General features: G+C 41.4%; 1 protein-coding gene, 1 long non-coding RNA gene, 1 other non-coding gene and 3 pseudogenes across 6 annotated transcripts; 5 read left to right on the forward strand and 1 right to left on the reverse strand.

Moving 5' to 3' along the window:
- Nucleotides 1–456: 456 nt before the first annotated feature.
- Nucleotides 457–125634, forward strand: LOC136148340 (histone-arginine methyltransferase CARM1-like; annotated as a pseudogene).
- LOC136148720 (transformer-2 protein homolog beta pseudogene) lies at nt 78795–83088 on the forward strand (annotated as a pseudogene).
- A 5118-nt stretch (nt 125635–130752) lies between the features above and the next one.
- Nucleotides 130753–131584, forward strand: LOC136148584 (voltage-dependent anion-selective channel protein 3-like; annotated as a pseudogene).
- A 43591-nt stretch (nt 131585–175175) lies between these two features.
- LOC136148482 (uncharacterized) lies at nt 175176–179425 on the reverse strand. Of its 2 annotated transcripts, none has more exons than XR_010659506.1 (3): nt 179262–179425; nt 178031–178115; nt 175176–177314 (listed from the first exon to the last, which is right to left on the reverse strand). It is a non-coding gene; the product is annotated as an uncharacterized lncRNA (long non-coding RNA). The 2 variants fall into 2 exon arrangements; XR_010659507.1 differs by having other exon boundaries at nt 179257–179425.
- Nucleotides 179426–179623: 198 nt separating this feature from the next.
- PUM3 (pumilio RNA binding family member 3) lies at nt 179624–221692 on the forward strand. Of its 3 annotated transcripts, none has more exons than XM_065908221.1 (19): nt 179624–179723; nt 180517–180626; nt 184194–184285; nt 185037–185255; nt 189338–189473; nt 190466–190541; nt 194657–194750; nt 195002–195068; nt 196215–196389; nt 197350–197453; nt 198391–198469; nt 200621–200719; nt 201730–201783; nt 205358–205438; nt 213314–213456; nt 214060–214282; nt 216104–216191; nt 218489–218591; nt 221387–221692. In XM_065908221.1, exons 3-19 carry the CDS (start codon nt 184204–184206, stop codon nt 221517–221519), a joined length of 1956 nt encoding a protein of 651 aa, XP_065764293.1. In that variant the 5' UTR covers nt 179624–179723; nt 180517–180626; nt 184194–184203; the 3' UTR covers nt 221520–221692. The 3 variants fall into 3 exon arrangements, with proteins under 3 accessions (XP_065764293.1, XP_065764295.1, XP_065764294.1); XM_065908223.1 differs by having other exon boundaries at nt 218501–218591; XM_065908222.1 differs by having other exon boundaries at nt 180517–180623; nt 184192–184285.
- LOC136148822 (U6 spliceosomal RNA) lies at nt 190039–190145 on the forward strand. The gene has a single exon (XR_010659586.1). It is a non-coding gene; the product is annotated as a U6 spliceosomal RNA (small nuclear RNA).
- Nucleotides 221693–255441: the final 33749 nt, after the last annotated feature.

Genomic DNA, 255441 nt, shown 5'->3' on the forward strand with positions numbered 1-255441 from the left:
CCTGAGATGAGAACACATGTTCTTCTCCCTGGCTGCATATAAAAACTAAGTGGAAGCTATTGAGAAAAATAGAGATGCCTTGTCCCCACACCAGAGCATTGAATTTCCAAGTATAGGATGAGGGTCCAGCATGTATATTAAAAAACAAAAACAAAAACCTTCCTAGGTGATTCTGATCTGTAGCCAAGTGTTGAGGCCCGGTGTGTTTGCAGCAGTTCATTCTGCCTATGGGTGAACACAGCAATGAAGAAATGCTTGTTGAACTGATTCTTGGATGATGAATAGTAGTTTGAGGTCAGAAGGTACTCTAAGCAGAAGAGATGGGGGTTTCAAAATCAAGAAGCCAGGCCAGGCCCAGGTTGACGTGGGAATGTGTAAGTGCTCCAGCATGGCAGTGCTGCCTTGTATGTCTTGTGTGTGTATGTCTTGTATGTGCAGAAAGCGGGTGTGGAGGGCATGTGCATGGGGCGGACAGAGCGTGAGGAGCTCATGGTGAATCCGGACTGGATGAGCATTAGGGATCCGATGTGGGCTGGAAGGAGAGACCTGCTCACAGCCCCAGAAGTGGAGAGGGGCAAGACCACAGGCAGCGAGCCCCGCTGGGCAGGACTTCGAGAGACATTTCTAAGGCAGAAATCACAGAATTCGACAACTGTGCATACTGTGTTGTCTATCACTTCTGGTATTTTTTGAACTTTCACTTCTATTTTTTTTTTCTCAAATAATAAAAGCATTCCCTTATATATTCACATATCCCCAGTTATTTTACCCTTTCCCCGTACGCGTAGAGAATACTAAATGTGGGGGGAGAGGAATGTCACTATGATAATAGAATGAGGTTGAAAGTGAAAGTGTTAGTTGCTAAGTCATGTCTGACTCTTTGCGATCCCCATGGACTATAGCCCACCAGGCTCCTCTGTCCGTGTTATTTCCCAGGCAAGAATACTGGGATGGATGCTCATTCCCTTCTCCAGGGGATCTTCCCGACCCAGGGATTGGACCCAGTATATATTTACTTATATACATCTATAGTTTGTACTCACATATACATTTTTTTCTTACCATCAGCAGTTGCCTTCCCCAGCACTAGTGAGGATAAGCCTGTGAGCCCTGTTAGCATGTACCAGGAGAATTCGGCGAGCCCAAACTCTGCCCGTGTTCCGTTCCACTCTCGTACTCGACATTTCTGAATGCAGATATGTCTGACAAGTGTAAATAAGGGTCTCACAGCTCGGAGTAGTGCCCCTTCCCACCTTGCCATTCCGTATCACACATGTGTTCTGGGGTGATCGTGCTGTTGTAATCTTCTAATATTTTCTCAGTTGGAATTTTTTGAAGGGTAATGCTATGGTTTCCAAGGTATAGAAATATATCTTCTCTCTTCTCCTTGCAGAGTTCCGTGCATTTTCAAATCCCTTGAGAAGATACTAGTGTGAGAAAGAGGAACACTCAGTGTTCAGCCAGCGGACAGAAGAGGTGTCTGTTGCACAGTGCTTCCGGGTCAGGGAGGTGGCCCCTGGCGGAACTGTGTCTTTTCAAAGTGACACACACCTGGGTGGGGTGGTGGGTAGAGAAGAGAGCGAAGTGGTTTTTAACGTATGGTCCTCTGAGAGCAGGAACATTCCCTCATCTGGTGAACATATTTCTGATTGTTGTGGTGATGTACTTTGATTAGAGGATATAAGTGAAGCACTTAGCATGGTACCTGGCACGTGGCATATTCTCCAAAATGGTGACCACTACAGTCATGGTATTTATTACTGACTCAGTTCTCGTGGACTTACATGCACCACACCACCTAGCTGGCTTGCTTCCTCAGATTACTACCATCAGTGCCTTCTGCCGCATCCCCACCTTCTCCTGGGATTTCTATCCAAGACTTTGCTTTTTCTCTAGGCTGATGGGACTCTTCAGGGCCATCCCTTTTGTCCTTTGCCCCTTTCTCTCTCACTTCTCTCTTTAATTCTTTTTTCATTGGATTGGGTCTTAGTTGCAGCATGCAGGATCTTCATTGCTACCTGTAGGAGCCATTATTGCAGCACGTGGACTCTCTAGTTGTGGCATGTGGGCTCAGTAATTGCGGCATGTGGGCTTAGTTGCTCTGTGGCATATGGGATCTGAGTTCTCCTACCAGCGATCAAACCGATGTGCCCTGTGTTGCAGGGCAAATTCTTAACCACTGGACCACCAGGGAAGTCCCCTGTGTTTCTCATGACTAATCTGATCACATGGACCACAGCCTTGTCTAACTCAATGAAACTATGAACCATGCCGTGTAGGGCCACCCAAGATGGACAGGTCATGGTGGAGACTTCTGACAATACATGCTCCACTGGAGAAGGGAATGGTAAACCACTTCAGTATTCTTGCCTTGAGAACCCCATGAACAGTGTAAAAAGGCAAAAAGATAGGACACTGAGACATAAACTCCCCAGGTCAGTAGTTGCCCAATATGCTACTGGAGATCAGTTGAGAAATAACTTCAGAAAGAATGAAGAGACAGAGCCAAGGCAAAAACAACACCCAGTTGTGGATGTGACTGGTGATGGAAGTGAAGTCTGATGCTGTAAAGAGCAATATTGCATAGGAACCTGGAATGTTAAGTCCATGAACAAAGGCAAATTGAAAGTGGTGAAACAGGAGATGGCACGAGTGAACACTGATATTTTAGGAATCAACAAACTAAAATGGACTAGAATGGGTGAATTTAACTCAGATGACCATTATATCTACTACTGTGGGCAAGAATCACTTAGAAGAAATGGAGTAGCCATCATAGTCAACAAAAGAGTCTGAAATGCAGTACTTGGATGCAGTCTCAAAAATGACAGAATGATCTCTGTTCATTTCCAAGGTAAACCATTCAATATCACAGTAATCCAAATCTATGCCCCAACCAGTAATGCTGAAGAGGCTGAAGTAGAATGGTTCTATGAAGACCTATAAGACCTTCTAGAACTAACACTGAAAAAAGATGTCGTTTTCATTTTAGGGGACTGGAATGCAAAAGTAGGAAGTCAAGAAACACCTGGAGTAACAGGCAAATTTGACCTTGGAGTACAGAATGAAGCAGGGCAAAAACTAATAAAGTTTTGCTAAGAGAACGTACTTGTCATAGCAAACACCCTCTTCCAACAACTCAAAAGACTTTACACATGGACATCACCAGATGGTCAATACCGAAATCAGATTGATTATATTCTTTGCAGCCAAAGATGGAGAAGCTCTATACAGTCAGCAAAAACAAGACCAGGAACTGACTGTGTCTCAGATCATGAACTCCTTATTGCCAAATTCAGACTTAAATTGAAGTAAGTAGGGAAAACCACTAGATCATTCAGGTATGACTTAATCAAATCCCTTTCAATTATACAATGAAAGTGAGAAATAGATTCAAGGGATTAGATCTGATAGACAGAGTGCCTGAAGAACCATGGATAAAGGTTCATGACACTGTACAGGAGACAGGGATCACGACCATCCCCAAGAAAAAGAAATGCAAAAAAGCTGAGAAGTGGCAAGAATACACAGAAGAACTGTACAGAAAAGATCTTCACGACCCAGATGATCCCGATGGTGTGATCACTCACCTGGAACCAGACATCCCGAAATGCAAAGTCAAGTGGGCCTTAGGAAGCATCACTACAGACAAAGCCAGTGGAGGTGGTGGAATTCCACTTGAGCTATTTCAAATCCTAATAGCTGATGCTATGAAAGTGCTGCACTCAACATGCCAGCAAATTTGGAAAACTCAGCAGTGGCCACAGGACTGGAAAAGGTCAGTTTTCATTCCAATCCCTAAGAAAGGCAATCCCAAAGAATGCTCAAACTATCACACAATTACACTCATCTCACACGCTAGTAAAGTAATGCTGAAAATTCTCCAAGCCAGGTTTCAACAATATGTGAACCGTGAACTTCCAGGTATTCAAGTTGAATTTAAAACACGGAGAGGAACCAGAAATCAAATTGCCAACATCCGCTGGATCATAGAAAAAGCAAGAGAGTTCCAGAAAAACATCTATTTCTGCTTTATTGACTGTTACAAAGCCTTTGACTGTGTGGATCACAATAAACTGTGGAAAATTCTGAAAGAGATGGGAGTACCAGACCACCTGACCTGCCTCTTGAGAAATCTGTATGCAGGTCAAGAAGCAACAGTTAGAACTGGACATGGAACAACAGACTGGTTCCAAATCAGGAAAGGAGTACATCAAGGCTGTATATTGTCACCCTGTTTTTTTAACTTACATACAGAGTACATCCAGAGAAATGCTGGACTGGATGAAGCATAAGCTGGAATCAAGATTTCCAGGAGAAATATCAACAACCTCAGACATGCAGATGACAGCACTCTTATGGCAGAAAGTGAAGAAGAACTAAAGAGCCTCTTGATGAAAATGAAAGAGGAGAGTGAAAGAGTTGGCTTAAAGCTCAACATTCAGAAAACTAAAACCATGGCATCTGGTCCCATTACTTCATGGCAAATTGATGGGGAAACAGTGGAAACAGTGACAGACTTTATTTTTGGGGGCTTGAAAATGACTGTAGATGGTGACTGCAGCCATGAAATTAAAAGAATTTGCTCCTTGGAAGAAAAGTTATGACCAACCTAGAGAGCATATTAAAAAGTAAAGACATTACTTTGCCAACAAAGGTCTGTCTAGTCAAAGCTATGGTTTTCCCAATTGTCACGTATGGATGTGAGAGTTGGACTATAAAGAAAGCTGAGTGCTGAATAATTGATGCTTTTGAACTGTGGTGTTGGAGAATACTGTTGAGTCTCCCTTGGACAGCTAAGAGATCCAACTAGTCCATCCTAAAGGAAATCAGTCCTGAATATTCATTGGAAGGACTGTTGCTGAAGCTGAAACTGTAGTCCTTTGGCCACCTGATGCAAAGAACTGACTCATTTAAAAAGACCCTGATTTTGGGAAAGACTGAGGGCAGGAGGAGAAGGGGACGACAGAGGATGAGATGGTTGGATGGCATCACCGACTCAATGGGCATGAGTTTGAATAAACTCCGGGAGTTGGTGATGGACAGGGAGGCCTGACGTGCTGCAGCCCATGGGTCGCAAAGCGTCGGGCACAATTGAGTGACTGAACTGCACTGTGCTTTCAGCCTCTGCTTTGGGGAGGACCCTCAACACCAGTTGTTCAAGAACTAGGCCTGAATCTATAGTATGGAGCAACAGTCAAGTCTGGCGTCTCCTTAGAGTTACCAGCCTTATACATAGGGCTGGTGTGGACAGGTCACCACTGTCTCAGAGCCTCTGTTCTCCTGAGAGTTAGAGCCTCAGAGCCTCAGCTCCCCTCAAGCGTGCCTTGACCATGGTGGCTGTATGTGTTTGTGAAGGTCCTGCCTTGTGTGTTTACTCTCCCTCTCCTTCTCTCTCCCTCACAGTTTTACGGCTGCCTTTCCCAGCAGCAGAATGTGATGCGAGATTTTGTGATGACAGCCACTTACCACAGAACCATCCCCCAGAACCACACTCTCTTTAGAAATAAGGTAATGCTGGCAGCAGTTTATTTTCTCAAACCATTTTAAGAAGCCTTATCAAAAACTGGACTCAAAATTCAGCTTTAAGTCTATACCTAATGGAAAGAATTAAAAGCAGGTATTGAAATAACCATCTGTATGTGAATATTCATAACAGCACTGTTCACATTAGCCAAAAAGTGGGAGAATTCCAAATGCCCATCAACTGATGAATAGATGACCAAAACATGGTGTATCCATATAGTGGAATATTGCTTATATTTATATTGTTCATAAAAAGGAGTGTAATGCTGATACACACGGCAATGCAGATGAACCATGGAAACATGCTCAGTGAAAGCAGCCAGTTACAAAGCTCATATGATTCCATTTATAGGAAGTATCCAGAATAGAAGCCCATGGAGAGAAGGCAGCCTGGTGATTCCCAGGGGCCGGGGGAAGGGACTTGGGGAGGGACTGCTAGTGGGTACAGTGCCTTTTGGAAGGAGCTGAAGGTATCTTGCTAGATGTAATGGTTGCATATCATAGTGCATGTACCAAAAGCTACTGAGTTGGACACTTTAAAAGGGTTACTAGCTGATTGTATGTTATGTGAATTTTGCCCCAAAAGGGAGTTAAGCTTTGAGTGCCAGGAACTTGAGAGGCTGAATGCACTGTGTTTCGATGCACAGAACAGGTTAGGAGCTTTATTGCTACATAATGAATAGCTCTTATTGTGTCACTTTACTTCACTTTTTTTTTCATAGACTCCATAAGTGCCTGCATTTATTTCCTTCACAAAATGGATCTGAATGATGAATGATTGCTAACACACAGTACAAGTGTTGTCCATTGTTTTCCGACCTGTTAAACAGCCAAAGTGTTCCAAATACTGTATAGCTCATCTCAGAAAACAAGATCAGGGGTCAGTGAATCAGCAGTCCTGGGATCTAGTTTCATATTTTCCCACTTACTAGCTTTGTGATCTTAGGCAAAGCGTTAGATTTTTCTGAGCCTCAGAATTTCGTCTCCTGCCACAGTCACTATAGATCAGTGGCCTTTGAGATTTTCAGCATTAATTTGACTGGAGGAATGTGGTAGAATCGTCAAATCAGGATCTCATCCCTGTGTTCACACACGTTTGCAAAGTTGTACAGCTGCTCCTTTCATGAAGAGATAGTTTTATTTTTTGTCCTTCATCTCTGCACAATCCTTGAGATGTATTTTGGTCAGTAGAATATGACAAAGATGATGTTGCGTGCCTTTCAGAGTCTCCGTCTTCATGAGACTTCTGGCTTCATTCACCCTCTTGGCACAGAGACCACCATAAATGACAATAAGTCCTGTCTAGCCATTGCAGCCATGAAATTAAAAGACATTTACTCCTTGAAAGGAAAGTTATGACCAACCTAGACAGCATATTAAAAAGCAGAGACATTACTTTGCCAACAAAGTTCTGTCTAGTCAAGGCTGTGGTTTTTCCAGTGGTCATGTATGGATGTGAGAGTTGGATGATAAAGAAAGCTGAGCACCGAAGAATTGATGCTTTTGAACTGTGGTGTTGGAGAATACTCTTGAGAGTCCCTTGAGAGATTGCAAGGAGATCCAGCCAGTGCATCCTAAAGGAGATCAGTCCTGGGTGTTCATTGGAAGGACTGATGTTGAAGCTGCAACTCCAGTACTTTGGCCACCTGATGCAAAGAGCTGACTCATTGGAAAAGACCCTGAAGCTGGCAAAGATTGAGGGCAGGAGGAGAAGGGGACAACAGAGGATGAGATGGTTCAATGGCATCACTGACTCAATGGACATGGTTTTGGGTGACCTCCGGGAGTTGGTGATGGAGAGGGAGGCCTGGTGTGCTGCAGTTCATAGGGTCGCAGGGAGTCGGACATGACTGAGTGACTGAACTGAACTGAGCTCACTGGAGATTGGGAGGTTAGGTGGAGAAGTAAGGCAGTCCAGTCAGTAGCCAGTACCAACTGCCAGACTGGTGAGTGAGGCCAGGCTGGACCTTTCTGTCCAACCACCTCTCCAGCTGAATGTAGGAACAGGAGTGAATCCAGGCAAGATCCATAGAGAAACTGCCCAGCCTTCCCACAGAGCTGGGAGAAATAATATATTGGTTCTAGTTTAAGCTACTAAATCCTGATGTAGTTTATGGTGGTGAAATAGTTAATTAAAGCAGAGAAAAGACACATGAAAAAATAGTGACACATAGGCGCCCAGCTTGAAGTTGATTTCCTCATGGTTTGTTTTCTGCTGTCATGTCCATTCTGCTATTGAACCCATCAGAGAACTTTTAATTTTGGTTATTGTATTTTTCAGCTCTAAAATTTCCATTTGGCTCTTCTTTATGTCATGTATTTCTTGACTAAGACCATTTATTTTTCCCTTGAATCAGTAGTGTTTATGATTGAGGCTTGGAGCCTTTTTTTATAATAGTGACTTGAAAGATTTGCCAGATAATTCTAACATCTGTGTCACTGCTGTGTTCACTACAGTTAATTATCTGTTCCCAGGGAATTGGTACTTCCCTCAGTCTTCCTATGCCAGGGAATTTTGGGTTGTTTTACATTCATCTTGGTTATTATGTTATGAGACCCTGGGTCTTGTTTAAAGCCTATAGAGAGTGTTGATATTTCCAATTGAGGATTCATTCAGCCTGCTTAGGCTCACAGCACTAGTTGATCTGCTGGGGGCTCTGGTTTCCACGCCATTTCACTTTTCAAAGCCTTCACGGTGCCATCTGGCTCTGTCCCATGTGCATGTCACCCAGTGGTCAGTCTGGCACCTCGGTAGAGTTCTCAGAGTTTTGATGTGCTAATTAAGATGGGATCCGTGCATGTACAGTTTGAGGGTGAGTGTTGGGGTTTCTTTGCCCAGGTTCTTCCTCTCCATGTCTGCCTGGTACTTTCTGGTTCCCTGGGACCACTTTTTAGTCCCTGGCCAAAAGGCTGACTCTGCCATGCACACCCATGGCCTTGCCTAGGTATCACCGAGCAGAGAGAGGACAGGAGAGGAGAGGAGGCAATGGGGCTTGGTCCTTGCCTCTGGGATCTGTGGCCCCACTGAAGGCAGAGGAAGTGTCCCTTCTCTTACAGTGTGGGCTGATGTGATGATGTGACTCTGTAAGATTTGTGGGCTGCAGCATAGAAAAAGGGAGGAAAGGGAAGAAGAAAGGGAGGGAGGGGAGAGGAAAAGAAAAAAAAAAAGAGCAAGGGAAAAACTAGGCTTTCCACACTCTCTTTGGGCATTAGCAGTTCCCTTCTCCCAGCTAGAGCTCTCTTGCCTGGACCCTGGCCTCCTCAGCTGGTGTGTTGAGTTCAGGCCCCTGTTGAGGGTAAGGCAATACATGGCTCGGTAGTATTTGGAATTCTGATCATCTTCCCCAGCCTCCCCACTACTGTTGACTTTTCAGAGGCTTCAAGTAGCTGCTCCATGCGTTCTGTCCAGGTTTTAAAGCTGTGTTTAGTGAGACAGTCAGAGTGAGGTGGGCTTTCTCTGACTTATCCAAAACTAGACATTTTTAAAAAGTCAAACATAAGTACTCTGGTGGGCAAGAGAAGAAGGTATGACCAGAAATGGCTTTGTCTGATCCAAGGGTCTCATGTGTTGAGGTTCCGGGACCTTTCCTCTGCCCTGGGCATTCCTGGTTAACAGTGAGGAAGTAAACGTTCCTACTGTGGAGGTCAGGCTATGATAGGTAGGCATGATGAAGACAGAAGGACAGAGCTTGTTTCTTTTGACACCCTACCTGATATTCAAAATTGTGGATAAGCAGTCTAACTGAACTAAGTCTTACTGTTATCTTGACAGTTGATATAATTCAGCTGTCAACTGTTGGTTGCTTCTCGGTGGTTTGAAGAGGTTTCTTGGAAGTAATGCTTTTATTTTTAGAAGTTTCTCTCCTTCTGAAATTGCTTAGTTTTAATCTCTAATCTATTTTTTTAATCTATAGCCTATTTTCTATGTTATCTATAATCTGTTTTTATTTCTTATTGTAACTTTAAAGACCACTCCCCAAACTACTAATAATCTGCACTTGATGAGTTTTTCACAGAATCTCACAGGGATTTTGTCACTTTGCTATTTCATTTGTATTTCTTTTCATCTATGAAAACAAAAGATATTGACCAGGTCATCTCTAAGGTCACTCCCTCCTCTAACCTTATTGGATTCTATGAAATACTTTCTTCTTGCCAGCCTGGAATGGGTTTTTCTGACAGTGAAATAAAATAGGCATCCATCTGTTGGGGTTTATGAAGGTGATAACTAATGACATGTTTCATAATTAATTATACCCTTTCCCCCTCTGAATTCTGAACCAGTTTAGAAATAGACACAGATGTCAGGTAGAAATCACAATATCAGCTTTATTGTTGGCAACGCTATTTGCAGTATGGAGCTTGGACATGTGTCCAAAGTTCCCACCCATTTCCCCCCAAACTAAACTTTTCCACGCACTTGTGTTCTGAACGTCTGGTCTACCCAGACAGGTCCAGTGCCCACCCAGCGAGCTTCCACGTGGGAGGCTCAAGAACACATGCTTGGGCGGAGGGCAGACAGGCTGGCCTCTTCCCAGGACAGTGCTCTGCAGGCTCAGACTGGCTTCCAGCATCACAGTCAGGTAGGTCACTTCTGTTAGGAGGTAGAACGAGGACAGGGAGGTGAGCACTCTTGTTTCCAGTCCTGTCCACTCCTGAAGTATCTCCTCCCCTCTGAAAAGTGAAAGAACCAATTATCCCAGTTTTAATGTCCCAGGAATCCCCTCAGTACCAGACAAACCAGGATGGTTGGTCACCCTAACTCCAGACCTACCAAATCCATGACAAACCCCAGAATGTTTTGAAGTCCTTTTTTGTTTGCTTCATCATGCTGAAGACCACACTAGAATAACCCCCTTGAGTCCATGGAGGATGCTACGTTTTCTCTAAGTTCTTGTTTTCTTGCTCATTGAAACTGATTACCTAAAAGGGCTTGGGTTTAGAATGATCATTTTTTGTTGTTGTTGTTTTCAGTCATTAAGTCGTGTCCGACTCTGCAGCTCCATGGACTGCAGCATACTAGGCTTCCCTATCCTTCACTATCTCCCAGACTTTGCTAAAACTCATGTCCAGCGAGTCACTGATGCCATCCAACCATCTCATCCTCTGTCACCTCCTCCCACCTTCATTCTTTCCCACCATCTGTCTTTTCAGTCCCAGTGTTTATTGTTTATTGAAGAACTTAGTATATGGAGGCACCGCACCAAGAGCTAGCTTTTCATATACTATTTCTGTCTCAGTTCACGATGCTGTAACAAAATACTCTAGACAGCATGTCTTAACACAGCATTGATTTCTTGTAGTCCAAGATCATTGTCCCTGTAGAGCTGGTGACTGGTGAGGGTTCTTTTCCTGGCTTGTGGACGGCAAGCTTCTTGCCATGTCCTCACATAAGAGGGAGAGGAAGCAAGCCATCCTCTGCTTCCTCTTATAAGGACACTAATCCCACCGTGACGACTCTGCCCTTGTGACCTAATTACCACCCAAAGGCCAAGTATTCAAATTCCTTCACCTTGGGGATTGGGGTATCAACCTGTGGATTTTGGAGGGCACAAAAATTCAGTTGCAGCAGTTTTTTTTTTTAATCATTACAGCTTAATTAGAGACTAATATTTTTGCCATTTTAGAGATGAGAGAGCTAAGACTTGGGACTGTTGATAATCTACCTGAATTTATACAGCTAATAAATGAGAAGGCCAGAAGTTGAGCCCAGTTAGTGCGCATAACCTATGGGAAGGAGGTTGCTCATGGGAATGTTGGCTGAAATTGCCAAGAGAGACTTTTGTTTCTCTGGGCTTAAGGATGGAATGATTGTGGTTGTTTAAAACACCCCCATGCATGTATGATGCAGCATTGTACCATGGTTAAATTCGTGAATTTTGGAGCCAGAGAGCTGAGATTAAACTTTAACTTGGCCACTTACTGTGCACCTGCCATAGACCTTTATCCTGTTTGCCTTGAGATCTTGACAGGTTTTCTACCATCTCTGGGCTTCCATTTTCTTGTCTGTGAGAGCAGCAGTCACTTCCTAGAATCCTTGCGAGATCAGGATGATACACTGCATAGGAAATGCTCAGTACATGGTCTCAAATATCAGCTCAGTCCTTAGTAGCAAGTATCATTGTTATTAGCGGTCTCGGGGATGGTGCTGAAGTTTCCACCTCAGCAATCATTTTATATCTTTCAAATCTTGGTTTTTCATCCTGCCTCCTCCATGCAGTTTTAATGAAAATCCTTCCTTGGCAGGAGCACTGCTGGCTGAGGACTCCGTTTGGAATCTGTCCAGGAAACTGACCCTGCTGGCACCCACTCCACTGCCCTCCTCGGAGCTTCTGTTAATTGCCATCTGGCTATTCTTAGTGTCTTTGAGTATGCGCTCGGAACAAGCAGGAAAGTCCACCCTGCTGAAGGTGTGGGGCTATATGAGCTGTAGGGTTTTAATTTGGAAATGTTTTGACACTTCATTTGTCAGGGCACCAGTTGCTGGAAACTTGTGAGAGTAAGCAGGAGCCGGGAACTTATTATTTAAAGAAAAAAAAATCATCATTTTCAGTAAAGGAGAGAATCCCCAGCTGCTTCGTGCATCCACAAGTGAGGTGGACTTAGATGGAAGGGATTCAGGGATTTAAAGGCTTAAAAGAAAACATAAATAACTACAACAAACATGCAAAGCCACCTGTTCGGATTGTCAGATGGTGTGCAGATTCGCAGAGCCTGAGCTTCTGGCTTGTCCAGTGTGAGTTTTCTTTGGTGTGAACTTATCATCAGTCTGGTCAAATATCTGGACCTGATCCTGCCTGCTCTGAAATTCTCTGACTTTAAAGCACTGCTGCTGCTCTATTTGTTCAGCCTGGTGCATGAATGAGGGCCAGCCTTCATCACAGAGGGAGTAAAGGCCTCAGCACATGCCTGCCAGATAGTCATGTTGACACCTGTTAAAACAGGTCTCACTTCCTGAAAAAAAATGTTAAACTGTTTAATGAGGTATGAAGCACAGACAGAAAGCTGTACATATTTAATGTATACGACTTGATGAGTTTGGAGATACGTATACACCCACGAGGGGCTTCCCATGTGGTTCAGTGGTAAAGAATCTGCATGCCAATGCAGGAGATGCAGGAGACCCGGGTTCGATCCATGATTTGGACAGATCCTCTGGAGGAGGGCATGGCAACCCCCTCCACTATTCTTGCCTGGAGAATCCCAGGGACAGAGAAGCCTGATGGGCTACAGTCCAAGGGGTTTCAAAAAGTTGGACACGACTGAGCATGCACACATGCACACATAATACACCCATGAAACTAGCACCGCAATCTTGGCCATAACCATGTCCATCATTTCCAAAAGTTTTCTCCTGGTTTCTTTATTTATGATAGTAACTATTATTATTTTCTGATGAGAACACTTAATATAAGATCCACTCTCTTAGCAACTTTTAAAGTAACAACTGTGGTATTGGTAACTCTAGGCACCAATAGAGGTCTAGAAAGTAAGAATGATTCATCCTCCGTAACCCAAACTTCGTACCTTTTGACTGATACTTTCCTATTTTCATCTCTTTTCCAGCCACTGGCAACAACCACCATTCTACTCTGCTTCTAAGAGCCTGACTCTTTTAACTACTTCATATACGCGAAATCATGCAGTATTCATCCCTCTATGTCTGACTTATTCCACTTAAAGTATTGTCCTCCAGGTTCATCCATGTTGTCGCACATGGTATGCATGCTCAGTCCTGTCCTACTGTCTGCGACCTCATGGACCGTAGTCCCCCAGGCACTTATGTCCATAGGATTTTCCCAGCAAGGATACTGGAGGGGGTTACATTCCCTTCTCCAGGGGTTCTTCCCAGTCCAGGGATCGAACCCATGTCTCCTGCATAGGCAGGCGGATTCTTTACCACCGAGCCACCTGGGAAGCCCCATGCCACACATGGCAAGATCTCCTTTTTTAAGACAGCATAATATTCCATTGTGTGTGTATACCACATTTTCTTTATCCATTCTTCAAATCCTCCACTTCTCAGCCCTGAGTGTTGTTAGCCATTGCCAGCAGAATCCTTGTTTAGAGCTGTGTAGGAAAGTGGGAAGAAGGGAAGTGACTCCTGCTAGGTGCTTCGCATATCTCCTCTCATTATAATCCTTGTCTGTTAGCCAGGGTTCTTAGCTGCCAGCATCAGAAACCAACTCTCCTTACTTAAGAAAATAAAGAACAAAAAAAGAAAGAAGAATTTCCTAAATGTATGCAGGTCATCAGAGAACTAGGCATGGAGGCTACAAGACCAAAAATAATTTCCAAAATCATGCTACGGAATTGATCTCTGGGAGACATCAGGGTAGCCAGACGTAGACACCCCAGCATACATAACCTCACCCGATACTACTCTTGAGTGATGTCCTTAGAAGCTTTCTCTGTTGCGCTGGTGGAACCTGGAGATGGCCTTGACCTCACCAGTGTGGATTCTGTGCTGCCTGAGTCTGTGCACTGTCAGTTTCACGTGCAAAGTGCATCTTATCTATAGCGCCTCAGTCTTGCCTCAGGGATACTGGAAAAGAGCACGAGACCCCTTCCCAGGTTGGAGGTGTGTGCCTCCAACGTGGGACATTCCCCAAGCAAAGGAAGAAGGTTCAGATGAGAGTTCAGAGAGGCACCAAAGAATGGTAAACGCCAGCCACACCACCTGGCAAATTCAAGATCTGTTATTTGCCTCGTGATCTAGATAAAGGGACCAGAGATCCACAGATTTAACTGATTTGCTTTGAGGCGCATTGCTCCTAAGTGGAAGAGCTATGTGCGAGCTCAGGTCTGCTAGGACTGCACAGTGACTTTAGGAGCAATGTAAAGTCATTCTTCGTATGTTCTGGGTTGGTAATCAGACTGATATTTTATTTGTGATTTTTGAAATGTGTATGAGGATAGGATGTGATTGTGAAAAACAGTCTCTGTAATACATGTACACATGTATATGTATCTGTTTTGTATATGTTTTTTGTGTATATCTTGTGTGTCTGTTTTGTGTATGTATTATATTTCCCTCTGACTTGGAGTTTGGAGGCTGTTTTACTTTCCTGGGGCTTTCATAACAAATTACCGCAAACGAGGTAGCTTAAAACAATAGAAATATATTCTCTCCCAGTTCCAGAGGTCAAAAGTCCACAATCAGGGTGTCAGCAAGCCCATGCTCCCCCTGAAGGCTCTGGGGGAAGGCCCTTCCTCGCCTTTCCCTTGCTTCTTGAGGCTGCTGACGGTCCTCAGTGTTCCTTAAAATGCGTCACTGCAGTCTCGTTCCTCTGGGTGGCGCTCCCCCTGTGTGTCTTATGTCTCTGGGTAAGCCCCTTTCTCCTTGTAACGGCACCAGGCATATTGGATTTAGGGCTCTCCCTAGTTCAGTTAATTTGATATATCTGTAAAAACCATCTTCCCAAATACAGTCACATTCAAGGATTCTGGGTAGACATCAATTTTGGAGGCCATTACTTCAGCCTGGTGCAGAGGCCAAGGTTCATGTTAGATCATACACCACAGAAACTCATCCCTGAGGTTAATTCTCTGTAGTTCAGGTGAGGAGGTAGAGGTAGAGAATGGATCTGGGTTTTAACGGATCTCTTTGTCCCCTGAAGTCCTGAGGGGGCCCCCACGGAGATTTCCTGAATGTGGGTGAGTGAAGCAGATGGTGTGTCTGTGCCAGGATTCTCCTGAGCTTGGATAGAATCTGCTCCTGTGAGGGCACTGCAGAAAGATGCCAGAACCAGCACAGGAAAGTGCTTTCATTTGCTATGAAAGCAAAGTGCAGCTTTCAAGGCAAGCCAAGAAGACCGAATAAACAACAATCACAGACTGTTTTTCAGGGCATTTGGAAGAGGAAGCTAGGGGCTTTAATGTACTTGATGGATTTTCTAGTCAAGATAACTGTGCTCCAGGCCAGCCTCTGTACCTTTCAAGATGCTGACATTTGACCTTAATCTTTTGGAAGTCAATTTTAAAATGAGTTAAGAATGCTTAACATGTGATGACTGTAAGAATTTAGTGAACTGTGGCACCAGAGTCACAGCACAGCATCCGAGTTCTGTGAACACACTGGGGAATCTGAGTCAGAAATCATCAGCGCCGCAGGGGTGTGGTTTAGCTGGGCTTGTTGGGGTGAACTAGGTTATGCTGCTCTAACAGTCAGCCCGCAGACCTCCATGGTTTAAATCAGTAGAGCTGTATATATTGCTTGTTTAATCCACTGCAGGCTAGCTGAGGGCTGTATTTTGTCTTATTCTCACCCTGAGACCCAGGCCGAGGAAGCCGCCTCCATGTGTGACATTCCTGTTGTCAAGAGAAGGAGCATGTGGCAAAGCGCGCGCCTCGTTTTTCAGTCTTCCTCCCAGCAGTGACCCATCTTAACCCCTGGCACATTACATGGGCCAAAGCGAGTCATGTGTGTGCTCACTCGTATCCAATTCTTTGCAGCCACAGACTGTAGTCCACCAGGCTCATGGTCATTCCTGATTTCCAAAGGGCAAAGGATGCAACCAGAAATATCTGGTAAGTGCTGCTAATAACTATCATACCAGATGCCACTTTTGCAAAATCATTAAAGAAGGCACAGATTGCCTAAGGTGAAATTCTCAGTGCCTCAGCCATGCATGGGAGGGAGCTAGGGAAAAAAAAGAACTTTGTTTTCACTGATATGGTTTTATTGGTTAGCTTACTATTAACTTTTGCCTGGTGGAGTCCCTTCCCACAAAAGGCAGTGCACTTCCAGAACATCCTAGGGTTGAATTTCTGAACCTTTCACATTCTGTATAAGACAGTAACATGAAAGGCTAATTTGCAGCAACCGCTGACTTTGTTATTTGTTACTGACTTTGTTAAAGGCTCAATACAGCAGGAACTTCTAACATAGATGTCTTTGTGTTAATATCTGCTTTGCACGATGAGAACATAAATAAAGAGAACCAGTCAGTAAAAGCAGTTAGATTTGACAAAGCAAAGTCCTGTACTAGAACCTGGTCTTCTCCAGCCCAGAACTAGGACTTGGGCATCAGTGAACCTAGAGCGTCTGCCTGTATCTTCTTTTTGCTTAATTCCCTAAATCTGAGTTGTTGATACAGTCACTCCACTCCAGAGTAGTAGCTTAGGTTTAGAATATAGAAGTACAAAAACCCAGAAAAGACAGAATTGAAGAAAAATGTCAACAGACGTTGAATTTTGTTTAAGGACCACTGTTTTCTTAGCCTCAGATCCCCAAATCACAGATCATGCAGGAAAGGCTTATGTGCTCGGACTGTCTTAGGGAGGGCCATCTCCCCAGAGCAGGAGCCAGGCAGGAAAGGAGGGAGGGCAGGTGTATTAGGGAGGAGTGTTACTGAGCTGACCAATGCTTGATGAAAAACCACATGCTCGGTGTCATCAGACATCTTCAGAGAGATCATACGAAGCCACTTTGTCTTCAGATAGCTCATGGGTGGGGGAGGAGAATGGTTTCTCCATTGGCTGCCATCTCCCACTGGTGGACCGTGCCCCCACAGGGTTACCTCCCTTATCTCCAGGGTGCATCTGCACGCATACCAGATGGGGGCTATGGTGCCTCAGCAGCGGTAGGAGGCAGGGGAGAAGGCGCATGTGGCCCGAGTGAGGTGGGCATTGTTCAGTTGTACCCATGCACAATGTGAGGGACAGGAGAAGCCTCTGCTGCACGCTCTGTGAGCAGCAGTGGCTGTAGCAGCAGCAGTGAAACAGCTCCACTTTTCAAAGACCAGCACAAGCAATTTCTACAGCCACTGTGGCTGGTCAGCAAGGCAAGCAAGCATTCCATTCTAGCTGCAAAAACTGAAGATGTTATACGTCACCTCAGCCAGGAACCCAGAGTCAGTCATGACCTTTTCTTATACTTTCCAGTTTCCAAATTCTTCAGTGTCTATGAACCCAGCATTTTTGCGGCTCTTCTCTTTCCCTTTGTCCCACAGCTGATTCTTAGCTCTCATTCTTACTGTGTCTTTTCTAGAGTATTGCAAATATTTTCCAATTAGTTTCCCTACTTGTACCAGTTAAGATAACTTTGGCCTCAAATAGGAGGAATTCCTATTCAAATTGGCTGAAATGCTGAAGGTAGTGAGATTCTGAGGTGTTTTAATCCAGTTCCTCTGAGCATCACATTTAAATTTAATCATTTCCAAGAAGGAAGTAACATCTTTCTTGTGTGTCTGTCTTAAAAGGCATAAAATTTTCCAGTAGCTCCCAACAGACTTCCCCTCTGGTCTTATTAGCAATATTGTATTACACACACATGTATAAAAGCCATCACTGGCAAGAGACAAAGAACCACTTATGATTGCCCTGAACCAGTCAGGCTCCTTTGTTTGGGACTTATTGTTGTTGTTCAGTTGCTTAGTTGTGTCCGACTCTTTGTGACCCCTTGGACTGTGGCACACCATTCTTCCCTGTCCTTCACTATCTCCCAGAGCTTGCTCAAACTCATGTCCTTTGAGTCAGTGATACCATCCAACCATCTCATCCTCTGCCACCCTCTTCTCCTTTTGCCTTCAGTCTTGCCCAGCATCAGGGTCTTTTCCAGTGAGTCAGCTCTTTGCATCAGGTGGCCAAAGTATTGGAGCTTCAACTTTAGTATCAGTCCTTCCAATGAATATTCAGGGTTGATTTCCTTTAGGATTGACTGGTGTGGTCTTGCAGTTTAGGGGACTCTCAAGAATCTTCTCTAACACCATGGTTCAAAAGCATCAATTATTTGGTGCTCAGCCTTCTTTATAGTCCAACTCTCACATCTTTACATAACTACTATGAAAACCACAGCTTTGACTAGATGCACCTTTGTTGGCAAAGTATTGTCTCTACTTTTTCATATGCTGTCTAGGTTGGCCATAGCTTTCCTTCCAAGGAGGAAGCGTCTTTTAATTTCATGGCTGCAGTCACCATTTGCAGTTATTTTGGAGCCCAAGAAAATAAAGTCTGTCACTGTTTCCATTGTTTCCCCATCTAAATGCTATGAAGTTATGGGACCAGATGCCATGATCTTAGTTTTTTGATGTTGAGTTTCCCAGGCTGAGCTGGGGATGGCTAATCACACAGAGGGGCGTAAATCACAGAGTGAGTTTCTGATAGGACGGAAGAAGGGACTGATGGTGATTAGTAACTACCCTCTGATATCTTGCCCTCCAATCTATGCCACACTGATGTTGCTGAAATCCAACTATGAAATAATTCTTCCACTGGAAACATTTTTATGGTCCTTCTTTGCTTAAGGATTAAGTCCAGGCTCTTAGTGTCCTGTACAAGACCATTTACAATCAAGCATCACCCTTTGCTCTTGCGCTGTTAATTTCTCAACCATTCGCCCAACTTCTGTCTCTACCACACACATCATGCTCCTGAGAAAATTTGCTGCCTCCCGGACATGACAGGGAAGCCTGGCATGCTGCAGTCCCTGGGGTTGCAAAGAGTTGGACATGACTGAGTGACTGAACAGCAAACATGACTGGCTCTGTCATTCATTGGTGCCTTCATATGCTTTCAGCTTGAAACTCCTGCCACTCCCTCTATTCACATGACACACATCAACTTATCTGTCGATTTTCACTCTTCAGATCAACTCAATGAAGTCTTTCCAGACTCCTTAGTAGAGCAGACCATTCCTCTTTCATGCTTTCATTGTGCCTGTTATAGAATACTATCACTGCTACTAGAACACATTATTGTACTTCTCCCTACTAGACAGGTTATTTTCATCTCTGCATTTCCAGCATCTAGCAGTATTTGGCACAACAGGTAGTAGGAGTCACTTTTGATGTCTGATGAATGATTGCGTACCAAAGGGTTTATTTAGAGCTGAGTGAGCTTGTCTGAGTCTGTTGGCAGCATATGAAGGGGGATAGTCACGGGAAGAGAAGCTGAGAGTGATCAGCATCTCTGTATTTTCCATAATAATAGAGAAAAGTCGTTGGAGAACTGGTAAAAGGGTGGTGAAAAGATTGGTGATGAATTTATCTGTCCTCTGCCAGAAGAAATAAGCTGGGATGAAACAAGGGTGCTCATAAGTATTAAATATTCATTATTTAAATACAGGCAACATTTTTGTGGAAATCCAGTTTAATTGCACAACAGTTGTAGAGTTCTGTCTTATGAGAAGCTGTCATTGAAGAACTCTTCTGGCCATAGTGAAAGTGCAAGTTATCTGAACAGGATTTAAACCTAGCTGTGGAGGCCACAAAGGGATGTCTTCTGTAGCTCTTGAGGTGATTTGGAATTCTTCTTCTCTGATAAAAGTCAGAGTGAGAGATGTAGTGGCCTGCAGAAGGCTGTGTAGTTCATTCTGTTCCTACCTAGAAGCTGTTCAGTCAAGCTATTAGTTAGCAGTTTGGTTGTTGGAAGAGTTGGATGCAGTCTGTGGGGTAGGGAGCCTATAAATATGGGTTGTGAGCCCATCATAACCCAGATAGCTATGATGATAAAGTACATGACATTGCAAAAGCATGGGGTTCTTGTAACTTGGGATTGTTCAGTGGTGGTATCTGTGGATGTAATAAAATAATGCCTGGAAGAAGCAGCAATGGCCGTGAAAGTGCCAAGTGGTGGGGCACAATTTAGGAGTTTGAGGCATACAAAAATGACAGTTAGGATTTGCAGTTCAGGGCAGCCATTGTTACCCTCAAGCAAATAAAGAAACAGTGAATACATAACAACTAGCATGACTTGAAGAATTGATTGTAGGAGAGTCAGGACCTCAATCTTGGAAGATAGTTGTAAAACTGGTGGCGTGAAAAGAAGACTAAATGTGACCAATATTACTGTAGCCTGAACAGCACACAGAAAAAGCTTTGAATCAGAACTGGGGGAAGTGGCTCATAGCATGATGTTTCAGTTAGGTACATTTGTTTTTATCTCATCTCTGCCATTTATTAAGTGTATGACTTCAATTCTGTCTAATTTTCAGTTTCTTTATTTGTACTATGGAGAAAATAAGGTGCCCACATTTGATGGTCATCACCATGAATAAATAAGGTAAAGGTACTAAATAAGCATAGTACAAAGTAAGTATAAAAATAATGGTCTGTGTTTATTTTTGCTTTATTATTCCAGGGTAGTTGTGTTTCATGTTTTCATTAAGACCTGGGTGTTATTTGTTAATTTTAACCTAGTAAATCCTGATAAATATCTCTGAACCCTCTTGGAGTTTTTTTAGCCCTGTCCAAACATTTTGCAAAATTTCTTTGCCCAGGAAACCGTAAGAGCATGTAATTAAAATAATCTGTACATGTGAAATGACCTTATCTTTTTAATTTTTTTAAACTTTATTTACAAATAAATTCACAGAACTTTGGACCATTGTTACATGGACCGATTGTTGACTTTTCCCCATTAGGCCTGGCAAGGATTTCATACCATTTTCTGCTGCTGCCCCACATGAGCCCCAAATTAGCCACTTCTGTAGTTAACTGCCTGTGTATCCAGGGGGAGCTGAGGATGAATTCTGTCTCTAGAGGAACATGGTAAACTGGAGCTAACTAGATTATAATGTGATGATGGTATGGCACCATCAAAGGAAAGTCATCTTTTGAAGGTTGCTTATTAAGATCCCAAGGTTGAAGTGGATATGTTATGCCGGTAGAAGATGCTTTCTCACAGAGGTAACGGATTTGCACTGTGTCTTTTAGATCGTGAATATGTTCCTTCTCTGTGGTAGTGAGACCCATTTCTGTTTGTTCAGTTTGTTAACGAAGATTTAGTGAGTGTCCTGAGAAAACAGAAGTCTCTCCTTTAATGAAGCTTAGGATCCAGGACAGGGAGCAGAAATTAATCAGATAGTTCCTCCTTGAATGAAAAAGTATAACTGTGGTGAATGTTGCAGAGGGAGGGCTTGAGTAGGTGATGATAAAAAAGCATAGAGCTAGGCCCGAGCGCTTGTCTCATGCATCCCGCCTGGTGCACTGGGAAAACCCAGAGGAATCGGGTGGAGAGGGAGGTGGGAGGGGGGATCAGGATGGGGAATACATGTAACTCCATGGCTGATTCATGTCAATGTATGACAAAACCCACTGAAATGTTGTGAAGTAATTAGCCTCCAACTAATAAAAAAAAATTAATTAATTAAAAAAAAAAAGTATAGAGCTGGAGCACTCAACTTAGCCTGGGAGGAGAGCGAAGGTTAAGGAAATATTCCCTGCTGGGGAACAGAAGGAAGAGTTGGTGTAATAGCCAGGGTTCCTGCAGGAGAGACACAGCATACCCGACAAGGTGTTTTAGGAGAGTTAAAGGACAGGACCATTTACAGTGCTGTGGGCAGAATATAGGGAGCCAGCATGAGACGGTTGAAATTCCCTAGCACTAGCTAGAGTGGGGACCTGTTAGCAGCCCTAGGCCTGAAGGAGGAGAGAGGAAGGAGTGGTTGCTGGAAATCTGAGACAGTAGTCAGAGCTGGAAGAAGTGGAAGCCCAGCAGAGCTGTGGCTTTGGTGGAGGAGGCACAACCAATTCCTGGAGACCCAGGAGGGAGGAGGTCAGAATAGGTTCCCTGAGATTGCTGTCCTCACTGCCTCTGACCTCCTGTCATCCTTTCTCTTGGCTGATCCCAACCAGAGTCCAATAGCATGGAGCCATCGGAAATGTTCAGTTGGAGTGCGGTGTGCTCAGACTTGCATGTCTTCATAGTCCACGCTTTCCTCCCATTTGTCCCTGTGCAGAAGGATGGCCATGATGCTGCCGAGCGCTGAGCACTGCATTTTCATCCAGCCCTGCCCCTCACCAGCTGCGTTACCTTGGGCTGAAAACCGTCTCTCCAAGTCTGTTTCCTTCTCAGTACAGTGGGGCCATAACCGCGTACTCTGTATCCCAGGTAGGCATGAGGACCACAGAGAGAGTGCCAAGGAACGTCCTTTGGAAACTACACACTGCTTTACACGTGAAAGGGGATTTTATGACTCTCTTTTGCCTTTGTCTGAGAGGAGAGAGTATTCTCTAGGATCAGGAAGTGTAAGGTCCTCAAGCATACTCAGTTCTGTGATGGCGTCCCAATGGTAGAATAAAAAATGGGCTCAATATAATCTTCTGTGAGGACAAGAAAATGTGATTAGTGGCAGCTCCAAGGCCTCCTGAGTTGCCAGATAAGAAGGTGTAAGAGAATTATCTGCATTAATGCCCTGTCTCCTCCTAGTCTGGGAAACCCCCATTGGAAAGGGCCAAGGGAGTCTGTTTCCATCCGAGGCTGAATATTTGCTTTGACTCTTTCATTTTCCACCAGAGAATGTATTTCAGCCTCCCTCAGCTTTGTTTCCAGCATTTCATGGCTCTATGTAGACAAGGCAGAATGTCCCTCCCTCTCCGCTCCCTCTTCTGCAAGCCCCAGACTGAAAATTCACTTGTTAACTTTTTAAATATACACACAAGCGGGAAACAGATGGCATTATCTGGATAATGCTAGAAAACGATCAGATTCTTTTTCAAGGGCTATGCTCTGTTTTGAAATCACCCAAATGAATAAAGTTGTTTTGACTTGAAATTAGTTATTGAAATAAGGTATTTGGGAATAGTTTTCAGCTTTTCTCTAGATAGGGTCTGGGTCTGTCAAAGCGTCTTCCTACTTAAAGTCCTAATTTGGCAAAAAGTTGAACCACATCAGGCTCCTTCTCACCTTTTTTCTCTCTCTCCTCATTCCCTCTCTTCACTGTCTCTCTTCTAGTGGTTAAACGTCTTTGTTCTTTAGTCTGCAGAATCAAGAGAACTGAAATACACTCCTCTAAGATGTGCCTTGTGAAACCCTAATAAAATGTTCCCTTCACACATTTCTGGGGCACCTGTCACCAGAGCAAACAGGTGCAGTTTCTGTCGTGTCTTAATTTTGTATCCCTGTTTTGGACTGAACATAGAATTGAAGGTGTTCTATTTTTAATTGCAGAAGATTCTGGAAAAGTTCTGGGTGTGGTGCATCTTTTGAGGGGGCCGTGGGTTGCACTATCCAACCTACAGAGCCTCTGTTCTTTAGCCAGCAGTAGTGAGTATTCTTGCAGTAAACCAGGACCATGTGAAGATGATGCTCCTAGGGAGGATGGGGAGAAATAAATAGCGGTATTTCAAAAAGGATAGGCAGCCTGATGGCGAATTCCAGAGACTGGGTGACATTTTAAATTGGTAATGCTCCTAATTACCCAGGCCCTAGGAGACCGTATGGAATATAGCCACAGCTCTAGAATTAATACAAGTGAGCACTGTGAGCCCATTACTAACAGCATGTTCTCTTAGAATAATGGCACCGAATCTGTGTCAGCACAGTATGATATTGCAATTAAAACACACGCACATACACGTGAATGTGCAACCTCCAACATTTCCTACTTTTTGGAAAATTTTTCCTGCTATCAAAGTAAAAGTAAAAACTGTTATAAATTTTCCTGGAAAAAAAATACTTTGTTTCCTTGTCATTCATTGCCTCTTGGTATTGCTGGGTTAAAATGTCAGATTTATAAAAATGAACTTAAGTAATCAGTGTGTGATTTTATGAAACATGAGGTTGGAAGGCAGAAATGCCCAGATTCAACTCCTATTTCCCCTGCTTACTGCTAGGTGAAATTGGGCTCATTCAATGTCTCGGATTTTCAGTTTAGTCCTCTTACAAGTGGGCACGATAATGCTATGTATTCATACATTTATTGTGAGGGTTTGAGCCACGTGAAATGCCTTGCTCAAAGCTAGTCCTGAAAGATGCTAAGACTAAAAGATATGGCAGAAATACAGAATCCTAAGGTTTCAACCATCAGACTGAGCTTTAGGCCTCAGCTTCAACAGTGTGTGGGGTCAGAGATCCAGTCCATACCATCCACCTCTTCCTCTCAGCATGCAGGTCCAAATATTGGCTCATCCTTTTGTGCCAGTGAGTGGTGGTTTTGTTGATTTAAATCTTAGAAGAAAAGTTTCTGTAAATTCTGTTTGTCTACTGTCTTAATACCCTCCTACCCTTCATATAAACCACCACAACTTTTTTGGGGGTTACCTAGAATGAAAGCTTATATCCTAGTTTATGTGGGTGAAAGACTTTATCTTCAGTTTTTTAATGAATATATATGTGTGTGTATATATATATACACATATATATATATATAATATACACACACATATCCCCATGTGCATGTATATATATTTAATTCTAAGAATTATTGGAGACAGTTTTCATTTTGTTCATGTTGATATTTAAGATAAGCAAGTTCAATCATGATGCTTTACTTTTATTGGCCCTAAATATCCTAAAAGCAAACCATATAACAAAGAAACTGTAGTCACGATAGCAATAATTTCAGTAAAACCAGTTATGTGCCAAGTACTTTGTATACACTTCATATTAATCCCTACAGCAAACCTTAAAAGGTGGGAGTTACTAACCGTGTTTAACATATGAGAAAAGGGAGTCTCAGTGAGATTTATAACTTGGCCAAAGTAAGACCACTTGTAAAAATCAAAGCCAGTACTTTAATTGTCTGGTCTCAAAACTCTGGTATGTGTTTTCACCCCTTTTTGTCTTCTCATTTCCTTCCAGGTTGTTTTGGGTGTGAGTTGTGGATCAGGAATACTGTCATTTTTTGCTGAACAGGCTGGAGCTCGTAGAGTCTATGCAGTTGAGGCCAGTTCAGTAGCACAATATGCTGAGGTAAGTGGTTGTATTTTTATAGGGGACTGAGTGATGGACTTTTCTTTTTTTTTTATTGGTTGGAGGCTGATTACTTCACAACATTTCAGTGGGTTTTGTCATACATTGGTATGAATCAGCCATAGAGTTACACGTATTCCCCATCCCGATCCCCCCTTCCACCTCCCTCTCCACCTGATTCCTCTGGGTCCTCCCAGCCCACCAGGCCCGAGCACTTGTCTCATGCTTCCCACCTGGGCTGGTGATCTGTTTCACCATAGATAATATACATGCTGTTCTTTCGAAACATCCCACCCTCACCTTCTCCCACAGAGTTCAAAAGTCTGTTCTGTACTTCTGTGTCTCTTTTTCTGTCTTGCATATAGGGCCATCGTTACCATCTTTCTAAATTCCATATATATGTGTTAGTATGCTGTAATGTTCTTTATCTTTCTGACTTACTTCACTCTGTATAATGGGCTCCAGATTCATCAATCTCATTAGAACTGATTCAAATGAATTCTTTTTAATGGCTGAGTAATATTCCATGGTGTATATGTACCACAGCTTCCTTATCCATTCATCTGCTGATGGGCATCTAGGTTGCTTCCATATCCTGGCTATTATAAACAGTGCTGCGATGAACATTGGGGTGCACGTGTCTCTTTCAGATCTGGTTTCCTCAGTGTGTATGCCCAGAAGTGGTATTGCTGGGTCATATGGCAGTTCTATTTCCAGTTTTTTAAGAAATCTCCACACTGTTTTCCATAGTGGCTGTACTAGTTTGCATTCCCATCAACAGTGTTAAGAGGGTTCCCTTTTCTCCACACCCTCTCCAGCATTTATTGTTTGTAGACTTTTGGATAGCAGCCATTCTGACTGGCGTGTAATGGTACCTCATTGTGGTTTTGTTTTGCATTTCTGTAATAATGAGTGATGTTGAGCATCTTTTCATGTGTTTGTTAGCCATCTGTATGTTTTCTTTGGAGAAATGTCTGTTTAGTTCTTTGGCCCATTTTTTGATTGGGTCATTTATTTTTCTGGAATTGAGCTTCAGGAGTTGCTTGTATATTTTTGAGATTAATCCTTTGTCTGTTTCTTCATTTGCTATTATTTTCTCCCAATCTGATGGCTGTCTTTTCACCTTACTTATAGTTTCCTTTGTAGTGCAAAAGCTTTTAAGTTTCATTAGGTCCCATTTGTTTATTTTTGCTTTTATTTCCAATATTCTGGGAGGTGGGTCATAGAGGATCCTGCTGTGATTTATGTCGGAGAGTGCTTTGCCTATGTTCTCCTCTAGGAGTTTTATAGTTTCTGGTCTTACATTTAGATCTTTAATCCATTTTGAGTTTATTTTTGTGTCTGGTGTTAGAAAGTGTTCTAGTTTCATTCTTTTACAAGTGGTTGACCAGTTTTCCCAGCACCACTTGTTAAAGAGGTTGTCTTTTTTCCATTGTATATTCTTGCCTCCTTTGTCAAAGATAAGGTGTCCATAGGTTCGTGGATTTATCTCTGGGCTTTCTATTCTGTTCCATTGATCTATATTTCTGTCTTTGTGCCAGTACCATACTGTCTTGATGACTGTGGCTTTGTAGTAGAGTCTGAAGTCAGGCAGGTTGATTCCTCCAGTTCTATTCTTCTTTCTCAAGATTACTTTGGCTATTCGAGGTTATTTGTATTTCCATACAAATTGTGAAATTATTTGTTCTAGTTCTGTGAAAAATACCGTTGGTAGCTTGATAGGGATTGCATTGAATCTATAGATTGCTTTGGGTAGAATAGCCATTTTGACAATATTGATTCTTCCAATCCATGAACACGGTATGTTTCTCCATCTATTTGTGTCCTCTTTGATTTCTTTCATCAGTGTTTTATAGTTTTCTATGTATAGGTCTTTTCAAGGTAAGTCATATATAAAAGAATTTTTTTTACCAGTCTGATTTTTTTCTGTTATGATGTTACTGCTGAAGGAGCCCACCTTCATTGTAGTAATTGATAATGAAAACAATTATCTAAAAACATTCACAATACTAAAAATATAGCAAAACTTTCTTCTTCCCTATCCACTGGGTGGCAGATGGGCCTGGGGAAGGTAAATGCTTTCTTATCTTTAATGACCTACTAAGGTGAGGAGTCAGACGTCCCTGGAGCTAGGTTGATTTTTTTCTTCAATGCTGTACTGACAGTAACTGCACCACTCACTTTAAATTTCAGTTTTGGTTTAAGGGATGGTTGCTACATGGTTGTAGTTGGAGCATGGAGAGATATATGTTTCAGGGAGCTTTTTCAGATTGCAGCTTCTGACTGGAGGACAGGGAGCTGCTTTGTTTTAAATGTGGTGCTCCATTATCATTATGAAATGTGTACACATATTGGAGAATAAGTCAAAGTCAAGAGTCACTAATAGTAGCTTTCAGTAATATTTGAATGTAATAGTAACCCAATCAAGCTGCAGAGTTGGAAGTGTGTGTGCACAAACGTGCTCAGGCTGGTGTGCTTGTCATTCACACCTGGAGGAGGCCTATTCTAAAATGAGGGCTAGAATTGCAGATAGAAAGGGAAACTTGCCTGCTGCTTCTGAGGAACATCCTGAAACTTTCCTCGGGCCTGGGACAGTTGGTAGCACTGAGTGATGGCTGAGTTTGGATTGAATGACCCAGGAGGAACTGGAGACCAGTCGACAGCATGCCGTGTTTGGAAGGAAGGAGTGCCAGGGCCTGATGACCAGCATGTTGTTTCACTTCCTTCTTCCAACAAGCCTTGGATAAGATATTTTTGGTCTTTGGCTTACTAACCAATTCTTAAGAGTCATTTTTGTTAAATGTTGAGTACACACAAAAGAATATTTGTTAAATGTATACCTACTATTGGGGGCCTCCTCGATGGCTCATTGGTGAAGAATCTGCCTGCCAATGCAGGAAACACAGACTCAGTCCTTGGGTCGGGGAGACCCCATGGAGTAGGAGATGGCAGCCCACTCCAACATTCTTGCCTGGGAAATCACATGGACAGAGAAGCCTTGTGGTCTACATTCTGTGGGGTCACAAAGAGTCAGACATGCCTGAGTGAGCACTCACTTACCATACATATTAATATTTGTAAAATGTGTACATTTGTAAAATATCAAGAATAACAATACAATGAACATATGTCCACTCCGTCTTTTAAGGAATAGGCCATTAGTATTTCTGGTAAAGGTTCATGTGTCTTGTCCTGTTCACTCTTCTTTTCTGTGCTAAATGGAGATAACTGCTGTGTTGAATTTTTGTTGGTCATTTGCATGCTCTTTATAGTTTTACCACATGTGTTTTTATTCTTAAAACAAATCTAAATGAATTTTCCATAAATGGGATCATAATGTATGTATCCTATAACTTGTTTTTTTAACCCAACATGTTGCTTCTGATGGTCATTTTGTTGATGCATACAGTTCTTATCAATGTTGGATAGCATTCTGTAATATGAAATGCATTAAGTTGCTAGTGCAGTGTGCTGTTGATAAAATTTGGATGACTTCCATTATACAAGTAGTATTATGAGTATTCTTGTACACACTCTCCACCTATCTCAGTATATACCCAAGAGTAGAATTGATGGATAATAGGACATGCATACACCTCTCTTCTGTGATGCCAACTGGTTTTCCAAAGTGGTTGTTCCAGTTTTCACTCCCTTCAGCAGATAATGAGCATGCTGCTATTCTACAACTTTGTCAGCACTTGATATTGTCAGGCTTTGGAATTCTTATCAATCTGGTGTTTATCACATATTTGTGGTTTTTATTTGTATTTTCTAACCACTAATGACTTTGAGCATCTTTGAATGGTGTTTGACCATCTCTTCTCTTCCATGAAATACCTGTTCCAGTTTTTTGGACAGTGTTTTTTTTCAATTGTTTTATTGTCTAATTCATTTGTAAGAATGATATCTATATTCTGGATGTTAATTCTGTTCAGTTTTATATGGGAAAAAGTATCTTCTCCCAGTTAGTACCTCACCTTTTCTCTTCATGGAGTTCTAAATAAGATTTAAATACAGAATTCTAAAAAGAAAAGAGAAGAAGAATATAAACTTACATAGAGAGAACCCGTAGATAACAATGTCCCTGCTTCATCGTTTGATAGATTTCAAAACGCAGTCTTTTTTTTTTTTTTTTTTTTTTTTTATGCAGTCTTAAACCGAAGGAGCTGCATGTAGAACCTTGTCTCGGGGGTTGTGCATTTATTTAATCACATCTTCATTCAGTTGCATCCCACAGTTCTGTTTCTTGGGAGAGTATAGGAGAAACAGAAATAATTAAGGAGTATTCTTGTGTTTAAAGAGCTTCTATTCCAATAGATTTATGTTGTTGTCGTCTCTTGTGTCACATACCAAAAAAAAAAAAAAAAGAAAGAGAGGCATTAGAGATTTCTTCTTTCTCATAGTTTATTTTCTCACATATTTAAGGTGGCTTGAGATACACTCGATAGTTATTTTTTAAAATGTAATGCCTTTGGTTGTAATATTTTAAGGTAAGAGAGGAAGAGCTTGAGATTCTCATGCACTCCCTAGACACAGTCCTATCCCCAGTCCCAGCACACAGCCCCAATCATCACCAGCACACCATCGGAGGAGCTGTTCCAGAACCATCTGTGATTGGTTTCTCCAAGAGAATTCTCAGCCTGATTAAACACGTCAGCGGGACAGTTGCCTTCTTGCAGAGCGGGGCTGCCCGCACGGACACTTTTACCCAGTAGGTCCGCTGGCTAATTATAAAGGTCTCTAGCAAGAAACCAATACAGAGAAGAAAAGAGAAAGAATTTAAAATTGTAAAACTTTGTATTATTTTAAACTTTGAAACTATTTTAAACTATTTAATTTCAAACTTACAAAGAAGTTGTAAAAAAATAGAAAGTAATTCAAAAGCTTGCCAAGTTTTCTTTAGCTTGATTCATCAATTGTTCATATTTTATCCCGTTTGCTTTATCATTTACTCTTGCTCCACTGTTACCATCCCTGAACACACCTGTACATGAATATGTATACACACATATAGGTGTGTGTGTATATATATATTATATATATATATATATGCAGATAGAGACACACACATTTTTTTTCCTATGGGTTAGTTATGTACATAAGAGCCTTTTATCCTTAAACATTTCAGTGTGTGTTTTGCAAGAACAAAGCCATTCTCTTAAATAAACAGAGAAGAATTCAGAGGTGAAAAAGAAGCTGTACAATGACTTGACCATGGAGTCTTCTGATGTTACTGAACAGATTTCAGGGAGGCCCCAGCATGAGCAGAGATACACTGTCATCCTGGGCGTTGAGGCAAGAACAGTCTACACTTCACTGCCTAATTCCTTGCATAGTATTTCCAGGGAGACTTGGTTTTTTTTAAAGCTTTTAAACCAATGTTCTAAAGAATTCTGAAGCATCATCGCTTTATTTTATCTTTGGTTTTAGCATGCAGGGAGGATTTTTGTGTTTCTGTAATCTTCCTGTGTATGGCTAGGGCAGGTGGGGGGCAGGGGTAGTTTTCCAAATGCTGCAGGAACTGTAAAGTATCCTTGAAATCCTTGCTGGCAAGTCTTCCTCTGCCCCTGAGGCCTTCCTGTCGTGTGGTCCTAAGGCCAGGCTAGTTACGAATGCATTCGGGGCCAGGGCTGGTGAGAATCTTCTTGAAGGATGGCCATGTTCCTGGCCGCTACTGTGGGTGTCATGCAATGCCCCCTGTGGGCCAGGCCTGTCACCCTTGCAGAGGAAGATCTACACCAGGGCTCGGTTTCTGCTTCTTCCGCCAACATTGTCTGTACAACTTGTGGATGGCACAGGCGAGTGTGAACAGCACAAAAAGATTTCCACTCTAAGAATAGGCTTTGCTGGCCGCTCGGCACACAGCGCATGGTGCTCCTTTCCACCTTTTCATTATTCAGTAATTGAACCAGCAGACATTTAATTCTTTCCTCTGGAGTCTTCATTAAATTGCTCGGAAAAGATAAAACTGTAACAAGAAAGAAAAATGTACAAATTTAACTACCATTGCCTGCCCCTGGATTCTTCTCACAAAAGGCTTCTGGGCTTTAAGTAAACAGAATATTTTCAGTTTGCATTGAATTCAATTTCAGTCACATTCAGTGGCTAAAGCTGATTTTGTAAGGGCTGACCCTCAGATGATGAGATGATGGAGATGACTCCTTGTCTGGAGGGCATGCACATTTAGTCATTTTTTGCAGGATAGTCGTGAACCTGCTCAGGTGCAGACATGTGCTCTCACCCTGGGCCCCATCTGACATTTCTGGATCAATAATAAGAGACCATCTCTGTCCAAGAAACAGGGCAGAACTAAAGGTCTCCCCTGAGTTCCCAGCCTGTGAGTCGGCCCACCTCAAAAGGGCAGCTATTTCTTGTTCTCTTTTTCTTTTCTGATGAAACATAAAGCTGAAGCCCTCAGCATATAGACCAAATGGGAGTGGGGAGAAGGCATTAATCAAATGTATACATGTACATAGTCAAGGAAGCGGATGTTTCTTAAGTTAAAATTGTACACAGATGCCTCTCCATCCCGATGATAAATTCTTTGAAAGGCTGGAAATTAAAAGACTGTACAGAGTAAGCAGTCATGAATAGATTTATGTATTGTAATCAGCTTAAGCTTACAACAAAGCTCTCTGGCTCTTAGATTTCACAATGTTCATAATCATTATTGGACCACTTAATTAGACTTTACTAGCACATAGTTCCTACCTATGTCTCATTAGGATGATTTTTAAGGAGTCAGACCAAGTATTTCTAGGTCATGAGTGGTGGAATTAAAAGCAGGTAGAATTGGAAATGTTGTGACATTGCATTTCTAAATCTACTGGGTTCATAATCTAGGGCTGCTTTGTCTAATATGGCAGCCTTTATACACATATGGCTCTTTATATGTAAATATAAACTCATTTTTAAAATTAAATTTCTTAGTCTCACTAGCTGCATTTCAAGTGCTTAGTAACCACAAGTAGCTAATGGCTATTGTAGTAGACCGTGAAAGTATGGAATATGTCCCTCATCAAAGAAAGTTTGAGTGGGTAGTACTGATGGAGAGGACACGAGTGGCCATCCGTCACTTCTGTGGCATGGGAGGGCCAGGCTGGTGGCCGTTTTCGCTGGCAGGTGTTGGCAGCCATGGCCGGATCAGACCGGTTTAGTGTGAGTTGAGATAGCCCTCCCCAGCCCCTCTTGCTGTGGGCATTGTTTATCTTTCCCTTATTTTTGTGTAAGATCTGGCTTAGAACAGGTTCCCTAGGAAACAGATGGTGATGCACAGATTTACATGCAGGAAATTTATTGCAGAAGGCTCTCAGGAATCTGACCTGTGAAGGAACTAGGATAAAATTGGGCAGAGGAGGAGTTAAGCTGCAATGTAGTTGGAATAAAGAGCTCAGGCAAACCCACAGGGAATTCTCGAACTGGGGGAATGTTTCAGAGTTGAACCACCTTGAGGCAAGGGCTTTGATGCTTCGCATTTTTTATATACACTTCCTCAGGAAGGAGTGTAACCTTGGGGAAGGTGGCTCTCCTGGACTGAGGGAAGTTTGTAGACCAAAACTCAGCTGGGAGCCATCATCTGCAGCATTCCCAGCCTCTGGGGGATGATGCCTTGGTCCTGAAGGAAGAATCTGCATGGTGTGCCTCAGCAAGTACTACAGGGTCAGGATTCAGGATCCTGACTTTAGTCTTCAGACAGAAAGCTGATGGAGAAGAAACATAATAGTAAATCAAGAAGGAGGGTCAAAGTGATGGAGCAGAGAGGGTGATACTGAAAGCATGGGTGGGACCGGGGTGATTTGTTGTGTGTGCTTTAGGGATGGGCAGAGATTACCTAGAAACCCAGTCCACATCTGAACTGATGCACTTTGTACTTTTCTAAGCTCTGTGCGGACACAGAGTACATATGAGATGTGATTTCTCCCCTGAAGTGATTTGTTTTCCAGTCGGGCTTCACAGAAGTGAAATTCTTGCCATAGGACAGTGAACGCCAGATGCATATGAATGGTAGAGACAAGAAATGTCACTGTAAGGAACAATTCCCATCAGCTTGGCTGTTCAGAGAACCATCAGATAAGCGGTGTGATTTGGCTTGAATCCTTAAAGATGTAGGGAAATGAACTGCCCCTCTTTCCTTTTTCACCTCTTACTGCCAAAAATGAGATTTTAAAAAAAACCCTTGAGTTCTCATGGGGTTCTACCTTAAATATGTTGCTAATCTCTTCACAAATAATTAAAGGCCATTTATTGAAAAGGTCATTCTAATTTTTAATCTTGAATACTAGAAAGAATGTATACTTTGAAGTTTCCTGATACGAGTTCATTCTTTAAGGAGGATTTTTTTTTGTTTTTTTTTTTTAGTGTCTCTTATAGCTAACTTCTCCCTTGTCATCTCCCATAGACACCAAAAGCCTGAGTCACCAAATTCCATCCAGCACATCAACACTTTTTATTTTTGAGCTGATAGGAAAGTTAAAAGGTGGCCATAACAAATCCATTAAAAAATAAGAATACCCATTTTGCATAGTTGACTTTTTAGAATTTAGGTTGCATTTCCATATCTATAAACTCATAGTTCTTCAGGAAGAGTCTTTGAGGTGCTTGGGGCAGATATTATCATATCCACAGGACAGATGAGGAAGAACCTTGGAGAAGTTAGGTCATTAGGATCAGACATGGCTTCTGAGACACAGACCCTCACTGCCCCCTCCTTCTTTAGCATCCAGGTAAGCTGTGACTAGTGGTTCCCTTGGAGGTGAAGAGGTGAATGTGTTTATAAGAGCTAGGAGGAGCTCTTACCCCTGTAAATAGTTCATCCAGGAGCCAGGAGAAAAGCATCTTTTTCTTCTCAAGCTATCTATTGTGAAGTACTTAAACAGGCAGGTAGGTCTGCTATATAAGATGGAAACCTTCCTCTGTGGCAAAATCAAGTAGTAACACCCTTAATAGGGGAGCTGTTTGAGGTCATCCACATGGAATGCCACCCAATTTGCCACAAAACCCTGCCCCCAAAATAATTTTCTTGTAGCTGGATTGGTGATGGGTAAGGTAAGGTGGCCTCTTGGTAGAGAATGTCGATGCCTCTTCATCTCCCTCAATATTCTCTTCCCTGTAGGGTAGGTGCTCAACACCTTTGCCAGTATTAGAAGTGATGATTCAGGTTCTGGAATCACACAGCTTGGGGTTTCATTCTTGATCCATGACCTAATGGATGTGTGACCTTGACAAGTGTATTAGTTTCCTAATTGCTGCTGTAACAAATGAACACAAACTTAGTGGCTTTAAGCAATGTGTATTTATTATCTTATAGTTCTGGAGGTTAGAGATTTGGAGTGGGTTTCATGGGGTAAGATCAGAGTGACACAGAGCTGAGCTCACTCTGGAGACTCTCAGGGAGGATCTGTTCTTTGCCTTTTGCAGCCTTTGGAGGTTGCCGGCCTCACTTAGCCAGTGACTACATCACTCTGCTTCGGAAGCATCACTTTTCCTTTTCTCCTTTTCCTGCTTCTGGCATATAAAAAGCCTTGTGATTATATTGGGCCCACCAAGATAGCCCCGGTAAGCTCTCCATCTCAGAATCCTTAATTTACTCCCATTTACAACATCGCTTTGCCATGTGAAGTAACACATTTGTAAGTTTCCAGAAATAAGATGTAGACACTTGCGGGGACTGGGGGGAGCTGCGATTATTCTGCCAAGCATAACAAGTTACTTGATCTTTCTCTACCTCATTTTCTTCACCTGTGAAATTGTAGATCATGATAATCCCTTATGAAGATATTAAGAGAACTGAATGAGAAAATTGATGTCTGACATTCTGTAGCAATTGTTATTGCCATCATGGTTATTATCAGCATCATTATGGGGTCTCATTTCATCTCTGTACAGATCAACTGAGCAGGGAGGCCAGGCCACACTGGGACGCATGGGACCAGGCAGAGCACATTTTTCAAATGTGTGTATTTAAATTGAATTTTGAAATTTCCTTTCTTACTCCTTTGTATTTTTTTACATTTCAATAAAGCTTTATTTATGAACACTGAAATGGGTTTTTCTTAAATGGAATTTTATTTAATTTTCATATGTCAAGCTGTATCCTTCTTTTTATTTTTTCCCATGCATTTAAAAATACAAAAACCATTCTTAGCTTGCAGGCCATGCAGAGAGAGAGTAATGGACCAGATCTTCCTGTGGGCGGTAATGCTGACTCCTGGCCTAACATAACCCTAATTCATAAAAACTAGTTTTTTTTAGCTAAGTAGCTGATATATGTCAGGTCCCATGCTAGACTTGGGGACTGTAACGTCTGTATTTAGACGTGGTCCTTGTCCTCATGGAGCTCATGATAGAATAACCACACAAATATATAATTAGAAACTCTTAAGTAGTGGTTATGAAAGAAAAGTACAGGGTACTCTAAACTGTAATTTGTATTACTCCTTTTTAAACTTAAAAAAAATTAATTTATGTATTTTTGGCTGCACCGGACCTTTGTTGCGGTGCGTAGCTTTTCTATTGCAGCAAACAGGAGCGGAGGCTCCTCTTGTTGCAGAGCATGGTCTCGGGTGCACAGGCTCAGAAGTTTGGGTACACAGGCGTAGTTGCCCCACATCTTATGGGGTCTTCCCAGACCAGGAATCAAACCCACGCCCCTTGGATTGGCAGGCAGATTCTTAGCCACTGGACCATGAGGGAAGTCCAGTATTATTCCTTTTCAATTATCAAAACATTACAAGATGTACAGGTTCCCAACTCTTCTCAAAGCTTCTGCAGACTGGGCAGGGCAGCCTGATAAGCAGTTCTCTGAAATTCAGTTCTGAGACATTCATAGCTGTTCCAATGTCCTTTTCCTAGTAGGAATTTCCCTTGCTGGTCCAAACCTGTACAGTTATCCTCAGACGGCCTCAGTACTGATGACTGTTTGGAGGAACCCTGCCACTTCAGCATCAGAAAGCAGTGAAGTGGCCCTCAGGCAAGGATGCCTCAGGATCCCCCCAACAGGGCTCCTGCAACACAGGTGCTGAGCCCGAGCCCCAGTTTCTAATCGGTTTATACTGGAATGTAGATTGAGAACTTGCATTTCTAATAAATTCTGATGATGCTGGTGCTTCTGATGAGGGGACCGCACTTTGAGAACCACTGGAATTAAATAACATCAGAGATGAAACAGCCCCTAAAAAGGATTTTCCAAAATGTTTCTGAAAGATACATCAAGAAGACCTTTCAGGGACTGAATTAGGGAGGAAAGGGACCTTGTGGCAGTGAGCTTACCTGCCCCAAGCCCCCTATAGTGAGAGTAAAATGTCAGTTTATAATGATGGATAAATACTGTGCTTAGTCACTCAGTCGTGTCTGACTCTTTGTGACCCCATGAACTATAATCTGCCAGGCTCTTCTGTCTATGCGGATTCTCCAGGCAAGAATGCTGGAGTGGGTTGCCATGCCCTCCTCCAGGAGATCTCCCTAACCCAGGGATCGAATCCAGGTCTCCCACTTTGCAGGTGGATTCTTTACTATCTGAGCCACCAGGGATAAATATTATTGCATCCAATTTAGTAAATAGCCAGAAATGCTAAGAGCTTAACACCAGATGTATTTTGCACATCATTGAGACTTGATTAAAAATAACTTGATTGTCTTTTTTTCTATTTTTTTTCTTTAAAAAGTTTACTTTAATTTTTAACCTCATTTTTGGTTTTTTTTTTCAGCTTTATTGAGAAATAGTTGACGTATATCACTGTGTAAGAATAAGGTATGCAAAATGATGGTTTGATTTAAAGATAACATGAAATGTTTACCACAATAGTTTAGTTAACATTCACTACCTCATATAAATACAATAAAAAGAAAGATTTCTCATTATAGCTCTTACAATTTACTCTTTTAACAACTTTCATAGATAAAATACAGCAGTGTTAATTATACTTATCATGTTATATATTACATCCCTTGTACATATTATTCTTAAAAGCTTTGGACCGCCCCTTCCTCCAGTTCCTTCACCAGTCCTTGACCTCTGACCTCTTCTTCTATGAGTTTGGTGGGTTTTTTCCATTGTTGTTTTGTTTTAATTACGTATGTAAGTGAGATCATAAAGTATTTGTCTTTCTCTGTCTGATTTACTTCACTTACCATAAGGCCTTCAAGGTCTATCCATGTTGTTGTAAATGGTAGAATTTCCTTCTTTTGTGGCTGAATAATATTCCATTATATTTACATATATACCCCAACTTCTTTATCCATTCATCGATTAATGGACATAAGTCTTGTGTCTTGGCTATTGTAGATAATGTTGTAGTGAACTTGTAAGTACAGGTATCTTTTTGAGATAGTGGTTTTGTTTCCTTTAACAACCTCCCTTTTTTGCTTAGTTGAAGCATGATTGATACTGTAAAATTGCACACACTTAGTGTAATATTATCTTAAAGAATATGACATATGCATAATCTGATATTACCACTACAACCAAGTTACTAAACATGTACATCACCTGCAAAGATGTCCTTGTGTTCTGTTTTTGTTTGGTGTTTTGGTAAAAACTTAACATGGGATCTATCTTCAGAACATATCTTAAAGTACAGCATGCTGCATTGCTAAGTATAGGTGCTGCGCTGTACAGCGCATGTCTAAGATCCTACTCATCTTGCATCTGTCAGTTCAGTTCAGTCGCTCAGTCGTGTCCAACTCTTTGCAACCCCATGGAATGCAGCACACGAGGCTTCCCTGTCCATCACCAACTCCCAGAGCTTGCTCAAACTCATGTCCATCGAATCGGTGATGCCATCCAACTGTCTCATCCTCTGTCGTCCCCTTATCCTCCTACCTTAAAATCTTGCCCAGCATCAGGGTCTTTCCTGATGAGTGTTCCAATGAATATTCAGGACTGATTTCCTTTAGGATGGACTGGTTGGATCTCCTTGCAGTCCAAGAGACTCTTAAGAGTCTTCTCCAACACCACAGTTCAAAAATATAAATTCTTCTGCACTCAGCTTTCTTTATAGTCCAACTCTCACATCCATACATGACTACTGGAAAAACCATAGCTTTGACCAGACACACCTTTGTCGGCAAGGTAATGTCTCTACTTTTTAATATGCTCTCTAGTTTTGTCATAGCTTTTCTTACAAGGAGCAAGTGTCTTTTAATTTCGTGGCTACAGTCACCATCTGCTGTGATTTTGGAGCACAAGAAAATAAAGTCTGTCACTGTTTCCATTGTTTCCCCATCTATTTGCCATGAAGTGACGGAACTAGATGCCATGATCTTCGTTTATTGAATGTTGAGTTTTAAGCCAGGGTTTTCACTGTCCTCTTTCACTTTAATCAAGAGGCTCTTTTGTTCTTCTTCACTTTCTGCCATAAGGGTGGTGTCATCTGCGTATCTGAGGTTATTGATTTTCTCCTGGAAATCTGATTTCCAGCTTGTGCTTAATTTAGTCCAGCAATCTTGATTCCAGCTTGTGCTTCATCCAGCTTGGCATTTCACATGATGTACTCTGCGTATAAGTTAAATAAGCAGAGTGACAATATACAGCCTTCACGTACTCCTTTCCTGATTTGGAACCAGTCTGTTGTTCCATGTCCAGTTCTAACTGTTGCTTCTTGACCTGCATACAGATTTCTCAGGAAGCAGGTAAGGTGGTCTGGTATTCCCATCATTTGAAGAATTTTCCACAGTTTGTTGTGATCCACACAGTCAGAGGCTTTGGCACAGTCAATAAAGCAGAAATATATGTTTTCCTGGAACTCTCTTGCTTTCTCAGTGATCCATCAGATGTTGGCAATTTGACGTCTGGTTCCTCTGCCTTTTCTAAATCCAGCTTGAGCATCTGGAAGTTTTTTTTCACGTACTGCTGAAGCCTGGCTTGGAGAATTTTGAGCATTACTTTGCTAGCGTGTGAGGTGACTGCAATGGTGCAGTAGTTTGAACATTTCTTTGGCATTGCCTTTCTTTGGGATTGGAATGAAAACTGACCTTTTCCATTGCTGTGGCCACTGCTGAGTTTTCCAAATTTGCTGACATGTTGAGTGCAGCACTTTCGCAGCATCATCTTTCAGTTCAGTTCAGTCGCTCAGTTGTGTCCAACTCTTTGTGACCCCATGAACTGCAGCACGCCAGGCCTCCCTGTCCATCACCAACTCCACCCAAACCCATGTCTGCCGGAGTCCAGCCCCAGAGGTCCAGGAATGCCCAAGGGATGAGTGGCATCGGTGAGGAAGAAGACAGACACACACAGAAGTGGAAGAAAAAGCTTTTTTATTTTTAGGACAGCTCAGTTTTTATAGAATGAACATTACCTCCCCCTTAAGTCACCACATATTACATCAGATATTGGTTTTGTGCTTCTGTCAATATTTTTCTTCCCCATGTTTTTCCCCTGTGTATTCATCTGGAACATTTCTGATTACAGGGTTTTTTCTTAAATGTCCTGTACATTAGTCTTCTTGCCTCAATGGCCTAACATTTTCACTTTAACAAAAACAATGTTCCACAAATTTCAGATATAGTATGAATTCTTTAGACAATAAAACAATACATGCGAAGGGCTACACAAACTTGTTTGACATTTCTGAGAATAGTACCATATGAAAACCCTGATATTTTTCTTTACCTGAAACTACAAAACCTCGGTCTACAATGATTAACTATGAAGCAGCGAAACACCTCTAAAGCAGCAAAACACCTCTATTAATAGTGAGGTAATGGCTGTGAAGCTGGTTAATATAAATCTTCTATTGAAATCCTATGGACCACACTTCCTAACTCTACAAAAATACCCATAATATTCCATGTTGTTTAAAGGAAGGGCAACAGTGAACAAATAGCAGCAAGGAAATAGCAATAATGAAAACCCTCTCAACCAAGGAGCAAGTAAACTGAAGCAGTATATCTACTTATAAATCTCAATGCCTCTACTCTTTTCTATTCTAGAACATTATCATCTTTTAAGCAAGCAGCCAAACTATGCCTGTGGCCTTTTCCTTTTTGACTTGATGTTTATGGTCGTGTCCTGAGCCAGAGCAATCATGAACATTTCTAAATAGGCTTGGACTTTTCCAGGGAGACCTTATTACTATATATTACATTTCCAAAAATTAATAGAAAGCCCAACAACAGTAAGACAGAAAGAGGAAAGGGACATCCCGGGGCCCTGGGACAACCCCGAGGGGAAGAACTGCCTTGCAGGTTCCTCTCTCATCCCATGACCTTGTCACAGATAGGGCGCATCCCGGCATCTCCCAACACATGTCCATCAAGTCGGTGATGCCATCCAACCATCTCATCCTCTGTCATCCCCTTCTCCTCCTGCCCTCAGTCTTTCCCAGCATCAGGGTCTTTTCCAATGAGTCAGCTCTTCACATCAGGCAGCCAAAGTATTGGAGTTTCAGCTTCAACATCAGTCCTTCCAATGAACACCCAGGACTGATCCCCTTTAGGATGGACTGGTTGGATCACCTTGCAGTGTCTCAAGGGACTCTCAAGAGTCTTCTCCAACACCTCAGTTCAAAAGCATCAATTCTTCGGTGCTCAGCTTTCTTTATAGTCCAACTCTCACATCCATATGTGACCACTGGAAAAACCATAGCCTTGACTGGACGGACCTTTGTTGGCAAAGTAATGTCTCTGCTTTTTAATATGCTGTCTAGGTTGGTCATAACTTTCCTTCCACTGAGGGAGCGTCTTTTAATTTCATGGCTGCAATCACCATCTGCAGTGATTTTGGAGCCCAGAAAAATAAAGTCAGCTACTGTTTCCACATCTATTTGCCATGAGGTGATGGGACTGGATGCCATGATCTTAGTTTTCTGAATGTTGAGCTTTAAGCCAAGTTTTTCACTCTCCTCTTTCACTTTCATCAAGAGGCTCTTTAGTTCTTCACTTTCTGCCTTAAGGGTGGTGTCATCTGCATATCTGAGGTTATTGATATTTTTCCTGGCAATCTTGATTCCAGCTTGTGCTGCATCCAGTCCAGCGTTTCTCATGATGTACTCTGCATATAAGTTAAATGAGCAGGGTGACAATATACAGCCTTGACATACTCCTTTTCCTATTTGGAACCAGTCTGTTGTTCCATGTCCAGTTCTAACTGTTGCTTCCTGACCTGCATACAGGTTTCTCAAGAGGCAGGTCAGGTGGTCTGGTATTCCCATCTCTTGAAGAATTTTCCACAGTTTATTGTTGATCCACACAGTCAAAGACTTTGGCACAGTCGGTAAAGCAGAAATAGATGTTTTTCTGGAACTCTCTTGCTTTTTCCATGACCCAGCGGATGTTGGCAATTTGATCTCTGGTTCCTCTTCCTTTTCTAAAATCAGCTTGAACATCTGGAAGTTCATGGTTCACGTATTGCTGAAACCTGGCTTGGAGAATTTTAAGCATTACTTTACTAGCATGTGAGATGAGTACAACTGAGCAGTAGTTTGAACATTCTTTGGGATTGCCTTTCTTAGGGATTGGAATGAAAACTGACCTTTTCCAGTCCTGTGGCCAGTGCTGAGTTTTCCAAATTTGCTGGCATATTGAGTCCAGCACTTTCACAGCATCATCTTTCAGCGTCATCTTTAGGGTTTGAAATCTTGCATAACAGAAATTAAATACCCATTGAAAAATAATTCTGCATTTCCCCTTCCTATAGTCCCTGGCAATACTATTCTATGTTTCAGTGAGTTGGACTGTTTTACATACCTGACATATGGTGTATGTGCGTGCTAAGTTGCTTCACTCATGTCTGACTCTTTGCAACACCATGGACCGTAGCCTGCCAGGCTCCTCTACCCATGGGATTCTCCAGGCAAGAATACCAGAGTGGATTGCCATTTCCTCCTCCAAGGGATCTTTCGAACCCAGGGATTGAACTGGAGTCTCCTGCATCTCCTGCACTGGCAGGTGGGCTCTTTATGGGGAATCATACAGTATTTGTCCTCTTGTGATTGGCTTATTTCACTTAGCATTATGTCCCCTGCATTTATTCATGTTGCTGCAAATGGCAGGATTTCTTTCTTTGTTTAAGGCTGCATATTACTCCTTTGTTTGTATATATACACATACACACACCACATTTCTGCCGTGAGTAATGCTACAGTGAACATTGGTGCAGATACCTTTTCAGTGTCCTGATTTCACTTCTGTGGATATATACTCACAATTGAGATTCAAAGGTCATACAGTAGTTCTTTTTTTAATTTTTGTGGGAACTGCAGTTTTCTATAGTGGCTGCATCGTTTTATATGCCCACTACCAATGTATAAGGAGGGTTCCAATTTTTCCACATCCTCACCAACTTATTTTTTGGCTATTATTAGGAAACAGCAGTCCTACTTAAGGTGATGTCTTGTGATTTTGATCTATATTTCCCTGATGGTTAGGAGAGCAACACCCCTTTTATGTGTTTTTACTTAGTGGGTTTCTGGATCAACTTTTATTTGAAGAAGGGTATGGAGGGCTTCCCTGGTGGCTCAGATGGAAAAGAACCCACCTGCCAACACAAGGGACCTGCGTTCGATCCCTGGGTCAGGAAGATTCCCCTGGAGAAGAAAATGGCAACTCACTTCAGTATTCTTGCCTGGAGAATCCCATGGACAGAGGAGCCTAGTGGGTTAAAGTCCGTGGAGTCATAAGAGTTGGACACAACTGAGCAACTAATGCTTCCCTTCTGGAGGCTAAAGCAGCCTTTTGAAACGGATGTCCAGTTTCCTCAATTTCCAGAGGGGGAACTTGAGAAATAAGGGCCTTGACTACATGGACAGTTGCTGTTCCTCTGCTGTGGGAAGCTGTCCTCGAGTCCAGCGTTGACATGTCTAAACCATAATTCAAGCAGCTGCTTCCCTCACTGCTTCTGAACTCTGCTCTCCCTAAGCCAGAGTCTCCACTCACAACCAGTCACCTTCTTGCCCCTCTCCTCTTGCCCCACAGCCCCCAGGGCAGAGCTGTTGTCGGCCCCCACTTCAGGGCCCATTCGATTCTGGTTATAAGAGGCAAGAAGCAGCAGAAAGTGCTTGTTGACCTAAAACATTTGTCTGCGATGGCAGCTACACAGTTTAAGGGAACTGTGATTTAGGCTACACATTTTCTTGGCAAGCAGAGCAGGGAGGGTGGGACAGACTGTAATTTAAATTCGTCCAAATGAGAAAGGTGTCATTTGATTTGTGAAATCAACAGGCATTCAGATGGTTGATTACTAATCATTCCTAAAAAATGTCTTGACATCTTACAGCTAAATTCCTTCAGCTCTGGCTGTGAATTTGCATCACACTCCCACACCCCCAAACCCACCTAAACTTTACCTTTCCCATCCAGAAGAGCGTCCCCCTGTAGGAGGTCCTGTAAGAGTGGGGGAAGAAAAAGAAAACCAAGATCAGTGTTTAGCTGTGTGAGACTCTTCAAAGACCAGACCGACATCCGCGAAGGAAAAAATTCAGCCATATCACATCAACAGGTTGGCCTCCACGCTCAGTGCTACATCATCACTTTGACTCCTCATTTTCCGCAGGATTGATGAATCCTCTTGCTCTGGGCTGATGGTTTGGCCGTCCCGTAGCCTCAGACTGGTGTCCATTCTTGCTCTTTTCATCTACTGAAGCTGAGGAAATGATAACTGGTTTTGCCACCTGGGTTACTTTTTAATTATCTGAAAGACCACAAGGAGCCGGCATTTCTTTTGTGCTTCTCCTCATTCAGCAACCTAATAGCCATCTGAAAAGAGCTTTCTTGAAAAGAAAAAAGTCTGCTCCTCTCAGGCAGGAGCAGTAATACTGCACTATTCTCTGATTAAACTATCTCACTGCGCATATTACTGGGCATCTGACCTGCTTGAATCGGACTTACCACTGAGGCTTCTTGGAATTTGCCCTGCTGCTTTTCTGCCAACAAGCCGTGAAATGACAGATGAGTGTCCGTAAACTTGAGTGTGAGCCACAGGTAAAGTGCCCGAGAAACTCCTGGGGCCCAGCCACCTCCTGGGGCAGTGCTGGAAGGGGAAATGTGTTTTTCTTTAGGGTTACCCTCTGTGGACAAGAACTTCAATCAGGGGTGAGACCAGAGCCAGCGCCATGGGGGACCCGGAATGGAGTGAAAACACGCAGCAGAAAACGGGGGCAGTCTCCCTTCTGCCCCCGCGGACAGGCAGCCTCTGCTGACTGCCGTCAGACTGGAACCTGAAGGCAGGAAATTGTTCCCTCTCCTTCTGAGATTCTTTTAAATTTCAAAACCACCATAGTGTAACATTTTAAAAAAGCAGTTTCCTGGGTGTTAGATGACTGGTTCTTAAGGCACGGGCCTGATCATTAACTATGACTTTGTATCTGCAAAGCTCTGCGTGTGTATCATAATTGGTGCACATTTTTAGCTATCCCATCAATATATATTTATAGATAAGTTTATTTTGAAAACTATGTACTACTGTGCTCACATATTATGTGCATTATAAACATTCTCCAGAATTAAAATGATATCCCACTATACACCCACACAGAGCTGAAATGTAAAAGACTGACAATAAAGCCAGTGGGACCCGCATACATTGTTGGTGAGAATGTAAAATGGCATTAAGAACTTTCAAGAATAATTGGGCAGTTTCTCTTAAAGTTAAACATGAACTCTCACTGTGACCCAGCAATTCACTCCTTGGCATTTACTAAAAAGAAATGAGAATATATGTTTCCACAAAGATTTGTACATTGGAAGTAACCCAAACGTCCATCAGCAGATGAAAAGACAAGTCAGTTTTAGTACATCCAAACAATGGATTGCTATTTAGAATACAAATGAGTCAACTACTTTTATACATAACACTATGGATGAATCTCAGAAACATAAGCTGCGTGAAAGAAGCTAGACACAAAGGACATATTGTTTTATTATATTGAAATAAACAGAACTGACCTCAGAGAAACAGCACTGAGCAGTGGCTTGGAATGAGATCTTGACTCCATACCCAGGAATTTTTGATGGCCCTGTGCAGCATGCAGGATCTTAGTTCCCTGACCAGGGATCGAACTCATGCCACCTGCAGGGGAAGCTTGGAGTCTTAACCAGTGAACCATCAAGGAAGTTGCAAGGTGCCTGGCCCATTTTTGAACCTGGGTAGCCTGGATGAAAACCAGGGAATCCTAGCCACTAGACCACCAGGGGCTAGAGGCTAGAAGCAAAATTCCCCTGGCCCTTGCACCCCCCACCCCCCCCACCACATTTCTCAAGGAGGCAAAAACTGCTAAGACAGGTACAAAGTTTATTATTAGAGACACACAGTACAGCAGGTGGGATAGTGCACAGAGAAACAGTTTAGACAAAACAGAAGCAAGGCAGAAATGCACAGCCAGAGAAAAAGGGTATCCTCCCTGGTGAAGAGGAGGAAATAGACAGAGAAGTCATTCACAGAGGGCAGTTCTTCCAGATCTTTCTTTACCTTTGACCAATTATCTGGTTTCTTTTTCCACATCTGACCTGCCCTTAGCACCTTCCCCAACATATGTGCACAACTTTTTTCCAAGATGGATTCCAGCCCAGAGGCCTATGGGGGGCTTTGGCATCACCTATTCTGGGATGGTGCACCCTCCTTTTTGATCCCCATGGAGTCTTTCTGCACATGTGCAGTGTCTCCCTTGACCCCCGGATGGGAAATATATGACCTCTTGATCTTTTTCTCAAACAAGGTTTAGCCCTTCTCTGTTCTGCCATAATTGTTATCTTAAAGTGGCCTCAGGAGACAAAGCCTAGCTATTTTCCCTGTTTCTGTTGCTTTTTTTTTTTTTTTTAATGAAGGAGAAAGAACGAGTGGCTTTATTACCTTGCCAGGCAAAGCAGGAACACAGTAGGCTAGCACCTGAAGAACTGTGCCCCCGTCCCTGGTAAATGATGATGTTGTTCAATGGCTAAGTTGCGTCCGATTCTGTGAGCCCGTGTATTGCAGCACACGAGGCTCCTTTGTCCTCCGCTATCTCCTGGGGTTTGCTCAAACTCAGTCCGTTGAATTGGTGATGCTATCTAGCCATCTCATCCTCTGCCACCCTCTTCTCCTTTTGCTCTCAGTCTTTCCCAGGATCAAGGTTTTTTTCCGGTGAATTAGCTGTTTGCATCAGGTGGCCAAAGTATTGGAACTTCTTCAGCTTCAGCATCAGTCCTTCCAATGAATATCAGGGTTGATTTCCTTTAGGATTGACTGATTTGATCTCCTTGCTGTCCAAGGAAATCTAAAGTCTTCTTCAGCACCACAATTCAAAAGATCAATTCTTCAGTGCTCAACTGGAAAAACCATAGCTCTGAAAATACGGACCTTTGTCGGCAAAGTGATGTCTCTGCTTTTTAATACACTGTCTAGGTTTGCGTAGCTTTCCTTCCAAGGAGCAAGTGTCTTTTAATTTCATGACTGCAGTCACCGTCTGCAGTGATTTTGGAGCCCGAGAAAATAAAATCTGCCAGTGCTTCCACTTTTCCCTCTTCTGTTTACCATGAAGTGATGGGACCAGATGCCATAATCTTAGCTTTTTTAATGTTGAATTTCAAGCCAGTTTTTTCACTCTCCTCTTTCACCTTCATCAAGAGGCTCTTTAGTTCTTCTTCACTTTCTGTCATTAGAGAGGCATCATCTGCATATCTGAGGTTGTTGATATTTCTCCTGGCAATCTTGATTCCAGCTTGTGAGCACATTTCGCGTGACATATTCTGCATTTAAGTTAAATAAGCAGGGTGACAGTATGCAACCTTGATGTACTCCGTTCCCAGTTTTGAACCAGTCATTTGTTCCCTGTCTGGTTCTAACTGTGCCTTCTTGACCCACACACAGGTCTCTCAGGAGACGGGTAAGGTCTGGTACATGTGGCTCAGCCTCTCAGTTGTGTCTGACTCTCTGTGATCCTATGGACTGTAATGTGCCAGGCTCCTCTGTCCATGGGATTTTTCCAAGCAGGAATACTGGAGTGGGTTGACATTTTCTAGTCCAGGGGATCTTCATGACCCCAGGGATCACACTGGCATCTCCTGCACCTCCCGCATTGGCAGGTGGATTCTTTCACTACTGAGCCACTTGGGAAACCTCTGTTACTATTTCTATTTTGAAGTATAAATAGGACACTGATTGTAAATATCTAACCTGGAACCCACCTATCTCCTGTCTCATGAAATGCAAACAAGAGGTTAGTTATAAGTGTCCAGCCTGAAGTCCATCTTTTTTCTCACCCCAAGAAATGTAAACAGGAGGCCAGTTATAAATGTCTACTCTGCAGCCCATCTGTCTCCTGCCTCAGAATTAATCTAATAAGGTCAGAAGGCATATCAATGGTTACCAGGGAGTAGGTTGTTTTGAGTAGGAGTGAAGTAAGGGTCTGGATTGACCAAAAGATGATGTGAAGGAGATTGAAGGTGCTGGTTATTTTGTATATTTTGACTATGGTGATAGTTACCTGGATACACATTTATTAAAACACGTTTGACCATACACTTAAAATGAGTGTTTCATTGTATGTAAATTATTCAGCAGACTTTCGGTAAGCATGCTTTTTAAAAAACAAAAGTAAAATTCTCTTCACTTTTGTACTAGAAGTCAGAGTTCATGGAACAAGAACCAGGAATAAAGTGGATGAAAAGCGAGAAGATAAGACATGGATGAGAATTATTAATATATTAAAATATATGTGTTATACTTAGAGGACCCAGAAACCTAAAGAGTTGTATGATTTTAAATATCGATTTTAATGTTTGGTGATAATGTGACTTAAACGTCTGGTTCTATATTAAATATATTTTACTTAGTTATGAGGTGTGTTGCTGGTGAATGGAAAACATACAAAAATATATAAATACAAATGGAAGGAAAGCAAAATGAGTTGAGCTAAATAAATCACAGTACTCGATTTTTAACTCATTTATTGTTATGCAAAGCATATAAAATTTAGTTAATACATTTCTCTTTTCTCTGATGATGTCAATCAGAAAGTCTTACATTGTTAAAAAAAATAGATTTAAAAATATTAAAATTTTTCTCTTGGAAGATTTTTGAGCAAATTAGAAAATCATCTCTCTAAGTTTTAAAAAAATTTTTCCAATCTGAAACTTTCTATATTATTTTCAGAAATGTAATCATGTAACAATGAAATATATAAAGACAACCATTTTCAAAATATTTTTTCCATAGCATGAGTTTCCCTTGAAAAAATTGTCCCTCCCTTATTCATTACAAAAAGTCATCTTTGAAAGGGCAAATTAAGTTTATTTTTTCTAAAAATGCCTGCTAGTAGAATAATTCTGACAACTACATGTCAGAAAATTTCAGCAAATTATAACTCTTGTCTTTAATAAGAAATTCCATGATTCATCTGTTAGTGGAACAGTTCTTCTAAAAGCTTTGTTATGAAATAACCAGCAAAGATTCATGGCTATCAAGATTTCTCAGGCTATTTTTGTTATTACAAAATAATATAAACCATCTACATCTTATGGCTTTTAACATATATATAAAATTATTCACATTGATGACAGCCCCATAGACCATGTAGATTTCTTAGCTCAACATCTTGTCTCTAATAACTCACTGATGTGTGATACTCTGAAGGAATTTTACCTACAGAGCTATCCATATGTAAACAGTCTCTCTGTGAATTTTTAGAAATTCACACCAAAATAACTGCTCTATGAGTGGTTGTATGTACACAGTTTTCCCAATATTGATATCATTGAAGATCATGAATCTTTTCCAGTATGTGGCTTCTTTAGCGGGCCCTCAGGAAAACAGCTGTGGTAAATGTTTTTGAAACAGAATCTAGACTTTAATGTAACTTAGCATTGTTTAGTCGCTCAGTCATGTCTTGACTATTTGCGACCCCGTGGATTTTAGGCCTCCAGGCTCCTCTGTCCACGGAATTTCCCAGGCAAGAATACTGGAGTGGGTTGCCATTTCCTTCTCCAGGGCATCTTCCCCACCCGGGCATCGAACCCACGTTTCCTGCATGGGCAGGCGGTTTCTCTACCACTGAACCACAGGGGAAGCTATAACTTACATTAGGGCCATCAGTATTTAATACAAATGTATGTGGCAAGCCTTCCACATGTATTTTTTTTCTGAATTGTTTCTTAGATTATCAACAGTATTTTCTCTGCATTGCCAGTATTATTCAGTAACAGGTGAATGCATTTTACTTTTTCTTTATATTGTTGCTATGTATTATTTCAGTCATTTTTACCACAGCGGGAAGAACAAGCATTTTTCATTGATACTTGGCTTCAATGATTTGTTATTATGTAAGGAACCTCAAAAATGGGTTACGAAATTTGGAGAAATTTAATGCAGAACTGGGTTGAGTAATGCATACCTTTAAATGGGTATTTGAAAAAATTGTAAAAGTGTCTTCATAGCTCAGTTGATAAGCTGGTTTAAATGTCTTACAAATCCAGATGCTTTTTACTAGTGCAATATATAACCTTGAGGTGAGCTTTTGTTGTGAATGATATTGAGTGTAAATATATATTTCAAGAAGTTTTCTTGGTAATTTTGAATTTTTTAAGCTGTCTTCTTGTAAGAATTAAATCTCCATTACTTGTGCATGGGCCTAACAAGAGCTAGTAATGAGAAGGCTTGGGTCCGCCGCTGTCTTGGGTGCTTGCTTTTGTATTATGTCTATGTGGGCACATCATCTGGGGTGTCCTGGACCCTGAGACGGGGGGTACAGGGTGCTGTGTCAGAAGAAAATGGGTGGTTGGGGCACCTGTTTTTTCTCCTCCTCTCCATCGCCAGCCCCATGATTGGCATATAAAATAGAGATTAAGGATATAGGCTCTGAGCCCCGTGTCTCTAGGTCGTGGAGCAGCCGCCAGTGATTTCCTAGGTAGATGGACTCCATGGCCCGGTTTCCCGCAATCCCCACTGCGAAGCTTTCTGCCAGCCCACAAACACGAGCAAGGCAACCGTCCTCTTCCTGGGGAAGCCATCCCCCACTACCCCAGGCTCCTCAAAGCCAACCGCAGACACTGGTGGGCTAGCTTCTCTGGAGGGAAGTCCACGCCGCCTTCATGGCCGCAGTGTTGGAGTCCCCGGAGCACTCGGGACCTGCCCAGCCGCCCGCCGGCATGATCAGCTGCGTGTGGCCTGGCTGGGGAAGCTCTGGGGCTGCAGCAGCCTGGCGGCCAGCCTAGCAAAACCAACTGCAGGCCCCTGTCCTGAGGGGCCACCACCAACTGCCAGGCTTCCTTCCGAGGCATCAGGCCCATCAGAGCCCTCCCCACCCTGCCTGCCCCTCCTTGCGACTAAGCAGCCTGCAGCCAGTGGAAGCAGTTGGGTTTTTAGTATCAAAACACCAAGAAGGAAGTTGAGAGAACCCCACTGTTTCCGATCTAAGCCACATGAGAGCCTTCCTGACACCCCACAACCCTGCACCAAGTGGAAAATAAGCTTGAAGCAGCTAGCACAAGGGAGAGAGAGAATGAGCTCTGAGATCAGCGTCTGGGGGAAAGGCGGCTCCAACACCTGCAAGCTGTGGTCATGCCCGGGCTGCCTCAGCTCCCTGCACTTTGGTTTCCTCATCTTCACCATGCGGATATTAACAGAGCATCTGGTTGCCTGTTCCTTTCCTCTCCTCTGTATCCAGCACACCAGATCTAACAAGCTCTTCCTTCAATATATCTCCTGAATCCACCCACCGCCCCCCAATCCCCTCCAGGCAGTGCCTGGATCAGAAGAGCGGATCAGCCTCTTAACTAGTCTTTTTGCTTCTGTCCATGTCCCTTGTGTTGTTTTTCATATTGCAGCCTGCATAATTCTTTAAAATGTAAGTCAGAATCTGGCGTGTCTCTGCTCAGACCTCTCAGGAACTCCGCAGACTGACCTAAGCTGAGTGCGGAGTCCTTCGGCCCGGCCTCCACCGTGACCACATTTCCTCCCGCACCTGCCCTCGCTTGCCAGCCTTTCTGGACTCATGGCTCTTCTTGGAAAGAGCCAGCACATTCCCGCCTCCTGGTCCTTGCTCTCACTCTTCCCTGTCACAGGAAACTTCTCCCCCCAGGTGGCCGCAGAGCTGGCACTCACTCCGTTCAGTTCTCCTCAAGCCTTAATACAGAACCAAGGTCTTCTCTGATCACTCAGTGATGAAGCGCCTCCCTTTGGACCATGCACTATTCTGTTACCCGCTTTATGTTCACTAATGGCACCTTTATACTTTCAGATATTTCAAGTCAATAGCCTGCTTGTCTCCTACCACTAACATAGTGGATCTCAATCTGCGGTGATATTTGCCTCCCTGGAGACACAATCCAGTGCCTGGAGATATTCTGGGTTGTCATGTTGGGAGTAAGAAGCTCAGATGGTTCAGACAGAAGTTGACAACAGAAAATTCTATGGCCCCGAATGTCCCTAATGGTGAGATAGGCAGCCATACTGGAGAGCAGAAGCAGAATAAGAGCAAAGACTTGGTCTGTGGTCTCCATTGTCCTCAGTGGTTACAGTGTGCTTGGCACAAAGGCGGTGCACATCCATTTCTGTTGAGTAAATGAATACAATGAGAGTGGGAAGAGCATGCAGCACGGCACCTGCAAATGGAGCTCTTTAACACTGAGCAGATACTTATTGAGCTTTATAGCATGCCAGGCACTTGCTAACTCCTGAGGATACAGCAATGAGCACGACATCCTAGGTCCCTGCTCTCATTAAGGCTCCCTTTTAGTGGATGTTATCATTAGCTGTTCTTGTTATTAGCATCCTCATTGTTTATGTCAGTTAACCTGGCACTACCCAGCATTGGCCGTGAGACTGAACAACTTTATTTTGTTGTGATACGGTTTTTATTTTTCACAGATGCTTTGGAAAACTTGGAGAGTTTAGGTTTGCCACAGGCAGCCTAGCCTAGTGTAAATAAGAACTGTAGGGTTTGTAATCAAGCAGTCTACATTGATACGTGGACTGTATGATTTCTTGTAAGCATATCTGTCAGGATAGTCAAAGTTTTTCCTCAAGGGTCTGCTATAGAAACAAAAGAGTCCAACTTCTCGAACCTAACAACAACAAAAGGTTTAAATTTTTGCTCACGTGTCCATGTCTGTGGTTTATTTTATTGATAAAGCACCTCACATGACCAAGCCTGATGTGAATGGGTCATAGGAAGGGGAAGTGATATTTATGGACAGTAGGAAGACAATTTGGTTTCTTTAACTTCAAAGATTAGTCTAATTTTGTAAAATCTGTTAGACTTTAGATCGCAAATCACAGAAGTACAACTCACATTAAGCTTAAGAGAAAAGAGAATTTACTGCCTTGCATAACCAGGGAGTTCCTGTGCATCCAAATGAAGTTTGTTCTCTCTTTCTCTTTCCCTCTCCCTCTCTCCTCCCCACCTCACCTCTCCTTCCTTCTCTCTGTTGGTGTTGTTTAGTCTCTAAGTTGTGCCTGACTCCTTGCGACCCCGTGGACTGTAGCCCCCCAGGCTCCTCTGTCCCTGGGATTTCCCAGGCAAGAATACTGGAGTGGGTTGCCATTCCCTTCTCCGGGGAGTCTTCCTAACCTAGAGATCGAACACGTATCTCCTGCTTGGCAGGCGGATTCTTTACCACTGAGCCATTTGGGAAGCACATCCTGCTCTCTGTGTTGGATTTATTCTCCTGCCATACTCTCTCTGTCCACGTGTGGTGGGGAAGACCACCAGCAGCCCCTGGAAACATCCTTTCAGCTGCATGACTCCGAAAACAAGAGCCCTCCTCCTCCTCCATGTCTGCCCTGGAGAGATCTTGGGGAAGCATTTCGATGGAGTACTGGGATGGCCCTCACTGATCCCCGCCCAGCTTCTGTGGCTGAGGTGTGGGAAGCTGGCTGTAATTGGCAGTCGCACTGGGATCACAGGATCAGAATAGGGGAGGAAGAATTTCCCAGAAATTTCCCCTTCTTGGAGAGGAAGAACAGGGCCTACTCTGGTGAAATCAACCCAAAGTCTCAAACACATACCTGCCTAGCTCTCAATAAGATAAAGCATGTGAAAGCCTTTTGCAAATTGCAAAGCATTGTCCAAATGCTAATTGCTGTTCTTATGCAAGTTGAACAAAAAGTCCCATTATTTACGAGGGTACATTAGTGCTGGTGGCAGGCCTGTATTGTTCCACTCTCTTACTTAGGTGAAAGTAAAGTTGCAATAAATAGGAAAGAGGTTAGCAGCAAATTGACTGAGTCAGTGACAAAAACCTTTTAGTATTAAACCTAGGAACAGGGTTGCTTGTTACTTTGGAATGAGGTTCCCCTGCCAGACAACAGATATATAGGGTGATGTGGTGACGTGTTCTACAGCATGTGTTGGCTGGGTGCTTATGTGACCCTGGCTTGGGGTTAGGGGAAGTTCTGGAAGAATAAGATGCAGCCGCTCTCCTGGAGGAATGTTTCACCCCAAGCAGACCCCAATGGCTCCAAATATACAGATTATGTCAGGGAAGAATCAGGACAAATGGACTGAATTCTTCACTCCTCCTGATGCCTTGACAGCTTGTATCTTATACTTAACTGAATGATGTTTAAGTCCTGTGCTTGCGGCAGCACGCTCCACATTGCAGCTGTGCATAGTTTGTTCAAAAGGCCTTTCGTAGCCAGACCAGAGGCAGGAAGCACTGCCTTGGCACCTCAATGTATGGATCCCTTGGGAAGGAGGCACCTTTATAATGAAGTCATGAAAGCAGTCTTCATAAATCCCTGGAAGCCCAGCAGTGAGCACGTGTGAGTGCAACCAAAATACTTGCTCAGCGACTCTGCCGAGGGTAAATAGGGCCAATGCCAGGTTGGACTTTTAAAAAATCTTACTGCTGCATCTCCAGACACCATTTCTAGAGCTGTCTCCCCGACACACACACACACATGCACACAGTACACTTGTGCTGCATTTCTCTCTGTTGTGAACCATCCCCCTGCTTCCAACACCCAGTGCTGCCTCCTTTTTCAATCAAAACAGGGAAGAAGATGTGCCTGTCACTTTCTTGTGTTGATTGATCACCCATGTTACTCGTGTTACTGAATTTTTCACCTTCTCAATCACTTTGCATTTTAGCTTTGAACTGGGGTAATTGACAGCTGAGAAAATGGATTATGTATGTTAAGGGGATGGGCGAAGTGTCTGGAATCACACTTACCCTTATTGTGACCACAGTCCTCAAGGTGAGTCTGATTCGGTCTTCAGGGTAAGAGGAGGAGACAAGGATAAGATCCACCTCTCCGTGAGCCTCCCGCTTCCCAGAGCCCTCATTGACTGGGGCTTTGTCCCACAGCTGGGATCCAGAAAGGCCCAGTCTCTTAATCTTGACTGTATTCCAGGAATCAGAGCTGCCCCGGAGATAGTGGGGATCCACTGACAAGTTCCTCCCTTTGTGTTTCCTGTATCACCTGTGTATTAATCTCCTAGGGCTGTCAGAACAAAGTACCACAGGCTGGGTGGTTTCAATGATAGAAACTTACTTTCTCACAGTTCTCGAGGCCAGAGGTCCAAGATCAAGTTGTCAGCAGGATTGGTTTCTTGGGAAGCCTCTCCCTTGTTTGGAGATGGCTCTCTTCTGCCTGTGTCTTCCCATGGACTTCCCGTGTGTGTGCGTTCCTTAGGACAAGTGTCTATGTTGGTGCATGGATTAGCACCCACCCTCTTGACCTCATTTTAACTTAATTACTTTTTGAAAGCTCCTCTCTTCAAACACAGCACATTCTGAGGTGCTAGGAAGTTAGGACTCTAACATGTGAATTTGTGGGGGTGACACAGTTAGCCCATAACAGCTCACCTGCCTCCCTTTATCCTGGTAGGTGACCTGGCCCTTTCCCCTCCCTTAACCACCTGATCCAGGCAGGCTTGGCTGATCCAGCTCCCCAGTGGCCAGATGTAGGAAGCCTGAGAGAAGAACTAAATGGTTTCCCCCAAAAAATCTGGAGACAAGGCCAAGATGCCCTAGAAGCGGTGGGTGGAGAGGGGGTAGAAAGCCTGGCAGATTGAGATGGTCCTCAGAAGCTGAGGTTTAGCTCCGTGGAGTCAGGCAGCCAGAGTGACATGAATGAGAAGCAGGAAATCCTCATGAATGAGGAAATCAGTGCAGTGACAGGAGGGTGGCCCGGGTCAGCACCCGAGGCAGCAGCAGGCTCCAGTCCGGGGCTGCTTTCTAGATCTTAGTGGCTCTCACCCAGCCTCACACACTTTATTCAGATTCTGAGCTTTCTCTTCCTTGCCTTGCTATCTTCAGTTTGTGATTCTGTGACATTATACATAGTTTTTTGTCTGCTCAAAATCTCCTTCTTCCCCAGCATTAACCTCCTAGCACCTGCATGACATTCTGGATTTTATAAACTTCTGATGTAAAGCCTAATTCAGTACATTGTCATTTAGTTGCTCAGAGTTCCAACTAGAGTATTAAATTCCATGAGAATAGAGACGCATCCTACACTTTGAGTCTTTACAGTTGTTAATTCTCAACAGATGCTTACTGGAGGAATGTTTTGAATGAGACTCATCAAGATCTTTCTTTGCATTCTGGCTTCTGTATGCCTCTGTGGCTCTCGTTCGGCCTCATGGGTAGGAGAGTGCATGGTGTTTGGCTCAATGCTCTAAGTATAAGCACTTCAGTGAAATGCTTATGAATGCCAACTCTGGCACCAGGCTGCCGCGGTTTGTGTTGTTCATGTTTTATCGGCTTGGTGACTGTATTGGTTTGCTAGGGCTGCTGTAATAAGTACCGCAGACTGGATGGCTTAGACAGAATTTGTTGTCTCAGTTCTGGAAGCTTGAAGTCTGAGAGCAAGGTATTGGCTGATTGGCTGCTTACGACAGTTATGACGGTGAATCTGTTCATGCCTCTTTCCGAGCATCTAGAGGTTTGCTGGCGTCTTGGGTGTTCCCTGGCTTCTGCTGCCTTCACCTGGGCTCTGCCTCCATCTTCCTGTGGCACTCTCTCTGTATGCTTGCCCGTATCCAGGGTTCCCCTCTGGGTAAGGAGACCTGTCATATTGGATTAGGGGCCCACCCTGCTCCAGTGACTTCAACCTGAGTTAGTTACATTTGCAACAACTCTATTTACAAATAAAATCACATCCTGAGGTACCCATGATTAAGACTCCAACCATATAAATTAAGGTGGGGGTGTACAGTCAACCCAGAAGAGTGACCCTTGGCAAATTACCTAATTTGTACTTGAGCAAATAGAATAAAATATAGCCTATGTTGTAGAGATCCTGTGTGATTCAACAAGTGAATATGTTGAATACTGAGATAGTGCAAAGCATAAGTAAGCCCTGCATTAGCATTAGCTAATGTTTTTGGCCGCGTGTGCGTCTGTCTCCTTCAGTAACCTGCAGTGGGGCCTCTGCTGGTCCTGTGTATAATGCTCTCACGTCGTGTATGGTACAGCAGAGCAGAGCACTTCATGCCCGATGCCTAATCGTTGAACTGATTGTTTAAAGCAAGTGTAGGGCAAGAACAATTCAGAGTGATACCAGGGCTATAATTGAAAGTCCATCTGGCTTTGTGAGATAGTGTATTTGGTTGATTACACTTTATCATGCCATTCACATAGTTGCATCCCAGAGGCTTGTCCTGGGAGGAATTTGAAACCCCTCATCTTTCTTGATCTCTTCCTGAGGTTTCCAGCTTTCTTAGACATGCTCGGGGAATTTGGTATTACATATACAAATGCTGTGTTTCGTCTCCAGGTAGTGAGGGAGCATCCAGCCTGAGTATCTTGCCTTTAATTATTAGCATAATTGAATGCTGAAGTTCTGTGGTTCTCTACAAGTTTTTGGTATTTTCAGAGCAAGACAGGAATAAGAAGGGAAGACCAATGCAACGTTTCTTCCTCAGGGGCCTGGGTGGACCTTCTGGCAATCTTTAAATCTGGGTGCCAGATTGAATAAGGTGCTTTAGGTGACTTTTTAAATGTGTTATTCAGGGGAGATGTTGTTTTAACCTCTGTGCTTCATACAACTTCCTAGCTGATAGCAATCTTTTTTGATTTTACTTGAAAATTACATGGAACACAGCCCACCAAAGACGAATAAATCAGCAGAATTTCTCAGCTGGTCAGCACAGCACCGCAGCACATGGAGAAGGTAGTTGGATTATTCTGAGTAAAGGAGGGACGAGGAAACAACACGCAAATGTCATTTAGCAGACTTCTGGGGCACAGTGTGGCTTACTGACTGATACGATCTTCCTCTGGTTCCAGCAATAGCAGGCCACCTCCACATGGGACTCCAAGGGCTGGCATAAGAAAATACTTGCATGGGGGACAGCCAGTTCAGCTTCTAGCCTTGGCTGGGGTTGCTCCTTGGTTCCTTGCTGGGTTGCTCCTTGGTTTCTTGAAATTGATAAGTCATGTCACTTATCTGCATCTGTTTCCTCTCTTGTACAGTGAGGTTGTAGATGGTAAAGAATCTGTCCGCAATGTGGGAGAGCTGGGTTCGACCTCTGGGTCAGGAAGATTCTCTGGAGAAGGGCATGGCGCCCCACTCCAATATTCTTGCCTGGAAAATACCATGGACAGAGGATCCTGGAGGGCCACAGTCCATGGGGTTGTAAAGAGTTGGACATGACTGAGCACACACACACAAGTCAGTTAAGTCACTGACTGTCTGGGGATGAAATTTTCTTTGGCAAACTTAACTGAGACAGTGAGTGATTTGGGATCATCGTGGAAGAAAGACGCTGGGTGGATGGATATTTCTCTGAAGCCAGAAGGCTTCTGATGTGGGAGAAATTCTGAACTCTCCAGACTTACTGAATAATCCTTGTAAGAAGGGAAATGGTGTGGGAGAGGAAGGAGGACAACTATCCAGACCCAGATCCCAAGAGTCTGTGATTTCTAAGAGTAGAATAAATGTGTTTTGATTCAGACATAGTCTCTTATTAGAGCTCTGTTGCCTCCAATGTGTTTGTTCTGTAGGCCCCTAATTATATTGACTCCTTAATGGAGTTGTGCATGAACTCTAATACTTCTTTAGATCTGTTTTTTGGTTGTTATAAATATTTCACCTATTTGTAATACTGGTTGAATAACCTTTTGGAAATGTGATTCTTTCATTGGCAGGCAACTTTTTTAGACTAAATATTCTTAAAAGGGACCTGGAGAAAAGAAATTTCAGGATGCCTTGGCTCCATCTGTGCGACATGTGCATTTTATCAGCTCTCACCCTACAGGAACAAATCCATTTACTCATCTGTTGTCTCTTCAGGGCTCTGCAGAGCTGGCTGCAGGTCGGTCCCCTGGATATTCTCAAGTCACTAGTTGCTCTCAAATCAGGGATGAGCTAATTAGCTGCATTTCACATTAGAGGAAAAACCAATGAGAAGATGAAACATTTGAAATTTGGTTAAACCTGGGACAGATTTTATATTCACATATTTGGTGGAAAATAAAATCCAAATAATCCCACTTTCTTCATGTTTAAATTGTTAAAATGTTGTTTTACTTCTTAATCAGCAAAATCAAATATGTAATTTGTTGGTCTCTTTTATATATTGAAAGTTCTAACTTCAAATGTTAGAAATGTTTCTTTGTTTTAAATTTTAAAATGTCTTTTGCTATTAAAAAATGTCAGTTCAATCAAGGGTTTCTTTAGTGATCAGTTGCTACAGACAAGTTGCTACAGAGAAATAGGCATTAGCTGGATCAAATTATTTAATCACTTTGCATTTTAGTTTTTGTATCTGTAAATCGCTAAGTTGCATCTGAACAACAAACTGGAAACATTAATGCTTCATTCACAGTGTTGTGGAACAGATACGAGAAAATAAATGAAACACACTTTGTGAAAGGTAGGGGTCTAATATTTTCACTGATTTTACCAAAAGTACAGCCACAAAGGTATAATTATATAAATATATATTATATAACCTAGGCGCGTATTCATGCTATCGTGATCACTGGAATGTGATCCTGGAATGCGAAGTCAAGTGGGCCTTAGGAAGGATCACTACAAACAAAGCTAGTAGAGGTGATGGGATTCCAGCTGAACTATTTTAAATCCTAAAAGATGATGCTGTGAAAGTGCTGCACTCAATATGCCAGCAAATTTGGATAACTCAGCAGTGACCACAGGACTGGGAAATGTCAGTTTTCATTCCAATCCTAAAGAAAGGGAATGCCAAAGAATGCTCAGACTACTGCACAATTGCACTCATCTCACACACTAGCAAATTAATACTTAAACTTCTCCAAGTCAGGCTTCAGCAGTACATGAACCATGAACTTCCAGATATTCAAGCTGGATTTAGAAAAGGCACAGGAACCAGAGATGAAATTGCCAACATCCATTGGATTATCGTAAAAGCAAGAGAGTTCCAGAAAAACATCTACTTCTGCTTTATTGACTATGCCAAAGCCTTTGACTGTGTGGACCACAACAAATTGTGGAAAATTCTTCAAGAGATGGGAATACCAGACCACCTTACCTGCATCTTGAGAAATCTGTATGCAGGTCAGGAAGCAACAGTTAGAACTGGACTTGGAACAACAGATTGGTTCCAGATAGGGAAAGGAGTATGTCAAGGCTGTATATTGTTCACCCTGCTTATTTAACTTACATGCAGAGCACATCATGAGAAATGCTGGTCTGGATGAAGCACAAGGTGGAATCAAGAGAAATATCAGTAACCTCAGATATGCAGATAACACCACCTTTATGGCAGAAAGTGAAGAAGAACTAAAGAGCCTCTTGATGAAAGTTATCAAGGAGAGTGAAAAAGTTGGCTTAAAACTCAATATTCAGATCAACATTCAAGATCATGGCATCTGGTCCCATCGCTTCATGACAATTACATGGGAAAACAATGGAAATAGTGAGAGACTTTATTTTCTTGGGCTCCAAAATCACTGCAGATGATGACTGCAGCCATGAAATTAAACAATGGTTGCTCCTTGGAAGGAAAGTTATGACCAACCTAGACAGCATATTTAAAAGCAGAGACATTACTTAGCCAACAAAGGTCCATCTAACCAAAACTATGGTTTTTCTAGTAGCCATTATGGATGTGAGAGATGGACTCTAAAGAAGGCTGAGTGCCAAAGAATTGATGATTTTGAACTGTGGTATTGGAGAAGACTCTCTGAGAGTCCCTTTGACTGCCAGGAGATCCAACCAGTCCATGCTAAAAGAAATCAGTCCTGAATATTCACGGGAAGGACTGATGCTGAAGTTGAAACTAATACTTTGGCCACCTGACCCAAAGAGCTGACTCATTAGAAAAGACCCTGATGCTGGAAAAGATTGAAGGTGGGAGGAGAAGGGAATGACAGAGGATGAGATGGTTGGATGGCATGACTGATTTTATGGACATGAGTTTGAGCAGGCTCTGGGAGTTGGTGATGGACAGGGAAGCCTAGCGTGCTTCAGTCCATGGGGTCACAAAGAGTTGGACACGACTGAGCGACTGAACTGAACTGAACTGACTGACATTATATAACCTAACTATAACCATAGTTATATAGTCATATAACTAAATACTGTTTATATCTGCCCAGAGGAAACAAATCAAAATTTAATTTTTTATTCTAGCATAAAATATCCTAGCATATTCTAAATATGCTAACGTTTAGCATTTCATTTAGCATTTTCATTCTATAATTGCACCAGAGACTCATAGTCCTGAAGATTGCTATGGATGGAGAAAAGTCCTCACTGGGGAGATGATTCATTTGTAAACCTGGAGGCATAGACAGAAGGGGAGACCCTTCACCTGTCGACGTGAGTCCCTCACTACTGTGTGCTCCCTCGGATCCAGCAAGTAACCCAGCTGAAAGCAGAGGGTAGAAATTGATCTGAGTTCTCAGACTCCGAGGTTCCATTATGACTCGCATGGTTAAGATGCCCCTTGGTCTGAACAGAAACCGCATTTATCAGTTAGTTCACCTCCATGTAACTGGCACAAAACCCAAATTAGCAGTGACTTAAACACAGAGGGGTATTTTTTTATCTTATGTGAAAGAAGTCTGATTGAGAAGGCACTGTGGCAGCTACACAAAATTTGTTTAACCCCAGGCTGCTTGCATCTTCCTGCTATACTGTCTTAGTACACAGCTTATCTCCTGCAAGTCACCTCAACATCCAAGATGTTTTGGCTGGAGCTTCAGCCAAGAAATCCATGTTCTAGGCCATGAGATGGATAAAGGAAGGGACTCAAAATTATCTTTCCCTAGTTTTTCCTCCCCATTTTAAGGAACCTCCCAGGAAGTCTCTCCCAGCAAGTTTATGTGCTCATCTCAAAGGTCAGAACTTAGTCATTAGCCATACTTTGCTGCAAGAGTGGCTGGGCAGTATAGTATTTCAGTTGGTGCATTCTTGCACCAACATTAATGTAGGCATTTTATTAATAAGGTGAAAGGCAAGAATGGATTTGGACAGGCAACTAGCAGTTGCTACACAGACTATATATTTCTTGGGACTTTCCAGGGAATGCGTGGAAAGGAATAATTACAATCTAGGAGAATGGCTGTGTGGTGACTTTACCAGCTGTCCATTCTACCCTCCCATTCTTACTGGACACCAATCACTGAAAGTCTGGCTCACCCTCCACAGGGCAATAAAAAAGGATTAATAGTGCATCTGTTGTGCACTTGCTGTTTACCAAGCCATGTATAAATCGTTTTTCGTGCATTAACTCATTGTCTCAGAGCAACCCATAAAGTAACTGCTAATATTAGTCCTGTTCGACATATATGGAAGCCAAGGCTTGAGATTAATTAATTTGAACAAGATTACTAGGAGATAGAGAAGTAGAGCAGGTCAATCATCTCCAAAGCAAGTATACTGTTAGTTACTGTGCTGTGCATTACACCTACAAGGAAAGAGGAAAAGTCATGATGAGGGGACAATAAATTACATCCTAGAACTAAAGTGAAAAGTAGTGTATTAAAATTCTAAAAGATAACTTCTTACAAAGATAAAGACATGATTCTCATGCAAATATTAGCATGTGACAGATACTTTATTTAACTCATGAATAGGTAAACTAGTAAGATGTTAAACCTGTTCAAAGGCAACCTCAAGGAACCACATTTGTAGGCAATGAGGAACCCTGGAAAGAATTTATACATAGATGGAAGACTGGTCCATCTGTAGGGCAGTCATCATTCAGATTCCTCCAGATATCATTCCATTCAGTTTCTAAGGACAAGAATTACTTGCATCATCATTAGTTTTTCTTACAGAGTTGAAAAATAACTTTAAGACTCTGAAAGGTGAAGAGCACCCTGGAAGGTTATACTGTACAGGGCACTCAGTAGCCTTTTGTCCATTTTAATATATAGTTTAACAACTTTTCCTGGGAATTGCCTAGTGGTCCAGTGGTTAAGACTTCGCCTTCCAATGCTGGGGGTGCAGGTTCAATACCTGGTCAGGGAGCTAGCATCCCACATGCCTGGGGTGGGGGTGGGGGAGGGCAAAAAACCAAAAAATAAAGCAGAAGCAATATTGTTACAAATTCAATAAAGACTTCAAAAATGGTCCATATCAAAAAATTCTTTTAAAAAAACCCTCTTCCTGACATACCTGAATTACACTGTCTCTGTTGCCAAATGTACCAGCATTTAGAGAGATGTGAAGAATATGCCCCAGACCCCTCTTACCTACCTACTCTCCATTTATCTGCTACCAGAGGAGCTGCAGAGAGGAAGAGAAGCACACAGAATCATCTCTTCAAACTGAGATGGAGACTGAATTCCAAGGGCTGCCATGTCCCCTTTAGTGAGGTAATTAACAGATACTTACCCATGCCTTTCATGTGCCAGATACTCTGCTGGATGAGCGCAGTAGGCCTGGAAACTGCTGTCAGATACTTGCAGTCTGCAGGGGACAGCTTACCTTCCCATGGAGGGCAAATTAGCTGGCTAATAGGATGTATAAAGGTACAAACCCTCCCTCCCCCAACACACACATACACACAGCTCTGAGTTGCTTCTGCAGACATAGTTCCTAGTGCTTATTTTATAACTTGGTCAAAGCATCCTTTCCAAGTTTAGACAGGTTGTCTGGCTTCTTGATATTCTTCTTTCCCAGTCCTTGAGCATCCTGAAACATCATCAGAGGGAAACAACAATGTATATTAAAGTTGCCAGGATGTTTTTGTTCTTGTTGGTGGCCATGCTGTAGGATTAGTGGCATTTCCGTCACAGAGACTTCATGTTATTTCCTTCTGTCACCTTTGGAGATCCTGCGGTGATAAAGGGGTGTATAATCAGCCAGTGCAAAGAAACTTCCGAACCCCACAAGCTCTGTCCCCGTGAGTCACCCTTAAGAGAAACAAGAAAAAGTCTTTCTCTTTGCCTCTCCTTCCCACCCTTCTGTCAGTCACTGTCTTTCTCACTCTGTGTTGTCCTCATTGACCTGCGTTCTTGTTTGCAAAGGATTTTTGCACTCACAGTCCTGACTGGTTCCTCCAAAGGCCCGTTTATTCTTTCTTAACTGCAGATTCCAGGAGGCCCTGATATCTGCACACCAGTAATGACATACCAGTGGCCTAAGAAGGGTGATATGTGATGCTTAATGTTCCCCTGGATTGCAGGCAGGAGGCAGCAAACACCGAGGAAGGGAGAGGAAAAGGGGGAGGGACAGTTACCACAGGTGTTTCCTCTTTGAACCTTCTCAGAAAGCCAACCCATAATGCTACTGCCTCTGATAACAGTTACGGATCGCTGTAAACCACTTAAGCCCTAGACATCTGCCACTGCCTTGTAGCGTGTCCTTGCCTTGGACACTGACCTCCCCAGGACTCAGTTTCCTGAGTTCTAAAATGACGGGGTCCAAACAGCGAGTTAGGAAGAACTTTAGCATAAATACTGTTTCAGTAAACTAAAGTCACTGAGTTTTTTAAAAGTAAGGTGAATAGGACTTTTTAAAATATTTAAGCAGATGTTCAGAATTGTTCACTAAGGAATGGGGTTAAAAGGAGAGAACCGAAGGATTGTTTAGGTATTCTGTTCTTTGGGGGACTGCTCACTGACTTTTTAAAATTAAAGAAATATTGAACATGAGGAAAGGGAGTCAAACTGTATAGGAGTGTGTAAAATAAAAAACAACTTTCTCCCAACCACTCCACTTGTGCCTGATCACATTTCCCAGTGTGATCTACTCTGACCTGTTATTTACTTGTTTTAGCTGATGACCATGATAACTTTATGTCATGATACTCATATTTCTGTTTCCTGAGCTATGTACTCTGGATGTACTGCTGACTCCCAGTATAGAACTTTCCTCTTCTATGTAACTCCCAATTTTGTTTGGTTATATTATCTCTAGATAGTCACGATTTAGAATATGTAGTTCACTAAGTATTGCTTTGTTTATCGATTGCATCAGAAAATTTACCCCCTGTACAAAAAGCATATTAAGTATAATGACCATATAAATACCTTTCATTGTGGAACCAACCAGTTTCATAAACTAATGGAAAAAGAATCCTGTGACACTGAACACTTGGTAGTCTGGAAGAAAGTGCTCGTCATTAAAAATGGATATAATTCTTTTTTTCTTTTCAGATTTCTACCCTTCCTGTAGTTTATACTCAGATTGCCACTGTTTCTTCTATCTTTGCTATCGTTGTTGTCTATGTTATCCCTTTTCTTTTAAAAAGAATTTTTTGAGGTAGATCATTTTTAAAGTCTCTGTTGAATTTGTTACAGTATTGTTTCTGTTTTATGTTTTAGCCTTCTGTCCACGAGACATGTGGGCTTCTACCCCCCTATCCAGGGATTGAACCCACCCCCCTCATTGGAAGGCGAAGTCTTAATCACTGGACCGCCAGGAAATATTTCTTATATTTGTTTTTCCTCTTGACTAATTCCTTGTATTTTTTCACTGTGACACACAAAATCTTTGAGGCTTTTTATATCTGAAAAAGTTTTCTATTTCCTCAAAGTTCTTGGATTTGGGGCTCAAAAGTCTTTTTCCTTCTGAACTTGCTTTGTTATCTGCTAATGGCCTTTGCTGCTGGTGAGAATTCTGGCATCAGTGTAATTTTTGTTCATCAGATGCTATGACTTTTTAAAACTTTAAAAACTTTAGGATTCTTTGTCATAATTCCTGAAACTGAAAGTGAAAGTCAGTCAGTCATGTCTTGACTTTTTGTGACCCCATGGGCTATGTAGTCCATGGAATTCTCCAGGTCAGAATGCTGGAGTGGGTAGCCTTTTCCTTCTCCAGGGGATCTTTCTAACCCAGGGATCAAACCCAGGTCTCCTGCATTGCAGGTGGATTCTTTACCAGCATAGTTGTTGTGGTTGTCAAATTTGCCATTACGTATTTAGATGTGAACTGACTTTTTAGATTGTCTATTCTGCGTCATTCTCAGTAAGTTCTTTCAATTTGAAGACTAAGTCTTTCTTGAGTTCTGGGATATTTTCTATTATTTATTTAACTATTGATATTATACCCATGTCAATTCGACTGTTCTTTTATGGTGTCTGTCTCTTTGAGTTTGCTCTGTTCTCAGATTTCCTCAATGTTATCTTCCAGTTCACTATCTTGGCCTTAAGTTTTGACAGTTTACCAACTGAATTTATTTTCTAGTCATCATATTCTTAGTTTTATAGCAGCCTATTGTGGTTTTATGGCTATAAAATCTCACCTCTCTGAGGTTAGTCATTTTTTAAAAATAATGATGTTTCCTCATGAGTCATTTGTTCTATTTGTTACTCTCCAACTTTCTCCTTCATGCTATTTACTTTCCTCCAATGTCTAGAAATCCTTGTTTACTCACTCTGAGCTGATGAAGAGCTACGTTGCATAGTATAGAGAGTGTGAGTCTGTGTTTCCAACACGTCTCCCCCTTAACAGGGAGAGCAGATCAAAGCCTTTGCCCCATGGAGAAGGTGTGCTGGCAGGTGAGCTTCCCTGTATCTGCACATGGATGTGTGTGTAGCTCACTGGTAGCCTAGTAACCCGCACTGTTGCCAAAGTGAGAGCTTTATCCTTGGGAATGGAACTTTGGGTGGCACCACCTCATAATTTTCTTCCCATTGAGACCCAGAGTTACCCAAGCTCTTCTTGTTTTGCTTTTGGGTTTTAAAATTCACATTAGGATTCCTGCTAAGACGTATCACAAAAGCCATGCTAAGAGCTTTAGCCAGGAACAAAAGCCACCGAGGGAGTCTCATAGAGGCTGTATTCCTAAGATGGGTGGGAGGGTGGACATACTAGCCTAGATAGTAATCCCTTGGGCTCGTCTGCTCTTGACATTTGCTGACTTGAAATTTGGAATTTTTCCTCCCAAACTCTGTTACAGAAAGCTGTCCTTAGCTCTGAAATTTAGGGGTTCAGAATAAATGATGTACTTTGTTTTTTCCATCAATCCAATCCAATCTGCTTTCTATCTTACAGAATGCTCTCAGACTCTCTCCTCTCTTGATAGTTCTTTTTAATGTACATTCATATTAAATTTCTATCTGATTTATTTCATTTCCTGTATTTCTGTGGGATCTCAGAAAAGAGAGGAGACAGTTATATTTGCTTAGATTCCTAGTTTTACTAATAGTTTTCTTTAAAGAAAAATCATTTAGCTGTATTTATAAAAATAATGCCTTATAATAAAGAAATTAAGCAATTGAGAAATTTAGCAAAGAAGAAAAATTTAAACCACCCATAATAGTTATCATTAATATCACTTGAATTTGCATTTCAGACATTTTTCTATGCAAATATACAAGGAGAAGAATGGTTAGAGAGAAACATTTTTAGAAAAATGAGATTATCTGATCTGTAATGTTTTGAATAAAAAAATATTGAATTTTGTTGAATTTAATGAGGAAAAGAAACTAAGAATAAAAGATAAATTGTTTTAACTTTGAATAAGTTCTTCACAAAAAAAGAAATTGCTTCCTACTGCGATTAACATATGCACACTACTATATATAAAATAGATAGCTAATAAGGACCTATTGTGTAGCACAGGGAACTCTACTCAGTTCTCTATACTGGTCTATATGGGTAAAGAATCTAAAAAAGAGTGGCTATGTGTATAACAGATTCACTTTATTGTATACCTGAGACTAACACAACATTGTAAATAAACTATACTCCAGTAAAGAAAAGTTTTTTTTAAGAGAAATTTCTTCCTAATGGATTCCTATAAAGTTTTGGAAAATATTAAGAAACTGAATCTTTTTAAACATCATGATAAAAATTCACTCCTTCCTATATAACAGAAGTGAAATCATCAGTGTTCCCATAGCTCCACCTTCCTCCTGTCAGTTCAGTTCAATCACTCAGTCGTGTCCAACTCTTTGTGGCCCCATGGACTGGAACATGCCAGGCTTCCCTGTAATTCACCAAATCCTGTAGCTTACTCAGACTCATGTCCATTGAGTCAGTGATTCCATCCAACCGTCTCATCCTCTGCCATCCCCTTCGCCTCCTGCCTTCAATCTTTCCCAGCATCAGGGTCTTTTCCAATAAGTCAATTCTTCTCGTCAGGTAGCCGAAGTATTGGATCTTCAGCATTAGCCCTTCCAATGAATATTCAAGACTGATTTCCTTTAGGATTGACTGCTTTGATCACCTTGCAGTCCAAGGGACTCTCAAGAATCTTCTCCAACACCACAGTTCAAAAGCATCAATTCTTCGATGCTCAGCCTTCTTTATGGTCCAACTCACATCCATAAATGACTACTGGAAAAGCCACAGCTTTGACTAAATGGACCTTTGTCGGCAAAGTAATGTCCCTGCTTTTTAATATGCTGTCTAGGTTGGTCATAACTTTTCTTCCAAGGAGCAACCATCTTTTAATTTCATGACTGCAGTCACCATCTGCAGTGATTTTGGAGCCCAAGAAAATAAAGTCTCTCACTGTTTCCATTATTTCCCCATCTATTTGCCATGAAGTTATGAGATCAGATGCCATGATCTTAGTTTTCTGAATGTTGAGCTTTAAGCCAACTTTTTCACTCTCCTCCTTTACCTTCAACAAGAGGCTCTTTAGTTCTTCACTCTCTGTGATGTTGATATTTCTACCGGCAATCTTGATTCCAGCTTGTGCTTCACCCAGCTTGACATTTTGCATGATGTAAGTTAAGTAAGCTGGGTGACTATATAACAGCCTCGTCTGTTGTTTCCTGTCTGGTTCTAACTGTTGTTTCTTGACTTGCATGCAGATTTCTCAGGAGGCAGGTAAGGTGCTCTCGTATTCCCATCTCTTGTAGAATTTTCCATAGTTTGTTGTGATCCACACAGTCAAAGGTTTTAGTGTAGTCAATGAAGCATAAGTAGATGTTTTTCCAGATTTCTCTTGCTTTTCTGATGATCCGATGGATGTTGGCAATTTGATCTCTGGTTACTCTGCCTTTTCTAAATCCAGCTTGAACATCCAAAAGTTCTCGGTTCACATACTATTGAAACCTAGCTTGGAGACTATTGAGCATTACTTTGCTAGTGAGTGAGATGTGCACAATTGTACGGTAGTTTGAGATTGGAATGAAAACTGACCTTTTCCAGTCCTGTGGCCACTGCTGAGTTTTCCAAGTTTGCTGGCATATTGAGTGCAGCACTTTCATAGCATCATCTTTTAGGATTTGAAACAGCTCAGCTGGAATTCCATCACCTCCACTAGCTTTGTTCATAGTGATGCTTCCCAAGGTACACTTGACTTAGCATTCCAGGATGTCTGGCTCTAGGTGAGTGATCACACCATCATGGCTATCTGGATCATTAAGACCTTTTTTATATAGTTCTGTGTATTCTTTCCACCTCTTCTTAATGTCTTCTGCTTTTGTTAGATTCATACTGTTTCTGTCCTTTATCGTGTCCATCTTTACATTAAATGTTCCCTTGGTATCTCTAATTTTCTTGAAGAGATCTCTAGTCTTTCCCATTCTATTGTTTTCCTCTGTTTCCTTGCATTGATCACTTAGGAAGCCTTTTTTATCTCTCCTTGCTACTCTTTGGAATTCTGTGTTCAGATGGATATATCTTTCGTGTATATAACTTCTTTATTACCAAATTCTTTGTTTAGTTCATATCTTAATAACATGAATTATTTTGTTTTTGGTAAATCAGTTTTTGAGGAAGGTCTTATGTGTGCTATCCTAAGTTTTCTCATTTTGAAAATATGAATAGTACCTCCTCTGGATTTAATTTTTTTTATTATTATTATTTTTGGATTTAATCTTATTTTGATCACAGATTTTTGTTTCTAAATTTGGCAGATATTGTTCCACTATCTTTTTAAAATGAATATGAGTATAGAGCAGTCTGACGCCAGCCTGATTTTCTTTCAGTTTTAGGGTGATTTTTTTTTTCTGCATGGGTACCCAAGGAATTAAATTTAAAATCTTGAGCAGAATATATTTCCATGTTGCTATTACTGTATGACATTTTCTTATGAGCACTGTGTATTTTTTCTGTTAATGGATTCAGTTTTTTTACTTCAGGGAAATTTTAATATACCTTTGAGTGATTTTTCCATTCTTCAGAGACATTAATTACCTTTATGCTGCTTTGTTTTAAGTCTGTCTTTCATATCTGTTATCTTCTGATTGCAGAAATCAGTTTGTTTTTCACAATTTGCATTTTTTATGATTACCTCAAACTTTTCTATTAAAAGTACTTCTTATTGTAAAATACTCTTGCATCCAGAAATAAAGGTGAATGTAAATATAAAAACCACATATATGCCCACAATGCAGTGTAACAGCTAGAATAATATAACTGTGTATTAAAATTCCTTTATGCTTCTCCCAAATTTCATGCCCTCTTTTCACTCCCAAAAGTTACCAGCATGTTAGGATAGAAGAGTTTTTAAGAATAATGTATTATATCCTACGGAGAAGGCAATGGCAACCCACTCTAGTACTCTTGCCTGGAAAATCCCATGGATGGAGGAGCCTGGTAGGCTGCAGTCCATGGGGTTGCAAAGAGTCGGACACAACTGAGCGACTTCACTTTCACTTTTCACTTTCATGCATTGGAGAAGGAAATGGCAACCCACTCCAGTGTTCTTGCCTGGAGAATCCTCGGATAGTGGAGCCTGGTGGGCTGCCGTCTATGGAGTCACACAGAGTAGGACAAGACTGAAGCGACTTAGCAGCAGCAGCAGTATATCCTAATCAACACAGTTTACTTTTGGATACAGTTGACTTTTTAAGTAAAAGGAAACATAGTTTATATTCTTCAGCAACCTGTTTCTTTTCCTCTGAAATTAATTTGTTAACATGAAAACCTCTAGTTCTTTCTTTCTCACTTTGCAATAGTATTCATAATATGAGTATAGCAGCATTTATTCATTCACTTCCCTATCAGTTAGTAAATCCTGTTTATTTATTTTTTAAATTTATAATTACCAATATTATTATAAAGTTTTAGTCTAGGTTATATTGTACACATGTTCGAAAAATTTTCTAGAATGTGTATTTATGGGAGTGATATTTCTAAGTTATAGACATCTTCAGCTTTATCAAGTAATGCCAGATGGTTTTCCAAAATGGTTATGTATGATTTTAGTATAACGTATTCTCTTCCTGGATATTGGGTATGCATTCTCTAGAAAGAATAGTTCTACAGGATTTAGTTTTGGAAGAATGGAGTCCAAAGTGACAGACTCACATACAACTAGCTGTTGATTACCAAAGAGCAAGTAAGGCAGCAAGACTGACTCAGAATAAAATGCATCTCACATCCGGAATTAGCTGCTCTTGTGTCTAGGAGGTTTTACTGATTGAGTTTATGTTCTGTCTTCAAATATCTCTATTAGCGAATTGCTTTCAACCTCAGTTCAGTTCATTCACTCAGTTGTGTCCGACTCTTTGCGACCCTATGGACTGCAGCACGCCAGGCCTCCCTGTCCGTCACCAACACACGGAGTTTACTCAAACTCATGTCCATTGAGTCGGTGATGCCATCCAACCATCTCCTCTGTCATCCCCTTCTCCTCCCGCCTTCAATCTTTCCCAGCATCAGGGTCTTTTCCAATGAGTCAGTTCTTCGCCTCAGGTAACCAAAGTATTGGAATTTCAGCTTCAGCATCAGTCCTTCCAGTGAATATTCAGGACTGATTTCATTTGGGATTGACTGGTTTGATCTCCTTGCAGTCCAATGGCCTCTGAAGAGTCTTGTCCAATATCACAGTTAAAAGCATCAATTCTTTGGTGCTCAGCTTTCTTTATAATCCAACTCTCACATTCATACATGACTACTGGAAAAACCATAGCTTTGACTAGATAGACTTTTGTTGGCTAAGTAATATGCTGTCTAGGTTGGTCATACCTTTTCTTCCACAGAGCAAGTATCTTTTAATTTCATGGCTGCAGTCACCATCTGCAGTGATTTTCAAACCCCCCAAAATAAAGTCTTTAACTGTTTCCATTGTTTCCCCATCTATTTGTCATGAAGTATTGGTACCAGATGCCAAGATCTTAGTTTTCTGAATGTTGAGTTTCAAGCCAACTTTTTTACTCTCCTCTTTCACTTTCATCAGGAGACTCTTTAGTTCTTCTTCACTTTCTGCCATAAGAGTGGTGTCATCTGTATATCTGAGGTTATTGATATTTCTCCCAGCAATCTTGATTCCAGCTTGTGCTTCCTCCAGCCCAGTGTTTCTTATAATGTACTCTGCATATAATTTAAATAAGCAGGTTGACAATATGCAGCCTTGATGTATCCCTTTCCCGATTTCGAACTAGTCTGTTGTTCCATGTCCAGTTCTAACTGTTGCTTCCTGACCTGCATACAGGTTTTTCAGGAGGCAGGTCATGTGGTTTGGTATACTCATCTCTTTAAGAATTTGCCACAGTTTGTTATGATCCACACAGTGAAAGGCTTTGGCATAGTCAATAAAGCAGAAGTAGATGTTTTTCTGGAACTCTCTTGCTTTTTCAATTATCCAGTGGATGTTGGCAATTTGATCTCTGGTTCCTCTGCCTTTTCTAAATCCAGCTTGAACATCTGAAAGTTCACGGTTCACGTACTGTTGAAGTTTGGCTTGGAGAATTTTGAACATTACTTTGCTAGTGTGTGAGATGTGTACAATTGTGTGGTAGCTTGAGCATTCTTTGGGATTGCCTTTCTTTGGGATTGGAATGAAAACTGACGTTTTCCAGTCCTGTGGCCACTGCTGAGTTTTCCAAGTTTGCTGGCATATTGAGTGCAGCACTTTCAGAGCATCATCTTTTAGGATTTGCAATAGCTCAACTGGAATTCCATCACCTCCACTAGCTTTGTTCCTAACAATGCTTTCTAAGGCCCACTTGACTTCGCATTCCAGGATGTCTGGCTCTAGGTGAGTGATCACACCATCGTGATTATCTGGGTTGTGATATGTTTTTTGTACAGTTCTTCTGTGTATTCTTGCCACTTCCTAGTATCTTCTGCTTCTGTTAGGTTCATACCATTTCTGTCCTTTATTGTCCCCATCTTTGCATGAAATGTTACCTTGGTATCTCTAATTTACTTGAAGAGATCTCTAGACTTTCCCATTCTTTTTTTCCCCATTCTGTTTGTTTGCATTGATCACTGAGGAAGGTTTTCTTATCTCTCCTTGCTATTCTTTGGAATTCTGCATTCAAATGGGTATATCTTTGCTTTTCTCCTTTGCAACCTAGGATTATCAAATAATTGTTTTTATTGTTTCTTAAAGATTGATCTGTCAGGGATAAACTTTCAAGAAAAAAACTGTCAAATACTGAAGTAAGTTTGGATATCTTTGATTTAGCCAAACCAGTTTTCAGCAGAATTTTTTGAATCTATTAATATGGTAATGAACTCTCTGAATTTGTAAGAGGGAATATGCATTATAACGAAGTTCCAATAATATTTGATCATGGTACTCCTTGTATTCATGGATTTCTGGAACAGACTTTGCAGAAAGTTTGCTTTCTTTAAATCATGAAATTTTAGAAGTGAGTGGAGCCTTAAAATAACTCAATTTTAAACTCTGATTTTTCAAGAGGGAAACAAATGTAGAGAGTTTAAGTACTTCCCCAAAGGCACACAGCTCTTTGATGATAATGGCAGGTCTAGAATCTGTATCTTCATATTCTTGATCTAATGTTCTTTGAATCTGGTCAAAAATAAATGAAGTAACTTCATGACCTAAATGTGAAGGAAATCCAGAAAGTGCAGATATACATATATGTATAGCTGATTCCCTTTGCTGTACAGTGAAAACTAACGCAACATTGTAAAGCAACTATACTCCAATGAAGTTTTGTAAAATTAAGGAAAAAATAAGTCACGAGATGCAGTGGCCCGAAGGCAAGCCTGTTTGTTCGCTTACATATGTGTGGTGTGTCCTTTTTCATCTGTGAGAATAGTAAGACAAAGAGTAAGACAAATTCTTTCCGGTGAACCTCAAATCACCCTTCTGACAGCTCATAGCATCCTCTCTCTCAAACCTTCTTAGATATCTGATCTTCCTGAGGATGTAAGAGTCTCTGATTATTCTCTGTAAAATCTCCATGAAGAGTGGATATCACACTCCCTTGACCATCCTATCTTATTAGTCCTTCCAGCAAAATTTAGCCAGAAAAATTTCCCTTCCAACATCCTGGTCCAAGTTGATGAGGCTTCCCTGGTGTCTCAGAGGTTAAAGCGTCTACCTGCAATGTGGAAGACCTGAGTTTGATCCCTGGGTTGGGAAGGTCCCCTGGATAAGGAAATGGCAACCCACTCCAGTATTCTTGCCTGGAAAATCCCATGGACAGAGGATCCTGGCAGGGGTAGCAAAGAGTCGGACACAACTGAGCAACTTCACACTTACACATTGAAGTTATGTAGACACCCTCAAACCCCATAAGTGGAGTTTAAAAAAGGCTTGTAATTTAGAAATGGAATCACCTTTCTTTAGGCAGAGGGACAGTGTGAACCTGAAACCCTTAAAAGTTCTGGGTCCTTTAACTTTGAAACAGAGTTGTAAGAAGTATGTCCCCAGATTGAATGGCATTATTATTTGTCAATATACTGTTGTAATAATGAAACATTTGATGTAACTTGAATGTCCAGTAGCATGGTATTGGTTAGTGAATCAAAGTGTATTATGAAGTACTACACAGGCAATAAAAATTAGGTTCTAGAGCAGTTCATGGAAAGATGTCAACAACAGAGCTTCTAGAAAAATGTGCCAGGAAGAATGTTTTAGTGCCCTTTGCCTTGTTGGGAGATGGTCAGGGTCTCATGGGGCATGAACCCCCAGGTTAAATGTCTCAAAACTGCAGGCATCCTTCCCTGTTCACCCTACTATTCATAAAAGTGTTACTTTTTATGTGTATGCCATGATGTAGATAATATTCAGAAAACTGGTCTAAAATATATTATATGTAAAAAAATTATGAAATATTACTCCAAAGTACATATTTTTATAAACATAGATACACTCAAAATTGTGCTAAGAAATATACCCTGCCTATGTCCGGGTGATGGGAATACAGTGATTTTTATTCTCATGCTTTTGCTCATCTACATTTCTCTTTTTTAGTGAATGCTTTTCTTTAACAGCAATAATATGACAATAGTAATTTAATACTTACATGACCCTTAATATGATTTATCTTGTTTTAGCCTCAAGCAGGCCTGTGAAGTGTAGGCACTGCTATTGTTATTTTCATTATGTAACTGCTATTTTTAAATCTCAGATTTGAAGTTATTGAGAACAGGACAAGTTAATGCAGGCAGAAGGAAGAAGGTGGAAATGAGACATATCTGAAAAGTAGAAATACGAGAAAATAGTAACTAATTGTCCACGGGAAGCAAGTATGTATGCCTCCAGGATGTTGAGGATTATGGCCTTGGTAACCAAAAAAGAATCAAGAAAATACAAAATCATATGAAGGTTTTAAAGGAATTTAGATAAATGGCTAGTTTTCAAGAAGGAGTTTTGAGATTGGCTCTTTACTTGTTGAGACTGAGGAGATAACCTAGCAGGTTGGTGGAAATGTCCAGGTGATGGCCAGGGCTCAGGTGAGAGAGAAAACCTGAAGTTGTGCGCTGTCATCCACGTGGAGCCGTGCTTACAACCATTCAGGAGAAGGGCTCTCCCGAGAAAAGAAATGCTCAGAAAATCAGGCCACCTAAAGCCTTACCCTTTAGGCCTTGTGTCCACAGACCCCCTAAACTTGACAAGCACATGTAGAACAATAGTAGAATGGAATTCCATGAGTCCTTGTGCATGGGTGGATGTTGACAGTGGATGGCATGTTCAAATAGTTTTCATTGTTTTCCTTAGATCAGAGACTACTTCATTTCTTTTAAAGAAAATGTAGGTAGAAAAGACATTCAACGAGCTTGTGGTGTAATGTTACCAAGCAGCATCCTAGAAGATAAGAGTTCAAAGTGAAAGATATCCTAATCTTGGGAAGAAGTGATCAGAAGTTGAGAAAATGCAACTGAATCATGACAGATGCTTGGTATATTGCATTTTGGATGAGGAAAGGGTAAAGTTGCAAAAATACAAAATGTAGAGTCTCTGAATATGTAAAATACAATGAGCAAAGATGTAAGAATCTCAGGAAAGCACAGCTTGAAAAGGAATGTGCTGTATGTATTTGTGATGGTGAATATAAGATGTTTATTAGGAAATATTTTTTCAAGCAGTAGAAAGATATAAATGTAATAATATAATCACCTTATTGTATTTGACATTTAGAAGAAATATGTTAGAAATACATAACCATATTTCTCGTCAAGGTCCTTCTTTTAAGAGAGTTCAAAATTACTAAATACAATACAGAGGACATCAAAGAAAAAAGAATACATAACTGTAAAATGTACTTCTAACAAAAAGCTAATGAGCATGGTATTATTTATCTTTGGAATCAAAAGATCAAAGGATGATTTAATAAGGATCAGGATTATTATGTTACACAAGATTGTTGTACAGAACTCTTGGGCATCGTTAATGCCAGTAGAACAATCAGAAATAGACTGAAACCATTAATAATCCCCCCAAAGTACATGTGCATATATACACACACATGGGCTTCCCTCGTGGCTCAGATGATAAAGAATCCGTCTGCAATGCAGGAGACTTGGATTCATCTCTGGGTTGGGAAGATCCCCTAGAGACAGGAATGGCTACCCTTTCCAGTATTCTGGCCTGGAGAACTCCATGGACTGTATAGAATTCCATGGACTGAATTGAGCGACTTTGACTTTCACACACACACATACACAGACTGCACATACAGTATGTATGTGCATATAAGGGTATGTTTGTATAGAGTCTAGAAGGATATATATAAAGCTATTAATAGTTATTATTTGTATGTGGCATTGATTATAGATGTTTTTATTTGTTCCATATCTGTATCTTCTAATTTATCTACAGTAAACATGAAATGTTTTTGCAGTAAGAAAAATATCTGTATAATATTATAGAAGCAAATAAATAACTTCCCTCTCATCCATATCACCCAGTCAACCCCTAATCTATAAAACTTACTTTTCATAAGATTCTGTATAACAGTACTGGTACATTTTATCTGTTTCAGATGCTAGTGGAAAGTAACAACCTTTCAGACAATATCATTGTTTTGCCAGGGAAAATTAAAGAAATCTCACTTCCTGAGGCTGTAGATGTGATCATTTCAGAACTAATGGGATGCATGCTGTTCAATGAAAGGATGCTGGAAAATTACCTTCATTCCAAAAAGTGGCTGAAAACAAATGGTGAGCTGGCTAGTTCCTGGTTTTGAACGTAGGCTAACTTTTCTGTAAGATTTGCCATCTTCCTTCCCCTATATTCAATCCTTTACAGAAAGGAGGAAAGAACATTTCTGTTAAACCAGGTATTTGATTTCCTCATCTTATTCTTCCATAATAATTGAGCTAGTCCCCAAAAGACCCTGATAGCCATGGTGTTCAGAATGGTGTAGAAGACCAGTTCTGAGTTATGTGTATTTGTCCTGATGCAATCACTTTCTTTCTTAGCTAACTTGGCCTGACACTTGATCTTTTGACTTTGGCTTCCTCATCTGTATTATTAAAAGTAATCTCTAAAGCCCTTTCAAGTGTTGACCTTCTGAAGTGTGAGAAAGTCTCTAGTGTTCGTTTTTTCTTTCTAACATATTCTCTTCCTGCTGTGTTTCTTTCCCTATGATCGCTACATGTAATTGAGATAATAAGATAAAGTTCAATATTCTCTTTGTGCTGACTGAATATCTGTGTGTGCTAAGCAGACTTCGTATAAATTATTTTATGAAAACCTTACAAAGTTTGAGTAATGAAAGCTTTCAGTTTATTTGAAGGTTTACTGCAGAGATTCTTGGTTATTTTATACTCCTTTCACAGGAGACGTTTGGTTATGTCTGAAGACATTTTGAGTTGTCATAACTGGCAAAGGGGGTGCTACCAGCACCTATGGGAGGCCAGGAACTTGCTAAATATCTTTTGATGTGCAGGATGTCACCCCCACACATCAAAGAGTTATTCAGCCCATATTCAGCCCAAAATGTCAATAGTGCCAAGATTGAGACTTGACTTGGTAGGAGACAGTATTGCAATCCCCACTTAAAAAACTGAAGCACCATGAGGGAAAGCAGCTTGGCAAGGACAGAACTCTAATAAGTCACAGAGCAGGGATTTGACGCTAGCTCTGTCTGACCCTGAAAGCCACACTCACGACTCCTTGCACACACACTCACTTTCCACTCTTCACCAGAGAGGGGACGTGTTCCAATGACACATGTTTTTTCAAATGAGAGTTAGAGAAGTAACTGGCCAGTTTTAGCAGTTGTATCTCTAGTGAGAATGGCAGCTCCTTCCTAACCTGTTACACTTACCTGAAATTACCATCGTTGTGACTCGCTGCTAATACCCAATGAAGACAAAATAACGAATAAAACACAACACGTACTCACCAGATTACCTGGTATATATGCATATAAGTAAAGGTTGACCTTCGTCTATAATTTCCTACAGGTTTCAAAAATTAGGGATTTACCAGTAGGCATTTTTTTAAAAAAACTCATGCAAAAATAAATAAGCTTAGGTAAAGTATACCTAAAGTTAAGAACTTTATTAGCATTTCCGTTATAAAACAGCCAAGGAAGATCTTGGAAGCCTTGTGGTCATGTGATAAAATTGAACTATGGGAGATGAGAGCAAAGGAACAAAGCTGTTTGGATTTCCTCCTCAGTGCCTCCAGAAAGAATTTTTATACTTTTTCTGGATTTTTCTCAAATGGTTTGGTGTCTTTGTATGATGAGATTTTAAACAAAGTTAATTAATATGCATCTGATGAGCTGCCCCCTAAGCCGAATATTTGGACTTAATGTCTGGACATTTTTTTCCCCCAGATGTTAGAAACATATATGAAATTTTATATTGGGCTATGTATCTTTAACTAGACAAGTAGAAATGAATACTGGTTTTATCAGCCTTCTACCCTCTGCATTCCTGGGGGAAAGGATGATTGATATTTTTCCAAATTATTTTTATTTTCCATCAAAATAAGACATAGTTTACAACATCACATAATAATAAAAAGACAGTGAAAAATAGTAACCCTCTACCATGCCTCTTCCAAGACTGCTCCCTGAAGGCTTTTTCCTTTTCAGCTCTCTTTTCTGTTGCTTCTATTATTTAACCACATATTTCTATGTAAAATTATCATGTTGCTCTTCTTGTCACCCTCTAGTTGAGAAGTTAGCTCTCCTATATAGCAGCTCCTTCCCTTATTGAGGCACCCCCACCCCATCCTCTTGATGTATTTATAAAGGTCCTCAGTCCCTTTTCCAGACCCTTGATGGGGCCAGGTACGTTTCAGAATTCAGAATCTGGAGGACTTTGGAAAGGCTGTAGAATCACACAACATGTGTTATACTTCACTCCTCCAGTGGGATCTGAGGCAACACTCCGAAATGAAGCGTGTAATATTTCTGCAACAAAACACGAATATGGATACCAAGTCCATATTGGTATGGATTGTTGTTATTGTTCAGTCGCTAAGTTGTGTCCAACACATTGCAGCCTCATGAACTGCAGCACGCCAGGCTTCCCTGCCCTTCACTATCTCCTGGAGTTTGCTCAGACTCATGTCCATTGAGTCACTGATGCCATCTAACCATCTCATTCTCTGTCACCCCCTTTTCCTCTTGCCTTCAGTCTTTCCCAACATCAGGGTCTTTTCCAATGAACAGGCTCTTCACATCAGGTGACCAAAGTATTGGAGCTTCAGCATCAGTCCTTCCAATGAATATTCAGAGTTGATTTCCTTTAGGGTTGATTGGTTTGATCTCCTTACTGTCCAGGGGACTCTCAAGTCTTTTCTAGAACCACAGTTTGAAAGCATCAGTTCTTTGGTGCTTAGCCTTCTTTATGGTCCACATAAAGAAGAAAACTCTCAGATCTGTACATAACTACTGGAAAACCATAGCTTTAAGTATACAGACCTTTGTCAGCAAAGTGATATCTTGCTTTTTAATGTGCTGTTTAGATTTGTCATAGCTTTTCTTCTAAGGAGCAAACATCTTTTAATTTCATGGCTGCAGTCACCGTCCGTAGTGATTTTTGAGCTCCAGAAAATAACATCTGTCACTGTTTTCATTGTTGTCCCCATCTATTTGCCATGAAGTGATGGGACTGGATGCCATGATCTTAGTTTTTTCTGTGTTGAGTTTTAAGCCAGCTTTTTCACTCCACTCTTTCACCTTCAGCAAGAGGCTCTTTAGTTCCTCTTTGCTTTCTACCATTAAAGTGGTATCAACTGTATATCTGAGATTGTTGATATTTCTCCTGACAATCTTGATTCCAGCTTGTGATTCATCCAGCCTGACGTGTCCCATGAAGTACTCTGCTTATAAGTTAAATTAACACAGTGACGATATACAGTCTTGACGTACTCCTTTCCCAGTTTTGAACCAGTCCATTGTTCCATGTCCCATTCTTGCTGTTTCTTCTTGTCCTGCATACAGGCTTCTCAGGAGGGATAAGTAAAGACTATAAACTCAAGTCAACTCAGGTCAGGTCTTGCCATTGTATAATGTTGCAAACCTAACAAAAATCTGTTGCTTTGCAGAGCTTTTTGGATGTTAGAATTTTTTTTTAATATAAGGCAGTATAGACCTAGATTATGACTTGATTTAAATCAATAATCAGTGTTTGCATCATGACAATGTAAATACTGTTCAGTGCTGAGGCAGGTGCATCCTCTCTATAGGTGTGTTCAGTTGTATCTGACTCTCTGTGACCCCATGGACTGTAATCCAGCAGATTACATATGATTATGCATCTTTTTCATGAAATCTTTTGTTCTTCCTGGAGTTAATTGCCTTGTTTTTTTATTAATTTTCTATATACTCATGACTGGTTTTTTCCATGCTTTAACAGGTCTGACAGATTGCCTATCAGTATTTATTTTGTGGAATTCTCCTGTAATTCTCTGTTCTCCTCTACCACACGAACTGGTGGCTCTCTAGTCCTGTTGTATGGCTACTCCACTTTGACTTTTGGTCATTTTTTGTCTTCTCTTTTTTGATTTATACCATTCCTTTCAGCAAAGAATATTTTCCAATAGCTTCTGGAGAAAGGATGCTTGAGTTACTTTGTTTGTTGAATCCTTGATAACAAAATTATCATTTTGTTAGATAGAGAATTTTAACTTGAAAACAACTTTTACTCAGTTTTTTTAAGGCATCTTTTTTTAGTATCTGGTTTCCTATGTTACTATTGAGAAGTCCAATGCCATTCTGACTTCTGAACTTTTAGAATGGCATAGTTTTTCCATCTTGATGCTTTTAGTATTTTTTCTTTAGTTCTCTTAGTGTGAAACATTTTGAATTGCCATGCTGTCCATGTAGTTGTTATTTGTTTAGTTGCTAAACCCTGTCCAACTCTTTTGTGACCCCATGGACTGTAACCTGCCAGGCTCCTATGTCCATGGGATTTCCCAGGCAAACATACTGGAATGGGTTGCCATTTTCTTCTCTAGGACATGTAATGGATATGTTAAGTCAGAAGACTCATTTTCTTCTTCTCTTGGAATTTTTCTTGTATTTTACCTTTGATGAGTTCCTCTCCTCCATTTTATCTGATATCTTTGAAATTCCTGTTAGACTTGGCCTCAGAGCTCTGAAGCTTCCCAGGTTTACACAGATAATGATACATTTGACTTTTCCAAAGTTGCTTAATATCCTTGAAATTTAAAAAACTACCAGCAGTCATTGCTGTTTTGACAACAGTGCTTGAGATTTAGATAGAGAAATGTGAATGATGTTACACCCATGGTTTTTCTCTGATCACCTCTGAAAATACTGTGAATGAGATGATTTGTTCAATTTTAAGAGACATCAAAGGGAACATAGCTAAAGTATGAGACCATTGCCTATAGGAGGGACTTCTCTCCTGAGTTTTTTTCCTTCTACTTAATAGCTCTGTGATTATGGTTGAATCATTTAAATTTCCCTGTTTCTTAGTTTTCTCATTTATAAAGTGAATATAATAATAGTACCTGCTTTAGCCACCAGGGAAGTCCCAAGAATTAAATGAATTAATACATGGAAAGCCCATGGAAAGGTTCGAGACAGGGTTGAGATAACCAAGAAAATTTAGATGCTATTTTTAGAATGATGATGATAATTACAGGATTTATATTTTTTTATATGATGAGAGCAATAATGCTGATCACCATGTCTGCCTGCCCAGAAATGCCTAACTTCAGGCATGCCAGCCTAGCTGTTTGTTTTCTGCTAAAGTGAATGCTTTTTCCCCTTTTTACTGCAAATGTCAGGAACAAAATGCAAGTGTGGCTTCCTGGCATGGAGGATGGTGAGCCAGCACAAAAGCATAGATTCTAATAGCACTTAAAAAGATAGTAAGGTTTTACATCAACAAAGGTTGAGAATGAAAATACTAACAATAATGTGATAGGAGGATTGAATGTAGATTATTTTTCGCTGATCACCTCTGAAAATACTATGAATGAAATGATTTGTTTATGGCGAAGGTGTTTTTACAAAAAATAAAAAAATAAACGGAGAGCCTGAACTCTGAGGCAGAGCAGAGCATTTCAGCTCTCAGTGGCTCGGGGACTGGTGCGTGGTACGAGCCGCGAGGCTGCGGTTGAGTCTCTGTAGAAAAGGCACGAGAGGTTGGCAACTTCGACTGCAGCATGTTGAGTGGCGACAGCAGTAGAAGTATTGAGCAACAGCGGCAAGCAGAGCTACAGCAGGTGGGAATACCAATCTGCTTCCAAAGTGAAGGTGCCCATGGATCTGGGAAATCTGCAAGGCGTACACCTGCAGGGTCTCACTCCAGGGAAGATGCCAGGCTTTTCAGATCAAAGGCCAGGTCCAGATCCGAATCTACGTATAGGTCCAGATCTGAATCTAAGTATAGATCCAGAAGAAGTTCTTGAAGGCATTATACAAGCTCACGATCTCAGTCCCGCTCCCATAGTAGGTTCCATAGCAGATCTTACAGTAGAGATTATAGAAGATGGCATTGCCACAGTCATTCTCCCAGGTGAGCTCTTAGGTGTCATGTTGGGAATCGGGCAAATCTTGATCCCAACTGTTGTTTTGGAGTATTTGGGTTGAGCTTGTACACTACAGAAAGAGATCTAAGAGCAGTGTTCTGTAAATATGGCCCAGTTGCTGATGTGTGTCTATTGTATATGACCAGCAATCTAGACATTCAAGAGGATTTTCCTTTGTCTATTTGGAAAATGTCAATAATGCCAAGGAAGCAAAAGGGCATGCCAGTGAAATTGAGCTTGATGGACATAGTATTAGAGTTGATCTCTCTATAACAAAAAGAGCACATACTCCAACCAGGAATTTACATGGAGAGACCTAACTATGGCAGCTCACACCATTGAGTTTACTTACGACAGAGGATATGGTTGAGGCTATGATGATCAGGACTATTAAAGCATATCATATAAAGGAGGAGGAGGATGGAGAGCTGCTCAAGACAGGGATCAGATACAGAGAAGATGGTCACCTCCTCCCTCTTATAGTCATGGATGATACAGATCATGTTCCAGATCTTAATCATACTCACCTTGTCACTGCCAAAGCATGAAGATGAAGACTTCCTGAAATCTCCCCTAGAGTTGGGATACTGTTTGTGGACAGTACTTTTTATTATCTCCTGTTTAAAAAGTGAACAGTGCCTAGTGAAGTTAGGTGACTTACATCTTTTATGATGACTATTTTTGTTAGAGTTGAAATGCTGTTTTCATTCTGCATTTGTGTAGTTCAGTGCTTTCAAGGTTAAGTGTTTTCAGAAAAGTATGTTTTGCATGTATTATTTTACAGTCTAAAATTTTGACTGCTGAGAAGTTTCTGTTGTATAGAACTTCATGTAAATGGTTTTCTTCCTGAATCTAGGGTATTCTGAAGATCAAAGCCTGTGTGTAAAATGCTACCAGTGGCAAAAAGCAACAGTACAGTTTGATTTTTACATTTCTTTCTAACATATCAATGCTTAGCAAAACTGTTCAGATTAGATTGTCAGTAGTAAATTCAAGACAGAAAGGCCCATTTTCCTTCAGTCCATGAAACATACCATACTTTTAATACCTGCAATTAAGTGATAAAAATTATGCTTTATAACTCTATACAGCTAGTATTAAAGCTAAAGATCTTTCAATACAACAAATGCTTAATGCTTATATAAATGTGAATTTGTCAGCCTTTGTGTAATCTGTATTATATACAGCAGGGAATGAGTTACACAATGTATGCTTTCAAAAAGTTATTTCTTAAAGCTGTTGCAAGGGGATAATGGTCTTTCAACTCATTATCAGCAAATGATGAATACATTCCACCACAAATGTGCTCTTGATCGTCTAGCGTTAAGACTATATGGAAGAACTGGGTGCTTCAGAGTTTGACAGAAAAGAAGGGAGCACTATACCTGTGTTGTGGATGATCTGAAGACTTTGTTCATTTCTTAAATATTATATTCAGGTCCCCTTTGCTTACCTACAGAGGCCCAGTTTCACGCAAATGTTTTGCGAACTGTATTTAAATAAACACAAATGAAAAGAGTAAATAAATAAATAAAGGAAGGAAATGCCTGGATTTCTAAGCACCAGGCATAGAGAAAGGAAAAAGCCAATAGCTGAGAATGCCAGTAAGCCGGCTTAAAGGCCTCACCTAAGACTCTAAGCTTTCATTATAGTATAGCTTTGTGACTTGCTATAATAGTCTCTTATATCCTCTCCAATCTGTTGCCTAGTTTTCTTATCACTGCTTTGAGGCAGCTTTACACATTAGCCTTTTGTGTGATAGCTGAGATGGAATAAAAGAATGGAACTGGTTGAATGGCAAGTGAGTATCTTCAATCAGAAGGCAGTAGGAGTCAACTTTGAGCCTGTTGTCTTTTACTCAATAGGAATGATGTTCCCAACGTTCAACAACATCCATCTGGCCCCCTTTTCTGATGAGCAGCTGTAGATAGAACACCGCTCCAGAGCCAACTTTTGGTAATGTTCTTTTCTTTCTTCTCCTTTCCAGAGTAAACCAGGGTTCCTAAACTGTTGACACAGTGGGTCATAAATTGGGGTCAGGGACTGACCTGGGCACTGTAGGAAGTTCAGCAGCTTTCTTGGCATGTATTACTGGATGCCAAAGGCACCTTCCCACTAGTTGTGCCAACCAAAAATGTCTCCAGACATTGCCGAACATCCCCTTTGAAGGCAAAATCACCCTTTGTTGAGAATTACTGAAATAGAAGTGAAAGTGTTAGTTGCTTAGTCATGTCTGACTCTTTGAGACCCCATGGACTGTAGCCCACCAGGCTTATCTGTCCTTGGAATTGTCCAGGCAAGAATGCTGGAGTAGATAGCCATTCCCTTCTCCAGGGAATCTTTCTAACCCAGGGATTGAATCTGGGTCACCCTCATTGTAGGCAGATTTTTTACCATCTGAGCCACCAGAGAAGCCCCCGAAATAGACAAATAAGGGAGCTACCATTCAAAATACTGCCCTAATGCTAACGTTAATAGCCTCCTCCTCTGCCTCCCATTTCCTCTTTCCACTTCCTCCATCCATTCCTTTGGCCCAAAACTATGGTTTCTGCAAGAACATGCCTTTGTCAGAGAACAGATCAATCTATATACCTTGATGTAAAGGAGTTGATCAAAAAAACTTGTAGCTTCCCTACTAATTAACTTTGGGGCGGTTCATGTCACCCTCCAGACTTGATTTCTTCATTTGTAGAATGAAAGCTAACATAAAACCCCTGACAGTTTGACCATTTTAAGTCCCCATTCCTTCTGCCTTTCTTTTTTACTTATTTATTTTTGGCTGCACTGGGTCTTCGTTGCTGTGCGCACACTTTCTCTGCAGCACATGGTCTCTGGAGCGGGCTCAGGAGTTCTGACGCAAGGGTTTAGTTGCTCTGTGGCATGTAGGGTTTTCCTGGACCAGGGGTCAAACCCATGTCCCCTGCATCGGCAGGCAGATTCCCAACCACTGGACCACAGGGAAGTCCTCCTTCTGCCTTTCTTTCTTGATATTGGTTTTTAGAAGGAAAAGAGGAGAATGATGGTGTTGGACCCATGGAGGGGAGAAACAGAACAGACATCATCTGAGTGCAAATGTTAAGTGTCTAGGAAGGAGCACAGGTGTGTGCAGACACGTGGGTTAGGATGCATGCTAAAATAGACCCTTTGAGTTCTGGCTGAAGTATGCAGAGCTGTCCAGCAGAGATATCCAAAGTTGATTTCCAGGACTTTCTCTTGGTAATGCCATCTTCTGGTGCAGGAGAAGCAAATAGGAGATGCTTTGGTTTCCTGAGTTATATAGAGTTCTGTGAGGAGTGAGTTCAGAGAGGTATGATTTTTCTTTCTCCCCAGTTCTTTCTTGCAAAATTGACTTTCTTACGATGGAGTCTGCTTAATCTGTGATTTTGAAACTACAAGCCAGACTTTCCAAAGGGGATAAATGGCCTCTTAGTGTATGAGTATGTGTGTGGTTAGGGGGTAGCAATTATGTCATGTAAGGTCATGTAGACCCTAAATATTTCTATTTTAAATGCAAATGTTGGCGAGATAGGAGTTTCAGGTGACAGAGTATGCCGGAGTATTTCAAGTGACAGAGACTTATAGGGGAGTTTGATTGTCTAGGCATTTCTTATGTGACCTCCCAAGCATACCATCTGCTGCCATCTTACTTATTAATACCTGGACAGTATTAACAATCATGGTGGACTGGCTGTCTCCCCATCAAACCTGCAAACATGCTGCTATTCATTCCATCAGGAAAAAAAAAATTTTTTTTATACCTCACTTCCCCAGTCAGCCGCCACTTATCTTATTGCAGTGAAGTTCCTCAGAAGAGCTGTCTGTATTTCGTGGTCTCTAGTCACATCCCTTGGCCCCCACTTTGATTTCTCTCCAAATGTTCTACCTAAAGCATTTTTTCCAAGGTGGCCAGTGCCCTGACTTGCTAAATCCAGTGATCATTTATCACTTCTCAACTTATGTAACTACCAGCATTTGAGCAGCATTTGAGACACATATTTGCCCCACATTCTTTTTTTATTTATTTTAATTGGAGGATAGTTGCTTTACAATGTTGTGATGGTCTCTGCTGTACACCACTGTGAATCAGCCCTAAGTGTACATATATCCCCTCCCTCTAGAGCCTCCCTCCCACCACTGCATCCCAGCCCTCTAGGTCATCAGCAAGAGCACCCTTGCCCCACATTCTTTTGATTTTTTTTCTTCTCCTTCTGTGGTGCCTTTCGCGGGTCATTACTAGTCTCCTCAACCTCTTAATGTTGGAATTGCCCCAGCATGCAGTCTTTAGACATCCTTTCTGTCCACAGAATTCCCTTGATGATTCCTACAGTTCAAATACCATCTCTGTGCTCATGGTTTCCCAGTGTATCTTCCCAACTCAGACTTGTCCTGTGAACTCCGTACTTTTCCACAGCAGGTGCCTCTTGGATATCTCACCTTGCCCAAAATGTAACTCCTGACCTTACCCGCTCACACCCACACCTGCTTTATCTACAGTCTTCCCATCTCAATTGCTGACAACTTTATCTTCCTAATAATTCAGGTCCAAAATCTTGAAGGCCTTATTTCTTTGTCCTCTGTGCCTAAACCATCAGTAAATTATGTTGGTTTTACTTTTAAAAACATTTGACCTTTGAAGAAGTCATGTTTGAACTGTGCGTGTCCACTTGTATGTGGATTGTTTTCTATAAATACATTCTGTAGTTCTACATATGAATCCGCAGCTATGAAACCACAGATACAGAGCACTGACTGTAAATTTGACCAGGGATTCTCAGCTGTGCCAAGAGTGGGTGTGCCAACAACCCCCATGCTATGTTGTCCAAGGGAGAATCAACCAGCCCCTCTGTGTGCACTGATCCCTCGTGATCCCAGCCGTGCCATCTCTCAGCTCAGTTATTGCAGCAGCTCTGACCCTGTCTGTCCCAACATCCTCACAGCCTTCCAGTAGGTCCTACCTAATCTGGTTCCTCATTCCCAACTGTTGTGTTCACAGCCACCCAGGCTTCCCTTCCCATCCTCAGGCATACCCAACCCACTCCCTTCTCATGGCCTTGCATGTGCTGACCCTCCTCTGGGATACTTTTCCCTCCGAAGTCACATGACTAGTTCCTTCATCACGTCTTTGTTAAATACCACCTTCTCAATAGGACCTGCCCTGACCACTGTATTTTAAGCGGCAGCCATACCACTCCCAATCACACCTTTCCTGCTCTTGTGTTTTCCCCCACAGTGCTTACCACTTCCTAAAAGATATATTGTTCATTTATTTATTGTTGTTTATTGTCTGTATCCCTCTGCATAGAGCATGAGCACCGCCAAGAGCTGGAATTATGCCACATGATAGGCTCCCAGAAAATATTTCTGAATAAGTAGAAACTCCTATAATCTCAAGCATGTATGGAAATAATTACCACTAAGATTTTAGTTCATATCATTCTCATTTTTCTTTTTCTTCATAAAATTAGAATAATACCATAAATACACTTTTAATAATACCATAAATACATTTATAGCACTTTTAAAAACTTGATCAGTGCCTTATTGACATATTCTCATACCTTTTAGTTATTCTGTTGCTACAGGTTATTTCTTTTGTGGCTGTCTGATGATTTATTGACTTAAGCTTCAATGTTGGATATTAAATTATTTATTTACTCCTTTAACCCTGTGGGCTTCCTAGTGGCTCAGTTGGTGAAGAATCCACTTGCAATGCAGGAGACCTGGGTTTGATCCCTGGGTCAGGAAGCGCCCCTGGAAAAGGAAATGGCTACCCATTCCAGTATTTTTGCCTGGGAAATCCAATGGACAGAGGAGCCTTGCAGGCTACAGTCCATGCCATCACAAAAGAGATGAACATGACTTAGCAACTAAACCACTACCACTACCATTTGAAATCTATTCCTTCTATTAGGAAACACCACTAAGGTATTGTTCCTATATTCCACAAGAATATAGAATTTTATAGACTTCTATACCCTAAATTCTATAGGAAGCAACAATGATATGAATATTATAGAAATCTTGTGCATTCTGATTATTACCTTACAATAAATAGCTAGAAGAAGAATCACTGGACCAAAAGATGTGAAGAATGAACTTTAAAAAAATTATTCTTATATGTTGCCAAATTGCCCCGTAGAGAAGTTTCACCAATTAACACTTCCACCAGTGGTATATGAGAATGTCTGCTGAGTCTTGCCCATACGGGCTATGTTTTGTTAAATGCCAATTTGATTTGCAAAAAAAATGGTGGCCAATTTATTTTTAATCTGTATTTCTTTGATAGCTAGTACATTTGAATGATTTTATTTTCAGTCAACAGGCACACAAAGTTTTTTAATATATAGTTATCAAAATTCATAGCCTTCACTCTGCTTCTACTTTCCCTCCTTGTATAAGAACGTTTCTGCTTTAGAAACATGTGCAGGTCCTCTCTTGCATGGATCCAAGGAACAGGTAGTGAAAGCTTGCATGCTTTTGTTTCCATTAGAAGAGGCAAAGAAGTGGAAATGCTGGCTGAGAGAAGGAGGTGGGTATAAGCAGTGAGTCTGTGTATGTTCTACAGGAGTGAGCTGAGAGATTGAGGAATAATTAACAGATGAAGTAAATAAGATCACCAGATACAATTCATCATCAATGCTCAACTGACTTAATAACAACAACACTCGAGACCTTTGATTCTTCACTTCTGGAGCCTAAGCCTGATTTCCCTCCTTCTTTATTGGCACAAAGTCTCCTTTGCTGACTTCCTTCTGACTCAAATCTTTCTTGTTAGATTGACTCCAGGTTAGTTCTTAGATGTCTTCTGTTTTCTGTCTGTGCTCACTTTCTTAATGATCTCATTTAGACTCTTGGCAGTAAATACTGTCTTTATGTCGACAAGTCTCATAATTAGAACTCCAGGCCAGACTTCTCCCCAGAACCATAGACCTTGGATGTCTAGCAATCTTGATTCCAGCTTGTAATTCTTCCAGCCCAGCATTTCACATGATATACATGTGAAATGTATATATAGCCTGTTTTACTTCTTTCCCAATTTTGAACCAGCTTGTTGTTCCATGTCTGGTTCTAACTGTTGCTTCTTGTCCTACATACAGGTTTCTCAGGTAAGGTGGTCTGGTAGCCCCAGCTGTTTAAGAGTTTCCCATAATTTGTTGTGATACACACAGTCACAGGCTTTTGCATAGTCAGTGAGGCAGAAGTAGATACTTTTCTGGAATTCCCTTGCCTTCTCTACCATCCAACAAATGTTGCCAATTTGATGTCTGGTTCCTCTGCCTTTTCTAAACCCAGCTTGTAAGTTCTCTGTTCACGTACTGCTGAAGCCTAGCTTGCAGGATTTTGAGCATAGCCTTACTAACATGAGAAATGAGTGTAACTGTAGGGTAGTTTGAACATTCTTCAGCATTACCCTTCTTTGAGATTGAAATGAAAATTGACCTAGCTCATCATAATTTTTCAGTACATTTTGGCTAACTAGAAGACAAGTGCATTATTTATAAGAATTCCTTATATATTAAGGATATTAAGACTTTTTTTTTTTTTTTAGTTGAACCTGGATTCTCAACTCGGCTTTATGACCAGTGAAGTGTATGACTTTGGGGGCCTAGTTCTGGAAGATGCTTTCCTTCTCTAGTGCTCAAATGAACAACAAACCACAGGTGACAAACTCTTCGGCACTTTGGATATTAAGACTTTGTTGTGTTTTCTTCAGACTTCACTTTACTTTGTAATATTCTTTGTGGTGGTTTTAATCACAAAAGAAGTTAGAAACTTTTATGTATGTAAATCTCCCAATATTTTCTTTTACAGTTTCTTTCTTTTCCTTTATTTGATAAAAAGCTTCCCCACCCTAACTTTGGTATTCACTTTCTTCTTCTTTTATATTTTACTTTTTTCACTTCTTTCAAATATGCATTTAACTCTAAATTCATTTTAATTTAAATATGCAGTATGCATATAACTTTACTGTTTTTAAATAACAAGTCATGGAGTTTTCTGTAAATAGACAAGATTACTACATTCTGATGTTAGTAGCAGTCACCTACAAAATTAATAATTTTCTTTTCTCACTTGACTAAGATTTTTTTGCCCTTATTAATTAAGACTGAAAATTATCTCTTCAGAGTAAGGCTCAGTCATGAACAATCATTATTCTCAGCTGTAAAACTTCTTTATATTGATAGGTACTACTGACATTACTGAAAATAATTGGTTCAGCGGGTGCAAACCAAGGTCTTTAAATTCAAATTTTAATGGATTCTTGTAAATAAATATGTGAGAAAAAAATATATACATAGGAACAATTAAGAGGAGTAACCAGATATTTTCAAGAAGATTGAGATGGTGCTCGTTTACCTTGTTATATTTATTGCAGTTATAGAATATACAAGTGTGGGCAAGTGCATCCATGCATGCTTAGTCCCTCAGTCATGTCTGAATCTTTGCGACCCTGTCGCAGAGGACAAAAGACAGGCTCCTCTGTCCATGGACACAGGCAAGTAGGCGGTAGTTAAACACTATTAATAGATAAATCAGACTCTGGAGCCAGATTCAACTACATTTGATTCTTGGTTCTCTCCATTACTCACTGTAAACACTTAGCCAAGTTAATCTAACTTCTCTTAGACATAGTTTATTTATAATAATTTTTATATTTATGTGTTTATTTATTTGGCTTGTCGGGTCTTAGTTGCAGCATGTGGGATCTAGTTCCCTGACCAGGGATTGAACCTGGCCCCCCTGCATTGGGAGTGCAGTCTTCGCCACTGGACCACCAGGCAAGTTCTCTTATTTATAAATTAAAGATATCAGTGTAATCTACTTGGGGAATGGGGAGTTTCAGTTTAGGGATGAGTCCTCTCCTTATACTACTGCCATAGCCCTTTCTTTACAGGCCAGTGTAAGGGTGTTACCAGGTGCTAAATATTTCTCTCCCAGTTGTATATTCAGGGGCTGAGATGATAACCACAGGGTAGGGATGAACTCATTGGACACCATGTGCAGTCAACTTGTTCAGACCCTCTGCTACCTTCATAAGCTGTTACTAACCAGACATATTCTAAAATGTCTCAAGTCAATGTGCCCTCTTACCTCACATTCCTCAAAAAATCTAGATATTCTCCTTTCTCCAGTATAGTTGCTTTTCCACAGAGAAGATTTGGGAATTGTTTCCTATATGTTCCTGTGATGGCACTGCAGATTCCTCCCTCAGGGGACCAACTGCACTTCATTCATGGGCCAGTGGTCACTGGATCCAGAAAGATCTGGAAACTGGATGAGGGACCAAATCTCTATTGTGACAACTGACATCATCCTGCTCATAAGATAACAAATCTTATGTTGTTGTTGTTACAGAGTTTGAGTACTATCCTAGTGATTCCACATCTATTTAACCCCTCTGATAACACTGGGATCTTCTAGCAACCAGCACAGATGCCTCTGGGTCAGGGTTCCCTGACTGTCGATCTTGTCTTGCTGTCCAACACAGTAATTATGTCATTCTTGCTTATGATGGTTAATTACTGCTTTCTTGCTTCTTACCTTATGAAATTCTGTCCAGGTGGTGCTCATTCAGACCATGGTTTAATGGCCACATGCCGTGTCACTGTCTTTTATGTACTGAGAATGGCCACCTTAAATGTCTCAAAAATACCTCTGCTCTCTCCTGGTTTGTTCCCTGTTATCTTTATGAAACGAGAGTTTCATGGACTTTACCTGAGAAAAGTTAGGTGGAACATTCTTAGGTCTTCCACGGTAAATCCATCTAGCTTTTCCACCTCTCTGAGCCTTTAGACCCTGTCTTCAATACCATGCCACAATGAATACAGCATTGTAAAGCAATTTCCCTCCAATTAAAAAATAAATTCAAAAAATTAGTATGCTGCAGAGATTCTGGAATCTCCATCTCATTAACTACAGGCCATCATGATGACAGTTCTTCACAATGACATCCCAGGAGACTGTTAATAATGGTATCTGCTAGAATGTTGAATCCTGGGAGTGCCTTGTCAATAAGACCTACAAGACCTTCTAGAACTAACACCCAAAAAAGATGTCCTTTATATCATAGGGGACCATAATGCAGAAGTGGGAAGTCAAGAGATACCTGCAGTAACAGGCAAATTTGGCCTTGGAGTACAAAATGAAGCAGGGCAAAGGCTAACAGAGTTCTGCCAAGAAAACACACTGGTCATAGCAAATACCCTTTTTCAACAGCACAAGAGAAGACTCTACACATGGACGTAACCAGATGGTCAATGCCAAAATCAGATTGATTATATTGTTTGCAGCCAAAGATGGAGAAGCTCTATACAGTCAGCAAAAACAAGACCGGGAGCTGACTGTGGCTCAGATCATGAACTCGTTATTGCAAAATTTAGACTTAAATTGAAGAAAGTAGGGAAAACCACTAGACCATTCAGGTATGACCTAAATCAGATCCCTTACAAGTATACAGTGAAAGTGACAAATGGATTCAAGGGATTAGATCTGATAGAGTACCTTAAGAACTATGGACAGAGGTTCGTGACATTGTACAGGAGGCAGGGATCAAGACCATCCCCAAGAGAAAAAAATACAAAAAGGCAAAATGGTTGTCAGAGGAGGCCTTACTAATAGCTGAGAAAAGAAGAGAAGCTAAAGGCAAAGGAGAAAAGGAAAGATATACCCGTTTGAGTGCAGAGTTCCAAAGAATAGCAAGGAGAGGTAAGAAAGCAAGCCTTAGTGATCAATGCAAAGAAATAGAGGAAAACAACAGAATGGGAAAGACTAGAGATCTCTTCAAGAAAATTAGAAATACCATGGGAGATGGCACCATGCAAATGGTAGAAATGGTAGAAATACCATGCAAAGATGTGAAAGGTTGTTGCTGAACCATGAAAGATGCCGGGATTCTTGGCCTCCAGGGGAGAGGAATTCAATCCAGGATCAGTGAGAAGGTTTGATCACTCAGAGCTTTCGTGTAATAAAGTTTTATTTAAAGTATAAAAGAGATAGAGAAAGCTTCTGACATAGACGTTAGAAGAGGGCAGAAAGAGTGCCCCCTGCTTGTCTTTAGCTGGATGTTACATAGCTACTAGCAGTCTGCTAATTAAAGAAAGGAACTGCTGGGAAGACCCAGAGGAATCGAGTGGAGAGGGAGGTGGGATGGGGGATCGGGATGGGGGATATGTGTAACTCTATGGCTGATTCATATCAATGTATGACAAAACCCACTGAAAAATAAAAAAATAAAAAAATATAAAAAACCTCAGAGAATGGCACCAGGCCCCTCACCCGCAAGATGCATTTTGAGATAACCTTGGCACCAGGTGAGTCATCCCAGCCATAACATGATTGACTTGAATCTTGAAGAAAGGCAGATTTCCATATAAATATATAGTTTCTTTAACATAGATTAGAAGAACAATATATGAGTATAACGTACTGGTTTGTCAAGTTGGTTCTGAGCCTGAGCCTTTAGGCGGAACTGTCTTGAAAACAGAGCCTGGGGTACACACATAGCACATGAACATAGCTTAAGACGAACATTTCCATAAGAAAAATGCATTGGTTAGCTCAGGGTTTGAGAAGAGTTAAGTTCAGGTGGAACCACGTGTCACTATGGCAACACAAAATTTTAAGAGAAACATCTTTTTAAATTTGTATAGAGAAGGGGAAAAAATGTAACACTAGTTTGTTTCCTCCTGCCACTTAAGAGACAGATAACAAACCTCTGAGACTTGCAGTCTATTTCCTCAGAGACCCCTGGCCTTCCTCCTGTTACCCTCTCAGATGGACACAACAAAGGATGGTATGGACCTAAGAGAAGCAGAAGACATTAAGAAGAGGAACTGTAGAAGGAACTATACTACAAAGACCTTCATGACCCAGATAACCATGATGGTGTGATCACTCACCTAGAGCCAGACATCCTGGAATGCGAAGCCAAGTGGGCCTTAGGAAGCATTGCTACGAACAAAGCTAGTGGAGGTGATGGAATTCCAGCTGAGATGTTTCAAATCCTAAAAGATGATGCTATGAATGTGCTGCACTCAATATGCCAGCAAATTTGGAAAACTCAGCAGCGGTCACAGGACTGGAAAAGGTCAGTTTTCATTCCAATTCCAAAGAAAGGCAATGAAAGGAATGTTCAAACCACTGCACAATTGCACTCATTTCACATGCTAACAAAGTAATGCTCAAAATTCTCCAAGCCTGGCTTCAACAGTACATGAACCATGATCTTCTGGATGTTCAAGCTGGATTTAAAAAAGGCAGAGGAACCAGAGATCAAATTGCCAACATCTGTTGGATCATCATGAAAGCAAGGCATTACCAGGAAAACATCTACTTCTGCTTTATTAACTATGCCAAAGGCTTTAACTGTGTGGATCACAGCAAACTGGAAAATTCTTCAAGAGGTGGAAATACCAGACCACCTTACCTGCCTCCTGAGAAACCTGTATACAGGTCAAGAAGCAACAGTTAGGACTGGACATGGAACAGACTGGTTCCAAATTGGTAAAGCAGTCCATCAAGGTTGTGTATTGTCACCCTGCTTATTTAACTCCTATGCAGAGTACATCCTGTGAAATGCCAGGCTGGATGAAGCACAAGCTGGAATCAAGGTTGCCGGGAGAAATATCAATAACCTCAGATATGCAGATGACACCACCCTTATGGCAGAAAGTGAAGAAGAACTAAACATCCTCTTGATGAAAATGAATGAGGAGAGTGAAAAAGCTGGGCTAAAACTCAGCATTCAGAAAGCTAAGGTCATGGCATATGGTCCCATCACTTCATGGCAGATAGATGGGAAAACAATGGAAATAGTGATAGGTGTTATTTTTGGGGCTCCAAAATCACTGCAGATGGTGACTGCAACCATGAAATTAAAAGACGCTTGCTTCTTAGAAGAAAATCTAGGCCAAACTAGACAGCATATTAAAAAGCAGAGATACTATGAACCTTCCCCTTAGCACTGCTTTTACAGTGTCCCATAGGTTTTGGGTTGTTGTGTTTTCATTTTCATTCTTTTCTATACATATTTTGATTTCTTTTTTGATTTCTTCTATGATTTGTTGGTTATTCAGAAGCGTGTTATTTAGCCTCCATAGGTGAGGGTGGGATATTTCAAAAGAACAGCATGTATATTATCTATGGTGAAACAGATCACTAGCCCAGGTGAGATGCATGAGACAGTGCTCGGGCCTGGTGCATTGGGAGGACCTAGAGGAGTCGGGGGGAGAGGGAGGTGGGAGGGGAGATCGGGATGGGGAATACGTATAACTCTATGGCTGATTCATGTCAATGTATGACAAAACCCACTGAAATGTTGTGAAGTAATTGGCCTCCAACTAATAAAATAAAATTTAAAAAAAAAAAAAACAGAGATATTACTTTGTTGACAAAGGTCCATCTAGTCAAAGCTATGGTTTTTCCAGTAGTCATGTATGGATGTGAGAGTTGGATCATAAAGAAAGCTGAGTGCCAAAGAATTGATGCTTTTGAACTGTGGTGTTGGAGAAGACTCTTGAGAGTCCCTTGGACTGCAAGGAGAGAAACCAGTCCATCCTAAAGGAAATCAGTCTTGAATATTCATTGGAAGGACTGATGTTGAAGCTGAAACTCCAATACTTTGGCCACCTGATATGAAGAACTGACTCATTGGTAAAGTCCCTGATGCTGGGAGAGATTGAAGGCAGGAGGAGAAGGGGACGATAGAGGATGAGATGGTTGGAAGGCATCACCAACTGATGGACATGAGTTTGAGTAAACTCTGGGAGTTGGTGATGGACAGGGAAGTCTATCGTGCTGCAATTCATGGGGTCACAAAAAGTCAGACATGACTGAGTGACTGAACTACCCTGACATATGTTGCCCTCCAAATCCCCAATCCAGCACCCTTAAAATCCACTCCAATACTTATTTCCATGGTTCTTAGCAGAAAATATTAACCAGCTACTGCAACGTTTTGTTGTGTAAGTTATCTCCTCCTGGAGTAGGAATATACTTAATGCTCATTCTGTGCTGGAGTTACCAGCCTGACAGCGCTGAGGGGCCATTAGCCTGGAGGCAATGAACAACAGTGCAGTGGAGCTTAACCTACCAGTAATTCCATCTTGAGGGTCTACGTTCAGGGACCATCCCAACCATATTAATTGTCTTAGCTTGGGTTCCCCAGGAATCAGGGTCTTAGGCGAAGCTCATAAGCTATTTTATTAATGTATGCAGAGGAGAAGGGGATGACCCAGGATGAATTATTTGGATGCCATCAGCGACTTGATGGCCATGAGTTTCAGCAAATTCTGGGAGTTCATGATGGAGTGGGAATCCCGGAGTTTTGCAGTCCATGGGTTCGCGAAGCATCAGACATGACTTAGCTACTGAACTAATGCAGTCCCAGTGAAACAAGAATGAGAAGAAACCAGAGTGAGGCAAGGAAGGAGGCAGAACTAATGCAAAAATGCATTTCTGAGCTGATCTGATCACCACCAGGTAGCAAATACCAAGAAATTGCTGGGTCCCTTAGTACCATCTTCAGGAAGTCACATGAAATACATGTCAGGACCATTTATATAGAGGATTAGAAAGAAGTGGATTCATCCATTGGCTCTTACCTCTTCACTGGCCAGCTGTTTACTCAATATTTAGTATGAACTTTGGTTGTGTGTGCAGGGACACCAAGTTCAGGCCACGGCACCTCATGCCCCGCAGTCTGCAGGAGCCCTTGGAGCAGGAGGGGAGAGCTCATGGGGCGGGTCTGAGGTGCAGCCCTGCTGGGTCATGCTCACACAGCGTCAGATGAACCCACCTTGACACAGTGAGGGCACAACACCTGGCTGAGGACTCCAGAGGCAGGTCAGACAGAGGAACTGAGCTGACCTTTCAAAGGTAATAGTTTACCACTTAAGGAACCGAAAGAGATTTCCCAGTTTCCTTTTCAGAGTATTTTGAGTGATGATGGGCACTCATCATGCTTGACAAAGAGCAGGTAGAATGATGGCAGGGAGGCCAGTGGTGGATGGCCTGTAGTCAGTTGTTCTTTACAGAAATTGGAATCTGTGCTTGCAAAAGGACAAGGGAAGATGAATGTAAGCAGAATCCTGCCACAGACGGTGAGAGCGCCTTTCTTGCACCTCTCTACTCTGACTCTACTGAATGCCGTCTTGACCATGGTGTGGCTGATATTATCTTGAAGGGAGTCTACTCCACTGAATGGACAGACTGCTCAATTCTACCATGAAGGTACTGGATAGGTTTGTTCCTGGGTCAATCCTGCCCCCAAACTGAAGTTTCTACTAAAGGTACTTTTGGTAAAGCTAGAGTTTTAGGCCTTCTGATCTTTCCCAAAAATACATTTGGCCCAGATAGTCACTAGTTCATAGAAGTACCATGTGAACCAAAGAATAATATTTCAAATTACCGTGAGATACAACCAGATTTTAACTGGAAGCCAAATATATGCACAAAGTGTCACAGAGAACTTTGGCAGGAATGCCACCAGCAACATAACCGTGTTTGGACTGTCATATACCACTATTCCTGTTTCATTTATATTGCAGTGATTCCTGGAACTATAGTCTTCTTTCAGCTACCCAATATTTCTTCTTGATATTTCCTCTGCTTCTCCTTTTGTGTCTGCAGCTCTTGAATTCACTGACTTTTGCTCATGACATAGACCTCAGTTTCTGTATTCATCTTTTTGGTAACCTGTACCAAACCCATTGCTCTTCCATAATACTCTGCTGCTGGGCCCATACAAATCCAGTTCTGTGTAGTCAGGGATACACTGTTTCAATTTCTGGATCCTCTGGCATCAGAGCTGTCCATTTCCAGACAGAGTTCAAGTTCAGCAGACATTACTTCACCATCCCTGGATCTGGTTCTACACACTCTAAGCTAAAGCACTTTAATTCCATACTCACGGAACTAGAACTCCCCTGAATTAGACAAACTATTCATCAGAATTATATTCATGACACATATGACAGACCTCTTATTAGCTGTTTTCTTTTTAGCTAAGACTCTTGTAGTTTTAAGTGACAAAAAGAAAGAATGAAACAATGACTTACAGAAAAAGAATATTTTTGGCTAATGTATCTGAAAAGCCTGAGAGTAGATTCAGCTTCTCAGGCTCAAATGGATCCCAGGGCACAGACACTCACTGGGTTCAGGTCTCTCTGTACCCCTCAGCTCAGCTCCATCCTTGGATAGGGCTCGTCCCTCATGGCAGTAATGTGGTTTCCGACAAATCTGGATTCATAGACTCAGAGCTCCCTGGCCACTTCTCTGTTGCAACAATTTGAGCAAAAGTCTTTCACCTGACTGTCCTGGGGTCGCATGCTTAACCCTGGGGTCCATCATCAAGGCCAAGGAGATGAGATACTCTGATTGGCTACAGCTCAGCTACATAGCATACTTTATTGCTGAAGGCAGAATCAAGACCATCCAAACCCCAAGAACTGAGAGTGAGGACAAGGTGTCTTTCAGAAGACGATCTGGTGCTATAACCAGGAGAAGAGGGAACTATCTGCTGGGTAGAATGAACAAAAGGTGTCCCCCATAGTTGTCTTGACTGATGCAGTTTTTCTTCTGATGCATTTCTGTGGGCCCTGTTCTCATGCAAACCAGTAGTGTCTAGATTCCTGTTGATACACTGAGCAATGCTCCATGGATTTCTTTACAGCATTCCTGGCTCTCCCTATCTTCTTAGGAAAGAGACAGCCTGAAGCTCGGTTTCTTTTAAAGCCTGTGCATCCATTTCCCTTTCTCCTTTATACTTAAAAAAAAAAAAAAAAAAAAAAAACCTATTTTTACAAATGCAAAAGCATATAAATACAGCGCATGTAAAGTATAAGCCACTTTACTTTGCTGGGGTTTAAGCCAGTAGAACCAGAGACATAATGAGCTGAGCATCTTTATAGATACCACTTTACAGAATGGTATGTCTACATGCTACTGATGTAGAAAATTGTCAAAAACAACCAAGCTTCAAGTCCTGCTATATAAAAGGAATGTATAAGAAATAAAGACACAATATGTTTCTAGACATGTCTCTTTCTCCTACCAGGCATTCCCAGCAGGACATTCCAACCACACCCTCTTATGCTACATCGTCAGTGTTGTGTGTGGCTTAGGTGACCTTCTTGGATCCTTGCTTGTGTCTCCTGTTTCTTAAGGTTGTATGTGTCTCTCCTCAGGTTAGCATGTTGTGCGTTCTTGCTCAGTCGTGTCTGACTCTTTGCAGCCCCATGGACTGTAGCTCACCGGGGTGAACATGTCACTGGTTGATTTTGGTAGAACATATTCCACTAAATACCCAAAAGTTGCTTAATTGACAAACAGCAGAAAAAGGTTATCCTTCCTCCCTTACTTTTCTCCCTTCTCTTTCTTTCTTTTTTTGCCTTTCTAAAGGAAGGAAGTTTTTTATGGGGATGAGTGAATTTTTTTTTGGTCAGAGTAGAAGGAGGAAGCAAAGGTTCTTAATACTAGAGTATAGCTGATTTACAATGTTGTGTTAGTTTCACAGAGATTTTTTTAGGGAAACATCTCAGTTATGCTTTGAGAACATGTGTTCATATTAGCACGACAAAGGAGTGTGTGCATTAGAGAAACCGCCACTGTTAACTTCAGCAAGAGAACCTGGCGGGCAGGGTAGTGGGCTGTACCACCATCCTTCAAATTCAGATCCAGGACACTGTGACAGGAGGAGAGATGTGAAGGAGGAGAAACGACAAAGGACAAAGGCAAGAGGAAAGGCAAGAACCAAAGAGACTCCAGAGGAAAGATTCTCATAGTATTTCTCCAGACTCAGCTCTGTATGGAGACCATGGAGAGGCTGATATGATGGTGAATGGCTGGCCTCTTTCTCTGTACTCTGGCTGTGTTAAGGTATAGCCAGTGTAAGATTGATTTCCTTCTGAACTGTACCTGCAGGACTTTTCAAGATATTGCATGTATTATGGTGGAGAAGAGGAGACAGGGACACTTGAAATTTGAAGACAGGAGGAAAAAAGGCATGTAGGCCCATCTTATGCACTCATAAAGAGGCCATAAGCTAACTTGGAAAATAGAACCCACATATGATAAAAGCAATGGAAAGTATCTCCAGCTTCCAAGTCAAAAGATTTGTTTCCTGATCCATCCCCAACAATGTATCTTAGGAGATCCAGAACGATGCCAGCTCCCATCTGCTTTAATTATCTTCTGATGCATTTCAGGAGGCTGGCGATTTCTAAGAATTGGAAATATGGTCCAGCCAGAAAAATTTTAAAAACCCAGGCAGTGGGCTCTCTGCCCACCGCTCTCCGTCTGCCCCAGGAACAGTGCCCGTTTGCACCACACTGGTCGTGGCTGCTGGGTTTTAATTGGCATACAGCAAGTGGCACAGCTGAGGTTGAATGCAGAGACTAGTACACAGAGAACTGCGAGCAGTTCCCAGCCTCAGCCACTGCCAGGCGGAGGGCGGTCTTTGTTTTCGGGGTTTTCCCTTCCACCTACTTGGCCAGGATTCTAGAACCGCTGACTCAGTAGTCTTCAACCCTGGTCATGCATTAGAATCACTTGTTGAGCTTCAGAAGCAGCTAAGTGCTAGGGCTACACCCCCAGATCCAGTAAATCACAACTGGGGGTTCAATCCAGGCTGTAGATGTTGTAAGAGCTTCCCAGGGGCTTCTCAAGGACAGACAAGGTTGAGTGTGTCTAGGCTTTCTGGGAACTTCTATGACTCTCTCTGACCCTCCCCTCCTCTCTCTGCCCTCTCTCCACCTCTTCCTCCTTCCTAGCACCCTCCTAGCTTCCCCTCCCTCCCTCTCCCCATTTCCCTCCAATAAAAACTTTTGTGACAATGGCTTTTTTCCACAAGAACACTTTCACTCTCTTTCTGAATGCTGAGAAAGATTGCTTAAATTTAGTGTTCTATCTCCAAACATTTTCCAGGATAACAGGAGTCTTGTTTCCGCTATGTGTATTTATAAAGTGACATACAGCAGTTTGGCTGTACCTATGGACAGCCTGTCTCTGGCCCATGATGGATGAGAGTGTTAGGAACGAGATGAAGCGAGAGAGACTTTGGCAAATGATTTTCCATTTCCCCATTGTCCTTATTGGGCTTCCCAGGTGACTTGATGGTGAAGAATTTGCCTGCCGATGCAGGAGAAGCAAGTTTGATTCCTGTGTGGGGAAGATCCCCTGGAGTAGGAAATGCAGCCCACTCCAGTGTTCTTGCCTGGGAAATTTCATGGAAGGAGGAGCCTGGCGGGCGTTATTCTGTAGGGTCGCAGAGAGTCAGACTTGACTGAGCACAACGTTGTCCTCATTGTCACTGGCCCACACACAGGGCCGTTTAGGTGCCCAGTTCTCCATTCACTCATTAAATACGAAGATAGGTACATAGATGTTTTTATGTACTAAGTGTTCGAGGCCCCATGCTAAGTGTTAAATATACACGGAAAGAAAAAGAATAGCTTCTGTTTTTAAGTGGGTAAAACTTGAATATTTAATTGTAATACCAGGTTTTACATTTTCAAGTGGAAATATTTGAGCTGAGTCATAAAGATTGAGTAGGAATTAATGGGGCAAAGGAGGGGAAGGAATATTCTGGGGAGAAAGAAAAGCAAGCACCAGCTCAAAGGTGAGAAATAGTACAAGCCTTTCATGGTCTGAAAGGCTTGGAGGCCTGGTGCTTCGCCTGCAGGTTGGGGACTGGCTGTTGACTTAACTGTGGTAAGCCTTCCTGCCTCCCACAGGGCATCTGAGGCATTGTCTCCTGATTCAGAGCCTTCCTTTGGCTAAAATCTAACTGTAATCCACATTTTATGTTTATTCTATGTTTTGTTTTTTCTCTTCCCTGTAGGTCGGCAGGCAGTGGGTTGGGGAAGAATAGAAACTAATGAACTGAATTCCCATCTGATTCATGAGCTGTCCGGCACACACACACAGCCTTAGTAGGGAAACCTTTTTCTCATCTCAAAGGCCTTCTATCTCCAGTGATAAGGTCCCCCAGCCTTATCACTGCAGTTGTGCCTGGGAATTTGAATTTTTAATTAACTTTCCAAGTCATCCCGTGGTACAGTCCTACTGGGAACCACTGCCTTAGTCCCCTGTGTGATTTCGGAAGGTGAAGTTCAGAGAATAATAGCCAGCACTTATATAGTAGGAACAAAATGCTAAGCACTGCTTAAAGTGCTTTACTTGTATTAACTCATTTAACCCTTACCATAACCCTACAAAATGAGTTTATAATTATCCCCATTCTAGAAATAAGGAAACTGAAGCCCAGAGTTCAGATAACTCACCCAAGGCACACAGCCAGGCAGTTGAAGAATTTGAGTAAAGCCACTTAATCCACACCCCTAGTAGCCCAGACGCTAAAGACAGCTTCCCTGTCTGCATCTGCCTGCAGTGCAGGAGACCCAGGTTTGTTTGCTGGGTCGGGAAGATCCCCTGGAGAAGGAAATTGCAACCCACTCCAGTATTCTTGCCTGGGGAATTCCATGGAACAGAGTAGCCTGGCAGGCTACAGTCCATGGGGTTGCAAAGAGTCAGACACGACTGAGCAACTAATGCTAATGCTAATCTACCCCCCAGATCTCTTCGCTAAAAGCCAAGACCTTTAGCCAAGCCAGCCGGGAGTTCTTGCTGTGTTCCCGCCCAGGCGTGCGCTGGAGCGTTTGCCCCACCTCTGGCTCACTGAGACGAGTGAGGGAGCGTTTGGAACGTGCCCACTGCTGAGGTCCAGGTGGCCCCGAACCCAGAGTTGCGAAGAAATGTGCCCAGTGGACAGTGGGGAGTGGGCTCCAGGTCCCCACTAGAGCGGGTGTCGGCCACCACGACAAATGCCATCAAGGTGCATGAGTGGCTGTGGAAGAACAGGAAAAGGAAATCTATTTCTGTAAACGTTGGGAGTATCAAGAGACTTTGGAGGCCTCCAGTTGTGCTCTGGGTTGAGATAATGAGAAGGCCAAGGAATTGTCTTTCAGGGCATGAAAGATGTGTCCTGGGACAGGCAGCCACCTTGTGGCATGAGGTCAAGGGAGGGGGCCCAAAGGCCTTTTAGCCTCTAAATACCCTTGTCAGTATACTCCCCACAAGTAATTTCCTCCACCTCCATTACCTCCTTGCTTTTCTCGCCACCTGAAGTGCAGAGACTTTAGAGAGAGTTTCTTCCTCTGCCCCCATCAACCTCTTGCCCTTCACACGTCTTCATACTTGCCCCAGGGCTGAGGACCCACGAGGTGGCCGTGCAGTGCATTACGGTTCTGTGGGGCTTGGGGAAACACGACAAGATGCATGGGGTTGCTTTCTGCCATCTATTTCAGGTACCAGCGATGCTGCTTCGGGGTCAGCCTGTCCAGTGTCCAGGGTGCCGTGGTGGAAGAATACATCAGCCAGCCAGTAGTGGTAAGTGGGCTCTTCTTCCCGGGTGTTTATCTGCTGATTCATCCACTTACTCACTCATGAGCCTGGGACGAGCTGTGCTGCCAGGGTCTATGCTGAGTCACCACAGAAGCAAAGAAAAAGCTCCTTGGAATGCTGTTTCAGGTTTTCCACCTCTGATCTCCTAATCAGTTAGGAAAATTCTCAGAGAATGATACTATTGAAAGCAAGGAGATTTTCTGACTGCATATTGATAAGTAACTTTTAATTCTCCAAGTGTCCTGACTCACCGCATGCACACACTCAGCCCTCATACTTGTTCAATAATTCATGTCCTCTCATTGATTCTAGTGACCAAACGCATAATAGAAGGGGAAGCTTTGGATAATAAATAGCTGGGAGCAGGAGTTTTGTTGTCAGACAGATGTGGGTTTCAGTTGTGATCCCATCTAGCTGTGTAACCTTAGACAACTTAAGTTTGCATTATCTGAAACACTTTTCAGTTTTTAGTGGGAGGACACCCGACTCACACTGTCTTAAACTAGAATGAAATTATTGGTTCTCCAATATTGCAAAGCCTGGAGACAGAGACCTGTTGCACAAGTTCAGACATTGTCACAAGGGTCTGGTTTTTCTACTCTTACCACTTATCTCCATTTCCTGTGATTTTACTCTGATGCCAGACAGGGTCTTTCCTTAGGGTAAGAAGGTAGCATCAGAAGCTCCAACTTCAGATCCTCGTAACTAAGTCCCACAGGAGAACCTGCCGTTTCCTAGTAACTTAGGCAAAAGCCCCAGAATTAGTTTAGATAGAGCCTGTTTGTCAAACTTTGGCTCCTGCCTCCGTCTTTGAATCAGCTCCTGTCTTCAGGGCAAAAGTAATGCTCTGATTGGCTTTTCTGAGGTCAGGTACCTGAGCGCCAGCTTCTACCTGCAGCTGAGGGTAGGCTAACTTGCTTGGAAACTTCTTGGAGTGTGGAGAAGAGGTAAATTCTGGATGGTCCAAAAAACGCCAAATGCCTATTCCCGAGACATTGGTGAGGATTACAAGATAGGACCTAGTAAAGAACTTAGTAAAGTACAGAGCACTTAGTGCTTGGCGTATAGTAAGCACGAAATAAATGTGAGTTTTGTTGTTAATACTATCCTCATTAAGCTCATGCCCTCTAAACCCTCACTCTTGCTGACTTAAAATTTCAGGAGGAAAGCTAGACGGCAATCTTGCTTGACTTCAGTTTATCCGGGAAAAAAAGATATCATCTTTATTTTTTTTCCCCAGGGACACATTTGACATTAGGATTTTGATGGCTCAGTCAAGCACACAGTAAACTTTATGGATGCGCAAGAGGCGGATCTCCACAGGTTGGTACAAATCGATGTCGCTCTTGATTTTTAGACTCTCCTCTACCTCTCTCATTCCCTAAGCGTCAGGGCAGAGTTTCACAGCTCACACAGGGGACAGATTTCAGGTGTGAGTTACCCACAGGGAGGGTCTGTTAATACCTGTTTCATTTATTGAAAAATGAGGATAATGATGCCTCCTTCTCAGGATTGCTTTAGGAATTGAATGAGGAACATTGAATAGTAGCTTATGCTTATATACACTGTTCTGAACCATATATATATATATTTTTGTATGTATATATAATGACTCATTTAATCCTCACAGCAACCCTAGGCAGATGGTACTGTTTTTGTCCCCACTTAACTAATGACACATATCAAGTAGAATGAAACAGTAAGTTGCATATACAAAATTATATAAAATGCACAGAATTAATATGTGTGTTGAAGCTAGGATTGAACCCTTCAGAAGGCCAGTGTCTGGACTTTTTAACCATCCACCCAGGAGAGTACCCACACTAACGACAGGAAGAGGAGCTACAACTTTTTGAGTGCTTATTGCATACTAGGTAACATGCTAAAAATTTTACAGGCTCTGCCTCATTTTCCAAGAAGGCCCTCGGTAAATGTTAGTTTTTGTCCTCTTTTTTCCACTTGAAGAGACTCTGAAATGAAGACTCATTTCTCAGATGGTAATATGAATCCCCTTTGAATGACCTTTCATTAGAATTTTACCCTTTTCTGCCTGAGAAGATTGGCTTTTTTTTCCCTGGATAATAAATTTAATTTAAAAATTAATTTGAAATTAATAAATATAAGGCCAGCTTATAATTTGCCAGGATGACTGAGGAAACATGAGTCAGACAGACTTCAGAAGGTACAGCTAGTTAACTCAGACCATCATCTGTCTCGAGATCATGATGGACAAAGGATGCTGTATCAGTAAGGATAGGCTAGAGTATGCTGCAGTAACAAAACCAATCTTCAGTGGCTTATGATAACACAGGGACCTTTCTCTCCCACACTGTTCATTCTTTGTGCACCAGCTTTAGCTCCATGCAGCATCACCCACCCCAGCTCTCAGGCTGGTGCCGCAGCCCCTATCTGGAACAAGGAATGATACTGATTACTGAGGAAGAAAAGCATGGCAAAGCATGTACTAGCAGTAAAGCTTCTGCTGGGACGTGACACCACTCACTTCATGTTTAATTGGTCAGAGCAAATCACAGGGCAGTACCTGAGCACAGCAGGGTGGATGAATGCAGTCCTACTGTGTGCTCAGAGCAAAAGACTAGGCATTTGGGAACAGCTCTAATAGCTACCGTGTGTCTGCTCACTCGCTAAGTCATGACTGACTCTTGCGACCCCATAGACTGTATGCCACAAAGCTCCTCTGTCCCTGGCAAGAATACTGGAATGGGTGGCCAGTTCCTTCTCCAGGGGATCTGCCAGACCCAGGGATCGAACCCATATCTCCTGCACTGCAGGTGTATTCTTTACTGCTGAGCCACCAGAGAAGTCCAGTAACTATCAAGATCCAGACAAAATTGACTTCCATGGCTTTATTTGCCACTCTTGTCTGCCTCCTGAGGGTATTCTTTGAAAAGTGTATCTTTGTTGACTTTTCTGAGATGTCATTTGTGCATTGATTCAGTGAATGTTGATTGCAGTTCTCCTTTGTGCCTGGTACTGTACTGGTGCCTGCAAAGGTACATTAAGTCACTTAAGTTTCTCCTTGAGAAGCTCATGGTCCATTTAGGGGATGAAATAACTGTAATGCAATACCAACAAATTCAGTGTGACAAATACGGAAAACTCGAGAAATGTTATGACTACTGCAGAATGGAAGAAGTTAGGCCTTTGGTGGTACCATAAATACAAGTAATCTTAAAAATAAGATTTTTCTTTGTCAGTCTCTAGAGCATTCACTAAAATGTATCTCCTTGGAGCAGTGTAGCTCCATCAATGGACCAATAATATCATCTTTTAATTGTGAAATACTTTCAAGTTTACAAAGCACTTTCATATACATTTTTTCCCACTTGACCTACACAAGAACCTTGAGAGGGAAGAGAGATTTCGCTGCTTGGAAGGGGCTTTCCAGGTAGCTTAAAGGTAAAAGAATATGCCTGCCAATGCAGGAGATGCAGATTGGATCCTTGGGTTGGGAAGATCCCCTGGGGTAGGAAATAGTAACCCACTCCAATATTCTTGCTGGGATATTCCCACAGACAGAGCAGTCCGTGCTATAGTCCATGGCGTCACAAAGAGTCAGACATGACTAAGCACAAGCACTCAACAAAAGAGGAAACTGAGGCTCAGAGAAGTTAAATGACTTTCCAAAGCTCCATTGCTAAGACAGGTCCAGCTTCTATATTTTGTTATGTCTTTTCCAACTTTCTTTCTGTTCCTACTTACTCTACATTTGACATCAGCCATGGCCACTTCTGGCAGAGTTTTGCAACAGTGTGGTGGGAAGTTATATTGCCTCCCTGAAAAAGAAATGAACTGTGACAGTGACCTTCTGAGCTTCATCTTCACCCTCGTGGTCCATTTCATCACTTAAGGGTCTGAATAGCCTTTCCCTTCTGAATAGCTACCTAGGGGAGCTGCCACAGCCCACGTTTTGGCTTCTGGAAGGACGGTTGTCATCTGTGTCCTGAGTCATCCTCCTGTTCAGTGGTCAAACCCCATTCCGAATGCTGTACCCTCCCTGTGGAGTTCTGGATCACTGCAGCACAGTGGGCTGGTCCTTGCAGGGTTTCATCAAGAAGCAACATTCTCAAATGTGCAGCCTCACCCAAGCGTTAATCACCCACCGAGACTATTGCTGCCAAAGCAGGAGTGCTTCAGAGAGAAAGAAAATGTTCTGTGAATGTTCCCGCCGATCGCACAAATGTATCCAGTATGTCTGTCAACAGAAAAATAATTCCAAGTGTTTCTTTGTTCTTTCTCTTTTTTATTTCCTTGCAGAATAGAAATTCCCTTTGTGTTTCAGATGGCACAGTCTGGCCTCGTCCACGGCCTGGCCTTCTGGTTTGACGTGTCCTTTGCTGGGTCTCGGTCGGTATCATTCCCCTTCTTCGTCTGTGCTGTTCCACGTCATCCTCTACTATTTGTCATCGTAACTTTAAAGTTTTAAAACTCTAGGTTCAAACAGTAGTATTTGTTTCTCTGGGTTTCCAGAAAATAAGCACTGATGTTAATGTTACTTTTAGTTTTTAGAGTGAAGTAAAGATAAGACAGTTTTCTGTGGTAGCCATATCAACTCTGGCTAAAATAAAATCTGTAATGAAATCTCTTAAGCCAGTTGGGTTGGGATTTGGAGGGGTGAGGTAGGGTCTGTGCTTCGTCAGCCAACTTGTTCTTTCCCAGAATAGATGGGTGGTGGTGGGGGGGCGGTGATGAGCAAGGCTTTGTCTTAGTTTCCATCATCCCTGGTTGTAGAACCTCTTTGCCTCAGTGGATTTTCCCCATGTAGGTTACAGCTTTCGGTTTCACAATCTAGAATCCTTTTTTTAATGATCAGGCAAGCAGGTGCTAACAATGCTAATTGCAGCATTGGTAACTTCCCACTCTGTGCACCCCTTTCTCTCCTACTGGAAAGGCTTGAAAGTTGTGGGGGGAAGAGGGGAAGGACCACCTACAAGGTGACTGTCAGTGTTTGGTGTTCTCTTAAGGGCTGTGCCACTCCACAACCCCTGAGTCTCTGCTCTCTTCCCGACACTCCTGCTCTCTTCCCACACTTCTCCATGTGTCCCACCAGCAGTGAGGGTTGATCTGAGTCATGTGACCTGGCAGAATGCAAACTAATAGTACATCCTCCTCCACTTCTTATGAAAACATCCAGGCTCCTCATGGCTCCTACTGAGAAAGAAGTGCCCATGGGCATGTGATACAGCTCAGGGGGCTTGTGGGGCTCAGGAGGAGGAGATCCCCAGAAGCCTTGTCTGGACTGACAGTCAGAGAGAAGGCACACAATCTGTGAGTCATTCCTATTCCACACAGCATTTGTGTTCAAGGAATCTGTGCATCTATTTCTCAAACTTCCCCCTACTCACATCCCAAGTAAATGAATTTGTTCCTGCGAGGGTGAGGGAGATAAGCTGGAAGCGGCCTGCTTCATGGGGGAAATTTCTTTGAAGTTAAATGCTTTTTTTAAAAAAGCTTCTACATTTGCATTCTATCTCATAATATAGCCGAGTATGTATTTTGATATAAAGGTGGTTCATTTTACTTAGCAGTTAGACTATATAAAGTTTCCCCCCAAAATCTTCAGTTCAGAATGTCCCCTCTAGGGATGTACTCCATGCTCAGTGCACACCTGATTCCCTGCCCGCCCACGAGCCCTGCCGAATCCCAGGACAGGTGACCTTGCATTCAGAGCATCAGCAGGATGTCCTCCTTCACATGAAATGAAGCAACTCAACTTACACAGACACACACACATAGACGCACCGACACACACAGACACATACAGATATACACACACATATAGGCACACAAACAGACACACAGGCACACGCACACACACACAGAGACACATACAGACACACACATTCAGGCTGGAAAGATGGTAGAGGCCATCTGCTCCAATAGGTTTTCTTGCCTCCAGAATCCCATCAGGGATTTTACTGGCATCAGACAGTAAAAGGCCACACTCCAGACTTTCCGCCCTGCCAGGCTTTTCCAAGAAATCAATTCCCCAAACTTTGTTATTATTGGGCTTCTAGTGAACTTTGATACAGCCGTATAGATTTATAGAGTGACCAAGTCCCTGGATTTGAAGCCTGGCCTAACTCCATAAGGTTGCTGTATAGATTTAATGGGCTAATATGCCTAATGGTCCTGGGACAATACTCAGCAGATAGTAACTGCTCAATAAATTGAGCTATCCTTATTTTAAAAGTGTTCCATGAGTCAATAAACCGTGAACCACTAGTCCCCAGTTCTGAACCTGGAGCCTAATTGGCTTTTAACTCTTTCCTTGCCCCACAGGGTAAAGGTTTGACTGTCAACAGCCCCCTGAGCCTCTGACTCACTGGTATCAGGCTCGGTGTCTTCTTCAGACTCCTCTTTTGGACAAGGAAGGAGAGACCCTCTCCGGGAGAGTGCTGTTTGTCGCCAATAAGCAGTAAGCACGAGAGTGTGGACTCGATCCTGCCTCTGGTTACCGGGCCTGTGGTAGGCTGGTGGGCCCCTGAGACCCCAGGACTGAAGTGGCCAACAGGCTTTACCGAGGCCTGGCTGAGCTTGCAAAGGTGCCCCCGACGTCAGAGCTTGCAGGGCACACATCAGCTTGCCCTGAGCACAGCCAGGAAAGGGAGTTCAGGGTGAGTCAAAGGCGGTGGTCCACTCCTGACCGCGCGCAGCCAGGAAGGAAATCCATCAGCTTGTGGGGACGCTGGCCAAAGCTTGAGCTCTCAAGTGCTCTAAAGCCCGTGGCAGCTTCCTAGCTTTCCTTGCATCTGTCTGGCCAAACATGCCCAAATTTAGTGCTGGGAAGTCCATCTGTACCACAGGGGGGAGAGTACTGCAAGGTCATATACGGTGTGACTGGCAGGATACTGCTCTCCTCTGGTGGTGGGCGCACGAGGTCTCAGCAGTGATTACTTCGACTTGGTTCATTTTTAGAATGCTCTGTTTTCTTTCATCTTGTGGGAGCTTCTCCTGTGTGAGTTAGCAGAGAAGGGCCTAGAGGAGTGTGGTTCAAGGACACTTGAATATCATATCTCAGGATATTAAGGGTATTCAGAGGTCATTTCACCCAACTTTCGTCCCTCCCTACCTCCCCCTGTATCCCGCTTCCTTGGGTCTGTGCTTAAACATTCCAGTGACAGAGAGCTCACCATCTCACCAGTCAGCTTTTCCATATTTAAAGTCTTTATTTCATTACAAAACCTAAACATGCTCACATATAAATTGAAAACTTCAAAAGTGTCTAGGATCAATCCACACACCCACCCCTCACCCCATTCCTCAGATATGCTTGCTTGGTTCATATCCTTTCAAGTGATTTACTGTGCCTGGACCAACAAATAACATCACTGTGGAGTTGCTATTGTTTTATACAAAGGTTATACTAACAGTCTACAATTAACATTTTCAGTTAGTAGTAAGTCCTGAATCTGTACAGATAGATGTGCTTTGTTCTTTTCATGGGTGAATGACAGTCAAGGACATGGATATACCATCATGTCTTTTAAAAAATCCCTGATCCACTGACATTTAGATTGCCTCCAATTTTTTTTTTTTTTGCCATTGCAAAAAATTTTGCACTAAGTGCACTTGAACATAGAACTTGCACAGTGATGTAAATATTTCTAAGTGAGATGCCTAAAAATACAAATGCTGGATCAGAGGGTGCATACATGTTACAGTCTGCTAGATCCTTACTTTCTCAGTGGCAGCACCAATTTCCACTCATAACAGCCATTGATAAGTAGGCTCTTCTGTCCGTATTTTTCCTAAGACTGGATGTTACCAGTCTCTATGCTTTTTCAAATCTAATAGACTCTAAAATAAGTGTTTAAAGTTGCATCTGGTTATAGTTGATTTATAGTTATTTAGTCACTAATAGTGTTAGTAGCTCAGTCGTGTCCAACTCTTTGAGATTCCATAGACTGTAGCACACCAGACTTCTCTGTTCATGGAATTCTCCAGGCAAGAATACTGGAGTGGGTTGCCATTTCCTTCTCCAGTGTATCTTCTGACCCAGGGATCGAATCTGGGTCTCCTGTATTGCGGGCAGATTCTTTACGATCTGAGCTACCAGGGAAGCCCGTAATCACTAATAAAGTTAAGTAACTTTTCATATAGTCATGAGCTATTCACTACTTTCTTCTACTTTAGACATCTCTTAATTATTAAAAAATCATTCTTGGTATTGATCCTTTATCTACTTCCTGTATATTCAACTCATTAATCTTAGTTGTGCTTCTGAATTCAAAAGAAATAGATCTGTTCCAATCTCCAGGTGGCAGTTGTTCAAGTATTAGGAGAGTCTTAGAAAATGTTCTCCTAGTCTCCCTGTCCTCAGGCTAACATGCTCAGCTCCTCCCCCCTTTAAGAGTGATTTTGAACTAGTTTAAAATTTTAAGTCCTCTCTGGAAATAGCCAGGTTTTCAGTGTCCCCTTTAAAAGAACAGGACAGCATACATCTTCTGATACATGCTGAGTACACAGCAATAGTGACCACTGCTGTCTTGAGTACCATACTTATAATAATATAATCACAGGGTAGGCTGAGGGCCACTTTACTTGAGTGTTTAGATAATTCAAAGCAAAAAGCCTATTTTTATACAATCTACGTTTAAGTCTTTTCTCCTAGCACACAGCTGATGTTTGTCAGCTTCAGTTCAAGTTTTTGTGTTTATTCCACTTCATGCATTTATCGTGCTGTTTATTCCACTCATGCATTCATCACGCTGTCTGTAGATCCTTACTAGAGCCAGTGTATTCTTTTACTTACTTTTAAACATTCTTTAGTGTAGCACGTTAGGGATGCCTACCATTTTTTAATCATTTGCAAATTTAATAGGCAAATATTTATTTAAAAGTTATTCAGCAGAAAGAGGCCCAGAGTGTAAATGTTCGTTCAAAATGTACAGAACCCTGTCTGCACCCTTTGGATCTGAAGTGGAAGTAGCTCAAAACCCTCCACCTGTCATCATATCCTGGTACATTCCTCCGTCCAGGCCAGAGGAAGTATGGACCAGCCTTTACTGAATGTGATGCACTTGAGTTTAACCTCTGGTTTCACCCTCATAGCCCAGGGGAATAACACTGCCTTGAGAAATGAAACTAATCGGGCTAGCTATTACTGTTATTTCAGAGTTTCCCTGGTGGCTCATTCGGTAAAGAGTCTGCTTGCAGTGCAGGAGACCACCTGCAGTGAGGAGCCCCAGGTTCAATCTGTGGATCGGGAAGATCCCCCTGGGGAAGGAAATGTCAACCCACTCCAGTATTCTTGCCCACAGAATCCCATGGACAGAGGAGCCTGGAGGGCTCCAGTGCATAGGGCTACAAAGAGTCAGACCCGACTCAGTGACTAACGTTTTCAGTTTCGTTACTGTTCTTTATAAAACTGTGTTATATCTCCAGTTATCATAACTTTCTATCTCCTTAAGGGGATATTCAATTTTTAATAATATAGTCATACTGTTCACAATAAAAATGTATAAAAAGGCTGACAGTGAAAAGTGTTCATCCCAGTATCACACCCCATTCATTCCTTCCTCTCCTCCATGTGTAGACACTGTTAACTGTTCCTTGTATATCTCTTAAGAGTTTCATTTTGGATATACAGTTAGAAAAACACTGTATTTATAGGGATATTTTTCCTCTGCTTTTATATGTAAACAGTAACATTCTATACCTGTTTTCTACATCTTAATATTCTCACTTAACAATGCATCTCAAATAATTTCCATATTGGTACACTGAGATCTTTCTCTTCCTCTTCCTGGAGTTATTGTATTTCTACATCGTGGTCTTCCTTCATAAACATCATTACTTCCTTCACAGAGGTAAGAGCTTCATTGCAGTTTTGAAAAATTGTAACAAAATATTTGCTGTATTTGTGCCTCACCTGGGTGCTTCCCTGGTGGCTCAGAGGGTAAAGCGTCTGTCTGCAGTGCGGGAGACCCAGGTTCGATCCCTGGGTTGGGAAGATCCCCTGGAGAAGGAAATGGCAACCCACTCCAGTGTTCTTGACTGGAGAATCCCAGGGACGGAGGAGCCTGGTGGGCTGCCGTCTGTGGGGTCGCACAGAGTCTGACACGACTGAAGAAGCTTAGCAGCAGCAGCAGCAACCTTACTTACTCCAATTCCTGCACATCAGGGTACAAGGGATAAAACTTTTGCATGTCAGAAAGTGTTCCTTATCTTCAGGTAGTGTAGTGGTGTGAGTACTTTCTGAGGCGTACTGGCCCTGGGCTGTCTTGCCCCTCTTTGCACGTCTGCACTTTTTCCCATGTGACTTTCAACTAATCTCAATTGCTTCGGCAGCCCTTACACCTAAGTTGGAAATGGCAGATACATCTTTCTACCAATTTTACAGAAAATATGCTCTGTGGTTTGCAGCATCCCTCTATTCTCCTTGCTTTGGGATAGCATCCCAAAGCTTTCTATGAGAAAAAGTGGGAGATACTTCATGCCTTGTTCTTCCTTGAAGTGACCACTTTCTGCCTAAACCCTCATATACCACCTGTTTAATGACTGGTTCTTTAGTGCTAAAGAGCAGTAACCAGCATCTGCCTGGAGTTTCGGACTTTACCTTTTCTGCTTTGTGCAAACCAGAATAACATCCATTTCTTTTCAAATATTTTAAGGTACCCTAGGGTAAAATTAGGTGACTGAATTTAAGTCATCTTATTCCTCCACTCCTTTTTTCTAACGTATCTTGGGTTTCATCCTTATCAGTCATATTTTTCAACCCTCCCCTCGTTCGCTCCCCTAATAGCCAAGAAGAAAGCAAACCATCTCCACTGCCTCCTGACTCCCAGGGCTCCTACAGCCCTCCACAGCTTTATTATGACAGCATTGTTATATCGCTGTTATTTGCCTGTATGTGAACTTCCAAAAAAGAGGGCCTGAGTTTTATTCTGTGGTGTCTGTCCTCACCTAATACATTCCAGAGATTCAGCAGTGGTGTGAAATGACTCCCTGAATCACAGTCTTAGCTGATTCCTCTCTCATTAAAAACGTAGTCCGTCTTAACTGAAAGAAGATGCTGAGATGTCATAGGCATGCAGTGCTTTGCAGGAGGAAGAAAGGGAGGAAGTTCTTCCTCTTGTTAGACCAGCACCCTTGTGTAGTGGAAGAGACTAGGTTTTGGAGTCTGGGTGTGTCCTGGTTCTTTCCAGGCTTTTCTACATGCTAGCTTGTACCTGAGTGATCTCAGGCAATTTAATCATTCTCTCTAGCACCCCAGGTTCCTCACCTTATCATCAATGCAGTAGACTTTATGATAACTGTCCCACTAGGCTTTTGCAGATACTAAGGGAGAACACACTATAATAATTAGCACACAGTGGGTCCACAGTAAACCTCAGTTCTATTTCCTCTTCCCCTATTTACTTTCCTACTTTTACTGTATCTAATCAGATTTTTTTTTGGGGGGGGTTCTTAAAATTGTTTTCCTTGGTTATTTTCTACAAACCTTGGCACTTCCTAAATGTCAAGGTTTTCATACTATTTTTTTCAGAAAGGGGCTACCTTTTTGTTCTGCCTCAGGGAGGATCTCCCCTCCTTTATTGTCAAATATTCTTTTAAACTCTGACCTCCTGGGAGAGCGCCCTGTGCGACCACACCAGTATGACAATGCCTGCCCTTTCCTTCCCTGCCAGCAACATTTCTGATTGTACTGTAGCATTTTATTTCTGACAGCCTCCTATCATTCTTGAGCTGTCTTTCATCTTATTGCTCTGGACAGTAAAAGAGAACATTTCTTTTTTATGAACTTTATGAAATTTATATCCCTAAAGTTCACAGATATCCAATGTTATTGGATATGTGCACGTTTGAGTAAAATCACTTTATTTATGTGTGTTCCACGTAGATTAATATTTCTCTCTTAATTGTGTGAATGTACTATAGTAATAATAGAAAATACAAAACAAAATGCTCCACATAGATATATAGATAGGTCTATATGGATGTATATATGTATATATACTATATATACACACGTGCTTAGACATGTCTGTGTATATTCACATACAGAAATTCATATAGTGTGCATTTTCTAAAACATACAAAAATAAAACTAAAAACATGAACTGAAAAATAAATATGGCTTACTGTTGGATCCAGCTCACTGCTTATCCTGTGCCATAATGCTTTAAAACATAGTTTAAAATTTTTGGATCCCAGGCAAAGGTCTGCACTGCCCAGGTATGCTGCCAGAGAAGGTGGTTTCCAGAGAGTTGAATGAGCTTTTTGGTTTATAAAACTGGAAGACATGCTGACCAGAGAATTAATGCTTTGGAAGCTTCAAGTGCTCAGCATTAAGCTTCTCCACCTTGGACTCCAGCTAAGACAAATCCTCTCACTCGCTGTGTGTTTGGACAGCTGCAGCAGAAGGAATTACATGGGGAAACTGTTGTGCATGGTTAGGTACAGTGAAATAATGATATGTGATGGGCAGCTTTAAGTGACATTTCCACATTCTACACCCTTACTCAGATTATTCAAACTCTGACCCATGTGTCCATCACTTGGCTGGTTGTTGTTGCCGTTGTTCAATTGCTAAGTTGTGTTCAACTCTCTGCGATTGTTCGTGCCCAGCCCATGGACTGTAGCACACCAGGCTCCTCTGTCTTCCGCCGTCTCCCCGAGTTTGCTCACATTTACAACCATTGAGTCTGTGATGCTGTCTAGCAGTCTCATGGCTGGTATTTACTCAGTATCATTGTAGCACATGGTTTAAGATGTAATCACAGTCTTGCTAAACCAACCCCCCTTAGCCAAGCCTGAGGAACTTAGGTGAACTAACAGATGTCTTAACTCTAAGCTGGTGATTAGAATCCAGCATTTACCTACTCAATCCACTTGTGTTCAATATATATTTGATAAACTGCACTCATCTCCTAGGGCTGCTGTAACAAATTACTACCAACCATATGCTTAAAACAACAAAAATGTATTCTCTAACAATTCCAGAGGCTAGAAGTGTGAAATCTGGGCATCAGCAGGACCATGTTTCCAAGGAAGAAATGGGTCTTTCAGCTTCTGATGGTGCCTGAAAATCCTTGGTCTTCCTTGTAGCTGCATAACTCCAGTCTCTGCCACACTCTTCAGTTGGTTTTCATTCCTGGGTGTATCTCTATGTGTCCTGTCTTCTTATAAGGACACTGGTCATTGGATTTGGGGCTCACCTTAATCTAGTATGGGCTTTCCCTGTGGCTCAGCTGGTAGAGAATCTGCCTGCAGTGTGCGAGACCTGGGTTCGTTCCCTGGGTTGGGAAGATCCCCTGGAGAAGGGAAAGGGTACCCATTCTAGTATTCTGGGCTGGAGAATTCCATGAACTGTATAGTCTTTGAGGTCACAAAGAGTCAGACACGACTGAGCGACTTTCACTTTCACTTAATCCAGTATGACCTCATATAAACTTCATCACATGTGCAAAGATCTTCTATCCAGATGCAATCATAGGCACAGATACCAGGCTTTAGGACTTGAGCATACATGTCGGTAGGACACAGTTCAATCCACTAAAACAAATAACTGAAAAAATTGAAAATAACGGGTCAGTATTTTCTTCCACACCGTGAGGTACCATCCCATGTCCTTTCTGGGGCATGTTTCAACCCCTTTGAAGAACACTGGTCTAGAGTTCGCATGTGCGGAGGTTCTCATTCCTTCCTTTATCTCTCAGTAAATCCTTGGTGACTTGGACCATTTTGTCCCCAGGCTTCCTACCTCTTCTGTTCTCCATCCCATTCTTCCTTAATGGTTACCACTGAACCCATCCCACTACTGTACCTTCTGTTTTCTCTAAGATGAATGATCATGAATTATTTCTTCAGTAAGAACATGACTGCTTATGTTAGCCCCAGGTTTCCAAAATCTTCTTGAATATTACAAAAGAGATCTTAGTATATAAAGCAATGGTTTTGTATTCAGTTCTTAAACTAAAGTATGTTACCACTTAGTCACCTGCTCTAGCCCTATTAGATTTTTTTCTTTTTTAGTTAAAAAAAAATTTTTTTTTAAGTATTTCTTGGTATAGACCATTTTTAAAGTCTTTATTGAATTTGTTCCAATATTACTTCTGTTTTATGTTTTGGGTGTTTTTTATTTATTTATTTTTTGGCCACAAGGCATGTGAGATCTAGCTCCCTGACAAGGAATCTGACTGATGTCCCTTGCTGCATTGGAAGGCACAACCTTCCAATTCACAACCAGGGAATTCCCTGGCCACATAAGATTTTAAATGAGTAACTCTGGCAAGGACTTAGGTTGCATTTTCTTTTAATGTACATTGGCAAATAACTGATTCAAAACAGTGAATAGTTATTTAGGATCCTGTAGACGCAGTATTGGAAAATTGTCCATTATTGATTCCTTTATAAACCTTGCTCCTAAAGAGCTCACTGCCTCAATGTCTGGTTCTCTTCAAATCTACCCTCAAGTATCACAAATGAAGTGAACTGCAGGATGTGAATGTCAGGAAGAAACATTTTAAAACAAAAAAGGAGAATTTCAGGTCAGTTACAGGAGTTGAAATAGGAAAGGACATTGTTATTGTTATTGAGTCGCTAAGTTGTATCTGACTGTCTTACCATTTCATGGACTGTAGCCAGGAGGTTGGTTCTTTACTACTGAGCCCCCTTGAAGCCCTCAAAGGACATTACTTATTTTTTTTTAATCTCTAGTTATCAGTTCAATTCAGTTGCTCAGTCATGTCTGACTCTTTGCAACCCCATGGACTGCAGTACGCCAGGCTTCCCTGTCCATCACCAACTTCCAGAGCTTGCTCAAACTCATGTCCATCGAGTCAGTGATTCCATCCAACCATCCCATCCTCTGTCATCTCCTTCTACTCCTGCCTTCAGTCTTTCCCAGCATCAGGGTCTTTTCCAATGAGTGAGTTCTTCACATCAGGTGGTCAAAGTATTAGAGTTTCAGTTTAGCATCAGTCCTTGCAATGAATATTCAGGACTGATTCCGTTTAGGATTGACTGGTTTGATCTCCTTACAGGCCAAGAGACTCTTAAGAGTCTTCAACACCACAGCTCAAAAGCATCAATTCTTCGGCACTCAACTTTCTTTATGGTTCAACTCTCACATCTATTCATGACTATTAGACTATCTATTAGACTATGACTATTAGACTATCTATTCATGACTAGACAGACCTTTGTCAGCAAAGTACTGTCTCTGCTTTTTTTTTTTTTTTTCCTGTCTCTGCTTTTTATATGCTATCTAGGTTGGTCATAGCTTTGCTTCCAGGGAGCAAGTATCTTTTAATTTCATGGCTGCAGTCACCATCTGCAGTGATTTTGGAGCCCAAGAAAATAAAGTCTGTCACTGTTTCCATTGTTTCCCCATCTACTTGCCATGAAGTGATGGGACTGGATGCCACGATCTTGGTTTTTTTTAATGATGAGTTTTAAGCCAACTTTTCACTCTTTCACTTTCATCTAGAGGCTCTTTACTTCTTCACTTTTTGCTATAAGGGTGGTGTCATCTGTGTATCTAAGGTTATTGATATTTCTCCCAGCAATCTTGATTCCAGCTTGTACTCATCCAGGCATTTTGCATGATGTACTCTGCATATAATTTAAATAAGCAGGGTGACAGTATACATCCTTGATGTATTCCTTGCCCAATTTGGAACCATTTGGAATATGTCTTCCTCTTGTTTGTCCTCAATTAAAGCTAGACCTTGAGTTGCTGGTTTCACAGAATTTGACATTGTATTTAAACCTACCCAGGCCTCTATTGGTAATAATAGGGAAGGGAGGGAATTATGTCCCTTGCTAATTTCTGGAATTTAAAAAGGAAGCCTAGTTATCAAGGAAATTCAAATTCAAATAATAATATTCTAATCCCAAGCATTTAAATATTAAAGGTCGGGGGAAATTAGCACTTTTATACTTTGTAGGTGAGGAAGTAATTTGGTGTACTTTCTGGAAGACATTTTAGCAGCAGGTGTTGGGAACCTTAAATATGCCTTATATGCTTTAGCCTGGTGAGTCTGCCTCTAAGAATTTATTCCCAAAACTATAATCCTTGATAGCACATAAAGATGTATTCTAAGAATGTCTTTTACAGAAGAATTTCTGTCATAAAACCAGATATTTGTTACCATAAGTAATAATATGTTATTATAAAGGCATAAATATTTAATAATGAAGAATTGCTAAATTGTGCTATACCCACATTATGCTATTGAAAAGTTCATTGTTAAGAATTATAGAATAGCTGCTAACATTAAATAAAGAAAGATGAAGGAATACTTAGGCATCATTTTACTAAAAATTTACATTTATAAATATATAGAGTGAAAAATACACAGAAGGGAAATATTCTACAATGTTAGTTGAAAGAATCTGTCTAATGATATTATAGATTATTTTATTTTATTTAAATGTTTTCTTATTTTTCTACAGTGAATATGTGACACTTTTATAACCAAAAGAAATACGTATATTCTGAAGAATGAATAATAAAAGTTCCCAAATCACAGCCCTTTCAGATTAGTCACCAAGGATATAGCATACTACTTGGTATTATTAGCCACTTCTTGTAATTACTTGAGCCTTCATTTGGGGTGTCTTAAATTAAATCAGTCATATTTGTTAGCTGCTTTTTGTCAGTTTGGGATACTAGCTTGGCCAATTCTTACATGATTAGGATTGTTTTGGTATGTCAGTGGTGACACATAAAGTCTCTGTTACGTAAAGCCATTTCTGCCATTGATATTGGTGAAGCTTTTTTTTTTTTAATCACTTTAACCAACCAGAAACACCATTACATTTGTAATATTTAAACCAAGAAATTATAGCTGTCAAACTTTTGTAACAAACAATTTGCAAGCAAACGAGCCTTCAGTTTGCCTCTGCTAAGATTGAAAATGAAAAGTGTTAGTCACTCAGTCGTATCTGACTCTTTGTAACCCCATGGACTGTAGCCCACCAGGCGCCTCTGTCCATGGAATTCTCCAGGCAAAAATACTGGAGTTGGTAGCCATTCCCTTTTCAAGGGGATCTTAACCAACCCCAGGGTTAAACCTGGGACTCCTGCATTGCAGGCATGTTCTTTACCGTCTGAGACACCAGGGAAGTTTAAACAGATGCAGACACGTATAAGATGTCCAACACACACTCTTAAAACCTTCATGAAGTAGGTATGTGTAGAAGATGCCTTAAATGTATGTGACTGGCTGACACCAGCCTTGTGAGATGATGTGTGTTTTTTTCCTGCTTTGCAGACAGAGCTATGACATTCAGATCATGGCGCTGGTACACCAGACAGGCTTCAGGTCTGGGAACACCCTCAGTTTAAAGAATCCTTTCTTTAGGTAAGAAATTCCTCATCCATTTCACACCTATGTACGTAGGTGTGAATCTCAACTGACCATATGACAAGGTAAAGAGCTTTAGAATAATCTGTCTTCCGTAAAAGGAGAAAACACATCTATTCTTCCCTCTCTAAGGAGACTTGGATTTTGATATGTAGTTGAGTGTTTTATGTTCCATTAAGCAGAATTCAATATATAGCAGTCTGATCTCAAAACAGAGAGTGCTGGAGAGTCCTACAAAGTGAATTCTCCTTCTAGCTGAGCTGTAATGAGCTGCGTGACGTCAGGCAAAGTCACTTTCCTTCTGGCATTGGTTTTCTCATCTGCAAAATGTAGAGTTTAATCTCTTTTGACCTTCATTCACTGTGGGATGATTTTATGTAGCAGTGATTCCAAAACACCTAAAACATGAGTCCATTTAAGGTACATTTTTGGAATGTTTTTTTGAGATCATGTAAGTCAGGGCATAACTCTCTTTAAACTATACAGATTTTGTCTGAAATGAAGAACTTGCCACAATGAGTTGGATACAACAGATGCTTCTGGAAAAACTCCCCATCTTTGTATCTATTCAATATGAATGAATTAAAAATCCACACATGAAGTCAAGTACACAAATAAAGCTACTGGCTAGAAAGTGACTTCCCCCCATATTTTAATGTCTTTCCAAGGCTTTAATTCAGCGCATCATGTCTGTATAATATTGAAAAGCTTGAAGAGAAGAGGAAACTCAGGAAACCAAAACAAGAACTCTTTGGCAACACTGGGAAAATGAGATGTTGACCTTGAAGCAGGAAAGGAAATAAAACAGGCGAGGCTGTAACTGTACATTGTAAGCAGGCTGTCACATGTGCTGTGACTCTTTGAAACCTGTTGTCAATTAGGGATAGGGGTCTATCTCTAATTCCATGAGAAGGGAGAAATCCTCACTCCCATCCCCTTGTACAGTCCTGCCATGTAAAGCAAAGGGCATAGGTTTTAGCCTCAAGAGAGAACAGATTGACTACTTACTCATACTACTGAATGTTCCTAGGTCTCAGTTTTCTCATCTGTAAAATGGGATAAACAACATACTTCACTGGACAGTTGCAGATTTCTATGACATGTCCAGATGCTTAGTAGTTCACATAATTGGTGCTCAATAAATGCCACTTTCTTTTCTTCCTGTTCTCTGCTCACCGGTTCTCTCTGTGAGTAAATAGATGCTGACTTGTAGTTCATTCCAAACATAATCATTTGGGTTTTTGGAAAAGAAAAAGAATTTTTGTAAGGTTTTAGAAAAACCTGCATTCTGAATGCAAGAACCATGTCAACTGGTAACCCTGAGTCCCACTTCCACTTCATCACACAAGAACAAAATCTGAACCAAAAAACCATACGGAGAAGACCTGAGCCCTGACCAGCCCCTGCTTTGCATGATGGCATAAACACAGTGGCCACAAGGTCAAAGTGAGAGTTTGTCAGAGGTCTGGTGATGCTGAAGATGGCCAGAACCCTGTCAGACAGGCAGACTGTGGGGCCAGGGGCGGTGCCCTTCTTGTTCCCCTTTCCCCAACTCCGCAGCAAGTCTGACTCATGTATTTAATTAAGCCAGTGTTGTGCTTAAAAATGTGACTCCCCTGGAAATTGCAGATCTTGATTCTATTTCTTTACCGTCCATTTCCCGATGTGTAGACCTCTGTATCCTCAGTGGAGGTGTGGGCTAAATGAGACTCTTGGATGAGTACTTGGTACGTACTAGGTGCGGTTGAATGTTCCAAAGTGATCATCTCCTTCTCCTGCTCCCCCACGTTCAGCTCCGATTTGCTATTGCATCAACGAGAAGCAGCCCAAGGGGGTGTGTGTGTGTGTTGTATGTGAATACGGAGGAGAATTAAAATGAATGACATTACCTGGAGGATTGATAGGTAATTTAGCTTCAAAATAACTTTCTCTCCATTTGCTTTTTGTTCTACCCATTTTTAGGGCACAATAGACCTTTCTGACAAAAGATTTCATTTTTTGTTTTGGCAAATCCCTGATACCATCTGACCACCAGTGACATGCTGAAAACATCCCAGGATCAACAGATTGATTGCTTAAGGCATGAGCATCCACCATTATACACAATGTGAAAGTTTGTTTTCCATTGGATGGAGCGGGGCTGGTGGTGGGGGGACCTTTATTTTGACTACTAATTATTTTAGTAATTTGAAAATAAAGAGCTAACAGCTGGTTCTAAAAGTAAGCGAAGGTACAAAACTACCCCACCAGGGAGGGAAGACTCTCCAGTAGCCTAGATGATTTTTCCAGGAGCTGTGAGACTAGTCCTTCGTCCTTTGGGTCCCACTCTGTCTGTCCCAGGACCTGGCTGGGCCACTCACAGTGCTGGGTTGTGGAAGTGATCAGGGCAGGTGCAGCCCTGGGCCCCAGGAAGCTCGTAGTGGGAGAGAAGTGGGTGCTAAATACTTAAGTGCATAATTAATAATGTCATCGTAACCACCGTAAGTGGCGTGAAGGAGAAGTAGAGGTTGCCATTAGCGTGTTAATCTGTAATCCCACCACCATGGGCACCCCAAATCCAGAAACAGCTGAAGAGCTCCAGGCGAGAGAGCTCTGCGGTTCGGGGTTGCCATGCCCCACTCAGAGGAGCTGGGACCCAGGGTTTCCTATTGAACCCTGAGACCTCGGTCAAGTTTGCTGTCTTCTGAGAAGTCTTCCAGGCTTGAAGCTGACCGAGGTGCCCCTCCCACGTCACATAAAGAGCCGCGTGCAGCCACCACTTTGAGGGCGCCTGGATGGCTCTGTCTCAGTTATTATTAGTTACTATTTTCTTTGTCTGTGTCCCCTCATACTTGGAGCACAAAGTCCTGCCTACTGCTAGTTGTAATGGCAGTGTTACACGTTAGGTGCTAGAAATACAAACTTCCTTCCATATCTCACACCAGCTCTAAAAATTAATTCCAAAGGGAAAAGACATATAATATCAAATATGTACATGAAAAGATGTTCAGCATAATTAGTCGTTAGGGAAAATGCAAACTGTAACCGCAGTGACATTCCACTATGCAGCTCTTAGAATGGCTGGAATAAAATACCAAGCGCTGAGGAAGATGTAGGGGTACTGGACCCCTCACTCATTGCTGGTCAGAATACAAGACGGTACAGCCACTTTGAAAAGCAGTTGAGTAGTTTTTTCTGTAGTTAAACATTCACTTACAATATCACCCAGCAACTGCACCTCTGGATATTTACACCAGTGAAATGAGAACTATATTTGAATGTTTACTGTATCTCTACTTATAATCACAAAAAATTCGAAACAAATGGAATGTTTTTCAAATGGAGAGTGAATAACATCCATACAATGGAGTCATTTTCAGCAATCAAAAGGAACAAAGTGCTGACAGATGTAATAATACAGTTAAGACTCAAATACTTTATGCTAAGTGAAAAAGCTGGACTCAAAATGTTATGTACTCTGTGACCCCATTTCTGTGACATTCTGACAAAGGAAACACTAGAGATGCAGGAAACAGATGAGAACTGCGACTGGGAGAGTGTTCACTATAAAGGGGGCATAGGAATGTTGTGCAGGGTGATGGAATTTTTTAAATCTTGACTGTGGTTGTGGCAGTGTGTCTATATGTTTGTCAAAACTTACAGAACTGGACACTAAAAAGGGTGAACTTTACTGTATCTATAAAAATATTTCAAGTATACAAAAACTTAGAAGAATGAAAAAGAGACAGCAGAAAACAAATGGATAGGGTGACCTATTGGACAGTGGCAAGGCCAGGGACTGGGGGTGGGTGTCATTTATGTGGGGCGATCTTCAAGGCCTCTCCAAAGAGGTAGCAGGAGAGTGGCCAGGTAAATATCAGGAAGGAAGTGGCTTGGGCAGGTGTGCACACAGAACTTTCTAGAAGAGAACGGGAAGGGCCAAGTCCTGAGGCAAAACGAGCCTATTGAAAAGCAAGAAAAGAGAGAAATAAGTCAGTGCTAGTCTTTGCTATAAACCTATTTTCAAAAAAAAAGTTCTTTCAGTGAACAAAAATCTGGATCGTCATCTCAGATCTGAATTTAGGCTGTGCATAATCAAACTCACTAAATATAGTGGGTAAATATAGATCTAAGGCTGCCCATAAAAACTCCAGAGAAGGGCATGGAGTGGAAAGAGGGAAGTAGGAGGGGCTGGGGAGGGACATGAACAATCAGCTTGCCTGTAGCTTTGGACCTGGTGGAATTTACTCAGTATCACAGTATCACCTTCTCTGTTTTAGGTTTGCTTAGAAGATAGTGACAAGCCAAGCCATAAGTAAGTGAAGGCCTGAGAAGTCCCCTGACATGCAAGTTAATCCTTCCTGTTCTGGACATGCATTCTAAATTTTACAAGGATGTTAGATTTAATTAAATTTCTTTCTCCCTTCTTAACTTTAAAATGAGCATCCTAATTTTACCGACAAATCTATTTCTTGGTACTTCTTTACCTGGACTGGCCCTATAAGTTTTCTTCATGTAGCTGAAAAGTGGTTTTATTTTTTGGTTTCTTTCTTTATTTTTAAAGTAAAGCCAATATGATTGGCTTTTGAAGTATTTAAAAAAGAAATTGAACAAAATGCTACCTCATGTTTATAATGCATGCTTATATACGACATGACATAAGAGCATGTGAGAGGTGATCCTCTGTTTTCAATTTTAATCTATTCTTGCAAATAGTTTCAGTAAATCAACACTTAGTGCTTAGCTCAGCAATGTGTTGAAGAACTTTTGCCTTATCCAGGTAAAAGAATAATACGACATCATGAGTATTCTTCATCGGCCACATTTGATGACTCGGTGTGCAGTTCAGAAAATAAAGATGGAAACTTTGTCAGTCCTCTTAGGTTTACAATAAAAAATGTACAGTGTGAGACACCAGTGAGGCCTCCCCTTTACTAAAGACATCTGTTCTATGTCACGCTTCAAATGGTGATGAAAGATGATCTTTCCAGAGAGCAGGTTTTCCCTGGACCCGAACAACCCTTCTAGAAATGGGTGTCAGTCATGTCAGCATACCGTCTAATGAAGCCAACAGGCACCCAGCTTGCTCTGTGGGGTAAGCTGGGATAAAGAGCAGCTCCATATTCTCGTCAGTCAGTCGGTCACCCACCGCCGTCAGCTTTCCACTCTGGTGCTTCCGCTCTTTCTGGCAACTCAGTTTGAAATAGCCTTCCCCTTCAATCCATTCCAACAGTCTCACATCAACACAAGGCTTCCCTGCCACACCCTCACCAGCATGCCTCTCTCAAAGTACCCCTTCCTACCATTGATGCGTCTCCAGTCCTTCTCCTTCTCAAACTCTTCATGCAGCATTTTATCACTTCATACCCTAAACACACACACATCTTTCTCTTTTATTAACTACTACTTTATGGATTGGATGAGAGGCCAATTCACTTTTTATTTTCACAGTGTGTAACAGTACACCTCATACATGGAATGTGCTCAGTAAATGTACATTAATAAAAGAAAGAAATCCTGAAGCTAAGAGTAATTGGAATTATGGAATCAGACCTGACATCTTTTTTTTTAATCAATATTTTTTATTGAAGTATAGTTGATTTACAATGCCATGTTAATTTCTGCTGTATAGCAAAGTGATTCAGTTATAAATACATACATTTTAAAATGTTTTATGGCTTATCATAGGATATTGAATATAGGTCTCTGTACTATCCAGTAGGACCTTGTTGTTTATCCATTCTCTATATAAAAGCTTACATCTGCTAATCCCAACCTCCCAGTCTGTCTCTCCTACTTGGCAACTACCAGTCTGTTCTCTATGTTCGTGATTCTGTTTCTTTTTTAAAGATAGGTTCATTTGTGTCATATTTTAGATTCCACATGTAAGTGATATCATATGGTTTTTCTCTTTTTTACTTCACTTAATGTGATTATCTTTAGTTGCATTCAGTTTGCTGCACATGGCATTGCTTTGTTGTTTTTTATGGCTGAGTAGTATTCCATTCTATATATATACTGCATCTTCTTTATACATTCATCTGTTGATGGACATTTAGATTGCTTCCATGGCTTCGCTGTTATAAAGAGTGCTATTGTGCATGTATCTTTTTGACTTATAGTTTTATCTGGAAATATGTCCAGGAGTGGAATTGCTGGATCATATGGCAATTCTATTTTTAGTTTTCTGAGAAATCTTCATACTGTTTTCAACAGTAGCTGCACCAACTTCTGGTCCCACCAACAATGTAGGAAGGTTATCTTTTCTCCACACCGTCTCCAGCATTTGTCATTTGTAGACTTTTTTTTTTAATTGGAGGCCAATTACTTTACAATATTGTGGTGGTTTTTGCCATATATTCACATGAATCAGCCATGGGTGTACATGTGTTCCCCATCCTGACCCTTCCTCCCACCTCCCTCCCCATCCCATCCCTCAGGGTCATCCCAGTGTACCAGCCCTGAGCACCCTGTCTCATGCATTGAACCTGGACTGGCGATCTGTTTCACATATGATAATATACATGTTTCAATACTATTCTCTCAAATCATCCCACCCTCGCCTTCTCCCACAGAGTCCAAAAGTCTGATCTTTACATCTGCATCTCTTTTGCTGTCTCGCATATAGGGTCATCGTTACCATCTTTCTAAATTCCATATATATGCATTAATACACTGTATTGGTGTTTTTCTTTCTGACTTACTTCACTCTGTATAATAGGCTCCAGTTTCATCCATCTCATTAGAACGGATTCAAATTCATTCTTTTTAATAGCTGAGTAATATTCCATTGTGTATGTGTACCACAGCTTTCTTATCCATTCGTCTGCTGATGGGCATCTAGGTTGCTTCCACATCCTATCTATTGTAAACAGTACTGCGATGAACACTGGGGTACACGTGTCTCTTTCTATTCTGGTTTTCTTGGTGTGTATGCCCAAGAGTGGGATTGCTGGGTCATATGGCAGTTCTATTTCCAGATTTTTAAGAAATCTCCACACTGTTTTCCATAGTGGCTGTACTAGTTTGCATTCCCACCAACAGTGTAAGAGGGTTCCCTTTTCTCCCCACCCTCTCCAGCATTTATTGCTTGTAGACTTTTGGATAGCAGCCATTCTAACCAGTGTGAGATGGTACCTCATTGTGGTTTTGATTTGCATTTCTCTAATAATGAGTGATGTTGAGCATCTTTTCATGTGTTTGTTAGCCATCTGTATGTCTTTTTTGGAGAATTGTCTGTTTAGTTCTTTGACCCATTTTTTAATTGGATTTCTTATTTTCCTGGAATTGAGCTGCAGGAGTTGCTTGTATATTTTTGAGATTAATTCTTTGTCAGTTGCTTCATTTGCTATTATTTTCTCCCATTCTGAAGGCTGTCTTTTCACCTTGCTTATAATTTCCTTCGTTGTACAAAATCTTTTAAGTTTAATTAGGTCCCATTTGTTTATTTTTGCTTTTACTTCCATTACTCTGGGAGGTGGGTCATAGAGGATCCTGCTATGATTTACATCAGAGAGTGTTTTGCCTATGTTCTCCTCTAGGAGTTTTATAGTTTCTGGTCTTACGTTTAGATCTTTAATCCATTTTGAGTTTATTTTTGTGTATGATGTTAGAAAGTGTTCTCGTTTCATTCTTTTTTTTTTCATTTATTTTTATTAGTTGGAGGCTAATTACAATATTGTAGTGGTTTTTGTCATACATTGGCATGATATATGTCATACGTTTCATTTTTTTTACAAGTGGTTGATCAGTTTTCCCAGCACCACTTGTTTAAAGAGATTATCTTTTCTCCATTGTATATTCTTGCCTCCTTTGTCAAAGATAAGGTGTCCATAGGTGCATGGATTTATCTCTGGGCTTTCTATTTTGTTCCATTGATCTATGTTTCTGTCTTTGTGCCAGTACCATACTGTCTTGATGACTGTGCCTTTGTAGTACAGACTGAAGTAAGGCAGGTTGATTCCTCCAGTTCCATTCTTCTTTCTTCAGATTGCTTTGGCTATTTGAGGTTTTTTCTATTTCCATACACATTTGTAGACTTTTTAATGTTGGCCATTCTGACTGGTGTGAGATGGTATCTCATTGTATTAATAATTTTGATTTGCATTTCTCTAACAATTAGTGATGTTGAGCATCTTTTCATCTGCCTATTTTCCATATGTATGTCTTCTTTGGAGAAATGTCTATTTAGGTCTTCTGCCCATTTTTCGATTGGGTTGTGTTTTGTTGTTGGGTTGTGCATTATATGAGGTGTTTGTATATTTTGGAAACTAAGCCCTTGTCGGTCACATAATTTGCAAATGTTTTCTCCCAGTACATAGATTGTTTTTTCATTTTGTTCATGGTCTCTTTTGCTGTGCAAAACTTGTAAGTCTGTCCATTTGTTTATTTTTGTTTTTATTTTTGTTCCCTTGGGAGACTGACCTAAGAAAACACTGGTACAATTTATGAAACCTGATAATGTTCTAGTTGCTTTTCAAGAAACTGTAACCTGGATTATAGAAACAATATGGCTGATGCTGCTGCCTCCACCCGAACCCAAGGCAGACATTTGTAATCAATCCCTGAACTCTTTCCCACTGAATCCTGATATGACCTCACAGTTCTTCTTAGCCTGACACCCTTGGAAGCCATGATGAGTCTGTAGAAGTGAGCACAGGAGATGAAATCCAATCACTTTTAATGACTCTGAACATTGATATTATTTCCCAATCTTTGAACAGTCTTAAAGATATGTAGTATTATGGATTTATAATTTTGCTGGAGCACAAATTTGATAATGATATCTGCTACAAGGTGGATATGAAGGGAGTGTCTTTTTGTCAGTAACTCAGAGGATGCACCTCCATGTAATCAGTAATTCTCCTGAGGTATTGCTTAAAAATTGTCATTGTCTTCACCTTATTTTGGGACTTCCCTGGTGGCTCAGATGGTAAAGGATCTGCCTGTGATGCAGGAGACCCAGCTTTGATCCATGAGTTGGGAAGATCCCCTGGAGAAGGAAACAGAAGCTCACTCCAGTATTCTTACCTGGGAAATCTCATGGACAGAGAAGCCTGGTGGGCTATAGTCCACCGGGTTGCAAAGGCTTGGACACTACTGAGCAAATAGCACTTTCAACACTTTCACCTTATTTTTAGAAATGTAAGTTCTTAGTGTCACTAAACAAATGATGTAGGGTAGAGCGTATTTTAATGGAGGAACTTAATAACTTTTTCTTATCTCAGTCCTGTATCAATGGAATTCTTAAGAATCAAAGGGAATACTTATTAAGTGCTAATTTACTGTATTTTATGGAGAAATTACATTATCATAGTATTTGCAAGTTTGAAAGTGACTTCAAAGCATGTCCCCTCTGAATATCAAGAGAAAATGAATTTAGGGAAACCTTGGAAGCCTTAATCCTACATGAAGCCATCACATTATAATTAAGACAAGGTCAGATCAGGGGTCTGAAGAAGACCTTCAGCAGTACCCTGGTGGAGCGGACAGGCCCTCCAGTAGGAGATATGTATAACACACCAACTTACTATGACCCAGGAAAGACTACCAACAATGCCTTCAACAGAGGATATGGATTTGACATGACCGAGACAGATCTGAGAACCAGGTCATGTAGTGGAGTGGAATTTCCTACTTCTGGCTTTGCTTACTTACACTGATTCAGGGAAAGCATCAGGCAACCTACAGACCAAATACAAGATCTGTAATTATGCACTGACCTTCACCCAAGAGTGAAACACAGACAGTACTCTTGGGACACAAATCTCTTTGGAGAACAAGTTGGCAAAAGGGTTGTTTGTATCAAACATAGGAAGGAAGAGTAGGAAATTGAAGGCCTCCTATAAATGGGCTTATTTCCATCTTGGCAATAATGTTGATATAGATATTTCTGGACCAGTTATCTATGATTGGGCTGTGTTGACCTTTGAAGGTTGGCTTGCTGGCTGTCACATGAGTTTTGACACAGCCAAATCCAAACTGTCACAGAGTAATTTCACTCTGAGTTGCAAGGCTTCAGACTTCTAGCTGCACCCTTACATGAACTATGGCACTGAATTTGGAGGATTGATCTACCAGAAGGTGAATGAGAAGATCAGAACATCAATAAACCTTGTGTAGATATTTGGCAGGAACACGTGTATTGGCATTGCTGCTAAGTACAAGTTGGATTGTAGAACTTCTCTCTCTGCTAAAGTAAATAATGCCAGCCTGATTGGACTGGGCTATACTCAGACCCTTCAACCAGGAGTGAAACTGACCCTATCAGCTCTCATCGATTCAAAGAACTTCAGTGCAAGAGGGCACAAGATTGGGCTGAGATTTGAACTTGAAGCTTAATGGAGTTTTGAATAAAGCATCATCTTTGTCCCTGAAGGTGAAGAGAAATGAACCCAATGTGTTCTGGCCTTTTAATTCCTCTGTGAAATTTCAAAAGGGTGAGCTTTTTATTCTTCCAAAGATTTGTAATCTTCCCCACTCTGAAGCCTAGACACCAAGCCCATCCTCAGGGAGGTGCTTGAAGGCATGCCTGGAAGTTGTATGTTCGTGTCTCATTTCAGTTCAGTTCTGCAGTGTTATTTTCAATGTGTTCCTTAGCGACAATGCAGTGTCACATTACAAAGGAGATGACCTGACCCTCCGGTTGTCCATCACTCCTGCATGTTCCACACCACTTTTTCATGACCTGGTAACATATTGGTCCCTGTGCAGTAGTTGAACCTTTGGTTTTGCATCATAAACACATCACATTTGGAACATAAAGGAAAAAAAAGACAAGGCCAGAGTCCTCAAGAGTCATAGCAGGTTGGTCAGGGGCTGATGTCAGGAGCTGCTGTGAGGTAGCCCGCATCTAGCCAGACCGCTGTGGGGCTTGGATATTATTGCACAGGCTAAGGAGCTCCAGGATGTATACCAGCAGTTGGTGTAGAGGTTAGATTGTGCATTTGACAGCCAGTAACACAAGACCCTGACTGAAGATAACTGGTAATGTTATCATATCACAGAACAAGAAGTCCTGAGGTAGAGTGGTCTCCAGGATTGGTGACTGGGTAGCTTGGAGATTTCCTCAAGGTCTTCCTTCCTTTGGCTCTGCCATCCCCCCTCGTAGGTCAGACTCCCCTTAGAGGCACAAGGTGACTGTGAAAGTAACAGGAGCCACATCTACACATACCAGTGCCTGGAGTCTTAAGAAGAGGCTGTCTTCTCTGGTGTGTCCTCTTGGTGATGATGGTAGTTAACATTTATGTAGCACTTACTATGTTCCAGGAACTTTACAAACATTAATTTTGATCCTTACAACCCTCCTATTGCTGTATTATTATTAACCCTGTTGAACGGATGAGGAAATGGAGGCAGAAAGGTTAACTCACTTTCCAAATGACACAGCTAGTGAGTGGTAGTTTCAGGATCATCAACCAGGCAATCTACTCCAGAGTTCAGTCCACTCCAGAGTCCGTGCAGAACCACAAAGCTCTCTGCTCTGCAAGAAAGCCTTTCCAGAAACAGCCCACAGACTTGTCTTCCTATTTCAATGGCCAGACCTGAGTCACATGCTCACCTCTAACCCAGTCACTGCCAGAAGACATGTGATCACTGCAGAGGGGCTGAGCTGGTCAGGATTTATCACTGAGCTGGAGATAGACTCATCTTTCCCAAGGGATAGACTCTGAAAAGAAAAAAAAGAAAATAGAGTTCTGTTTCCCAAGAAGGATAATGGTCATGCAGCAAGGAACCACTGTCATCTGCTTATGTGGGGCTGCCTAGAAATAGCCCAGCTGTTCTACTAATCCCATTCCCTCTGCACTTACAAGGTAAGATGGTGTATTGCACCGTAGTCATCCACATACGTATCTTTCCCTCTTCCCACTTGCTTGCAAGCACTCCAAAGATAGGAGCAGATCTCACAAATTTGCATATTCCCCACAGGGCCTGGCATAGGGCCTGGCTCATAGAAAGTGTTCAAGAAACGTTTGTTCATTGTAACTGAATTTTCATTCTCAAGTCTACTTAATTGGAGAGGTCAACAGTTGGCCATGCTCAAGGCAGACAGATAATGCATTTTCACATTGATCTAGCAATCAAATAAATTCTGGGGAACTTCCCTTGCCATGCAAAATAGCATGAAATCACACATTAACATAGGTCAGTGCAGAAGCCCAAACTTATTAAATTGTTAGTGTCTTGCACTCAGCACCCTTGGAAGTAATATTAATGTCACATTTTATTATGACTTGACATTTCCACTACATTTAAAGAAACACATCAGAGAGCCACAGTCGGAGCAGGTTACATAATTTGCACCACTCAGTGCAAAAAGAAGATGCAGAGACCCAGGCTGGGTAGATGAGTCAGTCTCTCCTTTCGTGAGCCTCTTGTTCCAAACCGTGGTGGACGAATGACCCCCAAGACTGCAGCTTCTCAGTGCCGAGATGGAGAATGGGGGAGAGGACCCCTTGGATTTGCCGCTGACCTCAGTCCCTGGGCAGGAGGTAGCCTTGCTCTTTCCCACTCAAGAAACAGCTGGACATATGCCTGATTCCAGTGCTGCCTGTGGCTTGCCAGGAACCCTCATGGGTACAGAGTGTAACAGGACTCAGGCCACCCCCACCTGTTGCTACTGTAGTCCTGGGGGCAGGGGCAAGGAGGGGGAGGCCCGGTAGAACCTGGGGCTTTGTGGTTGGATCCTAGAGAGGCAGAGGGAAGGCGGAATCCTGTCCCCGTGAACTGAAGTTGCCAGTCTCAAGTGCATGCACTGAAGTCTCAGCACTCTGCACTAACCAAACACAAAGATAAAAATATTAAAGATCTCAGGACAGTGACTCCAGAGCATTAAACACTCAGCATGGAATCCTGTGCAACTGCGCTTAACCCCACGTCCCTGGCTGTTGAAGTGAAGGGTAGGGCCTTGCTCAAGTGTGAATTCTGTCTATGGAGAAGAGAGGTGCCATTTTGAGTCATGCTGTTCTACAAAAGTTGGTTGAATACGTGAGCTTATCTATGAGAATAGGGAAGAAATTAGACAACGAAGAGGTTAGTTGCTCTCTGCAAGTGCTCAGTGGCTCCTCCCCAAGTGTGTGCTGTGGTGACTTTGGATTTGATCCTGTAGACGGGGAGCCAGGAGCACCCATTCTTCCCTCCCTCACCTTTTGGCACAAGTGGTACCTTAGCCAAAATAGGATCCTCCATCTACAAAGCCAGGAGTGTGACCACAGGGAGAGAAGTGGATTTTCACAGCTTCACAACTACAAAACAGCCACAAAATTTGTGATAAACATTTTTTAGGAAAGCAGCTTTGTATGAAGTAGTAGGCATAATAAATGGAGTCTAAATTGAGATCTCCTGTGTCTGAGAGCATCCGTCGAATGGGGTGGACCCATGAGGAGGTGGAAGGTGCCTGAGAGAACAAAGATAGGAAATGTGACATTTGTGCCTAAGAATCTCATCCAAGTTCCCAGGACTGTCGTGGAACCTTGCCATCACTGATCCCTTCCAGCACTTCTGTGAAGGCGTCGCCCTCCTGCCAGCACACCCAAGGGGCTCCTTGGCTGGCTCCCTCTGAAGTCAGTCAGCTACGATGATCACCAGCTGTTCCCCGTCAAGACTGGCCTGGTATCACAAACGCCTCCCTCTTGGCCAGCCATCCCTGCAATGCCTCCATGAGGATTTATTGTGTGACCAGGTCCCCATGCTCCCGGATTGATGTCCCATCACCAGCTGCATATCTGAGCCCCTCTCCAGGCAGGGGGTGTGTGCCTCTTGAATGTGAATCAATCCTAATATTAAAAAAAAAAAAAAAAAAAAACAGGACCCAGTGTTTTTTACATTACCATCTGACATGCCAAGCAAAGCTCATTTTCAGATGATTCCCAGCTGTCACAATAGCATTGTGCCTGAATGGCTCTGTCACCACAGAAGCAAGGAGGGCAGTTTTATCTCAGATTTAATCTGGTAACAGGAATCTGATTGGAAATCAACCTGAGACTGGTAGAGCAGCTACTTCGAATCACATCTATTGACATTGTCCATCGCTTTACTGGGGATAAAACACTTTTATGTACACTGTTATCATGTATGTTAGGGAGTGATGGTGGCTCCAAGGGGAGAAAAAAACTGAAGTATTTTCCTTCTGAGCTCAGAAACAGGGAGGAAATAGCCAGATTCTTACAAAAAGGAATCTCAAAAACAGACCACAGAGCTAAGCACAAAAGAATGAGCATTTCCAGCACCAAAACCCAGAGAGGCTGAGAAGAAAACATTGTCAACTCAAGATAGACATCTTGGGAGGAGGGTCAAGCCAAACTTAGCTCCTGTAACAAAGTGTCAGAATGGAGGGCTGTTAAGACAACTGTTGGCCAAAGTAGATTGCTTGTTCTTTTATTCGTCACATACATAATACATGTGTGCTGAGTCACTCGGTCATGTCTGACCCTGCGACCCTATGGTATGTAGCCCACCAGGTTCCTCTGTCCTTTGAATTTTCCAAGCAAGAATACTGGAATGGGTAGCTATTCCCTTCTCCAGGGGATCTTCTGGACTCAGGGATCGAACCGATGTCTCTTGCATTTGCAGATGGATTCTTTACCACTGACACCATCTGGGGAAGCCCACATAGTACATAACTTTGTATTAAAATAGCACAACTACAGATGAACCCAAAAGAAAATAGTAGTACATTTTAGACTTCCCTGTCTAGCTTCTCTTACAGACCCACTCTTGGAAGCATTTGCCTGAATCTCATCTCCACTGATACTCTCAGTTTTCTGCTTCTGTCCTTGTTCCCCGTAAGGTCTTTACCGATCTGTTCTCTCTTGCAGTGGTTTGGGAACCAGCATTTTCCTAGCTGTCGATGACTCAGAAATGGACTTAACTGATGATAACTGCATGTCCAGGAGGGTTGGTGCTCATAATTGTCGATGTCTCAGAGGCTGAACTGCACACTCTATCAATATAAATTGTGAGAGAATTCAGCTTGATGAATGCTGAGCAAAAGCGTGATTTGCCACATCTGGTCACTTTGATGGGCCAATCGTGAAAAAATATTTTCTTTATGGTCCTTTCCCCCAGAGTCCTGGAGAACTGAGTTGAATACATTTTTGTGTTTCTACACCCTACCCTCTTTCCATTGGCCTACGGGGTTCCCTTGCATACAGTAAGTGCTCAATACATGTTTACCAAATGAAAAGTCTCTTTCTTAGAGCATGATGAGGCTCCACAGCTGAACGCATTCAGTGGGCTTTGTTTCCCATGAACTGTCCTGATGGGAGCTGAGCTGTTGAAAAGACTGATTCTGCCCCCACCCCGGGGATGAGCGGTCAATGTATGGGAAGATGTGAGGGTTGAGGGCATCCCTAAGGTGTAATGAGTCTGAGTACACACCTGTGTCTGAAGCATCATGACTTTATTCGAGGACTGGGGGGTCTCCAGCAGGGCATCCTTCTCACCAGGAGCCAGCATTCAGAATTCTTCCTTCTCCAACAGTTCTGTTCTCAAGATTCCCCTCCCTCCATAACTCATCCATCTGACTACAGTTGTCCCCAGAAGCCTCAGGTACAAATAGGCCAGACACAAGGCAGAGGGTGAGCACTCCAAAATGAAGACCAGGATGGACGGGAGAACAGAACAAGAAGGGGAACGTTGCCAAGAAGATTAACACTGGCCTGGCATTTCTGGAACACACTTGAGGGGGCTTTTCTCCTGGGAAGTTCAAATAGTGCTGAGTCTTCAGTTACCCCAAACCCTATCCTGGCTCAGAGGTGAGGAGAGTGGTGGGGATGGGACACAGAAAGCATGAGAGGAAAATGAGAGCAAAGAGAAGGTGAATTAGAGGGAGAATAGAAGAGAGGGAAACTGTAAATGAATCCGTGGAGACAATAAGGATTTATCAATAGCCCTTTGCCCGGGTGGTTGTTAAAAAGTGTCTGTCTTGCTGCCTGTACATCTGTCTACTCCTTCATCCACTTATCTATCCACCCACCATGGCTTTTTACAAAAGAATTTAAGTGGGTTTCCAAGGATAAATTGTATATGATATAGTAGTAGAAACTATAATTGTGTAGAATAACAGAAATACAAGGATGGGGGAATACAGAGCCAAGAGCTAGGCTGACCACACACACACACACACACGTGATGGACTGGGTTGCTCTCTGAGGGGCTGCTTGTGACAGTGAGGGGCAGGGACACTCATAACCAAAGTGAGCATCTTGCCAGACCTGGAGCTCTGGCCTGTGGCGTTTCTTGCCTGGACTAGGCACACTGGCTTGGACTTCATGGGGTAGCATCTCCATGCCGTGGGTGGCAGGGGGAAGGTAGTCCTAAATAAGCATGTGCTATGGTGAGGCTTGTTTGCATTAAGAACCAGATGCAACTATTGCTTCACTCGCATAAGGCAAACTCGCAGAAAGAACCCTCCCAACTATAGAAAATACCATGTCAGAAGTTATAAAACAACATTCATCTTTTTCAGAGTTCAAAAAACTAGCCAATTTTAAAAGCTTTTTTTGAGTTAAGGGAAAAAAAAAATGGCTTGAAAATCATCCTGACAGAGCCTTTGAGAGTCTTTTCTTAGCTGACATCTCCCTCTACTGACAGTCTTCCTCTCGCTTTTCCCTCGCAGCCCAGCAGGGAAGTCCTTTGAAAGTGACAGGCCTGTGAAATGCCTTTGAGTCCTTGCTCACTGATCGAGAAGGACCAGTTCCACTTGGGACTTGGGGAATTGGTGCCGTCCAAGTGCAGGCAAGGAACAGGAGACACCTGTCTGGAGTTCAGAAGCGAGACCTCAGAGAGAAGTGGCGGAGTGGTAGGTAGGAGTGAATGAAAGTAAAGAGAAGGAGGAGGAAGATGCCTGAGCCATGAGGGCCTCTCAGACAGAAAGGCTAGGAAGGTGGGCAGGAGTGAAACAACTTCCGTTCAGTCACTCATTCCCCTGAAGGCCTTTTTACAGCTACCCATCTTGGCTTGTTGAATCCCAGTGTTGGGAAACTCAGTCCTTCATTGTCAAGAATTGTTTGACAATGTTTATTGTTAGAAAGCTATTACTTATAATGAGCTGAAATCTGCTTCCCCACAGTCTCCATTCATTTTCATCATCTTGCCTTTCTGTGCTGTAAAGATAGAATCTGTTACCTCACACGTTTTCCCAACAAATGCTTCTCCAGGAAAATCCCTTGAGAAAAGTGTGGTTAAATGGTTCAGTTTCCCAGTTGAAGATGTATTCTCTTCCTCCCCTACCCCTTACCAGCCTCCCCTCGCTCCCCACCTCCAACCTCTCAATCATTTTAGGGAGACTTTCTATTGTACTGAGAGCTTTGCTTGCATGATCTCTTTGGACAGGGTGTCAGTTGAGTGAGTAGGCATCATTAGTATCCCCATTTACAGATGAAAAAACTGAGGCCCAGAGGGAGATGGTACTTGCACAAAGCCACATAGCAAGCATGGATCGAGTCCAGCTTGACGTCCATGTCTCTCTAATAATCAAAGCCTGGGACCTTAAGTCAACGTGATTCTACCTATTTTGTCTGTAGACAGCATGGGGTGTGGAAAAGGCCCATAGTGTTCAGCCCACTGGACTGAACCAAAGTGATAACACCTCCTTGAAAATTGGCAATTTGGACCACAGGGCTTATAGATAATACAGTGAGGACTTTGTCTCTGGACCCGCGTTTCTTCCCAGTTGGTGCTACTGACTCTTCCTTTTCTGTCTCAGTGTCAGCATTGGTGGAGCCACCCCTCTTCTCAGGCTTATTCATCAGCTTGGCAGCTCGTGGACTCCACCTGTGGCGTGGGCGCCCTGCAGCCTTCTCTGCTCAGCACTCCGTCCATACAGGACTCCTGGTCTCCTGGAGTCTCAGTCAGCCCTGCCCACACCCATCATTCTGGATTCCTTCAGAGGATGACAGACTCCTGATGGCCATATTTTAGATGCAGGTGACTCCCTATCAGCCAGCTCTGAGACCTTGTTATTGAGCTCCTTTGATTCTTGAGTTTCTTGACTTTAAGAAGGGAATGAGTACTTAATGTTATGTTGTGGGTTTAAGTAAGAATGTTAATTAAATGTCCAACATGGTACCTGCCCCATATCACATCAGCTTAAAATTCATAGCTGTTATCAGTCTGCGGTGGAAAACTGAAAAATCTGTGTCCTGGAGTAGATAAACAGAGGAAAGGCGGGCAGCGGAGGGAGAGAGAAGTCATGGGGATAGGAGAGCAATAAAAGGCACTGTCATGGAAGTCAAAAATAGAAGGCGTTTTCTGAGAGTCCTGCCTCCTCATGGACATTCAAGAGTCACTGTCTTGTATTTGGCAAAGAGATGCAGGGGGTTTTCAAGACTTGTTTCTGTGAAGCAGTAGGGGATACAGACAGATGACAGAGAAACAGAGCCAGGTCTTAAGAAAATACAAGTAGCACTGAGGGCTCTTTATGAAGTGTGGCAGGAAAAGAAATCAGAGGAGGCAGCGGTCCAATAGCAGTGGGTTTTGTCAAGTGTAAGATTGATAAATACTGAGTATTTATTGGGGGCTGAGAGAGCAACTGAGTGAGTGAAGATGCTTGTGGTTTGATTAAATGTGTTTGATGATTTTGGCATTGTTTAGTCTGTGGCATTATATGCCTTTTTGGTACTACTGGTGGGAGAAAACTTGCAAGGATTACACAGTATTTTTAACCCTGCTTATCTTTACTAAGAGCATTCGGTAAAAAAAAAATCCTTTCTGCCCAAATGAATCTGGATGGGGCCCTAGAGTCTCTACTTTTAGCAGATTTCCCAGGAACTTTCCAGGTGGTCCAGTGGTTGATTTAAGATGTCCTTACAGTGTAGAGGGCATGTGTTTGATCCTTGGTCTGGGAACTAGGATTCCACACACTGCACAGCATGGTCAAAAAATAAACCCCACAAGCTCCCTGTTGGCACTGCTGTTCGTATTGCTGGGCATCAATTCCATGAGCCACTCTTCGGGTAACAAAACCATCAACATATCTAACTCTGGTTTGCCCGCACCCATCACTATGACATTTTGGAGGGATACCTGAGACATTCTTGGTATCTGTTTGGTTCTAGCATTGGTCTCCTCTCCTTCACCTGCCCCCGACACTACCAGCCCTCTCCAGGAAAATGCAATAAATAAATACTCAGTAATAACAGTTGCTTAGAATCTTGAATTCACAGCTTCAAGGTATTTTCCCTCAATTGGCTTTGAGGGGAGGGGGGAACTATTTTTCTTCATTTTTGGATTGCAGAATTCTTTTTATTTTTTTTAATCTTCAGGCTTTGGCACAAACCCACTTTTGTTGATCTGGTATTTCCTCTATGGATCAACTTTCTGGCTCTGGAAAAAGCCTCCTTCTTTTATGAGGCACTTTTAACCTGCAGGATTTCCATTTAGCTTAATTGGCATATTTATGTATTGAGATGGGTGCCTAGAGGGCTCGGGCCACAGCATCTTTTGTATAAATCGAAAAAAATGAAATGAGCTGCTCTCACAGTTGCGTGCCCTTCAGTCATGGAGTGCGATAAAAGCCTCATCAGTTACCAGCCGCGGAAACTCAGGAACATCAATAGGCATCATGCAACCAGGAGTCATTCAGGAGAGCAAAACTCAGGGCTTTCAAAGCCTGCTGATTTCAGGAGTTTGGCCATTGCCGATTCCCTGTTCCATCCTTCCCGGCCCTCCATTCTGCCTCTGGGTGAAGGAATAGCCTTCTCCACTCCTGCTCAATAGTCTCCTCAGGTGAAGCTGGAGAGTCTTCTGAGGATCGGACAGTTTGTAAAGAGTGACCCCACCAGCCCCTCCGCGGATGACGAGCCTGACTGTAGACTGTTGCGCTTCTAGCCCCTTCTAGAGCCTGGCATGCTTTGAAGGCATGAGTGGGAATGGATTCTTATTCATTTAATATAGCTATGGTTAATGGCTTATAGATTTTTAGAGTCTGGCCTCTCCAGGCATGTCTTTAAGTTTCTATTAAGATTGTCAGAGACTAGAGAAGATCAAAGGGCCTGGGACAGAGGCGTGGTTTTCCTCCAAGCCAGACCGAAAAGTGTCTCCTTAACAAGAATCCTGACCTCCTAAAGACTTGAGAAAGAAAGAGGGAACTTTTGGTGGATCCTGGAAGAACTTGACCTCTGGGCTAAAGAAGGCATGTTTCATAAGAGGGACAGGTGATACCAGAAGAGCACCAATGCCCTGCTTAGATGCGTTCCTAAAAATAGATGTAGCTGAACCAGTTGTCCTTGGAGATTGTATCTCCTGCCACAGTGGCCATAGTGGGCTGTATGGTGGTCCTGGACACCAGTGAATGTGACCTTATTTGGGAAAGGGGGGCTTTTTTAAATTGAAAAAAAAATTATTGAAGTATACTCAGGACATGTAAGAGATGCAGCTTCGATCCCTGGGTTGGGAAGATGCCCTGGGGTGGGACATGGCAATCCACTCCAGTACTCTTGCCTGGAGAACCCCATGGACAGAGGACCCTGCTGAGATACAGTACATGGGGTCACAAAGAGTCAGACACAACTGAAAGGACTTAGCACACATGCACACATAATTGATTTGCAATATTGTGTTAATTTCATACAGCAAAGTGATTGTTTTTATGTATGTATGTATTTATTTCAGATTCTTTTCCCTTGTAGGTTATTACAAAATACTGTAATTCTCTATACTATACAGGAAATCCTTGAGAAAAGGGTCTTTACATATGTAATGATTAAGGATCTCTAGATGGGCTCTTCCTGGATTATCCATGTTGCCCCTAAATCCAGTGATCCGTGCCCTTCTAGGAGGAAGAGAGGACCCGAGCACAGGGGAAAAGGCCATATAAAGACTATGGCTGTGTAAAGAATGGAGTGATGCAACTACAAGCCAGTATGTGCCAAGAATGGCCCAGAGTCACCAGAAGCTAGGAGAGGGACAGTCAGTGGGTTCTCACTCAGATCTTTCAGCAGGGACCAGTCCTGCCAACAGCTTGATTCTGGGCTTCCCGCCCTAGAACTGTGAGAGAATGTAGTTCTGTTGTCTTAAGTCACCGTGTTTGCGGTCCTTGGTGACAGCAGCCCCAGGGAACCCATGCGATGACCAACCACTCAGGCTGCTGGTTCCATCCTCCAGAGTCCACCCTGGAGTACCTCTCCAAGTAACCAAGAAGAAACATGGATTCTAGGAACTAGCGCTAAAACTAGAGTTAAAAAATGTGAGCTGCCCCTGAGAATTCTCAGGGTTGCCTGGTTTTGTGGGAAAACTGGTGTGGCTGCAGCCAGAGGGTGGCCTGAGGCCACAGTGAGAAGTTGGGGGAAAGCCTTTTAACCTGCTCCTCCTCTCCTCTGAGTAACTTGGAGGAATCGCTGACTGACCCTTCAGATTTCCTCTGTCATGTGACATGGATGCAGGCCCCAAAGTCTCGCAGAGGAAGGTGTTGAAGGAAAGAAGCCACAGGTCAGGGCGGTCTTGAAGGATTCACTCCTCTCCTCCTCCGCCTCCAACCCAGAGCCATTGCTTAGAACATAATATAGTGAAGAGATGCCCTCCCCAAAATGTCGCTTCTCTCAGTTTTTAAAGATGCCTTTCTGACCACAGGTGTTGCCCTGGCAGCCAGTGGCAGAGATCAGCTGTGGTTCTATGGTGCCCGGACTTCACCATGGGGCTCGTCCTTTCCTCTCTTCGAAGTTACCTGAACTCACGCAGACAGGCGCTTCAGATTCCATCCAAAGCAGCATCGCTGGAACAAGAATTTTAAATGAACACAAGAAATGCCTGTGATAAGGGGTGATAGATATATGAAACAAAAAATCAGAAAAGAACCAGGTGGAAACTATGATATTTTAAAGAGAATATAATAGATGGAGTAAATAATAGGGCAGATATAGCTGAGGAATGAAGCAGGAAATTAGAAGATTGTTGTTGTGTTGTTGTTTTAGTAGCTAAATTGTGTCTGACTCTTTTGTGACCCCGTGGATTGTAGCCTGCCGGCTTCTCTGTCCACGGGATTTCCCAGGCAAGAAGACTGGAGTGGGTTGCCATTTCCTTCTCCAGAGGATCTTCCCAACCCAGGGATCAAACCTGCATCTCCTGCATTGGCAGGCAGACTCTTTACCACTGAGCCACCAGGGAAGCCCAATTGGAAGATTAGTTTGTAACAAATTAGTTTGTAATAAACTAGACAATAAACTAGACAATAATAAACCCGACTGTATAAGGAAACTGTGTAAGTTAAAAATAAAACCTCAACACTCCAATTTGTGAACGTGCAAAAGATATGAGCAAAAATTCTCAACAGAAAGAAAAATGACCAATAAACATGAAAAAAATCCAAACTCACCAATAATCAAATAAATATAAAGCAATGATACACTGTTGTAATCCCAAATTGGGAAAAATATAAAACATTATAGTGATCAACTTTGGATACCTTTGGTGAGTGTTTAAATAGAAATATCATTGGGAAAGTTATGGGTTTTATCAGTGATACAGATTTTAGTCTAATGCCTAAAACTGGGCTTGATGGAAAATTGCGAAGAGGGGGCATGCGTGCACTGGCTACTTAGTGATGCGGCCAAGTGGCATGGCCCTCTCGCAGATCACTGGCTCACAGCTTCTCTGGGGAACAGTTTTAAAACACAAATGAAAGGTTTTGACCTCTAGTTAGTCCAGTGAAAGTGTGAGTCTCTCAGTTAGTCACATCTGACTCTTTGTGACCCCATGGAGTGTATGGCATCCATGGAAAGAATGCTGGAGTAGGTTGTCATGCACACCTCCCGGTATCATCCTGACTCATGGATCACACCCAGGTCTCCTGTATTGCAGGCAGATTCTTTATCACCTGAGCCACCAGCCCAGAGATCTATATACAAATGTGAGCAAAGATTTGTGATCTCCACTGACTTCCAAATTCTGCCCTATTCGGGGAAATTTCCTTCATTCCTCTCTCCTCTTCCCTTCTCAGAGGCAAAACCCCTTCACCCTCCCATTCTGGCTCTTACAGGAACCCTTTCACTCCATTCAAGCTTTGCTAAACTACACACAGAGTGGTCACCCCCTGGCAGTCATCTTTGGTTGGTAGCATCCTTGGGAATGCAGCCGTGACCCCAGGTAGGGAGGCAAAAGGAGGAGATGCCTGGATTCCTGGTGGCAGTGAGTTGCCATACTAGCCTTGGGCTGCCTACCTCTGGATCTTTTTTTATGTCAAAAAATATACCCCTCATCTGCTGAAGCCACTCAGGTCAGGTCTCTGATTACCAGCCATCAAATGCAGTTTAAATCAAAAGACTTTTAATAAAAAATTGAGTTTAGTTACTTCTGTTCACTAGCACACTTGCCATGAACTGTGGTTGCAGACATCTGGGCGATTCTGACATCCCATTTCCTGAAATGCTATGAGACTTTCATTAATCATTGAGCAGTTTATTTTCTACTTAAATTTTTCAAACCCAGTTCTTCTGTGGCAGCTCTAGAGCAGGTGGTTGATGATGCATGGTGAGGTCTTGTCCAAGTAATACATGAGAGTGAGCAGATGTTAAAGGGCTTAGCAGTTCAAATGGAAAGAACATCTGTAAGATAGATTTTACACATAAATGAGGCCAAACATTACCAAGGAGGGGTTGGGAAGGAAGAAAGAGGTGCCTGAGAGCAACAAAGAGGCTGGCATAGATGGGATAAGGGTGAAAGAACACAGGCACTCAGTTTTATATGTCATCTTGTTGAAATTTCACGTGAAATATAAAGTTAGTTTGATCTACTGAGTTCGTTTATAAGTGAGCTATAAAAACATCAAGGAGAGTCTGTCTGTAATCTCTTTTCCCATTCTATTAGATAAGTAGAAATGCTGTTCTTTACTGAAAAAGAAATATGTGAGGATAATTTTTTTTATAATTCAAATTTTCTGAACCTAAAGGAGGAGACAAGAATCACATAAGCAGGATGTTGCTATAAAATAGGTTTGAATGAAAAGAGCAAACAGTGGTAGGAGGGAGGAAAGAAATCAAACTAAATAGATCTGTGTCTTCATCACTGCAAATTCAGTACAAAAACAAACGGCAGAGAATAGCTAGGGCAGTGCTGAAGAAGAAGACAAGAGAACTTTCTCCATCATATGCCAAGACCAATTATTGTGCTTGAGACAGCCACGTGTGGGTGCAAGGATGGACAAGTAGACAGTTCCACACACACACACACACAAATACCAAACAGACAAATGTGAGTTGATGCAGCCATTATGGAAAATAGTATGGAGTATGGAGGTTCCTCAAAAACCAAAAATAGAGTTGCCATATGATTCAGCAATCCCACTACTGGGCATATACCCAGACAAAATTACAATTCAGAAAGATACATGCACCCCTGTGTTTATACCGGCACTTCTCACAATAGCCAAGACATGGAAGCAGTCTAGATGTCCATCAGCAGAGGAATGAATAAGGAAAATGTGGTACATATATCCAAGGGACTATCACTCAGCCTTTAAAAAGAATGAAATAATGCCACTTGCAGCAACATGAATGGACCTAGAGATTATCATACTAAGCAAAGTAAGTCACAAAGGGAAAGACAGGCACCATATAACTTATATAATGTGGAATCTAAAATACGGCACACATAAACTTATCTACAAACAGAAACAAACTCACAGGCATTAGAGAACAGACCTGCGGTTGCCATGGGGGAAGGAGGGTAGGATTGGGAGTTTGAGGTTAGCAGATACAAACTAGTATACATGAAATGGATAAGCAGCAAGGTCCTGCTCTGTAGCATGGGGAACTATATTCAGTATCCTGTGACAAAGCATAATGGAAAAATATGAAAAAGTATATATGTAACTGAACCACTTTGCCATACAGCAGAAATTAACACAACATTATAAATCAGCTATACTTCAATAAAATTTAAAGAAAAAACCCTGACACAGATTTATACATAAAAGATCACTTTTTAACTGAAGAACCCTTGTAGAGTAATAGGGAAAGATGTCTTTTTAAATAAACGGTGCTGTAACAGTTGAATATCCTTAAGTGAAAAAAGAGGGAAGGCAAGAGAGAAGGAAGGAGAGTGGAAAGGGTCTTGATTCCTACTTCAAATCATACACAAAAATCAGCTCTAAGGGACTGAAGATCTAAATGTGAAAGGCGAGACTTCTCTGGTGGTCCAATGATTGAGAATCTGCCTGCGAATGTAGGGGACATGGGTTCGATCCCTATTCTGGGAAGATTCCACGAGCTGCAGGGCAACTAAACCTGCACACCTAGAGCCCCTGCTCTGCAACAAGAGAAGCCGCCACAATGAGAAACCCGTGTTCCACCACTAGAGAGTACCCCCGCTAAAAGTTTGATAATGTCAAATGTTAGTAAGAACATGGAACAATGAGGTCTCATATGCCTTGTTGGAGGAAGTATACATTTGTATTTTCACATTGGGAAATAGCTTGGCAATCTAGTATGGCCTAAGACGCACATCATCTTGATCTAGCAATTTTACTCCTAGAAAAGGTCTGCATAAGCATCAAAAGATATGTAGAAGAATATCCAGAGCGGCACTATTCATAACAACAAAAGACCAGAAAAAAATGACCAAAGGAAAACTGAGAGTGGAATTTTTATTGCATTGCATACAGCAAGAAAAGTGAGTGAACAACAGCTATGAACAGTAGGAGTAAATCTTCTTTCTTTCCTTAATGTTGGACAAAAGAAGGTGAACACAAAGTGAGACCTGGTTTAGGCCCTACAGGCTGCTCTAACAAAGTACCGCAGACGAGGTCTCATGAAAACAACGGACATTTACTTCTCCCAGGTCTGGAGGCTGAAGTGCAAGGTTAGGGGCCGTTATAGTTGGGCTCTGGTGAGAACCCTCTTCTGGGCTACTACTGTTCATTGTCTCCTCACAGGGCAGAGAGCAGAGTGGAGTGGAAGCAAACTCTCTTCTGACCAGGGTACTGACATCACTCTTTTTTTTTGGGGGGGGGGGATTTAAAAAAAATATTTATTTTTATTTATTTATTTGGCTGCGCTAGATCTTAGTTGCAGCACATAGGATCTTCAGGTGCAGTATGGTGGAATCTAGTTCCCTGATCAGGGCTCAGACCTGGGCCCCCTGTGTTGGGGCCGCAGAGTCTCAGCCACTGGCTCACCAGGGAAGGGCCCAATATCACTCTTGGGGACTCCACCCTTACGACCTCTTCTGAGTTACCTCCCAAAGGCCCCACCTCTGAATACCATGATACTGTGGGGTCGAGTTTCAGTACAGGAACTTGGGGGGACACAAGCATTCAGTCCATAACAATTCCCTATGATTTCACTTTTACAGAAGTCAAAAATGGTAAAAAAAAAAAAAAAAAAAAAAAAAAAAAAAGCTAAGATACAGTGTTGTGGGATGCAAGCTTATGTGGTAAAAGGGAAGAAAAGAAGTGAAGAGCATGAGAGTGGGGGCATGGGATCAGGAGGGACTCGTGGGGACTTTTAGGGTGCTGGAGATGTTGTATTTCTTAACCTGAATGGTAATTACTCAGATGGTCGCTTTACACTAATTCATTAAGCTGCATACATATGTTTCATGCATTTTTGTACATGTGTAATTGTTTTTCCCAAATGAAGTTTAAAAAAAATCCAACAGAACTGAAGAAGCTCAATTCAGGCAGATACAGGGGACCTTAGTAAATTTGATAAATGACCTCTTCATACTTCAAATAATGTCCCCCATACATTGGGGTGTTTGTTTCTGATTTTGTTAAGACATTGTCAGTTTTTTTCATCATGTGTCCCTCCTAGGGACAATGACTTGAATCAGTGATTGTGTGGCAAGAATATTTGATTTTCACAAAAGTTGTATTTCGTATAAAATACTCAATTTACATCAATTCTTCTTTACTCTGCATGAGGGGACATGGGCAAAAATGTTCAGAGAAGCATATTCAAAAAATAGCAAAACAAAACTGAAATGGTGTCCATCAAAGTGAAATTAATAAATTGTACTATACTTTGGCTATGTTCAGCTACAAAATAAAAGCTACATAAATAAGGTAGTTGGGATCAATTTTTTTTTTTTAATGTTGAGCCAAAGAGGACCAATGCAAAGGACAGGTTTTCTATGACTCCATTTTCATTAAATCAGAAAACATGCAAAATCTACACTGTGAATGTTTAGAGGTAAAGGCTTACACAGTAAAAGTGTGAAGAAAACCCAGAAAGTGATGAGCCTAAAATAGGTGGCAAGGGGGTGGGACTGACATGCACTAAAGCCATTCTAGGCTCCTTGGGGATAGAAATCAAGTATAAGAAAATCTCATCCCCTTAAGGATGCAGAATACTTTGTTTCTAGAATCATACATAGCATCTCAGGGTTGGAAAGAATCTTCAAAGGTCACTAATATAAGTAGCCCTTTGCTGCTCTTGGCTCCTTGAGCAATTAGGCTTGATTGTGTGATTTCTCAGTGAGTCCTAAGAGTTCACTAAAATTCATTCATATTTTTAAGTGTCTTATTTATAATTGTCTATATTTTTATTCACCCCCTGAAGGCATATATTCTAATAAATCAGCTAAACTTCATATGAATGTTGCAATTAAAAAAAAAATAAGTAGCCCCTTTTTTATTTCAATTTTTATTATGTTTCATGACAGTTTGGAGATTTCAAAAGAGAGCTACCAGACTTTTAATTTTGCCAGGAAAGGTATATATAAAAACATAGCCTTATCATTACCATTATTTCATTCAAGGAATGGCATTTCACCTTACAAAGAGGTAAAAAATAGAACAAACGGTAGTCCTTTACACTGAATAGATGAAGGTTTGTGAACCATGTTGCCTGTATCTTTCCAGGCATTTTGTAAAAAGTTTTGTAGTGGACCATCAGCCATCCCTAGACTAGCATATGGTGAACCTTGCCCCTGTCAACCACTCCTGTAATACATGAACCTTCTTCCCAAATCCCTGAGATGTGCTGCTTTCTTGAATAAGTACTCCTGGTGAATGAGAACTCACTCCCTCCTAATGACATCTCTTCATCTTTGAACATCTTCCCCTATCTGAATGTCCCTCTGTCCGCTGAACCTAACTCCAGGTCTTTGACTTGGCCTTACCGGTCCCGGAGCAGGGACTGCACGTGCTGGCCACACTGTCCAGTCTTCTACTTGTCTCCCTCCAGATCCGAGCAACATGCTTTATACCTTCACTGGTGCTCCTCCTCCTCATGTTGCAACAGCCTCAGACCTTTGGTACAGATTCCATACACATATCCCAAGTCATCAGCATCCTTGTCACTCTGCCAGCAGTTTTCCTATTTGTCTGTATTCACTTATAATTGTGATATTCCAAACCGAGTACAACCTTCTAGGTGTACTAACTCAGAGAAGAATAAGCCCTTTATCTCTCTTATTCTAGACATTATACTTCTTCATTTCATGTAGACTAATCATAGTTCTCTCCAAATATATGCCCAGGAGTGGAATTGCAGATCATATGGTAACTCTATTTTTAGTTGGTTTTTTTTTTTAAATGAACCACCATACTGTTCTCCATAGTGGCTGTACCAGTTTACATTCCTACCAACAGTAAGGAGGGTTCCCTTTTCTCCACAGTCTCTGGCATTTATTATTTGTAGATTTTTTGGTGATGGCCATTCTGACTGCAGTGAGGTGATACCTCATTGTATTTTGATTTGCATTTCTCTGATAATTAGCAGTGTGAGCATTTTTTCATGTGCCTTTTGGCCATCTGTATGTCTTCTTTGGAGAATTATCTGTTAGATCTTCTGCCCATTTTTTGATTGGGTTGTTTGAATTTTTTGATATTTGAGTTATATGAGCTCTTTGTTTACTTTGGAAATTAATCTTTTGTGGATTACATCATTTTCGTGTATTTTCTCCCATTCTATGGGTTGTCTTTTTGTTCTGTTTATGGTTTCCTTTGCTGTACAAAAGCTTTTAAGTTTAATTAGGTCCCATTTGTTTATTTTTGTTTTTATTTCCTAATGTAGCCTAAAATTGCCTAAATCAACCCTCCGATTGTTATTAACTCATTTGATTAAAAAACAATCTTATATGTGATTCAGTGTGAATCTAGAAATTGGTTGGTTGTAGAAAGGATAGGATAGTGAATCTTAACAATTTCATAGGATATGAGAATGGTCAATAATTTTTTAAATGCTCCAAACTCACCTAATTTGTGCTTAACCCGCATCTCTCCACTTGTCAAAGTATACTGTTACTGAGGTCCTTAGACGTCTTGCCGAGGACGCATGCGCGGCTGTGGTGTGCGGGTCAGTCTAGCGTGCTGCAGAAAGAGGGAAATGAAGTTACCGATCTGCCTCTTGTCCTCGGTTGGGCAGTGCTCACTGGCTCCACCCACTGGCACCAGGATGTCTTAACAGCTTCTCCAGGCTGCCTGTCTCTTTGGAACTGAGAATTAGCTCCCCACTCTGCAGCTTGCAGAATTTATTAGAAAATTAATATGTATTTAATATTATTTAATATTATTTAATATTTAATGTATTTAATATTATTAGAAAATTAATATGTATTTCCCACTTGCGTTCTTTTGTTAGCCACGTTACTCGTGAGGTTACAAGAGTCCTACCAGCAGCAGTTCGGTATCTCAGTACCTATACCTTGATTTGCCTAGGCCAAAAGGCACAAAGGTAAAATGATAAAAGGTCCTTACCCATCTTATGCATAATGCTGAAGTAAGATGATTTACAAAGAAATGAAATTATTAACAATAAAAGTACCAGCTTTCATTTGTACTGTTAAGAGATTGTATGTTTGTATAAAATTTATTCCTACCTAAATTTATTTAGCAATAATAGAGGAAACCAATAGAATGGGAAAGACTAGAGATCTCTTCAAGAAAACTAGAGACACCAAGGGAACATTTCATGCAAAAATGAGCACAGTAAAGGATTGAAATGGTTTGGACCTAACAGAAGCAGAAGATATTAAGAGGTGGCAAGAATACACAGAAGAGCTATGCAAAAAAGATCTTCATGACCCAGATAACCACGACACTGTGATCACTCACCTAGAACCAGACATCCTGGAATGCGAAGTCAAGTGGGCCTTAGTAAGCATTGCTACGAACAAAGCTGGTGGAGGTGATGGAATTCCAGTTGAGTTATTTCAAATCCTAAAAGATGATGCTGTGAAAGTGCTGCACTCAATATGCCAGCAAAGTTGGAAAACTCAGCAGTGTCCACAGGACTGGAAAAGGTCAGTTTTCATTCCAATCCCAAAGAAAGGCAATGCCAAAGAATGCTCAAACTACTGCACAATTGCAGTCATCTCACATGGTAGCACAATAATGCTCAAAATTCTCCAAGCCAGACAGATTTCAACCATACATGAACCGTGAACTTCCAGATGCCCAAGCTGGATTTAGAAAAGGCAGAGGAACAAGAGATCAAACTGCCAGCATCCATTGGATCATCAAAAAAGCAAGAGAGTTCAGAAAAACATATACTTTTGCTTTATTGACTGTGTGGATCACAACAAACTGAGGAAAATTCTTCAAGAAATGGACATTCCAGACCACTTTACCTGCCTCCTGAGAAACCTGTATGCAGGTCAGGAAGCAACAGTTAGAACTGGACATGGAACACAGACTGGTTCCAAATCGGGAAAGGAGTACGTCAAGGCTGTGTATTGTCACTCTGCTTACTTAACTTATATGCAGAGTACATCATGTGAAATGCCAAGCTGGATGAAGCACAAGCTGGAATCAAGATTGCTGGGGAAATATCAATAATCTCAGATACACAGATGACACCACCCTTATGGCAAAAAGCAAAGAAGAACTAAAGAGCCTCTTGATGAAAGTGAAAGAGGAGAGTGAAAATGTTGGCTTAAAACTCAACATCCAGAAAACTAAGATCATGGCATCCGGTCCCATCACTTCATGGCAAATAGATGGGAAACAATGGAAACAGTGACATACTTTATTTTTTGGGGCTCCAAAGTCACTGCAGATGGTGACTACAGCCATGAAATTAAAAGACGCTTGCTCCTTGGAAGAAAAGCTCTGACCAACCTAGACAGCATATTAAAAAGCAGAGACATTACTAAACCAAAAAAGGTCTGTCTAGTCAAAGCTATGGTTTTTCCATTAGTCATGTATGGATGTGAGAGTTGGACTATAAAGAAAGCTGAGCACCACAGAATTGATGCTTTTGAACTATGGTGTTGGAGAAGACTCCTGAGAGTCCCTTGGACTGCAGGGAGATCCAACCAGTCCATGCTAAAGGAAATCAGTCCTGAATATTCATTGGAAGGACTGATGTTGAAGCTAAAACTCCAGTACTTTGGCCACCTGATGCGAAGAACTGACTCATTGGAAAAGACCCTGATGCTGGGAAAGATTGAAGGTGGGAGGATAAGGGTACAACAGAGGATGAGATGGTTGGATGGCATCACTGATGCGATGGACATGAGTTTGAGTAACCTCTGGGAGATGGTGATGGACAGGGAAGTCTGGCGTGCTGCAGTCCATGGGGTCACAAAGAGTTGAACATGACCGAGCAACTGAACTGAACTAAACTGATACAGCTAAGTGGGCTTTCCCTGGTGGCTCAGTCGGTAAAGGATCTGCTTATGTGTATGTGTGTATGTATATATATATTTTATGGGACATAGTTGCTTTAAAGTACTGTGTTGGTTTCCGCTGTACCATGGAGTGAATCAGGTGTGTGTATACACGTATCCCCTCCCTCCCACCCTGTCCCACCCTTCCAGGTCATCACAGCACTGAGCTGAGCTTCCTGTGCTGTACATTATGTTCCCACTAGCGATCTGTTTTACACATGGTAGTCTATGTATGTTAATCCCAATCTCCCAGTTCATCCCACCCTCTTTTCCCCACCGTGGCTACACTTATTATATGTTTGATATTGTATTTAATAGAGATTCACTTATGACTTTTGCACAGAGATGAAGGCTTTTGCAGAGAGATGAAACATAAGGCTTCTTTTTTTTTCAAAGTCAAAAGAAGAGAAAATATTTATTTTTGTAAAGTATTCTCTACGCTAAATAAAAAGGCTAAAGTGCGTTTGCATTGCATAAAATTAAGGTATGCATACAGAGTGTGTTACCTGTAATTACCAAACCAAAACTTAGATTCTCTGTTGGACTCGTCTAATCCTTAAGTCACCCTCTGTGAAACTTACCCAGGGTATTTTTGTTCTTCTCGAATCAGTAAAATACAGTGGTAGAAAAAAAGACTGAATAATTGAAATCCAGGAATTACTTACATTCCCATTCCATTCCATCCTGGTTCATTCCTTTAACAAGTATTATTTAAGCATCTATTCTACACTCAGCCCTGTTCTGGGCACAAGGGACACCGCAATGAAACAGACAAGTCTCTGTCCTTTTGTAGGTCGAGTTTTAGTGTGGGAAACAGACAACAATAAAGTAACTATACAGATGACTTCGATAAGCATAAGCAAGGTGAAGAAAGTAAAGCAGAATGGGGGACGGAGATTAACAGGATGAGGGTAGGACAGCTTTAAGACTAGAAAGCTGCCTGTCTTCTGTTTCTCTAACAGTTGGACTTTGCAGGCTTTCATCAATTACTACACCCTCCCTCTTCCTCCTCCACCTCTGGAGGGGGAAGAAAGGGAAGAAAAAGCAAAGGACAAATGACTGAGCATTGGTTCTGGGACTGAGTGAGACTCGTCTTGATTTTGGATAAAGAAAGAAAAAGAGGAGCCGAGGAGCCGGGGAAGCAGCTTTGGCTTTAGCTGCCAAAGAGGAGGGGAGAGACTTCAGGAAGAGATTGTGGTAAAGAAATGGCAGTGCTTCAGAGGCTTGACCAGAAAGGAGGGCCAGGAAAGGAAGGGTTGTCATGAACTCACTCCTGCTTCGACGGGAACCTGGCTAGACGGAGTGAAGTTTTGCTTTCTTCAGTTGGCGACATGTGTGATTGACTGGTTAAAGAGTCATTGAACAAGGATTGTTAACCTGGGGTCTTCCAGTCTCTAAGAGGTCATTAAATAGAATTTAAGCAGTCCATGAAGTGAAAATGTAAGAGAGAGAGAGCAAAATCAAATATACTTTACTTTCATTAGGTTCTGCCTCTAAACTAAAAATCTGTTTTATCAAAAATAATCACCACAAACATCACTTTACAGTTGATGCAGATACTTTGAAATGTGGTGAGTCAGTTGATAAAGAATCTTCCTGCAGTGCAGAAGATCGCCTGCAATGCAAGAGACCTGAGTTTGATCCCTGGGTAGGGAAGATCCCCTAAAGAAGGAAATGGCAATCCACTCTAACATTCTTGCTTAGAAAATCCCATGGATAGAGGAGCCAGGGGTCACAAGAGTTGTACATGACTTAGTACCTAACCACCACTAACTAAAGTGAATCTATTTTATCAAAAATAATCACCACAAACATCACATACAGTTGTTGCAGATACTTTGAAATATTATTTTTAAATTAACTTTTTATTTTAATGTGGACCATTTTAAAAGTCTTACTGAATTTATTACAATATTGTTTCTGTTTTATGTTTCGTTTTTTTTGTCCATGAGGCATGTGGAATCTTAGCTGCCCCGCCAGGAGTCAAACCAGCATACCCTGCATTGGAAGGTGAAGTCTTAACCACTGGATCACCAGAGAAGTCCCTGAAATAACCGTTTTTGCTCATTGCTATTTCAGAACTACAATGTACAAGAGGCTCCCCCTGGATCTAATTTATTGGATTATTAAAGAAGCACATGTATTCGTATATCTCACATTTTCTTTATAGTCTTATGATTGCATTTCAGTATAATTGGCTTAGTTTATAATCCTTTCATTTTAAATCCTGTGCATTTAAAAACATGATGCTGAGGAGTTCAGAAGAAGCCTAGCAGACTGCCAGAGGGCTAAGAACTCCCATATTAACCACTGTGAAGAGCTTGATTGGGAAGAAGAGAATCCTTCCAAGTTATTCCACGCCAAGAGAGCCTGCACAATTGCCTAAGAACAGATCCGGCCACATTCATTCCTTGCCTCTGGGGCTCCAGGCACTGAACTTTAGGTGAAGCTGATAGTAAAGACTCTAGCTTGCTAGGGAGTCATTCCTCCTGTGGGTTTAGAGACTGTCAGTCATTTCAGGGGAAATAGTGCCATCTAGTGGCTAATATTCTTCTTCGGCCACACTCTTCTGTCTTAGGGGTAGGGAACTTTCAGGGTGGAACATTTAGACTGATCTGTGATCTGTCTATACCCATGGAAAAGAAATGCAAAAAGGCAAAATGGTTGTCTGAGGAGGCCTTACAAATAGCTGTGAAAAGAAGAGAAGCAAAAAGCAAAGGAGAAAGAGAAAGATATTCCCATTTGAATGCAGAGTTCCAAAGAACAGCAAGGAGAGATAAGAAAGCCTTCCTCAGTGATCAATGCAAAGAAATAGAGGAAAACAACAGAATGGGAAAGACTAGAGATCTCTTCAAGAAAATTAGAGATACCAAGGGAACATTTCGTGCAAAGATGAGTTTGAAATGGTATGGACCTAACAGAAGCAGAAGATATTAAGAAGACGTGGCAAGAATACACAGAAGAACTGTACAAAAAAGATCTTCATGACCCAGATAATCACGATGGTGTGATCACTCACCTAGAGCCAGACATCCTGGAATGTGAAGTCAAGTGGGCCTTAGAAAGCATCACTACAAACAAAACTAGTGGAGGTGATGGAATTTCAGTAGAGTTATTTCAGATCCTGAAAGATGATGCTGTGAAAGTGCTGCACTCAATATGCCAGCAAAGTTGGAAAACTCAGCAGTGGCCATAGGACTGGAAAAGGTCAGTTTTCATTCCAATCCCAAAGAATGCTCAAACTACCACACAATTACACTCATCTCACACGCTAGTAAAGTAATGCTCAAAATTCTCCAAGCCAGGCTACAGCAATACGTGAACCGTGAACTTCCAGATGTTCAAACTGGTTTTAGAAAAGGCAGAACCAGAGATCAAATTGCCAACATCTGCTGGATCATCGAAAAAGCAAGAGAGTTCCAGAAAAACATCTATTTCTGCTTTATTGACTATGCCAAAGACTTTGACTGTGTGGATCAAAATAAACTGTGGAAAATTCTGAAAGAGATGGGTATACCAGACCACCTGACCTGCCTCTTGAGAAACCTGTATGCAGGTCAGGAAGCAACAGTTAGAACAGGACATGGAACAACAGACTGGTTCCAAATAGGAAAAGGAGTATGTCAAGGCTGTATATTGTCACCCTGCTTATTTAAATTATATGCAGAGTACATCATGAAAAACGCTGGGCTGGAGGAAGCACAAGCTGGAATCAAGATTGCCAGGAGAAACATCAATAATCTCAGATATGCAGATGACATGACCCTTACGGCAGAAAGTGAAGAGGAACTAAAAAGCCTCTTGATGAAAGTGAAAGAGGAGAGTGAAAAAGTTGGCTTAAAGCTCAACATTCAGAAAACTAAGATCATGGCATCTGGTCCCATGGCAAATAGATGGGGAAACAGTGGCTGACCTTATTTCTCTGGGCTCCAAAATCACTGCAGATAGTGACTGCAGCCATGAAATTAAAAGACGCTTGTTCCTTGGAAGGAAAGTTATGACCAACCTAGACAGCATATTAAAAAGCAGAGACATTACTCTGTCAACAAAGGTCTGTCTAGTCAAGGCTCTGGTTTTTTCATTGGTCATGTATGGATGTGAGAGTTGGACTGTGAAGAAAGCTGAGAGCCAAAGAACTGATGCTTTTGAACTGTGGTGTTGGAGAAGACTCTTGAGAGTCCCTTAGACTGCAAGGAGATCCAACCAGTCCATCCTGAAGGAGATCAGTCCTGGGTGTTCATTGGAAGGACTGATGCTGAAGCTGAAACTCCAGGCACTGAACTGAGCGCCTGAACTGAACTGAATAATTAAGCTAGGTTCTACAGAATCACTTTTTGTCTTCTTTTAAGAAATGTTCAGTAGTACGCAGTAATTGGCAGTGTTTAATTTCTTGTGTTCGTGGGGCTTCAATCATGGTGACAGTCTCCCCCAAAAAAGCATTTGCATTTGTAATAGTGCTTATGTGTGTGTGTTAGTCACTCAGTCATGTCCAACTCTTTGCAACCCCACGGGGTGTAGCCTACCAGGCTCCTCCGTCCATGGGATTTTCTAGGCAGGAATACTAGAGTGGGTTGTCCTTTCCTTCTCCAGGGAATCTTTCTGACCCAAGGATCGAACCTGGGTCTTCCACATTGCAGGCAGACTCTACCATCTGACCCAGAGCATTTCAAATGTAAGGTGTATAGAGAGATAGGAGAGCTGCGGGGGAGTCCTTTTCTGTCTGTCTGGAGGCTCCAGGTGGTGTTGATCTCAGTGGATTCTGGGTTTCTGTCACGTCGAGCCTGGGATTGCTTCCTTGCTTTGGTCAGCTTGTCCTTGAGTTATCAGTTGTGACACTGGTTCCTCACATGGGCTCTGCTACTTCTCCCCGCCTACCCTATCACTTCTCATGACCTCCACTGCTCCCTCCCTGGTCCAAGCCACAGCCTTGCCTTTCAGCTTGTCGTAACAGCCTCCTAACTGGGATCCCTTCCTCGTTTGTCCCCTGAGTCCATTCTCCATGTGGCCGAGAGTGATCCTATAAAAACACAAGTCAAATCCTCTGCTCAAAATCCTTCTCACTCGAAGTCAAAATAGAAGTCTTAAAAAAAAAAAAAAAATTGAAGTCTTCCCACTATCCTTTGAGGCTCTGTAAACAGACCTACCCTTAACTCTTATCTCACCTCCTCTTGTCCTCACCCTTGGCAGCAGAACATTGAACTTGCTGTTCCCTCTGCCTCACACACTGTTCCCCCAGGAACCAACACGGCTCATTTTTTCACTTCTTGCACAAGACCAGAGACCCATCCCCCTTATTTAACTTTTCTCTGTAGTACTTGTCACCATCTAACACTAGATGCATTTCGTTCATTTTTTTTATTGTTTTCCTCCTCCTACTAAAACATGATCTCCATGATTGTTGTCTCTTAAGGTTATCATAGTGTGCCAAAGGTCTAAAAAAGGATCCATCACAGAGCAGAAAATCCCGTGTCTGTTGTATGAGTCCAGTTTCCTGCCAAAGGAAATCACACTCTACCTGGTGGATGGACCTTCTTTGGCACCTGCAATGAGATCTGTTGCCCACCTGCCACTCAAGACTCTCCGGCCTGTGAGGTCACTGGGTGACCTTTAGCATCCAGGTTCTGAGCTGTAGCAGGCTTCTGCTTATAGCATTAAAGCAAGACCACACCCTGCCCCAGGGCAGAGAGCCCATATCCACTTTTTATGTCAAGTCTGAACCAACCTTGGGATGCAAGGATCACTAAGTGACAGGTTTTTACTATGATTACTTTGGGAAAGTAACAGTATACAAATTGACAATGCTTGTAGATGATGGCTTCATTTTATTTTCTCCCAAGAGCTTCTCAAAAATACTAATGCTTTAGATCCTTCCTCTAAGAGATTCTGATCCCAGTAGTCTGAGCTACTGGTGAGGGGGTGTGGGGGTGGGAGGAAGGTGTCAGGCATCAGTAGTTTTTTCTTTTTTTATTGGACTATATCAGATAACAATGGTGTCATAGTGTCAAGTGCACAGCAACAAAACTGGTGGTTTTAAAAAACTACCAGATGATTTTAATGTACGACCAGAGGTGAAAAATGCTGATTCAGGACTTCACAACTGACAAAGTATTCTCATGCATTATTGTATTTGCTTCTCACATTAAGTCCACGTGACAGATGGGATGGCAGGTATTTTTGCCCCATTTTATAGAAGATCCAAGAAGATAACTGACTTGCCAGCCAGGAGGTCTAAATTAGGATTTGAATCCAGCTTGGGCCCCAAATCCAGGACTCTTTCCCACCAGAGTAGAGCAAGAGTCACTCCTAAATTCGGTTGTAAATCCATCCAGAACTACCTTCTCCTTCATGATGTTTCTGTGTTTCCTTCTCCGTGAGACTGCAAAACATGAGAACAGAAATCAGGCTGCCTTATTTACTCAGAGCCTAGCATGAGTTATTTGTTGAGCAAATGAGCAATGAATGAATGAATGCAGCCTTTGCACCACTGGCCCATTTGCTCTGTTGTTCTCAGCAAGTTCACTGTCAGATTGGGTGGTTTCGTCCTGTTTTGGTGGCTGCACTAGCCAATGACTGTTCCACTCAAATGCTGGTTTTACTCAGCCGTTAAAAAGAATTCATTTGAATCAGTTCTAATGAGATGGATGAAACTGGAGCCCATTATAGAGTGAAGTAAGCCAGAAAGATAAAGAACATTACAGCATACTAACACATATATATGGAATTTATAAAGATGGTAATGATAACCCTATATGCAAAACAGAAAAAGAGACACAGAAGTACAGAACAGACTTTTGAACTCTGTGGGAGAAGGTGAGGGTGGGATGTTTCGAAAGAACAGCATGTATATTATCTATGGTGAAACAGATCACCAGCCCAGGTGGGATGCATGAGTCAAGTGCTCGGGCCTGGTGCACTGGGAAGACCCAGAGGAATCGGGTGGAGAGGGAGGTGGGAGGGGAGATCAGGATGGGGAATATGTGTAACTCTATGGCTGATTCATATCAATGTATGACAAAACCCACTGAAATGTTGTGAAGTAATTAGCCTCCAACTAATTAAAAAAAAAAAAAAATGCTAGTTTTACTCCAGAAACACCTGAGCTCACATTTTATCTAGATCAGAGGAGCTGCCACAAACTCTCTTTTCTTCCCTTTTCCTCAGCCCATTTCTGCAGCTGAATCATTGACTGAGGCATCGGCATGAAGAAATTAAATTTCTGTCTGCCCAAGAGTCCCACACCAGCCGACCTGTTACAGGTAGGCCTCCGTGGAGTTAGCTCTCTTTCCCAGCAAGTCAGAGTGGAAAGAGAAGGGAAGGATGATCTTCATTAAGATGTTTCATCCATGAGTTAGTTTCTTTCTAGATGATTCTAACAGCTCCCTACAAACAGGAAAAGTCTCATCACCTCCACTGAGTGATGTTATAGTCACATTACAAGTCTGTGACTGGAGCTGGGAACAGCATTTCTCAGCCTCAGCATCGTTGTCAGTTGGGGCCAGATGAGTTTTTGCTGTGGGGGTGAGTCCTGTGTGTTGCAGGACTGTAGCAGCACCCCTCACCTCTACCCTCCAGATGCCAATCACCCCCACCCCCGTGTAGTTAATTTTGTGCCACTGTCTGGGGCACTGTGCCCAGCTCTGCTCTCAGATGCTATTCTGGTTGTTTCTGTGTGGGTCTTTTTGGATGAGATGACATTTATTATTTTTCCCGTTATTTATTATTTTATACATACATTTTAAAATTTATTCATTTGCTTGTGCCAGGTCTTAGTTGCAGCATGTGGGATCTTTAGTAGGGCCTTCACACTCTAGATGTGGCATGTGGGATCTAGTTCCCTAACCAGGGATCGAACCTGGGCACCCTGCCTTTGGGAGCGTGGAGTGTTAGCCCCTAGACCACCAGGGAAGCCCCTATTTTTTATTATGTTCTATACAATATTTATTTGTCTATACTAATAAAAATAATGTACTGTTAAATAAGTGTAATACTTGAAGTATAGTTGGTTTAAGATGCTAGTTTCAGGTATATAGCATAGTGAGTCAACACAGATTATACTTTATTAGAAAGTCATTTTCTCAAGAAAATGACTATAATTCCCTGTGCTATATAATATATCCTTGTTGCTTATCTATCTTATGTATAGTAGTTTGTATATGTTTTCTTTTTAAATTAATTGCTTTCTAATCAACTTTTATTGGAGTATTGTTGGTTTACAATGGTGTGTTGGTTTCTGCCATATAACAGTGTGAACCAGGTATGCATGTACATATATCCCCTCTTTTTTGGATTTCCTTCCCATTTAGGTCACCACAGAGCATTGAGTGGAGTTTCCTGTGCCTTACAGCAGGTTCTCACTAGTGACTGTTTTATGCATAGCAGTGTATATCTGTCAATCCCAATCTCCCAATTCATCCCACCCCTCCTTTACCCCGCTTGGTAACCATACGTTTGCTGTCTACATCTGTGTCTCCATTTCTGCTTTGCAGATAAGTTCATCTGCACCATTTTTCTGGATTCCACATCTAAGCGATACTACACGATACTGGTTTTTCTCTTTCCGACTTAACTTCATTCTGTATGACAGTCTCTGGGTCCATTCAGGTCTCTGCAAATGGCACTATTTCATTCTTTGATGGTTGAGTAATATTCCACTGTATATATATACCACATTTTCCTTATCCATTCATCCACTGATAGACATTTAGGTTGTTGATGGTTGAGCAGTATTCCACTGTATATATATATATATACCACATTTTCCTCATCCTTTCACCCACAGATAAGACGTTTAGGTTGTTGATGGCTGAGCAATATTCCACTATATATATGTACCACATTTTCCTTATCCTTTCACCCACAGACAGACGTTTAGGTTGTTGATGGCTGAGCAATATCCCACTGTATATATATATATATATATATATATATATATATATATATATATGTATACCACATTTTCCTCATCCTTCCACCCATAGATAGATGTTTAGGTTGTTGATGGCTGAGCAATATCCCACTGTATATATATATATATATATATATATATATATATATATATATATACCACATTTTCCTCATCCTTTCACCCACAGACAGACGTTTAGGTTGTTGATGGCTGAGCAATGTCCCACTGTATATATATATATATGTATATATATATATATACCCCACATTTTCCTCATCCTTTCACCCACAGACGTTTAGGTTGTTGATGGCTGAGCAATATCCCACTGTATATATATATATATATGTATATATATATATACACCACATTTTCCTCATCCTTTCACCCACAGACGTTTAGGTTGTTGATGGCTGAGCAGTATCCCACTGTATATATATATACACCACATTCTCCTCATCCTTCCACCCACAGACAGACGTTTAGGTTGTTGATGGCTGAGCATATCCCGCTGTATATATGGACCACATTCTCCTCATCCTTCCACCCACGGACAGACGTTTAGGTTGTTGATGGCTGAGCATATCCCGCTGTGTATATGTACCACATTCTCCTCATCCTTCCACCCACGGACAGACGTTTAGGTTGTTGATGGCTGAGCATATCCCGCTGTATATATGGACCACATTCTCCTCATCCTTCCACCCACAGACAGATGTTTCGGTTGTTGATGGCTGAGCATATCCCGCTGTATATATGGACCACATTCTCCTCATCCTTCCACCCACAGACAGACGTTTAGGTCGCCTCCATGTCCCGGCTATTGTAAGTAGTGCTGCTCTGAACATTGGGGTGCATGTCTCTTTTTGAGTTATGGTTTGCTCTGGGTATGCATGAGATAACATTTAAATTGGTTGACTTTGAGGAAAGCAGGTTGCCCCTATCAGGTGGGTGACTAGAACAAAAGACTCACCTCCTACAAGCAAGAGGGAATCCTGCCAGCTGATGGCCTTTGGGCTTGAACTGCAGCGTCAGATCTTCCCTGGGTCTCCGTCTTGATGGCCTTTCGCCTTGAACTATAGGTTTCAGACTTTCCAGCCTCCATAATCATGTGAGTTGATTCTCTAAAATAAATTTCTCTGTGTGTGTGTATGCATATACACAGATCGTATGAATTCTTTCTCTAGAGAACTCTGACAAATACAACCCGGTAGTGAGAACTCAGAATATCTCCAGGCATACCGGGTGATTCCCAGGGGGTAGAAAAGTCTCAGAGTTGAGAACCACTGCTGCTGACAGGTGAGGCTGGCATTCTTTCCTGGCATAGTTCCTGACAAGGCTGACCTGGCTAGAACAGTCCAGAACCAAATGAAAGCTAAAATACTTCCTGGACGGTGTTCTCTATGTGTGGTTCCAAGCCTGGTCTGACAGCAGAGGTTTCAAGGAACCTCTGGAATAATCTTGAGCTAAAACTAGTCAACTTGGCCTTGAGCCATTAAATTCTCTCTTCTAGAAGAACTGTTATCATATTTGCCTAACTTTTACTTCAAAGAAAAAGCATATTACCTTTGAATCTAGTCTTTATAGATACTCTCATTTATAAGACTTTCTCTCAATTACCTTGTGTTGATAAACAGCATATTGCTTAGAGAAGATGAGCCATAAATTAGCTGAAGTCAATATAGATTTTAGATATGAGTAGAAGGATACTGAGATAATCAGTTTTTTTTTTTAAGGGGGCAAAGAAATATTATTCAGTCATTATTCCTGGGTGGTAAACTTGAATGTTCTAAGTCCTTTCTGAAAACAGTATTGGGTGACTCCAAAAGTACCTCATGAGAAACGCTGGGCTGGATGAATTGCAAACTGGAATCAAGATTGCTTGGAGAAACATCAATAACCTCAGATATGCAGATGACACCACCCTTATGGCAGAAAGTGAAGAACTAAAGAGCCTCTTGATGAAAGTGAAAGAGGAGAGTGAAAACGTTTGCTTAAAGCTCAACATTCAGAAAACTAAGATCATGGCATCCAGTCCCATCACTTCATGGCAAATAGATGGGGAAACAGTAGAAACGGTGGCTGACTTTGTTTTTTTGGGCTCCAAAATCACTGCAGATGGTGACTGCAGCCATGAAATTAAAAGACACTTGGAAGAAAAGTTATGACCAACCTAGTTCAGTTCAGTCGCTCAGTCGTGTCCAACTCTCTGCGACCCCATGAACTGCAGCACGCCAGGCCTCTCTGTCCATCACCAACTGCTGGAGTCTACCCAAACCCATGTCTGTTGAGTCGGTGATGCCATCCAACCATCTCATCCTCTGTTGTCCCCTTTTCCTCCTGCTCTCAATATTTCCCAGCATCAGGGTCTTTTCAAATGAGTCAGCTCTTCCCATCAGGTGGAAAAAGTATTGGAGTTTCAGCTTCAACATCAGTCCTTCCAATGAAAACCCAGGACTAATCTGCTTTAGGATGGACTGGTTGGATCTCCTTACAGTCCAAGGGACTCTCAGGAATCTTCTGCAATATCACAGTTCAAAAGCATCAACTCTTTGACACTCAGCTTTCTTTATAGTCCAATTCTCACATCCATACATGACTACTGGAAAAACCATAGCCTTGACTAGATGGACCTTTGTTGACAAAGTAATGTCTCTGCTTTTTAATATGTTGTCTAGGTTGGTCATTGGAGAAGGCAATGGCAACCCACTCCAGTACTCTTGCCTGGAAAATTCTATGGACGGAGGAGCCTGATGGGCTGCAGTCCATGGGGTTGCGAAGAGTCGGACATAACTGACGCAACTTAGCAGCAACAGCAGCAGGTTGGTCATAACTTTCCTTTGAAGGAGTAAGCGTCTTTTAATTTCATGGCTGCAGTCACCATCTGCAGTGATTTTGGAGCCCAAAAAAACAAAGTCAGCCACTGTTTCCACTGTTTCCCCATCTATTTGCCATGAAGTGATGGGACCGGATGCCATGATCTTAGTTTTCTGAATGTTGAGCTTTAAGCAAATGTTTTCACTCTCCTCTTTCACTTTCATCAAGAGGCTCTTTAGTTCTTCTTCACTTTCTGCCATAAGGGTGGTGTCATCTGCATATCTGAGGTTAATGATATTTCTCCCAGCAATCTTGATTCCAGCTTGTGCTTCCTCCAGTCCAGTGTTTCTCATGATGTACTCTGCATATAAGTTAAATAAGCAGGGTGACAATATACAGCCTTGACATACTCTTTTTCCTATTTGGAACCAGTCTTTGTTCCATGTCCAGTTCTAACTGTTGCTTCCTGACCTGCATACAGGTTTCTCAAGAAGCAGGTCAGGTGGTCTGGTATTCCCATCTCTTTCAGAATTTTCCACAGTTTATTGTGATCCACACAGTCAGGCTTTGCCATAGTCAATAAAGCAGAAATAGATGTTTTTCTGAACCTCTCTTGCTTTTTCAATGATCCAGCAGATGTTGGCAATTTGGTCTCTGTTTCCTCTGCCTTTTCTAAAACCAGCTTGAACATCTGGAAGTTCAAGCCAGGCTTCAGCAATATGTGACCCGTGAACTTCCAGATGTTCAAGCTGGTTTTAGAGCAACCTAGACAGCATATTAAAAAGCAGAGATGTTACTTTGCCAACAAAGGTCCGTCTAGTCAAGGCTATGGTTTTTCCAGTAGTCATGTATGGATGTGAGGGTTGGAGTATAAAGAAAGCTGAACGCCAAAGAATTGATGCTTTTGAACTGTGGTGTTGGAGAAGACTCTTGAGAGTCCCTTGGACTGTAAGGAGATCCAACCAATTCATCCTAAAGGAGATCAATAGTGTTCATTGGAAGGACTGATGTTGAAGCTGAAACTCCAATACTTTTTCCACCTGATGGGAAGAGCTGACTCATTTGAAAAGACCCTGATGCTGGGAAAAATTGAAGGCAGGAGGAGAAGGGGATGACGGAGGATGAGATTGTTGGATGGTGTCACCAACTCAATAGATAAGAGTTTGAGTAAACTCCGGCAGTTGGTGATGGACAGGAAGGCCTGGCGTGCTGTGGTCCATGGGGTCGCAAAGAGTTAGACACGACTGAGTGACTGAACTGAACTGAAACGTACCTCTATTGATGACAAGTATACTTCCATCAAAAATGAATATGAAGGCTTTATTAAAGGAAATGTGAATGGAAGCAAAGAGTATTTCCAAATTTGTATCTTATTTTAAATGTGCCTTTGAGTTGTTCATATCACTAAATAAATTTAACATCACAAGGAGACATTTGACTCCTTATAGATATTGGTTCCCTATATCTATAAATTTGGCTCAAGTGTATTTTTGCAGACTGTCTTGCTGACACAGGAAAGAACCCTGAATAGTCAGCATCCTTGGCATTCTTAAGGCAAAGGGATCAAAGTCACCAAGCTCCTCGCCTTCCTCCTTCCACCTTTCTGCTCTGCCTTTTTCTCCACTTCCCTTTCCCATCCATCCCCACCTCACACATCCCAGTCTCCTCCTTGGTTTCCTTAATTTGTTTTCTCCATCTTCCTTTCAAATATGTACCTTTCAAAGATCTCCACCCCCTTGTGCTTATGTACCTATTCTTTTTCTATCAAATTTGATGGAAAGAAGAGAAAAATTTAGGAGAAGGGGGTAAGATCGATTCTTCTTCCATTCGTGTGAGTGTCAGCAGGAGAGGCCTCCACAGAGGAACCAGGTCTGGGAAAAGTCATGCAGAGGATGGTTCCATCCATACACTTGGCAGAATGTCACTCACTGTCCTCCCATGTGCATCTCAGTACGGGACGCATAGTTTCAACAAAGCAAACAGAGAAAGAAAAGTCAAGGTTATATGGTTGTTCTACTGCAGGGATGAATTTGCTGTAAGAATCAGCATTTTTTCCTTTGAAATCAGCTTGATTTGGCTGCATGTCCACCCATCAAAGGTAGTGAATATTTTCAGTTGGGTCTTAGAAACCTCTGCCTTCCTCATACATCCTAATGAGTCCTATAGGATGTTGTTGTTCAGTCGCTAAGTCTTGTCTGACTCTTTGCCACCAAATGGACTGCAGCATGCCTGGCCTCCCTTTCCTTCACTATCTCCCAGAGTTTGCTCAAACTTATGTCCATTGAGTCGGTGATGCCATCCAACCATCTCATCCTCTGTTGCCCCCTTCTCCTGCCCTCAATTTTTCCCAGCATCAGGGTTAGCCACTCACAAAACTGAGGAAGGGAACTTTAATCTTTACTTTGTGATAATGGCTGAGGAAATGCCCATTTCCCAGGTTTCATGACCTTCTGAGGCAGGTCCCTCCACTTCACCTTGAATCCCCCACATCTCTGGAGTCCCTGAGCCCACCCCCACTGCACTGCACATCATATTCCCCTGATTTTGCTCTTCTGGTACCTCAGCGTTTTCCCTCCTGGACATTTCAGCTCTTTTCTTCCAGGAGCATATCCCTTTCCTTTCCTTTTCCTATTCTTTTCTTTCTTTTCCTTTCCAAGTGTGACTGTCTTGCCAAGGAGCACAGGGGTGAGAAAAAGAGGTAATACCTCTTATCTTCTTAGTGACAACTATGAGAATGAAGCTGAATGAATGCCTCAGTAAATTATTCTCCCATGCTTCCATTTTCTATCTGCATTCTTTGATGAGTTTTCTCATAAGCTCCTGCTAGAAATATTTGAACAAATGATTAGGTTGTACTTACCTTCTTTTTTATTTATTTGATTATTTTTGACTGCACTGGGTCTTTGTTGCTGCACGCAGGCCTTCTCTAGTTGCAGTGAATGGGGGCTACTCTCTAGTTGTGGGGCATAGTCTTCTCATTGCAGTGGCTTCTCCTGTTGCAGAGCACAGGCTCTAGGCACACAGGCTTTAGTAATTGTGGCACATGGGCTTAGATGCCCTGCAGTATGTGGAATTTTCCCAGAGCAGGGATCAAACTCATGTCCCCTACATTGGCAGGCAATTCTTAACCACTAGACCACTAGGGAAGTCCATTTATTTACCTTATTTTTTATCTCCATTATTCATAGGTAATGTTCCTTGATTTACATGATCTCTACGTTACTTTTCCTCGTGTTCCCATGAAAAAGATGAATTGGGTAAAAGGAGCAGGTCTGGAATTTGGATGTGTGTTGCTCTCTCACAAGTATATAAACTGTATCACACCTTTGCCCAGAGCCTTTCCTAATAAGTGTAATTTATAGGTGTTTTTGGGCTTCCCTGATAGCTCAGTTGGTAAAGAATCTGCCTGCAATGTGGGACAAGCTGGTTTGATTCCTGGCCCGGGAAGATCCACTGGTACCCACTGCAGTATTCTTGGGGCTTCCCTTGTGGTTCAGCTGGTAAAGAATCTGCCTGCAATGTGGGAGACCTGGGTTCGATCCCTGGGTTGGGAAGATCTTCTGGAGAAGGGAAAGGCTACCCACTCCAGTATTCTGGCCTGGAGAATTCCATGGACTATAAAGAGTCAGACATGACTGAGTGACTTTCATTTTTCCCTTTCATAGGTGTTTCTAAATGATTAGTCTTATACATACTTATCTTCCCTAATGTGTTCAAAAGAATGCATGTGGGACCAGTTGGACTTTTTTCAGAGGTTAACTCCAGTCATTAATAGGTTGAGTCACTTGTGACCTTATAAGGCAAAGGTCTATAAGACCAAGGCTTGCAATTCTTCCTTTATAGAAGCTCTTAAGCTGTCCCTTCTTTTCATTCCCTGTTGTCAGCACATTGGTCTGAACCCATGTGACTCTCTGGCTGAGAGGTCTCAATCTATTGCTGTTGCGGCCCGTAGCAGATCCTGCCACGAGCCTGTCTGGACCACGCGCCTTACCTATTTTGCACACTATCCAGCCCCCCATTGCCAGCAGGTGCATTTCTGACTGAGGGCTCCTCTGATGCTATCAGATGCCAACATAACGCCTGGGCGTCAGGCTGGGAGTTCTGGGGAACCTCGAATCCCCGCCCCCAGGAGCAGCCCTCAATCGGTGACTGCTGGGAACTCACGTATCAACACCTCTGCTCCTGCATCCCGTGGGGGGACCCCTCAGCTCTCCGTGTTCTACACTGGCTCCCAGAGGCCCCCAGCAAGGTTAATCTCCAGTTACCCAGACTGGTAAGTGACAGAGAACACTTTGCTAGCTGCCCGCCGTTTCCTGCCTCTCCCCACTAATCCCATACTGGTATTTCCTGGCATCACCCCCCAAAATCACTTATTTTCACTTGAATCTTCATCTCATTGTTGACTTCTGAAGGAACTCATTCTGAGACACTGCCTCTCATGTCAGCTCCCACTAAGCAGTCATGTTATATTGAACTTTAAAAAAGTTCAAGGAGGTTAAAAAACAAAAACTTTGTTAACATCATCTCCGCTCATAAATCATTGGCAACTTGCAGTAGATAAAGTACAGATGGTCTTAGTCTGTGGCTTGAGATTCTATACCATGTGGCTTTTTTCAACTCGCTATAATCCTGTTTCCCACGACTTCCTTCCACTGAGAATGGAGCTTCCAACCATTCCCAGGGGACACAGTGCTCGCCTGCACCTCCAAGCCTCTGCCAGCACTGTTCCCACTACCTGACCACACCACCCCACCCCCCGCCAACCCCCCGCATTTCAGTGTATCTAAGGCCACCGACCATCGTGACCATCATCCTCTTTATGGGCCTTTTTGCTGAACACACTACAAAACTTTGGTGCGTTGCCTCTACTTCTTTATTCTGATATTTACCATATTTTTGTTTATTCCCATCCTGGCCTCCCACCTGAACTCTAAACCCCTCTTAGAGTAATGTAGCCATTTTCTGTCTTTAGGACCTGGAATGTAGTTCTACAAATACTAGATGAGGAGACAAAATTCATACTCTTCCATTTATTAAATGTGTGACTGTAGGCAGTATATATACATCATCTCTTGGAGCTTGTTTCTGTATTTGTGATATATCTGTAAGGTAATACTACATACAGTTTGGATGATTTGAGTGACACAATACATGTGAAAAATGCTCTTAAAGCTATCAAATGGTATATAGTTAGTCATGATTAAGTGGTTGACTGATAGTTCCTCCTGCTGCTGCTGGAAGTGGGAATGATCAAGTTACATAAGACAAGCAGCTCCCTAGAGATAAAGAATGAGTGTCAGGAAAAACCAGCAAAAAAATAATATATCATCATGATGAGTTTTATAGAACCAGTTCATGGGCAATAAAATAGCATGATTCTATCTACTTCACATATTCATTAATCCTGCAAAAGTTTATTGTTTGGATGTCAGATCATTTTTCTCCCCTCCTTGCTCAGCGCTTCTTTTTCACTCAAATGTAAAACCCAAAGTCCTTAAAATGGCCTAAAAAATCCCTTCATCCTCTGCAAACCACTCCCACCCTCCTCCTGAACTTATTTCCTATTACTTTTCTCCCTGGCTGACTCCAGCCACTCACCCCTCCCCGTGTTCCTCAAAGACAGAGTCAGGAGGGGTGATGACTCCTGCTCTCGGTCCTTTTCTTCAGCTCTTTCCTCTGCCTGGAAGGCTCTTCTTCCAGATGTGTTTGGAAAACTCCCAAATCTCTCCTTAGTGAGACCTACACTGACCACCCTATTTGATATTATAACCTGTTCTCCTGGTCTGGTTCTCTCTTTACTCAACTTCATTCTTTTTACTATAGTACTTCTAATATATCTTATCATGACCTTGTTTATTGCTTGTGGTTGTTTGTTGTTTTTTATCAGGAAGGCTTAGATTTGTTGACTAATAGATATCCCGAATGCCCAGGACAGTGCCTGGGATAGAATAGCCAGTGAATGAATATAGTTGCTGAATTTGTTGACTTAAGTTCTTACTGTGTGCCCACAAGTAAAATAGCTGTGATCCTTATACTTGTGCAGTTATAGCTTAACAGTGATACCCATCTAACCAATCTTATCGACAACTAATTATGTGCCAGGCTATGTATAAGGCCTTAGAGATACAGTGGGCTTCCTTGCTAGCTCAGATGGTAAAGAATCTGTCAGTCATGCAGGAGACCCAGGTTTGATCCCTGGGTCAGGATGATCCCCTGGAGAAGGGAATGGCAACCTTCTCCAATATTCTTGCCTGGAGAATTCCATGGACAGAGGAGCCTGGTGGGCTACAAGTCCATGGGGTCACAAAGAGTCAGACATGACTGAGTGACTTTCACTTTCACTATAGATACTACAGCAAAAGAAGGAAAGTTTCCTTGCTCTCAGATGGCTAATCCTTGCGAAACGATGTTATAAAAATTCAGATGTTAACATATGTGAGATACTCGGCCACCAAATTTAAAATTCTCGATTGCTGTTTTCACTTCCGTGTCTTGCAGACCGTCCCCACAAGCGCCCTGTCTTGCACATAGTCAGCCTCAGCAATAAGGTGCCTTAAAACAAACACTGGATTGTGTAGCTCCCAAAACCTGACTTCTGCTTTCAGTGTGAAGTCATATTTTAATTGTATAGTATAATTTACTGTCCAAGGAGCTATTTTTTGAGATTTTTTTGAAGACCTGTTGCTTTGAGTTGCTAAATACTAGATAATACATTGAAGAATATATGGCAGAAATTAATCTTGTCCCCTCCCCCCAAATATAGAAAAGACATAACATTAGGCTTCTAAAACCCTGGTGACCATTCTGGTTCTTGTCCTGGTCTTGCCATTAAACCAGTCACATAACAGTGACAGGCAGAGAGTATACGGCTCAGGTCTTTCTTCAAGAGGACACCTGCTGCAGGAGGTGAGAGGTGGGTTGGCTGAAGGCCTCCACACTCTCAAACCTTCAGCATCCACAGTGTCCAGACCAAGACCAGGGGCTCTGGGGCTGCTCCAAGCCACAAGAGGACGGGGAAGGATCGTATAGGAAGAGCCCTCAAGAACAGCTTTGAGGATTCTTTGGGCTGGCTGGTGAAGACTCAGAGCCAAGACTGGGGGGTTCGGTGTCTACAAGGAGAGTGGACATGGAGGATTCCCTGCAGAGTGACAATGAGAACTGGAATCAGATGGTTAAAGGCTCACGGGGGAAGCAGAGGCATCCCCGGTCACTTGGAAAGAGGCTGCTGTCTCTGGCAGGGGAAGAGGATGACGTGAAAAGCAAGCCCAAGATTTCAGGAAGTGTGCATCTCCAGAATGTTCCAGTGCTTAGCCAGGGCATCCTGTTACACAGGAGCCAAAGCCCTGACTGGTTCAACCTGACACCATGAGCTGTGGAGTGGGTGCGTGAATGGGTGCCCCTGGTTTGGCTCTGCCGACGGCCCTGAACATGTGAACTTGCGGAGGTAGCCCGCACTGCCTTGTTAAGATCCAGACTCTGCTTGAGCAGGGAGACACCATAGAGGCCTCTCCCTACAAGACAATACCTGCTCCCTGACCCCCTGCCCTCAGGAGCAGCCCCCACTGCCTCTCCTGGCTGCCTGGCCAGTCACCTGGGTTAAACCCAACAGAGGGCATGCTGAGCTTTTTGAGGGAGGAGAGAGATTATCCCCCAGAGAACCAGCAGAAGTTGGCCAGCATACACTGTCGGGGAAGAGGCCCTCCGAGGGACTGGGGTGTGAGGGGGCTGGAAGGCCAAAGCTAACAAGTGGGAAAACTTTGACTTGGACTCACTTTCTAGGAACATGGGATTTAACACTCCAGCATGAACCCCGGAAGAAGGAGGCAAACACTGAGTTTTTACTCCAATCGCGGAGCAGAGGTGAAATGCCTGAGTTACCGCAGCAGATGGTAAAATAGGATAGAAAAAGTAGATGGAAAATAGGATCAGAAACAGTTCACACTCCTTGGAATGAACAACGGTATTCATTTACAGTTTTGCACCAGGGCTGTTAGCTCGCCCACCTTCTGTCTTAATATAGTCCAAGAGATCTGGGCCATCTGGACATCCCGCAGAACAGCACACCAATTCATTACATTTGTGAAATAAAGACATGACTAGTACGCTCGGGACCTTGGTAAGAAATGTGTGTTCAAGAAGATGGGAAATAAATGCTGAAGAGTTTCAAGGACAGGCCACTTCAATAAAGCTTACAGGAGTCCTAAGACTAGGACTGAAAAAGAGGAGGTGCACATTTTTAGTGTCAGGGACATGTCAGGGTATCCCTCCAAAGTGAAGACACATGGTTGCATCTCGGATTCCCTATTACTAAGAAGGAAGTACGATGCCTGGGGAGCCTTTTCACGTTCTGGTGCCCAAGTACTTTACATCTAGGAATCCTGCTCTGTCTGGTCCATGCCCTGGAGGGCATGGCAGACTGCCAGCTTTGAGTGGAGCCCGGGGCAGGAAGGACTGTACAGCAGGGCCAAGATGTAGCAAAGGCAGCCTCCCCACTTAGAGCAGAACATCTGTAGACCCTGTGGTGTGGGATGTGTCAGTGGTAAGAAAAGATGCAGCATAGCGTTCATGGTAAGCCCAAGAAGAATCACAGCTTAGAGCCTTGGGGTTTTAGAGCAAGGCCAGAGCATCTATAATGGGAAATTAATTATACACATCTCCTAGCATGTTACTGAGACCTGAGAGAGGCAGTGCGTGACCATAGTGTCCAGTGGCCGTCCTCCCACAGCTGTCCACTGGGGGGTGGGTTCTGGCTCCCCTGTCATTCCGTAAAGTGCAAAGGGCCCAGCAACAATCCATTAGAACATGGAAATGGTATGTCCTGGCTTGAGCCCAAGGAAGATCAGAGGGCATGAGTCAGCTGCACAAATAGGAAGCCTCAATCTCCGCATCACCCACGTGATTGCATCAGCCCTCCTTTCTGAGCTCTCTTCTGTGGCCATAGAGCAGAGTACCTTACAAATAGCTGGTGGAGGAGGAAAAAGCCCCAGCAAAGTTGACAGGTGGATTGGCGAGGTTTGGGGGTACAAACTGAAAGTAAATAGTAGCATTACAACCTCATTCAAGTGAGACACAGTAGAGGGGGGAATCTTCCTAATGGGCAAGAGTATACCTAGTCATCCAGGTTATGGGGAAGAAGAAATGGCCCAAGGTGAGAGCATATAGAAATTGCTGTCATTGGCCAATGCCCCAACCCGTCCAGCACCTGGAAGGAAAAGGACAGTGGGAAACAAGGTCCAGGGTAAAGGCAGATGGGAATGGACACAGTAGGTGACCAATTTCACATGATAATGCCCAACGAAGTGTTAGTTGCTTAGTCGTGTCCAGCTCTTTGTGACACCATGGACTGTAGCCCACCAGGCGCCTCTGTCCATGGCATTCTCCAGGCAAGAATACTGGAGTGGGTAACCATTCCCTTCTCCAGGGGATCTTCCCAACCCAGAGATCGAACCCAAGTCTCCTGCATTGCAGGGCAGGCAGATTCTTTCCCATCTGAGCCACAAAGGAAGCCCTCAAAAGGCATCCACAATAACCACTGAAAAACCAACAAGACAAGCTGATTCAGCCAGTTGACATTAGTGAGCTTGCAACACTAGACACTCTAGAGCTGGCCAGTTGGGCACATGAACATAGTAGCCACAGTGACAGTGGCAGAAGCTACATGTGGGCCAAGCAGCGTGAACTTCCACTTACCAAAGTCAGTCTAACTACTGATTCCTCTGAATGTAGACCTGCCAGCAACAGAAACCAGTGCTGAGCCCTTGAATTGGCACTGTTTCCCAGAGACCGGCAGGTGATGAGTTGATGACATTGGGCTCCTGTTACTCTGGAAGGGCCAGCTATTTCTCCTCATAGATAAATGAGTCCTATTTCAAGTATGGACTTGCTTTTCCTGCCCAAGAGCCTCAACCAGGACCACTGTCCAGAAGCTAAGAAGCACCTGATCTATAATCATGGAAAACTACACAACATAGCATCTGAATAGGGAACACACGTCACAGCAAAGGAGGTCATGTGATCGACACACATTACACAATGCTCCCCCAGAGGCAGCCATGCGACACAGCTGCGCTTTGGCTTTTTAAAGGTGCAGCCGAAGCACCAGCTCAGAGGCCATAATCTACAAAAATGGGATGCTGTCCTCCAGAATGCAGAATAAATCCAAGCGAGAGATCTCTATATGGTACTATAAAGATGACGACTACATGGGCCTGGGAACTAAGGGGCAGAGGCAGGAATGGCCCCACTTGCCATCATTCTAAATGGTCCTCTGGGGCAATGTGTGCTTTCTGTTCCTACAGCTCTGGGCTCTGCAGAGGAGACACACTCTTGGCAGAGGATAGAGCAAGAGTTCCGCTGAGCTATGGATGCTTCCAGGATGTTCTGGACTCACTGTGTCCAGGACCAACAGTGAAAAGAGGAACTCCTTCTCAACCGTGTTGGCAGCAGTGATGAGCTCACATCAGCAGGAAGAGGTAAGGCTGCTTTTCTACATCAGGGATGTGTGCGATCACTGTAGAGACCAGGTGATCCACTCAGGCGCCTCTCAGTACTTCTTAGCCCCCGTGGTCACTGCAAAAGGATCTCTAGTAGTCTTCACCTTACAAGGGTGTGATTACCAGAGTCTCAGAACCCTCAATCAAAAGATCTTTTTACCACACCTTTCTCCTGTCCATCAGTCCCTGCAGATCAGGATTTGATCAGTATTATGGCCTGAGGCTTCTGACTTAATCCTGTTCTCTCTCTCCTTGTCTTTCACAGGCTTCCCACCCTCAATACATGTCTTGGTCTCCTAATTCTATCTTGGCATCTGCTGGAAAATTCAAAGTGACATAACGGGTTTAGGTTATTGGTTAATCTTTTCGCCATCTTAAAATAAGGAGGAAAATTGAGTAGGTATATAGAGCTAGACATCATTGTTAAGTCGTGACTTAACATTTCTATAGTTTTTAAAAGCAAAATGGGAGAAATAGTTAGAAAATGATTCATTTATTAATGAGCTTGCTCAGAAATCAAGGAAATCACAAGTCAAAATTAGTCACAAATTTGCAGAGGAAATACCTTTCATAAAACCTGAAAACAAAAGTTCAGCAAAAAGTTAAACCAAAAACATGTTCATTGTTCCCATCCTTGCTAAAACCTGGTACCTGTTGCTTGAGGAGTTTTGTTCTAAGATAGCGCAGTGTTAAGTATGACTCATGGGCTTTAAGTGATACTAATCTTTGATATGATCTTTCATTAAAAGTGGTATTTTACGCTACAATCAGATACATTTTCATCTTATTGATCTGATATTTCTGTGGCTCTTAAGAGTGTCACCAAACAAGTATAATTAGGACAAGGTCAGTTTTATGTTTGGTGGTGCTGGTGGTTTGGTCACTAAGTCACGTCCAACTCTTGCAACCCCATGGAGTGTAGCCCGCCAGGCTCTTCCGTCCATGGGATTTCTCAGGCAAGAATACTGGAGTGGGTTGCCATTCCTTTCTCCAGAGGATCTTCCTGACCCAGGGGTTGAATCTGGGTCTCCTGAATTGCAGGTGGTCTCCGGCATTGCAGGTGGATTCTTTACCAACTGAGCCACCATCTTACTGATCTGATTTTTCTGTGGCTCTTAAGAATGTCATCAAAGAAAGTAAAACTAGGACAAGGTCAATTTTATGTCTACTACACAGTAACTGGAAATTCAGAATGCACAATTAATGTTTATATTTGTGCACTTCTTAGCAAATGTGTATTGAAAGACATAATCCGCTCTACTCAGAAGCAGTTCTTTTTTACTAAAGAAAAATGTGTTGCCAACTGCTCCGTTTCCATGGATTTATGATTCTAATAGGTCCTGAAAATAAAACCCAATCACTGCCAAAGTCCCACTTATGTTTTACATCAATAACATGCCCTTTATCCCTGCTTATGTATTGGGAAACACAAAAAGAACATCGTTAGTTAAAAATCCATTAGTTAAAACTTTAAAGAACTGATTTGGAGGGAGGGGAGATGTGTGGGAGCTGACACCTAACACTTTATTTTTATGAAAAAGAGGAAAATTGCACAAAATAGTAACAAATTGGGGAAAAAAAAAAAAAGCGAACTTTTTCCAGAATACATTTGAAAGCTTATAGTTCAAATTTAAACCATTTTCAGTATGTAATGATGTTAACTCACTGCAGGAGGCCTCAAGCAATAAGAGAGATACAGTTATATCTAAGACATTCTACTTAGAGAAACAAGTGCACTTTACATTTAATTTTCTAATTCTGGTGACCACAAAAAGAGGAACCAGAAGGTTACAGGGTTTAATCCTCATTTAACTGGAAAATCAAATCAAATCACCAACTTGAACTCCATTCCCTAAGTAAGCAGCTCAATTTTAGCCACATCTTAGTGTGACCTGGGGGAACTTTCCAAATTCTCAGTGGCCAGGTCCCACTTCGGACTAATTAAATCAGAATTACTGTTGTTGGGTTTTTTTTTTTTTTTTAATCCACAGGTGATTCTGATGTGTAGCCAAGATTGAGATCCACTACCTTGGATACCACAATAATTTTAAGTTTTAGCTTACTAGTTAGAGTTATTTTAAGTTTTAAACCAGATTAAATAACAAATCTCTGCTGCTGGATGAAAGCATATTTGCCAAGTTACCTGTAATTTTACTACAGTACTGGAAAAAGAATGGAATCCAAATGCTTGGTTAACAGTATGTCTGATGGTCTTCCAGTCCTGGGGGCAGCTGTGTGACTGAGTTCTAGGCGTTTAAATAGACGGGAAACACTGCCAGGTCTTCTCCTTCTGGGATGAAAGAATAGAGCCCTATTGGGAGGAAAAAAGAGGATTTCATCTTTTCTCCATTCTCCTATCTCTGAACTCTGATATAAATATGGAAACTGAGAAGCATGTGTTGCAGTCAGGAAACAATAGAGAAATAAGTCAGACAGCAAAAGACAAATATGGTGTGATCTCACTCATATATGTAATCTCAAAAACCTGAACTCATAAAAACAATAGATTGATGGTTGTCAGAGGTTGGGAGGGAAGCGGGGGCATGGAGCATAGGGAAATGGACAGGTATTAGATATTTGAAGAATTAACTTGGTTAACTGTAAAATTATAGAAAACTTTTGTTGTTGTTATCCTATGAAACTACAAGATACTTCCAACTGACTCCAAACAAATCAAACACTCAAGTCAATCTTACTGTGAAGTTTTTGACAGCACACAGATTTGATAAATAACATCATAATAATAATCTAGGACTTAGGTATGTGACTTTTTTTTCTCCCTGGTGAGAAGGCAGATGAACAGAGTTTGATGTAATAGATTAGCCAGAAAGTTTGGGGGTTTTTCAGTAACATCGGATAGAAAACCTCAAATGAACTTTTTGGCCAACCCAATATGTTTGACAGCTACATGGATCTGTCTGAGAGGATGTGGGGTGATGCAAACTGTGGTGTTGAAAATATAAATATATCTCTTTCAGGTAGGGTGTATACATGAAGATTTTATCATTATTATTGGCTAATACATACCACTCTATTTGCCTAATAGGTGCTGCACTGAACCTTCTGCCGTTCTTGTTCTGTATTCTCTCCTCCTGAGTTTTCACTGGAGGATCTGTGAATTAGAGATGGTAGTCCATAGTCAGTCATGTTAAGTTTGGAGTCAAACTGACTGGATCACAACTACTGAATGTTTCCCCTTTCTACATAATTTGACGGGTAAGACCTACTTAACTGTTCTTAGGAGACTTAAAAGAGCTTATCCAAACATAATACTTAAGGCACACAGAACGTACTTAGCAACTGTCTATGTGCTGAATAGTGCTATAGGTGTTTGGGAAGTAATGATGGTCCATGTCCTCAAGAAGCAAAGTGTAGTGAAATACCAGTCTCAAGCCTGATGCCTTAAGAGGTGGGAAACATGTGATTTGGAAGACAGTAAAATCTGATGCTTGACACCCCTGGGATCAAGTCCTATTCCTCAACTTTACCAGTGGCCCTCCAGACGATGTATCAGTGTACCATCCCGCAGAACCTATGAAAGAGACTGCTTTTGGGAACAGGATCTTTGCAGATATTATTAAGTAAGGACCTCCAAATGAGAGCATCCTTGATTATCCTGATGGGCCCTAAATCCAAAGCCAAGTGTCTTTATAATATATGGAAGACAGGAAGACATAGAAGAGAAAGACATATGAAGACAGAGGCAGAGACTGCAGTCTCTGGAATGCCTGGAACCGCTAGAAGCTGGAAGGGGCAAAGAATGCTACCCTAGAACCTTCAGAGGGTGCACAACCTTGGTACTAGCATGATTTACAGAACTGTTAGAGAATAAATTCTTTTGTTTGACCAGAGCAAGTTTGTGGTGTGTTTCTTCATCTGTAAGATGGGGATAACATCCTAACTAGTCTGATTTCCTAAAGCCTTAAGTGAGGTAACTACCGTCTGGAGGAACTCGCAGAGGTTTAAAATGGCAAGCATTTCTTGAGCGCTTGTTCAAATCATTTATTGTGCTAGGCGCTTTCCATGTATGATTTAGCCATCTATAATTTATTGATCAGGTAACCAAGGTTCAGAGAAATTGAGGGATTTGCCCGAAGCCATCCAACTAAGAAACAGAAAGAAACGAGATCGCAATCATAGCCAACTACCGAGATGTCCCTTTAATGCTCCCTGCTACCCTGATGGTGGGGAAGAGTGAAGGCAAAAAGAGAAGGGGACGACAGAGGATGAGATGTTTAGATAGCATCACTGACTCAACTGAACAAACTCCAGGAGATCACGGAGGACAGAGGAGCCTGGCGTGCTGCAGTTCATGGTATCACAAAGAGTCAGACACGATTTAGCGACTGAAGAACAAGGAGAAGCCCGGCCAGCCAACCTTCCACTTCCACAATCGGTCAGCCTTCACTAGAAGCCGCCCGCTCTGCGGCCGGGAAGGGAAAGGGTTAATGAACGTCACTTTGAGTAGCCACCAGCACGTCATTGACCACGGATACTTTCTAGGGCCAAAACTCCCGTGGCGCCGCACTCGCGCCTCTAGATGACGTCTGACTAGACGCGGACCAATAGAAAAGCCGAATTTCCGTTTTTCCGGCTACTCCCAGCCCCTTAACTCTAGCTCGGCTGAGGAAGAAGGGAAAAAGGGGGCGGAGCAAGGCGGGGAAGCGGAAGCCGCAGCGGCGGAGCCGGGCCCCGCGCCTGCCAGGGCCACACGTGTGAGGTGAGTGAGGGGGACTCCGCGGCTGCTTCGGGAGGGCCTCGCTCCCTGCCCGGTGCTGGAGTCGGAGGGTTTCTGGGGTAGAGGTTTCACCCTGTCACCCGCCGGGCGGCTTTCTGTGGCCGTCTCTGTTGGAGTTTGGGGATTGACGGGAGCCTGGGGACAAGGGCGAGTGTACAACTCGTGTCCCTACCACGCTGCCTAGAGAGTGCTGGGTTAGCCTTTATTACCTTCAGCCTCTAAAGTCCGGGTCCGGGCCAGTTCGCTTTCAGCCTTTCTGTTGCATGTTTGACACTCACTCTGCGCCCGGTCAGGGCCAGGTGCCCAGTTTGCAATCTGAATGTACAGTTGTAAGTCGTAAGCGCTGGAAAGAAACGAACTGGGTGCCGAGATAAAGGATAGGGGAGTCTAAGGAAGTGATCTTTAAGCCGAGACGCAGAGCGTGGCTGGAGGCAACCCTGAAATCTGGAGGCCCAGGGAAAACTACCTTCAGCACAGGCAGTGGCTTGAGCTGCCGTCCCTGAGGTGGGAGCTGTAGAGAGGTGGCCAAGGTAGTGAGCTGGAAGTTCAGGCATATAAGATAATGCGGGAAGGTGAGTCGAGGTTCTGTAGAACTTTGAAAGCCGTGGTGGGAGTTTTGATTTTCTCTACAACGGAAGAATATTCCTGTTTGTAGAGCACAGGAAAGGCTTATAAGCAAAGGAGAAACACAATAGGCCCGGGTTCTTTTTGGAAAATGTATGATAATTTGGAATGTTATTGATTATATAGTTGGATTATTGATGATTTTCATTAGGGCGGTGGTCGTGGAGATCGAAGTTGAAGGGTTAGAGGTGTTTTTAAAAGATTGGAGAAGACTTCCTGAAGGGTTGAATGTAGCAGAAGAAGAAGAGCAAACTACTACAGGTAAATCTTGGGTCTTTTCCTTGAACAATGGAATGGATGGTGGGCTACTGATGAAATGGGCAAAATTAGGTGAGGATGTTATTGTTTGGGGGTAGTTTTCAGTGATTATATAGTTAAAGAATTCAGTATTTCGGTTCTGTTAAGTGGAAAGTGCCTGTTAGACACTTGAAAGTTTCAGGGTAGCAGTTAGATACACAAGTCTGTAGCTCGAGGAGATGTTCCTGATGGAGAAATGCATGGGGTTCCAGCATAGAAAGTTGTAGGATTGCATGAGATCATCAGAGAGAAGTGAGGAGAGAAAGGAATGCCAGCATTCAAAAGTTGAATATTGAAAGGTCAGTATTTTCAAAGAGAAGTGCTGAGTCTGCTGAGAGGAGTCAAGATCACTCAGGATCAGTCACATGTCCTTCTGTGTCTGGGAAATCTTTACTGTTTTCTTTCATGGTTCTCTCAGCTCTGTGACTGTCAACACTTTCTGTGTATTTTGGTTATAATGCTTAAGTATGCCATGTTTTGATTTTCTCCTTGTCTGTCTCTATTACAGCACACTGATTTTTTTGTTTGTTTGTGTATGTATATTTAGAAACCCGTTACCTTTCTAGCACATAGTGTGTAGGTATTCAGTGCATTTCAAGCTCAAAATGTTAAGTAAAAGCTCATCAGAATGTGCCATAGGAATAAGGAGAATCATTTGAGAAATAAGGAAGGCATATGGAGGGAAAATGATTAGAAATTGTCATTGCCGGATTTGAAGGATGGGTACTAATCAAGAATGGCTTTAAATTTTGACTTTTGAGAAAGAATACTGAGGGAATAAAGTTTTCTTCAGTGTGGTATTGTGATGTGGGTGAATTAGGACCAAATTTTACCAGGGCTTCCCTGGTGGCTCAGCTGGTAAAGAATCCTCCTGCAATGTGGGAGACCTGGGTTCAATCCCTGGGTTGGAAAGATTGCCTGGAGGAGGGCATGGCAACCCACTCCAGTATTTGTGCCTGGAGAATCCCCATGGACAGAGGAGCCTGGCGGGCTACAGTCTGTCAGGTCCCAGAGTCGGACACAACTGAGCGACTAAGCACAGCACACAGACTGAGTTTGAAATTTTTCCTGTAAGCAGTGGGAAACTTTTGAAGGTGTTGGAGCAGGTAAATAACATGGAATAGATGTAATAATGGCCGATTAATCAGGCAGCAGGGAGTGAATCATAGCAAATTGAATCTGACAGCAGAAAACAATCTGAACAAGAGATAAAGTGTCTGAATGGAGTAATAGAAGGGAAAAAGATGATTCCAAGACACTGGAATGTGATGGTTTGATGTTATGGTACAGGGTCTACAAGCAAATGCATTTTGTTAAATGAAAGAAGCAAGACCCCAAAGGATGTATACTGTCTGATTCCATTTATATGACATTTTTGAAAGTCACAAAGCTAGAGGGTAGGAAAACAGATCAGGTGTCGTCAGGAGAGCCAGAAGAGGATGAGTGCAAAGGGGCTGCACAGGGAGCCTCTAGGAGTTGTGGGACAGTTCTGTAAGGTGCTTCGGTGGAGGATACATGACTGTGGGTTTGTCAAAATCAACACTGTACACCAAAAAAGAATGATCTTGACCCTTGGTGAATGAAAAGAAAGTCAACTGCCATGCCTGGAAATGGAATGCAGACCTAAACAAAATGAATCTAACTAGTACAGATGTATATCCAGTGGTTAAGACTCCAAGCTTCCAATGCAGGGGACTCTGAGTTTGAAGTACTGAGATCCCACATGCTATGCATCACCTGCTTGCCTCCCCACCGCCAATGACCTCACTGAAGGAGTGAAGCGAAAAGATTTGACCTAACTAACTGAAAAGCAGTGTTTTGAATGGATACTGTTTGGGAAATGACAAACTGTAAATAAATATATTGTAGCTGATAAATTTTGTTTTTACCATAACCCTGTGGCACAGGTTTCGTGTTCAAGACATTAGTGTGAACTTAATGATACAGAAATACAGGTTTCTTTGTACACAGAAGACTAATGTACATACATATATTACCTAGCCTTGTCTAGTCAAAAGACCAAGAAGCAGTGACACGCATACCTAGCACTCAGATCTCAGTACGTGGAATCAGGGTTCCTTGAAGAATGACTGACTTTAGGACCTATGCAGGGATACGAAGAGGTAAACGTGGAAGAAGTGCCAGAAATTAAAGATGTGCCAAGAAGAAAAAAGGATGGACCATGGTAAAAGGACACAGAAACTTAGAGATGTCAAAACTGGAATAGTTTTAGAAACAAAATAAAAATACTATGAGTCCATAGAGGGGATAATATTTTCTTTTTTGTTTTAATATATTTTTTAAAAATTGTTTCTGAGGTTGAACATTTTTTTAAATGTTTTTTGGTTATTTTTCTCTCTTACACTTTACTCATTTTTCTATTCATCTTCCCTTGCTGACTTCTCAGAATCCCATGTATATTTAAAGTCACTAACCTATATTATATGTGTTGCAAAAATTAATGAGGCTTCTTTAAGGAAAATCAGATTCTTAGATTCTTTTAATTTGCTAATTTAAGCCATTAATCACCAAGCACAAGCTAAAGTAAGCAGGATTTTCTAACCAGGTTGAACCACTTTTCCCTCATTAGTTATTTTCATTTAAGTGTTTCCTAAATGCCTTTCACTCCAGAACCCTTTTTTCTTGTACCTATTAATATTTTGAGAAATGTGTTGTTCTTCAATGGACAGTTCTTGCCTAGAAAGATCTGGGATTGTCAGGGATCCCTTACATCTACTCTAGAGGGTCAGCTTTAGATATTTTGAAATGAGTTGAACATGCAACTTTGGAAGGTACAGAAATAGACAACACATAGTAACTTTTGTTCTTGATAAATTCTGCTTTCTGGAGCCCTGGGCAGCTGAAGGGTTGTGTGTTATTTGCCCTGTGCACAGTGGGGTCTCAATCCAGAAGTAACCTGCTAGCCAGATTCCTTTAAAATGAAATATTCCGTATGTCAACAGTCTTATCTTGGAGGTCTTTGAAAATTATTAGTTGCCTCTAAAAGAATAACAAACATTTAAAGTTGTTTTTTGTTTTAGCTACATTGGGTTACATAGGAAACCTTTAGCTTTTAGATAATCTTTTGTATTATTTCATTAAATTTGAAAGTGATTAAGTGTAGTGTATTGTTTGTTCCTGGCTGGGGAAATGGTAATATTGTCAGTTTCTTGTCACAAAAATCCTCCTACTGTTGTCAGAAATGCAAACAATGACAGTTGTAGTCTGCTTAGTGTAAATAATGATTTATTTGTAACCTTTACCGTCACTATAATATTGCCTCCGAAACATCACTCACTAGTCAAGGTGTGTGTGTGTGGGGGGGGGGTTTGTTCTTATTTCTGTATTGGTGTCTAATTTTACTTTTTCAATCTTAACAATAGTGGTTGTGTAGTTCCTGGACTCCTCATGGACACAGATAATTTGTCCTGCGTCTGTGGTCAAGGAGTAAATGGGGCAGTGACGACTAAGGACCTTTATTGGATGAGAGCAATTTAGTGATCATCTCTGGATTTTGTTTTTGTTTTCCAGAGTTGCTATAATGGAAGTCAAAGGGAAAAAAAAATTAACAGGTAAAGATACAAAGACATCACAAGAAAAAAACAAATTTCATAAAAACAATGGTAAGATACTCAAAACATGCTTCCCATGTGGTTGTTTTGTCTCTTGGAGGGAGGGTTTGGTGGGATGAGAGGGGATGTAGCAGATTCCAATCTATTGGTGGGTTAGAGTTAGGATTAAAATAATGGACAAAGTGTCACTGTGTATGAGTGATTAGTATGTTTATTGGCAACCCAAATCTTCAGGATTTCTAATTGTGATGTCTTTACTTTTCCATCAGGTGTCAGTATTACAAAATAGAAAAGTCAAGAATTGTATCAATGACTAATTTCCTAAGCAGTCTTTGTGTTTTTTTCTTGCGCTAGAAATTTTGCAATATAAACATTTTGAATTTGTCTTGTACTTTCTAAGTTCTAAATGTTCATTTTATTCTTAGACTCCTATTATGTTGTTAACCCCCAAAATACACACACACGTGAAGACATAAATAATATCTCATTTTGTAATGTGTGCTTAAAACAGAAATATACCTACCTGACAGTAGTGGGTTATCTCTAGAATTATGAGTAGTTTTTACTATGTATTTCGATACTTTGTAGGTTTTCTATAATGAACCTATGTTATAATTTTATCATCAGAGGAAGTTTCTAAATTTTGTTGTAATTTTTTAAGTCCTTCTGTGCTCCATTTTGAGAGAAGGACAAAGTATGTTTCACTAAAAAATGTGTAATGTTCTGTGACAAATACAGCCCAGTGGATAAAAGATCCAGGCCCAGGATCATTGAACTAATAATTATTTACTATTGTCACTAGATTCAGGTTCTTCAAAGACATTCCCCAGAAAAGTTGTTAAGGAAGGTGGACCTAAAATCAGATCTAAGAACTTTGAGAAAACTGCCGCAAAACCTGGGAAAAAAGGTGTGAAGCAGTTCAAGAATAAGCAGCAAGGGGATAAAATACCAAAGAACAAATTCCAGCAGGCAAATAAATTCAGCCAGAAGAGGAAACTCCAGCCAGCCAGTGAAAGTGATGGTAAGCGCTGACTTCTTCAGCGTGGATTTTGCACAAGCCTTGCCCTGTCTCATGAGAAGAGCTGACTCATTGGAAAAGACCCTGGTGCTGGGAGGGATTGGGGGCAGGAGGAGAAGGGGACGGCAGAGGGTGAGATGGTTGCATGGCATCACCGACTCGATGGATATGAGTTTGGGTAGGCTTCGGGAGTTGGTGACGGACAGGGAGGCCCTGTGTGCTGCAGTTCATGGGGTCACAAAGAGTCGGACACGGCTGAGCGCCTGAACTGAACTGCCCTGCCCTGCCTGCACCATTGTGCACAGGGACTCTTGAAGTCTGTTGGAGACCTCCTGTTCTTGTTCCGTGACAGGCAGTATCTCGGGTAGAGATGGGAAGGTGGTAGATGGGATTAAATAAACAACAGAAAGCATCTTCTCCATTTTCCAGGGTTGCTACTAGTGTCTTTATTTTTACTTTCCAGAGTTGCTATTAGTGTCTTATTTATTTTACAAAATTGTCCTCTAGTGCTTAGAATTCCTAGGCCCTTGCTAAATTCCCCTGGCTGTGGAGTTAGGCTAAGTTGTAATGGGCTTTATACATTGGAATCTCAATGAAGCGTTCCTTTCTGTAGGCTGACGTTAATGAACTCATTCATTCAGCAAACAAATACTTGAGTTTTCTGCACACTGTCATCAAGAGACAGTGAAAAGAAATTAATACCAGTGAGGGTACAAGCCCCAGGTAATCAGCATGGAAGCCAGCCTTAAATAACCCGTGTCCTGGTGAATGAGAAACATGTAGATACTGCTGTCACAGAGTTCAGGCCATTTTAAGAGTACCAGCTTATACGGCTCAGACCTGGTAAACCGTTCCAGAGAAGGTATATAATACACACGATAGATTTGACCTGAACTGGTGCAGGCTTGGTTGCTAACTGATTAGAAATGCTGGCCAGGCTCTTCTTTGCCTATTGAAACAAACTACTAGTCTCTTCATCATGGTGATGTTCAAGGGGTGGTCTCTAACTCAGAGCGTTGCTCTCTGTTGTACAACCAGGATGTTGTGCATCTTGCTGACCTGCAGGTGCCTTCTCTGCAGCGTCAGGAGACTTCCTCTGCTGTCTTTCATTCCCTTTTTCTCCAGCATGCTGGAGCCTGACACTGCCCTTTTGCTGCCAGCTGAGACCACTGCCAAGGGGCCTTCTTAGTCCAGTCCTTTAGCCCTGGTCCTTGCTCTCTGCTCTGCTTAGGGTTGCTCACTGGAGGGAGAGCAGCCTTAAGACAGAGATGTAGGGAGAGAGGAGAGGAGGGAAATTTTCATTATTTCTCATGAGGCCTGAAAGATTTTTTCTTGGTCTAGCCCTTTTCTCTTTTCCCCTTTTCTTCCAGTTTCTATTGCATATCTACTCTTACCTTGCTTCTCTCATAGATCCTAATTCTTCCTTTCCACACTGGCATTCTTTTTTTTTTTTTTAATTTTCTTATTTTTTGGCTGTGCTGGGTCTTTGTTGTGATGTGCGGGCTTCTCGTTGCAGCCCGTGTTCTAGAGAGCATGAACTATCCAGTTACAGCTCACAGGCTTAGGTGCCCAGCAGCACGTGGGATTCCCTGACCAGGGATCGAACCCACGTTCCCTTCATCAGAAGGAGGATTCTTAACCACTGGACCACCAGGGACGTCCCCCACACTGGCATTCTTGATACCTGCATTTTAAGTGCATACACATTCTCATTAAAGAGTGCCCCTTGTTCCTTTTGCTATAGGAGATAAGTTCCCCGCATCTCAAAGTGGAACTCTGATTTTCTCATTTTAATACCAGCAACTGAGGGGGACTGGATACTAGTCATTCCCAAAATTGGTTATATCTACTGCAGCCCAACATGGCATATGTCAAGGCTGCCCAAATATTTTTACAATTAAATGAACTGTGGATCGGTTACTATCCTCTGCTGTATAGTATATGATGTCCTAATATTAATAGTAAATATGCCTCTGTTGCCTGTAATCCTCTGTTATTAGATTGCGAATAAGTAAGTGAGCAGTAAGGGGAGTAAAATACATTGTAGTATATGATATGCCATTAAAAATTACATTCTTGAGGGATATTTAGTTTCATGGAAGAATACCTAGAGTATAATAATGTTTAAGTAAAGACATCAAGGAAATTATTATTATTATTATTATTTTCCATTTATTTTTATTAGTTGGAGGCTAATTACTTTACAGTATTGTAGTGGTTTTTGCCATACATTGACATGAATCAGCCATGGATTTACATGTATTCCCCATCCCGACCCCCCCTCCCACCTCCCTCCCCCCTCATCCCATCCCTCTGGGTCATCCCAGTGCACCAGCCCCGAGCAATTGTCTCATGCATCCAACCTAGACTGGCGATCTGTTTCACACTTGATAATATACATGATGCTGTTCTCTCAGATTATCCCACCCTCGCCTTCTCCCACAGAGTCCAAAAGTCTGTTCTATACATCTATGTCTCTTTTTCTTTCTTGCATATAGGGTTACCATTACCATCTTTCTAAATTCCATATATATGCGTTAATATACTGTATTGGTGTTTATCTTTCTGGCTTACTTCACTCTGTATAATGGGCTCCAGTTTTATCCATCTCATTAGAACGGATTCAAATGTATTCTTTTTAATGGCTGAGTAATATTCCACTGTGTATATGTACCACAGCTTTTTTATCCATTCATCTGCTGATGGGCATCTAGGTTGCTTCCGTGTCCTGGCTATTATAAACAGTGCTGCGATGAACATTGGGGTGCACGTGTCTCTTTCAGATCTGGTTTCCTCGGTGTGTATGCCCAGGAGTGGGATTGCTGGGTCATATGGCAGTTCTATTTCCAGTTTTTTAAGAAATCTCCAAACTGTTCTCCATAGTGGCTGTACTAGTTTGCATTCCCACCAACAGTGTAAGAGGGTTCCCTTTTCTTCACACCCTCTCCAGCATTTATTGCTTGTAGACTTTTGGATAGCAGCCATTCTGACTGGCGTATAATGGTACCTCATTGTGGTTTTGATTTGCATTTCTCTGATAATGAGTGATGTTGAGCATTTTTCATGTGTTTGTTAGCCATCTGTATGTCGTCTTTGGAGAAAAACATCAAGGAAATTAATATAAAATTTAGTGTGGCAGGAAAAGACAAGAAGGAAATGAAATTTTAGTCTCTAGGTTTTAAGATTATAGGAGAATTTTGTTTTTTGAATTTATTTTCTAATCAGAGAAAGGGCAGTATCTAGAAATAACCTGTTCTCCTAAGGGTTCTTTACAGGGTACTCATGTAAATAATACCCATCTTATTAAGTTGTTCTTTGGCCTCATTGGGATTTTTTTTTATTCAATTAATAAGTTGCTTAGATTGTGAAGATAAAAAAATAAGCAGTAGAAAGATACTTTCATAGGATGACCCTAATTGTAGAGAACTTAGAAATTTTCACTGTGCATTGTCATGAGTTAGAGACAGCAGAGAATATTAAGTTTCAGAGCCATATCTGGGTTTACATCCTGTCTCTGCCACTTAGGAGTTATGTGACCTTGGATAGGGAGTTTATCTACCCAGTGTTTCTTTCCCTGACATGAGAGGGAATAATAACAGTACCCACCTCACAGAGCTGTTGTAAAAATTACTTAATACATAACAGCACTCAGAGTAGTGAATTTGTGACTATTGTTTTTCCTGTGTTAACTTGGACTAATTTCTGTTTTCATTGAGAATTGACTATACCTAACATGCAATGATCTTTATGTTCTAAAGTAAAATTTTATTTTTACAATGGAAAAAGATGCTTAAAATTTTTAATTGCTTTTATAATCCTTCTAGTTTCCTTTTTTTTTTCTTAATAGGTGTCCTGTTAAGAATCAATTTGTTGAATGAGTGAACAGTTGGTATCAACCAAATTTAAAATATGTAAACAGCTCAGAAAATGAAATAAAGTTTAAGTTGATAGGGAATGTTTTTCCCCCTTCTAGTTCCTACAATGAGTATTGATCTTGATTACTGATTGCCATAGGTACCAAATTTGCTGTGTTTATGGCACTGAGAATGTTAAGTGTAATTGAAAATAATTTCTGTAATGACTAGAGTCAGCAGCCAAGAAACCCAAATGGGATGAATTCAAAAAAAAGAAGAAAGAACTGAAGCAGAGCAGGCAACTCAGTGATAAAACCAACTATGACATCGTCGTTCGGGCAAAGCAAATCTGGGAGATCTTAAGAAGGTAATGCTAGCTAATGATGTCTTTATTGAGCACTTGGGGATGATGGAGGAGTAACAGTGTACTTTATAAATAGTGAGATGTCCTAAAATAAATGACATAGCACTTCGGTTATTTAGGGAGTTTTCATAACACTCCAGGAGAAGCATCACTGTCTGGATGTGTGCCCTTTACAGAAATGCGTGGAATCATTAGGATGGCATCAAGATCTGCTTAGGAAACTGTATGAGAGTTAAAATGGATTTGATGTCCTTCCTGAGAAATTTCTGAGAAAATGGAGGATAGTTCTTTTTGGCTAGGTTTTGAAATACTTGCGTATTTGGTATCTTGGATTTGTCTTATTATTTGCTTTGCTTTGAAGTTCTGGCTGTTAAGATTTAGATTGATGCATGAAATTATACCTTGTGAGATGAGTTTCTGCCTTTGAGAAAATTACTTTTCTCTAGCTGCTCTGGAATAGTAATTTTAATGTCAAAGGTTTGCTTTCTTCGAAGGGAAGATCATACTGAACTGTGTGAATGTACAAGGGTACGGTTTTTGGTTTTGTGTGTTTAAAATAATGTCTTTAGTGCTCGCTTCGGCAGCACATATACTAAAATTGGAACGATACAGAGAAGATTAGCATGGCCCCTGCGCAAGGATGACACGCAAATTTGTGAAGCGTTCCATATTTTTAGTTGAGGGTAGGATGTTTCGAAAGAACAGCATGTATACTATCTATGGTGAAACAGATCACTAGTCCAGGTGAGATGCATGAGACAAATGCTCGGGCCTGGTGCACTAGGAGGACCCAGAGGATTCGGGTGGAGAGGGAGGGGGGAGGGGGGATCGGGATGGGGAATACGTGTAACTCTATGGCTGATTCATGTCAATGTATGACAAAACCCACTGAAATGTTGTGAAGTAATTAGCCTCCAACTAATAAAATAAAAAAATAAAAATAAAAAAATAAAATAATGTCTTTACTTAAGCTATGTTTCCTGCCTCTTTTATAGAAAAGATTGTGATAAAGAGAAAAGAGTGAAGTTGATGAGTGATTTGCAGAAGTTGATTCAAGGGAAGATTAAAACTGTAAGTAGGGCGTACTCATAGTTGCAGTTTTAATAACTAAATTGACTCACTCTCAGTAAAGCATAGTTGATTATTTATTACAGATGAAATTGTTTCTGTTTTTAATATATTTGGCCTCAGTTTTCAAATACCTTTTATAATCTCTCTGAAATATTTAATAGAGACCTTACTGCTTGGAAATTGCAAAAAGACTATCAAGTATTTGGCTGTTCATTTTAAAATAATTTATTTAAAATAAATCAGTGTTCTCTTGGCTCGGCTGTTAAAGAATCTGCCTGCAATGCGGGAGACCTGGGTTTGATTTCTTGGGTTGGGAAGATCCCCTGGAGAAGGGAAAGGCTACCCACTCCAATATTCTGGCCTGGAGAATTCCCTGGACTGTATAGGCCGTGGTGTCGCCAAGAGTCAGACACAACGGAGTAACTTTCACTCACTCAGTGTTCTCTTAAAGTTATCTCAGGGAATTTATTAGTTCAACAGTGTTTGTTAGGATGTGTTACTGTGAACTCTGTAAGTTCTAAATGCTGGCTATTTTGAATGTGCAAAGCAAACATTACTTTCTTCCTTGCTTTTATAAGCATTATGCAAAGATCTTTAACATATAGTAGATTTGGGAATTTTAAAGTGATTTTCATTATTGCTATTTAATCCTGTTTTATAGTAAACTTCTGTTGATTCTTGTGTATTTGGATAAATACTTAGTGATATTTGGGCTTCCCTGATGGCTCAGATGGTAAAGAATCCACCTGCCACACAGGAGACACAAGAGATGTGGTTTCAATCCCTGGAGAAAGAAACAGCTGTCCACTCCAGTATTCTTGCCTGGAGAATTCCGTGGGCCGAGGAACCTGATGGGCAACAGTCCATGGGGTTGCCGAGTTGGAGATGACTGAATGGCTAACACTTTTACACTGTTAGTGATATTCACTTGTAAGCCAACAGACTCAGTATCTTTGGAGACCCTGAGGGCCTGCCTTTGTCATAGCATATACATAGGTCTAAACAAATGCTACATTGCAATTTGAAGGACTGTCTTCCAATAGCAAGTTTCTAGCTGCTGCTTTCTGAAAGCCAGCAAGATCTTTTTAGGATAGAACTAGCCATCTCTAACAGTAAGCTCTTTCGCTCAATTTATAAATAATGCACGCTCAAGACGCTTCTCATTTACCCTTAGGTTATTGTTACTACTGATGCCCGTGGACTTGGGAGTTAATCTGTGCCTTTAGACAGGACAGCCCATTTATTCTTTACTGTGTGCCAGCAATTATGGTAACCAGTGCATACTTTGTATCCTTTAGCTTAGGCATCATCCCTATTAGACATTTGATAAATTCAAGGGATTAGAACTTGTAAACAGTGTACCTGAAGAACTATGGACAGAGGTCCATAATATTGTACAGGAGACAGCGAACAAAACCATCCCAAAGAAAAAGAAAAGGAAGAAGTCAAAGTCGTTATCTGAGGAGGCCTTACAAATTGCTAAAGAAAGAAGAGAAGCAAGGGAGAAAGGGAATAGTATATCCAACTAAACGCAGACTTCCAAAAAACAGCACAGAGAGATAAGAATGCCTTCAATGAACTGTACATGAAACTAGAAGAAAGCAGCAGAAGGGGAAAGACTAGAGATCTCTTCAGGAAAACTGGAAATATCAAAGGAATATTTTGCCCAAAGATGGGCACAATAAACGACAGAAACAGTAGAGACCTAGTAGACACTTGAAGAGATCAAGAAGAGATGGAAAGAATACACAGAAGAATGATACAAAAAAGATCTAAGTGAACCAGATTGCTATGATGATGTGGTCAGTCACCCAGACATTCTGGAGAGCAAAGTCAAGTGGGCCTTAGGAAGCACTGCTGTTAATAAAGCTAATGGATGTGATGGAATGCCAATAAAACTATTCAAAACTCTAAAGGATGATGCCATCAAAGTGTTACATTCAATATGTCAGCAAATCTGGAAGACCCAGCAGTGGCCACAGGACTGGAAAAGGTCAATCCTCATCCCAATTCCCAAGAGGAGTAATACTCAAGAATGTGCTAACATCGGACAATTGCGCTCATCTCCCATGCTAGTAAGGTCAAGCTTAAAATCTTGCATGCTAGTCTTCAGCATTATGTTAACCAAGAATTTCCAGATGTCTAAGCAGGGTTTAGAAAAGGAAGAGGAATCAGAGAAAAAATTGCCAACATTTGCTGGATCATAGAGAAAGCTCTGGAATTCCAGAAAAACATCTACCTCTGTTTCATTGACTACGCTGAAGCCTTTGACTGTGTGGATCATAACAAACTGGAAAGCTCTTAAAGAGATGGGAATACCAGACCATCTTACCTGTCTCCTGAGAAATGTGTATGCGTTATGGAACAGGAAGCAAGTGTGGAACATCTAATTGGTTCAAGATTATGAAAGGAGTATAACAGGGCTGTCTGCTGTCACATCATGAGATGTGATATACACTGAGCACATCATGAGAAATGGCAGGTTGGATGAGTTACAGGCTGAAATCAAGATAGGTGGGAGAAATATCAACAACCTCAGATATGTGGATGATACCACTCTAATGGCAGAAAGTGAAGAGGAGCTAAAGAGCCTCTTGATGAAGGTGAAGGAGGAGAGTGGAAGAACCAGCTTAAAACTAAATATTAAGAAAACTAAGATCATGGCATCTGGCCCCATTACTGCATGGCAAATGGGGGGGGGGGGCGGGGTGCAGTGGTGGGTGGAGAACAACAACAGCATCTGGGCTCAAAGAAATTCATTCCAGAGTTGTAAGGATAGCAAGTTTCTTAACACCAACTCACTTTTAAGTCTACATCGGAAAAATACATTTAAACCACATACATTGGTTACATAGTAGGTAATCAATATATGCACAAAACAGCCTAATTTTTAAAAAAATTATTCTATTTATTTATTTATGGCTGCACTGGGTCTTTGTTGCTGCACCTGAGCTTCCTCTAGTTGGGACACACAGGGTCTACTGTAGTGGTGGTGCAAAGGCTTCTCATTGCAGTGACCTTTCGTTGCAGAGCATGGGCTCTAGGCACATGAGCTTCAGTAGTAGCAGCTCCCAGCTCTAGAACACAGGCTCAGTAGGTGTCGCACATGGGCCTAGTTGTCCCACAGTGTGTGGGATCTTCCCAGACCGGGGATTGAACCCATGTCCCCTGCATTGGCAGGTGGGTTCTTAACCACTGGACCACGAGGGAAATCTCAGACTGATTTTTTAAAATTATTTTTAAATTTTTATGAAAAAAGTCTAAACAGACCTCCCTTAAGCAAATTCTTCTGCAATCTGTGACTTTGATGAAGATACACCTTTACCTTCTGATTTGTTAGAATTAAAAAATTTAAAGACAGACTTAGGAACAGGTAATAAGCACTATTAAATTAGACTAGTATATAAAAAGTAATATTGCATGACTGATTATCTATGGTTATTGCTTTAGAAAATTGATCAGCAGGTCCATCCATGAAGATCTAATCCATCCAGTAGTTGTGAGGGGGTTAAGGTTGGAGAATCAGATTTGAAATACTTTTCTAGGAATATAACTGGATGTATATTCAGGAATTATAATGAAAATGTGAGAAATGGAGTGATTAGGTCATAATATAATTGCCAGTGTGTATCTGGATATAATTATTTATGTAGCAAGACTTTGGTTGTCAAAGCCAACCATTCCTAGATCATTTATATTAAAAAAAAAAAAAATCACAGCGTAATAGAATTTTTGCACTGGAAAATTCCTCTTTTAGGGAAAGTAACTATCAGAGAAATGAGAAATACAGTATGTGTAATGATTGTACAGATTTGGTTTGGTTTTAATTATAATGATAAAATCTTTTTTTTTTTTGATAAAATCTTTAAAAATAGTTAAATCCAGTCCTATCTCAATGCCATACAGTAGCCAGCAAAACCAAAGAGTGCCATTCTGAACAATTAAATAAAGAATTTTACTCCCAAGTAATGTAGATTTGATTAGCCATGAAGACACTATCTTTTTTTTTTCTCACAAGGAGTTGTAAAAGAGGGAGCAATACAGCATAAGTGATATGATAGAAACATACATTTTCAGGGAGAATTTGTCTAAAGGCCCCAACTGTTTTCCTACAGATTGCGTTTGCGCACGATTCAACTCGCGTGATCCAGTGTTACATTCAGTTTGGCAATGAAGAGCAAAGGAAACAGGCTTTTGAAGAACTGCGAGGTATTTCTTATATGTATTTTGTAAGCATTGGTATAAAGTTGCTTGTTTTCTCCTGAAATACTCAACACTGTGTTGAAAAAGAATTCTGTTGAGGAATAGCAGAGCGTCCTCTGCAGGACCTTTTCACTTTTTGTTTGTTTTTTGCCAGAGACAAATAGGGAGCTATTTGTTTGTGTTCCCAGGATTGTGCATTCAGTTCTGTCCTTGTTTCTGGAGGTTACCCAATCATAGTAATGTATTTTGTTTTTCAGGTGATTTGGTTGAGTTAAGTAAAGCTAAATATTCCAGAAATATTGTTAAGAAGTTTCTCATGTATGGGTGAGTTGTTTTATTTATAAAATATTTTAATTAGTTTTTTTAAGATTTGGATAACCTATTGTGTGCAAATAAATGTTTCTTAAAAATCTGTGACCATAATAGTAGCCTTAAGCAGATGTTTGCAAGGAGTATGGTCTTTAAAAAGTTATTGAAATAATGTAGAAGGTAGTATTGCCTTCTTTGACCTTACAAGTGTATCTCGAAGTCTTGGAAGAAGAGAAATGGTTATAATAAACTTGTAATTAGTCATTAGTTATTTAGAAGTTGGAGTGGTAGGAGGGGCAAGTGAGTAGACCTAACCAGGGTAAGTGGGTTAGGAAAAGTCAAGATAGGAGAATTTCCTAAACCAGGTGGAATTAATACTTGTCTTGCCCTCCCAAGTATAATAATGTGCCAAAATGTACTAACCAACAACAAAGCAGTATAGCTGGAAAATTCCTAAAAACTGTATTCCTGACTAGAATTATTGGCCTCTTGATTATTTTAGGATAGAATAGAAATACTTGTGATTAAGTCCTGTTTTAAAAGAGAATCTTGGAATATGTTTTATTCGTATTATCCTGCATCTTTGACTTTTACCTTCTCCTTTTCTCCTTCTACCCAGCTTCTTTCAAGCTAAACAGTTTCCTGATAGGAACTGACATTTATTGAGCACTTACTATGTGCTGGTTACAGTTCTCGGCGTGTCTTAACTCATTTATCCTCACAGTAACCGTATTCTTTCTATTTTATGACTGAAGAAACTGAAGCACAGAGCAGTTAAATACCTTGTTCAGGTGCTTTTAGCTGGTCAGCGGAGCCAGGTTTCAAACCTAGGCAGGCTGCCCCCCAAGTCACATAGAAAATTTGCTGGTGGTCCAGTGGTTAGGATATTTTCATTTCTGAGGGCCTGGGTTCAATCCCTGGTTGGAGAACTAAGATTCCCATAATTTGCACAGCATGGCCAAAAAGAGGGAAAAGAGCAAGGAAATGCAAGGTAGAAATGCAAGGCAATTTGATTTTCCTTCTCAGAGCATTTCTCTGGGGTAGTCACTCCCCCCCCAACACACAATGATGAGAGGTCTCAGGAGAAGTGCCGTTGTGTTTTGTCACCACCCAGCTTTCTCCCTGTATCACTTACTTTTCCTGTGGTCACATCGGATTTAGGAGTAAAGCACAGGTCGCAGAGATAATGCGAAGCTTTAAAGGCCACGTGAGGAAGCTCCTGCGGCACGCGGAAGCGTCCGCCATTGTGGAGTACGCCTACAATGACAAGGCCATCCTGGAGCAGAGGAACATGCTGACCGAAGAACTCTATGGGAACACGTTCCAGCTTTACAAGGTGATGCTTCAAGACGGCTTTTTCCTCGAGACTTACTTTTCCTTTGTGCTGTTCTTTACCTTCCCGTGCCCTATTTTCAGAATATATTTTTCCTTTGGTTGGTCCTTTAAAAGACTGTCCCCTAACCTTTATCCTCTTGGAGTGTTTTGTCTCTGGTGTATTGAGCAAGTGATCATACTTAAATTTCTCTTTCCCAGAGCATGATCTTTAAATCCCCTATAAATTAAAACTGCTTGTGTTACTCCTTCACAGGTACTCTTGAACTTCTGCACTAGAAGTACGCTTCAGTACTCCTGTTGCCACCGTAGTCAGATAGACCTAGGAAGAAGATTCTTAATCATCAGTGGGGCTTTGTAAACACCTACTAACCAGCCCCGGTTGAAGGGCATCGAACTCCGTGCTGGCTGTGGATGAGCCTTCTCTGGGTCCTACGCGGAGAGGACGCAGAGTAGAGAGACCCAACCCTGGGTGTACTACAAGGCTAGTAGTGGGACTAGGACAGTTAAGGGATCTAGTGCAGACCTTAGACGCAAGTACACACGTTGATCTCCAGGGAGATGGATTGGTTCCTGGGTTGCTTCTGCTGGGCAGGTTCAGCTCCTGGCTTGAACTTAGTGCTCCTTTGTCACAGTCCCTCTAGGAATATCCAGCTAATCACAAAACACATGGTGGCAAGAATTTGTTAACTGACTATTTGACCTTGTGAATAGGCACTTGTTAAGTGCTTGGCAGGTCTTTACTGGCTGACTTGTTGAGTTGGTTGGTTATTTAGCCTGTAAGTACGATAGTGTATATCAAATGAGAATTAGATAATCAGGAATTACTCTGAGTGTATCCACAGAGGTGCTTTTGTTATGGGAAATCTAAAAATTTATGTAAAATGACTAATTGATTTTCTTTGTTCTAAAGTTGGAGAAACATGATCAAATTTAGAGGGGTTTGATTTTTCTTCTTTTGCAGTCAGCAGATCACCCAACTCTAGACAAAGTATTAGAGGTACAGCCAGAAAAATTAGAGCTTATCATGGATGAAATGAAACAGATTCTAACTCCAATGGCCCAAAAGTAAGAAAACTTTTTTTGTTCTTTATTAACAAATAGCATTTGAAAGGGAAAAGTTTTATGTAGACTTTGCATAGGAAAGGTAAATAGTTTGCCAGTTACGGTCTACTATATAAATTGGATTGTGAGACTTAAAAGTCCATGCATGTGGCCTACTTGGCATTAGGGCATTGCTCTGAACCCTTCCTGGGTTGTGAATCCTGGTGTTTCCCTCAATTACTGACTCTGTGCCCTTTGGCAATTTAACTACTCTGTGCCTTAGTTTCCCTACCCATATAATTGTGATAATAGTATTTATTTCATAGAGTTTTATGAAAATTAAACAAGTTAATATTTCCAAAGTGCTCAGAACAGTGCTTTGCCATTAAAAACAGCTTATTTTTGCCTTCTACTTGTATATTCCATGTGAACTTATATTTGGTACCTGATCATTAACCTACACTGTACATCTGAATTCATCATGTGTCACACTAGGAGGCTTGGGTCAATTAGGTGTTGTTGCAATTGCTGATACTGTTTTGATCTGTTTAGGTTTTAACTGCTGAAATGTTTTTGTAAAACGGATATATTATAAAGGAGATGTGACCAAAAAAAAATAGCCATTAAAATATAGCCCACATGTGGATTTCTAATCACGTGTCCATTGTTGGGTAAAAGAAAGTTAATGACTTTATTTAAGAAAATTGAATATATTTTGAACAGCAATTTCATATTTTCTGATTAGGTACTAAAAATTTGTAGTCTGGTCTTGGTTGTAGATGGCACTATTTTTATAGGTCTGAAAGTTTTTTTTCAAGTCTTGGTGTTGCTGAAGATAATCTATTTATGACGAATGACATTTGCTAAAACCATTTCAGTTGTTTTGATTATTTTAGGACAACAAAGGTTACCTACCTCTGTATTATTATACTACCATTTCTGACTTTTTTTCTGTTTTCAGAGAAGCTGTGATTAAGCACTCACTGGTACATAAAGTATTTTTGGACTTTTTCACCTATGCACCCCCAAAGCTAAGATCAGTAAGTTCTTGGTTTTAGTTTTTAAATTGAAACATTGAATGCTGAGTAAAAATGTGAAATACTGCTTTGATGTATATTGGTGTTGTTTCCTTATTTAGAAAAGATAATACTCTCTACTTTCTTTGAAGAAGTCGCTTTCTTCCATTTAGACTTTTTTGTCTATGGAATTTAGTCTAAATTCCATTTAGACTTTTGCTAGAAAGACAGTAGACCTGACCATAGTTTTATCAATTCCATTGAATTTTCATATTTTAATTCCAATCTAGAGAGTATACTCTAGCTTAACATAATCAGAAAATTAACTAACACATGGAGGAATATTCAGCATTCAAGGAGTTTGAAATTCACCTTTATTGATAAAAAAAAAAAAAAAATTATATCGGTGTTAAAAGGTGACTAGAGGATACTTAGGTAAAACTAAATGGACCGTGAAAGACTGGACCTTATATGAGAGTGAAGGTAAATTGCACTGCCCTTCAAGTCAATGATGGGAGTACAGATGAGAATTCATTTAGTCCCTTGAATTTTGCTTGCTTCATCATACTGTGAACTCATTGTCCATTTGTTCTCATTCTAATAATAAGCAATAACCAAATAATGAGATTCACATTTTTTTTTTTTACAAATATGCCAGATTGAACATTCGTAGGAATTTTGGCCCTCTCAAAATTGACATGCAAAATAGTTTTCCAAGTGTAGCCACCTATCTAAGCACGTAGTTCGTAGCAGCTGCTGCTTCTCTTTGGGAGGATCGCACTTGTTTCCTGCCCAGTATCTCACAGTTCTGGATTTTCTGAGGCAGGACTTTATTTTCAGAACTGAGAAAATGGTCATTTTAATATATTCCATAAAGTCTTCATCTTTTTAGTGTTGAATGTTTTTTAGTAATAGCCAGAAAATATTTGGGAACTTAGTGTGAATATAAACAGACAAATCTTTGTGGCCTCTGCGGCATTTTCAATAGAGACTTAAAAAAAAACTTTGGAGATGAAAGACGCATGATTGGAATATATGTGTAACTCCCCAACTGGATAGCTTTGAAGAGATTTGTAAGTTTAGATCTGTAAGCTGAAAGCTGTACTCTTGAAAAGGGTTGTAAGATAGTTAAGGGTGGAATTTTTTGTTCCTTATTGATAAAAATGGGCTACTTTTTTCCTTCCTGGCAGGAGACTTTGTGTTTATTTAATATAAATTTTTAAAATTGTGAATGGACTAAACTGGCCCTGCAGCTATTAGCTGGCAGAACTCATCCTGTCTATATGCTTGTCTTCCAAATATAATTACAAAATATATATATACATTGAAAACAGAGAATAAAGGCTAAAAATAGCTAAAATTACCTCATAATACTTTAATGACTGGGTTTTACTAAAAGGTAAGTGAAGGCCTAGTCTAAATGTCAATATAGAGATTAATTTTTCTTAAGAGAAATGTTAATTAAGTGTCTTGATGGTGAATTATTAATGTGATTTCCAGAGGTGATCCATTGATAAACTAAAAGAAAAATGTTTTCAGACAAAATTATTATTTTGACTTTCTGCTCATTATATATGACTTTTTTGGAAGAATGTTTTATTTATTTTATCTAGCTTTTTAAGTTAAAAACTCTCTTCTTATATCACAGCCAGTTCTTAGATTTCTTTTTTCTTGAAAAGTCATTGAGAATATACTATATATTTACAGTTAATCCTTGAACAGTATGGGAGTTAGGGGTACTGACACTCCTGTCCTCAGTCAAAAACCCACCTGTAATCATCCCTACCCCATCAGGAATGGGGATTTATTCAACTGCAGATGGTATAGTGCTGTAGTACATATTAGTGAAAAAAATTCATGTGTAAGTGAACTTTTTTAGTTCACATCACACTCAGGGGTCCACTGTATACATACTTTTTTGAATAGACTTTGATGAAGCTCAGATATTTTAATAGAAATTGCCTGTGGGCAACAATTACTGGTCTTGATAGAAAAAGAATGTTTCTAGGAAGTGGTTATATGTATGCATGCCTGTCTACAAAATTAAAAATTAAGTTGTTTGCTACCTGTACTCTCTGCCTTTCATTCTCTGTGCATTACTGCTCCTTACTAGACAGATTGTGAAAAAGCAAAAGGAAAGAGTAAACCAAAGCCCTGACCGCATTTATTCCCCAGGAAATGATTGAAGCCATCCGAGAAGCAGTGGTGTACCTAGCACACACACACGATGGCGCCAGAGTGGCCATGCACTGCCTCTGGCATGGCACGCCCAAGGTAAGGGTCTGTCAGGAGCTGCCTCTCCTTGGACCTTTTCAGTCTCCTTGGGGTCTTGCCCTGTTGTACCTCAAGGCCTCACAGAAACTGGCTCCTCTTTGAGCCTAAAACCTCGTGTTGTCATTTTATGGGAAGGGATCTGTCAAGCAAATAAACACAGTATTTGTTGTTTAGTTGCTAAGTCGCATCCGATTTGCTTGTGACCGGATGGATTATAGCCCACCAGGCTTGTCTGTCTATAGGATTCTCTAGGCACGAATACTGGAGTGAGTTGCCATTTCTTTCTCCAGGGGATCTTCCCAACCAGAGATTGAACCTGTGTCTCCTGCGTTGCAGGCAGTTTCTTTACTACTGAGCCATCAGGGAAGCCCAAACTGTTGATACCTGTCAGTTTCTTTGATTCCTCAGTTAATGATCTTGGTGCTGGGAAGGAAGAGGAAAGAAAAGAAAATGTGCAGCCATACATTGCTCCTCTGGGTCTTAAGTACTTTGAGGGAACTGCTAGAGATCCATATTAATTATAGAAGCTTAATAGAAATGATCCTCATTTCCTTAAATGGTATAATTCTCCTTTAAACGACAGTTGTACTTTGTCCAGTTTTTAATACAAATGTAATATCTGTTCAATAAATAATGTATTGAATGCCACCTGTATGCTTGACTTTTATGCATTTGAAGACAGCTCAGATATTGGAAGAGGGATCTCAGTTTTTAGTATAAAGGAAGGTAGTTTCACCAGGCTTGCCTTGCAGCTGATAATTTCATGGTTCCATATTTATGTCTCAATGGAATGTCACAAAGAAGTCTAAGATTATAGTAGCTCTGAGAGGAATTCTTATAGTATATTGCATTTTTTTGTTCTGGCTAAATAACTGTTTTCACTAGTGAAAAGTATGCCACTCTAGTGGAGGTTTAGGATTGTATAAAATTTCTAACTATGAAATACCTTAATCTATAGTTATTCTATAATAAAACCTGTAAGTTCATTGAAACAATTTTTCTTTTTAAAGGACAGAAAAGTGATTGTGAAAACAATGAAGACTTATGTTGAAAAGGTGGCTAATGTAAGTATAAAAACTGCATATCTCTTTTAATACTTTTTAACAGTAAAATGCATTTGTATCTGTTATAGGAAATTAGAAAAATTTAGAAAATTATCAAGAAAATTACTTGTTATTTCATTTCATTTAAATCTAAATATATGCCTATACATGTATTTTTACATATTATTAAATTTACACAAAATAGTTTGTTTTTCATTTGACATTGTACTTTGGCAATTTTCCATTTTTATTAGATAATTTTGAAGACCTTAATATTTAGTCTCTGGGAAACTGCACTTCAGAAACTTGTTACCCGTTTTCATTATCATCAAAAACATAACAGAAAGTGAAACTTGTCTCTTCAATTAAATCTTTAGTGTGGTCAAAGAAAATTTTAGTTCTAAGTTTTATAATTCGTTGAAATCTTTTGGAGATGTTTTAACAGCTTTTCAAATGAAATTAGAGGATATAAAATGTGTTTCTTTTGAGGAAATAATTACTTCAAAAAATAATATCTCTATTTAAATAAACTAAATCATTTTCCATAGTAATTCTAAAATATATGTAGTAATAAGCATTAGTTTTCAATTTTTGAATTATTTTATATATTATGTTTTATAGCTTCTAATTTGCAGGTGAACTAAAAATGAGTATATCAGCAACTCTTCCCTGTAAAAAATTCCAATAAGCACTGTTGGCATCTAGTGAATACTTGATATAGTAAATGATAATTCAAACTCAGATAAATTAGATCTCTGAGATTATATACATACCTGTCATCTTCTGTAGGGTCCTAGACTAGGAAGAGAGTTAGTATAAAACCACGTAGAAGGCAGCCAACTTGCTTGGAACAAAATGGAATAAGAGATTCTCTAGTGAGTTGTTTTCAAAGTAGAAAAATTTTTATGATTCATAATTCATCATTAAATCTTCTTGTATAGCATTTTTTCTTTTTTTTTCCATTCATTTTTATTAGTTGGAGGCTAATTACCTTACAATATTGTAGTGGTAGTGGTTTTTGCCATACATTGACATGAATCAGCCATGGATTTACATGTGTTCCCCATCCTGATCCCCCCTCCCTTGTATAGCATTTTTATTTGATTATTTTGATTTAGAAATGAATAAAAATAGAATGTTACTGGCAAGTTCCCTTATTTGGGGGGGTGGATAAATTAGGAATTTGGGATTAACATATACACACTACTATATAGAGAGTGAATAATCGACAAGGATCTACTGTGTAGCACAGAGAATTCTATATATATATAGCTGAATCACTTTGCTCTACGGCTGAAACTAACACAACATCGTAAATCAGTTGTACTCCAATATAAAATAAAAATTTAAAAATAAAATGATATCAAAAGAAAAAGTTATGAAAGATATTAATACTAAAAGACAGTCTTCAGTAATAAAGTTAGATTGTTTTCCAATTTTGTTATATCAACAATAATTTTTCTTTGGAGAACCAAATCCCCACAAGGCATTGCAAAGTTAACAAATTAGCAATGCAGTGCCTGCTTTATCTTAAGGAGTTGCTTCTAAGGGGGTGAGATAAACTAATACTGTCTATGGGTTTGGTCTCTGGGTTATTTGGAAGTGTTTAATTTCCATATATTAGAACATACTGTGTATTATTTCAGTCTTTTAAAATTTATGACTTATTGTGCAGCATATGGTCTATCTTAATGTCTTGAAAAGAATATGTGGCTGTATTCCTCTATAAATGTCAGTTAGATGAAAATGATTGGTAGTGTTTTCAGATCATGGATGTTTTTACTGGCTTATTTATCACTGTCTACTTCTGTCAGTTGCTGAGGAAGTGTCGTAAAACTTATAGCTATAATTGAAGAATTGTCTATTTCTCAGTTAAATTCTGTTCCATTTTCTGTATTCACCCAGTGATATTTTGCACTTGGGCACACTTCTGTGTATGGGACTTAAAGAACCAGAAAACCAGTGGTTGTATGCTGTAAGCACAGTGTTCTCTACTTTGTTTCCTTCACTTAATTCATCTCAGGGATCATTTTATTTCTATATATATATATATATATATATATATATATATATATATATCTGCCTCTTTCTTGTTACTAACTTTATATTATATAACTTCCATAGTTCATTTAACCAGTCCCTACTATTGGACGTTTGGGTAGTTTCTAGTTTTTTATTTCAAATAATTCTCCAGGGCATAACCTTTGCTCATATGTGGAAGCATTTCTGTAAGATACCTGCCTAGAACTAGAATTGCTAAATCAGAAGGTACGTGCCTTTTAAATTTTTAGTCTACTGTCAGTTGTCCTTAAAGAGGTTGAACCACTTTACATTCTCATTAGCAACATAAAAGTGTGCCTGCTATTCCCCAGACCTTTGCCAAACTAGTGTTTTATCAAGGGCTTTCACTTTTGTGTATAAGCTAGGTAGCAAATGATATTTTGTTTTAATTGTTGTCCCTAATTTATGAGCATTATTTCATATACTTAAAGCCATTTGTACTTTGTGGACTGATTCTTCATGTTCTTAGCCCCCTTTTAGTTGATTGTTGATCTTATATGTATAGTAAAGATGTTAGACCTTTGTTATTTTTCTCCAGTCTGTTTCTGATTGAGATGCTATTCCTGCCATATTTGTCAGATATGGCTCTGAATGAGTATTGATTGCAGATGGGTTCTTTACCAGCTGAGCCACCAGGGAAACCCATTGGTTGGTAGCAAAAGTCAAATACCTCTAGAGTTTAAAAAAAAAGTTTTATATCATCATCTGGGATAGAAAAGAAATATGCCACCAGCTTTGAAAACTCTTCTTTAACATAAAGTAGAAATTCTTTAAACCTTTGGAACACTGTCATCATTATGAAAATAATTCTGTTATTTAAAGAGTGACAATTGTGAATGTCCTAATGTATATTTATATAGTCTCATGCTGCTGTAATTTTTAAAAGCAATTCACTTTATCTTATTCTCATATGCAGTATATAAGTATATTCTTCTAGGTTTTTTTTGGTGTTTCTATTTTAATTATAAAGATTATTTTAAAGCAGTTGTGTAATTTTTCAAAAGAAAGTGAAAAATCATTTGTAATCCTTCAACCCAAAGGTGACAGTGTGTTTCATTCCAGGATTTCTTGTGTGTGTATTATGTATATCTTATATATATTATTTTATTACACCTAAGTTTATATATTTTTATTTTCATGATTGAAATGCTATACATAGTTTAACATATTATTTTATAGTCCTTTTTTCCTCCCACTTTGACTGCAATTTTCTTTTGAATTTAATTTTAAAGTAGCTATTCATTAACAGGGTACCTGTTTTTGAGAGGTATCTGGTTAGTTTCAAAAATGAGTGTCAGCTATTTGATATTGAAGAATGTGCTCATTTGTTTCTTTCTTTTTGTTACTCAACCTCGAATGTAATTAACTAGGTCCTGATAAGAGAGCACTTTTCTTTGAGTGACTTTTATCTATCCCATTTCTATTATGCTGGATAAGTTGTCAGGTTGATAACCTTAATAAAGTAACTCCATGGGTGAAAGAAAAGGGAGAATCTGTGTATCTTTTAACCTTTATTGGTTTTTAATTCCTGCAGGGCCAATATTCTCACTTGGTTTTACTGGCGGCCTTTGATTGTATTGATGATACAAAGCTTGTGAAACAGATAATCATATCAGTAAGTAATTTGCATGGTCTTGAATTTAAGTTAAATGGATATATCATTTTTAAACTTTTGAGTTTGATTTCACACATAGATGTATAAAGTGTGCTTTCTGTCAGTATTTGTTATTTTTTAGTTGCCTTAATTAAGCCTAATTTGGGGGGTTGCTTTATTCCTGTACAAACCATAATCTTGTTACTTGATATTACTAATTAATATTGCTTTAAACATGTGTAAAAAGACTGCTTAAATTAGGATAGCATAACTTTTTAGACCATATGATTTTGGGTTGACCAAAAAGTTCATTTGGGTTTTTCCATACAATATTACGGAAAAACTCTAATAAACTTTTTGGCCAACCCCATAGTAAATGAAAAATCAGCAATGCAGTGTTTAGATTTGATCAGAAATTTATTTACATAGTAATTCTTCAGTTATTCAGGAACTTATGTCGCCCCAGGCAAAGATATCCACAGCCGTTTTCTCTCTCCCTTTGGAGAAACTACCTCTGCACAGCTTATCAATAATCTGTGCTGCCTTATCAATACATTGTCTTGACTGAATTTGCCCTCTGAAAAACTGAATATTCTCTTTTTAAAAAAAAAAAAAAACCTGCACCAAAGTAGAAACTGCATTATGAAATAATTTTCTTTGTTCTTAATTACTGCCCACTTTTTTTACTTCTGATCCTGTGATCTGCTTTTATTTTTCCTTCCTTTATTTCTAGTGGACAAGTGGTTTTGGGCGTGTGATACAGGTTGTAGGGGAAGGGATAAGAAACTGCAACATGGGTAGCAGCAACCAAACCTGGAAATGTTTTTAAAACCACATGATATGTATAGATACCAGTTGTTCATCTGAAGGGTGTTAGACATGGATGGGGTCATTGCAGACATCTTAGTGACAGAAGCTGCTTCCACACTGTCTGCAGGGAGCAGCATTTGAATGTTCAGGAAGAGGATTGCCCTGTTGGCTGTGGTGGTGCTAAGGCCTCTCTCAGTCCTATCTGGCCAGTAGAGCTGGGTGATTAGGGAGAATATCCTAACTAGTGAAGGGGCAGCAGATTTGTTTTCTTACAAGCCCGCTGTATGTTCCAGTGTGCGAATTTCTCATGCCCTTGCTGTCATTTTCCAGCTTTTCTCTTGACTGTTTTAAGATTGTGATGACTTTCTCTGGAATAGGATTGTGGGAAGAAACAAGCTGGCAAGACTTTCATGTCACTAACTGAGTATTTTGACACATTCCTTGTGACTTTATTACCCTTTTGACTCCAATCAATAATGCTTGTTTTTCATTCTAGTGACAGAAATGTGAGGCCATAGATTGGCTAATGAATAAAGTTGTTTCATGAAAATGGAAACAGACTGGGCTATTGAACACTTGCTTTTGTTTAATATTTTCATGACAACTAAAATTTGCATAACTGTTCCAAATGGATTTTAAGAGAAACCCAACTTCCTTCAGAATTTGCCACGATTGTCTGCTAGATTAATTTTTTTCCAAAGATTTATCCCACTTACAGTTGCTTTTGAAACAGTTTTAATTCCTTGTGCTTATCAGCTTGATTCCCACAACTGTTTAACCCACATTCCTAGTGACTTTCTCATACTTAGGGCAGCTTATCCTGAAAATGGCCTCATTTGCTGATGTCCTGCCTCTAGCTGACAAATGCTCATTGGGTTTCTGTGTATCATTAAACTCTGTAGCTAGCGATAAAATTCTGGAATGCTAATTGTGCTTGCATTTTCCCCACCCATCCACCACAAAACCTGTAGCAGTTATGCAGTGCTTTTTAACAATACCCAGGAAGGCTTAGTGTTGCTAAGCATTCTGTTTAGGGTAACCAGACTCCTGAAATGTCAGGTTGAAATCACAGCCTGGTCAGCTGAGCCCTCACCTTTCAAAATGGATACTCACTGTTTGCCACCTACTTTGCTTTCCAAAATAAGCAGACTTAAAAATCCAATCCTGGAATTGTTGGTGTGGTGCAGCTGCTTTGAGAGCAGTGAGTCTCTCGAAAGGAAGTAAGTACACCGACCAGTTGCTCTTTGAGAGTGAATAAATATTGATGCATACTTTTAAATGTATTATCTCTAAAATGCTGTACAGTTAGGTATAAAGGATAATATCAGTGAACACCCAGCCTCCCGACTGATTGGGCATGCAGAAGTAAAACTTGCCAAATAAGAGTTGAAGTTCAAGACCCTTGTGTCCATACACACACACACACACCCTTGTGTACACACACACACACACACACACACATCCCACCCCCCTTCCCATCCTCTCATATTGTTCTGATGGATTGGTACTTATTATTTGCATGCATTCCCTTATCCTTTTGCTATATGTAAATGTTTACAGTATTTACGTGTTTACAAATTCTATATAAGAGATGTGTGCTTTCTCCTGCAACTTGCTCTTTCCTTTGGCATTGTATTTGTAACTCATAATTGGGATCGACAAGCTTTTTTAGTAAATGGCCAGATAGTAATTATTTTAGGATTTGTGTGCCATATCTGGTCTCTGTAGCATATTCTTGTTTGCTTTTTTTTTTAAACAGCTCATTAAAATGTTCAAAAATATATATTCTTAACTCACAGGAAGCACAGGCCATGGTTTACCCACAACTGTTCTAAACCATTCATTTTTCAATGCTGAATAATTTTCTACTATATGAATACACCACAGTTGATTTTTCCATTTATCTGTTGATGGACATGTAGGTGGTTTATAGTGTTTAAAACTTTAAACACTGTTATTATTTTTTGCTGTTCCAAACAGTTCTATAATTATTCTTGCATGTCTCCTCGTTTCTCTGAGACATTTACTTAGCAGAACTGAGGGTTGCCAGATATGCTGCCCATATGTTTATGAAGAGTCATGTGTCTGCGTTACCCGCCCAGCCACTACAGAACCTGTTGCATTATGCAGTGCTTATAAAAATAGCCAAGAGAGCTTAGTGTTGCTAAGCACTCTATTCAGAGTAACTGGTTTTCCTGAAATGTCAGGTCGACATTGTAGCCTAACAGCACTCCTCCTTTTCTCTTTAAAACCAAGCTCCAGTTTAATCTCCAAATAGTGTTCTCTGATCTCCCAGCTGGACCTGCTGTCCACGTCCTCTCAACTCTTACAGGTTTTTGTCTTTGCCATCTGTTCATTTAGCAGTTAGTTGTGGTCTCACCCAGGGCTTAGACACTCAGAAACATTCATTGACCAGGCAGGTAAATGAGTGAGGCAGGCCAGGTTGGAGGGTTGGTGGGGGCGTTGTGAAGAAAGAGGGGGGAGTGTCTGTGCCTTGTCCAAGGCGATAGCCACCCCCAGCTCCCATCTCTGGGAATGTGAGCCCCATGGTGATAGGTCTTCCAACTTGTTTTTCTTTCTAATTGTGAGAAAATTTCCTATCTTAACCATTTTTAAGTGTACAGTTAAGTGATATTAAGTATATTCACATTGTTCTGCAACCAGTGTCCATAACTTTTCCATCTGACAAAATCAAAACTGTACTTTTAATAACCACATCCCAAGTTTTTGAGGACAGCCCAAAAGTTGGACTTTTGGATAAATCACCATATTTTTTAAACAAAATACTCAATCACTGCCAGTTATCTTTCTTTTTACATTTCTGTTTTTATCCATTATTTAAATCCCTTATTTTTAGTTTTAACTTTTTATTGTATTTTCTTGCCTATCCCACTAGATTTTAGCTCTTTAAGGTTTCTTAAAGAGCATTTCTTTTTGTTTCACACACAAGCTCCCACGGAGGAATGTGCACCATGGATGGGTGTAGATGGGCATTTTGCATTTCTTTCTTCCACTGAAAATCCATATGTGCTCTAACTCTGCTTCCAGTGTGTACCTTTCATTTTGAGTTTTACCTTTCCTTCTTAAAAGAGGGTGGCAAAACAGGAATGCCAACGAATCTGACAAGGGTCCATCACAAGGTCAGAATGGCCACGGGTTTTCACAAGGGAGTTCTTTTGTTCTTCCTTCACTTTTTTTCTGTGTACATACCTTCTTGCACTTCAGTTCAGTTCAGTCCCTCAGTCGTTTCTGACTCTTTGGAGTCCCATGGACTGCAGCATGCCAGGCCTCCCTGTCCATCACCATCTCCCAAAGCTTGCTCAAACTCATGTCCATCGAGTCAGTGATGCCATTGAACCATCTTATCCTCTGTTGTCCTCTCTTCCTCCTGCCTTCTATCTTTGCCAACATCAGGGTCTTTTTCAGTGAGTCAGTTCTTTGCATCAAGTAGCCAAAGTATTGGAGCTTCAGCTTCAGCATCAGTCCTTCCGAAGAATATTCAGGACTGATTTCCTTTAGGATTGACTGGTTTGATCTCCTTGCAGTTCTAGGGACTCTCAAGAGTCTTCTGCAACACCACAGTTCAAAAGCATCAATTCTTTGGCACTCAGCTTTCTTTATGGTCCAACTCTCACATCCATACATGACTACTGGAAAAGCCATAGCTTTGACCAGACAGACCTTTGTCAGCAAAGAAATGTCTCTGCTTTTTAATATGCCATCTAGGTTGGTCATAGCTTTTCTTCCAAGGAGCAAGTGTCTTTTAATTTCGTGGCTACAGTCAACATCTGCAGTGATTTGGGAGCCCAAGAAAATAAAGTCTGTCACTGTTTCCATTGTTTCCCCATCTATTTGCCATGAAGTGATGGGACCGGATGCCATGATCTTAGTTTTCTGAATGTTGAGTTTTAAGCCAACTTTTTCACTCTCCTCTTTCACTTTCATCAAAAGGCTCTTGGGTTCTCTTTGCTTTCTGCCATAGGGAGGTATCATCTGCATATCAGAGGTTATTGCTATTTCTCCCGGCAATCTTGATTTCAGCTTGTGCTTCATCCAGCCCAGCATTTCGCATGATGTACTCTGCATATAAATTAAATAAACAGGGTGACAGTATACAGCCTTGATATACTCCTTTCCCAATTTGGAACCAGCCAGTTGTTCCATGTCCAGTTCTAACTGTTGATTCTTGACCTGCATACTGTTTTCTCAGGAGGGAGGGAGGTGCTCTGGTATTCCCATCTCTTAAGAATTTTCCACAGTTTGTTGTGATCCACACAAAGGCTTTGGCATAGTCAATAAAGCAGAAGTCGATATTTTTCTGGAACTCCCTTGCTTTTTCTGTGGTCCAATGGATATTGACAGTTTGAACTCTGCCTTTTCTAAATCCAGCTTTAACATCTGGAAGTTCTCGGTCCACATAAAGTTGAAGGCTCGCTTGGAAAATTTTGTTCATTACTTTGCTAGTGTGTGAGATACGTGCAATTGTGTGATAGTTTGAACATTCTTTGGCATTGCCTTTCTTTGGACATACCTGCTTTAGAGTAAAGCAAATAAGGGAAAGAAGTTACAACAATTAAAATTGTTGTGATTTTCTGTAAGTCAGAGGGAAAATGAATTGAAAACCTGTACATCTGAACCTTTGTTGTTGGAGTTCTCCTTTGAGGATGCCAGGTTCATGACTCCGTCAGCTTCATTTAATCTCCATAGTTAAAGGTACTGTACATTGAGGAGTTTTTCATACGAAGAAAATGACGGTATAGCATTTCCCAGTTTGCAGAGTGAATTTTTTGATTTACTCCTGGTAGTGGCCCACAGGTTGGGCAGGTATATCAATTTCCTTTTGCACAGAGAAGGGAGTTGATGTGTAGGGAGGTTTAAGGTTTTTCCAAAGGTTACACAACTTGAACCCAAAGACCAAATTCAACACAAATCAGCTGCGCTATATAGTTCCCTCTTCCTGTCTCTATATGTTCTGACAGTGTTCTCCAAGTGATCATGTAGAAATTTCTCTCCTTTGTGTACCCCAGGTCAAATAGAAATGAATTAGTATTCCATAATACAGCGTCGCTCAGACGGTTTTTTTTTCCCTAAGATAGTAGGAGTTGGGGGAGAATTAAATAACACCACATTTTTAAGTAAACATTTTTAGTTTCTTAGGATTGTTAGTTTATAAACATGACGCTATTTCAAGAAACAGACCAACCTGAGTGTAGATACTAAATTCCTTAATTGGAAACTGAAATGTAGTTAAATTTCAGTGAATTTGAGGGCTAGTCCTTTAGTAGTTTTTCATGGGTTTTATATGCATCTTGTTAAAGTGAAACCATTTCTGCCTAAGCTAAATACACTGCACTAGCCCTTAAGTGTAGGAGCTATAGAGAAGGCCAAGTGCATTGAAGAATACATGATGGCTTCATGCCACCCCCCTTTTCTTCCTATACCAAGAGAAAATAGCTAATCAAATAGCAGCCATTGATAGTTCTTCACAGCATCCCCCCCTTCCCTTTTTGGTTTTTTTCCCTTCAAAAAATCAAGTGTTTTAAAGGTATAATACCCCAGAGGGTTTTTTAAAGACAGCAAAGTTATGGAGGTCTTTTAATGATTGTAGAAATTCACTTAAGCTACATATAATTCTCAGTCTCTTCCTTCAACTGATTAAAGCATTTGTTTTCTTTTATGACTTAGTTAAACTTGAAATTGAAAAAGCCACATTAAAGGTAGCTCATATTTGTGGCACTAAATGCTTCTTTATCAGAAATCCATATATCGAGTCTACTTTGAGGCAAGTTTACCTTGAAATTGGAGAAAAGCTCCCATCCCCTTGGTAAACTTACATTTTTTTTCTGTCTTCCAATTTTTTACTGAAATTTTAAGTTCATTTTTTCTGAGGGTTTAAATTTGTATTCATTTTGAGGTAGTGATATCTATTGTACCTATTTTCCAGCTTGTTTCCCCCCCCCCAATAAAATTACTAATCTCATTCTAATTGATAGGCACTTAAGAGAATAGCAGATCTGAGTATAACATCTCCTAGAGAATTCCTTTCCTGATTGGGGGGGGGGGGTGCATGTTCTCTTTGAGAGAGACTAGAGTTGGAAAGTCAGGGGACCAAGACTAGTCAGAGCCCTTTGACTGACACCTCAGCATCGTCCTGTGGGTCACCTCCTTCCTTTCGGGGTTCCTCATTTCTGTAAACATGGGTGGTTGGGCTGGAATTTTTCTGTGGCCCCAACCAGTTCTGAAGAATCTCTGGTGTTCAGATGCACGTGACTTTGAATATAATTATTAGGTTTGTTTTATAAGAAATAGGAATGTTAGAGAGGGGAAGGCTAATGATTTTTCTGTTGCATATTTAGAATAAAGGAATTTTTACACAGTGATTCCTCTGTCTTTGTAAACATCACCAAATCTATATGGGAGCTCATTTGGGGTGGGGATGACATTGCCTTTGTTCCTTAAACTCAAACAACTAGAAAAGGAGGTTACTGTTCTTGGTAACTTGATGGGAAATGTCATAGAAAGCAATTATGTGTAACTGCTCCATAGAGTCTTTCTGCAGTTTTTTTCCCTTCCCCCCCTCTTTTTGTTTTCCATGCGATACTTCATTTGCTATGAATAAGTAACCTAACTTTAAAAGCCTTTATCCACTTGTTCTAATTTAACAGAGTTTCTTTATCTCCGTTCACATACATCTCAGTGGGGAAATTCTAGGAAGAATGGTCCCGATCAATGCTGATGCTGCATTTAAGTGCAGCTGCAAATTAACTGTATCTGCTCAGTGGCCCCAGCAAGCAATGTCCCAAGTAATAGCCGCCTAAGAAATATTGGTTACGATGAATGAGTTAGCTCCTTAAGTCCTTGGGCTTGGTCAGTCAGCTATAAATGGATTGTTCAGTAATGCTAGTCCCAGTAGAGAAGCAGTTCTGTGTTCCATGTGTAAGAAATTTCTTTAGCTTTAATGAGACGATTTCAGAACTAGCTGTACATTTTTCATTACATTGGAGGAAAGTTATGTATCCTTTTCCATTCAGATTCTAAGCATAGTTTAAGTGTATAGTTTGACTTTCTGCTTCTGTAATTTTACAGGAAATTATCAATTCCTTGCCGAACATAGTAAATGACAAATATGGAAGGAAGGTCCTGTTGTATTTACTAAGCCCCAGAGATCCTGCTCACACGGTACGAGAGATCATTGAAGTTTTACAGAAGGGAGATGGTAATGCACACAGGTAAGGGCTTAAGCCCACTCCGGTTGTTCATTCATTTTGAGTGACACACATGTCCACCTCTCATGCTTCCTCCCTCAGACTCCAAAGGTGAATTCCATTTTTAAGCCTGTAGTTGTAGCAGATTCTTAAAAGTTTTTATCCTGAAAAGGAAATGAAAGTATCCTGCCTCTGAGACCCAGCACATAGTAGGTGTCTGGATGTGTGGTTTTTTATGATTTTGCTTTATGTTTAAAGCAACCAGTTAATCAGGTCCTCTAGAGAGCAGAATCCGTACTATAATCTAGACATGTGTTGTCTTGTGAGATATTTTGTTGTTGTCTTTATTTGGTTTGTGGTTTTTGTGTGTGTGTGTGTGTGTGTGTTACACAAGGCGAGCTTCACTTACTGAGTGTCCATTCTGTGCCAGGCACTATTTGGATCCTGGGGACCCAAAAATGAAAACTATCCCACCCTCCAATTGCTTATCCATATGCATAGCAGAAATCAGACAATTAGAGCAGAGCAGGACATTAGCTCTTAAAAGCCTTAGAGGTTTCTGTATGAGGAAAGCCTTAACTCTGCTATTCATCTTCCCTTGACTCTTCATTCATCATGTTCCCACAGTAAGAAAGACACAGAGATCCGCAGACGAGAGCTCTTAGAGTCCATTTCTCCAGCTCTGGTAAGCTACCTGCAGGGACACGCCCAGGAGGTGGTCCTGGATAAGTCTGCGTGTGTGCTGGTGGCTGACATCCTGGGCACTGCCACGGGAGACGTGCAGCCCACCATGGACGCCATCGCCAGCTTGGCAGCGGCAGAGCTACATCCTGGCGGCAAAGACGGAGAGGTGAGATGCTGCTGTGAGACGGGCGGGAAAGCCGCTTTGGCCCCAGAAGCTCCCATCTCTGGGAACACTCTGGGAAAGAGCCTTTTAATGATCGTTCACTCACCTCCTATCTAGAGTACATTAATGCTGTTAACACTCACTTTAATACTCAGTGTCTTTTGATGACTCTACATTATCTGCAGAGTAAAACCAGACTCCTGTTGATGTTGTCCATGACTGACCCAGGCTGCCTTTCCAGCCTTCTCAGTGTTCTTAATTCAGTTTAGAATTTGCTGTGGACTTTTGTACTTCTTCATTTCTATGTACTTTTCTCAGTCACAAGTGCTGCCCATACTTCCATTTTCCTGCACTCTTCCTGCAGAAACTGCCTTATTCATCCTTCCGAGTCCTCAGAATCCTTCTCCATGAAGTCTTTCTTAACTCCCTCTCAAGCAGAAACTCTATACTCTTTCCTTTCCTTTTTTCTTTTTTTTGAACTATTATTTTTGGCTGCATTGGTCTTTGTTGCTGTGTGCAGGCTTTCTCCAGTTGGAGCGAGCAGGAACTACTCTCTAGTTGCAATGCACAGGCTTTCCATTGTTGCAGAGCACAGGCTGTAGGTGAGTGGGTTTCAGTAGTGAGGGTGCACAAGCTTAGTTGCCCCATTGGCACACGGTATCTTAGTTCCCAGACCAGGAGTTGGACCCATGTCCCATGCATAGACAGGCGGACTTTTAACCACTGGACCATCAGGAAAATCCTCTTTGCTCTTTCTGATTGCTCTTGCTTATGTTATTTCGGCCTTGTATCATTCTGTCTTGTATCTCAAGTTTATCGGTTCATGCACCAGTTATGTGCTAGGCAGTGGTCCACACTCCCCCTACCCCCACCTAAAACAGAGAATGCCGTTTGGGGAAACATTATAGTTAAATAAATATGTGTACACAAATCATTATATACGAACGGGAACCAACTTGTCCTCAGAGGACTTCCCAGGGCAGTGAGACCCAGAAGATGGGTAGATGAGTGAAGGAAGAATATCCTAGGTAGAGAGAAGAGCCATGTGCGGCCTCCTGGAGGAAGTAAAGAGCTCGGCAGGTTTGAGAACAGCAGGCACAGGGGGCTGGAAATCAGTGAGCAGAGGGAAGGGGAAGGCAGGAGCCAAATTCTGCTGGGGCCTCGTCCCGTGCAGGGTTGTGAGCTCCTGATGGAAGGACATGTTTGGGGAGCTGGCCGTTGTCTGACACAAGAGATGGGGAAAGAAATGGGCCAGAGGTCTTAGAGATGCCCTGACTCCTGCCATCATGGAGCAGATCCTGTTAACAAATTGGGATGATGCATGTGTCTTGAAAGTTCCTCTGTAAGGAAATAGAGCTTGTCTCCCACACTGGACACAGAGAGGTTGATCTCTATGCAAACAGTTCATATGGCCCTTGAAAAGGAGGGAGGTTAAGCTGAAGGATGGTTTCTTATCCTGCTCACCAGGCAGTGCTCCTCAGGCACCTGTACTTAGACATCGTTCAACATCGGGTTTCAGTGTTTCTACTGTGTTGCATACGACGATCTGAAAAGTGGTTTGTGTGATCTTAAGACGAGCCTAGTGGTAGAGCTGTTCAATCTGGAGCTTGTGAAGCTGAGTGTGAGCTGTGTTATCTTGAATAACTGTCTTCGTTTCGGCTGGGGTTGGAGTAGGTCTTTTCTCTCCAGGAGCAGTAGTCATTCTCAGTGAAGACCTCTTAAGCCTTGTGGAACTTTCAGCTCACCTGAGACCTTATCCATATGTGGTGATATCAGGTGGATGAAGGCAGCTTCTTAATTAATGTGTTTTTTGACCTCTCACAGCTTCACATAGCAGAACATCCTGCTGGACATTTGGTTCTGAAGTGGTTAATCGAGCAAGATAAAAAAATGAAAGAACGTGGAAGAGAAGGTAGGCTGTGCAACTTGACCTCTTCTGGTATTGTATGTGAAATTTCAGTAATGTTTGGCATCCTTGAACTTTATGCTGGCCATTTAAGCTCAGATGAAAGCTTGTTGAGTGTTCAGACATGATGTCTGTAAGAAATGATTTAGTGGTTACTGCTTTTTCCCCTGGAGATTTGTCTCCTTGAATCCTTCCATTTTCTTTCCCTTTCCCACCCTCCCTCCCTCTTCTACTACTTCAGACCTCAAAACAGGCTTGTCCAGTGCCTTAAAATGCCATTTGGTTCTTTGAGGATGGTGAGAGCTGAGTAGGAGGGTCCGTTTGTGAGTATCATCATCCCAATTGAAAAACATATTTATCTCTAGTTTTGAGGAAAGGATAACTAGAAGAAAATTACCCTTATCAGAGATTTTGAACTGATGCCAATTTGGCCTTGGAATACATATGACCAAAGAGCAAGCCAGTCCTTGGCACTTCATGGTTTTTCATAAACCTTACAGCTGCTCTGTAGAAACTCAGCTCCCTAGGAGGACAGCATCTTTTATCTAAGTGAAAAGTTGCATGTCCTTCCCCTGTCAGTCCTGTCTCTTTGACCAGACCTTCTCTTTCTAAATTCAAACTCAATTCAGACTCTATTTTAGCCACTAAAGAGATTTCCTCCCGCTGAGTTAAAACAGTTCAGGCTTTCTATTACTGTGTCTGGAAAAAGTGACAGATCATGAATTTATGTCTTGAGGCAAGTTGCAATGCTGATGGCTAGCAAGGCAATCACTGAGGCAGTAGAGCTGTCACTTCTCACTCTGTCTTTAAGAAGATAGACTTGGCCCTATTTCTCACTGTAACTTTTTTTTTTTAATAAAAAAAATCTTCTTGTAATAAACTTTGAAGAAAAAATAATATATTGAATCATCATCTTCATTATTAAAAAGTTGATACATAGTTGAGCTGAGTTTATGTCAGAAAAAGTTTTCTTGCTTACTTTTAAAATGTGAAGAATTTTCTAGTGACTTTTCTCCTTATTTCAATTGCACTGGCAACCCTAAAACACATCCTCTTGGACTCGAAGTATTTATCATTTTCATATAGTACCAAATGCGTGGCTAGCAGTCTTGGTCATCTGTTGATGTGTAACAAGCTGCCTCAAAACCTAGTAGTTTTCAGAACAGCAGTCATTTGGTCGATGTTTGGTGGAGCTCCGAAGCTCTACCCCAAGTCATCCAGGGCTGCTTGACTTGGGGTTGGAGTATCCACTTACACCATGACTGGCAGTGGCTAAGTCCAGCAGTCTCAGTCCCTCTCTCTAGCATGCTGAGTTTCCTTACAACATAGTGATCCAGTTTCAGGACAATGAAGGAGGTACATGGTACTTCATGATTTAGCCTCAGAAGTGATTTAAGGTCACTTGTACCATACTTTGAAGTCAGTTACAAAGGCCCACCCAATTCACAAGAAGATACCAGTTCCACCTCTAGATGGGGAAGTGGCACTATTCTAGAAGCATACGCAGGAAAGGAGATGTTGCTGTGGCCACCTTTGGGAAATGTCATCTGCCTCACCAGCTGGTTTCTGACCCTCTTGAGCACGAGCCACAAAGAGTGAAATAGCCATAGACCCCTTGGTTTTTAAAGGTTCCTCACTATTGGATATCTTTGAATGAATTATACGTAGGACCTACCCAAGATAGCTGCCTTTAAAATAGGTTGTCTCTACTTCCATCTGTACCAGATCCTAGTATTCAGAGTTTCTTCTTTGTCCTAGAGTTAGTCATGCTTAGATAACCCAGTGAATACAATAATATACTCTTAAAACCTTGGGAATCAGATGTACTGCAGTAACAAATGATGAATGGTATTTTTGATGGAAGAACAAAGGTTTACTGTTGTAGAGAGAAAACATAATCGTGTTCATGGCACCTTCAGAGTGAGCATTTTCCTTGAGGAGCAACTTGATTTTAACCAAACACTGCTATTACACCTTTACTTCCTAAATAACTTTCAGATTAGGGTTAAATCATTAAATAGTACAAAGAAATGCAAACCTGACCAAGTGAGCATTTTATAAAAATTCATTGTTTCTCTTGAGTAATTACTGCTAAACATAGCTGGAGATTTGGGTCAGGGTTGAAAGAAATGGCTATATTAAAAATGTGTTATGTCAACCTGAGCTAGAATTTTTCATGTTAAGTGATATTGGGTGAGAACTCTATTAGCTTTCTTATTAAAACATGTTTCTCACTCTAAGAGTAGTAGAGAGAGAGTGATTGGGAGTTTAAATACTGGTATATGACGTTCATGAAGTTTCAGTTTATTTTACAGGTTGTTTTGCAAAAACTCTCATAGAACGTGTTGGTGTGAAGAACCTGAAGTCCTGGGCTAGTGTCAATCGAGGAGCCATTATTCTCTCTAGGTATGTAGAGTGTGTGTCTTTCCTGCTGAGGCTTCTTATCCTTAATGCCTGTTGGTGCAGAACATGGTTCTTTCACATTTATTTCTCAGTTGGAATGCCTGTTTTCAGTAGCCCAGCATTCCTCTCAGTCACCCTTGGTCTGAATTTGCCAAATACTAGAGAGTAAATATCACTTTTTCGATATGCCCTCTTTTGAATAGCAAGGATCATAAAATTATGGCATTTACAAGGCATCATTTGATTGTTTCACCATATTTTTGGTTTTGACCACAGTATAATTGTATGCTTTTTTAATGAACTAGTTTTGTTCCTCTGGGCGCTGATGAAGGTTTTTTTTTAAATCACAACTGACTTTACATATAATTCTTTGTTTTCAACTCTTCTGAAAGGATTCGAGAAGCATTTGCTATTACAGTCTACCTACTTATCTTTGTTTCTAATTAAAATGATAGAAAATGGATGATTTGTGAATTGAGACATATGGTTAACTTGTATATTTTTGCCTGGACATAGGTTGAGTTTATAATTTACGGGGCATTGACATTGCCATGTATTCTGTTCCCAGATAAAACCCTTCTAATAAGGATATTCATTTTAAAATAGACTCTGTTGTTTTAAAGCAATCACTGTTGATTTTTACCCCTTGCTGTGTCATCAAGCTTTGGAAAAAACAGTTACCAGTTTCAGCTTGAATTTCCCATAGTATTTCACATGCAAGATCCTCTGCAATTTAATTTGTATTGTTTATACATCATATGTTTTTCTTCAGTTTATGTTTTGATTTGGTACACATGTACTCACAAATATATACATTCCAAATAGGCATTCATTTTTTTTGGTTTATTAGTATCTCTAGATGCACAGGTGATATCGATCACTGGTTTATTCCTCATTAAAATTAACTCATTTTCCAGTTGATGTTGAGCAGCTGGAGTCCATTAGTTGAAACTGAACTTTTTTGACATGAATTTCTTTATTAGGCGTTTGCAGTGTTAACACCTACTAACATATTCTTTCATTACACACAATTAACTAAAAATTCTGGCAGTGCCATAAAATTAATTTTTTAAGATTGATCATCAATCAGAACTCCCCCTGGGTGGATTTCAAACATGAGAAGGATATTATAGATTTATTATGAGTACTCCTTAAAACTAAAACATGAAATATCTGAGGTTCTAAGAGAAGTGAAGCTGTAGATAAGTTAATAATTGATTATTATAATTATTTTTATTTGGTTATAGATTATTGTCATGTGCTTGACTTGTTTGGCAAGTTTCTTTGCTTGTTTATATTTTTCTTTAAATTCGTGCAGTACATATATGTGTTTTTGTTTTTGGTTTGTTTGCTCTGCTGTATCTTTTTAGGAGTAAGTGAAAAAGCCTCATTCTGGGTGAAAAAAAATCAGCCTTGTATGCAGTCTGAAAAATAACTCAGGGAAGCATTATTCTCTAGCGTTTAAATGCCTTTTCTGAGCCTTAATTTTCTTGGATGTAAAATGAGATTAATAATAATCCTAGGTTGTTAGGAAAACTAAATGAGATAATGCATACATGATGCTTAGCATTAGGTCTAATGCATATGTTCAATAAATATTAACTTGTATTACTGTTGTGCACGATGTGACTGTGTGTTTAGCCAAGGTTTATAAAATAAAAACACCGAGTGAGTCACAAGTCTGTTAGGAGGGCACCTTTCAGCTTTGCAGGTGGCAGGCAGTACTCGTTACTCATCTCCCACAAGCATTGGAATGCTGTTGGGGGCTGCTCATTTCCCCTCCCCTTACGGACATTCTGGAAATATTGCAGCCAGGATCTTTCAAACGTGCCAAGTGATTACTTTCTAGGATGTGCTTCAGTGGTCAGTAAATGTGGTCATGAGGAAGTCAGGGGAGAATAAGAAATTCAGCCCTGGTGTTTGGCGAGAGTTCCTGCGACCTGGCCCCTATCTAGAGAAAGGGGCCTATTTGTTGCCAGCCTGCAGGGCTCCGCTCACCTGGGCTGGAGTGCCCCAGCAAGGCCTCAGAGAGCAGAGCTGACCTTATCTCATTCAGTGACTCACATCGATCGAGTACTTAACTACGTGTCAGGCTCTGGCTAGGTGCTTTAGGTACGAGATCCTGTGAACCTCAAAAAACAACCCTGTGAGGTAGAAGGTGGATTCTTTTGTTGATTCCATTCTAGAGGCCAGCAAATTGCAGCCTTTGGGAATTTTAACTCAACGCTTTTGGTTGTATAGTTACTAGAGTGTCAGAGGTATTTTTCAAATCTGTACAGGTAAGGTCTAAGGTAAAGCTCTCCGCCCCTTCATTCAGTGTTTTAGCAACAGAGTGCAGCAAGAAGGCCATTCATTAACTGCTTCCCTCTTACGCGGCCCACCTCCCTCCATGCACACCTACCTGCAGATGTGGACTCAGCTACTCAGTAAGCATTGCTTGACTGTCTGCTCTGTACCACGGTGCCATGGGATAGATAAAGCACAGGGTCTTTGCTCTCTTGAGTTTATCTAGGTGGAGAAGGCAAGATAAAATAAATGTAATAAACAATCTTAATGCAGTGTGTTCTGTCCTAAGACAAAGTGAAAGCATGACAAGCTATGTGGTTTTAGAGTATATAGACTCCTAGCCCTCATCATTCGTCTGATGAGTGAAAAAAAAAAAGTATTTATAGATATAAGACTTCTCTCACATGTCAGTGAATTTTTGACACTGTGTGTGAAGGTAGTATTTGCAGACCAATCCAGGAGGCTTTATGAAATACATTTTTGTGTTGTTTATTTCTGTCTTCTCTCTTCAGCCTTCTCCAGAGTTCTGATCAAGAAGTTGCAAATAAAGTCAAAGCTGGACTGAAAAGCCTGATTCCTGCCTTGGAAAAAAGCAAAAACACCAGCAAAGGAATAGAAATGCTACTTGAAAAACTGACTGCCTAGGTGGAAACAGTTAAGAACAAGTTGGAATCATTTTTCTTGTTCTGTCTTCCAGTGCAGGAAAGAAGGGCTAGGGGTCCGTCTTACTGGTAATTTGGGTGCTCTGTATATGTGTTTCTTCTTTGTATAAGAATCTATTTATAAAATGGTTTCTAAAAATGGCCTTTTTAAGAAAACAGTCTCAGCCTTCTCTTTTATCATGTTGAATAGTAAGCAAGTCACAATGGAAAAGGATTGACAGTCATACACAAGGACCAAACAAATTCATATGAAGTAGTTGTATGCATTGATTCAGGGGGAAAGACACCTTCAGTGAACAGGAATCTGAGAGGACTTCTTGGAGGAGGAAGAATCAGAACTTCAGATGAGGCCATGTGTGAGTGAGTGCTCAGTCGCTCAGTTGTACCACGTCTGACTTTTTGTGACCCCACCGGGTTCCTCTGTCTCTGGGATTCTTCTGGTGAGAATGCTGGAGTGGGTTGTCATTTCCTCCTTCAGGGGATCTTCGCAAGGATGTGGTAGATGAGAGCCACGGAGAGTCCTTGGTGGGAGCAGTGCTTCAGGAACCATTGGGGCCCAAGGGGCCCAGGGATGGGGCCTCTCTACATCTAGGGCAGCTGCATTCCCAGCTGCCTGATATATTGGACACCGTGTTAGATTTTGTTGGAAACAAGCAACTGCAGTAAATTAAGATTTGTAGGGGAAAATGTGCTGGGTGAATTAAAGGATCACGCAGGGTAGCAGTGTGAATATCAGGGTCACAGGGAAAATCTTCCTGTCCTTGAAATTGGGCCTTCCAGCTTTTTGTAATGAAACTCTTTCTTTTGGAACTTTTCCCTAAAGTAGTTGAGGCCTCCAGAGTTTGAGTTAGAAGGAAGGTTATGCAGATTTGTTAATAATGCAGCAGTTTGAATTTAAGTACCAGTCGGCTGTTTGAATTTTAAAACTACACTTGACTCCCAAGGAAGCAAACTTGGAAGGATTGGTAGACCTTGGAAGGGTTCGTAGTCAGGCTCACACAGCCCTGCCTAGGAATACTGACTGCTTTTGAAACCAGCTTCAGTGCTTTCTCTCAGTAGTCTGCTGTAACAGCGCACCCACTTCATTCTGCACCAGGGTTACACCTGAGAACAGCTGAGCCTTTCCTGCCAGACTGCCGGGTCCCAGGACTACTTCCAACACAGAAGATGTCACCTGCTGCCCTTTCTGGCAGGTGCCTTGAAAAGAGCCTATGCCAGTGGTTCTCTTTTGTGTAGATTGTCTACCTACCCACGCCCCCATCCCCACTCCCAACTGGGCCTACGGGTGGAGATGTGGAACTGCTGGGTCTGGGGGTGGGGTGATGAGATATAATGGGGAAGAAGCTTGCTTTTGTTTGACCTGTGTATTGTGAGTTTGTTTTCCATATAATGGGCCCATTTAGAAAGAGAGGGGGACAAAACTCTGCTATTTGTTCCATCTGTAAGACTAAAATAAAATAACATCCGCAGTTTTGAAAGTTAAGAGTATTAGGAAGCATATATCAAAAACAGAAACCCTTTGTCTGCCCTACTCCTTTTCATTCTTGGCCTTGTCCTCCCCAGAAGCAACTTTCAGTTCTTTTTTAGCTCTGCTAGGTGTTTAAACAAAATTTTTGAGGTTTTAAAATATATATATGTTTTAAACATTTTCTTTTAACTTCCTATTATGGCAAAATACAGAGTGAGACATTTCACCACCACTGTTCCCCTACTTCTTTTCTTTCCATTTTCCCAATAGAATTGCATCATTCTTGAAAAATTGGTGTTCAGTTTATATGATTATGCTGACGTCAGTTCTTAAATACTGAAGGAAGTAATGAACTGTCATGACGTTTCCTATACTAATTTCTTTTTCCTGGGATTAATAAATTGCCTCGTTTATTTTTATTTACTTTCTTTCCTGCATTCCTATTATTTTTCTCAAACTGTCCATCAGAATTGTTTAAACTCTTCTCCAGCAAGCCCCCTTTTCCTCTATTTTTTTCAGCCTGGCAAGGCTCCCATGTCATTGTGGTGTCTACCCTTATCCCCATGGCTCTGATATTTCCCTCCTCATGTGCTTCAGGTGGGTCAGAAATGTGCTGAGATTTTAACAGCTTCAACCCTTACTCCACGAAGCCATTACACACATCTCCTTGATTAGTTCACATCAGTGTTCTTTTGCAAACTAATCCCAGGGGCCCTTCCCTTAAGTCAGTGATGGGTTTAAGGAGGCCTTGACCAATATGCTTCTCAGAGGAGAAGTATATTCCTGGGACAGTTTCCTTTGGTCTCAGACCCACAAGGAACAGAGTCGCCTTCCTGCTGACTGACTTCAGTATATGCAGAAAGCACACTGGGCATGGTGGAGCAGAAGGTTGAAGAATCTGAAACTTTGATGGTGAACTGCTTAATAATCAACTGCCCTACTACTGAACTTCCTGCTACGTGAGAGAATTAACTTTTATTTATCACTTAGGCCATTTCGAGTTGAATCTTTGGAAATTTGCAGCCCAAAGTGTGCTTATCTGTCACTGAATAGTAATTTCCACCCTGTCCAGTACATCAAGTCAACTGGCAGACACCTCTTCTGGAGCCAGCTGGCTTTCATCCTGGGCCTTCCGTTCATGTCTCTTATGGAAAGCCCATTTCCAGGATCCCATGCATTTCATCTTCTTGCTTAACATCCTCTTTTGAATGGGGCACAGTCTCTAGTAGCTTCCCGAGAAAGAATGCATATATGGTCAAAATTTAAAGTCTGAATGTCTTTATTCTACCTTTTTGCATCTGAGCACCTATTTTAGCTGGTTATAGAGTTCTAGTTTGAAATTACTTTTGCTGTGGAAGTTTGAAGACATGGATCAATATTTCCTTCAGCTTGCAGAGTGACTGGAAATCGAGTACCATTCTTATTCTCAGTCTTTGGTGTGGCCTCTTTTGGAGGGATGAGAGGGTTTTCTCTGAAAGGTTTCAGGACCTTATCGCCAGCCTCCTCCTCGTACTTCAGGATCTTGGCATTGCTATCTATTGTGTTTTACCTGCTCTTCATTCTTCATACTGGGTGCTTGTTTAGGATTTTCGTTGGAGAAGGCAAGCCCTCCCATCCAGGGGCTGTGTTTGTATTATCTTCCTAACGCCTACTTCCTCCAACCCTGTCTTCTCTATTATTTGTCTTTGGAGCTCCTATTTTGCAGATTTTGAATGCTGATTTGATCTGCAAATTTTTTCTTTCGATTCTTTGGCCTTTTGATTTGCTTTCTAGGTGAAATATTTCCTCCACTTTTTCTTTCAGCCCTTCCTTTGTCTTTTATGTTCATTTTGTTTTACTTTGTCTTTTTTCTGGTGTCTGCACTTTTTATTTTGGTCTCTCACATTTGAGAGCTTCTGCGAGAGATCTTTGGCTTTCCTTTATATATATATGTGTGTGGGCCCAACCACTCAGTCATGTCTGACTCTCTTTGACCCCATGGACTGTAGCCTGCAAGGCTCCCCTGCCCATAGAATTTTCCAGGCAAGAATACTGGAGTGGGTTGCCATTTCCTCCTCCAGGGGATCTTCCTGACCCAGGGATCAAACCTGCGTCTCCTTATGTATGTAAAGCCCCCCTTTATATACATAACACCGCTAAAACTGATGAGATAAATGCAGGACTTTCTGGAGTGTTGACAGTTCATTGCACAGGTGATGAGATGTGGCTGCTGCTGTTGGACTGGAGTCCTCCGTATGTTGGGATCTGTAGGGCTTCTGTTTGGACCTTTCGGTGCCTCTAGAGGAGAGGCCAGCTAGCAGCCAGAATTCTGGTTGCTCAGCACTGTTCAGGTCTTTCTTTGTTCACTGACCTGTTTTGCATACAGTGCCTGTCTGTCATGCTCTCTTGTATCTGGGACCCCATAGCTTGGAGAAACTGAACCACTGGAATCCACAAAATAAACTCAGTCTTTTGCCATTGTGTGGAGTGGTAGCCTGTTTGAGCCAATCCCCCATTTTCATCCTAGGCCTCACCCCAGCTCTTTCCAGTACTTAGCACCTCTTCTTGCTGAAATTTTCTGTAATCACAGAGAGAATTAGCCTGCTTCTCTGCATGTACCTGCTGTTCAGATTTCTGGGCCCTGCTACTTTCCTCACAACTTCCTCTTCTTCCAGATATTTGTTGCTATTGTTCAGTGACTGATGACTTCTCTCCTGTTTCCACTGTTGTTTTAACTTTATGCTATTTTTATTTAATCTTAACAGAAATCAACAGATGATTTTAACCACATTGAGAACAACCTACCTGACTGAATGGAGGCTGTATTTTCCATGGAAAAGTTCACTGGATTTGAGAAATGTTTTTAAATTTTTAACTTTTGTAGTTTTCAGATTGCACTGCCATCCTTCTCTCAGGGATTTAACAGACCTGGAAGAAAGGAGAATCTGTTCCCCTTCCAGTTCAGGTCAGTTGCTCAATCATGTCTGATTCTTTGCGACCCCATGAACTACAGCACGCCAGGCCTCCCTGTCCATCACCAACTCCCAGAGTTTACCCAAACCCATGTCCATTGAGTCGATGATGCCATCCAGCCATCTCATCCTCTGTCGTCCCCTTCTCCTCCTGCCCCCAATCTTTCCCAGCATCAGGGTCTTCTCAAATGAGTTAGCTCTTTGCATCAGGTGGTCAAACATTGGAGTTTCAGCTTCAACCTCAGTCCCACCAATGAACACCCAGGACTGATCTCCTTTAGGATGGACTGGTTGGATCTCCTTGCAGTCCAAGGGACTCTCAAGAGTCTTCTCCAACACTACAGTTCAAAAGCATCAATTCTTTGCACTCAGCTTTCTTTATAGTCCAACTCTCACATCCATACATGACCACTGGAAAAACCATAGCCTTGACTAGACAGACCTTTGTTGACAAAGTAATGTCTCTGCTTTTCAATATGCTGTCCAAGTTGGTCATAACTTTCCTTCCAAGGAGTAAGTGTCTTTTAATTTTATGGCTGCAATCACCATCTGCAGTGATTTTGGAGCCCCCAAACATAAAGCCAGTCACTATTTCCACTGTTTCCCCATCTATTTGCCATGAAGTGATGGGACTGGGTGCCATGATCTTAGTTTTCTGAATGTTGAGCTTTAAGCCAACTTTTTCACTCTCCTCTCTCACTTTCATCAAGAGGCTCTTTAGTTCCTCTTCACTTTCTGCCATAAGGGTGGTGTTATCTGCATATCTGAGGTTCTGAATATTTCTCCCGGCAGTCTTGATTCCAGCTTGTGCTTCCTCCAGCCCAGCGTTTCTCATGATGTACTCTGCATATAAGTTAAATAAGAAGGGTGACAATATACAGCCTTGAGGTACTCCTTTTCCTATTTGGAACCAGTCTGTTATTCCATGTCCAGTTCTAACTGTTGCTTCCTGACCTTTAAGGCTAGGTTAATCCCTTTTAAGATTGGGATAGTGGGTGTTAGCCTAGTGGAATCAGGCTCCCTGCGTGCAAAGGGTAGGTTTTTTAAAACTGTCATGGCACTTCTGTTTCTATTTGCAGTGAAGTTTTGGAAAAGGTTACATCTTAATTAGAGCAGGTTAGTCACTCTTAAGAGTATGTCTTACAAATACAGGACTGTGTTTATTTTTAAAATAATGGTTAAGAGAGGACAAGGTCTCAGATAAAGGAGCAACCATTTACACCAAACCACTAATCAAACTAGTTTTATATTAAAATTAATGAACTTGGGACTTTGCTGGTGGTCCAGTGGCTAAGATTGTGTTCTCTTAATGCTGGGGGCCCAGGTTCAATCTCTCATCAGGGAACTAGATCCCACCTGCTGCAACTTAACAGCCAGAGCAACATATATAAGTAAATAAACATTTAGAAAAAAAGAAAGCTAATGGACTTAAATCAACAAACATAAAAATCTGCCCCTTAAACTTTTTTTTCCCCACTTCTGAACTGTTGAACCTTAGGAAACTAGGTTTATAATCATCTCCATCTGTTAAGGACTGAATTAATTGTGTCCCCTTCAAGTCTGTGTATAAAGGGCCTAACTGTGCCCCCCACCCCACCAACCTCACAATGTGACTGTATTTGGATATAGGGTCTTTAAAAAGATAACTAGGGTAAAATGAGGTCCCATGAGTGGGCCTTAGTTCAGTATGACTGGGTATGTCCTTATAAGAAGGGATCGGGACACACATAAAGAGAAGGCCATGTGAAGAGAAAATATCCTTCCCCAAGCCAGGGACAGAGGACTGTAAATGAAACAAACCCTGCTACACCTTCACCTTGAATTTCCAGCCTTCAGAACCTGTAAAGTGATAAATGTCTTTTTGTTTTTAAGCTTCCCATGAGTGGTAAGTCACTTCAGTCGTGTTTGACTGTTTTCAACCCTGTGGAAGATAGCCTGCTAGTCTCCTCTGTCCATGGGATTCTCCAGGCAAAAATATTGGAGTGGGTTGTCATTTCCTCCTCCAGGGGATCTTCCTAACCCAGGGGTGAAACCCATGTCTCTATGTCTCCTGCGTTGGCAGGCAGGTTCTTTACCACTAGCATCATCTGGGAAGCCCCCTAGTCTGTGGCATTTGTTAGGCAGCCCTAGCAAACTAATAGGTCATGTTTCCTTTTCTAAATTTAAAACCATCACCACCACAGTGCCACCAAATTCCGTAACCTTTTTCCCAGATGAATTCTTAAAGTTGTAAATGCAGTCTTAAGCAGGAGATATATACTGTGTTCTTTGGATCACGCGTCTTTTATGAATAGTAACTAAAACAGCCTCTCTGTTCTGCATCCCAGAGTGTACAAACAGACACTGATTACTCTGTGCATGTTTGTACCCAAAACAGTGATTGGGAAGATGGTGCCAATATTTTCGCTCCTATCCGTGTGAAGGAAAGGTGTTTGGAATCTTTCATCAAAATGTTTTCTAGTGTTTTTAAACATGGGCTCATGCTTATTGTTGAAGTGGACAGAAAAAGCTGCAAAAACATGGTAATGAGAAATTTTGGCCCATGAGCTCTTGTTTTTAATTACTTGTTTAAAGTTAATTCTTTCTTGGGGGAAATGATTAGCTCTTCTGCCTGATATGTGACAACACTTAAGTGGAAGGTGATAGAAACCTGGTAAGGTTATGGGAATCATCTGACTTTGTGCTCTTGATGACTATAATTAAGCATAATGAATAATTTAGATATTTCAAATGACTTCCAGATGCTTGAAAACAAGACTTTCCTTTTACATAGAAATCCTCTTGCATTTAAAGCTCATGTTGTTCTTAATAAACCTTCAGTAAAGACACTGACTTACTGCTGTTACATTCAACAGTACACAGTGATAGAATAAACATGATTCATCAAGACCTTTGTAGCAGCAAGGAAGTGCTTTTCAGGGACTGAGCATGTCTTGGGTTTTACTTTTTCTTGCCAAATCAATTATTCTGTCCTATCTATTGTTTAACACTTAAGTCTAGTTCTAAATGTAGATCTGTTGGAACCCATTATATGGATATCTGCATGTAATACAACCTGGTGGACGTGAGTTTTGGTCTGGGTTCCCCTCCTCCCACATTTCACAGCCATCCTCCCAGGGTAGGGTGAACCCATAATGACCTGCTTTAACCAGATGCATGTGACCCAAGTCTCCCAAATGACACTGAGCAACTAAGCACAGTACTCTTTTTAATAAATAGCATCAAATCAGAATCTGGCATGAGACCAAAAGCAGCATTTAGAGCTCTGGGGCTTCTGAGACAACTTGTGAGAGATGATCTGCCTTTCCCTGGGGTCTCAAGCTCCTTATCCAGGCAGGCAGTCCCAGGCTGCAGTTACATTTCATCAATTCTAAAAATGCACTCTCCACCCCAGCTCATGCCACCTTCCTGCCCACCCGCCAAGTGTGTGTGTGTGTGTGTCGTGTGTGTCATCTCGCTACCCACCCCCAAATGTGTGTGTGTGTGTGTGTGTCTCGTGTCCGATTCATGGACTATAGCCCTCCATGCTTCTCTGTCCATGGGATTTCCCAGGCCGGAACACTGGAGTGGGTTGCCGCTTCTAACCCTCATCTTCTGTGTCTGCTGCATTGCAGGTGGATTCTTTACTTCTGAGCCACCTGGGAGGCCCATGAAACATACATTTTAACAAATCTGAAAGGATGCACCTTACAGTTGGTGGCATCTTAGTCTGGTCATTTTCTTAACATCAAGGTGGTGTTACAGTTGGTAAAATACTGAATCCATCTTTTCCTGTCTTTTTAATGAGCCTGATTTCTTTCCTGTGGTAGCTTTTTACCTCTCTCAGTTCATTTCCGAACTCCTAGGTGTCTCCTGTCATATATTTACACGCAAATAATACTCCTTTGCAAAATGAATGTCACATAAAATTAGAGGTGGTAGAGGATAGTGTTAGGAGTGCTGGCCTAGCTAGAGTCACGTTGTGACATGAAGCCCGGCTGTTAACGGATGGCTGGGCAAGCTACATAGCCTCTCTGCTTCCGTTTCCTCATTTGTAAAAAGATGATACACACTTCAGTTCAGTCGCTCAGTTGTGTCCGACTCTTTGCAACCCCATGGACTGCAGCACGCCAAGCCTCTATCCATTACCAACTCCCGGAGCCTGCTCAAAGTCATATCCAATGAATCGGTGATACCATCCAACCTTCTCATCCTCTGTCGTCCCCTTCTCCTCCTGCCCTTAATCTTTCCCAGCATCAGGGTCTTTTCACTTCACTGGGTCACTATGAGGCTTAAGTTGAGTCTGTACGTGAAAAGGATGGAGAACTGAGCCTGAACACACAATAGGCCTCACATTTGACCAGGCTTCCTAGTGGAAGAATCACGGGAGGTTGCAGAAGGTCGGAAAGGCTGCTGTTGTCACCCAGCTTGGAAGTCAAATAGTAAGTTCCCATTTTTGAGGGTTTTTTTTTTTTTTTTGACATCAAACACTTTAGCGACCATTGCCCCAAAATGCAATATTACATTTGTTCTTTTGAGTTTGTATTGGGTAAGAAATCACCTACGAGGGCCCAGGAATTCATCACTGTTAAATACAGATTTTACAATTTAAAACAGCTGAGTGCCTTTGAAAGGCTCTTACTCCGTTAGTAGCTAGTGCTTGGGGCGAGGTAGTGTTTGCAGGCTCCCAGCAGTTTCTCCTGCCCGCAGGTTGGGAAGCAAAGCTGAAAGCACTCAGCCCAAATTGGCTCCTTTTCAAATGCAAACAACCCTGGTAGGAACAGCACCTGCAGCTGTCTCTGTGATTAACACCTTCCTTCAGAGTCTAGCGGCTTGTTCAGGTAGAATGCTGGGAGCTAGGCTGGTTGAAGAGGGAGTTTGTTTCCTTGGGAAGGACTGGGGTAAGTTGAGGTCATTCCCCAGGGCCAGAAAGCCTAGAACCACAGAGAAGTGCAGGGTTTCAACTTGGGTAGTGGTCTAGGCATCCGGAGGTGAGTGTGAGTCAGCACCTGGAGACACAGTGGACTGATTCCAGGCGACTGTTTTTTTTTTAACAAGAAGGTTCACTGCAAATGGGAATGGGTTTTGAGTGCCTTACCACGGTGAAAAGCACTTGGAGTTTGCTTATAGAAGACCTGGCTTGGAAGCTCCACCCTGACTCTTGACCAGGAATGTGGGTAAGTCACAGTCTAGAAATTTCTCTTTCCTTATTTATAAAAACAGAGTTCAGTTGCTCAGTCATGTCCAACTCTTTGTGACCCCATGGACTGTAGCACGCCAGGCTTCCCTGTCCGTTACCAACTCCCGGAGCTTGCTCAAACTCGTGTCCATCAAGTCGGTGATGCCATCCAACCATCTCATCCTCTGTCATCCCCTTTTCCTCCCACCTTCAATCTCTCCTAGCATCAGGGTCTTTTCAAATGAGTCAGTTCTTCATATCAGGTGGCCAAAGTATTGGAGTTTCAGCTTCAGCATCAGTTCTTCCAATAAATATTCAGGACTGATTTCCTTTAGGATTGACTGGTTTGATCTCCTTGCAGTCCAAAAGACTCTCAAGAGTTTGGTCCAACACCACAGTTCAAAAGCATCAATTCTTCGGTGCTCAACTTTCCTTATAACCCAGAAAACAGAGATGAGACCTAAATATTTCAGAGGGTTGAACTCAGAATCCAACAAGATCATGTATGTGACGGTGCCTCGTAAAACCTTGTAGGTGTTTATGATTCCGTAGATAGATTAGATACTCCTTGCCTTGTTTGGTTCCCAAGTCCCGCGGTTACAGTGCGCCAGAGACTCTGCCAGAGGTGCTGGGTGGACGGAGGGGAGAAAGAGGGCCGGTAGTGAAAGGTTGTTGCTGAACGATAAGACGCGGGATTCTTGGCCTCCGGAGGAGACGAATTCAATCCGGGGCCAGAGACGAGGCTGGATCGCTCAGAGCTTTTGTGTAATAAAGTTTTATTAAAGTATAAAGGAGATAGAGAAAGCTTCTGACATAGGCATCAGAAGGGGGCAAAAGAGAACCCCGCTCCTAGTCTTTAGCTGTATGTTATATAGTCACAGTCTGTTAATGAAAAGAAAGGAATGTCATAAAATCTAGAATGGCACCAGATAATTCATCCCAGGCCATAAAACTATTGACTTGCATCTTGTACCAACAAATAGTTTCGTTTACATAGATTAGGGGAACAATACCTGAATAAGTAAGTTAGGCCCTTTGGCGGAACCAACTTGAAGATGGAGTCTGGGGTTCATTAACATAGCTTAAGACAACATTTCCATACGAAAAAGAAATGTATTGGTTAACTCAAGGTTTGAGAGTTGTTAGCTTTAGGTGAGACCAGGTGTCATGGCAACACAGAATGTTAAGAGAAACCTCCTTTTAAATTTGTATAGAGAAGGAAAACCAGATCGCTGGTTTGTTCTTTCCTGCCGGTTAAGAGAGAGAAAAATGTCTGGCACTTACAGCCTCTTTCCTCCATTTGGAGACCCCTGGCCTTCCTGCCTGTTACCCTCTCAGTAGTTCAGGGGAATAACGGTTTACCTGGAAGGAGCTCCCAGCCCTCCTCCACCACAGTTGCTGTGGGACAGGCAGGCCTGTCCTGATTTCCCTTGTGCTGTGACTGTACAGTTCAACAAGTCCTGCATGTGGAATTAGGTGACAGCTCAGCAAAATGTTTTGAGGACTGGCCTCGAAATCAGTATAATTACAATTGAATGAAAAGGGCGTTGGATAGATGTGTGCCTGGTGGTTTTGGGATGGGACCCCTCAAGTCCCAGTTTGCCTTGAGATGCCTTGGGAGCATCAGTGTGGTAGGAGGTGGGGGCAGAGAGAAGGGATTCTTGACCAGTCAGCCATCTGGGCTCGGACGAGAGCAGCTCCACTTAAGAGTTTGGTTTCTTTTGTAACCAAGTTCTGCTGTTAAAAGCCAAAAAACCACTGCTAGTGTCATCTCCAGTGTCCCTTTTGGATGAAGGAGTCCATGTTTGCCTAATTGCCGTAACCTGAAGTGTGTCCTCGATAACTTGTGCAGTCAGAAAGCAGGGCCAGAAGGGAGGCAGTCGGCTGCAAGATTTCCTGTGAAACCAGTAAGGTTTAAACATCAGGGCCCCATGCTTGCTGCGCATTCCAAAAAGCCTGCTAACCTCATTTTGACTTTGTAATTTAAGTTTTTTCTTAAGGGGAGATCCTAAATTATATAAGCTTCAGGCCCCATGAATCTTGGATCCTCCCTTGTGTTAGACCCAAGCTTCTTAAAGTAGTCATCACTGCAGACCCATCCTAGTGAACTGAAAGTGCATCCTTAAGAAAGAACAACCTAGCCATTAGAAATGGGGTGGAGGTTGCTTTGCAAACTTAACCTTATTAAGTGATGGCAAAAACTAGTGCTGTGTTATTCCTACTAATGACGAATGGATATAAAATATTATTAGTCATCTCCACCAACACTTGTCGGGGTAGCATAGCTTTGACGCCAAGCCACATATACTCTGTAACAATTCCCCATAGAATACTATCATGCAGTGTCTGGATGTGAAATTTACTCAGAAGTTTTAGTTATACTTAGTATCATTAAGTGATTAGTTGAGATGGACAACTAATTTCCTATCTTGGTACCTCAGAAATAGAACCCAAGTTCTTGGCTGGATGGACTGTGTTCAACTCAAAAACATTTCCTGCCTTCTTCATAGAAAAGTTTTTGCCAATGAGATGTAAGAGTAAATGCCGTACTCATTCAGGAAATCACATTAAAGGAGAAAGAATGTCCTCCTCTGGTCTTTTCTGTTATTCCTTTGAACTCAGATGTGATGGCTGGAGCTAAAGCAGCTATACTGAAGAACATAGACAAGGTATTTTACCCTGTGAGTGAAGGTGTGTGAGCAGAAGGGAGCCTATGTCCCTGAAGTTGCTGTACTAGCCTTGGACTGCCAGCTCTCACTCTTATAAAGGCAAGAGTCTCACATCATCTGGATGGCTTCTTAAAATTGATCTAGGCCCTATCCCCAATATCTGATTCAGTAGATAATGGTTTGGAGCCCCAGAGTCTACATTTTTAAAAAAATTCCCAGTTGACATGGATCATGCTGGTCCCAGGTTCATGTTTTGAAAACCAAGGTTTTATGTGTTGAGGGAAATAAACTCTTGTTTAAGCTACTATTTGGGGCTATTTTGTTACTAAAGTTGAGTCTTATTTAACTTTAGTAACTAATGCTTCTTGCTCTGCTGAGTGAAAGAGCAGCAACATGATTAAAATGCCACTCAAAGTGAAGCAGAGATTAGATAAATTGCAAATGGAATTTTTGCCCTCTGCATCTGTCAAATGAGTACTGGGCACCTAGTATGTGCTAAGCATATGCAAAAATAACTAAAACATGGTCATGATTTAACAACAGTTTCCTCCATGATTTAATACTCATGGGGAATTTCATTGAATCAGACTCATAACTAGTGTGTGCAAGAGAATGATGAACAGAGCCAGTGATTCCCCATCATTCAGTCTGGAAATGGGGAGGGGCACGGGGCTGGAGAGAGGGGTCCTTACAGACCATCTCATTCTGTGATAGTCCACCTGCATGTTGGAATTCCAGGAAGCTTTAAAATACTGACGCCGGGGACGCATCTCCAGGGATTCTGATTTAATTGATCTGGAGTGGGGCTTGGATATTGATTTGTCGAAAGTTCTTGTGTTTCTAATGTGAATCCTGGGTTGAAAAAGATTGATCTCAACCAATCCAGATGCCTGGCTGGCCCTGGAAGCCTGCCTGAGGCCAGGTACAAGGCCAGGTTAATTTTTTTTTTTGCTGGTGAATAGAATTGTCAGTAACATAGGATGGGTGGTTCTGTTGGCATACTCTACTCCCAGCCCAGTGACAGAGAACTCGCTATAGTTCATCAGTTTCCCTAACAAGATTTTCCTTGGTGACAGCAAAACAGATCATTTTAATTAGCAGTAGATAATGAGTCTAAATGGCATTGAAGTAGTTCCAGAATCTCCCTTAACTGCCCTAAATAACATCATCCAGGAGGTACTCTGGGATTTATTATTGAAGTATCTGTAGTAAGGACACAGCGGACAAGTCCACTTACGTGAGATTATTCTCCCTGGTTTTACCTTGAACATATAGTTGCTTAGAACCAGAAGCTGTCAGAGCTGCAGAGGTTGAAATGTCTTCTGAGGTCCTCATCCCTTATCTAATGTGTGTCTCCGTGAGGTGGCTGTGACCTGCTGGTTACAGGGAGTTCTTTCTCAGTCTCCTCCACTCAGAAAGTCCTTCCTTACACTCAGCTAAGAAGGTCCCCTATAACTTCTCTTGATCTCAATTCTACACTCTGGGAATTCACTCCCTGCCCACCCCGCTCCCCGCCCCCTCCCCCCCAGTTGCTGGAGGACAAAGGCATCTCTGGGGACACACTAAGGGATTTGAATAGCTGTTGTGTATGGGATGAATACTAACCGCTGTTGGCCTGTGACTGCAGGCGCTGGGAAAAGAACGCATTGTCTTTTCCACCCTAAGAGAGCTTGCAAGCAAATTTCCCCTCCCTCTGAATGTTTGTGAAATGGCCAGTGGATATTCTTGATTCACATTTCTCTCAAGAAAAATCTTGCCAACCTTTAAGCCGTTAGGCATGCAGATCTTCTTAACCACGATGCTAGTGGTCTCTGGGGTAATCTTCTGATTGAGAAAGAAGATCTCTGCTTTTTTCCCTAACTGGCCAGACCTCACTTGGACAAGCTGTTCCATCACCAGATCTGAGCTGCTGTCTGGTAACCTGAATCAGAAACATGAAATTGCACCAACCAGAGACTCCAGGTCCAGTTTTCTTGCATCTTTTAAATATAAATTTCATAATGCAACAGATTATTGCCTAATGGCTTTTCTGTGGGCCGAGATGAAAGTATTAATTTTGTTTAGTCTGTAGTTAAAAAGTAGAATTTGGGGTTTTGACGTTATTAGAGAGGTACTTACTGTCAGAGGTACTGTACAATCACATCCCACATTTTAAGTTCTGATTGCTCCGGTGCCAGCTGGAATACTGCCATGTATTTTTGACACTAGTCACCCAGAGTTAGTGACGCATCTGTAGACTTAAGGGCATGGTCCCCAACAAGACTCCCCTTTCTTCAGGTGCTACCCGCACTCCTGACCACTGGCTACAAATTCAGAAGTTTCCACAACCCCCGAGCTTCTGTAATTCACTGGAAGACTGACAAAACTCAGGAAGGCACCACGTTGGGAGTATAGTTTTTTGGGGGGAAAGGACACAGATGAGGACGGGTCCAATGAAGAGATGCTTTGGGCAAGTAGGGGGTGGGTCTCAAATGTTGGAGCCTCCATGCTGTCTCCTGGGGGAGCCCTACTCAGTGCATCAATGGATTTTCAACTCAGGGAATCACACTAGCTGATCTCTAGGGTCTTTAGTGGGAGTGACAGATAGAGTTGGACTTCCCTGGTGGCTCAGCTGGTAAAGAATCCACCTGCAGTGCGGGAGACCTGGGTTCGATCCCTGGGTTGGGAAGATCCCTGGAGAATGAATGGCTACCCACTCCAGTAGTTTTGCTGGGAATTCCATAGACAGAGGAGCCTGGCAGCCTACAGCCCATGAGGTCGCAAAGAGTTGGGCACGACTGAGCAACTTTCACTCACTAGCTAGTGACTGGGTTAAAGGATATCCTGTGATCCAGTTCTGTCCAATGAGATATTGAAAAGAGAGTCTTAGGTGGAATCACTGGCTGTGGGTTTGGACTTAATCTTCAGTCCCCCTCCCCTTCTTAGAAGCTGGAACTGGCTGCAAGTCCCAAAATTCTCACCATATGGTCTTTCTGGTAACCGGCCCCCATCCTCACTGATCTCTTAGCATAAACTCGGGTGTGACCCAAGAAACTCAAATAAAATGACACTTCTCTTACTTGGGGAATTATAAGGAGTTAAAGCCTTTCTCCCAGGAACCAGGGACAAAGGCCAGTCCATTTTTTTTTTTTTTTTAATTACGCAGCAGGATGATTGAACTAAATGTGCTTGTAGAGGAGTAGGAGGGAAGAGTAAGGTGCTGTCAGCAGGGTATCCACTCTTCCACTTAATCAGTATGTGCCCAAAATGAATGTGAATAAGAGACTTGAATCAGTGGTGATTCTATTGGGTCCCTACACACTTCTCAGGTTTTTTTTTTTTTTTTTTTCATGCCAGAGCTTAAAAGACTGTGTGCTTTATTATATTGTACATTGAAAACTTTTTTTATTGGAGTATAGTTACTTTACAACGTTGTACTATTTTCTTTGTACAACAAATTGAATCAGCTGTATGTATACACATGTCCCGTCTTATTAGGGTTTCATCCCATGTGGGTCACCACAGAGCACTGTGTAGAGTCCCCTGTACTATATAGGAGGTTCTCGTTAGTTAATCTGTTTTATACACAGAAGTGTATATGTCAATCCAAGTCTCTCAATTCACCCCACCCCCGGTGTTCCCCCTTGATATCCATACGTTTGTTGTCTAAATATGTGTCTCTGTTTCTGCTTTGTGAATAAAAGTTTATCCCTACCATTTTTTCTAATTCCACGTATATACTTTAATATACAATATTTGTTTTTCTCTTTCTGACTTCACTCTGTGTGGCAGTATCTAGGTCCATCCGCATCTCTGCAAATGGCTCAGTTTCATTCCTTTTTATAGCTGAGTAATATTCCATTGTATTTATGTACCACACCTTGTTTATCCACTCCTCAGTCAGTGGACACTTAGGTTGCTTCCATGGTCTGGCTATTGCAAATAATACTGTTATGAACATTGGGGTACATGTATCTTTTGGAATTATAATTTTGCATTGTACATTTACATACACATATCACACATACAAGCCTATGATCTATATTAATCATTCTATATAGGTAATTTTCAAGGTCGGCTACATGTGATTTTCGCCTTACTGACTTTAGAGTCTAACCTCCATGTAAAATGCTATCCCATTATGCAGTATACCAAGCAGGCTATTCTGTATCTTTCCAGATATTTGGTCATCCAAGTTCTACATGAGCATTTCTGGTGGCAAAGAGTTCCCTGATTTGAGTCAGCCCATCCAGTTGTTGGGCAGCCTTCATGGGTTGGAGAGTAGTTTCTTATATTGAACCAAATCTGTCCCTGGTCCTGCAACTCTACCCTCCAGAGTCACATGAGAACATCCTGGGTTAGAAGAGGACTTTGAGCACTTGAAGACAGAGATCCCTGTATGCTCCTAAACCAGCTTTCCTCCAAAGCAAACATTCTCTGATTTCTTCAGCCATTGTTAACACATTTTTCTACATATTAATACATGGTTTTAGGACTTTCTTGTGAATATTCAATGTCTCTTGTAAAGTGCAGTGTCAAGAACTGAATACAATACTCTGAGTAGTATTTAAATTATTATAGAATAGCTCTTACAGTTCTTGAATTGACACACTATGCTCATTGATTCTTTCCTCCCGAGATTACTTTTTTTTTTTAAGCTGGATTATAATTTCTCAGTCTTTCTTGCATTTAGTGGCTACACATTCCTTGGATGCCCAGCATCCAGCTCTCTTTCTTTTGATAGCTCCTGATTTGGCTGGCCACTTCAGCATTTTCCATCTCTATACCCAGGTATAGGAAAATAACCCAGGACTGAACAATCAAAGCCCTCTATTCCCTTCATCAAAGTGAGTGGGTCTTTTGTTTAAATTATTGAGGAAAAGGGGCTCTCTTTCCACTGACATTGCAATGCAATGCCAGAATGATAAAAGCCTTGAGTTACTACCAAATGAAGCCGACATGGAGGAAAGCTGAGCCAAGGGAGAGCAGCGCTGGGGCGGTGGGGTGCGGTGGGGGGGGGGGGGGTGGGGGGGTGGGTATACTGAGTCTTTGTGACGTCATTTGAGCAGGTGTCCAACTCCACCCAAGGCTCCCCAACGTGGACTGTCTTACTTAAACTTGCTGGGGAGTTTTGTTTGTTTGTTTAAAGCAATTTTAGCTCTAGTCAAATGAGTCCTGACAATATATCCTTTTCTTTTCAGTGGTGTGGTAGTAAATATTTAACAACTAGTTCTTGGAGGGAAAGGGAGGGGCCTGATTTACAGTGCTTGCTAATTTCCATAGTCTAAATACCTGACCATGACCAGTTACAAGCTAATGTGTCAACCTGTTTACAGATTTTCTAAAAACTTAATGATCTGTGCCCATAAACCAACACACTACAGCTTCTATGTCTTTACTCAAGTTATTAATAAAAATTTTGATCAAAACCAAGCCAAAAATCAAGCTCAGAAGCCAACTAGGGAACACTCTTCTGTTGTCCAAGTTGTCATGGAAACATCAGTCAACACTCTGAGCAAGCCCAACAAGCTACAGATTTAAATCTTCTTGTTAACATTTCAACCCATGTTTCTACTTTGTCCACTCTCATGAGAAAATGTCGGAAATTTTGCAACTGGCAAGTCAACTACATTCTTGCTTTGTCAGTCATTGCGAGAAGTGAAATCACCTTGTCATGGCTTGCTGAAATGACCCATGCTACAACCTGAAGATAGCCATTTTCCATTCTAAATGACAGGTTCAGTCCAGTTCAGTCGCTCAGTTGTGTCTGACTTTGCAACCTCATGGACTGCAGCACGCCAGGCCTCCCTATCCATCACCAACTCCCGGAGTTTACTAAAACTCTATTCCATTCAGTCAGTGATGCCATCCAACCATCTCATCCTCTGTCATCTCCTTCTCCTCCCATCTTCAATCTTTCCCAGCATCACGGTCTTTTCAAATGAGCCAGTCCTTCACATCAGGTGGCCGAAGTATTGGAGCTTCAGCATCAGTCCTTCCAGTGAACACCCAGGACTGATCTCCTTTAGGATGGACTGGTTGGATCTCCTTGCAGTCCAAGGGACTCTCAAGAGTCTTCTCCAACACCACAATTCAAAAGCATCAATTCTTCAGCATTCAGCTTTCCTTATAGTACAACTCACACATCTATACATGACTGCTGGAAAAACCATAGCCTTGACTAGATGGACCTTTGTTGGCAAAGTAATGTCTCTGCTTTTTAATATTCTGTCTAGGTTGGTCATAAGTTTCCTTCCAAGGAGTAAGTGTCTTTTAATTTCATGGCTGCAGTCACCATCTGCAGTAATTTTGGAGCCCAAAAAAATAAAGTCAGCCACTGTTTCCATTGTTTTCCCATCTATTTGCCATGAAGTGATGGGACCAGGTGCCATGTTCTTAGTTTTCTGAATGTTGAGCTTTAAGCCAACTTTTTCACTCTCCTCTTTCACTTTCATCAAGAAGCTCTTTAGTACTTCTTCACTTTCTGTCATAAGGGTGGTGTCATCTGCATATCTGAGGTTATTGATATTTCTCCCGGCAATCTTGATTCCAGCTTGTGCTTCCACCAGCCCAACATTTCTCATGATGTACTCTGCATATAAGTTAAATAAGCAGGGTGACAATATACAGACTTGATGTGCTCCTTTCTCTATTTGGAAATACTCGAGGCTAAGATTTTTACTTATTACTTGCCAATTGTTTCTGGATTTGAAATAGCTCAACTGGAATTCCATCACCTCCATTAGCTTTGTTCATAGTGATGCTTACTAAGGCCCACTTGACTTCACATTCCAGGATGTCTGGCTCTAGGTGAGTGTGAGTGATCACACCATTGTGATTATCTGGATCGTGAAGACCTTTTTTTGTACAGTTCTTCTGTGTATTCTTGCCACATCTTCTTAATATCTTCTGTTGGGACCATTTCTGTCCTTTATTGAGCCCATCTTTGCATGAAATGTTCCCTTGGTATCTCTAATTTTATTGAGGAGATCTCTAGTCTTTCCTGTTCTATTGTTTTCCTCTATTTCTTTGCATTGATCGCTGAGGAAGGCTTTCTTATCTCTCCTTGCTATTCTTTGGAACTCTGCATTCAGATGGGTATATCTTTCCTTTTCTCCTTTGCCTTTTACTTTGCTTCTTTTCACAGCTATTTGTAAGGCCTCCTCAGACAGCCATTTTGCTTTTTTGCATTTCTTTTTCTTGGGGGTTGTCTTGATTCCTGTCTCCTATACGATGTCATGAACCTCTATTCATAGTTTATCAGACATCATGGAGGTCATGGAATTCCAGTTGAGCTATTTCAAATCCTGAAAGATGATGCCATGAAAGTGCTGCACTCAATATGTCAGCAAATTTGGAAAACTCAGCAGTGGCCACAGGACTGGGAAAGATCAGTTTTCATTCCAATCCCAAAGAAATGTAATGCCAAAGAATGCTCAAACTACTGCACAATTGCACTCATCTCACACGCTAGTCAAGTAATGCTCAAAATTCTCCAAGCCAGGCTTCAACAATACATGAACTGTGAACTTCTAGATGTTCAAGCTGGTTTTAGAAAAGGCAGAGGAACCAGAGATCAAATTACCAACATCCGCTGGATCATCAAAAAAGCAAGCGATTTCCAGAAAAACATCTATTTCTGCTTTCTTGACTATGCCAAAGCCTTTGACTGTGTGGATCACAATAAACTGTGGAAAATTCTTCAAGAGATGGGCATACTAGACCACCTGACCTGCCTCTTGAGAAACCTGTATGCAGGTCAGGAAGCAACAGTTAGAACTGGACATGGAACAACAGACTGGTTCCAAGTAGGAAATGGAATACATCAAGGCTGTTTATTGTCACCCTGCTTATTTAACTTATAAATATGTTAAATACAGAGTACATCATGAGAAACATTGGGCTGGTTGAAGCACAAGCTGGAATCAGGATTGCCTGGAGAAATATCAATAACCTCAGATATGCACACCACCCGTATGGCAGAAAGTGAAGAAAGAGGAAAGTGAAAAAGTTGGCTTAAAGCTCAACATTCAGAAAAATCATGGCATCCAGTCCCATCACTTCATGGCAAATAGATGGGGAAACAATGGAAACAGTGGCTGACTTTTTTTTTCTGGGCTCCAAAATCACTGCAGATGGTGATTGCAGCCATGAAATTAAATGACGCTTAAAAAAAAGACGCTTACTCCTTGGAAGGAAAGTTATGACCAACCCAAACATCATATTAAAAAGCAGAGATATTACTTTGTCAACAAAGGTCCATCTAGTCAAGGCTATGGTTTTTCCAGTGGTCATGTATGGATGTGAGAGTTGGACTATAGAGAAAGCTGAGCGCCAAAGAATTGATGCTTTTGAACTGTGGTGTTGGAGAAGACTCTTGAGAGTCCCTTGGACTGTAAGGAGATCCAATCAGTCCATCCTAAAGGAGATCGGTCCTGGGTGTTCATTGGAAGGACTGATGCTGAATCTGAAACTCTAGTACTTTGGCCACCTCATGTGAAGAGTTGACTCACTGGAAAAGACCCTGATACTGGGAGGGATTGGGGGCAGGAGGAGAAGGGGACGACATAGGATGAGATGGCTGGATGGCATCACCGACTCGATGGACATGAGTTTGAGTAAACGCAGAGAGTTGGTGATGGACAGGGAGGCCTGTCGTGCCGTGGTTCATGGGGTCGCAAAGAGTGGGACATGGCTAGTGACTAACTGAACTGAATTGTTTCTGGAGTCTGTCCTTCTCCCCACTTGGAAAACTTGAACATGGTCTGTATCCAATCTTCACTTTCACAGATTATTTTGGGTGTATGCCTTGGGTGAAATCAGAAATGACTAGAGTTGAAATTTTTGTCTAACCTCTGTCGGTTTTTATTTTTGTAATTTTGCCAACATCTATTTTCCCTCCAAAAGATCTGCAGTTTCTTACTGGTGTATAGGCCTGCCTTATGTAAAGAAACTAGAGTTTTTTTCTCATCTATTCTCTAGTCTTGATGTGTCTCTCTTAATAATGTTTACTGTGGCCTTTTGGATAAGAAGTGTACTTCTATTGATAGAATTTTGGTTCTCTGTTTTTGTCTCAGCCACATGCCTTTCACTGTGTCTATTTCAGGTCTGTGGATTTCCAACTAAATCTGCACCCTCTTGACATTTCATATGACATTTCTTATTCTTTTACTAACTATTTCTTTTCAATGATTCAACTTTACATGGGGTCATACTTTAGATCCTCAGCCCACCAGGTTTCCTTGACACTTGTAAGACTGTAGTTCCCTCAGATTAAAATCCACATTTGCTTTTGTCATTCCTTGTTTTTTGTACATCGGTGTGAAGACATGCGAGGTCATCAGTACTATAGCTGAACCTGTCCTCTGGTTTCCTAGTGGGAATGATTGCCATTTTATCTAGTTGTTTTTCTCTGATGCCTTCATCTTTCAGTTTAAAGAATGCTTTTTCAAGTTAGATATCATGAGTTGGCAGGTACATGCTTCCTGCTCCCATGGTGATGTGATGACCACATCCCTGGCCAGGGACTCAGGATTCTCATGGCTTTACCATGGCCTTCACAGCTGGTATCCTCTTCCTGGACATCATCTACACGGCCAGCGCCTCACCTCCCAAATCCTCCAGCTGCCCCCAGGGGAAAAGGATAGCAAAGTAAGACCTATGCAACCAAGTCCCTCAGCTGTCAAAGTAAGACCTATGCAATCATTAGCAGGGAACATCGGCTGTGACACTCAAGAGGAAGTCTTTGTTCTTAGGGATCTAGTCCCATCTTGGCTACTCACTGACACTGTGACCTTGGACAAGCCACTTTAAGACCTCTGGGCTCTTTTTTAAAAATTTTTATAGGTAGAACTAGTTGCATGCGGTGCCTATAGCTCAGGGTTATCTTCAGAATGAAATAAGATGGTGTATATGAAAGTGTTTGTGAACTGAGCGTTACATACAAGTGAGCTTCTGTTATTTACATGACCAAGGCTTCTTATGAAATACAGGATGTGAAATTGAACCAAATTTGTGAAACCTCAACATATTAGTTGAGATACTAGTCCACTAGTATCAGAAGGTCTTATTTCACTGATACAACATCACAGTGGAAGGAGAAACAAGACTAATCCATCTGCTGTACTCTTTAATCTTCCTTTGGTCTTAGTTGATATCTCTACTAGCAGAGGCACTCAGCTGTATACAGAGCACAGAACTTTAAGACTAGCAGAGTTGGTGTCATTTTTAGACAGGTCTAAATAAAACAGCACCCTCTGAGAAGCACTGCAATTAACTACTTCACTATCACTTTTAACAAACTTTTCTCTCCATTCCTGACCCCTGGGGAGAAGAGGAGACAGGGGAAAGATAAAAATACTGGTTTGTTTTCATATTGGTAATTTAATGTCAGTAATTTACAACTGATAAAATTAATTGCTGCACTTAGCAACATGGGTTGGTTAGAAGGTTGATGTAGAATCCACAGGTTACTCATAAAGTCTCAAGGAACGGAGAGATGCCTTTTTTCCAACCTTGAATCAACAAATGATAGACTTTCTATCATGTGAACATTTAATGTCTTGAAATCGAGTGTGAGAGCCCATGGGAAGGTTCATGCACAGAGTTAGAAGGCTCTGTGACATGTTGTTTTGTTTAGCTGTGGCAGTTTCCACCCATACTGAAATTAATTTTTAACTATTCATGCTAAATTTCCAGATTCCACATGTTTTTTTTTTTTTTTTTTTCCCTAGTTCAGCAATATAGCTATGGTCAGCTGTGTTGAACTTTGGGAAAGTTGAATTCTCACTTATATTCAATCAGAGACACTTTCAGTCTGGGAATTTGAAGAAAGGGCCACGAATGAAAGCCACCCAGATACTCTGAGGTCAGAGTATCTGTCTGTCTCCCTTTCATCCACTACCCCAACCCCACCTCATTTGAGAGATGCCCTGAAGTCAGGAGCTCTCTCCGGCAAATAACCGTGAATGTCTGTTTGGCCTCCCCCACCCCCGCCTTCCCCCTCAAAGAGCAGCCACAGAAGTCCTGGGCACTCTGACATACCTTGGCTAATGAAGGCTCAAAAGTGGTCCTTTTAGTACTAGTATCACTTGAAACAAACAGCATCCCTCTTCCCAATTCAACCTGAGATGAGAAACTCAAGAGCAGCAAACTCAGTCTGCTCTAGGAGCTTCAGAGGCAGCTGAAAAGGTGTGATGGACCCTTGGAGATGAAGGCAGCATCTAGAAGTGTGAGTAACACAACCTCAGTAGGTGAACAACCAAAAAAGGCATCTTTCCATCTTGGCAACCTGTACTGGAATCCTAAAACCTTCAAGGTAAACTTCACATTTGCGCAGATAAAAAAATCTGAGGCCCAGAGAAAGGATCTAGCCCAAGATATTCCAGCAAGTTCTGATTGGAGGTGAGGATTATAATCAGGTTTCTTCTTTCCAGATCAGTTCTCATTTGCCCATGGGATTTTAGAGCTGGGAATAAGGAAAATGAAAGAAACAGGAGTGACTTCATTTTGGTTGTTGAGGAATTATAATTTGAAATTTATGAAAAGATGCAGGAATCAAACTCTTCACCAAGATTCACCAATTGTTTATATTTGCCCATGTTCTCATTTTTGTCTGTATATTTGCCTATGTGTATTTTGAAGTCATTTGAGAGTAAGTTAGAGATAAGTCCCTTTATCCCTAAATACTTTGGTATATACATCTTTCCTTAGACAAGGACATTTTTTTCACATAATCATAATGTTGTCATTAGTTGCTAAGTCATGTCTGATTCTCTGCAACCCCATGGACTGTAGCACGCCAGACTCCTCCATCCTTCACTATCTCCCAGAGTTTGCTCACATTGATGTCCATTGAGTTGGTGATGCTGTCTAACCATTTTCTCCTCCGCCACCACCTTCTCCTGTTGCCTTCAGTCTTTCCCAGTATGAGAGTCTTTTCCAATGAGTTGGCTGTTCGCATCAGGTGGCTAAAGTATTGGAGCTTCCGCTTTAGCATTAATTCTTCCAATAAATATTCAGGGTTGATTTCCTTTAGGATTGATTTGTTTGATCTCCTTGCAGCCCAAGTGACTTGAGTCTTCTCTAGCTCCACAATTTGAAGCATCAATTCTTCAGCACTCAGCCTTCTTTATGGTCCATCTCTCACATCTGTGCATGACTACTGGAATAAAACATAACTTTAACTATACAGACCTTTGTCAGCAAAGTGATGTCTCTGCTTTTTAATACACTGCCTAGGTTTGTCATAGCCTTCCTTGGGAGCAAGCATCTTTTAATTTCATGGCTGCAGTCACCATCCACAGTGATTTTGGAGTCCAAGAAAAGAAAATCTGTAACTGCTTCTGTTTTATTCCCTTCTATTTGCCATGAAGTGATGGGACCAAATGCCATGATCTTAACTTTTTTGAATATTGAGTTTTAAGCCAGTTTTTTTCACTCTCCTCTTTCACCTTTGTCAAGAGGCTCTCTAGTTCCTCTCCACTTTCTGCCATTAGGGTGGTGTCATCTGAGTTGTTGGCATTTTTCCTGGCAATCTTGATTCTAGCTTGTGCTTCATCCAGCCCAGCATTTCACAAGATGTACTCTGCATAAAAATTAAATAAGCAGGGTGGCAATATACAGCCTTGATGTACTCCTTTCCCAATTTGGAACCAGTCCGTTGTTCTATGTCTGGTTCTAACTATTGCTTCTTGAGTTATGTCGGAGACATGTTAGGTGGTCTGGTATTCCCATCTCTTTAAGAATTTTCCAGAGTTTGTTGTGATCCACACAGTCAAAGGCTTTGGTGTAGTAAACAAAACAGAAGTAGAAGTTTTTCTGGAATTCTCTTGCTTTCTGTATGATCCAATGAATGTTGGCAATTTGATCTCTGGTTCCCCTGCCTTTTCTAAACTCAACTTGTACATCTGGAAGTTCTCAGATCACATACTGCTTAAGCTTTGCTCGAAGGATTTTGAGCATAACCTTGCTAGCACGTGAAATGAGCACAATTGTGAGCACTCATTTGAACCCATAATATTAGTTAGAACATTCTTTGGCATTGCCCTTCTTTGAGACTGGAGTGAAAACTGACGTTTTCCAGTCCTGTGGCCACTGCTGAGTTTTCCAAATATCCTGGCATATTGAATGCAGCACTTTAGCAGCGTCCTCTTTTAGGATTTGACATAGCTCAGCTGGAATTCCATCACCTCCACTATCTTTGTTTTTAGTAATGCTCCCTAAGGCCCACTTGACTTCACATTCCAGGATGTCTGACTCTAGGTGAGTGACCATACCATCGTGCTTATTCAGGTCATTTAGACCTCTTTCGTATGGTTCGTCTATGTATTCTTGTGACCTCTTAATCTTTTTTGCTCCTGTTAGGTCCTTAATGTTTCTGTCCTTTGTCATGCCCATCCTTGCATGAAATGTCCCTTGATATCTCCAGGTTTTTTTTTTGGCAGAGATCTCTAGTCTTTCCCATTCTATTGCTTTCCTCTGTTTACATTGTTCATTGAAGAAGGCCTTATCTCTCCTTGTTATTGTCTGGAACTCTGCATTCAGTTGGGTATATCGCTCTCTTCCTTCTTTGCCTTTCCCTTTTCTTCCTTCCTCAGCTATTTGTTAATCCCTGTCAGACAACCATTTTGTGTTCTTGCATTTCTTTTTCTTGGAGATGGTTTTGATCACTGCCTCCTCTACGACGTTATGAACCTCCATCCGTAAGTTCTTCAGGCACTCTCCCAGATCTAATCCCTTGAATCTGTTCCTATCCTCTACTGTATAATCGTAAGTGATTTGATTTAGGTCATACCTGAATGGCCTAGTGATTTTCCCTGCTTCAATTTAAGCCTGAATTTTGCAATAAGGAGTTCATGATCTGAACCACAGTCAGCTTCAGGCCTTAAAACAAGGCAAAAACTGCTGACTATGTAGAGCCTCTCCTTCTTTGACTGAAAAGAATACAATCAGTCTGATTTTGGTATTGATCATTTGGTGATGTTCATGTGTAGCGTCATCTCTTGTGTTATCAGAAGAGGGTGTTTACTATGACCAGTGCGTTCTCTTTACAAAACTCTGTTAGCTTTTGCCCTGTTTCATTTTGTACTCCCAGGCCAAACTTGCTTGTTACTCCAGGTATTTCTTGATTTTCTAGTTTTGCATTCCAGTCCCTGATGATGAAAAGGACATCTTTTTTGGTGTTACTTCTAAAAGGTCTCGTAGGTCCTCATGGAACTGCTCAGCTTGTTTCTTTGGCATTAATGGCTGGGGCATAGACTTGGATTACTGTGATACTGAATGGTTTGCCTTGGAAACAAACCGAGACCATCCCTGTCATTTTTGAGATTTCATTCAAGTACTGCATTTTTTTTTTTTTTAATATATTGTAGTGGTTTTTACTATACATTGACATGAATCAGTCATGGATTTATATGTGTTCCCCTTCCCGATCCCCCCTCCCACCTCCCTCTCCATCCCATCCCTCTGGGTCTTCCCAGTGCACCAGCCCCCAAGTACTGTATTTTGGACTTTTTGTTGACTGTGAGGGCTATTCCATTTCTTCTAAGGAATTCTTGCCCACAGTAGTAGATATAATGGTCATCTGAATTAAATTCGCCCATTCCCATCCATTTTAGTTCACTGATTCCTAAAATGTCGATGCTCATTCTTGCCACCTCCTGCTTGACCCTGTCCAGTTTACCTTGATTCATGGACCTAACATTCCAGGTTCCTTTGCAGTTGTGGTCTTAGCCTCATCGGACTTTACCTTCACCACCAGGCACATCCACAACCGAGAGTTGTTTATGCTTTGCCCTAGTCACTTCATTCTTTCTGGAGCTATTAGTTATTGCCCTCCTCTCTTCCTCAGTAGCATATGAGACACCTTCTGACCTAGGGGACTCATCTTCTGGTGTCATATCTTTTTGCCTTTTCGTGCTATTCATGGGGTTGTCATGGCAAGAGTAATGGAGGGGATTGCCACTCCCTCCTCCAGTGGACCTCCAGAGCCCTCCAGTATGACCCATCCACCTTGGGTGGCCCCGAACAGCATGACTCTTAGCTTCAATGAGTTATGCCAGCCCGTTTGCCACAACGAGGCTGTGGTCCATGAAGGGGATAATTATGGTACAATTCTCAAAATCAGGAAATTTGACAGAGATGTAACACTATTTTCTAATCTACAGTCTATATTCCAATCTTGTCAATTATCCCAATAAAATCCTTTATGGCTTCTTTTTTTCAGTCCCTGATCTAGTCCAGAATCACCTATGGTTTTTAGCTGTTATGCCTCTCTAATCTCCTTTAATCTGCAGTAGTTCTTCAGCATTCCTTTGCCATAATTGACTGTCACATTTTTTAAGAGCACAAAAGAGTTATTCCAGCCTGACCCTGATTTGCCTGCTTTAATCCAGAATTTGCCATGTCCAGGCAGGAGTAGCACAGAAATGTTGTTGTGTCCCAGGAACATTAGGAGGCTTCTTCAGTGTGTCCTGTTTTTGGAGGTGTTAACTTTGAGCTACTTCTTTTTAAATTAGTAAGTGATTTGGAGGAATGCATGCTGAGACTATGTAAATACTATGTTTCTTCTCAAACCTTTGCCCTTGAGTTCTGGCATCCACTAATGATTTTCTACTTCCACTGTTGGAAAAGTTGGTTCTTTAAGTATAGTCAGATAATATTTGAAATATTCCCTGTATTTTTCCTTCTGGGACTAAGGCCAAGGTTCAACACCCCCAGAGAAGGGTGGATGCTGGGGACCTTTAAGACCAGAGTAAAATTCTTGACTTAGTGTTCCAAAATGAGCTCTTGAAAGCCACAGCTGTCCATTTTTGGAGACGAATTTTTACGGAAGAGAAATGTACCTTCTTCCTCCTTCCCTGCTTTCATTCTCACTTCTTTTTTTCTTTTTGAAAGGTCAGCTTTGATTAGTAGCAAAGCTAACCCTAGCAAATAATTAATTCAGGGAAGAAACTTCAATGGATTCTACAACCTGTTGGGGAATCGGTCATTTGCTTGATGCCAAGAATCCGCCTGCAATGCGGGAGACCAGGGATCGATCCTTGGGTTGGGAAGATCCCCTGGAGAAGGCCATGGCTACCCACTCAAGTATTCTTGCCTGGAGAATCCCCATGGACAGAGGAGCCTAGCAGGTTACAGTCCGTGGGGTTGCAAAGAGTTGGAGATGACTGTGAACTAAACACACACACACACATACACACACACACACACACACACGAGGATTACATATCAGATTGCTTATAGATTTCAAATAGAAGAATGAACCTTTGAAGTTCAGTCTTGCAGTTGTCACTTTATCCAAGTAATCAAAGCTAGTAGCAAGACAATCTGACATTAAATGCCTCCTCCCGTGATACTTTCTCACTGTATTTAAAATGAACATTACCGAAGAAGTATTTTTGCTAAAGTGGTTTAGTCTGAATCTTACCTAGTCTCTAGACTCAATTTCTGATTTATCAGAAATACATGGTAAAGAGGAGCAGGTTAAATGATATCACAAGAAAGCTATCAGGCAAATTCAGAATGTGAGACCTTTTCCCCCATAGCAAAAAGTAAAGGCAAAGGGGTTGTGCTAGATAAAAATATACTAAAGAGACAAAACAACCAAGTGTATTGGTTAACCTTGATAGGATTATGTTTTGGATTTGTTTGTTGAGCCATAAAATAGGTTATTGGCATCCTTGGAAAAATTTGAATATGGACTGGACATTGTGAGTTGTTGGAGTTGTGACTTAAGAAATTGTCAAATTTCTTATTTGTGATAATGTTATGGTAATTATATGTGAGAATTTATTTAGAGCATACATGCCAAGATATTTAGAGGTGTTGAGTCATGATTTGGGGGAGACTCGTTCTTGATCAATTTCTGCACAGTCTTGTGAGCAAAGACACTAACAGCTTTTGGTCCAAACAATCTTTTCAATGACATTTGACTAGCAGACAGCCTTGGAAGAGAGACTGTCTCTAAGTCAAAGGGAAAGGTGTTTTTTTGTTTTTTGTTTTTTTTTTAGAGTGTAGTGTAATAAAAGCATATTCTCCCTCTCAGGTGAAAATTAAGAAAGTTTCCTTGCAACCTGTTAGAAAAGATTCAGGCTTCCTGAGGTTGGCGTTCTTCAGTTGTGACACAAAACTCCTGTGTGTGCAGTACCTCTCCCCCCAGACCACTCTGTGTTATCCCGCAGGGAACTGAGGGCAAGAGACGCCAATGTGAACAAGAAGCTCATGCCACTTGCTGTGCTGTGAGTAGTAAAGTCCTTTGCCTCTGACACCAAAATCTTGTGTCTTCTACCAACATCTATAAAACTGGTTGTTGGCTTGCAGCCTGGGGAAAACTCCCTCATATCTGATGAAGGAATTGTATCTAAAATATACAAAGAGCTAACACTTAAAACTCAATAACAAAAAGCAAACAGCCCAATAAAAAAGTGAACAAAAGATCTAAAGACATTTCACCAAAAAAGATATACAGATGGTAAATACACATATGACAAAATGTTCCACATCTTATGTCACTGAGGAGTTGCAAATTAAAGCAACAAGAAAATACTATCGTTTCTAGGAACACATGAAGGGGCTTCCCTAGTGGCTCAGCAGTAAAGAACCTACCTGCAATGCAGAAGCCACAGGAGATGCAGGTTCAATCCCTGGGTCAGGAAGATCCTATGGAGAAGGAGATGGCAACCCACTCCCGGGTTCTTGCTTGGAGAATTCCATGAACAGAGGAGCCTAGTGGGCTACTGTCCATGGGGTCGCAAAGAGTTGGACACGACTGGGGTGACTTAGCATGCAACATACTACTACATACCTATTGGGATGGCCAAAATCCAAAGTACTGACAGCACCTCATTCTGGCAAGGATGTATAGAAATAGGAACTCACATTCATCGCTGGTAAGAATGCAAAATGATATGCTACTTTTGAAGACAGTTTGTCAGAGAAGAGTGAGGGAGAGCCAGTGCTATAGGTTCTTGAGAAGGACACCCGCAGTCGTCTTACCTGATTGGGTTGAAGGGAGTGTGAAACCTCAGATAATTGACCTCTGTAGACAAAATTTCTACCTTCATTTCTAAGGATGTATTTGAGAGAGACTGCAAGCGTCTTAAGGAGCCCCAGGTGTGGGGACACTGGTCACAGCCAAATGGAAACAGCGGCATGTTGAGGCAAGGAGAGCCTTCGATGGCACTCCAGATCTGATCTCCTGTCGTGCTGCAGGGGACAGGTGGCAGCCAGGATGACTGTGGGCTGCCCAGGGCCTTTGTGGTGGGCGTGGGGAAGGCACAGAACAGCCTGCATCCTCCACAGGCAGGATGTCCGAAGACAAGGGGACCTGAACAGTGGATTCCTTAGGTTAAGAGATGAGGCGCAAAGAACAGATGGATGAGTCACTTCAGTGAAAGATGCCTTCAGAGAAGCAACTGTGGCCAGTTGCCCACCCTGCCCCCATCCACCACATCATGAAGTTACATAACCTCCTGTGTGCCTGGGTGCCGCTTTAGGATGAGAGAGAGGAGAATAATCCATATTTCCACATTTTCCCAATTAAGACTGGATTTAAATCAGAAGAGAATGAGTTACCTCAAACCAGCTAGCCAATACAGTGATTAAAGGAAAGTTACATTTTTAGTTACATATTAGCCCAAATTGTACAAAAAGATATTATATTTTTTTAAAACCCTGGACCATCTTTTAGATTCTCATTGGGTTCAGCTTTCTGTGGCCATCTAGTCAGCAAAATTCTTAAAATGGCTAAAATTTTAAATGATAAGTGAGTAAAATAAAATTTTATGCCTATAACTGTTGGTCTGTGTAACTGTCATGGAGTAAATGTTTGTCCCCTCCAGTTTCATATGTTTAAGCGCTAAGCTCCATTGTGGCTGTACTTGGAGAAAAGAAATGCTAAGGTTAAATGAGGAGGTAAGGTCGGGGCCCTGGTCTGATAGGATCAGTGTCCTTATAAGAAGAGACTTTAGATGAGGTATTTTGTTATAGCAGTCCAAGCAGACAAATATGGTAACTCACAGCCATCTCTAATCTGATTCAGAGGCCTTTTTTTTTTTTTTTTTTTTTAGGAAACAGCAAAGGGAGGATACCATATAACACAGCAACAAAACTAAAGTCTTCTTTTGTGTTTTTTCCGTATTCAAAATTTTGCATATCCTGGTAGGTCCCCAAAACTCTCTTCTCCCTTTTTTAAACTGCACTAATCAATATAATATTGACTGTGGCTTATAATAGATGTGGCTTTTGAACACTTGAAATTTAGTAAGGCTGATTGAGAACCTGATTTTTAAAAATTTAATTTAAAAACCAAAACAATGTAGAGCATTTTGCCATTAAACACAAATGTATTGTTTCAGCAGGACTAAATTTAACTCTTAATTGTTGCATCACTTAATATATGATGTTTGTGGTGCGTGGGTGGGCACTTTTTCTGATGTTACTCATGCACATATCACTGATCTAGTCAGTGACAATGGACTGCTTCAGTTCAACCAGTTTTTTTCTATGTATTGATATAGTATGATTTTTTTTTTAACATTTTATGCAGAAAACATGAGCTATGGTAATTCCCATGTAAAATCATTTTTCTAATTAGAGTAATGCATATAAACAAAATTTTAAATTTAAAATAAAGGTGTACTACTGATGCAAAATTGAAAGGACTCCTGGAGAAGGAAATGGCAACCCACTGCAGTATTCTTGCCTGGGAAATCTCATTGACAGAGAAGCCTGGTGGGCCACAGTCCATGGGGTCACAAAAGAGTCAGACACAACTTAGCGACTAAACAACAACAGTAATAATAAAGAAATACAAGAATTGCAAGGCTATGGCACCAACGCCACTTTTAACTTTTGTCTTCTGTCTCTGGAGCTCTTTTATATGTGCTATGGTCATTTTATCATTTGAGTTGGATGTTGCATTTCTGCAAAACCTTTGTTTGGATTGTGTAAAGGTGAAAAATACCAAAATAGTTGTCAAATGAAAAATTAATCTGTGATCCCAAACTGAGGATAATCTGGAGAATTAGTACATTCATCACATAAAGTGAAGTATGTTCTTATACTCTGACCACCTTGAATAATCTAAGTGTTTTTAAGCCTTTCTCCATTGCACTTTTATGCTATTCATTTGACTGTGGAATCCTGTTGCTTGGTCTTGGAGGCATTTTTGAAATAGAATTGAAATGTTTTCTTTTCTGTTCCAGATGTTTGCAATAATGTGTGACTGACTTAAATTCTAACAATAAAAAGATACTTTCTCACAGGGGAAAAAAATATTGAATGGAGACAGAAACTAGTACTATGAGGTCTTAATTGGTCTCGGCTACTATAACAAAAAGTACCACACGAGATGGCTTAAACAGTCACATTATTTGTCACAGTTCTGGAAGCTGGGAAGTCCACGATCAAGGTGCCAGCAGATTTGGTGTCCAGAGAGGACCCGCTTTCTGGTTTATAACAGCTTGTCTTCTGCCAGTGTTCACATATGGCAGAAGGGGCAAAGGAGATCTCGGGGGTCCCTTTTAGAAGGGCACTAATTTCATTCATGAGGTCTCCACCCTTGTGGAGGTCTCCACCCTTATGGCCTAATCACCTCCCAAAGCCCCCATCTCCAAATACCATCCTGTTGGGGATTAGGTTTCAGCATGTGAATTTCAATAGCATATGCTAGAAGAGCTTTTTAAAAGACTGGAAGGAGGTATGTTGCAAATTTCACAAAGAATGGCAGTTGCAGTTTGCTACAGCAGAACAAAATGAAAAGGATGTTTGTTGTATAAAAAGAGACATATTAAGCCAATAATAGTGAAATTTCCTCTCACGAGTCAAAGGAAAAAAACCCTTACAGTATTAGTTATCTGAAGTAAAAATTAAATATTCAAAATGTTTTTAAATAATTTTTAACAGGGTTTGAACTTGTAACTTCGAACTCTTAAATGTGCACATAAACATATACACAAATATTTTAGATGGAGAAATGGTTAAAAAAAAATTTCAGTTATAGAAACTTTGTTAGGAAATTATGAGAAGCCAAAAAATATAAAAGTTAAAAGATCTTGAATTAAACAAAGAATTGCCCAAAGAATTCAAGATCTTTTTAATAATATCAAAGATAATTAATCTAAAATTTGAAAAATGGCAAGTACTTTTCTTTAGTTTTAAATGAATCATATGCTATAGATGATACTGCCCAATTGTACTTTGGGTTCATTCTGTGTCAAAGGACTTTCAGATTTTTGGAGAAACATCAATTTGTGACTTAAAAGTTTGTGGTATAGATATTTTTAAAGAAGACTCTCCTCCAAATAAAGACTTCTATCAAGATGGATAGTGTTCCAACTTACATTAGATCAAAAGTTTGGATTATAGGTTTTTTTTTTTAGTTGAAGTATAGTTGTTTGTTTATAATTTTATATTAGTTTCAGGTGTGCAATGTAGTGAGTCAGCATTTTTACAGATTGTGCTCCATTAAAAGTTATTACAAGACAATGGCTATAGTTCCCTGTGCTATATAAAATATCCTTATTACTTATCTTTTTTATACATAGCAGTTTGTATCTGTTACTCTCATATCCCTAACTTGCCTCCGCCTCTTCAGTGTGATAAACACTAACCTGTTTTTATGCTTTCTTTTAAAATTTTTATTGGATTTACAATGTTGTGTTAGTTTCGGAATTCAG

Source organism: Muntiacus reevesi, chromosome 17 (assembly GCF_963930625.1).
Source record: "Muntiacus reevesi chromosome 17, mMunRee1.1, whole genome shotgun sequence".
Lineage (NCBI taxonomy): Eukaryota > Metazoa > Chordata > Mammalia > Artiodactyla > Cervidae > Muntiacus > Muntiacus reevesi.

What these genes read in the sequence shown, in the direction of transcription:
- PUM3 (XM_065908221.1), top strand. Translation starts at nt 184,204, where the DNA reads ATGGAAGTCAAAGGGAAAAAAAAATTAACAGGTAAAGATACAAAGACA. An exon ending in CACCCCCAAAGCTAAGATCA is followed by an intron (nt 198,470 to 200,620) that starts GTAAGTTCTTGG and finishes TTTATTCCCCAG; the next exon opens with GAAATGATTGAAGCCATCCG. An exon ending in GGAGATGGTAATGCACACAG is followed by an intron (nt 213,457 to 214,059) that starts GTAAGGGCTTAA and finishes ATGTTCCCACAG; the next exon opens with TAAGAAAGACACAGAGATCC.